The sequence below is a fragment of the Carcharhinus amblyrhynchos genome, chromosome 4 (assembly GCF_965287045.1).
Source record: "Carcharhinus amblyrhynchos chromosome 4, sCarAmb.v2.hapA, whole genome shotgun sequence".
NCBI classification, from domain to species: domain Eukaryota; kingdom Metazoa; phylum Chordata; class Chondrichthyes; order Carcharhiniformes; family Carcharhinidae; genus Carcharhinus; species Carcharhinus amblyrhynchos.
Window position 1 is genome coordinate 140,279,374 of NC_137327.1, and position 261,147 is coordinate 140,540,520.

The 261,147-nt window shown below is 45.6% G+C and overlaps 2 protein-coding genes across 3 annotated transcripts in view; one reads left to right on the top strand and one right to left on the bottom strand.

Annotated features, from left to right (window-relative positions):
- Window positions 1-902, bottom strand: part of LOC145342481 (uncharacterized) — a 7,211-nt gene extending 6,309 nt beyond the window's left edge. Inside the window, exon 1 of the mRNA XM_080188044.1 lies at window positions 867-902. The gene's annotated coding sequence lies outside the window, so the exon portion shown is untranslated. The remainder of the gene's footprint in view (window positions 1-866) is intronic.
- A 47,005-nt stretch (window positions 903-47,907) lies between these two features.
- gpc4 (glypican 4) lies at window positions 47,908-243,556 on the top strand. 2 transcript variants are annotated; one of them, XM_080187977.1, is made up of 9 exons: window positions 47,908-48,344; window positions 99,730-99,888; window positions 109,370-109,761; window positions 134,278-134,443; window positions 183,626-183,756; window positions 211,061-211,204; window positions 213,734-213,867; window positions 231,434-231,609; window positions 241,200-243,556. In XM_080187977.1, exons 1-9 carry the CDS (start codon window positions 48,194-48,196, stop codon window positions 241,412-241,414), a joined length of 1,668 nt encoding a protein of 555 aa, XP_080044103.1. In that variant the 5' UTR covers window positions 47,908-48,193; the 3' UTR covers window positions 241,415-243,556. The 2 variants fall into 2 exon arrangements, with proteins under 2 accessions (XP_080044103.1, XP_080044104.1); XM_080187978.1 differs by lacking the exon at window positions 47,908-48,344 and adding an exon at window positions 69,590-69,622.
- The last annotated feature ends 17,591 nt before the right edge of the window (window positions 243,557-261,147 follow it).

Consider the following 261,147-nt stretch of genomic DNA (forward strand, 5'->3'; position numbering starts at 1 on the left):
GAGAGGGGGCAACTCCTTCCTAAGTTGTCGGATGTCTGCCGAGTTAAGAGGCACCACCACGAACCCTGTCTCTCTTTGTCCGAAGGGAACCTCCCTGAGAGGGTGCATTTCCACCTCGGGCGCTGAAGCCCCATTATTCTGCTGTTGTTCCAGGGACTGTTTTATTACCAACCTCTCGGACCTCCGCAGACCCTCAACTGGGGGTCCGCCTCCTGTGCCGTTCTCAAGATTTATGAGATCATCCCCTCGGGGCCCTTGGGCCCCATTATTATTTGGTTGATATGCAGGGGGTACATTTGGTACAGGAGGGGGTGGCGGCGGGAGGTTGTCAAGAGGGTCCCATTGCCCCGGTCTGCTCTGTGGGATCATTGGATACAGGGAGACTGGCTGTGGCGATCTACTCATCGCGCCCACCCAACAGGCAGCGTACTTACTTTCCTCGGGGTTAAAGGGTTGTTTACTATTAACATATAAATTTAATATCTGACAGACCCAATCCTCATCCGATCCATATTTTGGCCACAATACAGATGGTTTCCGGATTGGTTCCTTCGTCCACACAAAACAACAATATTTTATCATAACCTTCTTTTTTAAGTCCTTAGTCTTTCGGTCCCCATCCCAATTTTCTAACTGTATCCCCAGAGGACTGTCGGGGGGTATTCCCTTTTCATCATTATTATTTCCCGGTTTCCCATCCTTACTCTTGGACGGTTTACCTCCCATGGTTAGTCTTCAGTTGTCGTCTTGGACACAAGTTAATTTATTTGTGCCCTCAGATCAAACTGTCATAACCATAAAGTCGTCAAGGAAGAAAATGACTCTCACCCTTAATCAGCCGAATTCCCGGGAGAGAAATTTCTTACCTTGATCCGTGCACGGAGTTGTCCGACTTCTTCCAAGGATGTGTATACCCCCTCACAGATTTCAGTCACAGTCCTAGCAGTCCTAGTGTATAGAAGTCATCCGTGTGATTTCCAGGGTCCAGAATTATCTCAACTGAGTGGTTTCAGATTCCCCTCCTCCCAGACCAAAACGACGTTTTTACGTGTAAATATACACTAGACGCGTCTTATTCCATCGATTTGGTCTAGTCGAGGGAAACCCCCGTTATAATTCCAGATCCCGGACGAGCCCCCAATTGTGAGAAACGGTCAGATACTCACTTTATGATTCCCCCCCTTGAATCAAATACACGGATGAGTTCAGCTAACTGTCGGTTTATTCGATCTTGCAAGAAAGGGTGCCGTCCCGTGGGTGTACACACCTTGCTTTACACAATCTTAGTTTATATACATTTTTCCTAGATAACAATAGGACAGCCCTCCTTTCTTTATTGGGTACCACTCCTTAATCTCTTTACTGAGTGATCTCCTCCCTTGTTGACATCCCATTAACTCTAATCCAATCACCCCTTTTAAGGCTTAAATCGTTTTACCTCTCATCAATTCAGCTAACTCTTTTTCATTGTCCCGTAAATTGCTTACCCATTTATTTTATATGGTGTAAATCTCTTTTAGGCTATGCTGAAGACCCCGAGCGCCTGCCAGTCTCATGTTTTTATTTTCTTCTTTTTCTGCGTGTTTCATCATCTGCTGGTCTTAGCGTTTAACCCCTCAGGTTACACTAACGGTTCTGTCATGGTTTCCGCCCCAGATGGCTTGACTCAAAAATTACACTACCGCTACCATCCCTCACACTTACAAACTCTGTCCCATCCATGACCCTAGCACGAAGTGAATCCCAGTCAATATACGGGAAATTTAAATCTCCCACCATAACAACCCTGTTACTTTTACATCTTGCCAAAATCTGCCTACATATGTTTCTCAATTCCCTGCTGGCAGTTGGGTGGCCTATTGTAAACCCTCAACATTGTGACTACACCCTTCCTATTCCTGAGCTCTTGCCATATTGCCTAGCCGTATGAGCCCTCTGAGGTGTCTTCCCAGAGTACAGCTGTGATATTCTCCTTAATCAGTAGTGCAACTCCCCCACCCCTTTTACATCGCTCTCTATCTTGCCAGACACATCTGTATCCTGGAATATTAAACTGCCAATCCTGTCTTTTCCTTAACCAAGTGTCTTGTAGTGGCAACAACATCATCGTTCCTAGTACTAATCCAAGCTCTAAGTTCATCTGCCTTACACTTCTTGCATTGAAACAAATGCACTTCAATCCACCAGATCCCCTCTGATTAGCAGTCCCACCCTGTCTGCTGTTTGAGTCTTAGTGGTCCTACTCTCTCTGGTTCCCCTTCAGCTAATTCATCTTTGCTTTTGTTCCCATCACCTACTGCCAAACTAGTTTAAATCCTCCCGTGTGACACTAGCAGACCTCTCGGCCAGAATATTTGTGTTCTTCCAGTTTAGATGCAACCCTTGTACAAGTCCCAACTGCCCTGGAAGAGACCCCCAATGGTCCAGATATCTGAAACCTTCCTTCCTACACCAGCTGTTTAGCCACGTGTTGAGCTGCACTATCTTCCTATTCCTAGCCTCACTAGCACATGGCACAGGGAGTAATCCTGAGATTGCAACCCTAGAAGTCCTGCTTTTTTTCTACTGAACTACCTAAACTGCTGCTGCAGCACCTCATCACTCTTCCTGCCTACGTCGTTAGTACCAATATGTACCACGACCTCTGGCTGTTTACCATCTCCCTTCAGAATGCTTTCTGTCCATTCAGAGACATCCTGGATCCTAGCACCAGGGAGGCAACGTACCATCCTCTTTCACATCCACAGAAATGCCTATCTGCACCCCTAAGTATAGAATCCCCTATAACTATTGCTCTAGTCCTTTGTTCCTCCCTGCTTAACAACAGAATAAGAAGTCTGTCAACACCAGGCTAACTCACCTGACAGAGGAGCAGCGAGTGCTCCGAAAGCCAGTGGCTTTTGCTACCAAATAAACTTGTTGGACTTTAACCTGGTATTGAGAGACTTCTTACTGTAACCAGACAGCCAGCCATGGTACAACTGCTCTGGCTACTGCAGCTGGTATCCCTGATAGCCCATATTCTCCTCCAGTATCCAAAATGGTATTCTTGTTAGAGAGGGGGATGACCATAGGGGATCCCTGCACTGACTGCCTGCCTGCCTCTTCTGGCGGTCACCCATCTATCTGTCTGCACCTTTGGTGTGGCCACAGCTCTAAAATTTCTGTCTATGACACTTCCTGCCTCCTTCATACTCCTAAGTGCATCCAACTGTTGCTCCAACCTATCCATGCGTTCTGCAAGGAGCTGCAATTGGGTGCACTTCCTGCAGACATAGTTGTCCGAGGCGCTGGAAGCGTCACGATCTCTCACATCTCAAATGCAACACTTAACCCCACTGACTGACATTTCAAGCATCAACTAAATAATTTGAAAAAATTTATAAACTCTTACCTTCACTTTTACCTTCTTACAGTGGCCTTTTATTTGGTTTGAGGAGGGGGGAGGGAAACACGAATGTAGTGTTTCAAGCTTCCCACTCCTTGACACCAGATTTTCTACTTCCCACTCCTTGGTAAATGTTGCTGATCTGACTTCTCCCAGAATGCACCAGTGAAGTTCCTCAGCTGCTTCTACTATGTGCTCTAACTGCTGTTCATCACTGGAGGTGGTCTTCTGCTTCCCAGTTCTTGGTTAAAAACACGTCTAAGGGAGGGACAGGACTGGCAGCTCAATATTCCAGGGTACAGATGCTGTAGGAAAAATAGAACAAGTGGTAAGAGAGGAAGGGGAGTTGCACTTTTGATTAGGGAAAACATGATGGCCGTACTGAGGGGGGAATATATCCGAGGGTTCAACCACTGAGTCTAAATGTGTAGAACTGATAAATAAGGGAGCAGTCGCTTTGATCGGGTTGTACTATTGGCCCCCATATTGTTGGTGGGAAATTGAGCAACTATAAGGAGATTACAGTCCAAGAAAAATAGGGTGGTAATAGTTGGAGATTTTAATTTTCCCAACATTGTCTGGGATAGCCATAGTATTAGAGGGTTGGATGGAGAGAAATTTGTGTATTCAGGAGGAATTTCTCTTCAGTATGTGGATGACCTGACTAGAGAGGGGGCAAAACTTGACCTCTTGGGAAATAAGGAAGGACAGGTGTCAGAAGTGTTAGTGAGGCCAGTGATCATACTTCCATTGGTTTTAAGATAGCTATGAAGAATGATAAGTCTGGCCCAAAAGTTAAAATTCTAAATTGGGGCAAGGCCAATTTTGATGGTATCAGGCAGGAACTTTCAAAAGTTAATGGGGGGAGTCTGTGGGAAGGCCAAGGGATGTCTGGTAAGTGTGAGGTTTTCAGAAGTGTGTTAACCAGGGTTCAGGGTAAGCCCATTCCTCTTAGTGAAGGGCAAGGCTGGCAGAAGTCAGGAACCCTGGATGACTCAGGATATTGAGGCCCTGGCCAAGAAGAAGGAGGAGGCACGTGACCAGCATAGGCAGCTGAGATCAAGTGAACCCCTTGAAGAATATAGGGGGGGTGTAGGAGTAGAGTTGAGAGAAATCAGGAGGGCAGAAAGGGGACATGAGATTGTTTTGGCAGATAAGGCAAAGAAGATTCCGAAGAACTCCTACAAATACATAAAGGGCAAAAGAGTATCTAGGGAGAGTGTACGGCTTCTTAGATGACCTTGCTGATCCTTATGTGCGGATCCACAAGAGATGGACGAGGTCCTAACTGAATATTTCTCATCAGTATTTACTGTTGAGAAAAGCATGGATATGAGGGAACTTGGGGAAATAATAGTGATGTCTTGAGGACTGTACATAGTACAGAGAAAGAGGTGCTGGAAGTTTTATAGTGCATCAAGGTAGATAAATCCCTGGGACCTGATGACATGTATCCCAGGACATGGTGGGAGGCTGAGGAGGAAATTGCCTGGGAAGTACAGGCCAGTGAGCCTCACATCTGTGGTGGGTAAATTCTTAGAAGGTATTTTGAGAGACAGGATCTACATGCATTTAGAGATGCAGGAATTGATTAGGGACAGTCAGCATTACTTTGTGAGTGGAAAATCATGTCTCACAAATTTGATTGAGTTTTTTGAAGGGGTAACCAAGAAGGTAGATGAGGGCCGTGCAGTTGATATTGTCTACATGGACTTTAGCAAGGTCTTTTACAAGGTACAGCATGGTAGGTTGTTGCATAAGGTTAAATCTCATGGGATCCAGGGTGAGATATCTAAATGGATTCAAAATTGGCTTCTTGACAGAAACCAGAGGGTGGTTGTAGAGGGTTGTTTTTCAAACTGGAGGCCTGCGATCAGCCGTGTGCCTCAGATCTGTACTGGGTCCACTGTTGTTTGTCATTTATGTTAATGATTTGAATGAGAATATAGGAAGCATGGTTAGTAAGTTTACACCAAGATTGGTGGCATAGCGGACAGTGAAGAATGTTATCTCTGATTGCAACTGGATCCTGATCAATTGGGCCAGTGGGCTGATGAATGGCAGTTGGAGTTTAATTTAGACAAATGCGAGGTAATGCATTTTGAAGCAGGGCAGGACTTATTCAGTTAATAGGGCGTTGGGGAGAGTTACAGAACAAAAAGATCTAGGGGTACATGTTCATAGCTGTTTGAAAGTGGAATCACAGGTGGACAGACTGGTGAAGAAGACATTCAGCATGCTTGATTGCATCGGTTAGAAAATTGAATTTCGGAGTTGGGACGTCTTGTTGAAGTTGTACAAGACATTGATAAGGCCACACTTCGAATATTGTGTGCAGTTGTGGTCACCCTATTATATAAAGGATATTATTGAAGTAGAAAGAGTGCAGAAAAGATTTACTGGGATTCTACTGGGATTTGATGGTTTGAGCTATAAGGAGAGGCTGGGTAGATTGGGACTTTTTTCTCTGGAGTGTAGGAGGTTGACAGGTCGTCTTATAGAGGTCTATAAAATGAGGAGCATAGATCAGCTAGATAGTCAATTAGAGGGCATTGGTTTAAGGTGAGGAGAAGAGATACAGAAGTGTCCAGAGGGGCAATTTTTTCACACAGAAGGTGGTGAGTGTCTGGAACAAACTGCCAGAAGTAGTAGCAGAGACGGGAATAATTTTTTCTTCAGCGTTTAGATATTACACAGATGAGTATAGAGGGGTATGGGCCAAATGCGGGCAATTGAGATTAGCTTAGGGGCTTTAAAAATAAGGGTGGCATGGACAAGTTGGGCCGAAGGGCCTGTTTCAATACTGTAAACCTCTGAGGGATTTGGTCCTCGGAAGGGTCGGGGTTTAGTTGGGCAGCATGGTCAATGCAGGCTTGGAGGGCTGATGGGCTTATTCCTGTGCTATAATTTTCTTTGTTCTTAATCGGTGTTTTATACCATTTCGTGTAGCCATCTGGTTCACTAATGTCCTTTGGGAAAGGAAATACGCTCTCCTTACTTGGTCTGGCCTACGTGTGACTCCAGAGCCAAATGAATATGGTTGATTCTCAACTGTCTTTGGACAACTAGGGATGGACAGTAAATGCTAGCCAGCCAGTGATGGCCATGTCCTATGAATGAATTTTTAAAAAATTACATTCCTGCTCTTATATTCAATAATTCACCCAAGAAGGGAAAGCATTCCATATGCTTTCTTTGCCAGCTATCCTGTCACTCTTCTGTAGACATGCACTGCACAGTCTCTCACTTCCTCAACCCCTTGACGTGTTCCCACTTTAGTATTGACTTGCTGTGTTTGCCCTTCCCCAACTACTTTACCTCACATTTTTCTGAATTGAAGTCGATTTGCCACTTCTGCCCACTCAACCAAATGTCTGATATTTTTTCTGGCATAGACAGCTTTCCTCCTAACTGCCAACTAGATGGCCAATTTTGGATCCAACCTGCCATCTTCCTCTGTATCCCTTAAGATCTCATTTTTCTGACTAATCTGCCATGTGTGATCTCGTCAAATGACTTGCTGAAACCCATGTAGAAAATATCCATTGTTTACTCTCATCAATCCTCCTTATTACTTCCTCAAAAGATTCTAAGAAAGATAGAATATTTCCTTAACAAAACCATGCTGAATATGTGATCAGACCATGACTTTCTAAGTGACTGACAGTTCATCCTCTCAGAATTGTTTGTAATAATTTGCCAACCATTGAAATCAGATTGATGGGACGAGAGTTTTCTGGCCTATCGCTTGCATCCTTTTTAAACAATGGTACAATGTTTATAGGCCTTCAATTTTCGGGGACCTTGCCTTTGGTGAGAAATTGAAAATGATTCTTGGAGCATCTGCTATTTATTCCCTGTCAGCCTGAGATGCATTCCATTTGGTCCTGATGGTTTATCCACCTTTTAAGAAATGTCAGTCCCTTCAGTACTTCCTCTGTCACTATGATTATTGTATCTAATATTTCACACTAACTAGAATCTCTGAACCATCCCTCTCCTTAGTGAGAAAAGTGATGAAATACTCTTTGAGGACAGTGCCCATACCCTATAAATCAACCATTACCATTATTATGATTGCAGTTAGTGTTATTATTGGATGGGAAGGTCCCAGAATCCCTGGCTCAGAAGGCCATCATGTTTTATCTTTTAAGATTCAGGAAGAACGCTCCTGAATTAGAGGGTTATAGTTTGAGGAGAAGGGGTAAACCTTTTCGGACTGTGTTAGAACATAGAACATTACAGCACAAACAGGCCCTTTGGCCTACAAGTTGCGCCGATCATATCCATGCCTACCAGGCCGTAGAACTACCTATAACTCCCAATCCCATTAAATCCCATGTACTCATCCAGAAGTCTCTCTTAAAAGACCCCAGCGAATTCACCTTTACCACCACTGACGGCAGCCGATTCCACTCACTCACCACCCTCTGAGTGAAAAACTTATCCCTGAGTTGAGAACTTTCTTCTTTTAGAGAGTGGTGAACCTGTGGCATGCATTACAGAAAGCAGTTGAGACCAGAACATTGTGATTTCAAGAAGAAAGGGGAGTTTGCACACTCTTCCCTGTGTCTGTGTGGCTTTGCTCCGGGTGCTCTGGTTTTCTCCCATTCTCCAAAGATGTGTGGGTTAGGTTGATTGGCCAATCTAAATTAACCCTGAGTGTCAGGGATTAGTAGGATAAATATGTAGGGGTACAGGGATCGGGCCTGAGTGGGATTGGTATCAGTTCAGGCTTGTGGAGCTGAATAGCCCCTTCTGCACTGTAGGGATTCTCTAATGCTATGAAATTAGATATTGCTTTTGGGACTAAAAGGATCAAAGGATTTGGGGGGGAGGCAGGGTCATAAGAACATAAAAAATAGGAGCAGGAATAGGCCATCTCGCCCCCTCAAGCCTGCTCTGCCATTCAATAAGACCATGGCTGATCTGATAGTGGGTTCAGTTCCACTTACCCGTCCACTCCGCATAACCCTTAATTCCCTTACTGGTTAAAAATCTGTCTATCTGTGACTTAAACACATTTAATGAGGTAGCCTCTACTGCTTCATTGGGCAGAGAATTCCAAAGATTCACTACCCTCTAGCAGAAGTTGTTCCTCCTCAACACTATTCTAAATTGACTCCCCCGTATTTTGAGGCTATGCCCCAGAGCTCTTCCATTGTAAGTGGATGTCTATAAATCTCCCCTCAACCTTCTAAACTCCAATGAGTACAGGCCCAGCCTACTCAGTCTTTCCTCATAAGCTAACCCCTTCATCTCCAGAATCAATCTGGTGAGCCTTCTCTGTAACCCTTCCAAAGCTAATATCCCTTCCTTAAGGGGACCAAAATTATACACAGTACTCTAGATGTGGCCCCATCAGTAGCTTGTACAGTTGCACCACAACCTCCCTGCTTTTATAGTCCATCCTCTTGCGATAAAGGCCAACATTCCATTTGCCTTCTTGATCACCTGCAAACTGAGTTTTTGTGATTCGTGCACAAGGACCCCCAGGTCCCTCTGCACAGCAGCATGTTGTAATTTATCACCATTTAAATAATAGTTCATTTTACTATTATTCCTTCCAAAGTGGATAACCTCACACTTACCAACATTATACTTCATCTGCTAGATCCTTGCCTGCTCACTTAGCCTATCCAAATCTCTCTGCAGACTTTGTGTCCTCCATGCAATTTGCTTTCCCATTCGTCTTTGTGTCATCTGCAAACTTTGTTACCCTACACTTGGTCCCCTCCTCCAGATCGTCTATGTATGTGGTAAATAGTTGAGGCCCCCAGCACCGATCCCTGCGGCACGCCACTAGTCACCAACTGCCAACTCTCATTTATTCCAACTCTCTGCTTCCCGTCAGATAGCCAATCCTCAATCCACACTAACACTTTACCCCCAACTCCGTGTACCTTTATCTTATGTAGCAACCTTTTTGAGGCACCTTATCAAATGCCTTCTGGAAACCTAAATATACCATATCCACCGGTTCCCCTCTATCAACTGCACTCGTTATATCCTCAAAATTCCAGTAAATTAGTCACGTGACTTTCCCTTCATGAATCCATGCTGCGTCTGCTTGATTGAATCATTTTTTCCAGGTATCCTGCTATTTCTTCCTTAATAGATTCCAGCATTTTCCCAACTACAGATGTTAAGCTAACTGGCCTGTAGTTACCTGCCTTTTGTCTACCTCCTTTTTTAAACAGTGGCGTTACATTAGCTGTTTTCTAATCAGCTGGCACTTCCCCAGTGTCCAGGGAATTTTGATAAATTACAACTGATGCATTTGCTATTACTCCTGCCGTTTGTTTTAGTACCCTGGGATGCATTCCATCCGGACCTGGGGACTTGTCAACCTTTAGTCCCATTAGCCTACCCAGCACTACCTCTTTAGTAATAGTGACTGTTTTAACGTCCTCACCCCCTACAGTCCCATGACGGTCAATTATTGGTGTGCTATTTGTGTCCTCTGCTGTGAAGACCGACACAAAACTTGTTTAAGGCCTTGGCCCTTTCCTCATTTCCCATTATTAAATTCCCCTTTTCATCTTCTAAGGGACCAACATTTACTTTGGCCACTCTTTTCTGCTTTATATATTTGGAAAAACTTTTACTATCCGTTTTTATATTTTGTGCGAATTTACTTTTGTAATCTATCTTTCCTTTCTTTATTGCTTTCTTAGTAGTTCTTTGTTTTTTTTTAAAGCTCTCCCAATCTTCTAGTTCCCCACTAATTTTGGCCACTCTTATGCATTGGTTTTTAATTTGATACTCTCCTTTATTTCCTTAGTTATCCATGGCTAGTTATCCCTTTTCTTACATTCCTCCTTTTTCACTGGAATATTTTTGCTGAGTACTGAGAAAAATCTCCTTTAAAAATCCTCCACTGTTCCTCAACTGTCCCTCCAATTAGTCTGTGTTCCCAGTCTACATGAGCCAACTCAGTCCTCATCCTATTGTAATCTCCCTTGTTCAAGCCAAGGACACTGGGTCAAGACATTACACTTGATCAGCCATGATCAGAATGGAAGGCGGAGCAGACTTACAGTGCCAAATGGTCTGCTTTTTAGTTATGTTTAACTTCAGATATTTGTGACCTCATGAGCCAGCTTTGTTTGCTTTATCTGTGGCTTTAAACAGTGTCCTGCTCTTTTTCCAATTCCCTCAGTTCCTTTAACTTAAGATTTTGTGGAAACTTTTCCATTTTTCCAGATTCCTAAACTAGATGTTCTTTAAATTTACTGGTTTTCTTAACCATTACTCCATGGTATGGCTCTTTTCTGAGCAAAGCTGAGGAGTCGGCATTGCTACCTCACAATGCCAGGAACTCAGATTCGATTCTGGCCTCAGGTTGCTGACTGTGTGGAGTTTGCATGTTCTCTGTCAGTGTGGCTTTCCTTTGCGTGCTCTGGTTTCCTCCATATTCCAGAGATGTGCAGGTTAGGTTGATTGGCCATGAGAAAGCTAGCACGAGGGGGCATGGCTTTAAATTAAGGGGGGGTAGTTATAGGACGGATGTCAGGGGTAGGTTCTTTACCCAGAGGGTGGTGAGGGATTGGAATGCCCTGCCTGCTGCGGTTGTAAATGCACCTAGTTTGGGGGCGTTTAAGAGATCCGTGGATAGGTTTATGGACGAAAAGGGATTGGTTTAGGTTAGTGGGTCATTGTTTTTTAACTGGTCGGCGCAACATCGTGGGCTGAAGGGCCTGTTCTGTGCTGTTATGTTCTATGATAAATTACCCCTAGGAGGACTAGGAGGGAAATGTGTGGGGCGACAGGGATAGGCCCTGGATGGGATTGTTGTTGGTGCAGCTGGATGGGCCAGATGGTCTCCTTCTGCACTGTAGATTTCATGATATGTTCTGACTCGCTTCCTATGACTGAGTTCAGTTCAACACAATGACAAAGAAACCTGTTTTTGAGTATTGACCAGCAATTTCAGCAAAAAGTAATGAGGTGCCACAGTTACGGGTTAAAGTCAAACAAGATGCAGCTTTATTTAGGAGATGTAACGCTGGCTACAAGAGCAGATCAGCGGTGAGGAGTACTGCGACGAATAACTCTCCACCTGACACAACATCTATAAGGCACAAGTCAGGAGTATGATGGTATATTCCCCATTTGCCTGGATGGGTGTAGTTCCAACAACACTCAAGAAGCTTGACACCTTCCAGAACAAAGCATCCCACTGGATCAGCACCACATCCACAAACATTCAATCCCTCTACCACTGATGCTTGTGGCAACCGTGTGTATTCTCTACAAGATGCCCTACGGCAATTCACTGAAGATCCTTCGCACTTCCAAACCCATGACTACTTCCCTTGAGAACAAGGGCAGCAAATACTTGGGACTACCAGTATCTTGCAAACTCATGACTGCTTTCATCTTGAAGGACAAGGACAGCAGATATATGGGACCACCATCATCTCTAAGTTCCCCTCCAAGCCACCCATCACCTTGGCAATATATCGTCGTTCCTTCGCAGTCACTGGGTCAAAATCCTGGAATTACCTCCCGAATGGCATTGTGGGCCAATTCACAGAATATGGACTGCAGCGATTCAAGGAGGCAGCTCACCACCACCTCGAGCAACTAAGGATGGGCACTAAATGCTGGCCAGCCAGTGACGCCTGTATCTCATGAATGAATAAAACAATGTCCTGGAATTTGGCTACTTGTGATCTTTGAAATATCCACTTTTAATTGGGTTGTTAATTCTTTTTGTGAAACAATTTTGGTGTCAGTTCCAATATATAGATGATCTGGAGGAGGGGGCTGAGTGGAGGGTGATGAAATTTGCTAATGACACGAAGATGAGTGGAAAAGCAAATTGTGTGGTGGGTGTGGAAAGTCTGTAGAGAGATCTGGATAGGCTGAGCGAGTGGGCGAGGACCTGGCAGATGGAGTTTCATGTTAGCAAGTGTGAGGTTATCCACTTCGGCAGAAATAATAGTAGGAGGGATTATTATTTAAAAGGCGAAAAGCTGCAGCATGCTACGGTGCAGAGGGACCTTGTGCACGAGTCGCAAAAACCCAGTCTGCAGGTGATCAAGAAGGCGAATGGCATGTTGGCCTTTATAGCGAGGAGGATAGAATATAAAAGTAGGGAGGTCTTGCTGCAACTGTATAGGGTACTGGTGAGGCTGCAGCTGGAGTACTGTGCGCCGCACTTGCACAAGGATATATTGGCTTTGGAGGGAGTGCAGAGGAGGTTCACTAGGCTGATACCGGAGATGAGGGGGTTGGACTATGAAGAGAGACTAAATAGACTGGGTCTGTACTCATTGGAGTTTAGAAGAATGAGGGGGGGATCTTATTAAGACGTATGTGTTGAGTATAGGGTTGATGTGTTGAGTATAGGGCTAACGGGAGGACTTTGAATAGTGTGGATGAACAGAGGGATCTAGGTGTATGTGTACATAGATCCCTGAAAGTTGGGAATCAAGTAGATAGGGTTGTTAAGAAGGCATACGGTGTCTTGGCATTTATTGGTAGGGGGATTGAATTTAGGAGTCGCAGCGTCATGTTGCAACTGTACGCAACTCTGGTGCGGCCGCACTTGGGAGTACTGTGTGCAGTTCTGGTCCCCACATTACAGGAAGGATGTGGAGGCTTTGGAGAGGGTGCAGAGGAGGTTTACCAGGATGTTGCCTGGTATGGAGGGGAGGTCCTATGAGGAGAGACTGAGGGATTTGGGGTTGTTTTTGTTAGAAAGAAGGCGGCTAAGAGGGGATCTTATTGAAACATATAAGATGATTAGAGGTTTAGATAGGGTGGACAGTGATAGCCTTTTTCCTCGGATGGAGAAAGCTAGCACGAGGGGGCATGGTTTTAAATTAAGGGGGGGTAGTTATAGGACGGATGTCAGGGGTAGGTTCTTTACCCAGAGGGTGGTGAGGGATTGGAATGCCCTGCCTGCTGCGGTTGTAAATGCGCCTAGTTTGGGGGCATTTAAGAGATCTGTGGATAGGTTTATGGACGAAAAGGGATTGGTTTAGGTTAGTGGGTCATTGTTTTTTAACTGGTCGGCGCAACATCGTGGGCCGAAGGGCCTGTTCTGCGCTGTAATGTTCTATGTTCTATGTATAAGATAATGAAGGGGATGGATAGGGTAGAGGTAGAGAGATTCTTCCCACTTAAAAAGGATAGTAGGACTAGAGGGCACAGCCTCAAGATAAGGGGGGGGGACAGTTTAGATCGGAGTTGAGGAGGAACTTCTTCACTCAAAGGGTGGTGAATCTCTGGAATTCTCTGCCCATTGAAGTGGTGGAGGCTACCTTGCTGAATATATTTAAGTCACGGGTACATAGGTTTTGATAGGGGAATTAAGGGTTATGGGGAGAAAGTGGGAAAGTGGAACTGATCCACTTCAGATCAGCCATGACCTTATTGAATGGCAGGGCAGGCTCGAAGGGCTAGTTGGCCTACCCCTGTTCCTATTTTTTATGTTCTTCTGTTGAACATTTTTCAGAAACAGCTTTGGTCTCTGGTTTGTAGAAAATAGAACAGTACAGGCCATTTGGCCCTTGATGTGCTGAGCTTTGTCCGAAACCAAGATCAAGCTATCCCACTCCCTATTATTCTGGTGTGCTCCATGTGCCTATCAATAACTGCTTGAAAGTTCCTAAAGTGTCCGACTCCACTATCTCAGCAGGCAGATCCGTACAAACAGATGTCCCTGTCAGGCAAGGAGGAATTGGTCGTGCTAGGGAACCGTGGTGCACTAAAAAAGTTGATTCGCTGGTTAAAAAGAAAAAGGAGGCTTATGTTTGGATGAGACTTGAGGGCTCAGGTAGTGCACTAGAAAGCTTTAGATTGGCTAGGAGGGAGTTGAAGAGTGAGTTAAGAAGGGCTAAAAGAGGACATGAGAAGACTTTGGCTGATAGGATTAAGCAGAATCCTAAGACGTTCTATAGATATGTTAAGAACAGAAGGTTGGTTAGGGCAAGATTAGGGCCAGTTACAGACAGCAGAGGGAAGTTGTGTGTGGAACCGGAAGAGATTGGAGAGGCATTGAACCAATATTTCTCTTCGGTGTTCACGCAGGGGGACATAAATGTAGCTGAGGAGAACACTGGGTTACAGGGGTGTAAACTAGACAGTATTGCAGTTGATAGGGGGGATGTGCTGGATATTCTTGAGGGTTTGAAAATAGATAAGTCCCCTGGGCCGGACAGGATTTATCCTAGGATTCTCTGGGAGGCAAGAGAGGCGATTGCAGAGCCTCTGGCTCTGATCTTCAGGTCGTCGTTGGTCTCGGGTATAGTGCTGGAAGATTGGAGGATAGCGAATGTTGTCCCATTGTTTAAGAAGGGGAACAGAGACTTCCCCGGGAATTATAGACCGGTGAGTCTTACTTCTGTTGTGGGCAAGGTTTTAGAAAAAATTATTAGGGATAGGATTTATAGTTATTTGGAGAGTAATGAATTGATTGGAGATAGTCAGCATGATTTTGTAGTGGGTAGGTCGTGCCTTACTAACCTTATTGAGTTTTTTGAGAAAGTGACCAAAGAGGTGGATGGGGGTAAGGCAGTTGACGTGGTATATATGGATTTTCGTAAGGCGTTTGATAAGGTTCACCATGGAAGGCTTCTGCAGAAAATGCAGATGTATGGGATTGGGGGTAATCTAGGTAATTGGATCAGGAATTGGCTAGCAGATAGGAGACAGAGGGTGGTGGTTGATGGTAAGTATTCGTCATGGAGTTCAGTTACGAGTGGTGTGCCTCAGGGATCTGTTTTGGGGCCACTGCTGTTTGTAATTTTTATTAATGATCTGGATGAGGGTATAGTTGGGTAGATTAGTAAATTTGCTGATGACACCAAAGTCGGAGGTGTGGTAGATTGTGAGGAAGGGTGTCATAGTTTGCAGGGAGACTTGGACAGGCTGCAGAGCTGGGCCGAGAGGTGGCGGATGGAGTTTAATGCGGAGAAGTGTGAGGTAATTCACTTTGGTAGGAATAACAGATGTGTCGAGTATAGGGCTAACGGGAGGACTCTGAATAGTGTGGATGAATAAAGGGATCTAGGTGTATGTGTACATAGATCCCTGAAAGTTGGGAATCAAGTAGATAAGGTTGTTAAGAAGGCATATGGTGTCTTGGCGTTTATTGGTAGGGAGATTGAATTTAGGAGTCGCAGCGTCATGTTGCAACTGTACACAACTCTGGTGTGGCCGCACTTGGAGTACTGTGTGCAGTTCTGGTCCCCACATTATAGGAAGGATGTGGAGGCTTTGGAGAGGGTGCAGAGGAGGTTTACCAGGATATTGCCTGGTATGGAGGGGAGGTCCTATGAGGAGAGACTGAGGGATTTGGGGTTGTTTTTGTTAGAAAGAAGGCGGCTAAGAGGGGATCTTATTGAAACATATAAGATGATTAGAGGTTTAGATAGGGTGTACAGTGATAGCCTTTTTCCTCGGATGGAGAAAGCTAGCACGAGGGGGTATAGCTTTAAATTAAGGGGTGGTAGTTATAGGACGGATGTCAGGGGTAGGTTCTTTACCCAGAGGGTGGTGAGGGATTGGAATGCCCTGCCTGCTGCAGTTGTAAATGCGCCTAGTTTGAGGGCGTTTAAGAGATTCGTGGATAGGTTTATGGATGGAAAGGGATTGGTTTAGGTTAGAGGGTCATTGTTTTTTAACTGGTCGGCGCAACATCGTGGGCCGAAGGGCCTGTTCTGCGCTGTAATGTTCTATGTTCTATGTTTAAACAGGACAATTTGCACCTGAAGCAGAGGGATACCAATAGCCTGGGAGGGAAATTTCCTATGGCTCCTTTTGGGGGGGGAGGGGGAGTGTGGGGTTTAAACTAATTTGTCAGAGGGATGGGAAAATGAGCTGTAATCCAGAAGCCAGTGTTGAGTGTAGTGGAGAATTGAGGAGGGTATCAAGGTAGCAGGAGTGTACCAGCAGACAGGAAGGTGGGTTGAAGTGTGTCTACTTCAATTCAAGGAACATCTGGAATAAGGTCGGTGAACTTGGAGCGTGGATTGGTACTTGGGACTCCGACGTTGTGGCCATTCCAGAGACATGGTTAGAACAGAGACAGGAATGGTTGTTGGAAGTTCTGGGGTATTGAGTCGGGAAGGTGGTAAAAGAGGTGGAGGAGTAGCATTGTTAATGGAGGATAGTTTAACGGCTGCAGAAAGGCAGTTTGAGGGGGGATCTGCCTACTGAGGTAATATCGGGTGAAGTTAGAAATAGGGAAGGAGTGGTCATGTTGATAGTTTTCTACAGGCCCCCAAGTAGTGATACAGATGTGGAGGAAGAAATTGCAAAGCAGATTATGGATAGGTGTGGGGGTCACAGGGTAGTTGTCATAGCTACTTTAACGATGCAAATATTGATTCGAACCTTTATAGATCAAATGGTTCAGACGGGGCAGTTTTTGTACAGTGTGTGCAAGAGGGTTTCCTGACACACTATGTGGATAGGCTGACAAGAGGTGGGGCCACATTGGACTTGGTACTGGGTAATGAACCAGATCAATTTTAGATTTGTTTGTGGGAGAGCACTTTGGAGATAGTGACCACAATTCAGTATCTTTCATTATTGCAATGGAGAGGGATAGGGCCATACGACAGGGCAAGGTTTATAATTGGGGCAGAGGTCATTATGATGCGATTAGGCAAGAATTAGGGAGCATTAGATGGGAACAGAAACCGTCAGGGAAAGGCATAAATGAAAAGTGGAGCTTGTTCAAGGAACAAATACTGCGTGTCCTTAATAGGTGTCCCTGTCAGGCAGGGAGGAAATGGCTGAGTGAGGGAACTGTGGTTCACAAAAGAGATTGAATGTCTTGTCAAGAGGAAAAAGGAAGCCTATGTAAGGATGAGAAAACAAGGTTCAGTTGGGTCTCTTGAGGGTTACAAGGTAGCTAGGGATGAGCTTTTAAAAAAGGGCTTAGGGAGAGTTAGGAGGGGGCATGAGAAGTCCTTGACATTTCGGATGAAGGAAAATCCCATGGCTTTTTACTCTAATGAGAAATAAAAGAATGACCAGGGTGAGGTTAGGGCCAGTCAAGGATAGTAGTGGGAACTTGTGCATGGAGTCAGAAGAGATAGGAGAGGAAAGTGTTCACCAAGGAAAAGGGCCATGTTTTTGAGGATGTGTGTGTGATACAGGCTGATCGGCTGGAGGAGATAGATGTTTTAAGGGAAATGTATTAGCAATTTTGAAAAATCTGAGGGTCGATAAGTTCCCTAGGCCAGATATGATATATCCTAGGATTCTTTGGGAGGCAAGGAATGAGATTACAGAGCCTTTGGCTTTGATTTTTGGGTCCTGACTGTCCATGGGAATAGTGCCAGAGGATTGGAGAGCAGTGAATGTTGTTCCTCTTCAAAAAAGGAAATACAAATGACCCTGGTAATTATAGGCCAGTTAGTCTTACTTCAGTGGTCAGTAAGTTAATGGAAAAGGTCCTGAGGGATAGGATTTATGACCATTTGGAAAGATGCAGCTTAATCTGGGATAGCACAGATTTGTGAAGGGTAAATCTTGCCTTACCAATTTGATTGAATTCTTTGAGGAGGTAACCAAGTGTGTAGATGAAGGTAGAGCAGTTGATGTCGTTATACATGGATTTTAGTAAGGTGTTTGATAAGGTTCCCCATGGTAGGTTCGTGAAGAAAGTAAGGGGATGTGGAATAGAGGGAAATTTGGCAGTTTGGATAAGTAACTGGTTATCTCGTAGAAGACAGAGGGTGGTGGTGGAGGGAAAATTTTCAGACTGGAGACCAGTTACCAGTGGTGTACCACAGGGATTAGTGCTGGGTCCTGTGCTATTTATGATTTTTACCAATGACTTGGAAGAGGGGGCTGAAGGGTGGGTCAGTAAATTTGCTGATGACAGCAAGATTGGTGGAGTAGCAGATGAGTTGGAGGGCTCTTGCAGGCTGCAAAGAGACATTGATAGGATGCAGATCTGGGCCGAGAAATGGCAGATGGAGTTTAACCTTGAAGTGCAAGGTGATTCATTTTGGTAGGACAAATTTGAATGCAGATTACAGGGTCAACGGCAGAGTTCTGAGGAATGTAGAGGAACAGAGAGAGCTTGGGGTTCATATCCACAAATTTCTGAAGGTGGCCGCTCAAATGGATATAGCTGTGAAGAAGGCCTATAGTGTGTTAGCGTTTATTAACAGGGGTTAGAGTTTAAGAGGTGTGGGGTTATGCTGCAACTATTCAGGACCTTGGTGAGACCACATTTGGCATTTGTGTGCATTTGTCATCATCTCACTGTAAGAAGGATGTGGAAGCATTGGAGAGTGCAGAGAAGATTTACCAGGATGCTGCCTGGTTTGGAGGGTAGGTCTTATGAGGAAAGGTTGTGGGAGCTGGGGCTTTTCTTTTTAGAATGGAAGAGGATGAGAGGTGACAATAGAGGTTTATAAGATGATGAGGGGAATGGATAGAGTGGACGTTCAGGAACTATTTTCTCGGGTAGATGTAGCTGTTAGGGGGCATAACTATAAGGTTCATAGTGGGAGATGAGGGATGTTTGAGGTGGATTCTTTACTCAGAGTGGTTGGGGTGTGAAATGGATTGCCTGCTGTGATAGTGGAGTTGGACACTTTAGGAACTTTCAAGCAGTTATTGGATAGGCACATGGAGCACACAAGAGTGATAGGGAGTGGGGTAGCTTGATCTTGGTTTCGGACAAAGCTTGGCACAACATTGAGGGCTGAAGGGCCTGTACTGTGCTGTACTATTGTGTTTTATTATCAGCGCTGAATTCCGCCCCCCCCCCCCCCCCCCCCCCCCCCACCAATGTCAGCATCCTGGCAGTTAGCACTAACGAGAAACTGAACCAGACTAGCTATGTAAATTCTGTGGAGATGGTCAAATGCTAGAAATCCTGCAGTGAGTAACTTGCCTTTAATTCTCCCAAAGCTTGTCGACCGTGTAAGCTTACTTGTGACTAATACATCAACTTTTACCATCTATAATGCCCAAGAAAATGTCATGGAACACCCTGCTTGCCTGAATGCGTGTTGCTCCGACAACACTTGAAACTTGACGCCACCCAGAACAAAATTTGCGCACCTTCCACAAATGTTCAATCTCTCCATCACCGGTGTGCAGTGGCAGACCTATTCACCATCTATAAGATGCACTGTAGGAACTCACCCCAGTTCTTTAGGCAGCTCCCTCTAAACCCACAACCACCACCATCTGGAAGGCCAAAAGCAGCAGAGACCTGGAAACCACCATCACCTGGAGTTTGGAAATATATTGCTGTTGCTGGGTCAAAATCCTTGAAACCCCTTTTTAACAGCACAGTGGGTATGCCTACACCTTAGATATTGCAGTAGTTCAAGTATGCAGCTCACCATTACCATTTGATTTGATTTATTGTCAAATGTATTAGTATACAGGGAAAAGTATTGTTTTCTGTGCGCTATACAGACCAAGCATACTGTTCATAGAGAAGGAAAGGAGAGAGTGCAGAATGCAGTGTTACACAGCTTGGATACAGAGAAAGATCAACTTAATGCAGGGTTGGTCCTCAGACATTTATATCTTTTTCCTGACAGAAGAAGGTGGAAATGTGTGTCTGGGGTGCATGTGGTCCTTGATTATACTGGTTGCTTTTCCAAGGCAGTGCGAAGTGTCGACAGAATCAATGGATGGGAGGCTGGTTTGAGTGATGGACTTTGTCCACAACCCTTTGTGGTTTTTTTTATGGTCTTGGACAGAGCAGGAGCCATACCAAGCTGTGATACAACCAGGAAGTGCAGTGGCAAACTGCACTGGAGATGTCAGGGGTAAGTTTTTCACTCAGAGGGTGGTGAGTGAGTGGAATCGGCTGCCATCGGTGGTGGTTGAGGTGCACTCGCTGGGGTCTTTTAAGAGACTTCTGGATGAGTACATGGGATTTAATTGGATTGAGAGTTATAGATACGCCTGGTCGGTATGGATATGATTGGCACAGCTTGTGAGCCAAAGGGCTGTTTGCGCTGTAGTGTTCAATGTTCTAAAGAATGCTTTCTATTGCTACATCTGTGAAAGTTGGTGAGAGGGGAAGTAGGGACAGGCAATAAATATTGGCCTAGCCAGTGATGCTCAAGTTCCATAAAATGAATTTACAAAAAACTTATGAGTTGCACCGGTCTACCGAATCTAGCAAATGTTTCATCGAGCTTCTGAGTAGTTTGTTCGGCTGCAGTGGGTTTCGTGTCATGATTTTTGGCCATTTTGAATGTGTAACAATTACAAGGCGTGTGTCCTAGCATAATCATTTGTTGTCATGGCTGTTTTGGCTATTCGCAAAGGTGTAAATACTGTAGCCGTGGAGTATTTCTTAGTTTTGCATGGGATTGACGTTGTCCAAATTCCTCTTCGATTTGGTCATCTAATCCTCACCACCAAAAATAACCATCAGTTCGTTCATTCTCATCATTCCTGATATCCCTCATGTAACTGTTCAAGGATTCAACCACGCAGGCATGAAGGAATAATCATTCCGGTCTCCCATAACAAAACACAACTCTGGACTGTCAACTGAAGTCTTCTTGTAGTGTAAAGTTTGAATTGTGGACTTTTATGATGTACTGCTGTCATTGATACTTTTAACACCATTTCTGTAATAGTCCCCAGCACTGGATCATTTTGAGTGTGTCTCTGTACTTGAGCTGAAGTCACTGATGCATTATCCACTTGAGAAATGTAAGATGTTAATGAGATTTTCTTCAGATGTCATGAACCATACAGATGTGATCCACAGGGGTGTCTCAACATGAAACACCCATTTGTAGTGGTGTCTTTTTGGTTGTGGAATGGTGTGATGAGTCACGTACACCCCCCTGCCCTCCATGTGCATTAAAAAAACCAAGAAGCATGCCTTAATGACTATCAGTTGGTGGATCTGACATCCATCATTATGAAGTGCTTTGAAAGGCTAGTCATGGCACGAATCAATTCCAGCCTCCTGGACTACCTGGATCCATTACAATTTGCCTATCGCTACAACAGGTCCACAGCAGATGCCATCTCCCTGATCCTGCACTCAACCCTGGAACACCTAGACAACAGCTATGTCAGACTCCTATTTATTGACTACAGCTCAGCCTTCCATTATTCTCCAAACTCCATTGCCTGGGCTTTGGCACCTCCCTCTGCGACTGGACCCTGAGCTTCCTAATTCTCAGCTCACAATCAGGATAGGCAACTGCACCCTTTCTACGACTATCCTCAACAACGGTGCCCCACAAGGCTGTGTTCTCCGTCCCCTACTATACTCCTTATACACCTATGACTGTGTGGCTAAATTCCCCTCCAATTCGATTTTCAGGTTTGTTGCCGCCACCACCACCGTAGTGGGTCGGATCTCAAACAACAATGAAACAGAGTACAGGAATGAGTCAGAGAATCTGGTGAATTGGTGTGGCAACAATAATCTCTCCCTCAGTGTCAATAAAATGAAGGTTTTTAGGTGTCCAGGTCACCTGTCCTGGTCGCCCCATGCTGACATTATTGTTAAAGCCCACCAATGCCTCTACTTTCTCAGAAGACTAAGGAAATTTGACATGTTGTTCTCTCACCAAGTTTTACAGATGCACCATAGCATTCTTTCTGGTTGTATTACAGCTTGGTATGGCATCTGTTCAGTCCAAAACCTGCAAAAACCATCATGCAAACCTGCCTCCCATCCATTGATTCTGACTATACTTCCCGTTGCCTCAGCAAAGCAGCCAGCATAATAAGGACCCCACACACCCTGAACATTCTCTCGTCCACCTTCTACCATCAGGAAAAAGACACAAAAGTTTGAGATCACGTACCAACCGACTCAAGAACTGCTTCTTCCCTGCAGCTGCTGTCAGACTTTTGAATGGACTTACCTTGTATTAAGTTGATCTTTCTCTACACCCTAGCTATGACTATAACACTACATTCTGCACTCTTCCGTTTCCTTCTCTGTGAACGGTATGCTTTGTATAGCACTCAAGAAACAATACTTTTCACTGTATCCCAATACGTGACAATATCAAATCAAACCATCCTAGTTGCTGTGTAAGACTATTATTAAAGACAAATGTACATGAATAGGCTACAATATATTCAAGACAATAAAGACATTATTAAACACACACAGTGTATCAAAATTACCCCTTGTTCCAAAATATATAGCTGTCCCTTAACACTTTCCATCCTTGAACAACATCCAAATTAAATAAAACAAAGTCAAATCCATGTTATGGTTATCACAATATGCAAGGTGAATGATCGAGTCTGGAGATGTTTTTTCCTGGTCCTGCAAAGATATTTAAATTGTTTTTAACAAAGGTTTTTGTGGTACCTTGGCTGTAAGACTACTTAGATACATTATGTTCTTGTGTTCTTATTGTCACATATTAATAAACAGTGAAAAGTATTGTTTCTTGTGCTACACAGATGAAACATACTATTCACAGAGAAGGAAAGGAAACATAGTGTTACAGTCATAGCTAGGGTGTAGAGAAAGATCAACTTAATATAAGAGAGATCCATTCAAAAATCTGATGGCAGCAGGGAAGAGGCTGTTCTTGAGTCAGTTGGTATGTAATTTCAGAGTTTTGTATCCTTTTCCTGACTGAAGAAGGTGAGACAGAGAATGTCCGGGGTCCTTGATTATGCTGGCTGCTTTTCTGAAGCAGCAGGAAGTGTTGGCAGTGTCAGTGGATGGGAGGTTGGTTTGTGTGATGGATTGGGTTTCATTCATGATTCTTTGTAGTTTCTTGCGGTCTTGCTCCGAGCAGGAGCTATGATACATCCAAAAAGGATACTTTCATGCTGCATCTGTAAAGGTTGATGAGATTCCTAGCAGACATGCCAAATTTCCTTAGCCTCCTGAGAAGTGTAGGGAACTATTTGAATTATTTCTTTTTAAAAACTCTCAAAATTTGCTCTTCTTGCTCCAAGTGGGAGGCCAGGGACTTAGAACTGGTGTAGGGGGCAGGGTTTCCAATTTTTGGATCATTGGGACCTCTTCTGGGGCAGGTGGCACCTGTACAAGAGAGACGGGTTACACCTAAACTACAAGGGGACCAATATACTTGCAGGGAGGTTTGCTAGTGTTATTGGGGAGTGTTTAAACTAGATTTGCAGGGGGTTGGGAACCAGAGTGCCAGAGCAGATAGTGGAGCGGGGGTAAAAAGACAGGATAGTTCAAGCAAAATCACGAATGGAAGGGTTGAGTGTGGTGGAAATAATCTGTTGAGGTGTGTCTGTTTCAATGCCAGGAGTATTGTGGGGAAGGCAGATGAGCTGAAGGCATGGATTGACACGTGGAAATATGACATTATAGCCATTGTGAAACTTGGCTACAGGAGGGGCAGGACTGGCAGCTCAGTGTTCCAGGGTTCCAATGTTTCAGGCATGATAGAGACAGAGGAATAAGAATTAGGGGGGTGGCAATGTTGGTCAGGGAAAATGTTACAGCGGTACTCAGGCAGGATAGATTAGGGAGCTTGTCTACAGAGGCCCTATGGGTGGAGCTGAGAAACAGGAAAGGTATGACCACATTAAAGGGGTTGTATTATAGACCACCCAATAGTCAGTGAGAATTGGAGGAGCAAATCAGCAGAGAGATAGCTGACAACTGCAAGAAACACAAAGTTGTGATTGTAGGGGATTTTAATTTTCCATGTATAGATTGGGACTCGCATACTGTTAAAGGTTTAGACAGGATAGAGTTTGTAAAATGTGTTCAGGAGAATTTTCTACATCAGTATATAGAGGTGCCAACTAGAGAGGATGTGATATTGGATCTCCTATTGCAAAATGAGTTGGGGCAGGTGATGGACGTGAGTGTGAGGGAACACTTTGGATCCAGTGATCATAATGCCATTAGTTTCAACCTGATCTGGGATAAGGATAGATCTGGTCCTCGGGTTGAAGTTCTGAACTGGAAAAAGGCCAAATTTGATGAAATGAGAAGGGATGTGGGAAGTGTGGATTGGCACAAGCTGTTCTCTGGTAAGGATGTAAATGGAAAGTGGGAGGCCTTCAAAGGAGAAATTTTGAGAGTGCAGAGTTTGTATGTTCCTGTCAGGATTAAAGGCAAAGTAAATAGGAATAAGGAACCTTAGTTCTTGAGGGAGAAGTTGTATGAAATGTACAGGCAGAAAGGAACAGATTAGATGCTCGAGGAGTGTAAAATGTGCAAGAAACTACTTAAGAGGGAAATCAGGAGGGCTAAAAGAAGACATGAGGTTACTTTGGCAGACAGAGTGAAGGAAAATCCAAAGAGCTTCTGTAGGTATGTAAGGAGCAAAAGGATAGCGAGGGATAAAATTGGTCCTCTTGAAGACCAGAGTGGTAGACTGTGTATGGAACCAAAAGAGATAGGGGAGATACTAAATGGTTTTTTTGCATCCGTATTTACTGAGGAAAAGGGCATGGAGTGTACGGAAATAGGGCAAACAGGTAGGGAGGCCATGGAACCTTTACAGATTAAAGAGTAGGAGGTGCTGGCTGTCTAGAGGCAAATCAGAGTGGATAAATCCCCAGGACCAGACAGGGTATTCCCATGTACCTTGAGGGAGGCTAGTGTTGAACTTGCAGGGGCCCTGGCAGACATATTTAAAATGTCAGTATTCACGGAGGAGGTGCAGGATGATTGGAGGGTGGCTCGTGTTGTTCCGTTGTTTAAAAATGGTTCCAAAAGAAATCCGGGAAATTATAGGCCAGTAAGTTTGCTATCGGTGGTGGGCAAGTTATTGGAAGGTGTGATGAGGGATAGGATAGATAGGGACTTATTAGGGAGAGTCCACATGGCTTTGTGCGTGGTAGGTCATGTTTGACCAATGTATTAGAGCTTTTTGAGGAGGTTACCAGGAAAGTGGATGAAGGGAAGGCAGTGGGTGTTGTCTACCTGGACTTCAGCAAGGCCTTGGAGGGAGTTCAGAGGAGGTTTACTAGGCTGATACCGGAGTTGAGGGGCATGAGCTATGAGGAGAGGCTGAATAAACTAGGCTTGTATTCGTTAGAGTTTAGAAGAATGAGGGGAGATCTCATTGAGACATATAAGATGATGAATGGGATGGATAGGATAGAGGTGGAGAGACTCTTCCCGCTCAGAAAGGACAGTAGGACTAGGGGGCACAGCCTCAAGATAAAGGGGGGGAGCGGTTTAGAACAGAGTTGAGGAGGAACTTCTTCACTCAAAGGGTGGTGAATCTCTGGAATTCTCTGCCCGTTGAGGTGGTGGAGGCTGCCTCGCTAAATATCTTTAAGACGCGGGTTGATGGGTATTTGATAAGCGAGGGGATTAAGGGTTATGGGGAGAGGGCGGTAATGTGGAACTGAGCCACGACAGATCAGCCATGATCTTATTGAATGGCGGGGCAGGCTCGAAGGGCTAGATGGCCTACTCCTGCTCCTATTATGTTCTTATGTTCTTATGTTCTTATGTTCTTTGACAAGGTCCCTCATGGGAGGTTAGTTAGGAAGGTTCAGTCGCTAGGTATACATGGGGAGGTAGTAAATTGGCTTAGACACTGGCTCAACGGAAGAAGCCAGAGAGTGGTTGTGGAGGATTGCTTCTCTGAGTGGAGGCCTGTGGCTAGTGGAGTGCCGCAGGGATCAGTGTTGGGTCCATTGTTGTTTGTCATATATATCAATGATCTGGATGATAATGTGGTAAATTGGATCAGCAAATTTGCTGATGAAACAAAGACTGGAGGTGTAGTGGACAGTGAGGAAGGTTTTCAAAGCTTGCAGAGGGATGTGGACCAACTAGAAAAATGGGCTGAAAAATGGCAAATGGAATTTAACGCAGACGAGTGTGAGGTATTGCACTTTGGAAGGACAAATCAAAGTAGAATGTACAGGGTAAATGGTAGGACTCTGAAGAGTGCAGTTGAACAGAGGGATCTGGGAATACAGGTACAGAATTCCCTAAAAGTGACGTCACAGGTGGATAGGGCTGTAAAGAGTGCTTTTGGTACATTGACCTTTATGGAACATAGAAAAACTACAGCACAAACAGGCCCTTTGGCCCACAAATTGCACTGATCATATCCCTACCTATGAGGCTTACCTATAACCCTCAATCCTATTAAATCCCATATACTCATCCAGAAGCCTCTTAAAAGATCCCAACAAGTTTGCCTCCACCACCACCAACAGCAGCCAATTCCACTCACCCATCACCCTCTGAGTGAAAAACTTACCCCTGACATCTCCTCTGTACCTACTCCCCAGCACCTTAAACTTGTGTCCTCTCGTAGCGACCATTTCAGCCCCTACTCTAAATCTCCTCTGTAAATCTCCTCTGCACCCTCTCAATAGCTTCCACATCCTTCTTGTAGTGAGGCGACCAGAACTGCGCACAGTACTTCAAGTGGGGTCTGACAAGGGTCTTATGAAGTTGTAGCATTACCTCCTGACTCGGAAATAGCCTCTGAGAATCCACCCAATCTATACCTCTCAATATCTTATAAACCTTTATCAGGTCACCTCTCGTCCTTCATCCCTCTAAGAGAAAAGACCGAGTTCCCTCAACCTATCCTCATAAGGCATGCCACCCAATTCAGGCAACATCCTTGTAAATCTCCTCTGCACCCTTTCAATAGCTTCCACATCCTTCTTGTAATGAGGCGACCAGAACCGCGCACAGTACTCCAAGTGGGGTCTGACTAGGGTCTTATAAAGCTGCAGCATTATCTCCCGATTATAACTCGGAGTATTGAGTATAAAAGTTGTATGGTAAGGTTATACAAGGCATTGGAGCGGCTGAATTTAGAGTATTGTGTACAGTTTTGGTCACCTAGTTATAGAACATAGAACACTACAGCACAAACAGGCCCTTTAGCCCACAAGTTGCGCCAATCATATCCATACCTACCAGGCCATAACTCTCAATCCCATGTATTCATCCAGAAGTCCTTAAAAGACCCCAACGAGTTCGCTTCCACCACCATCGATGGCAGCCGATTCCACTCACTCACCACCCTCTGAGTGAAAAACCTACCCTTGACATCTCCTCTTTACCTGCTCCCTGGCACCTTAAACCACCCTATCTATACCTCTCAACATCTTATAAACCTCTATCAGGTCGCCTCTCAATCTTCGTCTTTCCAGGGAGAAAAGTCCTAGCTCCCTCAACCTATCCTCATAAGGCATGCCACACAATCCAGGCAACATCCTTGTAAATCTCCTGTGCACCCTTTCAACAGCTTCCACATCCTTCTCATAGTGAGGTGACCGGAACTGCGCACAGTGCTCCAAGTGGGGCCTGACAAGGGTCTTATACGGGTCTGGGGAGAGGGCGGGAATGTGGAACTGAGCCACGACAGATCAGCCATGATCTTATTGAATGGCGGGGCAGGCTCAAAGGGCTAGATGGCCTACTCCTGCTCCTATTTCTTATGTTCTTAAAGTTGCAACATTACCTCCCGATTCCTAAACTCAATCCCTCGATTAATGAAGGCCAGTACACCATACGCCTTCTTGACCACATCCTCTACCTGCAAGGCCGATTTAAGAGTCCTATGGACCTGGACCCCAAGGTCCTTCTGCTCCTCAACACCGCTATGAATCCTACCCTAGATATTGTACTCCTTCATCCCATTGGACCTGCCAAAATGGACCACTACACATTTATCTGTGTTGAAGTCCATCTGCCACTTCTCCGCCCAGTCTTGTATCCTTTCTATTTCTCGCTGCAACTTCTGACATCCCTCCAGGCTATCCACAACACCACCAACCTTCGTATCGTCGGTGAACTTACTAACCCATCCCTCCACTTCGTCATCCAGATCATTTATGAAAATGACAAACAGCAAGGGTGCTAGAACAGATCCCTGGGGCACTCCACTGGTGACTGACCTCCATGCAGAAAAAGACCCATCCACAATGACTCTCTGCCTTCTGCAGGCAAGCCAGTTCTGGATCCACAAGGCCAAAGTCCCTTGGATCCCATGCCGTCTCACTTTTTCAAGAAGTCTTGCATGGGGGACCTTATCAAACACCTTGCTGAAGTCCATGTAAATCACATCCACTGCTCGGGAAGGATGTAAATAAGGTTGAAAGAATGCAGAGAAGGTTCACAAGGATGTTGCTGGGACTTGAGAAGCTGAATTACAGACAGAGATTGAATAGGTTAGGAATTTATTCCCTGGAGCGTAGAAGAATGAGGGGAGATTTGATAGAGGTGTATAAGATTTTCATGGGTATAGATAGAGTGAATGCAAGCAGGCTTTTTCCACTGAGGCTAGGGGAGAAAAAAAAACCAGGGGGCATGGGTTAAGGGTGAAGGAGGAAAAGTTTAAAGTGAATATTAGGGGGGGCTTCTCGCAGAGTGTGCTGGGAGTGTGGAATGAGCTGCCGGATAAAGTGGTAAATGTGGGGTCACATTTTAACATTGGACGGGTTCATGGATGAGAAGGGTGTGGAGGGATATGGTCCAAGTGCAGGTCAGTGGGACTAGGCAAAAAATGGTTCGGCGCAGCCAAGAAGGGCCAAAAGGTCCGTTTCTGAGCTGTAATTTTCTATGGTTTCTATTTCCAATGCCTGGGGCCAACATGTGTGCAGAAAATGTATCCAGCTGCAGTTCCCAGAAGCTCAGGTTTCAGAGCTTGAATGGCAGCTGGGGAAACTTTGAAACATCCATGAGTCTGAGAGCATTGTGGATAGTATGTTTAGTAAGGTGGTCACACTCCAACTGAAGCGAATGGGTGAGCACCAGGCAGTTAGTTCAGGAGTCGCCTGGGGTCTTGCTTGTAAATTGTATATACCATTTTGGAGGTTTATGAGGGCACTTGTTCCTTCAGGGAGTGCAGACAGAGCCAAGCTTCTGGCACCACAAGGCAACCTGTCTGTACAGGAGGGGAGAAAAGAAGTATGCAGTAGCAATGGGGGATTCTATTGTCAGGGGTATTGTAGTGCCTACGTACAATAGTCATCAAGATGACTCCAGGATGGTATGTTGCCTCCCTGGTGATAGGGTCTGGAATGTCATTGAGTGTTTGCAGGGCATCCTGAAGGGGAGGGTGATAAGGCAGAGATCATGTTTCATGTCGGTACCACTGACACAAATAGAAAGAGGGGTGAGGTTGCATCAAGAATTCAGCAAGTTATGCAGTAAACTACAAAGCAGGACCTCCCGGGTTTTAATCTCTGGATTACTCCCAGTGCCGTGTGCTAGTGAGCACAGGAATAGGAAAATAATGCAGATGAATGCGTGGCTTAAGAGTTGGTTCAGGAGGGATGATTTTAGATTCCTGGATCACTGGGACCATTTCAGGGGAAGATGGGACCTGTACGAGCAGGACGGTCTACATCTGAACCAGAGTGGGACTAACATCCTTGCAGGACATTTTGCTAGTGCTAGTAGGAGGAGTTTAAACTAATTTGGTAGGGGGAGAGGGACACAAACTGTTTGCAGAATAAGGGCACAAAATCAAGTTTATTTATTAGTGTCACATGTATGCCTACATTAACACGGCAATGAAGTTGCTGTGAAAATCAGCAAAACAAATCAGAGAGAATGCAGCTGTATTACGTTTCAAGGGAGAAAGGCCTGGCTGGATGGTCTCCACTTTAACGCCAGGAGTATTGCAGGTAAAAGAGATGAGTTGAGTGCGATGATTGATATGTGGAAGTGTAATATAGTGAGCATCACAGAGACATAGGGCTAAATTGGCAACTCAACGTTCCAGAATATAACATCTTCAAGTGAAACGGGAGGGAGCAGGAGGCATTGCATTATTAGTTAGGAGGCAGTTACTGCAATAAGGAGAGATATCTTGGAGCAGGCATCGAATGAAGCTTTGGGGCTAGAACTTAAAAAATAATATATGGACAGCCATATTGTTAGGTATTTATTGTAGACCTCCAGATTGTCAGAGGAATATTGAAGAGCAAATATGTGCACAATTTGTGAAGGTGTGTTAAAATAATAACAATAGGATTATATTAGGTGATTTCAACTTTCCCAACATTAATTGGGATGTCATAGGGTCAAGGGCTTGAATGGAGTAAATCTCTTGAATTGTGAATAGAAAAAATTTTTAGATCAATATGTGAAGAGTCCAACAAAGGAGGAGGCTGTGCTCGACCTAATTCTGGGGAATGAAGCTGGACAAATGGTTGAGGTGGTGGTGGGGGAGCATTTCAATGATAGCAATCACAACATGGTACAATTAAATCTTGTTATGGATGAGGAAATAGAACCATAGAACATTACAGCACAGAAACAGGCCTTTTGGCCCTTCTTGGCTGTGCCAAACCATTTTTCATTAGAGAACATTTCGTTAGAGAGAAGAAGGTTAAGAGGTGACTTAATTGAGGCATACAAGATGATCAGAGGATTAGATAGGGTGGACAGTGAGTGCCTTTTTCCTCGAATGGTGATGGCTAACACGAGGGGACTTGGCTTTAAATTGAGGGGTGGTAATTATAGGACGGATGTCAGAGGTAGGTTCTTTACTCAGAGGGTAGTAAGGGTGTGGAATGCCCTGCCTGCAGCAGTTGTGGATTCGCCAACTTTAAGGGCATTCAAATGGTTATTGGATAGGCATATGGATAATATTGGAATAGTTTAGGTTCGAGAGCCATTAGATTGGTTCCACTGGCCGGCGCAACATCATAAGAACATAAGAAATAGGAGCAGGAGTAGGCCTTCGAGCCTGCCCTGCCATTCAATAAGATCATGGCTGATCTGAAGTGGATCAGTTCCGCTTTCCCACTTTCTCCCCATAACCCTAATTCCCTTGTCTATCAGAAACCTGTCTACCCGTGACTTAAATATATTTAGCGAGGTAGCCTCCACCACTTCAACGGGCAGAGAATTCCAGAGATTCACCACCCTTTGAGTGAAGAAGTTCCTCCTTAACTCTGATCTAAACTGCCCCCCCCTTATCTTGAGGCTGTGCCCTCTAGTCCTGCTATCCTTTCTAAGTGGGAAGAATCTCTCTACCTCTACCCTATCCATCCTCTTCATTATCTTATACGTCTCTGTAAGATCCCCCCTCATCCTTCTAAACTCCAACGAGTACAGACCCAGTCTATTTAGTCTCTCTTCATAGTCCAACCCCCTCATTCTCCGATATCAGCCTAGTGAACCTCCTCTGCACTCCCTCCAAGGCCAATATATCCTTCTGCAAGTGCGGTGACCAAAACTGCACACAGTACTCCAGCTCGCCAGTACCCTGTACAGTTGCAGCAAGACCTCCCTGCTTTTATATTCTATCCCCTTCACTATAAAGGCCAACATTCCATTTGCCTTCTTGATCACATCGAGGGCCGAAGGGCCTGTACTGTGCTGTAATGTTCTATGTTCTATTTCTCTGCCTAGTCCCACTGACCTGCACCTGGACCATATCCCTCCACACCCCTCTCATTCATGTACCTGTCCAAGATTTTCTTAAATGTTAAAAGTGAGCCCGCATTTACCACTTCATCTGGCAGCTCGTTCCACACTCCCAGCACTCTCTATGTGAAGAAATAGACAAGTTACAAAAATATTTTGGATTGGGAGAGAGCAGAGGTTAGTGAAATAAGGCAGAACCTTGCCAAGGTAGACTGGGAACAGCTGGCTATCATAACCAAGTTCTGCACACGAGAACAACCTCAACCGGGATATTGGATTCATGTCACACTATCACCCCATGACTTGCCTGGGCTTGCAAAGTCTCACTTGCTGTCCTATCTGGAGACAATACACACCTCTTTAACCTATGCTTAACGCTCTCTCCACTCACATTGTCTGTACCTTTAAGACTTGATTACTTGTAAAGACTCGCATTCCAATCATTATGTTGTTAATTGAGTTTGTGTCTTTATATGCCCTGTTTGTGAATTGAACTTCCACTCACCTGATGAAGGTGCAGTGCTCCGAAAGCTAGTGGCTTTTGCTACCAAATAAATCTGTTAGACTTTAACCTGGTGTTGTGAGACTTCTTACTGTTTTTTTCCCCAGTCCATCACTGGCATCTCCACGTCATGGGGAAGATGCCAGAAGACTGGAGAACAACCAATGTGATTCTACTATTTAAGAATGGGTATAGAGATAGAGTACTAGAGTAGTGTACAGTCATGTTGCAACTGTACACTACTCTAGTGCGGCCGCACTTGGAGTACTGTGTGCAGTTCTGGTCCCCGCATTACAAGAAGGATGTGGAGGCGTTGGAGAGGGTGCAGAGGAGGTTTACTAGGATGTTGCCTGGTATGGTGGGGAGGTCCTATGAGGAGAGACTGAGGGATTTAGGGTTGTTTTCGTTGGAAAGAAGGCGGCTAAGAGGGGATCTTATTGAAACATATAAGATGATTAGAGGTTTAGATAGGGTGGATAGTGATAGCCTTTTTCCTCGGATGGAGAAAGCTAGCACGAGGGGGCATGGCTTTAAATTAAGGGGGGGTAGCTACAGGACGGATGTCAGGGGTAGGTTCTTTACCCAGCGGGTGGTGAGGGATTGGAATGCCCTGCCTGCTGCAGTTGTAAATGTGTCTAGTTTGGGGGCGTTTAAGAGATCTCTGGATAGGTTTATGGACGAAAAGGGATTGGTATAGGCTAGTGGGTCATTGTTTTTGTAACTGGTCGGCGCAACATCGTGGGCTGAAGGGCCTGTTCTGCGCTATAATGTTCTATGTATGTTCTATGTTCTATAAGCCAGGGAACTACAGACAAGTGAATCTCACGTCACTGGTATGGGAACTATTGGAGAAAATTCTGAAGGAGATAATTGATCTCCATTTCGACAGGCAAGGTTTGATCAGGGATAATCAGCATGGTTTTATCAAAGGGAGGTCATGCCTAACAAATTTGATTGAATTTTTTGAGGAGGTGACCAGGTTTGTAGATGAGGATAGTACAGTTGATGTAGCTCATAAGGATTTCAGCAAGGCCATAAAAATAGAAACATAGAAGATAGAAGTAGGAGGAGGCCATTTGGCCCATCGAGCCTGCTCCACCATTCAATATGATCATGGCTGATGGTCCAACTCAGTAGTCTAATCCTGCTTTTTCCTCATAATCTTTGATCGCCTTCACCCCAAGTGCGATATCTAGTCACTTCCTGAATACATTCAATGCTTTAAGACCGTAAGACACAGGAGCAGAATTAGGCCACTTGGCCTATCAGGTCTGTTCTGCCATTCAATTATGGCTGACATTTTTCTCATCCCCATTCTCCTGCCCTTTTCCCATAATCTCTGATCCCCTTATTAATCAAGAACTTATCTATCTCTGTCTTAATACCACTCAATGGCCTGGCCTCCACAGCATTCTGCAGTAGAGTTCCACAGATTCACCTCTCTCTGGCTGAAGAAATTTCTCCTCATCTCTGTTTTAAAGGATCATCCTTTTAGCCTGAGGTTGTGCCCACTGGTTCTAGTTTTTACTACTAATGGAAATATCCTCTTCACATTCATTCTATCCAAGCCTTGCAGTATCCCGTAAGTTTTAATAAGATCCCCCCCATTCTTCTAAACTTCAACAAGTACAGACCCAGAGTGCTCAGTCATTCCTCATACAACAAGCTCTTCATTCCAGGGATCATTCTTGTGAACCTCCTCTGGATCCTTTCCATGGCCAGCACATCCTTCCTTAGCTACAGGGCCTAAAACTGCTCACAGTACTCCAAATGGGATCTGACCAGAGCCTTATACAGCCTCAGAAGTACATCCCTGCACTTGTTTCTAGCCTTCTCAACATGAACGCTAACATTGCACTTGCCTTCCTAACTGCCAACTGAAGCTGCATGTTAACCTTAAGAGAATCTTGAACGATGACTCCCAAGTCGCTTTGTGTTTCTCATTTCCTAAGCATTTCCATTTCAGGAAATAGTCTATGTCTCCATTCCTCCTTCGAAAGTGTATAACTTCACACTTTTCCACATTGTATTCCATCTGCCACTTCTTTGCCCACTGTCCTAACCTGTCCAAGTCCTTCTGCAGTGCCCCTGCTTCCTCAATACTATCTGTCCCTCTAACTATGTATCATCTGCAAACTTAGCAACAGTGCCTTCAGTTCCTTCTTCCAAATCGTTCATGTATATTGTGAAAAGTTGCGGTCCCAACACCGACCCTTGAGGCACACCACTAGTCACCAGCTGTCATCCTGAAAAAGATCCCTTTATCTCCACTCTCTGCCTTCTGCCGGTCAACCAATCTTCTATCCATGCCAGGATCTTACCCTTAACACCATAGGCTCTTATTTAACAGTCTCATATGCGGCACCTTGTCAAGTGCCTTTTGGAAATCTAAATAAATCATGTCCACTGGTTCTCCTTTACCTAACTTCCTTGCTCCCTCTTCAAAGAACTCTAACAGGTTTGTCACACATGACCTCTCCTTGATGAAGCTGTGCTGACTCAGATTTATTTTACCTTCCAAGTACTCTGCAATCTCATCTTTAATAATGGACTCTAAAATCTTGCCAGTGACTGAAGTCAAGCTTACCGGCCTATAATTTTCCATCTGCTGCCTTCCTCCCTTCTTAAATGGTGGTGTTACATTAGCTACTTTCCAGTGCTCTGGGACCCTCTCTGCCTCCAGTGATTGCTGAAAGATGACCACCATTGCCTCCACAATTTCCTCAGCTATCTCAGCAATAAGTGGGGGCGGGGCGCGTGGAGGTTGGAATATGACTGTAAACTGCTAGTAATATAAAAGAAGATAGGAAGAGTTTTTTAGAGAGACTAAATGGACTGGGTCTGTACTCGTTGGAGTTTAGAAGGATGAGGGGGGATCTTATAGAGACATTTAAGATAATGAAGGGGATGGATAGGGTAGAGGTAGAGAGATTCTTCCCGCTTAGAAAGGACAGCAGGTCTAGAGGGCACAGCCTCAAGATAAGGGGGGGACAGTTTAGATCGGAGTTGAGGAGGAACTTCTTCACTCAAAGGGTGGTGAATCTCTGGAATTCTCTGCCCGTTGAAGTGGTGGAGGCTACCTCGCTAAATATATTTAAGTCACGGGTAGATAGGTTTTTGATAGACAGGGGAATTAAGGGTTATGGGGAGAGAGCAGGAAAGTTGAACTGATCCACTTCAGATCAGCCATGATCTTATTGAATGGCAGGGCAGGCTTGAAGGGCTAGATGGCCTACTCCTGCTCCTATTTCTTCTGTTCTTATGTTCAACATATGAAAAGGTAAGAGAGAGCCAAAAATAGGTATTGGACCACTGGAAAATGAGGCTGGAGAAGTAATAATGGGAAACAAAAAAATGGCAGAGGAATTGAATAGTTACTTTGCATCAGTCTTCATGGTGGAAGACACAAGTGGGACGCCAGAGCTCCAGGAGAATCAGGGGGCACTGGTAAGTGCAGTGGCTATCACTAAGGAGAAGATTTAACACACACAGAAACCCCACAGTACAGAAAGAGGCCCTTCGGCTCATCGGGTCTGCACCAATCACAATCCCACCCAGGCCCTACCCCCAAACTGTACATGTTTTACCCACTAATCCTCTCTAACCTATGCATCTACGGTCAATTTAGCACGGCCAATCAACCTAACCTGCACATCTTTGGACTGTGGGAGGAAACCGGCGCACCCAGAGGAAACCCACGCAGACACGAGGAGAACGTGCAAACTCCACACAGACAGTGACCCAAGCCGGGAATCGAACCCAGGTCCCTGGAGCTGTGAAGCAGCAGTGCTAACCACTGAGCTACTGTGCCACCCAGTTTAGGGGAAACTGAAAGGTCTGAAGGTGGATAGGTCACCTGGACCGGATGGACTACACACCAGGGTTATGAAAGAGGTAACTGAGGAAATTGTGGAGGCATTGGTGGTGATCTTTCAGCAATCACTGGAGGAAGGGAGGGTCCCAGAGGATTGTTGTTGTTCGTGCATTGTCATCGATGAGGACCTCGACACCATTAGTCATTTTGAGGCTGGTTACAGTATGTCTAAAGATGACTGATCAGGCCAATTCGGGCATGGAGTGTCCTGGCACATATTGGACAGACTTGTGTAGACACTGTAGTTGTTGCATTGGTGGCTCTGGACTTGCACAGCTCATGCTTAAGTTGTGCTTCAGCAATACACCTTGCTTCGTGAGCTTGACAGCCTTTGTGGATGAGGCGGCGCCAGGTATTGCGGTTTTGTGCCAGCGTTTCCCAGGTGGTTGTGTCAGTGTCAAGTGACTTCAGGGAGGCCTTGAGTGTGTCTTTGAAACATTTCTTCTGCCCTTTATGCGAGCGTCTTCCAGCAGAGAGTTCCCCAAAAAGGAGCTGCTTGGGTATACTTTCATCTGACATACGGATGACATGACCTGCCCACCGGGTCTGCGCTCTCATCAGCAGTGTGTGGACTGATGGTAGACTTGCTCTAGAGAGAATTTCAGTGTCTGGTACTTTGTCTTGCCATCGGATGCGTAATATTCTGCGAAGACAAAGTCATGTGGAAATGATTGAACTGTCTTGCATATCTTTGATACACAGTCCACGTTTCACAGGCATACAGGAAGGTAGTGAGTACCACGTTGTTGTCGACCTTCAGTTTTGTTGCTGGGCTGAATCCTCGACATTCCCATACAGTGGAGCGCAGTCTACCAAAAACAGAACTTGCCTTTGCTATTCTGCAGTTAACGTCTGTATCAATAGTCACTGCTTGGGAGAGGATGCTGCCAAGATAAGTGAACTAGTCCACTGCCTGTAGTTTCTGCCCTTTGATTGTGATTATGGGTTCTGTGTACGGTACATGAGGAACAGGCTGGTGCATGACTTTGGTCTTTTTAATGTTGACGGTGAGTCCAAAGTTGTCACAAGCCGTGGAAAATTTGTTCATATTGACTTGTATCTCTGGCTCTGAGCCAGCATACAGGGCGCAGTCATCGGCAAAAAGGAAGTCTCTCAGAACAGTCTCCTTCACTTTGGTAATAGCTTGAAATCTCCTCAGGTTGAAGAGCTTCCCATCCACTCTGTACTTGAGGCTGATTCCAGCAGCACTGTCCTGGAAGGCATCATTCAGCATGGGAGTAAACATCATGCTGAACAGTGTGGGTGCGAGCACACAGCCCTGTTTAATGCCATTGGTGACTGGGAATGCCTCCGAGGATTCTCCACCATCCAGTACTCTGGCCATCATGGAACTGGCATACCGTCTGAATAAATTTGGGGGGGGGGGGCAGCCGAACTTTGACATGATCCTCCACAGGCCTTGTTGGCTTACAGTGTCGAAAGCTTTCGCGAGGTCCACAAAGGTTATGTAGAGCTCGCGATTCTGCTCCTGACACTTCTCCTGAAGTTGGCGCGCAGCAAAAATCATGTCAGTAGTCCCATGACCTTTGCGGAAGCCATTCTGTGACTCTGGAAGCAGGCCCAGCTCCGGATGAGTGACCAGACGATTTAACAGGACTCTTGCAAGGGTTTTTCCTGTGATGGAGAGCAGCGAGATTCCTCGGTGTTTGTCGCATACTTGCCGTTTGCCCTTCCTCTTGTAGAGGTGTACGATGGAAGCATCTTTAAGTTCCTGAGGAATGGATCCTTCCTTCCAAAAGGACTGGAACAACTTGGTGAGCTTCTCAATAAGTGCAGGACCAGCAGCTTTATAGATCTCTGCAGGTATGGCATCTACCCCTGGGGCTTTGCCACTGGATAGCTGGCTGACAGCTTTCGTGACTTCGGCTACTACCGGTGGATCATCCATGGCGCTGTTGATATCAACCTGGGGAATCCTGTCTATTGCCTCATCGTTAATAGATGATGGTTGGTTGACGACAGCTTCAAAGTGTTCAGCCCATCTCTGCAGGATCTGAGCCTTCTCTGTAATGAGAGTTGTACCATCTGTACTCAAGAGGGGAAACGCCCGAGAGATTGAGGTCCGTAGAGAATTTTGAGGGCTTCATAGAACCGTTTCAAGTTGTTTCTGTCAGCGTATCCCTGTATTTCATCTGCCTTGGTGCTCAGCCAAGCATCCTGCATTTTACACTGTTTATTCTGGACTGTCCTGCGAGCTCTGGTAAAAGCATTTTTTTGGCAGCTGAAGGTGGGTCGTTCTGACAGGCCTGATGAAGATGGAGCATTTCAACAAGTAGAGCCTGTATCTCCTCATCGTTCTCATCGAACCAATCATGCTGCTTGCAGGTAGAGGGCCCGAGCGTCTTCAGCACAGATGTATGGATGGCATCCCTGAAGCGTTCCCAGTCGTCTTCAGCGCTGCTTGTGAGGTGTAGATCAGCAAGCTTGATTTCTAAGTCTTCAGCCAGTGCTGAAACTATGCTGGGGTTCTTTAGCTTGGCCGCATTGATTCTTTTTATAACCTTGCTTCCTTGCGGTCACCTCTTGGGTCTGATGCGGAGACTCATTTTGGAGACAATGAGCCTGTGATCTGTCCAGCAGTCAGCACCACACATGGCCTTGGTCTCTCTGACATCCTGCCTATCTTTTCTCCTGACAATTATACAGTCAATAAGATGCCAATGCTTAGAGCGGGGGTGCATCCAGGAGGTCTTGTTATGGGTAGGCAGACGGAAGGTTGTGTTGGTGATGAGGAGGTTGTGTGCTGCACAGGTCTTCATTAAGAGTAGGCCGTTACTGTTACACTTGTCCACTTCATGCCTCCCAATGACTCCCTGCCAGATTGCAGAGTCACACCCTACTCTTGTATTGAAATCGCCAAGCAAGATCAGCTTGTCGGTACTGCTCACTGACAGTAGGGCGTCTAGTTCTTCGTAGAACTTGTCTTTCATTTCGTCCGTGTTGTTCATTGTGGGGGAATAGGCGCTGAACAGGGTGGCTTGACTTCTGTTCTGTAGCGGAAGCTGTAATGTCATAAGCCGGTCGTTCACACCCTTGGGTACACTATCAAGTTTTTGAACAAGGTTATTCCTGATGGCGACTGTAGCTCCAGCATCACAACGCTCATCGCTGCCGCAACTGCTCCAGAAAAAAGTGTATTCACCTCCAATTTCAGTCAACTGACCTACATTGGCAAGACGAGTTTCGCTCAGGGCTGCAATGTCAATGTTGTATCTTGCAAGCTCTCTGGCAACTAAGGCTGTTCTTCTCTCTGGTCTGTCTGCTGTAGGCTTGTCCAAAACAGTGCACAGGTTCCAAGTGCTGAAGTGGAAATTTTCCTGCTTCTTGACTGTGGTAGAAAGACTCAACAAAGTTTGTTCCAACAAATTAACTTGTTTTTATTCACAAAAGACTGCATGCAGTATTGGCAAAAACTTGAGTTCAGAGAGCCGTTGTTACGACTTGCTAATTCTTCCTCAAGTCCATCCTTGCAAGAAGAATCAGTTCAGTATTTATACATAATCATTATCAGTTTGCATAACCCAAGCTTATTCAGGAAGTTGATCAAATAGTGGCATCATAAGTAATGTCATAAAAAATGGTACAACCTGTTGACCTCCTAAAACTCTTTGTCTTATTATCCATACCTTTATCTTGTCCTTTTGGTAGAACAGAAGAAGGCCGATGACTTTGTCATTTCTGACCTTATCTTGCCTCACTCCTCCAACCCTAAGTTACGTGGAGTCATCCTTATCACGTCTTACAAAGGTCAGGCATAACTTGACCTTCTCTGGTCTTATTCATGTTTTACGTTATGCAGAGTCAGTTTTCCTTATTTTGTACCAAATACTTGACCAATTTTCCCATCATGCCACTACTTCATTCGTACAACTTCACACTCCCTCCTTTTGTCATATCATGACAACTAGTTAAATAGGTATATCCATGACCCGATTAAAAATGCATTTACACAAGCAACCAAGCAATCCTATCCCCAGTACCTGTAGCATGAAGGCCTTAAAGATCCAATCAAATAATCCATGACCCAACCATCCCAACCAACCCAGTGGGTCGTAGCCATGAAATTCACGACCAATCTTTTGAATTTGAGCAGCCTGTCTCTTAATATGGTTGGTCAGGTTGGTGATATTTTCAGAGGCATCTGGGATATAAGTACAGCATTCCTGACCTACAATGGGGCACGTTCCTCCCTGTGAGGCCTACAGATGATCCAAAGCTAGCCGATTTTGCAATGCCACAGTCCGGACAGCCACCAGCTCAGCCGAGACCTCGGCCAGTGCTTGTCCAGATGTCCTGGCTTCTGCTGCTGTTATGTTTGCCAGTTTTTCCAATGCTGAGGCCATAAGAATCAGTTCATTAGCAGCCCTGCCCCTTCCATATAGTGGAAAGGCCATCATAAAGAACCGTTCAGTTCCACTAATGGTCCTTTTGACTCATGAAGGGTAATGCTGAAGGGAGGGTTGGTGGTGCATGTAAGGTATGACATATCCCAGGTAACAGGGTCCTATTCAATTGGTAGGAAGCCATGAGTATGCTTTAGTGCCACATATGAAATATGTTCCATTATAGGCTGTAAAATCATCTGCCAGTGTCATCCAGGGTGTTGGGAAATATGTGTCCATGAGATATTAGAGATTATATTCCATACCCTGGACCAATCAAGAACAAATATACCCTTGCTAGATAGATTTGCTACTGGTCCTTGCCACTCAGCTGTAAGGTTGCATCTACTTTGCCCCATCAACTTTCCTTTCCCTGATTTATTAAAACATTGGGAACCTTCACACAAGTGCCAATGGTGAGTGGTGTCACCTTGTGTTTTATTTTGTTTGTTTGACTGCAAGATGGGATCCCCACCAGCCGCGGTAAACTGGCCAGGGCGTGTAAAGCAGGCAATATTTAGGGCACTTTTTCTAGCCCCTCCCTCATTCTATGGAGGTGAGCAGTGCGTTCCTGAAGAGGCCTGCTCAGTTGCCCAAATAGACGCTGAGTTCCACTGCTGCTTCAGTCAGACCTAAGCCGCCTGCATGCAGGTCCGTGACTACAGCTCCCAGTGTATCCACACCTGCTGCTTTGTCGCTCGCCCATCGCCACAGGACTTCAAGGGTTGAACAGGACACATGATAATGATGATGGTGTCAAAACTAGCGCTTGATTTGGATTAAAGTGAGGGAGAGTTGCGCAGCGTCAGCCTCACTCTCACTTCCCAATTCCCATCTACATCCAGTGGCAAGACAAGAGTCAAGACGGCTGGAGGTGGCACTAGGCGCATTGGATGACCAGGACGTCTTCTGCGTCTTGTCCTGCTCTTTGCCTTCCACGATGCTTGCAGAGACTGCCTTCCTGACCGTTGGACTTTCCACTGGTCTTGTCCGGTTAATCCGCTGGACTCTTTCTTCACGTGCTGGGATAGACATCTCCGTATCTCACTGAGGGTTGAGACCCGTTGGTTACCCTCGCCTGGTTTAGCCGGCTTGTCGAGTTCGTTGCCCGGGGTATGGCCGCTGTCACATGCAAATGGCTATGGGAGCCACGGGTGAGAGCTGAGTGCCAGATGAGGACAAAAGCATGTTTCCCCCAGCAAAGGTACACCCCTCCCTGACACCCCATACACGCCCATACTGTAAAGAGGACTGTAAAGTAGCTAACAAAACACCACAGTTTAAGAAGGGAGGGAGGTAGCAGATGGGAAATTATAGGCTGGTTAGCCTGACTTCAGTCATTGACAAGATTTTAGAGTCCATTATTAAAGATGAGATTGCGGCGTGTTTGGAAGATAATATAGGACTGAGTCAGCACAGCTTCATCAAGGAGAGATCATATGTGACAAACCTAAGAACATAAGAACATAAGAAATAGGAGCAGGAGTAGGCCATCTAGGCCCTCGAGCCTGCCCTGCCATTCAACAAGATCTAGGCTGATCTGAAGTGGCTCAGTTCCAGTTTCCCGCTTTCTCCCCATAACCCTTAATCCCCTTGCCTACCAAAAACCTATCTACCCACGTCTTAAATATATTTAGCGAGGAAGCCTCCACCACTTCAAAGGGCAGAGAATTCCAGAGATTCACCACCCTTTGAGTGAAGAAGTTCCTTCTCAACTCCGTTCTAAACGGCCCCCCCTTATCTTGAGTCTGTGCCCTCTAGTCCTGCTGTCCTTTCTGAGCAGGAAGAACCTCTCCACCTCTACCCTATCCATCCCTTTCATCATCTTATACGTCTCAATGAGATCTCCTCTCATCCTTCTAAACTCTAACGAGTACAAGCCCAGTTTATTCAGCCTCTCCTCGTAGCTCAACCCCCTCAATTCCGGTATCAGCCTAGTGAACCTCCTCTGCACTCCCTCCAAGGCCAAAATATCCTTGCGCAGGTGTGGCGAACCTGTTAGAGTTCTTTGAGAAGGTAACAAGGAAGTTAGATAAAGGAGAACCAGTGGACATGATTTATTTAGATTTCCAAAAGGCCTTTGACAAGGAGCCAATGACAATGAGACTGTTAAATAAGTTAAAAGTCCCTGATGTTAAGGGTAAGATCCTAGCATGGATAGAGGATTGGCTGACTGGCAGAAGGCAGAGAGTGGGGATAAAGGGGTCTTTTTCAGAATGGCAGACGATGACTAGTGGTGTGCCTCAGGGGTCGGTGCTGGGACCACAACTTTTCACAATATACATTAACGATTTGGAGGAAGGAACTGAAGGCACTGTTACTAAGAATGCAGGTGGAATACAAAGTACGTAGAGGGACAGGTAGTATTGAGGAACCGGGAAGGGGGCTGCAGAAGGACTTGGACAGGTTAGGAGAGTGGGCAAAGAAGTGTCAGAAGGAATACAATGTGGAAAAGTGTGAAGTTATACACTTTCAAAGGAGATTTTCTGAATGAGGAAATGCTTTGGAAATCAGAAACAAAAAGGGACTTGGGAGTCCTTGTTCCAGATTCTCTTAAGGTTAACGTGCAGGTTCAGTCAGCAGATAGGAAGGCAAATGCAATGTTAATGTTTGTGTCGAGAGGGCTAGAATACAAGAGTGGGGATATACTTCTGAAGCTGTATGAGTCTCTGGTCAGACCCCATTTGGAGTATTGTGAGCACTTTTCTAAGTATCTAAGGAAGGACATGCTGGCCTTGGAAAGCGTCCAGAGGAGGTTCACAAGAATGATCCCTGGAATGAAGAGCTTGTCGTATGAGAAACGGTTGAGGACTCTGGGTCTGCACACTGACAGGCAGCACGGTGGCATGCTGGTTAGCACTGCAATTCCAGCCTTGGGTAACTGTTTGCGTGGAGCCTGCACATTCTCCCTGTGTCTGCGTGGGTTTCCTCTGGGTGCTCTGGTTTCCTCCCACAGGCCAAAGATGTGTGGATAAAGTTGATTGGCCATGCTGTATTGACCCTGGTGTCTGTGGGATTAGCAGGGTAAATATGTGGGGTTATGGGAATAGGGCCTGGCTGGTATTGTGGCCAGTGCAGACCCAATGCGTCAAATGGACTCCTTCTGCATTGTAAGGATTCTATGATTCTATACCCAGTGTACCCAGACTATGAATCTGGTTATAGACACTCCTACCATTTGGAGCATCTTTCTTGTATCTACCCTGTCTAGTTCTGTTAGAATTTTATAGGTTTCTATGAGATTTCCCCCCCATTCTTCTGAACTCAGCGAATACAATCCTAACCAACTTGATCTCCTAATATGTCATAGTCATAGAGGTTTACAGCATGGAAACAGACCCTTCAGCCCAACTTGTCCATGGCACCCCTTTTTTAAACCCCTCAGCTCGTCCCAATTGCCCACATTTGGCCCATATCTCTCTATACCTATCTTACCTTGTAACTGTTTTAAAAGACAAAATTGTACCTGTCTCTACACCTACCTCTGACAGCTTGTTCCAGACAGTCACCACTCTCTATGTGAAAAAATTGCCCCTCTCGACCATTTTGTATCTCTCCCCTCTCACCTTAGTATTTGTCCAGCCATCCCAGGAATCACTCCCTCCAGAGCAAGAACATTCTTCCTCAGATAAGAAGACCAAAACTGTATCAAAATGCGAGGTGTGACTGTTAGAATGTAACCAGTGACTACTTTGACTGGATGTAATGTGACCAATGGGAACAAGATGTAAGGGTCAACTGACCAAGTAAACCATTACAGAATGATTTAATAGTCAGCTGACCAGCTGATTCTCTATAAATAAGGAACAAAAATTGTGGGGAGCTTAGAGTGGCCCAGGGTGCGGCCCCAGGTTTGGAGTAATGATGTTTCTTTATTAAACCCTTTCTTTGATCTATAAGTTGGATTACGTTTTGTTGTATTTTCATTAGCTGCATTTTGAAGTGTTCCTTCTGAGTAAACAACCAAGGCCCTTATAATTACAGCGGGATAACCCTGCTCCTGCAGTTTCGGTCCCCGTATTTGCTAAAGGATATATTGGTCTTGGGGGGAGTACAGAGAAGGTTCACCAGGCTGATACCGATGAGGGGGTTAGCTTATGAAGAGAGATTGAATAGACTAGGTCTGTACTCGTTAGAGTTTAGAAGGCTAAGGGGGGATCTTATAGAGACTTACAAGATAATGAAGGGGATGGATAGGGTGGAGGTAGAGAGATTCTTCCCACTTAGAAAGGATAGCGGAACTGGAGGGCACAGCCTCAAAATAAGGGTGAGGGGGCAGTTTAGAACGGTGTCGAGGAGGAATTTCTTCACTCAAAGGGTGGTGAATCTCTGGAATTCTCTGCCCATTGAAGTGGTGGAGGCTACCTCGTTGAATATATTTAAGTCACAGTTAGATAGAGTTCTGATAGACAAGGGAATTAAGGGTTATGGAGCAAAAGCGGGAAAGTGGAACTGATTCACTTCAGATCAGCCATGATCTTATTGAATGGCAGGGCAGGCTCGAGGGGCTAGATGGCCTACTCCTGCTCCTATTTCTTATGTTCTTATTAAGATTCAGGATCCTAATCTCCGAAACAACTACGTCACTGTCTATCTTGATGAAGAATTCTATCATATGGCTGCTCACCCCAAGGAAAACCACACAACTAAATTGACAATTATTCCTTTCTCATTACACCATATCCAATTTAGGATGCCTTGTTCTCCAGTTAGTAAAAAAAAACACCTTGTCCCCCAGTTGTTTCCTCAATGTATTGGTCCAAAAAACTTTCCCGTACATGGCAGTACTAAAGGAACAAAACTTTGGCCCAGAGTAGGTACTAATAGCAGAATAAAAGTTATGCTATTTGAAACAAAACATGAGAACAAGATACAGATTGGCATTTGGAGAGTTCATGGTCTGAAGTTGTTGAAATCGATGTTGAGTCCAAAAGGCTGTTAAATGCCTAATTGGAATCTGAATTGCTGCACTTTAATGTTGTGTTGGGCTTCCCTGTAAGACAGCAGTACACTTTCATTCTTCTGAAAAGCATTCTTTCTGGTTGTATCACAGCTTGGTATGGCTCCTGCTCTACCCAAGACTGCAAGGAAATACAAAAGGTCGTGAATGTTGCCCAATCCATCACACAAACCAACCTTCCATCCATTGACTCTGTCTACACTTCCCGTTGCTTCAACAAAGCAGCCAGCATAATTAAGGACCCCACGCACCCCGGATATTCTCTCTTCCACTTTCTTCCTTTCGGAAAAAGGTACAAAAGTCTGAGGTCACGTGCCAACGGACTCAGGAACAGCTTCTTCCCTGCTGCTTTCTTGAATGGACTTACCTTGCATTAAGTTGAACTTTTTCTACATCTAACTATGACAGTAATACTATATTCTGCAGTCTCTTGTTTCCTTCTCTATGAATGGTATGTTTTGTCTGTATAGCGTGCAAGAAACAATATTTTTCACTGTATGTTAATACATGCGACAATAATAAATCAAATCAAATCAGACTGAGGACAGAATGTGAGCTGGAGAACAAAGTAGTGAAGTGAAATGGCCAGAGAAAGGAAGGTTGGGGTTACTGCTGCAACAGGTACACAGCAGATACCATTTCCCTGGCCCTGCACTCAATTCTGGAACACCTAGATAACAAGGACACCAATGTCAGACTCCTATTTATTGACTACAGTTCAGCCTTCAACACTATTGTTCCCACACAACTCATCTTCAAACTCCTTGGGCTGGGCCTCGGCACCTCCCTCTGCGACTGAATCCTGAACTTCCAAACTCACGGACCACAATCAGTAAGAATAGGTAACATTTCCTCCACGATAATCCTCAACGCTAGTGCCCACAAGGCTGTGCTCTCAGCCCCGTAATATACTCCCAATACACCTATGACTATGCGGCCAAATTCCTCTCGAATTCGATTTTCAATTTTGCTGATGACATCACCATAGTGGGTCAGATCTCAAACAATGACAAGACAAAGTACAGGAATGAGAAGGACAATCTAGTGAACTGGTGTGGCAACAATAATCTCTCCCTCAATGTCAAAACGAAGGAGATTGTCATCAACTTCAGGAAGCATAAAAGAGAACATGCCCCTGTCTACATCAATGGGGACAAAGTAGAAAGGGTTGAGAGTTTTAAGTTTTTAGGTGTCCAGATTACCAGCAACCTGTCCTGGTCTCCCAATGCCGACATTATAGTTAAGAAAGCCCACCAACGCCTCTACTTTCTCAGAAGACTAAGGAAACTTGGCATGTGAGCTACGACTCTCACCAACTTTTACAGATGCACCATAAAAAGCATTCTTTCAGGTTGTATGGCTTGGTATGGGCTCCTGCTCTGCCCAAGACAGCAAGGAACTACAAAGGGTCGTAGCCCAATTCACCATGCAAATCAGCCACCCATCCATTGACTCTGTCTACACTTCCCGATGCCTCAGCAAAGCAGCTAGCATAATTAAGAATCCCACTTATCCCGAACATTCTCTCTTCCCTCTTCATCCTTCGGGAAAAGGATACAAAAGTCTGAGGTCACTTAACAAACGACTCGAGAACAGCTTCTTCTCTGTTACTGTCAGACTTTTGCATGGACTTACCTTGAATTAAGTTGATCTTTCGCTACACCCTAACTATGACTGTAACACTACATTCTGCATTCTTTCATTTCCCCCGCTATGAATGGTATGCTTTGTCTGAATAGCGCACAAGAAACAATACTTTTCACTGTTAATACATGTGACAAACAGTGAAAAGTATTGTTTCTTGTTAATACATGTGACAATAATACATCAAATCATCCTTGTGGACTAAGCGAACGTGTTTCATTCCCTAATGCATAGGAGACCAAAACAGGATAGCTGACGAACAGTCATTCTGCCTCTTAACATTGGCTTTATTCTAGCTCAATAAGAAGTGTCACAACACCAGGTTAATGTGAGACTTCTTACTGTGTTTACCCCAGTCCAACACCAGCATCTCCACATCATTTGTTCTGGCTCCACAGATGCTGCCAGAACTGCTGAGATTTTCCAGCTTTTTTTGTTTTTGTTTCAGATTCCAGCATCCGCAGTGTTTATTTTCAATACATTAGAGCAGATTGAAAGTGGCAGCTTTACTTGTGCTTATTTTACAATGTTACTTTCTCACTCTGTCGCTCTCTCTCTCCCTCTGGTTGCCACATTGTGAATGAATGGCATTTACAAGTGAGCATTTTGTCCTGTGGCAGCTTTACCTGTGAGTATTTTACAGTGTTCATTTCTCTCTCTCTCTCAGGTTGCCACATTGTGAATGAGTTTCTTTATCGCCCACTTTCATTCATTAACTTTTATTGTGGCTCCACCCCCACGCCTCCTTTATCCAATTAGCGGAGATAGCTGTGAGATTGACGTTGTGAGTTGACCAATGGGTGTGCAGGGAAGTTTATCCTGGGAGTCGGGGCCGCGGGACAAAGTTGGGAAGTTGGAGCGGATTTGAGCGGCTCTGCCCGGGATCAACCCCCCCCCCTCCCCCGACCCAGAGCGAGTCCCGGACTCGGCCCGGTACCTTGTGGCTTTTTAGGTGGGGGCACTGAGCGGATGGAGCCGGGCTCTTTGAGTGTTTAGCGGCGGTGCTGAGCTCCCGTTCCCGGCTCCCGGCCGCGTGTTGCTGCCGCTCTTTGTGAGCCGCTCGCAGGCCGGTTCCCGGTCAGGCTGGAGGGGCGACCCCCCGGCTCCTCGGCCTGGCCTCTCATCATGTCCCCCCTCCCTGTGTGCGCTCTGGCCCTGCTCCTGCTCTGCGGCTCCGCTTGTTCCCAGCTCCAGAGTCGAAGCTGCTCCGAGTTGTTGAAAGTTCACAGCCCGAAGGCTTTGGGCCACAGTAACTCCCCCCCGCAGGAGACGGAGGGTAAGTGACGGGGCCAGGAGGAGGGAGGCAAAGGGCATCGGCGGGAGGTGCGGGGCAAAGTCCAGCCAGGTCTGCGGGGAGAAAGATCGGCGTAGGGGTGGAGAATGGTGGACATTGGACAGGGGGAGAATGGGGCACCGAGGGGGGGGAGTGGGGGGGAGTGTGGGGACGCCGGGGGGTGGAGGAGGGGAGTGTGGGGACGCCGGGGGGTGGAGGAGGGGGGGGGGGAGTGTGGGGACGCCGGGGGGTGGAGGAGGGGGGGCGGGGGGAGTGTGGGGACGCCGGGGGGTGGAGGAGGGGGGGGAGTGTGGGGACGCCGGGGGGTGGAGGAGGGGAGTGTGGGGACGCCGGGGGGTGGGCGGGGGGAGTGTGGGGACGCCGGGGGGTGGAGGAGGGGGGGGGAGTGTGGGGACGCCGGGGGGTGGAGGAGGGGGGGGGGGAGTGTGGGGACGCCGGGGGGTGGAGGAGGGGGGGGGGGAGTGTGGGGACGCCGGGGGGTGGAGGAGGGGGGGGGGGAGTGTGGGGACGCCGGGGGGTGGAGGAGGGGGGGGGGGGAGTGTGGGGACGCCGGGGGGTGGAGGAGGGGGGGGGGGAGTGTGGGGACGCCGGGGGGTGGAGGAGGGGGGGGGGGAGTGTGGGGACGCCGGGGGGTGGTGGGGGGGGGGGGGAGTGTGGGGACGCCGGGGGGTGGTGGAGGGGGGGGGGAGTGTGGGGACGCCGGGGGGGGTGGAGGAGGGGAGTGTGGGGACGCCGGGGGGTGGAGGAGGGGAGTGTGGGGGCGCCGGGGGGTGGGCGGGGGGAGTGTGGGGGTTGGGGGGGGAGAGAATAAGGTTCAGTTGGGTCGCTTGAGAGTTACAAGGTAGCAAGGAATGAGTTAAAAAAAGGTCTTAGGAGAGCTAGGAGGGGGCATGAGAAGTCCTTGGCGGGTCGGATTAAAGAAAACCCCAAGGCTTTTTACTCTTTTGTGAGAAATAAAAGAATGACCAGGGTGAGGCTCGGGCCGGTCAAGAATAGTAGTGGGAATTTGTGCATGGAGTCAGAAGAGATAGGTGTTGAATGAATACTTCAGTGCTCACTAAGGAGAGGGGCCATGTTTCTGAGGATGAGTGTGTGATACAGGCTGATAGGACGGAGAAGCTAAATGTTCTGAGGGAAGATGTATTAGCAATTTTGAAAAACCTGAGGGTCGATAAGTCCCCTGGGTCGAATAGGACACATCCTAGGATACTTTGGGAGGCAAGGGATGAAATTGTGGAGTCTTGAAGTTGTGGAGTCTTGAAATTGTGGAGCGGGAAAGTGGAACTGAGCCACTTCAGATCAGCCGTGATCTTATTGAATGGCGGGGCAGGCTCGAAGGGCTTGATGGCCTACTCCTGCTCCTAGTTCTTATGTTCTTATGTTCTTTAGCTTTGATCTTTGGGTCCTCACTGTCCACGGGGATTATCATGACGTGGAGATGCTGGCGTTGGACTTGGGTAAAACAGAAAGAAATCCCACAACACCAGTTTAGAGTCCAAACAGGTTTATTTGTAGCAAAAGCAACACCCAGCCACCTGACGAAAGGACAGGCTGTCCCGAAAGCTTGCGGCTTTTGCTACAAATAAACCACGGGGATAGTGCCAGAGGACTAGAGAGTGGCGAATGTTGTTCCTCTGTTCAAGAAAGGAAATAGGAATGATCCTGGTAATCATAGACCAGTTAGTCTTATTTTAGTAGTTGGTAAGTTAATGGAAAAGGTCCTGAGGGATAGGATTTACGACCATTTCGAAAGATGCAGCTTAATGCGGGATAGTCAGCACAGTTTCGTGAGGAGTAAGTCTTGCCTCACAAATTTGCTTTAATTCTTTGAGGAGGTAACTAAGTGTGTAGATGAAGGTAGAATAGTTGATGTCGTATAGATGGATTTTAGTCAGGTGTTTGATAAGGCCCTCCATGGTAGGCTCAAACAAAGTAAGGAGGTGTGGGATAGAAGGAAATTTGGCCGATTGTATAAGTAACCGGCTGTCTCGTAGAAGACAGAGGGTGGTGGTGGAGGGAAAATTTTCAGACTGGAGGCCAGTTACCAGCGGTGTACCACAGGGGTCAGTGCTGAGTCCTCTGCTATTTGTGATTTTTAGCAATGACTTGGAAGAGGGGGCTGAAGGGTGGGTCAGTAAATTTGCTGATGATACCAAGATTGGTGGAGTAGTGGATGAGGTGGCGGGCTCTTGCAGGCTGCAAAGAGACATTGATAGGATACAGAGTTGGGCCAAAAAGTGGCAGATGGAGTTGAACCCTGATAAGTGTGAGGTGATTCATTTTGGTAGGACAAACTTGAATGTGAAATACAGGGTCAACGGCAGGGTTCTGAGTAATGTGGAGGAACAGAGAGATCTTGGGGTTCATATCCACAGATCTCTGAAGGTTGCTACTCAAGCGGATGGAGCTGTGAAGAAGGCTTATAGTATGTTAGTGTTTATTAACAGGGGGTTAGAGTTTGAGTCGTGGGGTTATGCTGCAACTGTACTGGACGTTGGTGAGACCACATTTAGAGTATTGTGCTCAGTTCTGGTCACCTCACTATAAAAAGGATGTGGAAGCATTGGAGAGAGTGCAGAGGAGATTTAGCAGGATGCTGCCTGGTTTGGAGATCTTATGAGGAAAGGTTGAGGGAGCTGGGGCTTTTCTCTTTGGAGCAGAGGAGGATGAGAGGCGACTTAATAGAAGTTTATAAGATGATAAGGGGGATAGATAGAGTGGATGTTCAAAGACTATTTCCTCGGGTGGATGTAGCTGTTACTACGGGGCAAAACTATAAGGTTCATGGTGGGAGATATAGGAGGGATGTCTGAGGTAGATTCTTTACTCGGAGTGGTTGGGGTGTGGAATGGACTGCCTGCTGTGATAGTGGAGTTGTACACTTTAGGAACTTTCAAGCGGTTATTGGATAGGCACATGGAACACACCGTAATGATAGGGTGTGGGATAGCTTGATTTTGGGTTAGACATAGCTCAGCACAACATCGAGGGCCAAAGGGCTTGTCCTGTGCTGTAATGTTCTATGATTGGGGGAGAGGAGAAGATTGGGGGCAGGGCACCATCGTGGGGGAGAGGTTTGGGAGAGGGGTGCCATGCGGGGGAAGATTTGTGGGCTGGGCACCATGGGGGGGGTGAGTTCAGAGAATTCGGGGGCTGCTCATCAGGGGAGGTGGGGATGAGAAGTTGGGGAGCAGAGGGAAATTGGGATGGAGGGAGGTCTGAAGGGTTGGGACTGAAGGCAGGGGTGGGAGGAAGTGGTAGTACTGGTGAGTGGGTGAGAATATGATGGTCTGTGGAAGCAAAGGAGGGTGGGATGTCTAGCTATTCAGTGGTGCGGGGGAGGGGGAGAAGAACCTGGGGGTGAGTTCATGGCTTGTTGGGTTGTGGTAGGGTGGGGTGAAGGCTGTGACATTGAAGATGGTGGTCAGCGAGATCTGGTTCAAGGAGTGAAACAAGGTACTTCCAGTTCTTATGCTGAGTATATAGATTCCCAGGCTGTTGTTTTCTTTCCCTTTGTTCTGCCCGAGTAAAGTGAGGGTGACTCTACAGGTAAGGGAAGAGGAGGCCTGTTACCCCATTTTTCTGTCGCATTATGGGCCGGGTGGTGTGGCTGCAGATTCCAATCCCTCCTTTCGTGTTGCTTTGTATTGGATTTTATAGCTGATTTTCCTTTCTGTGTAACAACATCTATCGGCTGTTTCTAATTGTAAGTTGAAAGAAAATGATGCTTCTTGAGCTTTGCAATGACAAGTGAGCTGGTTGACTGAGCCAAATATTGTCTGTAGTTGATCAATTTTGATGTTGAGAATACACAAGGAAGAGGGTGAAGCGTTTTCCTTGGAGTGAGTTTAACTTGACCTGACTCATGCTTGGCAACTTCAACTCCTCCAGGGATGGCGGGGTAGGTGAGGTTGCAGGGGGGAAGAGTTTACATGAGTGTCACTTTTGTGTATGTGATGCATTGAGGTATCTCTGCTGTTGAATATACCTGTGTTTGTGTATGATTGTTACCCATGCCAATTTTTAACTGATATTTTGAAATGGAATGAATACTAACAGAAAAAACCTTAATGAAAATCTGAGCATTGAGCAGCGTGTCTTTAGATTGTTAACCTACCCCTTTATTTTGTTTCTTCTGACATTGTAAGGAAGACTGGCTTAAACAGACACAGTAGTTGTCCCTGGATTGTACCAACACACATATGGAATGCTGCATGTGATTTTTGCCAGTGGTATGCTCTCAGTGCATGGGAATCCCTCTAAATTCCTAGATTGTTGAGCCAAGTAAAACAAAACTTAATCATTACAGATTGTTCAGATATACTCGGTGTTTGCAAGTCATTTGTTTTTCAATTCAGCCAGTTTTATTGGTGCTAGTTTGGGGCATTTGTGGACAAATCTGCTTGGCAGTTTCAAAAGTGTACAGATGAGTTCAAACATGTTTAATCTCTGCATCTTTACATTCATCATAAAGCATTTAAGCAAGAAATTTTTCATCTGTAGCTGGCTGGAGGAAATGCTGGTGAATGTAATTAAGCCCAAACTACTTTCTCCTTTTCTGTTTCATCTCTCTTTCTCTTCCCTCCTTTTCCAGGCCTGTTGCTTTATTTCTTGTTTGAATAGCCAAATGGGTTGCATTCTCCCCATGAACAAAGGACCTGGCTATTTTGCTTGAGTCCTTCAGGGACCACCAAGGTCTTCAACTTATGCTGTGTAATTCCACAGCACTTTCAACAATAACAAAAATGCATGACTGAATTGCAAAAAAATTTCAGAATGTTGTGAGCATTGAATTGCGTCTCGGCTGCTGTCAACATAGGCCAGTTCTGCTGCTGCCTGTACCAAGGCAGCTCCATAGTTTTACTGGGATAGAGGCTGAGGGTTGTTTTTGAATTCAGGCAGCTAGCTCCTTTTTGAAAGTAAAGTTTATTTATTAGTCACAAGTAGGCTTACATTCTCACTGCAATGAAGCCACTGTGCAAATTCCCAAGTCACCACATTCCGGCACCTGTTCGGGTGCACTGAGGGAGAATTTAGCACGGTCAGTTTGCCTAACCTGCATATAAGAACATAAGAACATAAGAAATAGGAGCAGGAGTAGGCCATCTAGCCCATCTTTTGGACTGTGGGAAGAAACAAAGAAAAATCAACCTTGGTAACATTTTTCACACAAGCATGTCGTCTGTACTGCCCTGTCTAAATGAGCTGGTCGTCCACACCTGAAATTAACTTTGCCCAACATTCCCAAGTTATCAGTGACAGCCGACTCAATTTTACAGTGCAGAGTTGAGTACGCTTTATAGTGCAAACTGAATCAAGCAATTGAGGGTAAAGCCTGGGAACTACAGGCCAATGAGCCTTGCATTTGCAGTGGTTAAGTTGTTGGAAGGTATTTTGAGAGACAGGATCTACAGGCATTTAGAGACACAAGAACTGATTTAGTTCAGTCAGCATGGTTTTGTGAGTGGAAAATCATGTCTTACAAATTTGATTTTAGTTTTTTTGAAGGGGTAACCAAGAAGGTAGATGAGGGCAGTGCAGTTGATGTTGCCTACGTGGACTTTAGCAAGGTACAGCATGGTAGGTTGTTGTATAAGGTTAAATCTCACAGGATCCAGGGTGATGTTGCTAAGTGGATAGAAAACATACTTTCAATGCATAGAAAATCATTGATAATGATGGCTGCTTTGGCAAGGCAGCGGTAAATGTAGACAGAGTCAATGGAGGCTGGTTTGCGTGATACAGGTGCAATTTAAAAAAAAATTGCTGCAGCAATTGATGGTTGGACAGTAACTGTACAAACATGGTAAAGAGGAACAGGAGTAGACCATTTGGCCATCAAGCCTGCTCTGCTGTTGAAACAGATCATGATTGATCATGTACCCCAATGCCATTTTCCCCCACTGTCCCCATATCCTTTGATGTCATTACTATCCAGAAATCAGATTAAGCACAGCAAGAATCAATGATTGAGCTTTCACAGCTCTTTGGGGTAGAGAATTCCTAAGACTCACCACCTCTGGCTGAAGAAATTCCTTCTCATCGCACCCTTATGTTACTTGTCTCTCTTTCTGAGACTTGTGTCCTGGTTCTAGACTCGTGAGCCAGGAGAAACATCTCATCCACACCTACCCCATCACACCCTGTAAGAATTTTGTATGTTTCAATGGGATTAGCCTTCATTCTTTGAAAGTGTAGAGAATACAGGACCAGTATTCTTGATCTCATAATCAGTCAATTTTTATGATTAGTCTGGTGAAAATCCCTTCATGGTGAAAAATATCCGTCCTTAGACAGAGACCAAGACTGCCCAGAATACTCTGGTTGTGGTCTCATCAAGGCCCTTTACCATTACAGCAAAACCTCTTTATCTCTATACTCAATTTCCCTTTTGATGGGAGTATCATCTGCCTCCCTAATTGCTTGCTACAGTTGTATGCAAGCTTCTCATGACCCAAGAGCAGGGACACTCAGGTGACAATGTTAGAAACACAAGTCTCTTTAAGAATATACCAGGTTTGCATTGTGTCAGTTGAGACCACGGGATGCGCATCGAAGCTTGTATTTAAGAGCTGGGTTTTCTCAGACCTTTTTTTTTTGGGACAAGGAGAGAAGATCCAGAAGGGAATCTAGAGTGGCATGGTGGTACAGTGGTTAGCACTACTACCTTAGTGTCAGGGACGTGGGTTTAATTCTAGCCTTGGGTGATTGTCTGTGTTGAGTTTGCATGTTAGGGATAGTGGATTTTGAACAAAAAGGAAAAACATATGGCTTGTACACAAAGATTAAAATAAGAACACAGGCTTATTGCTGGAGATGTTACCTGTGTCGAGTAGAAATTGAAACTAAACAGGAACCTGTGAAGCACCCTAATGACAGCACCATCAAATCATGTGATAGGCTTTTAATGCCATCATGCAACCGCTTAAATGTATAACAGTTGCAGACCTACAGTAATATTTTGAATACCACCAAATCTTCAAATAATTGTCAAATCCTTGAAAACCAACTTGCTTCATATCTTTAACATTTCGTTTGTTCAGATTTAGGACACAAGTTTCAGAATAAACAATATCACTTTCAAACTTGATGTAAAATTCCATCATATTATTTCCTAATCGCTCCTTTGCCACAAGTTATTAATTAACTCTCTCATTCTGCAATACTAAATCTAAAGTATATAAGAAATAGGAGCAGGAGTCGGCCATCTAGCCCTTCGAGCCTGCCCCACCATTCAGTAAGATCATGGCTGATCTGAAGTGGCTCAGTTCCACTTTCCCGCTTTCTCCCCATAACCCTTAATTCCCCTGTCTATCAGAAACCTATCTACCCGTGTCTTAAATATATTTAGCGAGGTAGCCTCCACCACTTCAGGCAGAGAATTCCAGAGATTCACCGCCCTTTGAGTGAAGAAGTTCCTCCTCAACTCTGATCTAAACTGCCCCCCACTTATCTTAAGGCTCTGTCCTGTAGTCCTGCTATCCTTTCTAAGCGGGAAGAATCTCCCGACCTCTCAGTAGTCTGATGCTTAGTTGGAAACCCATCTTCTACACATGTCAAAAATTTATGCTCCACAACATTAGTGCTAATTAGGTTTACCCACTGTGGACATAAATTGAGTACACTTTAGTGGCATGTAAACAGCTCCTACCAATGTGCCTTATAGCAGAAGGACATTGCAAAGCAGCTATTTAGGTAACGATATCCAGAAAGTGACAAGTGACACAGTGTACAAACATTAAAAAAAGTAGTAAATAGAGTCAAAAGGAGGAAATAATGGGTAAAAAGCTAAAATCAATGTCTCTTTACTTAAATGCACATCATATTTGGCACAAATTAAATGAATTAATTGCACAAGCTGAGGTTAATGGTTGTGATCTTCTGGCATTGTGTGATTAGAACAAAGAACAGTACAGCACAGGAATGGGCCTATTGGCCCTCCAAACCTGCACTGATTATGATGCCTGCCTAAACTAAAACGGTATGCATCTACAGAGTCCGTACCATTCCATTCCCATCCTATTCATGCCCTCTAAATGCTGCAATCATACCTGCTCCCACCACCTCCCCAGATAGCCCCAGACATTCACCATCCTCTGTGGGGGGAAAAAAAAACTTGCCTTGCACATCTCCTCTAAACCTTTCCCCATGCAACTTAAACCTATGTCCTTTAGTATTTGACCTTTCTACCCTAGGAAAGAGCATCTGACTATCCACTCTGTCCATGCCACTCATAATCTTGTAAATCTCTAACAGGTTGTCTGTCAACTTCTGTCATTCCAGTGAGAACAAACCGAGTTTATCCAACCTCACCCCATAGCCAATATCCTCTAGACCAGGCAACATCTGATAAAGCTCTTCAGTACTTTCTCCAAAGCCTCCATATCCTTCGGGTTGTTTGACCAGAATTGTGTACAATTTTCCAAATGAGCCTAACTGAGGTTCTGTGTGGCTACAGCATGACCTGCCAATTTTTATATTCAATGCCCTGACTGATGAAAATAAGCATGCTGTATGCCTTCTTGACTACTTTATCCACCTGCGTTGCCACTTTCACTGGTGCACATATATGCCCAGATCTATCTTTCAATACTCTGAAGGGCTCTCATTTACTATACAATTTCCACATGTATTGGATCTTCCAAAATGCACTAATTTACGTTTGTCCAGATTAAACACCATCTGCCATTTCTTTGGCCAAGCCTCCAAACAATCTATATCTGCTGTATCTGCTGACAATCCTCTTCTCTATCTGCAACTCCACTAATTTTTGTGTCATCTGCGAATTTACTAATCAGACCAGTTACATTTTCCTTCAAATCATTTGTCTGTACTACGAGCAACAAAGGTCCCAGAACTGATCCCTGTGGAATACCGTTAGTATTACTGTTAGCCATGATGTGGAGATGCCAGCATTGGACTGCAGTAAACAGAGTAAGAAGTTTTACAACACCAGGTTAAAGTCCAGCAGGTTTCTTGGCTAGTATAAGCCACTAGCTTTCAGAGCGTCGCTCCTTCATCAGGTAAGTGGGATTTCAGTTCACAATCAGGGCATATAAAGACACAAACTCAATTTACAATATAATGGTTGGAATGCGAGTCTTTACAGGTAATCAAGTCTTAAAGGTAGAAACACTGAATGGAGACAGGGTACTCAGCTAATCCTGCCAAATAAACTTGTTGGACTTTAACCTGGTTTTGAGAGACTTCTTACCGTGCTTATCCCAGTCCAACGTCAGCATCTCCACATCATGGCTACCATCGACACCACAAACTGCCGGCTCCAAGTGGAGAGGATCCCCAAGAAGATCGCGCATATCAACACAGACATCAAATTTTGACAGAGGTGCAAGAAAGCAGACAAGGTTCCGCAAGGACTATGGATCACAAACCCATCCAGGTCAACCTACAACACAGATTACGCTGAGAGACTTTGCCATTGCACCTCTCTCTCACTCCTCAACCACCTCATACACCAGTTCTACAGCAAACGCTGCATCCTGGAAACCAAGATAGAATCCATATTCTCAACTTGCGCTCAGGGCGCAAACCAGCTGTGAAATATTGTCAAGCAGATGAGACAAAGGAACTACGCCATCTATATGCAAGCCAAGAACAGGAAACTTGAGAAATTCGGCATTACCACCAGCAGCAACCAAGCCTCCCCTGGTATCACAGCAAAAAACAGTACCACCGCAGGGAAGCCCATTGTCAACTTGTCGGACTACATACTTTAACCAGATGAAATCGAAGTTCTCAGCCGAGGGCTCAATTTCTGCCCCACCACAAAATGGACCCCATCGGTCTCGCAGCAGACGTAGAGGAATTCATCCGGTGAATGAGGCTGCAGGAGCTCTTCCACAAACCCCATGAGGTCAACTGAACACAATGAGACAGCCAACCGAAATCTGTAGTGCAGCGATCGAAGAGGAAACAGTTGAATTGGACTCTGGAAGGCCGCTGCCCTCGACTCGACATGTATGCCCCAGCTGTCAGGAGGTGCGTCAATGCCAAATTCATTAGCTGCGCTCACAAGATGGCCCCAAACATTACCCAAGCACAACGCAATGCCATCTGCGTGCTCAAGACCAACAGCAACATGGTCATCAAACCGGCAGACAAAAGAGGAGCCATCGTTGTACTGAACAGAACGGATTACTGCAAAGAAGTGTACTGACAACTGAACAACGAGGAACATTACAGACAGTTACCCGCAGATCTGACCGAAGGACACCCCCAACAACTCAACAGATTGATCAAGACCTTTGATCTGGACCTTCAGAGCACCCTCCGTGCTCTCATCCCATGTATTCCCCGTGTTGGAGATCTCTACTGCCTCCTGAAGGTATACAAGACCAACACATCTGGCCATCCCATTGCAGTGGGACCCTGTGTGAGAACCTTTCCAGCTACGTCGAGGGCATCCTGAAACCCATTGTACAAAGAACCCCCAGCTTCTGTCGTGACGCTACGGACTTCATACAGAAACTCAGCACTCATGGAGCACTTGAACCAGGGACACTCCTCGTCACAGTGGATGTCTCGGCACACTACACCAGCATCCCCCATGACGATGGCATTGCTGCAATTGCCTCAGTACTCAGCGCTGACAACTGCCAATCTCCAGATGCAATTTTATGACTCATCCGCTTCATCCTGGACCACAACCTATTCATCTTCAGCAACCAGCTCTTCATCCAGATACACAGAACAGCTGCGGGGACCAAATTCACACCTCAATATGCCAACATCTTTATGCACAGGTTTGAACAAGACCTCTTCACCGCACAAGACCTTCAACCGATACTATATACCGGATACGTTGATGATATTTTCTTCCTTTTGGACTCATGGTGAACAATCACTGAAACAACTATATGATGACGTCAACAAGTTCCATCCCACCATCAGACTCACCACGGTCTACTCTTCGGAATCAGTTGCGTTCTTGGACACATGCATTTCCATCAAGGACAGTCACCTCAGCACTTCATTTTACCGCAAGCCCACAGATACCCTCATGATGCTCCACTTCTCCAGCTTCCACCCTAAACACGTTAAAGAAGCCATCCCCTACAGACAAGCCCTCTGTATACACAGGATCTGCTCAGATGAGGCGGATCGCAACAGACGCTGAAAGATCTTCTCAGAAGAACAGGGTATGGCATTTGACACATTGATTGACAGTTCTGACGTACCACAGCAACCACCTCAACATAGAACATAGAACATTACAGCGCGGAACAGGCCCTTCGGCCCACAATGTTGCGCCGACCAGTCTTATTTTTAAAAAAAAACATTGACCCACTAATCTAAACCAATCCCTTTTCGTCCATAAACCAATCTCTTAAACGCCCCCAAACTAGGCGCATTTACAACTGCAGCAGGCAGGGCATTCCAGTCCCTCACCACCCTCTGGGTAAAGAACCTGCCCCTGACATCCGTCCTATAACTACCCCCCCTTAATTTAAAGCCATGCCCCCTCGTGCTAGCTTTCTCCATCCGAGGAAACAGGCTATCACCATCCACCCTATCTAAACCTCTAATCATCTTATATGTTTCTATAAGGGGGGAGCAGTTCAGAACGGAGTTGAGGAGGAACTTCTTCACTCAAAGGGTGGTGAATCTCTGGAATTCTCTGCCCATTGAAGTGGTGGAGGCTACCTTGCTGAATATATTTAAGTCATGGTTAGATAGGTTTCTGATAGAGGAATTAAGGGTTATGGGGAGAAAGCGGGAAAGTAGAGCTGATCCACTTCGGATCAGTCATGATCTTATTGAATGGCGGGGCAGGCTCGAAGGGCTAGATGGCCTACTCCTGCTCCTAGTTCTTATGTACTTCTGAGGCTGTATAAGGCTCTGGTCAAATCCCATTTGGAGCATTATGAGCAGTTTTAAGCCCCGTATCAAAGGAAGGATGTGCTGGCCTTGGAAAGGGTCATAATAAGAACATAAATAAGAACCAGGAGCAGAGTTGGGCCATCTGGCCTTTCGAGCCTGCTCCATCACTCAATAAGATCACGGCTGATCTTTTCGTGGACTTGGCTCCACAGATTCACAACCCTTTGTGCGACGAAGTTCCTCCCCAACTCAGGGTACACATGAAGCAAGTGTGGAATACAAGGAAAGTAGAAAGAAACTTAAGCAAGGAGTAACGAGGGCTAAAAGGCATCACGAAGCATTGGCCAGCTGGATTAAGGAAAATCCCAAGGCTCTTTATACATGTGTAAAGAGCAAAAGGGTAGCCAGGGAGATGGTTGGCCCACTCAAGGACAAGGGGGGGAATCTGTGGGTGGAGCCAGAGGAATTGGGCAAGGTATTAAATGAGTACTTTGCTTCAGTATTCACCAAAGAGAAGGACTTGGTGGATGATGAGTCTGGGATAGGATGTGTAGATAGTTTGAGTCATGTTGAGATCAAAAAGGAGGTGGTCTTGGGGTTCTTGAGAAATATTAAGATAGACAAGTTCCCAGGGCCGACGGGATATACCCTAGAATATTGACAGAGGCAAAGGAGGAAATTGCTGGTGCCTTGAGAGAAATCTTTGTATCCTCACTGACTATAGGGGAGGTCAGATATGGAGATGCCAGCGTCGGACTGGGGTAAACACAGTAAGAAGTCTTACAACAACAACCTGTTGGACTTTAACCTGGTGTTGTGAGCCTTCTTACAGGGGAGGTCCCAGAGGATTGGAGAATAGCCAATGTCCTTTCTTTAAGGAGGATAACAAGAATAATCCAGGTAATTACAAGCCAGTGAGCCTTACATCAGTGGTAGGGAAATTATTGGAGAGGATTCTTGGAGACAGGATTTATTCCCACTTGGAAATAAGTGGACGTATTAGTGAGAGGCAACGTGGTTTTGTAACGGAGACGTCATGTCTCACGAACTGGATTGAGTTTTTTTGAGGAAGTGATGAAGATGATTGATGAGGGTAGGGCAGTGGATGTTGTCTACATGGACTTCAGTAAGGCCTTTGACAAGGTCCCTCGTGGCAGTCTGGTGCAGAAGGTGAAGTCGCACGGAATCAGAGGTGAGCTGGCAAGGTGGATACAAAACTGGCTCTGTCAAAGGAGAGAGAGGGTAGCCATGGAAGGGTGCATTTCTGAATGGAGGGCTGTGACGAGCAGTGTTCCTCAGGGATCAGTGCTGGGACCTTTGCTGTTCGTAATATATATATATAAACGATTTTGAGGAAAATGTAACTGGATTGATTAGCAAGCTTGTGGGTGACACAAAGGTTGGTGGGTTTGTGGATAGCGAGGAGGACACAGAGGGTACAGCAGGATATAGATCAGTTGGAGACTTGGGCGGAGAGATGGCAGATGGAGTTTAATCTGGACAAATGTGAGAATGCATTTTGGAAGGTCTAATACAGATAGGAAATATACAGTAAATGGCAGAACCCTTAGGATTATTGAAAGACAAAGGGATCTGGGTGTACAGGTTCGCAGGTCACTAAAAGTGGCAATGCAGGTGGAGAAGGTAGTCAAGAAGGCATACGGCATGCTTGTCTTCATTGGCTGGGGCACCGAGTTTAAAAATTGGCAAGTCATGTTGCAGCTTTATAGAACTTTAGTCAGGTTGCACCTGCAATATAGTGTTTAATTCTGGTCACCACACGACCAGAAGGATGTGGAGGCTTTGGAGAGGGTACAGAAAAGATTTACCAGGATGTTGCCTGGTATGGAGGGCATTGGCTATGAGGAGAGGTTGGGGAAACTTGGTTTGTTCTCATTGGAACAGCGGAGGTTGAGGGGCGACCTAATAGAAGTCTACAAGATTATGAGAGGCATGGACAGAGTGGACGATCAGAAGCTTTTTCCCAGGGTGGAAGAGTCAGTTACTAGGGGTCATAGGTTTAAGGTGCGAGGGGCAAGGTTTAAAGGAACGTACGAGGTAGATGGGTGCCTGGAACATGTTGCTGGGAGAGATAGTGGAAGCAGATACAGTAGTGACTTTGAAGGGATGCCTTGACAAATACATGAATAAGATGGGAATAGAGGGATATGGTCCCCGGAAGGGAGGGGAGGGGGGCGTTTTAATTCAGTCGGGTGGCATGGTTGATGCAAGCTTGGAGGGCAAAAGGGCCTGTTCCTGTGCTGTAACATTCTTTATTCTTTTAAATCTGCTCCCTTTTGTTTTGAGCCATGCCTGCCAGTTGAAACAGCTTCCCTGCTTCTATCTTATCTATTCCCTTCATAATCTTTTATGTTACTATATGATTTGCCCTCATTCTTCTGAATTCCAATGTGCATAGCCCCAGTCTACTCAGTCCCTCCTCATAAGCCAACCCTCTCAACTCCGGAAACAACCTAGTGAATCTCCCCTGCACCCCCTCCAGTGCCAGTATATCCTTTCTCAAGTAAGGGGACTAAAACTGTACACAGTACTCCAGGTTTGGCCTCACCAGCACCTTATACAGCTGCAGCATAACCTCACTGTTTTTAACTCCATCGCTCTAGCAATGAAGGACAAAATTCCATTTGCCTTCTTAATTACCTGCTGCACCTGCAAACCAACTCCTTGTGATTCTTTCACAAGGACACCCAGGTCCCTCTGCATAGCAGCAGGCTGCAATTTTTAAAAAAAATCATTTTGCTGTTATTCCGACCAAAATGGATGACCTCACATTTACCAACATTGTACTTTATCTGCCAGATCCTCACCCACTCACTTAGACTATCTGTATCCCTTTGCAGACTTTGTGTCCTCTGCACACTTTGCTCTGCCACTCATCTTAGTGTCATCTGTGAATTTTGACACACTACACCTGGTCCCCAACCCCAAATCATCTATGTAAATCGTAAACAATTGCAATCCCAACACTGATCCCTGAGGCACACCACTAATCACTGATTGCCAACCAGAAAAACATCCATTTACCCCACTCTTTGCTTTCTGTTAGTTTAACCAATCCTCTATCCATGTTAATACATTACCCATAACACCATGCACCTTTATCTTATGTAGCAGTCTTTGGTGCAGCACTTTGTCAAATGTCTTGTGGAAATTCAGATAGATCACATCCGCAGATTCCCCATTATCCACTGCACATGTAATATTCTCAAACAATTCCACCAAATTAGTCAAACATGACCTTCCCTTCATGGACCCATGCTGCTTCTGACTAATGGAACAATTTACATCCAGATGTCTTGCTGCTTCTTCCTTGATGGATTCAAGCATTTTTCCTACTACAGAAGTTCAGCTAACCGGCCTATAGCTATCAGTCTTTTGTCTACCTCTTTTTTTTTTTGTTTGGCGTGTATGGGATGTCAGGGAGGGGTAGTACCTTTTGGGGGAACATGTCGTGATCTTTCAGAGCAGTTTGTCCATCTTTTGTTCCCACCTGGCACTCAGCTCTCACCTGTGGCTCCCTGTAGCTATTTGCATGAGACAGAGGCCACACCCCAGGCAACGGCCTCAACAAGCCGGCTAAACCAGGAGAGGGTAACCGATGGGTCTCAACCCTTGGTGAGATAGGGAGTTATCTATTCCAGCATGTGGAGACAGAGTCCGTTAGATTGAGTGGTCGAGACCAATGGAAGGTCCAACGGTCAGGAAGGCAGTCTCTGCAAGTGTCATGGAACATGAAGAGCAGGACAAGACGTAGAAGACGTCCTGATCATCCACTGCGCCTAGTCCCGCTTCCAGCTGTCTTGACTCTTGTCTTATCACTGGATCTAGATGGGCATTGGGAAGAGAGAGTGAGGCTGACGCTGCGCAACTCTCCCTCACTTTAATCCAAATCATGCGCTAGTTTCAACACCATCATCGTCATCATCATCATCATCCTGTTCAACCCTTGAAGTCCTGTGGCGATGGGCGAGCGACGAAGCAGCAGGTGCGGATACACTGGGAGCTGTAGTCACGGACCTGCACACAGGCAGCTGGGGTCCAATGGTCGTTTCTCGCTGACCGTTTTTCACTTGGAATATTGCGTACAGTTCTGGTCGCCGCATTATAAGAAAGTTGTGGAGGCATTGGAAAGGGTGTAGAGGAGGTTTACCAGGATGTTGCCTGGTATGGTGGGAAGGTCTTGTGAGGAAAGGCTGACGGACTTGAGGTTATTTTCGTTAGAAAGAAGAAGGTTACGAGGTGACCTGATTTGAGGCATACAAGATGATCAAAGGATTGGATAGGGTGGACAGTGAGAGCCTTTTACCTCAGATGGTGATGGCTAACACAAGGGGACATAGAACATTACAGTGCAGAACAGGCCCTTCATAGCTTTAAATTGAGGGGTGATAATTATAGGATGGATGTCAGAGGTAGGTTCTTTACTCAGAGGGTAGTAAGGGCGTGGAATGCCCTGCCTGCAGCAGTTGTGGACTCGCCAACTTTAAGGGCGTTCAAATGGTCAGTGGATAGGCATATGGATAACATTGGAATAGTTTAGGTTAGAGGGCCATTAGATTGGTTCCACTGGTCAGCGCAACATCGAGGGCTGAAGGGCCTGTACTGCGCTGTTATGTTCTATGACTGAAGCAACAGTGGAACTTGGCATCTACTGGGTGACTGAGCAGTTCTCTGCAGGAACACATTGCTCACCTCCATAGAATAAGGAAGGGGCTAGAAAAGGTGCCCCAAACATTGCCTACTTCACTACTCCCTGGCCAGTTTACTGCGGCTGGTGTGGATCCCATCTTGTGGTTGAACAAACAATAAAACAAGATGACACCTCTCGCCATGTGCACGTTCCAAGTGCCAATGCTTTTGGACAACCCTACAGCAGACAGACCAGAGAGAAGAACAGCCTTAGTTGCCAGAGAGCTTGCAAGATACAACATTGACATTGCAGCCCTCAGCGAAACTCGTCTTGCCAACTTAGGTCAGTTGACTGAAATTGGAGGTGGATACACTTTTTTCTGGAGCAGTTGCGGCAGCGATGAGCGTTGTGATGCTGGAGCTACAGTCGCCATCAGGAATAACCTTGTTCAAAAACTTGATAGTGTACCCAAGGGTGTGAACGACCGGCTTATGACATTACAGCTTCCGCTACAGAACAGAAGTCAAGCCACCCTGTTCAGCGCCTATTTCCCCACAATGAACAACACGGACGAAATGAAAGACAAGTTCTACGAAGAACTAGACGTTCTACTGTCAGCAGTGAGCAGTACTGACAAGCTGATCTTGCTTGGCGATTTCAATGAAAGAGTAGGGTGTGACTCTGCAACCTGACAGGGAGTCATTGGGAGGCACGAAGTGGACAAGTGTAACAGTAACAGCCTACTCCTAACGAAGACCTGTGGAGCACACGACCTCATCACCAACACAACCTTCCGTCTGGAACAAGACCTCCTGGATGCACCCCTGCTGTAAGCATTGGCATCTTATTGACTGTATAATTGTCAGGAGAAAAGGTAGGCAGGATGTCAGAGTGACCAAGGCCATGTGTGGTGCTGACTGCTGGACAGATCACAGGCTCATTGTCTCCAAAATGAGTCTCCGCATCAGACCCAAGAGGTGACCGCAAGGAAGCAAGGTTATAAAAAGAATCAATGCGGCCAAGCTAAAGAACCCCAGCATAGTTTCAGCACTGGCTGAAGACTTAGAAATCAAGCTTGCTGACCTACACCTCACAGGCAGCGCTGAAGACGACTGGGAACGCTTCAGGGATGCTATCCATACATCTGTGCTGAAGATGCTCGGGCCCTCTACCCGCAAGCAGCATGATTGGTTTGATGAGAATGAGGAGATACAGGCTCTACTTGTTGAAATGCTCCATCTTCATCAGGTCAGTCAGAACGACCCACCTTCAGCTGCCAAAAAAAATGCTTCTACCAGTGCTCGCAGGACAGTCCAGAATAAACGGTATAAAAGGCAGGATGCCTGGCTGAGCGCCAAGGCAGATGAAATACAGGGATACGCTGACAGAAACAACTTGAAACAGTTCTATGAAGCCCTCAGCATTCTCTCCAGATCTCAATCTCTGAGTACAGATGGTACAACTCTCATTACAGAGAAGGCTGAGATCCTGCAGAGATGGGCTGAACACTTTGAAGCCATCGTCAACTGACCGTCATCTATTAACGATGAGGCAATAGACAGGATTCCCCAGGTTGATATCAACAGCACCGTGGATGATCCACCAGTAGTAGCCAAAGTCACGAAAGCTGTCAGCCAACTATCCAGTGGCAAAGCCCCAGGGGTAGATGCCATACCTGCAGAGATCTATAAAGCTGCTGGTCCTGCACTACTTATTGAGAAGCTCACCAAGTTGTTCCAGTCCTTTTGGAAGGATCGATCCATTCCTCAGGAACTTAAAGATGCTTCCATCGTACACCTCTACAAGAGGAAGGACAAACGGCAAGTATGCGACAAACACCGAGGAATCTCGCTGCTCTCCATCACAGGAAAAACCCTTGCAAGAGTCCTGTTAAATCGTCTGGTCTCTCATCTGGGAACTGGGCCTGCTTCCAGAGTCACAGTGTGGCTTCTGCAAAGGTTGTGGGACTATTGACATGACATGATTTTTGGTTCGCGCCAACTTCAGAAGTGTCAGGAGCAGAATCACGAGCTCTACACGACCTTTGACCTCGCGAAAGCCTTCAACACCGTAAGCCGACAAGGCTTGTGGAGGATCATGTCAAAGTTCAGCTGCCCTCCCAAACTCAGATGGTACACCAGTTGCATGATGGCCAGAGTACTGGATGGCGGAGAATCCTCTGAGGCATTTCCAGTCACCAATGGCGTCAAACAGGGCTGTGTGCTCGCACCCACACTGTTCAGCATGATGTTTACTGTCATGCTAAATGATACCTTCCAGGACAGTGTTGCTGGAATCAAAGTGAAAGAGACTGTGTTCTGAGGAACTTCCTCTTTGCCAATGACTGCACCCTGTATGCTTGCTCAGAGCCAGAGATGCAAGTCAGTATGGACAAATTTTCCACGGCTTGTGACAACTTTGGACTCACCGTCAACATTAAAAGACCAAAGTCATGCACCAGCCTGCTCCTCGTGCACTGTACACAGAACCCATAATCACAGTCAAAAGGCAGAAACAACAGGCAGTGGACCAGTTCACTTGTCTTGGCAGCACTCTCTCCCAAGCAGTGACTATTGATACAGAAGTTAACTGCAGAATAGCAAAGGCAAGTTCTGCTCCACTATGGGAATGTTGAGCAATCAGCCCAGCAACAAAACTCACTACCCTCCTGTGTGCCTGTGAAACGTGGACTGTATCAAAGATATGCAAGACAGTTCAATAATTTCCATATGACTTGGCTATGATAGCCAAGTTCCGCATACCTGAGGACGGTCTCAACAGGGATCTTGGGTTCATGTCGCACTATCTGTAACCCCCGTGACTTGCCTGGGTTTGCAAAACCTCACTTACTGTGCTGTCTGGAGACAATACACATCTCTTTAACCTGTGATCAGTGCTCCTTCCACTCACATTGTCGGCCACTTTAGGACTTGAACAGCAGGTTAGGTGTAAGGATTCGCATTCTAGTCAGTAATCTGTAAACTGTCTGCGCTTCATATGCTCTGTCTGTGGCCAGAACTCTCCATTCACCTGACGAAGAGGGTGACCTCAAGCTAGTGAGTTTACTATCAAATAAATCAGTTGGACTTAAACCTGGTGTTGTCAGACTTTTTACTGTATTTACCCCAGTCCAATGCCGGCATATCCACATCATTATACGACCTCACCGTAACATTCCAACGCTTGTACACAATACTTTGATTTTTAAAGGCCAATGTACCAAAAGCACTCTTTACGACCCTATCTACCTGTGATGCCACTTTTAGGGAATTGTATATCTGATTTCCCGGATCCCTCTGTTCTACTACACACTTCAGTTTCGTACCATTTACCTTGTATGTCCTACCTTGGTTTGTCCTTCCAAGGTGCAAATCGGCGCTAGCTTCTTTGAACAGTATGCAATGGAACCGACGAGGGAGCAAGCTATCCTCAATGTGGTCCTGTGTAATGAGACAGGAATAATTAATGATCTTACAGTTAGGGATCCTCTCGGAAGAAGCAATCACAGTATGGTTTAAAGTACAGATGGAGCATGAGAAGGTAAAATCCAATACCAGTGTCTTGTGCTTAAACAAAGGAGACTACGATGGGGTGAGGAAGTCGTTGGCTAAGGTAGACTGGGAGCAAAAACGTTATGGTGAGATAATTGAGGAACAGTGGAGGACTTTCAAAATAATTTTTCACAGTGCTCATCAAAAGTATATACCAGCGGTAAGGAAGGACTGTAGAAAAAGAGGTAATCAGCTATGGATATCTATGGAAATAAAGGAGGGTATCAAATTGAAAGAAAATGCATACAAAGTGGCAAAGATTCATGGGAACCTAGAGGGTTGGGAAATCCTTAAAGATCAAGAGAAAGCCATGAAAGAAGCTGTATAAAAAAAAAAGTAAGGTGAATTATGAGAGGAAACTAGCTCAGAATATAAAAACAGATAGCAATAGTTTCTACAAATATTTAAAATGAAAAAGAGTGGCTAAAGTAAATGTTGATCCTTTAGAGCAGAGGTCTCCAAACTATGGCCTGCGGGCTACATCTGGCTCGCACCCAGTGGCGCGGGACGGGATTCCCCCTGACAAAAACGTTCCAGCGTCTGGAACCCCGCCGCTGACTCAGGACCCAGATGCGGGGACGGAAGCAACAGGCCAGACATTTGCTGCCACTCCGCGCGGTGTCTAATGGACCCGTGGGAATCCCTGCCTCCTTTATCAGCCTATTGTCCAATCAGAGCTGCTGTCCTGTGATTGACAGTTCATTAAGCGAATCAGCAATTGAGAGATCTGTTATCCAATTGCCGCTCTGCATTGACTGAGTGACAGCTGCTTTATCCAATCTGTAAACTCTGTCCGTCTGAAATGAGCAAGAATGATAATGGCGACGGTAATTCGGACCAATCATAGAGCGATATGCTCAGCGCAACACCCACATTGTGACTGACATCTGCTGTAGCAAATTGCTGTGTGCTGCTGTAATGCAGTCACCAATCGCAATGAATTTAAAATTATTTGGCACCTGTTTTAGAAAAATAACTATTAGAAAAGTAACCCCCTAACTTTAGTACCTTTTTTTGGCATGCAAAAATGTGTAAAACATATGATGTGGTCCTCGTACTGAAAAGTTTGGAGACCCCTGCTTTAGAGGATGAAAAGGGGGATGTAATAACTGGAAATGAGAAAATGGCTGATGCATTGGACAGGTATTTTGTTTTGGCCTTCACAGTGGAAGACACAAATAACGTGCAAAAAATTGATGACAAGAAGCCTATGACTGGTGAGGACCTAGAACCTATCATTATCACTAAAGAGGTAGTGTTGAGAATGCTAATGGAGCTAAATTAGTCAAGTCTTTTGGCCCGGATGGAATGCATCCCAGGGTACTAAAAGAGATGGCTGGAAAAATAGCAAATGCACTAGTGGTAATTTACCAAAATTCGCTGGACTCTGGGGTGGTTCCCGCAGATTGGAAAACAGTAAATGTGACTTCACTGTTTAAAAAAGGAGGTAGACAAAAGGCAGGTAACTATCGGCCGGTTAGCTTAACTTCTGTAGTAGGGAAAATGCTTGAATCTATCATCAAGGAAGAAATAGTGAGACACCTGGAAATCAATGTCCCATTGGTAAGATGCAACATGGGTTCATGAAGGGCAGATCATGTTTGACTAATTTAATGGAATGCTTTGAGAACATTGTGTGCGTGGTGGACAATGGGGAACCTTTGTATGTGGTGTACCTGGATTTCCAGAAGACATTTGACAAGGTGGCGCACCAAAGACTGCTACGTAAGATAAAAAGTGCGCAGTGTTACGGGCAATTTATTAGCGTGGAGAGAGGATAGACTAACTATTAGCAAGCAAAGAGTGGGGGTTAATGGGCATTTTTCTGGCTGGCAATTCGTGACTAGTATTGGGACTGCAATTGTTTATGATTTACATAGATGATTTGGAGCTGGGGACCAAGTGTGGCGTGTCAAAATTCAGATGGCACTAAGATGAGTGGCAGAACAAAGTGTGCAGAGGACGCTGAAAGTCTTCAAAGGGATATAGGTAGTCTAAAGTGAGTGGGCGAGGGTCTGGCAGATGGGGCACAGTGTTGGTCAATGTGAGGTCATCCATTTTGATAGGAATAACAGCAAAATAGACTATTATTTAAATAGTAAAAAAAGCAGCATGCTGCTGTGCGGTGAGACCTAATTGTCCTTGTGCATGAATCACAAAAAGTTGGTTTTCAGGTACACCAGGCAATTAGAAACATAGAAAAACTACAGAACAATACAGGCCCTTCAGCCCACAAAGTTGTGCCAAACATGACCCTACCTTAGAGGTTACTAGGCTTATCTATCTTACCAAGTTCCATGTAGAATCCGCCTCCACCACCGTTGCAGGCAGCCCGTGCCACGCACCCGCCATTCTCTGAGTGAAAAACTTACCCTTTATCTCCTCTGTACCTACGCCCCAGTACCTTAAACCTGTGTCCTCTTGTGGCAACCATTTCAGCCCTGGGAAAAAGCCTCTGAGAATCCACCCGATCAATACCTCTCAACATCTTGTACACCTCTATCAAGTCACCCCCTCATCCTTTTGTTGCTCCAAGGAGAAAAGGCAGAGCTCCCTCAACCTATCCTCGGAAGGCATGCTCCCCAATCCAGGCAACATCCTTGTAAATCTCCTTTGCACCCTTTCTATGGCCTCCACTTCCTACCTGTAATGAGGCGACCAGAACTAAGCACAGTACTCCAAGTGGGATCTGACCAGGGTCCTATACAGCTGCAACATTACCTCTCGACTCCTAAATTCAATTCCTCAACTGATGAAGGCTGCCATACACCTTCTTAACCATAGCTTCAACCTGCACAGCTGCTTTAAGCGTCCTATGAACTCGGACCCCAGTGTGGTCTTCCACACTGCCAAGAGCCCTGCCATTAATATTATATTCTGCCATCCTATTTGACCTGCCAAAATGAACCACTTAACACTTATTGAACTCCATCTGCCACTTCTCCGCCCAGTCTTGCATCCTATCAATGTCTCACTGCAACTTCTGACATCCCTGCACACTATCCACAACACCTCCAACCTTTGTGTCATCAGCAAACTTACCAACCCATCCCTCCACTTCCTCATTCAGGTCATTTATAAAAATCACAAAGAATAAGGATCCCAGAACAGATCCCTGGGGCACTCCACTGGTGACCGACCTCCATGCAGAATACGACCCATCTATAACCACTCTTTGCCTCCTGTGGGCAAGCCGGTTCTGGATCCACAAAGCAATGTTCTCTTGGATCCCATGCCCCCTTACTTTCTCAATAAGTCTTGCATGGGGCATCCTATCAAATGCTTTGCTGAAGTCCATATATACTACATCTATTGCTCTTCCTTCAGCAATGTGTTTAGTCCCATCTTCAAAAAATTCAACCAGGCTCGTAAGGCATGATCTGCCTTTGATAAAGCCGTGCTGACTTTTCTTAATCATGGGCATTACTGGCTGGCCGGCATTTATTGCCCATCACTTGTTGCCCTGCAGGGCAGCTGAGAGTCTCTCCAAGAAGGTTGGTTAGGGCAAGATTAGGGCCAGTTACAGACAGTAGAGGGAAGTTGTGTGTGGAACCGGAGGAGATTGGAGAGGCGTTGAACCAATATTTCTCTTCGGTGTTCACGCAAGGAGACATGAATGTAGCTGAGGAGGACACTGGGGTGCAGGGGTGTAAAATAGATAGTATTGTAGTTGATACGGGGGATGTGCTGGATATTTTAGAGGGTTTGAAAATAGATAAGTCCCCTGGTCCGGATGGGATTTACCCTAGGATTCTCTGGGAGGCAAGAGAGGTGATTGCGGAGCCTCTGGCTCTGATCTTCAGGTCGTCGTTGGTCTCTGGTATAGTACCGGAAGATTGGAGGACAGCAAATGTTGTCCCATTGTTTAAGAAGGGGAGAAGAGACTTCCCTGGGAATTATAGACCGGTGAGTCTTACTTCTGTGGTGGGAAAGGTTTTGGAAAGGATTATTAGAGACAGGATTTATAGTTATTTGGAGAGTAATGAATTGATTAGAGACAGTCAGCATGGTTTTGTAGCGGGTAGGTCGTGCCTTACTAACCTTATCGAGTTCTTTGAGAAAGTGACCAAAGAGGTGGATAGGGGTAAGGCAGTTGACGTGGTGTATATGGATTTTAGTAAGGCGTTTGATAAGGTTCACCATGGTAGGCTTCTGCAGAAAATGCAGATGTATGGGATTGGGGGTGATCTAGGTAATTGGATCAGGAATTGGCTAGCAGATAGGAGACAGAGGGTGGTGGTTGATGGTAAATATTCATCATGGAGTTCAGTTACGAGTGGTGTGCCTCAGGGATCTGTTTTGGGGCCACTGCTGTTTGTAATTTTTATTAATGATCTGGATGAGGGTATAGTTGGGTAGATTAGTAAGTTTGCTGATGACACCAAAGTCGGAGGTGTGGTAGATTGTGAGGAAGGGTGTCATAGTTTGCAGGGTGACTTAGAAAGGTTGCAGAGCTGGGCCGCGAGGTGGCGGATGGAGTTTAATGTGGAGAAGTGTGAGGTAATTCATTTCGGTAGGAATAACAGATGTGTTGAGTATAGGGCTAACGGGAGGACTTTGAATAGTGTGGAGGAGCAGAGGGATCTAGGTGTATGTGTACATAGATCCCTGAAAGTTGGGAATCAAGTAGATAAGGTTGTTAAGAAGGCATATGGTGTCTTGGCGTTTATTGGTAGGGGGATTGAATTTAGGAGTCGCAGCGTCATGATGCAACTGTACACAACTCTGGTGCGGCCGCACTTGGAGTATTGTGTGCAGTTCTGGTCCCCACATTACAGGAAGGATGTAGAGGCTTTGGAGAGGGTGCAGAGGAGGTTTACCAGGATGTTGCCTGGTATGGAGGGGAGATCCTATGAGGAGAGACTGAGAGATTTGGGGTTGTTTTCGCTGGAAAGAAGGTGGCTAAGAGGGGATCTTATTGAAACATATAAGATGATTAGAGGTTTAGACAGGGTGGATAGTGATAGCCTTTTTCCTCGGATGGAGAAATCTAGCACGAGGGGGCACGGCTTTAAATTAAGGGGGGGTAGTTATAGGACTGATGTCAGGGGTAGGTTCTTTACCCAGAGGGTGGTGAGGGACTGGAATGCCCTGCCAGCTGCAGTTGTAAATGCGCCTAGTTTGGGGGCGTTTAAGAGATCTGTGGATAGGTTTATGGACGAAATGGGATTGGTTTAGATTAGTGGGTTAGTGTTGTTTTTTTTTAAAAAGCTGGTCGGCGCAACATCGTGGGCCGAAGGGCCTGTTCTGCGCTGTAATGTTCTATGTTCTAAATGTTCGTAAATGTTGCCTCTCAGGATCTTCTCCATCAACTCACCAGTTACTGAGGTTAGACTCACTGGTCTATAATTTCCAGAATTAAGAAGGTAAATGGAATTTTATCCTTCATTGCTGGAGAGATGGAGTTTAAAAACAGTGAGATTATGTTGCAGTGGCATATGGTGCTGGTGAGGCCACACCTGGGGTACTGTGTACAGTTTTGTCCTCCTTACTTGAGAAAGGATATACTGACACTGGAGGGGGTGCAGAGGAGATTCACTCGGTTTATTCTGGAGTTGAGAGGGTTGGCTCATGAGGAGAGACTGGGTAGACTGGGGCTATACTCATTGGAATTCAGAAGAATGAGGGGAGATCATATAAAATTATGTAGGGAATAGATAAGATAGAAGCAGGGAAGTTGTTTCCACTGGCAGATGAAATAGAACTAGGGGGCATAGCCTCAAAATAAAGGGGAAGCAGAGTTCGGACTGGATTGAGAATGAACATTCTTCACCAAAGGGTTGTGAATCTGTGGAATTCGCTGCCCGTTGAAGCAGTTGATGCTATCTTGTTGCATGTTTTTAAGGCAAGGATAGATAAATTTTGGAACAGCAATGGAATTAAGGGTTATGGTGAGGTAAGTGGAGCTGAGTCCATGAAATGATCAGCCATGGTCTTTGTTGAATGGTGGAGCAGGCTCGAGGGGCCAGATGGCCCACTCCTGTTCCTAGTTCTTATGTTCTTATGTTAAGGGCCAAATAGTTTCTGGTTTCTATGTAAACATTTGTGGGAGGAAGAACAAGTCATGAACAGAAGGGAAGCAGAAACTTGCTAATTATTATGAAAACCTGTGAACTTGTTGTGAAACTGTGCTGTAATAGGATGATGCTCAGTTTCAGATGTTTAAATTGACACCAGACTGTTACGTGGCTCAGAAGACTGACTTGCCTCATTCCGACGTTGTGTTCACTTGATGACTGAACTCGACTTGTGCCATTTCTCATTGGTATCTTTTGGTTTGTTCTCCCCACCCCCAATAACCAGTTTGACAGCTGCACATTCCCTCTGCCCTCGTCGCTCGCACTTGTCCTATTTCTCTGATCTTCTCTGTCTGCTTTTATATTACTCCCTGAATACTGTTCCTATAATGAAATGTTTCCTTCAGTTGTCACTTGCAATAAAGCCTTCCCTCTGTTGAAAAACTTTTATTTCATTCTTCTTCCAATGATAACACTCAATCCTTTTCTCCACATAGCCAGTCTGCAGATTAGGGCCTGTTCTTTGTTAGCAATTTCTTGTCCAATATAAACAAATTTCCATTTTCAATCTTTCACCATTTTGAAAATATTTAATTTATGCCCCAATTGCTTTCCTTAGGTGTCGTGAAAAGATTCCAAATTTAATTTTTTCAGTGGGAGACTTCAGCCGTCTAGGGATCCCAGTAGACAGGGTGGAACGTGTACTTTATACAGAGTGTTGGCACACAGTCTTGTTCTCTGTATTCCAAAACTTTGAAATCTGCATTCCATAACAGTGTGAAAATCTGTCTTCATGAAATGTTGGCATTTAGTCGGCTGTTTCCCCTTTGCTGAAAATATGCAGCCCATCCTAATTCCACCACCATGACTGTGAAGGAAAAACAGCTTGAATTTAATCATTCTGTTTTCTTTGGTGTTTCTCGATCCTGCAGCACAGACGGTGGTTTGGCTCAGATGGGTTGTTTAATAAACTGCTAACTGTTGTAGAGAAGAATCATTGGACTTCATTAAGGACTATTTTTGCTTCAGATGGCTGGGTTTGGGTTATTACTGTATGCTGCAATCTAAATGTGAGACTTTAGAAATTGTACCATATCATTAGTATTCACAGCAGTGTCTTTCTCCTTCCTGTTCTTTAGTTTCCTTTTCATGAATTGTTATGTATGTTAGAACATAGAACATTACAGCGCAGAACAGGCCGTTCGGCCCAGATGTTGCGCCGACCAATTAAAAAGCAATGACCCTCTAACCTAAACCAATCCCTTTCCGTCCATAAACCTATCCACGGATCTCTTAAACGCCCCCAAACTAGGCGCATTTACAACTGACTCTGTTGGGACTCTAGGCGCATTTTACAACAACTGTTGGGACTCTTGTGAAGTGCACTGAAGATAGCAATAAATATTGGAAACTTAGTCGTGGTGTCTCAGTGGCCATCCCTGTAAAAGCCCCACCCATCGACGTAGCACTAACTTTAAATAATTGATCTTGGACGTGTTGGTGGAGGCCAGAGAGGTAAAAGCTTTTAGTAGCAAAGCGAGTTGACCATGTATGAATGCTACGAAGCTACTGGACTATCGATGGTACTGAAGCCCGTTCATTTATAAACTTCTAGCTGCAGTAGTGTTGCGGTTATGTCTTTGTGTGAGGAACCCAGAAGTCCAGACAAATAATTCACGGATCATGAATTCAAATCCAACCATGGCAACTTAATTTATTTTTTTATGGGATGTGGGTATCGCTGGCAATCAATAATTGTTCTTGAACTGAGTGGCTTGCTTGGTGATTTCAGTGAGTGGTGAAAGTGTTCTGATTGCAGCTGTTTTCATTGCTGAGCAGGCCGGATCTCAGATTGAAATCTGTCTCAGCTGATCACAACTTTTTTTTCATGTTGTAGAAGTGAAGAGGCATTATTGTTGAACACAAAAGCACAGGATTCTGGCGATAAATTTTAAAATTTGAAACACAAAATCTTAAGTAAAGAAAAGTTAAAACTTGAACACACGATAAAAGGTACAGTTACAAAAACCTGAAAAAGTAACGTCCAAAATGTCATTAAACTATCCTTTCTGGCAACAGAACTTCTAGATTCTTAACCACAAACCATTATTTAGGGTGGCACAGGGGTTAGCACTGTTGTCTCACAGTGGCAGGGACCTGGGTTTGCACTGACTGTGTGGAGATTGTATGTTTTCCCCTTGTCTGCGTGAGTTTTCTCCCACAATCTGAAAGATGTGCTGTTTAGATGCATTGGCCGTGCTAAATTCTCCCTTGGTGTCCCTGAACAGGCATCAGAGTGTGGCGACTGAAGGATTTTCACAGTAACTTGATTGCAATGTTAATGTATGCCTACTTGTGACACTAATAAATAAACTTAAAATAAAATCCAGGAAATATTATCAAACCAAGAAATTGCATTAAAACAAGTACAATCATTGACTTCCCAGACTAAATCTATTATGCTGTGGTTTTTCAAAGTGAGTCATAGAAACATAGAAGAGAGAAGCAGGAGGAGGCCGGTTGGCCCTTCTGGCCTTCTCCACCATTCATTACGATGGCAGATCATCAACTCAATAGCCTAATCCTGCTTTTTGCCCATAATCTTTGATCCCATTCGTTCCAAGTGCTATATCTAGACACCTCTTGAATACATGCAATGTTTTGGCATTAGCAACTTCCAGTAATAATGAATTCCACAGGCTCGCTACTTTTTGGGTGAAGGAATGTCTCCTCTGCTCCATCCTAAATGGTCTACCCTGAATCCTCAGACTGTGACCCCTGGTTCTGACTTTCCCTGATGTGGAGATGCCAGTGTTGGACTGGGGTATACACAGTAAGAAGTCTCACAACACCAGGTTAAAGTGCAACAAGTTTATTTGGTAGCACGAACCACTAGCTTTCAGAGCACTGCCTCTTCATCGGGTAAATGGGAGTTCTGTTCACAAACAGGGCATATAAAGACAGAAACTCAATTTACAAAATAGTGGTTGGAATGCGAGTCTTTACAGGTAACCAAGTCTTAAAGATACAGAAAATGTGAGTGGAGAGAGGGTTCAGCACAGGTTAAAGAGATGTGTATTGTCTCCGGCCAGGACAGTTAGTGAGATGTTGCAAAGGCCCAGGCAAGTCGTGGGCATTAGAGATAGTGTGACACGAACCCAAGATCCCAGTTGAGGCCACCCTTGTGTGTGGAACTTGGCTGTCGGTCTCTGTTCAGCGATTCTGTGTTGTGTGTTGTGAAGGCTGCCTTGGAGAATGCTTATCCGGAGATCAGAGGCTGAATGCCAGTGACCACTGAAGTATTCCCCAACAGGAAGAGAACACTGTTGCCTGGTGATTGTCAAGCGGTGTTCGTTCATTGTCGTAGCGTCTGCATAGTCTCCCCAATGTACCATGCTTCAGGACATCCTTTCCTGCAGCGTATCAGGTAGACAACATTGGCCGAGTTGCAAGAGTATGTACCGTGTACCTGGTGGATGGTTTTCTCACGTGAGATGATGACATCTATTGCAGAGGTTGCTGTGGCAGGGTTGTGTGGTGTCATGGCTACTGTTCTCCTGAAGGCTGGGTAGTTTGCTACAGACAATGGTCTGTTTGAGGTTGTGTGGTTGTTTGAAGGCAAGAAGTGGGGCTGAGGGGATGGCCTTGGCGAGGTGCTCGTCTTTGCCAATGACATGAAGGCTCCGGAGAAGACTTTGTAGTTTCTCCGCTCCGGGGAAAATCGAAGGGTACTCTGCCCGCCATGTCGCGTGTTTGTCTTCTGAAGAGGTCGGTGTGGTTTTTTGCTGTGGCACGTTGGAACTGTCGATCGATGAGTCGAGTGCCATATCCTGTTCTTACGAGGGCATCTTTCAGCGTCTGTAGTTGTCTGCTGAGATCCTCCTCACCTGAGCAGATCCTGTGTATACAGAAGGCTTGTCTGTAGGGGATAGCCTTGCTAATGTGGTTAGGGTGGAAGCTGGAGAAGTGAAGCATCGTGAGGTTATCCGTGGGCTTGTGGTACAGTGAAGTGCTGAGGTGACCGTCCTTGATGGAGATGCATGTATCCAAGAATGCAGCCGATTCCGAAGAGATGTGGAAGCTATTGAAAGGGTGCAGAAGAGATTTACAAGGATGTTGCCTGGATTGGGTGGCATGCCTTTATGAGGATAGGTTGAGTGAGCTCAGTCTTTTCTCCCTGGAGAGACGAAGGATGAGAGGTGGCCTGGTAGAGGTTTATAAGATGTTGAGAGGTATAGATCGGGTGGATTCTCAGAGGCTATTTCCCAGGGCTGAAATGGTCGCTATGAGAGGACACAGGTTTAAGGTGGTGGGGAGCAGGTACAGAGGAGAACATACACAGCACAAACAGCACAAACAGGCCCACGAGTTGCACCGATCACATCAACACCTACCAATCTATAGACCTATCTATAACCCCCAATCCCATTAAACCCCATATACTCATCCAGAAGTCTTTTAAAAGACCCCAGCGAGTTCGCCTCCACCACCACCGACGGCAGCCGATTCCATTCACTCACCACCCTCTGAGTGAAAAACTTACCCCTAACATCACTTCTGTACTTTCCTCCCCGCACCTTAAATCTGTGTCCTCTCGTAGCGACCATTTCAACCCGGGGAAATAGCCTCTGAGAATCCACCCTATCTATTCCTCTCAACATTTTATAAACCTCTATCAGGTCGCCTCTCAACCTTCGTCTCTCCAGGGAAAAGAGTCCCAGCTCCCTCAACCTAACTTCATAAGGCATGCCTCCCAGTCCAGGCAACATCCTTGTAAATCTCCTCTGTACCCTTTCAATAGGAGATGTCAGGGGTAAGTTTTTCACTGAGGGTGGTGGGTGAGTGGAATTGGCTGCCGGCGGTGGTGGTGGAGGTGAACTCGTCGGGGTTTTTTAAGAGACTTCTGGATGACTACATGGGACTTCGTAAGATTGAGGGTTATAGGTAGGCCTAGTAGGTATGGATATGATCAGTGCAACTTGTGGGCTGAAGGGCCTGTTTGTGTTGAAGTGTTCTATGTTCTCTGAGCAGTACATGGAGTCTGATTTGTGGAATGGACTTGTTGATGTCATCGTATAATTGTTTCAGTGATTGTTCACCATGAGTCCAAAGGAAGAAAATGTCATCGATGTATCTAATGTTTAGAATCAGTTGAAGGTCCTGTGTGATGGAGAAGTCTTGTTCAAACCTGTGCATGAAGATGTTAGCATATTGAGATGCGAATTTAGTTCCCATGGCTGTTGTGTGTGTTTGGATGAAGAACTGGTTGTTGAAGGTGAAAATATTGTGGTCCAGGATGAAGTGGATGAGTTGTAAAATTGCATCTGGAGATTGGTAGTTGTCGGCATTGAGTACTGAGGCAGTTGCAGCAATGCCATCATCGTGGGGGATGCTGGTGTAGAGTGCCAAGATATCCATTGTGACCAGGAGTCTCCTGGTTCAACTGCTCCATGTGTGCTGAGTTTCTGTAGAAGTCCGTAGCATCCGACAAAGGCTCAAGGTTCTTTGTACAATGGGTTTCAGGATGCCCTTGACGTAGCCGAAGAGGTTCTCGCACAGGGTCCCATTGCCCGATACAATGGGACGGCTGGGTGTGTTTGCCTTGTGTATCTTCGGGAGGCAGTAGAGATCTCCAATGCGGTGAGTACATGGGATGAGAGCACAGAGGGTGCTCGGGAGGTCCAGATCAAAGGTCTTGATCAGTCTATTGAGTTGATAGGTGTGTTTTTTGGTCGGATCTGCAGGTAACTGTCTGTAGTTTTCCTGGTTATTCAGTTGTTGGTACACTTCTTTGCAGTAATCCGTTCTGTTCAGTATGGTGATGGCTGAGTAGAGACTGATAGCCAAGTTCTGCACACATGAGGACGGCCTCAACTGGGATCTTGGGTTCTTGTCACTGTCTGTAACTCCCATGACTTGCCTGGGCTTGCAGAATCTCACTAACTGTCCCGACTGGAGACAATACACATTTCTTTGACCTGTGCTTAACCCTCTCTCCACTCACATTGTCTGTCTGTACCTTTAAGACTTGATTACCTATAAAGGCTTGCATTCTAAGCATTACTTTGTAAGTTGAGTTTGTCTTTATATGCCCTGTTTGTGACCAGAACTCCCACTTACCTAATGAAGGAGAAGCGCTCTGAAAGCTAGTGGTTTGTGCTACCAAATAAACCTGTTGGACTTTAACCTGGCATTGTGAGACTTCTTACTGGATTTTCCCACCATTGAGAACATCCTCCCTGCATCTTCCCTGTCTAATCCTGTTAGAATTTTATAAGTCTCTGAGATTTCCCCCTCATTTGTCTGCACTCCAGCGAAAACAATCCTAATCTAGTCAATCTCTCCTCATACATCAGTCCTGCCATGCCCAGAATCAGCCTGGTAAACCTTCGCTGCAATCCCTTGAGAGAAAAAACATTTAAGATGTGGAAGCTATTGAAAGGGTGCAGAGGGGATTTACAAGGATGTTGCCTGGATTGGGTGGCATGCCCTATGAGGATGGGTTGAGGGAGCTCGGTCTTTTCTCCTTGGAGAGATGAAGGTTGAGAGGCGACCTGATAGAGGTTTATAAGATGTTGAGAGGTATAGATAGGGTGGATTCTCGGAGGCTATTCCCCAGGGCTGAAATGGTCGCTGTGAGAGGTCACAGGTTTAAGGTGCTGGGGAGTAGGTACAGAGGAGATGTCAGGGGTAAGTTTTTCACTCAGAGGGTGGTGAGCGAGTGGAATCGGCTGGTGGTGGTGGAGGCAAACTCGTTGCGGTCTTTCAAGAGACTTCTGGATAATTACACGGGATTTATTGGGATTGAGGGTTATCGGTAGGCCTGGTAGGTAGGGATATGATCAGCGCAACTTGTGGGCAGAAGGGCCTGTTTGTGCTGTAGTGTTGTATGTTCTATCCTTTCTCAGAAAAAGAGACCAAAATTGTGCACAGTGCTCTAGTTGTGGCCTCGCCAAGGTGTTGTGTAACTGCAACAACACGTCCCTGCTCTTGCACTGGATACAAAACTGGCTCGGTCAAAGAAGACAGAAGGTAGCAGTGGAAGGATGTGTTTCTGAATGGAGGGTTGTGACAAGTGGTGTTCCTCAGGGATCAGTGCTGGGACCTTTCCTGTTGGTAATATCTATAAATGATGTGGGGGAAAATGTAACTGGATTGATTAGTAAGTTTGCGGATGACACACAGGTTGGTGGATTTGCGGATAGTGATGAGGACCATCAGAGGATATAGCAGGATACAACAGGACAGTTGGAGACTTGGATGGAGAGGTGGAGGTTAATCCGGATAGATGTGAGGTAATGCATTTTGGAAGGTCTAATACAGATAGGAAATATACAGTAAATGGCAGAAACCTTACGAGTATTGGTGGGCAAAGGGATCTGGGTGTACAGGTACACAGGTCACTGAAAGTAGCAATGCAGGTGGAGAAGGTAGTCAAGAAGGCATACGGCATGCTTGCCTTCATCGGCCGGCGTGTTGAGTTCACAAATTGGCAAGTCGTGCTGATGCTTTATAGAACCTTAGTTAGTCCGCACTTGGAATATAGTGTTCAATTCTGGTCACCACACTACCAGAAAGATGTGGAGGCTTCGGAGAGGGTACAGAAAAGATTTACCAGGATGTTGCCTGGTATGGAGGGCATTAGCTATGAAGAGAGATTGGAGAAACTTAATTTGTTCACACTGGAGTGATGGAAGTTGAGGGGAGACCTGATAGAAGTCTACAAGATTGAGAGGCATGGACAGAGTGGATAGTCAGAAGCTTTCTCCCAGGGTGGAAGAGTCAATTGCTCAGGGGCACAGGTTTAAGGTGTGAGGGCAAGGTTTAAAGGAAACATACGAGGCAGATTTTTTACGCAGAGAGTAGTGGGTGCCTAGAACTTGTTGCCGGGTTAGGTAGTGGAAGCGGATACGTTAGTGACTTTTAAGGGGCATCTCGACAAGTATGTGAAAAGGATGGGAATGGAGGGATATGGTCCCCGGAAGAGTATGGGATTTTAGTTAAGTTGGGCAGTATGGTCGGTGCAGGCTTGGAGGGCCGAAGGGCCTCTGCCTGTGCTGTAATTTTCTTTGTTCTTTGTTCTACTTGAAACCTCGCAATGAAGGCCACCATGCCATTTGCCGCCTTTACCGCCTGCTGCACCTGCATGCTTAGCTTCAGTGACTTGTGCACAAGGACACCCAGGTCCCGCTGCACTCCCCTCTCCCAATTTACAACCATTGTGGTAGTAATCTACCTTCTCGTTTTTGCTTCCAAAGTGAATAACTTCACATTTATCCAAATTAGATTGCATCAACCAATGATTAGCCCACTCACCCAATCTGTCCAGATCATTCTGAAGAATCTCTGTATCCTCATCACGGTTCACTCTCCCACCCAACTTAGTATCATCTGCAAACTTTGAGATGTTACATTTTGTTCCTCATGCAAATCATTAATATATGTTGTGAATAGCTGGCATCTCAGCACCAATCCCTGTGGCACCCCCACTAGTTACTGCCTGTTACTTTGAACAGCACCTAGCCAACCAGTTTTTTTTATCCATCTCAATATACTTCCTCCAATCCCATGCGCTTTAATCTTGCACTATATTCCCTTATGCGAGTCTTTGTCAAACGCATAGTCTCAACAAAAACACTGCGACCTAGTGGCTGTTATCACAAATCTTGAATGGCTGCTATATCATGGGAGAGGCCCAATCAGGCCAAGGACTAGAGCATTCTACCAATAGCACCTACGTGTCTCCTGTTCCACCAGAGGCCTGAATGGTCTTGCCCACTGCCACACAAATATCAAACATGCCTACCACTTTATTGCCCGCCCACACTTTGGCAAATCAGATCACAAAGCTGTGCTCCTGCTCCTGGCCTATAAGAAAAAACTGAAACAGGAGAATCCCTCAAAGAACGTCATGCAATCTTGGTCTGAGGAATCGGACGATCTCCTACAGGACTGCTTCGAGTCAGTGGATTGGTCAGTGGTTAAAGACTCTGCGACCAGCCTGAGCAAGTAAGCCACGACAGTAACTGACTTCATTTATAAGCATGTAGAAGACTGTGTGCCAAAGAAACAAATCCGTGTGTTTCCCAACCAGAAATAATGGGTGAACAAGGATACCCACTGCTTGCTGAAGTCCAGGTCTGGGGCATTCAAGTCAGGCGACCCTGACCAATGCAAGAAATCCAGTTACAATCTAAAGAGATCCATCAGAGATGCCAAATGACAGTACTGGACTAAACTAGAGTCCTAGGTTAGCTACACAAACCCCTGCCAACTATGACAAGGTCTGCAAGACATAACAAGCCACAAGATGAAGGCATGTAAAATCGCTGGCACCAAGGCACCCCTTCCTAATGAGCTCAATTGCATTATCTGCCCATTTTGAGCAAGAGCACGCTCTCCGCCCCAGAAGCCTTGGACAGACCTATATCTGAATTCACCATCGCAAATGTCAGAGCAGCCTCCTTGAAAGTCAACCCACAGGAAACAGCTGGCTCGGATGGGGTATCTGGATAAGCACTCAGATCGTGTGCATACCAGCTGGCAGGGTTATTCGCAGAAATCTTTAACCTCTCTTTACATCCCGGTACCAAAAAAAACCAAGCAGTGTGCCTTAATGACTATCGCCCACTGGCTCTGACATCCATCGTTATAAGAACATAAGAAATAGGAGCAGGAGTAGACCATCCAGCCCTTCGAGCCTGCCCCGCCATTCAATAAGATCATGGCTGATCTGTCGTGGCTCAGTTCCACATTCCCACCCTCTCCCCATAACCCTTAATCCCCTCTCATCAAAAACCCATCAACCCGCATCTTAAAAATATTGAGCGAGGCCGCCTCCACCACTTCAACGGGCAGAGAATTCCAGAGATTCACCATCCTTTGAGTGAAGAAGTTCTTCCTCAACTCCGTTCTATGAAGTGCTTTGAACAGTTAGTCATGGCACAAATCAATTCCGGCCTCCCGGAATGCCTGGATCCACTACAGTTCGCCTATTATAGCAACAGGTCCACAGCAGATGCCATCTCCCTGGCCCTACGCTCAACCCTGGAACACCTAGATAACAAAGGCACCCATGTCCAACTTTGACTACAGCTCAGCCTTCAACACCATTATTCCTACAAAACTCATCTCCAAATTCCATTGCCTGAGGCTCGGTTCCTCCCTCTGTGACTGGATTCTCGACCTCCTGAGTATAGACCGCAGTCAATAAGGAAAGGCAACAACACCTCTTCCATAATCATCCTCAACACTGGTGCCCCGCAAGGCTGTGCCCTCAGCCCTTTTGCTGTACTACTTCTACACCAATGACTGTGGTCAAATTCCTCTCCAACTCAATTTTCATGTTTGCTGATGACACTACCCCAGTGAGTCAGAGCTCAAACAAAGTGCAGCACATGAACGAGCCCTTCGGCCCTCCAAGCCTCTGCTGATCATGATGTGCTCGCCAAAAGAAAACCTTACTCGACTTCTGTCCCTCTATTCCCTCCCTATTCATGTACCCATCCAGAGGCATTTTAAATGTTGATAATGTGCCTGCTCCCAGCATATCCTCTGGCAGCTCGTCCCAGGCACCTACCACTCTCTGCATGAAAAACTTGCCCCGCACATTTACCTTAAACTTTCTTCCTCTCATCTTAAACTTGTGATCCTTGTAATCGATACTAACACTCTTGGAAAAAGTCTCTGACTATTCACCAATTTTATACCTCTCAATTTTGTAGATCTCTGTCTCGTCTCCCCTCAGTCTCTTTCTTTCCAGTGAAAACAATCCTAATTTAAGAACATAAGAAATAGGAGCAGGAGTAGGCCATCTAGCCCCTTGAGCCTGCCCCGCCATTCAATAAGATCATGGCTGATCTGAAGTGGATCAGTTCCACTTTCCCACTTTCTCCCCATAACCCTTAATTCCCTTGCCTACCAAAAACCTATCTACCCGCGTCTTAAATATATTCAGCGAGGTAGCCTCCACCACTTCAACGGGCAGAGAATTCCAGAGATTCACCACCCTTTGAGTGAAGGAGTTCCTCCTCAACTCCGTTCTAAACTGCCCCCGCCCTCCTTATCTTGAGGCTGTGCCCTCTAGTTTATTCAACCTTTCCCAAAGCCAACACCTGAGAGACCAGGCAGCATCTTGGAGAACCCCTCCAAGGCTTCCACATCCTTCTGATAATGTGATGACCAGAACTGCATGCATTATTCCAAAGTGCGGCCTAACCAAGGTTTTATACAGCTGCAGCGTGATTTCCCGACTCCTGCACTTAGTTGTTCTGGCTGATAAAGGCAAGCGCGCCATAAGCTTTCTTAATCACCTTGGCCACCTCTGTTGCCACATTTAGGGAACTGTGGACCTGCACGCCCAGATCCCTCTGTAAATGTTCCTAAGGGTTCTGCCATTTACAGTATAATTCACACCTAAATTTGATCCTCCAAAATGCATCACCTCACATTTGTCTAGATTCAAGTCCATCTGCCAGTTCTGGGCCCAAGTCTCCAATCTATCCATATCCTGTTGTATCCTCTGACAATCCTCAGCACTATCAGCAACTCCACCAATCTTCGTGCCATGCGCAAATTTAGTAATCGGACAAGCCACATTTTCCTCAAGATCGTTTATATATACTACAAACGACAGAGGTCTCAGCACTGATCCCTGCGGAAAACGATTAGCTATAGATCTCCATAACTAATGATCTCCAAGTAACTATTTGAGCTGGTAAGGGGGAACCAGTAGATGTAGTATACTTGGACTTTCAGAAAGCATTTGATGAAGTTCTGCAAAAGGGATTATCATGCAAGATTAAAGTGCATGGGATTGGAGGAAGTTTATTGAGATGGATAGAAAACTGGTTTAGAGGGAGGAAACAAGGAGAAGGAATTAATGGGTGCTTTTCAAATTGGCAGGCTGTAACTGTGGGGTGCCACAGGGATTGGTGCTGGAACCCAAGCTATTCACAATACATATTAATGATTTGGATAAGGGAACAAAATGTAACATCTCAAAATTTGCAGATGATACTAAGTTGGGTGTGAGGGTGAACTGTGACGAGGATGCAGAGATCCTTCAGAATGGTCTGGACAGATTGAATGAGTGGGCAAATCAGTGGCAGATGCAGGATAATTTGGGTAAATGTGAAGTGGTTTAGTTTGAAACTAAAAACAAGAAGGCAGATTACTTCCTGAATGGTTGTAAATTGGGAGAGGGGAGTGTGCAGCGGGACCTGGGTGTCCTTGTTCACCAATCACTGAAGGTAAGCATGCAGGTGCAGCAGGCGGTAAAGAAGGCAAATGGTATGTTGGCCTTCATTGTGAGAGTTTTCAAGTTCAGGAGCAGGGATGTGTTGTCGCAATTATACAGGGGCCTTGGTGAGGCCACACCGAGTGTATTGTGCACAGTTTTGGTCGTCTTTTCTGAGGAAGAATGTTCTTGCTCTCGAGGGAGTGCAGCGAAGGTTTACCAGGCTGATTCCGGGGATGGTGGTACTGGTGTATGAGGAGAGATTGATTAGATTGGGATTGTTTTTGCTGGAGTTTAGACGAATGATGGAGGACCTCATAGAGATTTATAAAATTCTAACAGGCCTAGACATGATAGATGCAGGGAGGATGTTCCCAATGGTGGGAGAATACAGAACCAGGGGTCACAGTCTGAGGATTCAGGGTAGACCATTTAGGATGGAGGTGAGGAGACATTTCTTCACCCAAAGAGTAGTGAGTCTGTGGAATTCATTACCACAGGAAGTAGTTGATGCCAAAACATTGAACGTACTAAAGAGGCTGCTGGATATAGTGCTTGGGAGCAAATGGGATCAAACGTTATGATGAGAAAGCGGGATTAGGCTATTGAGTTGGATGATCAGCCAGATCTTAATGAATGGTGGAGAAGGCTTGAAGGGCCAAATGGCCTCCTCCTGCTCCTATCTTCTGTTTTTATGTTTCTATTCTGAAAAACACACTTCCCCCTCTACTCACTGTCCTCTATAACCAAGTAAGAAGTCTTAGAGCACCAGGTTAAAGTCCAACAGGTTTATTTGATAGCAAGTGCTGCCCCTTCGTCAGGTGAATGGGAGTTCTTTTCACAAACAGGGCATATAAAGACACAAACTCAATTTACAGAATAATGATTGAAATGTGAGCCTTTACAGCTAATCAAGTCTTAAAGGTACAGACAGTGTGAGTGGAGAGAGGGTTAAGCACAGGTTAAAGAGATGTGCATTGTCTCCAGACAGGACAGTTAGTGAGATTTTGCAGGTCTGGGCAAATCGTGGAGGTTACAGATAGTGTGACATGAACCCAAGATCCCGGATGAGGCCATCCTCATGTATGCAGAACTTGGCTACGATAGCCAAGATTACATTAGTCTTTCTCTACATCCTAGCTATTACTGTAACACTACATTCTGCACCCTCTCCCTTCTCTATGAACAGTATGCTTTATCTGTATAGCGCGCAAGAAACAATACTTTTCACTGTATACTAATGCATATGACAATAAATCAAATCAAAATGGAATTTGCATTAGGGAGATTTCAGTATGTGAGCTTCCCCTCCCATGACTTGATTAGGTTCATGCCCAGGAAGGGCAGAAGCCTGATTCGCATATTTTGCAGTGAATTTGAATTTGGTTATAGAGCTTAACTTTCACCCTCACTATCATCCCCCCCAACCGGGGTGACGTAACACCAGCACAGATCAAAAAGGAAAACTACTTATGATAAGCATGCTCAGGGTGCACAGGGAAAGGACATGGCTGGCCAGTACCCCAGAGAGGGGGAGTTCCCTGACGTCAAACTTGCTGGCTTAATGTGTGGAGCTGCTACCACCACCCTCTGGATCTCAGCACTCACACCCTCATACTCAGTAGCAGAATACTGCGCCCCTTTCTCATCATGATCATCTCACAAAATTCACATCTAGCTGACCGTCAGCATTTTTTTTAGAATTAATTTTATGGGATGGGGGTATCGTCAGTATTTATTACCCATTCCTAACTGACCTCCATTTCAGCAGGTATTTGAGAGTCAACCATTGCTGAGTCGCATGTAGACCAGACTACCAGATAAGGGTGGTAGATTCCCTTCCGTAAAGGACATTAGTGAACCAGATTTGGTTTTTACAACAATTGACAATGGTTTCATGGTCATCAACAGGCTTTTTAATTTCAGATTTTCATTGAGTTCAAATTTCACCATCTGTCGTGGTGGGATATAAAAACCAGGTCCCCAGAGCATTACCCAAGGTCTCTGGATTACTAGTCAAGTGTCAATGCCACGACACCACCAGCTCCCCTATTGTTACTGAAACACTACTTTCAGCCCCAGTCCCTTGACTCCCTGTCCTGGTAAACATCACTCCTCCACATACCTGCCGACTTGCAAAAACCACAAAATAGAAGATGAATTTGATTTATTATTGTCATGTGTATGAGCATATAGTGAAATGTATTGTTTCTTGTGTGCTATACACACAAAGCATGCCGCACATTGAGAATGAAAGGAGGGGGTGCAGAATGGAGAGTTACAGTCATAGCAAGGGTGTAGAGAAAGATCAACTTAATACGAAGTGGGTCCATTCAAAAGTCTGATGGCATCAGGGAAGAAGCTGTTCGAGCCGGTTGGTACATGACAGAAGAAGGTGGAAGAGAGCATGTCCGGGTGCGTTTGGTCTTTGATTATGCTGGCTGCTTTTCCAATGCAGCGGAAATGTGGGCAGAGTTAATGGATGCGTGGCTGATTTGCATGAATGACTGGGTGTCGTTCACGACAGGATCATTGAGTGTCTTTAAGATAGAGATAGATAGGTTCTTGATTAATAAGGCATCAGGGATTATGGGGAAAAGGCAGGAGAGTGGGCATGAGAAAAATATCAGCCATGATTGAATGGCAGAGCAGAATCGATGGGCCTGTGGCCTAATTCTGTTCCTATGTTTAATGTTCTTGGTCATTTCTTGGACAGAACAGGAGCCATGCCAAGCTGTGGTACAACCAGAATGAATGTTTTCTATGGTGCACCTGTAAAAGCTGATGAGAATCGCAGCTGACGTGCTAAATTTCTTGAATCTCTTAAAACATAGAGACTTTGTTGCATTTTCTTAACTAAGTTGCAGCATGGAGGGACCAGGACTGGAAAGTTCACATGACCCCATCTGCTACTTCATGCTGATCTATTCAGCCCACCCTAGGTAGGATTCCCATCAGGAAGACTGATTTGGAAAAAATCCTCCCACATAGGGGAACGATAATGAATCGCGGTTTGTGTGTTGCCTCCCAGGTGCCGGTGTCCATGATGTCTCAGATCGTATTTTCGGGATCCTTAAGGGGAGGGGGACCAGCCCCAAGTTGTGGTCCACTTAGGCACCAAAGACATAGGTAGGAAAAGGGATGGGGATGTAAGGCAGAAATTCAGGGATTAGGGTGGAAGCTTAGGGCTAGAACAAACAGAGTTGTTATCTCTGGTTTGTTACCCGTACCACGTGCCAGCGAGGAGAGAACAAAGAACAATATAGCACAGGAAACAGGCCCTTCAGCCCTCCAAGCCTGTGCCGCTCATTGGTCCAACTAGACCATTCGTTTGTATCCCTCCATTCCCAGTCTGTTCATGTGGATATCCAGATAAATCTTAAACAATCCCAGTGTGTCCGCCTCCACCACCCTACCTGGCAGTGCATTCCAGGCCCCCACCAACCTCTGTGTAAAATACGTCCCTCTGATATCTGAGTTAAACCTCGCCCCCTTCACCTTGAACCTGTGACCCCTCGTGATCGTCACCTCTGACCTGGGGATAAAGCTTCCCACTGTTCACTCTATGTATGCCTTTTATAATTTTCTACACCTCTATTTGGTCTCCCCTCATTCTCCGTCTTTCCAGGGAGAACAACGCCAGTTTACCCAATCTCTCCTCATAGCTAAGACCTTCCATACCAGGCAACATCCTGGTAAACCTTTTCTGTACTCTGTCCAAAGGCTCCACGTCCAGAACTGGACGCAGTATTCCAAATGTGGCCAAACATCAGACCCAATTTTTGTACTCTGTGCCCTGTCCTATAAAGGCAAGCATGCCATATGCCTTTTTCACCACTTGTTATGCCACCTTCAAGGACCTGTGGACTTGCACACCCAGGTCCCTCTGTATGTCTATAGGCTTGATGGTTCTGTCATTTATTGTACAGCTCCCCCCTACATTAGTTCTACTGAAATGCATCACTTTGCATTTACCTGGATTAAATTCCATCTGTCATTTCTCCGAGAGGAATAAGGACAGAGAGCAGCTGAACACGTGGCTCCAGGGATGGTATAAAAGCGAAGGATTCAGATATCTGGATAACTGGGGGTTATTCTGGAGTAGGTGGGACCTCTAAAAATAGGATGGCCTACACCTGGACCTGGAGGGAGGGTTTGAACTAATTCAGCAGGGGGCTGGGAACCTGAGTTGTTGCTCCAGTGTACAGGAGGTTGAGAGTAGTGAAGTCATGAATAAGGTTTCAAGGTTGCAGGAGTGTACCGGCAGGCAGGAGGGTGATTTCAGGTGTGTCTACTTCAACGCCAGGAGCATCTGGAATAAGGTGGGTGAACTTAATAGGAACGAGATAGGATCAGGCAGGCTAGGAAGGTGTTTGTCTGGAGTAAGGGGAGATACGAAGAAGTCAGGAAGTTACTTGGACAAATAAACTGGAAGGAGGCGTTCTTAGGGAAAAGTACCGAAGGAAGGTGGCGGATATTCAAGGAATGTTTGTCTGGAGCTCTGCATGACAACGTTCCGATGAGACAAGGGGGTTTTGGTAGGTCGCGGGAACCGTGGTGCACGAAGGCTGTGTTGAACCTAGTCAGGAGGAAAGGGAAGGTGTACAAAAGGTTCAGGGAACTAGGAGAGGTTAAGGATCTTGAGGAGTATAAGGACTGTAGAAAGGAGCTTAAAAGGGAAATTAGGAGAGCCAGAAGGGGTCATGAGAAGACCTTGGCGGGTAAGAATAAGGAGAATCCCAAGGCCTTCTATAAATATGTGAAAGATAAAAGGATGAGAAGAGAAGGGATAGGACCTATAAAAGGTGAAGGGGGAAAGGTCTGTGTGGAACCAGAAGAAATGGCAGAGGTGCTTAATGAGTACTTTGCCTCAGTATTCACGGTGGAAGCTGATCTGGGAGATTCTGCTACGGATTTGCAGCAGATGGAAAAGATTGAGTTTGTGGATATTAAGGTGGAGGATGTGTTAGAACTTTTGAATTCTATCAAGATAGATAAGTCGCCGGGACCAGATGGGATGTACCCCAGGATACTGTGGGAGGCGAGGGAAGTGATTGCAGAGCGCCTGGTGATGATCTTTGCGTCGTCAATGGAGACGGGAGAGGTTCCGGAAGATTGGAGGATTGCGGATGTAGTCCCTATTTTCAAGAAAGGGAACAGAGATAGCCCGGGAAATTACCGACCGGTGAGTCTGACCTCAGTGGTTGGTAAGCTGATGGAGAGGCTTCTGAGGGACAAGATTTACGAGCATTTGGAGAGGTTTGACATGATCAGGAATAGTCAGCATGGTTTTGTCAAGGGCATGTCGTGCCTTACGAGCCTTGTCGAGTTCTTCGATAATGTGACTGAACACATTGACGAAGGAAGTGCCGTGGATGTGGTGTACATGGACTTCAGCAAGGCGTCTGATAAGGTCCCCCATGCAAGACTTCTTGAGAAGGTGAGAGGGCATGGGATCCAAGGGCCTTTGGCCTTGTGGATCCAGAACTGGCTTGCCTGCAGAAGGTAGAGAGTGGTTGTGGATGGGTCTTTTTCTGAATGGAGGTCAGTCACCAGTGGAGTGCCCCAGGGATCTGTTCTAGGACCCTTGCTGTTTGTCATTTTCATAAATGACCTGGATGAGGAAGTGGAGGGATGGGTAAGTAAGTTCGCTGATGACATGAAGGTCGGTGGTGTTGTGGATGGTCTGGAAGGATGTCAAAAGTTGCAGCAGGACATAAATAGGATGCAGGACTGGGCGGAGAAGTGGCAGATGGACTTCAATGCGGATAAATGCGTAGTCGTCCATTTTGGCAGAACCAACGGGATGAACGAGTACACTATCAAGGGCAGGAGTCTTAGTAGTGTTGAAGAGCAGAAGGATCATGGGGTCCGGGTCCACAGGACTCTTAAATCGGCCTCGCAGGTGGAAGAGGTGGTCAAGAAGGCGTATGGTGTACTGGCCTTCATTAATCGAGGGATTGAGTTTAGGAGTCGGGAGGTAATGCTGGAACTTTATAAGACCCTTGTCAGGCCTCATTTGGAGTACTGTGTGCAGTTCTGGTCGCCTCACTATAGGAAAGACGTAGAAGCTATTGAAAGGGTACAGAGGAGATTTACAAGGATGTTGCCTGGACTGGGAGGCATGCCTTATGAAGATAGGTTGAGGGAGCTGGGACTCTTTTCCCTGGAGAGACGAAGGTTGAGAGGCGACCTGATAGAAGTTTATAAAATGTTGAGAGGAATAGATAGGGTGGATTCTCAGAGGCTATTTCCCCGGGTTGAAATGGTCGCTACGAGAGGACACAGATTGAAGGTGCAGGGAGGAAAGTACAGAAGTGATGTTAGGGGTAAGTTTTTCACTCAGAGGGTGGTGAGTGAATGGAATCGGCTGCCGTCAGTGGTGGTAGAGGCGAACTCGCTGGGGTCTTTTAAAAGACTTCTGGATGAGTATATGGGGTTTTATGGGATTGGGGGTTATAGATAGGTTTATAGATTGGTAGGTGTTGATGTGATCGGCGCAACTCGTGGGCCGAAGGGCCTGTTTGTGCTGTAGTGTTCTATGTTCTAACTTGCAGCATGAGTTGGTACCTGGGACTTCGATGTTGTGGCCATTCCGGAGACATGGATAGAGCAGGGACAGGAATGGCTGTTGTAGGTTCCGGGGTTTAGATGTTTCAGTCAGATCAGGGAAGATGGTAAAAGAGGGGGAGGTGTGGCGTTGTTAGTCAGGGACGGTATTACGGTGGTAGAAAGGATGTTTGATGAGGACTCGTCTACTGAGGTAGTATGGGCTGAGGTTAGAAACAGGAAAGGAGAGGTCACCCTGCTGGGAGTTTTCTATAGGCCTCTGAAAAGTTCCAGAGATGCAGAGGAAAAGATTGCAAAGATGATCCTGGATAAGAGCAAAGAAATCCCACAACACCAGTTTAAAGTCCAAACAGGTTTATTTGTGGCAAAAGCCGTAGAAGTAACAGGGTAGTTGTAATGGGGGATTTTAACTTAACAAATATTGACTGGTAAAGCTATAGTTTGAGTACTTTAGATGTACACTTTTTGTCCAATGTGTGCAGAAGGGTTTCCTGACACAGTATGTAGATAAGCTAACAAGAGGTGAGGCCAAATTGGATTTGGTACGGGGTAATGAACCAGGCCAGGTGTTAGATTTGGAGGTAGGTGAACACTTTGTTGATAGTGACCACAATTCTGTTACATTGACGTCAGCGATGGAAAGGGACAGTATATACCGCAGGCCAAGAGTTATAGTTGGGGGAAAGGAAATTATGATGTGATTAAGTGAAATTTAGGGTGCATAGGATGTGGAAGGAAACTGCAGGGGTGGGCACAATTGAAATGTGGAGCTTGTTCAAGGAACAGCTACTGCATGTTGTCGATAAGTATGTATCTGTCAGGCAGGGAGGAAGTGGTTGAGCGAGGGAACCATGGTTTACTAAAGAAGTTGAATCACTTGTGAAGAGGAAGGAGGAGACTTTTGTAAAGATGAGACGTGAAGGCGCTTGAGAGTTACGAGGTAGCCAGGAAGGACCTAAAGAGAGAGCTAAGAAGAGCCAGGAGGGGACATGAGAAGTCTTTGGCAGGTAGGGTCAAGGAAAATCCTAAAGCTTTCTATAGGTATGTCAGGAATAAAAGAATGACTAAGGTAAAATTAGGGCCAGTCAAGGACAGTAGTGGGAAGTTGTGCGTGGAGTCTGAAGAGATAGGAGAGGCGCTAAATGAATATTTTTTGTCAGTATTCACGCAGGAAAAAGACAATGTTGTTGAGGAGAATACTGAGATACAGGCTATTAGACTAGACGGGATTGAGGGTCATAAGGACGAGGTGTTAGCAATTCTAGAAAATATGAAAATAGGTAAGCCCCTGAGCCAGATGGGATTTATCCTAGGATTCTCTGGGAGGCTAGGGAGGAGATTGCAGAGCCTTTGGCTTTGATTTTTAGGTTGTTATCGTCTACAGGAGTAGTGCCAGAAGACTGGAGGATAGCAAATGTTGTCCTCTTGTTCGAGAAGGGGAGTAGAGATAACCCAGGTAATTATAGACCAATCAGCTTTACTTCTGTTGTGGGCAAAGTTTTGGAAAGGATTATAAGAGATAGGATTTGTAATCATCTGGAAAGGAATAATTTGATTAGGGATAGTCAGCACGGTTTTGTGAAGGGTAGGTCGTGCTTCACAACCCTTATTGAGTTCTTTGAGAAGGTGACCAAAGAGGTAGATGAGGGTAAAGCAGTTGATGCGGTGTATATGGATTTCAGTAAAGCGTTTGATAAGGTTCCCCATGGTAAGCTATTACAGAAGATATGGAGGCATGGGATTGAGGGCGATTTAGTGGTTTGGATCAGAAATTGGCTAGCTGTAAGAAGACAGAGGGTGGTGGTTGATGGGAAATGTTCATCCTGGAGTTCAGTTACAAGTGGTGTACCGCAAGGATCTGTTTTGGGGCCACTGCTGTTTGTCATTTTTATAAATGACCTGGATGAGGGGGTAGAAGGATGGGTTAGTAAATTTGCGGATGACGCTAAAGTTGGTGGAGTTGTGGACAGTGTGGAAGGATGTTGCAGGTTACAGAGGGACATAGATAAGCTGCAGAGCTGGGCTGAGAGGTGACAAATAGAGTTTAGTGCGGAAAAGTGTGAAATGATTCACCTTTGGAAGGAGTAACAGGAATACAGAGTACTGGGCTAATGGTAAGTCAATTGGTAGTGTGGTTGAGCAGAGAGATCTCGAAGTACATGTGCATAGATCCCTGAAAGTTGGCACCCAGGTTGATAAGGTTGTTAAGAAGGCGTATGTTGTGTAGCTTTTATTGGTAGAGGGATTGAGTTTAGGAGCCATGAGGCGATATTGCAGCTGTACAAAACTCTAGCCACACTTGGAGTGTTGCGTACAGTTCTGGTCACCGCATTGTAAGAAAGATGTGGAGGCATTGGAAAGGGTGCAGAGAATATTTACCAGGATGTTGCCTGGTATGGTGGGAAGGTCTTATGAGGAAAGGCTGAGGGACTTGAGGCTGTTTTCGTGAGAGAAAAGAAGGTTAAGAAGTGACTTAATAGAGGCACATAAGATGACCAGAGTATTAGATAGAGTGGATAGTGAGAGCCTTTTTCCTCGGATGGAGATGGCTAGCAAGAGGGGACATAGTTTTAAATTGAGGGGTGATAGATATAGGACAGATGTCAGAGGAAGTTTCTTTACTCAGAGGGTAGTAAGAGCGTGGAATGCGCTGCCTGCAACAGTGGTGGATTTGCCAACATTAAGGGCATTTAAATGGTCATTGGATAAATATATGGATGATCTTGGAATAGTGTAGGTTCGATGCGCTTTAGATTGATTTCACAAGGTCAGCGCAACATAGAACCACAGAACATTACAGCACAGAAACAGGCCTTTTGGCCCTTCTTGGCTGTGCCGAACCATTTTTCTGCCTAGTTCCACTGACCTGCACCTGGATCATATCCCTCCACACCCCTCTCATCCATGAACCTGTCCAAGTTTTCCTTAATTGTTAAAGGTGAGTCCACTTTCACCACTTCATCTGACAGCTCATTCCATACTCCCACCACTCTGTGAAGACGCCCCCCCCCCCCCCCCCAAATATTCCTTTAAACTTTTCCCCCTTCTTCCTTAACCCATGTCCTCTAGTTTTTTTTCTCCCCTAGCCTCAGTGGAAAAAGCCTGCTTGCATTCACTCTATCTATACCCATCATAATCTTATACACCTCTATCAAATCTCCCCTCATTCTTCTACGCTTCTGGGAATAAAGTCGTAACATATTCAATCTTTCTCTGTAACTCAGTTTCTCAAGTCCCAGCAACATCCTTGTAAACCTTCTCTGCACTCTTTCAACCTTATTAGTATCCATCCTGTAACTAGGTGACCAAAACTGCACGCAATACTCTAAATTCGGCCTCACCAATGTCTTATACAATCTCACCATAACATTCCAACTCTCATACTCAATTCTTTTGATTTTATGTTATAAAGGTCAATGTACCAAAAGCACTCTTTACAACCCTGTCTACCTGTGGCGCCACTTTTAGGTTATTATGTATCTGTATTCCCAGATCCCTCTGTTCAACTGCACTCTTCAGTGTCCTACCATTTACCTTGTATGTTCCACCTTGGTTTGTCCTTCCAAAGTGCAATACCTCACACTTGTCTGCATTAAACTCCCATCTGCCATTTTTCTCGCTGGTCCAAATCCCTCTGCAAGCTTTGAAAACCTTCTTCACTGTCCACTACACCTCCAATCTTTGTATCATCAGCAAATTTGCTGATCCAATTTACCACATTATCATCCAGATCATTGATATAGATGACAAACAACAATGGACCCAGCGCTGATCCCTGCGGCACTCCACTAGTCACAGGTCTCCACTCAGAGAAGCAATCCTCCACAACCACTCTCTGGCTTCTTCCATTGAGCCAGTGTCTAATCCAGTTTACTACCTCCCCATCTATACCCAGCGACTGAACCTTCCTAACTAACCTCCCATGAGGGACCTTGTCAAAGGCCTTACTGAAGTCCACGTAGACAACATCCACTGCCTGCCCTTCATCCACTTTCCTGGTAGCCTCCTTGAAAAACTCTAATAGATTGGTTAAACATGACCTACCACATACAAAGCCATGTTGACTCTCCCTGATAAGTCCCTGTCTGTCCAAATATTTGTCAATCCTATCTCCTAGTACTCCTTCCAATAATTTACCTACTACTGACATGAGACTTACTGGCCTTTAATTTCCCGGATTACTTTTTGAGCCTTTTTTAAACAACGGAACAACATGAGCTGTCCTCCAGTCATCTGGCAACTCACCCGTGGATAGACATTTTAAATATATCTGCCAGGGCCCCTGCAGTTTCAACACTAGTCTCCTTCAAGGTCCGTGGGAGTACCCTGTCCGGTCCTGGGGATTTATCTACTCTGATTTGCCTCAAGACAGCAAACACCTCCTCCCCTTTAATCTGTATAGGTTCCATGACCTCCCTACTTGTTTGCCTTATTTCTATAGACTCCATGCCAGTAAATACGGATGCAAAAAACCCATTTATTATCTCCTGCATTTCTTTTGGTTCCATACATAGCCGATCGATCTGATCTTCAAGAGGACCAATTTTATCCCATACTATCCTTTTGCTCTTAATGTACCTGTAGAAGCTCTTAGGATTATCCTTCACTTTGACAGCCAAACTAACCTCATGGCTTCTTTTAGCTCTCCTGATTTCTTTCTTAAGTAGCTTCTTGCATTTTTTTATACTCGTCGAGCACCTTACTTGTTCCCTGTTGCCTGTACATGTCATACACCTCTCTCTTCTTCTTTATCAGAGTTCCAATATCCCTCGAGAACCAAGGTTCCTTATTCTTCTTCACTTTGCCTTTAATCCTGACAGGAACATACAAACTCTGCACTCTCAAAATTTCTCCTTCGAAGGCCTCCCACTTACCAATCGCATCCTTGCCAGAGAACAGCCTGTCCCAATCCACGCTTTTTAGATCCTTTTTCATTTCTTCAAATTTGGCCTTTTTCCAGTTTAGAACCTCAACCCAGGGACCAGATCTCTCTTTATCCGTGATCAAGTTGAAACTGATGGCGTTATAATCACTGGAACCAAAGTGTTCCCCAACACACACCTCTGTCACTTGTCCTAACTAATTTCCTAATAGGAGATCTAATATTGCATCCTCTGTTACATCGAGGGCCGAAGGGCCTGTACTGTGCTGTAATGTTCTTTGTTCTGTAGGACTTAAACGCAAGTTCCACCTGGTCAAATGAATGGGAATCATTGTACATGACAAACCAATACCTGGTCTCAAACCCAACCCAACAGCTGCCTGGTTCCAACTTTCCAAGGCAAGTGTGGTCCGCCCTAAAAAGGTTCAGGACCAGCCATGGCCTTGATGTAGCCAAGCTCCACAGACAGGGCATCTGTGCTAGCTCCTACTTGCCTGTGGCAGAGAGCAAACTATGCACCACACCACTGAAAAGTGTCCATTCCACAGACTTGGCGGAAACTGACCCACATGCAACACAGCTTATTTATTCAACCTGCCTCATTACACATTACCAGATCCAAAATAGCCTGATCCCTGGTTGGATTCATGACTTATCTTTGTAGAAAACTGTCCACATGTATAGATTGTCACAAATACACACACATTCTCTCACGCTGTCCTAAGCTCTTGCACGCCCTCTCACATTCATACTTGCGCCCACTCCCTTGCATACCCACTCTCTCATATAAAATGTAAGAAATATAAGTCATATATAATGAAAAGCCCAAAACAGATCTTTTAGTGACACCACTTGTCATGTCCCACCAATTTGAGTACATTCTCGTTGTCCCTACTCTGTTTATTATCTTTGGATCAATTCCCTCTCTAAGACAATAGATTATCTTTTTATTTCATTTGTTCTTATGTTTATGTTCTTTATTTGGAAACATAGGGAAAAGGAGCAGGAGAAGACCATTTGGCCCTTCAAGCCTGCCCTAGTATTCAGTATGATCAAAGCTGATGATCCAACTCAATAGCTTAATCCCACTTTCTCTCCCCTTTTCCCCAAGAGCTCTCTTTATTTTATTTTACATAGTGTTTTGGCTTCAACTGGTTTCTGTGGTGGTGAATTCAACAGGGTTACCACTCTGGGTGACAACATTTCTCCTGATCTCAGTCCAAAAAGGATTATCCCTCATCTTTAGATTATGATCCTTGGTTCTGGACAACCTGCATTATTGGGAACAGCCTTTCTGCACCTACCCAGTGGAGTCTTGTTAAAATTTTATAGATTTCTGACATCCATCCATTCTTCTGAATTCCAGTGAATATAATCCTAAACAACACAATCTCTCTTCGTATATCAGTCCCACCTTCCCCTGAATCATTCAGGAAGTTCATTAAATAATGTCCATAGATACTTTATCTATCATGTTAAATACCACCTCAAAAAAGATCAATTTGTTTTGTTGGTAACTTAATTTTTCCAAATCTATGCTGGCTATTGTATATATGGGAGTAACTATAACAGAGTGAAGATTTGTTAAAATCCTGTTTATAATCTTTTTGTGCCTAGGAAATCACCTGAAGGTGTGTTCTCAGATCAACACATGCTGTACCTCTGAAATGGAGGAAAAGTTCAGCCAGCAAGCTCAGCAAGAGTTTAGCAAGGCTGTGATGGGCAGCAGCAATATCCTTCGTTTGACTTTTACTTCGAGGTATAAGAAGTTTGATGGTAAGTCCTGGATATAAAATAATTTCTTATTGATAATCTTGTGATTATGGTATTCTTTCTTTTGTCTTGTTGAGCTGTTCAGCAATAAATTCAGGGCAAAAATATTCAGGAGAATTTTGACAACTGTTGGTAAATGATCAGAGTTGAATCCAGCCTATTATAAAATCAGCAGATCTCGCAGTGTGGGGAGTACTGAGAGTGTTTGTGTGGGGTAAGCATTGTAAAGAACATTCAGAGATGGAGCTGGGTTCCATTGAGCCTGAGGTCCCATCATAGGACCATGATCCAGTGATTGCCACCCAACAGAAAAAAAGGGAACATGTAATGTGGAGCAAAGCATAAGCGTAGAACAATAAGGTGGTTTAAAAAAAAATCCCCCCCCCCCCCACCCCCGCAAATCTTCATGTGTCAACTTTGACCCACCTCTGTCGCTCCAGTGAGAACAAACCAAGTTTCTCCAACCTCTCCTCATAGCTATTGCTCTCCATACCTGGCAACATCCTGGTAAATCTTTTCTGTACCCTCTGCAAAACCTCCATATCCTTCTGGTAGTGTGGTGACCAGAATTGAACACTATATTCCAAGTGCAGCCTAATTAAGGTTCTATAAAGCTTCAACATGATTTGCCAATTTTAAGCTCAATACCCTGGCCGCTGAAGACGAGCATGCCGTGTGCCTTCTTGACTACTTTCTCCACCTGTGTTGCCATTTTCAGTGACCTGTGTACCTGTACACCCTTTGCCTATCAATACTCTTAAGCATTCTGCCATTTACTGTATTATATTTCCTGTCAGTATTAGACCATCCAAAATTCATTACCTTACATTTGTCCAGATTAAACTCCATCTGCCATCTCTCCGCCCAAGTCTCCAACTGATCTATATCCTGCTGTATCCTCTGATGGTCCTCATCGCTATCCGCAAATCCACCAACTTTTGTATAGTCCGCAAACTTACTAATCAATCAAGTTACATTTTCCTCCAAATCATTTATATATATATTACAAACTGCAAAAGTCGCAGCACTGATCCCTGAGGAACCGGGTGACATCCTGATAAATCTTTTCTGTACCCTCCCCAAAGACTCCACATCCTTCTGGTAGTGTGGCGACCAGGATTGAACACTATATTCTAAGTGTGGCCTAACTAAGGTTCTATAAAGCTGCAACGTAACTTGCCTATTTTTAAACTCAGTGCCCTGGCAATGAAGGCAAGCATGCCTTATGTCTGCTTGACTAATTTCTCCACCTGTCACAGTCGTCTATTCAGAAACACACCCTTCCACTGCTACCCTCTGTCTTTTTTGACCTAACCAATTCTGTATCCACCTTGCCAGCTCATCTCTAATCCTATGCGACTTCATCTTCTGCACCAGTCTGCCATGAGGGACCTTGTTGAAGGCCTTACTAACATCCATGTAGACAACATCCACTGCCTTACCCTCATCAATCATCTTCTTCACTTCCTCGAAAAACTCGATCAAGTTCGTGAGACGCAACCTCCCCGTCACAAAACCATGTTGTCTCTCGCTAATACAGCCATTCATTTCCAAGTGGGAATAAATCCTGTTTCAAAGAATCCTCTCCATGATCTGGAGGAGGGAACCGAGTGCAGGGTGTCGAAATTTGCTGATGACACCAAGATTGGGGGAAAGGCAAATTGTGCGGAGGGTGTGGAGAGTCTGCAGAAGGATCTAGATAGGCTGGGCGAATGGGCCAGGAAATGGCAAATGGAATTTAATGTTGGCAAGTGTGAGGTGGTCCACTTTGGTAGGAAGAATGGTAGGAAGGACTATTACTTACGTGGCGAAAAACTGCAGCAGGCGACGGTGCAGAGGGACCTCGGGGTCCTTGTGCATGAGTCGCAAAAACCCAGCTTGCAGGTGCAGCAGGTGGTCAGGAAGGCGAATGGGATGCTGGCCTTCATAGCGAGGGGGATTGAATATAAAAGTAGGGAGGTCTTGCTGCAGCTGTATAGGGCATTGGTGAGGCCGCAGCTGGAGTACTGTGTGCAGTTTTGGGCGCCGCACCTGCGCAAGGATATTTTGGCCCTGGAGGGAGTGCAGAGGAGGTTTACTAGGCTGATACCGGAGTTGAGGGGATTGAGCTATGAGGAGAGGCTGAATAAACTAGGCTTGTACTCGTTAGAGTTTAGAAGAATGAGGGGAGATCTCATTGAGACGTATAAGATGATGAATGGGATGGATAGGATAGAGGTGGAGAGACTCTTCCCGCTCAAAAAAGACAGTAGGACTAGGGGGCACAGCCTCAAGATAAAGGGGGGGTGGTTTAGAACGGAGTTGAGGAGGAACTTCTTCACTCAAAGGGTGGTGAATCTCTGGAATTCTCTGCCCGTTGAAGTGGTGGAGGCTGCCTCGCTAAATATTTTTAAGAAGCGGGTTGATGGGTTCTTGATAAGAGAGGGGATTAAGGGTTATGGGGAGAGGGCGGGAAAGTGGAACTGAGCCACAACAGATCAGCCATGATCTTATTGAATGGCGGGGCAGGCTCGAAGGGCTAGATGGCCTACTCCTGCTCCTATTTCTTATGTTCTTATGTTCTTATGTAATAATTTCCCTACCACTGTAATTACCAGGTAATTATAGGCTCACTGGCCTATTCTTGCAACTCTCCTTAAACAAAGGAATAACGTTGGCTATTCTCCAATTCTCTGGGACCTCCCCTGTAGCCAGTGAGGATACAAAGATTTCTCTCAAAGCCCCAGCAATTTCGTCCCTTGCCCCTCTCAGTATTCTCAGCTGTGTCCCATCAGGCCCTGGGAACTTGTCTACCTTATTTTTCCTCAAGAACCCCAATACCACCTTTTTGATCTCAACATGACTCAAACTATCTACACATCCTTTCCCAGACTCATCATTCAGCAAGTCCTCCTCTTTGGTGAATACTGACGCAAAGTACTCATTTAATACCTCGCCCATTTCCTCTGGCTCCATGCAGAGATTCTCTCTCTCGTCCTTGAGTGGGCCAACCATCTCCCCGGCTACCCTCTTGTTCTTTATATATGTATAAAAGCCTTGGGATTTTCCTTAATCCTGCTGGCCAATGCTTTTTCGTGACCCCTTTTAGCCCTCCTTACTCCTTGCTTTAATTTCTTTGTACTTCCCTTGTATTCTACACTTGCTTCATGTGTTCCCAGCCTCCAAGCTTTGACAAATGCTTTCTTTTTCTCTTTGACTAGGCTCACAATATCTCTCATTATCCAAGCTTCCCAAAACTTGCCATACTTATCCTTCATCCTTACAGGAATGTGCCGGTCCTGAATCCCTACCAACTTACACTTGAAAAAACATCCCACATGCCAGATGTTGATTTGTCCTCAAACATCTGCCCCCAATTTACATTAGTAAGTTTGTGCTCGACACAAAGGTTGGTGGAATTGCAGATAGCGATGAGGACCATCAGAGGATACAGCAAGATCTAGATTGGTTGGAGGCTTGGGCAGAGAGATGGCAGATAGAGTTTAATCTGGACAAATGTGAGGTAATGCATTTTGGAAGATCTAATACAGATAGGAAATATACAGTCAATGACAGAACCCTTTAGAGCAATGATAGGCAGAGGTATCTGGATATATGGGTACACAGGTCACTGAAAGTGACAACACCAGTGGAGAAGGTAGTCAAGAAGGCATACGGCATGCTTGCCTTCATCGGCCAGGGCACTGAGTTTAAAAATAGGCAAATAGTGTTGTGGCTTTATAGAACCTTAGTTAGGCTGCACTTGGAATATGGCGTTCAATTCTGGTCGCCACACTACCAAAACGATGTGGAGTCTTTAGAGAGGATACGGAAAAGATTTACCAGGATGTTGTCTGGTATGGAGGGCATTAGCTATGAGAAGAGTTGGGGAAACTTGGTTTGTTCTCACAAACAACAGAGGTTGAGGGTGACCTAATGGAAGTCTACAAGATTGAGAAGCATGGATCGAGTGGATAGTTGGAAGCTTTTACCCAGGGTGGAAAATTTAATTAGTAGGGGGCGTAGATTTAAGGTGCGGGGGCAAGATTTAAAGGAGATGTGCGAGGCAAGCTTTTTACACAGAAGGTGGTGGGGAGGGAGTGGAACCAGACATGATAGTGACTTTTAAGGGGATGTTCACAGTAATTTCATTGCAGTGTTAATGTAAGCTTACTTGTGACACTAATAAATGAACTTTAAACTTAAGGGGCATATTGAATATGAAGGGCAGGGGTATTTAGTTAAGTCGTGCAGCATTGTTGGTGCAAACTCGGAGGGCCGAAAGGCCTGTTCCTATGCTGTAATTTCCTTCGTTCTTAGTTTTGGGGCAATTAAGTAACGAACAAAGTTATACTCCTCCAACATAATCATGAAATTAGACATTTTGACAATGCCACCTAACCAGGGATGACTGAACGATCCCCGTTCTGTCATGTGGATTGAATGGGAAAGGGTAACAGCAGAAACTTGTATAGTACTATTCACCACCTTTGGAGTCATTGACTGTAAGAAGTCTGACAACACCAGGTTTAAGTCCAACCAATATATTTGATAGTAACTCACAAGCTTTCGGGGTTTGCCCTTCGTCAAATGAATGGAGAGTTCTGGCCTCAGACAGACCGTATAAAGCACAGACAGTTTACAGATTACCGATTAGAATGCGAGTCTTTACAACTAACCTGCTATTCAAGTCTTAAAGATGCCAACAATGTGAGTGGAAAGAGCATTATGCATAGGTTAAAGAGATGTGTATTGTCTCCAGCCAGTACAGTAAGTGAGGCTTTGCAAACCCAGACAAGTCACGGGGGTTACAGTTAGTGCGACATGAACCCAAGATCCTGGATGAGACCGTCCTCGTGTGTGGAACTTGGCTGTCAGTCTCTGCTTGGCGACTCTGCGCTGTCGTGTGTCATGACGGCTGCCTTGGAGAATGCTTACCAAAAGATCAGAGGCCGAATGCCCGTGACCACTGAAGTGTTCGCCAACAGGAAGGGAACAATCTTGCCTGGTGATTGTCGAGCGATGTTCATTCATCTGTTATTGTAGCATCTGCATGGTCTCCCCAATGTACCATGCTTCGGGACATCCTTTCCTGCAGCATATTGGATAGGCAACGTTGGCCGAGTTGCAAGGGTATGTACCGTGTACCTGGTGGATGATGTTCTCACGTGAGATGATGGCATCTGTGTTGATGATCCGGCATGTCTTGCAGAGGTTGCTGTGGCAGGGTTGTGTGGTGTCGTGGTCACTGTTCTCCTGAAGGCTGGGTAGTTTGCTACAGACAATGATCTGTTTGAGTTTGTGCGGTTGTTTGAAGGCAAGAAGTGGGGGTGTAGGGATGGCCTTGGCGAAATGTTCATCTTCATTGATGACATGTTGAAGGTTCCAGAGAAGATGTCGTAGCTTCTCCGCTCCGGGGAAGTACTGGATGACGAAGGGTACTCTGTCCACTGTGTCCCGTGTTTGGCCTCTGAGGAGGTTGGCGTGGTTTTTCGCTGTGGCGCGTCAGAACTGTCGATCTATGAGTCGAGCGCCATATCCTGTTCTAATGAGGGCATCTTTCAGCGTCTGGAGGTGTCTGTCACAATCCTCCTCACCTGAGCAGATCCTGTGTATACGGAGGGCTTGTCCATAGGGGATGGCTTCTTTAATGTGTTTAGGGTGGAAGCTGGAGAAGTGGAGCATCGTGAGGTTATAGAACATAGAACATTACAGCGCAGAACAGGCCCTTCAGCCCATGATGTTGCGCCGACCAGTTAAAAAACAATGACCCTCTAACCTAAACCAATCCCTTTTCATCCATAAACCTATCCACGGATCTCTTAAACGCCCCCAAACTAGGCGCATTTACAACAGCAGGCAGGGCATTCCAATCCCTCACCACCCTCTGGGTAAAGAACCTACCCCTGACATCCATCCTATAACTACCACCCCTTAACTTAAAGCCATGCCCCCTCGTGCTAGCTTTCTCCATCCGAGGAAAAAGGCTATCACTATCCACCCTATCTAAACCTCTAATCATCTTATATGTTTCAATAAGATCCCCTCTTAGCCGCCTTTCTATCGAAAACAACCCCAAATCCCTCAGTCTCTCCTCATAGGACCTCCCCTCCATACCAGGCAACATCCTGGTAAACCTCCTCTGCACCCTCTCCAAAGCCTCCACATCCTTCCTATAATGTGGGAACCAGAACTGCGCACAATACTCCAAGTGCGGCCGCACCAGAGTTGTGTACAGTTGCAACATGATGCTGCGACTCCTAAATTCAATCCCCCTACCAATAAACGCCAAGACACCATATGCCTTCTTAACAACCTTGCAGTTACGAGTGGTGTGCCTCAGGGATCTGTTTTGGGGCCACTGTTGTTTGTAATTTTTATTAATGATCTGGATGAGGGTATAGTTGGGTGGATTAGTAAATTTGCTGATGACACCAAAGTTGGAGGTGTGGTAGATTGTGAGGAAGGGTGTCATAGTCTGCAGGGAGACTTAGATAGGTTGCAGAGCTGGGCCGAGAGGTGGCGGATGGAATTTAATGCGGAGAAGTGTGAGGTAATTCACTTTGGTAGGAGCAACAGATGTGTCGAGTATAGGGCTAACGGGAGGACTTTGAATAGTGTGGATGAACAGAGGGATCTAGGTGTGTGTGTACATAGATCCCTGAAAGTTGGGAATCAAGTAGATAAGGTTGTCAAGAAGGCGTACGGTGTCTTGGCGTTTATTGGTAGGGGGATTGAATTTAGGAGTCGCAGTGTAATGTTGCAACTGTACACTACTCTAGTGCGGCCGCACTTGGAGTACTGTGTGCAGTTCTGGTCCCCGCATTACAAGAAGGATGTGGAGGCGTTGGAGAGGGTGCAGAGGAGGTTTACTAGGATGTTGCCTGGTATGGTGGGGAGGTCCTATGAGGAGAGACTGAGGGATCTAGGGTTGTTTTCGTTGGAAAGAAGGCGGCTAAGAGGGGATCTTATTGAAACATATAAGATGATTAGAGGTTTAGATAGGGTGGATAGTGATAGCCTTTTTCCTCGGATGGAGAAAGCTAGCACGAGGGGGCATGGCTTTAAATTAAGGGGGGGTAGCTACAGGACGGATGTCAGGGGTAGGTTCTTTACCCAGCGGGTGGTGAGGGATTGGAATGCCCTGCCTGCTGCAGTTGTAAATGCGTCTAGTTTGGGGGCGTTTAAGAGATCTCTGGATAGGTTTATGGACGAAAAGGGATTGGTATAGGCTAGTGGGTCATTGTTTTTGTAACTGGTCGGCGCAACATCGTGGGCCGAAGGGCCTGTTCTGCGCTGTAATGTTCTATGTTCTATGTACTTGATTCCCAACTTTCAGGGATCTATGTACACATACACCTAGATCCCTCTGTTCATCCACACTATTCAGAGTCCTCCCGTTAGCCCTATACTCGACACATCTGTTATTCCTACCAAAGTGAATTACCTCACACTTCTCCGCATTAAACTCCATCCGCCACCTCTCGGCCCAGCTCTGCAACCTGTCTAAGTCTCCCTGCAAATTATGACACCCTTCCTCACAATCTACCACACCTCTGACTTTGGTGTCATCAGCAAATTTACTAATCCACCCAACTATACCCTCATCCAGATCATTTATAAAAATTACAAACAGCAGTGGCCCCTGAGGCACACCACTCGTAACTGGACTCCATGACGAATATTTACCATCAACCACCACCCTCTGTCTCCTATCTGCTAGCCAATTCCTGATCCAATTTCCTAGATTACCCTCAATCCCATACATCTGCATTTTCTGCAGAAGCCTACCATGGTGAACCTTATCAAACGCCTTACTAAAATCCATATATACCACGTCAACTGCCTTACCCCCATCCACCTCTTTGGTCACTTTCTCAAAAAACTCAATAAGGTTAGTAAGGCACGACCTACCCGCTACAAAACCATGCTGACTATCTCCAATCAATTCATTACTCTCCAAATAACTATAAATCCTATCCCTAATAATTTTTTCTAAAACCTTGCCCACAACAGAAGTAAGACTCACCGGTCTATAATTCCCGGGGAAGTCTCTGATCCCCTTCTTAAACAATGGGACAACATTCGCTATCCTCCAATCTTCCGGTACTATACCTGAGACCAACGACGACCTGAAGATCAGGGCCAGAGGCTCCGCAATCACCTCTCTTATCCGTGGGCTTGCGGTACAGTGAGGTGACCGTCCTTGATGGAGATGCGTGTGTCCAAGAATGCAACTGATTCCGGAGAATAGCCCATGGTGAGTCTGGTGGGATGGAACTTGTTGATGTCATTGTTTTGGTGATTGTTCACTGAGTCCGCAGGAAGAAAATGTCATTGACGTATCTAGTGTATAGCATCAGTTGAAGGTCTTGTGCGGTGAAGAGGTCTTGTTCGAACCTGTGCATGAAGATGTTGGCATATCGAGGTGCGAATTTGGTCCCCATAGCTGTTCCATGTGTCTGGATGAAGAACCGGTTGTTGAAGATGAAGACATTGTGGTCCAGGATAAAGCGGATGAGTTGTAAAATTGCATCTGGAAACTGGCAGTTGTCGGCGTTGAGTACAGAGGCAGTTGCAGCAATGCCATCGTCGTGGGGAATGTACTCAACGATTCCACCGATTTTCCATCTGTTGAGTTATTTCTCTATCAGAATAACTGAGGTGGTACAATATGAAAGCAAAGGGAAATGAAGTGAAGCACATGCTATTTGCACACAACATTGACTGAGAGTCATACAGTGCCCCTGCGTCCAGAATGTCAATATTTCTTTTGCTGTAACCATTTGAAGTTGATAGTTGTATTAATATTTAAACGATTGAACATTTTTTTGTAACTCGTTTTTTTGTATCATAGAATCCTATAGTGCAGAAGAAGGCCATTTGGCCCATCAAGTCTGCACCAACCACAATCCCACCCAGGCTCTATCCCCACGCATTTTCCCTAACCAATCCCCTTGACACTAAGGGATAATTAAGCATGACCAATCTACCCAACCTGTACATGTTTGGACTGTGGGAGGAAACCAGAGCACCTGGAGGAAACCCATGTAGACATGGCGAGAATGTGCAAATTCCACACAGATAGTGACCCAAGCTGGGAATTGAACCTGGGTCCCTGGTGCTGTGAAGCAGCACTAACCATGATGCCACTGTGCCACCCTCATTGTACAAGATACACTATACACCTTGATTATAGAGAAACGGATTAAGCGTATTTAATTTTATTCATGGAACCAGGATTAGTGATCAACCCAAATTTCAATCCTGCAACCACTGAGATGAAGGAAGGTCCCTCATGCTGCCCACTCACTGGCCTTCGTCACCGATCACTGCTCAAAGGAAGGGTGTGTCTTTGTTTGTTGATTCTTACAGTTCAAATGTCACAATAATGTTTCCCAGTTTAACCTATCAGATAAATATGTTATAATAGGTATGAATGTTTATGTTACAGATTGATTCATTTTAATCAGCTAATATGGATGTCAATCGTTCGTTTCCACAGACTTCTTCAAGGAACTGATAGACAATGCAGAGAAATCCTTGAATGATATGTTTGTTCGTACTTATGGACAACTATATATGCAAAACTCAGTGGTATTCCAGGACCTATTTAACGAAATGAAGCAGTACTATGTGGTTGGAAATCTAAATCTGGAGGACATGCTGAGTGACTTCTGGGCTCGTCTCCTGGAGCGCATGTTTCAGTTGGTGAACCCTCAGTATCATTTCACTGAAGAATATCTGGAATGTGTAAGCAAATATACTGAGCAGCTGAAGCCATTTGGAGATGTACCACGCAAACTAAAGCTTCAGGTGACAAGGGCATTTATTGCTGCTCGAACTTTTGCACAAGGTCTCAATGTCGCACAAGATGTAATCAGCAAAGTGTCCACGGTAAGTAAAGAAAATGTGTTCCTATGATCAAGGTTTGCAGTGTCCCTTATACAATGGGGGCAATTTTCTTACCTTGTGGCACTTGACTCAGATTATACCAATCCCAAAAACCAGCATGAGGACCAGAAAATCAGCTTTGGGTCTGGTGTCACACTGTGTTTACGTTTAAAACAGTTTGAAAGAGTCCTGCTCCCTTTCTAATAGCCTGAGGCCGATTTGGAGATTTAAAGTAGCATTTAAATATGCAGAGTCCATTCCCTCAACTCTTTGGATCTTTCAACCTTTGGGTGCAGCACGAGAACAGTGCGTTTCACTGCTGGTCTCCACCGGCCACGCGAAGGGAATCGGAGGTCATTGAAGCTGGTGGTTGGGGACATTGCTGGGCAGTGCCCACCTGGATGCTGGGCAGTGCCCACCAGGGACCCTGACAATGCCAAGGGGGTATGGGATGAGTGGGAGCCATGATGAGGGAGGGGGTGGGTGTTGCTATGGCATGGAGGTCGTGCAGGAATGGCGCATGAATTGGGGGGGCGGTCATGATGCAGCTGGGGTGGGTGGTGGCAGGTGGGCCCCAATGCATTGGTGCTGGTGATCCATGTCGTGGAGAGGATGAAGAAACAAGCCGTGAAGACGGGGGGAGTGGGGGTTCTGATGTCTGTGATGGGAGTTGGGGGGGTTCTCCCATGCACTATAAGATTGGGATGCCCTTGTGAAATGGAAACCGAGTGCTCTGCAGCGCACTGGAGGGTTTAGGCACCCCCCACCCCCGCCAATATTGGCCCGAGACTCATCAGTTTTGCAAGGAATGACTCAGTATGGGACGATTGAGTTCCAGAATGTGCCTGATGAACCAGCATGTATTAGAACTAGAATTAGAATTATTGCTGCGGTATTCTTGCCATTATGACTCAGTTTTTTTTGGGGGGAAAATTTTGCCTGTTTTTCTGATTGTAATATTGGACAGGATTTTCCTCACACCCCCTCCTGCATGATGCGCAGTGGATGGTGGGAACTTCTGGTCCCGTTGTTGTCAGTGGGGTTTCCCATTGAATGCACCCCACGATGCTGGGAAATGTGCGGCGGGAATGTGCTATCGGCAGGACTAGACGATCCCACCGTCATGAAGGGCTATAAAGTTCCAGCCACTGTCTATGAAGTTACTGATAACAATACTTCCCCCCGAAATGGAAGCTACATTTGGCATAATAAGAACATAAGAAATAGGAGCAGGAGTAGGCTTTCGAGCCTGCCCCACCATTCAATAAGATCATGGCTGATCTGAAGTGGATCAGTTCCACTTTCCCGCTTTCTCCCCATATCCTTTAATTCCCTTGTCTGTCAAAAACCTATCTACCCGTGACTTAAATATATTTAGTGAGGTAGCCTCCACCACTTCAACGGGCAGAGAATTCCAGAGATTCACCATCCTTTGAGTGAAAAAGTTCCTCCTCAACTCCAATCTAAACTGTCCCCCCTTATCTTGAGGCTGTGTCCTCTAGTCCTGCTGTCCTTTCTAAACGGGAAGAATCTCTCTACCTCTACCCTATCTATCCCCTTCATTATCTTGTACATCTCTATAAGATCCCCCCTCATCCTTCTAAACTCCAACGAGTACAGACCCAGTCTATTTAGTCTCTCTTCATGGTCCAACCCCCTCATCTCTGGTATCAGCCTAGTGAGCCTTCTCTGCACTCCCTCCAAGGCCAGTATATCCTTGTGCAAGTGCGGCGACCAAAACTGCACACACTACTCCAGCTGCGGCCTCACCAGTACCCTGTACAGATGCAGCAAGACCTCCCTGCTTTTATATTCTAATGATAAGTTGAATTTTTGCTTTTATGTTAAACATCAGAAACCAGTTTAGCCCATTTAGTTTTACAGATAAACAGTTAAACTTATTTATTTATAGTTTATCAATAGATATTTACAATGTATTTTGATTCTGGACCACAGCCCCATGCTTTTGTGACCAAAATGTTTTGTTGAAAGTAGACAGAATTTGAGATTTAACATACTTGCTCAGACAATAAAGTCACAAGACTCCACAGATTTTGCTCAAACAGAAATAAGCTTTTCTGTACAAGGTCAAAAAGATAAAACAATTCACAATATGTGCCTTATTAACATTCAGTGTTTATATAATGCATAGGTGTATTAACAGGCAAATGGTCAAACACTGTAGAATAATGCCACCAAGACATATTCTCAGCAACACACTCACATCAGTAAAGACTGTGTGCCAGCTAATTATGTTGAAACTCTGTCCTCCTGACGAGGGATTCCAAGCTTTTCACTATTTAAGACCAGGCTGTGAAATCCCATAAAACCACTCCAACCTCAACTGCCTCAGTGAGTGCACACCTCCTAGGGTTTCAATCCCATGTACTGAGACTCTGTTCATTTGGATTTCCAAGTCTAATCGCCAGCCTCTGTGAAGCTTCAGCACTTTAACAGCCGGCTGGGTTTGCTGGGCTGGTATTGCCCTTGAATTTCACCAAATGCCAATTTCCTCAGCTACACAAAACTAAATAGCTCCCAGGGCTTCTCCTGAACCTTAAATCTTTCCAGTATGAACTAGTTATTTTCAGCTCCCCGGGACTTTTATGAGTCCTTACTGCACAGGGCTAGTAAATGGCTGCTGGAATTTCTAAATCCCAACGACACATAGTCAGCTAACAGCATAAACATTTGCTCCCTGAAGGCTACTTTTAGCATTGCCTTTTCAGTCTGGCCTTTGCCCTGCTTCAGAACACTCCCTCCCTCCCTCCCTCCCTCCCGAAAATTTCTGGATTTCGATTTACGCTCTTCCCCGTTCCATGACAATGTTGCCTTCCATAGAACGTAGGGAAATTACCGACCGGTGAGCCTGACCTCAGTGGTTGGTACGTTGATGGAGAGGATTTGGAGGGACAGGATTTATGAGCATTTGGAGAAGTTTAGAATGATCAGGCATAGTCAGCGCGGCTTTGTCAAGGGCAGGTCGTGCCTTACGAGCCTAGTTGAGTTCTTTGAAAATGTGACTAAACACATTGACGAAGGAAGAGCGGTGGACATGGTTTACGTGGACTTCAGCAAGGCGGTTGATAAGGTCCCCCATGCAAGACTTCTTGCAAAGGTGAGAGGGCATGGGATCCAAGGGCCTTTGGCCTTGTGGATCCAGAACTGGCTTGCCTGCAGAAGGCAGAGAGTGGTTGTGGATGGGGCTTTTTCTGAATGGAGGTCAGTCACCAGTGGAGTGCCCCAGGGATCTGTTCTAGGACCCTTGCTGTTTGTCATTTTCATAAATGACCTGGATGAGGAAGTGGAGGGATGGGTTAGTAAGTTCGCCAATGATACGAAGGTCGGTGGTGTTGTGGATGGTCTGGAGGTATGTCAGAAGTTGCAGCGTGACATTGATAGGATGCAAGACTGGGCAGAGAAGTGGCAGATGGACTTCAACGCAGATAAATGTGTAGTGGTCCATTTCGTCAGAACCAATGGGATGCAGGAGTACAATATCCAGGGTAGGAGCCTTAGCTGTGTTGAAGAGCAGAAGGATCTTGGGGTCCGGGTCCATAGGACTCTTAAATTGGCCTCGCAGGTGGAGGATGTGGTCAAGAAGGCGTATGGTGTACTGGCCTTCATTAATTGAGGGATTGAGTTTAGGAGTCGGGAGGTAATGCTGCAACTTTATAAGACCCTGTCAGACCCCACTTGGAGTACTGTGCACAGTTCTGGTTGCCTCACTACAGGAAGGTGAGAGGGTGCAGAGGAGATTTAAGAGGATGTTGATTGGGAGGCATGCCTTATGAAGATAGGTTGAGGGAGCTAGGTCTCTTCTCCCTGGAGAGACGAAGGTTGAGAGGCGACCCGATAGAGGTTTATAAAATGTTGAGAGGAATAGATGGGGTGGATTCTCGGAGGCTATTTCTCAGGGCTGAAATGGTCGCTATGAGAGGACACAGATTTAAGGTGCGGGGAGGCAAGTACAGAGGAGATGATAGGGGTATGTTTTTCACTCAGGGTGGTGAGCGAAGTGAATCGGATGCCGTCGGTGATGGTAGAGGTGAACTCGCTGGGGTCTTTTAAAAGACTTCTGGATGAGTACATGGGATCTAATGGGATTGGGAGTTACAGATAGTTCTATGGCCTGGTAGGTATAGATGTGATCGGCGCAACTTGTGGGCCGAAGGGCCTGTTTGTGTTGTAGTGTTCTATGTTCTATAGAACATTACAGCGCAATACAGGCCCTTTGGCCCTCGATGGCTCCACTGGTCAGCGCAACAATCTAATGACCCTCTAACCTAAACTATTTCAATGTTATCCATATGCCTATCCACTGACCATTTGAATGCCCTTAAAGTTGGTGAGTCCACAACTGCTGCAGGCAGGGCATTCCACGCCCTTACTACCCTCTGAGTAAAGAACCTACCTCTGACATCCATCCTATAATTACCACCCCTTAATTTAAAGCTATGTCCCCTTGTGTTAGCCATCACCATCCGAGGAAAAAGGCTGTCACTGTCCACCCTATCTAACCCTCTGATCGTCTTGTATGCCTCAATTAGATCACCTCTCAACCACCTTCTCTCTGATGAAAATAACCTCAAGTCCCTCAGCCTTTCCTCATAAGACCTTCCCACCATACCAGGCAACATCCTGGTAAACCTCCTCTGCACCCTTTCCAATGCCTCCACGTCTTTCTTATAAATGCGGCGACCAGAACTGTACGCAATACTCCAAGTGCGGCCGCACCAGAGTTTTGTACAGTTGTAACATGACCTCTCAGCTCCGAAATTCAATCCCTCCACCAATAAAAGCTAACACATCGTACACCTTCTTAACAACCTTATCAACCTGGGTGCCAACTTTCAGGGATCTATGCGCATGTACCCCGAGATCTCTCTGCTCGTCGACACTACTAAGAGTCCTTCCATTAGCCCTATATTCTGTACTCCTGTTACTCTTTCCAAAGTGAATCACCTCACACTTTTCCGCATTAAACTCCAATTGCCACCGCTCAGCCCAGCTCTGCAGCTTATCTATGTCCCTCTGCAAACTGTAACATCCATCCTCACTGTCTACAACTCCTCCGACTTTGGTGTCATCAGCAAATTTACTAATCCATCCTTCTACACCCTCATCTAGGTCACTTATAAAAATGACAAACAGCAGTGGCCCCAAAATAGATCTGAGGTACACCACTTGTAACTGAACTCCAGCTTGAATATTTCCCATCAACCACCCTCTATCTTCTATCAGCTAGCCAATTCCTGATCCAAACTGCTAAATCACCCTCAATCCCATGCATCTGCATTTTCTGCAGCAGCCTACCATGGGGAACCTTATCAAACGCTTTACTGAAATCCATATACACCACGTCAACTGCCTTACTGTTATCCACCTCTTTGGTCACCTTTTCAAAAAACTCGATAAGGTTTGTGAGGCACGACCTACCCTTCACAAAACTGTGTTGACTATCCCTAATCAATTTATTTCTCTCTAGATGATTATAAATCCTATCCCTTATAATTCTTCCCAAAACTTTGCCCACAACAGAAGTGAGGCTCACTGGTCTATAATTGCCAGAATTGTCTCTACTCCCCTTCTTGAACAAGGGGACAACATTTGCTATCCTCCAGTCTTCCGGCACTATACCTGTAGCCAATGACAACATGAAGATCAAGGATAGGGTAGAGGTGGAGAGGTTCTTCCTGCTCAGAAAGGACAGCAGGACTAGAGGGCTTAGCCTCAAAATAAGGGGGAGCAGTTTAGAACAGAGTTGAGGAGGAAATTCTTCACTCAAAGGGTGGTGAATCTCTGGAATTCTCCGCCCGTTGAAGTGGTGGAGGCTACCTCGCTAAATATATTTAAGACGCGGGTAGATAGGTTTTTGGTAGGCAAGGGGATTAAAGGTTATGGGGAGAAAGCGGGAAAGTGGAACTGAGCCACTTCAGATCAGCCATGATCTTATTGAATGGCGAGGCAGGCTCGAAGGGCTAGATGGCCTACTCCTGTTCCTATTTCTTATGTTCTTAAGATCAAAGCCAAAGGCTCTGCAATCTCCTCCCTAGCTTCCCAGAGAATCCTAGGGTAAATCCCATCCAGCTCAGGGGACTTACCTATTTTCATACTCTCAAGAATTGCTAACACCTCCTCCTTATGTACCTCAATCCCGTCTAGTCTAAAAGCCTGTATCTCAGTATTCTCGTCGACTACATTGACTTTTTCCTGCGTGAATACTGACGAAAAATATTCATTTAGTGCCTCTCCTATCTCTTCAAGCTCCACACACAACTTCCCACTGCTGTCTCTGACTGGCCCTAATCTTGCCCTAACCAATCTTTTATTCCTGACATACCTATAGAAAGCTTTAGGGTTCTCCTTGATCCTATCCGCCAAAGTCTTCTCATGTCCTCTTCTAGCTCTTCTTAACTCTCTCTTTAGCTCCTTCCTGGCTAACTTGTAACTCTCCAGTGCCCTAACTGAGCCTTCACGTCTCATTTTTACATAAGCCTCCTTCTTCCTCTTCACCAGAGATTCAACTTCTTTAGTGCACCACAGTTCCCTCGCTCGACCACTTCCTCCCTGCCTGACAGGTACATATTTATCAAGGACTCGCAGTAGCTGCTCCTTGAATAAGCTCCACATTTCAGATGTTCCCAGCCCCTGCAGTTTCCTACTCCACCCTATGTATCCTAAATCTCGCCTAATAGCTTCATAATTACCTTTCCCCCAGCTATAACTTCTGCCCTTCGGCACATGCCTATCCCTTTCCATCACTAAGGTAAACGTAACCGAATTGTGGTCACTATCACCAAAGTGCTCACCTACCTTCAAGTCTTAACACGTGGTCTGGTTCATTACCCAGTACCAAATCCAATGTAGCCTCACCTCTTGTTGGCCTATCTACATCCTGTGCCAGGAAATCTTCCTGCACATATTGGACAAAAACTGACCCCTGTAACATGCTTGAGCTATAGCTTTTCCAATCGATATTTGTAAAGTTAAAGTCCCCCATAACAACTACCCTGTTATTCTTGCACCTATCCAGGATCATCTTTGCAATCCTTTCGTCCACATCTCTGGAACTTTTTGGAGGCCTATAAAAAAAATCTCCCAGCAAGGTGACCTCTCCTTTTTTGTTTCTAATCTCAGCCCATACTACCTCAACAGACAAGTCCACATCAAACGTCCTTTCTGCCACCGTAATACTGTCCTTGACTAACAACGCCACGCCTCCCCCTCTTCTACCACCTTCTCTGCTCTGACTGAAACATCTGAACCCCGGAACCTGCAACAACCATTCCTGGCCCTGCTTAATCCATGTCTCTGAAATGGCCACAACATTGAAGTCCCAGGCACCAATCCAGGCTGCAAGTCCGTCCACCTTATTGCGTATGCTCCTTGCATTAAAGTATACGCACTTCAACCCATCCTCCCGCCTGCCAATACTCTGCTGCGACCTAGAAACCTTATCCATGACCTCTCTATTCTCATCCTCCTGTACATTGGAGCTACCATTCAGGTTCCCATCCCCCCTCTGAATCAGTTTAAACCCCCCCCCCCACCCACCCAGAATAGCATTGGCAAATTTTCCCCCCAAGATATTCATATCCCTCTGGTTCAGGTGCAGACCATCCCTTTTGTAGAGGCCCCACCTACCCTAGAATGAGCCCCAATTGTCCAAGTATCTGAAACCCTCCCTCCTGCACCATCCCTTTAGCCATGAGTTCAAATGTTCTCTGTCTCTATTCTTCTCCATGCTATCCCGCGGCATAGGTAACAAACCAGAGAAAACAACTCTGTTGGTTTTAGCCCTAAGCTTCCACCCTAACTCCTTGAATTTCTGCCTTACATCCCCGTCCCTTTTCCTACCTATGTCGTGGGTACCTATGTGAACCACGACTTGGGGCTGGTTCCCCTCCCCCTTAAGGATCTCGAACACTCGATCAGAGACATCACGGACCCTGGCACCTGGGAGGCAACATAGCAACCGCGAGTCTAGCTCGTTCCCACAGACTCTCCTATCTATCCCCTTAACTATGGAATCCCCAATCACTAATCCTGTTCTTTTCTTTCCCCCTTCCCACCTGAGCATCAAGGACAGGCTCTACTCCCGAGACCTGTACTCCATGGCTTACCCCGGTTGAATCTTCCTCCCCAACAGCATCCAAAACAGAGTACTTTGGAGAGGAACAGCCGTGGGGGATCGCTGCTCTGACTGCTTCTTACCCCTTCTAGCAGCCACCCACGTATCACTTTTAGGAGTAACTATCTCCCTGTAACTTCTGTCAATAGCTGCCTCTGCTTCCCGAATGATTCTTAGTTCCTCCAGTTCCGGCTCCAGGTCCTCAAGGAGCTGGAAATGGATGCACTTCCTGCAGGTGTAATCAGCCAGGACACCACTGGTGTCCCTCACCTCAAACATCCCACAGGAGGAACATCACACTGCCTGCGCTGCCATCCCTATTACGTCCCTTACCAAGAAACAACAAAAAAAACTTACCTGCTCTCACTCCGAGTCGCTCTCCTTTTTTTTGGGTTAGAGGAGGGGGAAAGGTGGGATACTCTACATATGTAAAATATCGGGTATCCTCACCATCCCAATTTATGGGGGGGTCCAGAAAAAAAAATCTACTACCCAGGCCTCCTTGTGACTACTTCCAGTATCCGGTTTAAAATTAAAAAAAAAACTAAAGACTCAAGCTCTCCTCTCACCAATCGCTGCCTCTCTGATGTGCTCCCAAGGAACAATGAATCATAGAAACCCTAAAGTACAGAAAGAGGCCATTCAGCCCATCAAGTCTGTACCAACCACAATCCCACCTAGGCCCTGCCCCCATTTCTGTACATATTTTACCCACTAATCCCCTAATCTATGAACCTATGGTCAATTTAGCATGGTCAATCAACCTAACCAGCACATCTTTTGGACTGTGGGAGGAAACTGGAGCACCCGGAGGAAATTCACGCGGACACGGGGAGAACATGCAGACTCCACACAGACAGTGACCCAAGCCAGGAATCAAACCCAGGTCTCTGAGCTATGAAGCAGCAGTGCTAACCACTGTGCTACCGTGCCGCCCACACTAGAACGCACTGAAAGCTTTTAAATTAATTGAAGCTGTAACTCCCAAAGCAAAAACAAAATTTAGACTGCTTTACCTTGCAAGCATTGTAGACACCTTGGCAGGATTTTGCAGCTGTGCTTGCCCAGGACTGGGAAGTTCTGCCTGAGATCAACAGACCTTTTATGTTCCGGCCCCTGCCAGCTACAATCCCCGCAGTGGGCGATGCAGGGAAATTTCACCTCTTGTCTCCAATTGCCCAGTTAAGCCAATCTGCTGTTTCATGTCATACCATTTTAGCTGTTAATCCCTTAAGGCACTATGTCCCCAACTCTCTAAGTGCAATAGTCTTCAAACTACTTTAGTTCCATTTTCTACAATTGAACTTCCCAGAACTTGCAATGAACCATGAAGTAGATATTTACAACAGATGTGACATTATTAAACTTACAGAATGGACATGTAATTGGCAAGTGACCTTCAGAATAGGTGGTAAATAATGTGAAATGGTACCTTTCTGTAAGAAGTATAAGGAGGACCCAGACCTTATGTGAAAGAAGTGCCAAATTGATAGAAGAGCAGTAGGATCTGGGGTATATGACATGGGAGCAGAATTAGGCCACTCGGCCCATCTAGTCTGCTCTGCCATTCAATTATGGCTGACATTTTTCTCATCTCCATTCTCTTGCCTTTTCCCCATAACCCCTAATCTCCTTATTAATCAAGAACCTATCCATCTCTGTCTTAAAGACACTCAATGACCTGGCCTTCACAGCCTTCTGCGGTAAAGAGTTCCTCAGATTCACCACTCTCTGGCTGAAGAAATTCCTCCTCATCTCTGTTTTAAAGGATCGTCCCTTAAGCCTGAGATTGTGCCCGCTTGTCCCAATTTTTTGTACTAGTGGAAACATCCTCTCCATGTTCACTGTATCCAGACCTCATAGTATCCTGTAAGTTTTGATAAAATGCCCCCTCATCCTTCTAAATTCCAACGAGTGCCAACCCAGAGTCCTCAACCGTTCCTCATACAACAAGCTCTTCATTCCAGGGATCATTCTTGTGAACCTCCTCTGGACCCTTACCAAGGCCAGCACATCCATCCTTAGATAAGGGGTCCAAAACTGCTCACATTACTCCAAATGGGGTCTGACCAGAGCCTTATACAACCTCAGAAATACATCTCGGTTTTGTATTCTAGCCCTCTCGACATGAATGCTAACATTGCATTTGCCTTCCTAACTGCCGACTGAACCTGCATGTTAACCTTAAGAGAATCTGGAACAAGGACGCCCAAGTCCCTTTGTGTTTCTGATTTCCTAAGCATTTTCTCATTTAGAAAATAGTCTATCCTCCATTCCTCCTTCCAAAGTGCATAACCTTACATTTCTTTACATTGCATTCCATCTGCCACTTCTTTGCCCGCTCTCCTAATCTGTCCAAGTCCTTCTGCAGCCCCCCGCATCCTCAATACTACCTGCCCCTCTACATATCTTTGTATCATTTGCAAACTGAGCAACAGTGCCTTCATTTCCTTCCTCCAAATCGTAAATGTATATTGTGAAAAGTTGTGGTCCCAGCACCAACCCCTGAGGCGCACCACTAGTCACCGGCTGCTATCCTCAAAAAGACCCCTTTATCCCACTCTCTGCCTTCTGTCAGTCAGCCAGTCCTCTATCCATGCCAGGATCTTACCCGTAACACCATGGCACTTATTTAACAGTCTCCTATGCAATACCTTGTCAAAGCCCTTTTGGAAATCTAAATAAATTACATCCACTGGTTCCCCTTTATCTAACTTCCTTGTTACCTCCTCAAAGAACTCTTAACAGATTTGTCAGACACGACCTCCCCTTGACAAAGCCGTGCTGACTCAGTCCTACTTGATCAGAGTATAGAGTACAGGAGTGAGATAGAGAATCTGATGAACTGCTGTGGCAACAATCATCTGTCCCTCAATGTCAACAAAATGAAGGAGATTGTTATCGACTTAAGGAAGCATAAAGCAGAACATGCCCCTGTCTACATCAATGGGAGTCATGATGTGGAGTTGCCGGCGTTGGTCTGGAGTAAACACAGTAGGAAGTCTCACAACACCTGATTAAAGTTCAACAGGTTTATTTGGTAGCAAAATCCACTAGCTTTCAGAGCGCTGCCCCTTCATCAGTGAGTGGGAGTTCTATTCACAAACAGGGCATATAAAGACACAAAGTCAATTTACAAAATAATGATTGGAATACGTGTCTTTACAGTGAGTGGAGAGAGCACAGGTTAAAGAGATGTGTATTGTCTCCAGACAGAACAGTAAGTGAGATGTTGCAAGCCCAGGCAAGTCATGGTAGGGGTTACAGATCGTGTGACATTAACCCAAGATCCCAGTTGAGGCCGTCCTCGTGTGCGGAACTTGGCTATCACTCTGCTCAGCAACTCTGCGCTGTCGTGTGTCGTGAAGGCTGTCTTGGAGAACGCTTACCCGAAGATCAGAGGCCGAATACCTGTGACTGCTGAAGTGTTCCCCAACAGGAAGAGAATAGTCATGCCTGGTGATTGTTGAGCGGTGTTCATTCATCCATTGTCGTAGTGTCTGCATGGTCCTCCCAGTGTACCATGCCTACTGCCTGCAACAACCGCGCACCTTCAGGAGAACAGTGACCACGACACCATGCAACCTGCGACAGCAACCTCTGCAAGACGTGCCAGATCATCGACACGGATACCATCATCTCACACGAGAACACGATCCACCAGGTACACAGTACGTACGCTTGCAATTCGGCCAACATTGTCGACCTGATACGCAGTAAAAAGTCTGACAACACCAGGTTTTAGTCCAACCTATTTATTTGATAATATACTCACAAGCTTTCGGGGTTAGCCCCTTCGTCAGGTGAATGGAGAGTTAGGGTTCATCATGACCTGATACGCTACAGGGAAGGATGTCCCAAGGCATGGTACATTGGGGAGACCATGCAGACGCTATGACAACAGATGAATGAACACTGCTCGACAGTCACCAGGCAAGAGTGTTCTCTTGCTGTTGGGGAACACTTCAGCGGTCATAGGCATGCGGTCTCTGATCGTTGGGTAAGCGTTCTCCAAGGCGGCCTTCATGACACGCGACAGCGCAGAGTTGCTGAGCAGAGACTGATAGCCAAGTTCCGGACACATGAGGACGGCTTCAACCGGGATCTTGAGTTCATGTCACGCTATCTGTAACCCCCACAAGCTTGGGCTTGCAAAATCTCACTAACTGTCCTGTCTGGAGACAACACATATCTCTTTAACCTGTGCTTAACGCTCTCTCCATTCACATTGTCTGTACCTTTAAGACTCGATTACCTGTAAAGACTCGCATTCCAATCATTATTTTGTAAATTGAATTTGTATTTTTATATGCCCTGTTTGTAAATAGAACTCCCTCTCACCTGACGAAGGGGCTGCGCTCCAAAAGCTAGTGGATTTTGCTACCAAATAAACCTGTCGGATTTTAACCTGGTGTTGTGAGACTTCTTACTACAGCAAAGGGGACAAAGTAGAAAGGATCGAGAGCTTTAGTTTTTTTAGGTGTCCAGTCATCAATAACCTGTCTTGGTCCCCCATGCCGACGCTACAGTTAAGAAAGCCCACCAATGCCCCTACTTTCTCAGAAGATTAAGGAAATTTGGCACATCAGCTACGACTCTCACCAACTTTCACACATGCACACATTCTCTCTTCCACCTTCCTCCATTGGGAAAAAGATACTAAAGTCTGAGGTTACGTACCAACCAACTCAAGAACAGCTTCTTCCCTGCTGCCATCAGACTTTTGAACGGATTTACCTCGCAAAAAGTTGATCTTTTCCTACACCCTAGTTATGACAGTAACCTACATTCTGCACGGCCTCGTTTCCTTCTCTGTGAATGGTATGCTTTGTCTGTAGAAACAATACTTTTCACTACGTTAATACATGTGACAATAATAAATCAAATCAAAATCAAAACACTCTTCACAAAACATACAGAATCTGAGTAGGAGCAGGCAGTTTGGCCCCTTGAGCCAGGCCCGCTATTAAATAAGGCCATGGTTGCTCTTATTTGTTGTCTCAACTGTCTTCCTGTCTTCACCTCCATAGCCTTGACTTGTTGTTAATTAAAAATATATTCAATGACCCAGCCTGCATTACCTCCTGAGTAGAGGATTCAATAGACTAACAACCGTCTGAGATAAAAACATTCCCCTCAACTTAGTCTGGCTGGGAGACCCCTAATTTTTAAACAGTGTAAGTCTCAGTCATGTACAATAGAATAGAATCAATAGAATCCCTACAGTGCAGAAAGAGGCCAATTGGCCCATCGAGCCTGCACTGACTCTCCGACAGAGCATCTTTCCCAGGCCCAACCCCCACCCTGTCTTGTAACCCCATACATTTACCCCGTTAATCCCCCTAATCTATATGTCCTGAGACACTAAAGGGCAATTGATCATGACCAATCCATCTAAATTATACATAGAACATAGAACACTACAGCACAAACAGGCCCTTCGGCCCACGAGTTGCGCTGATCACATCAACACCTACCAATCTATAGACCTATCTATAACCCCCAATCCCATTAAATCCCATATACTCATCCAGAAGTCTTTTAAAAGACTCCAGCAAGTTCGCCTCCACCACCACTGACGGCAGCCGATTCCATTCACTCACCACCCTCTGAGTGAAAAACTTACCCCTAACGTCACTTCTGTACTTTGGAGTATGAGAGGAAACCGGAGCACCCAGAGAAAACCACACACAGATACAGGGGAGAACGTGCAAACTCCACACAGATAATCACCCAATGCCAGAACCGGACCGGGGTTCCTGACATTGTGAGACAACAGTGCTAACCACTGTACCACCCGTGCAACCACCTTCCTCACTCTGTGATGATCTGCAGCATTTCTCCCTTTCCCGCAATTCCTGCGACCCGTCCTTTTCCGAGACTCGTGCTCTCACTTTTCAAAAGTCACAGGACCATTGATTTTAGCTGAATCAGGCTGTTTGCCATTTGCCACCACCTGTCACCCTTCAACCAAACACTCTCAGTGACCACAACTGGAGGATCCCCTCACTCTTCTGCTCTGCAGGATAGTCAATGTCAAGCAACAGCCTTTGGTAGCCTGAGAATTAGCAAAATGTGGAATACACAGGGAAATGGAAAAGTAAAGGGTTTTCCTGACAGACTGGGGTAAGGAACACTGAGGAGAGTGCTAGTGAGCTTTCTCTTGTCAGACCAAATCCATGGAGTACTTAAGGTCACGCAGCATCATGCCAGATAGAGATTGAAAAAAAGATTGGGCCACAATGTTTTAATATGAATGCTGAAAAAGGAATATGAATAAGTAAAACAAGAAGATTCTTTTCTGAAGTACCTTTATCCACAACATCAATAAGATAGAGTATGAAGCTAAACTAGCTCTAAATATAAAGAACGATAGTAAAAGATTTTACAAATATATAAAAAGGAGGAGACTGGCTAGAGTGAATGTTGGACCCTTGGAGGACAGGAGGGGGGATTTGGCGGTGGGTGACGAGGAAATGGCAGAGGCCTTAAATAAGGCTTTTTTGTGTCGGCCTTCATGGAGGAGGACACAAGTAGCTTGTCGGATATTAAAGATAGAAGGATGGTAGGAGGTGAGGCCCTTAATGCGATTACTGTCACTAGAGAGGTAGTACTTGATAGACTAACGGGACTGAAGGTAGACAAGTCCCAGGACCGGATGGAATGCATCCCAGGGTTCTGAAAGAAATGGCAGAGGTGATAGTGGATGCCTTAGTGATTATTTATCAAAATTCGCTGGTCTCTGGGGAAGTACCAGAAGATTGGAAAACGGCTAATGTTACGCCACTGTTTAAAAAGGGTAGCAGACAAAAGGCAGGGAATTATAGGCTGGTTAGTTTAATGTCCGTAGTTGGAAAAATGCTAGAAACCACCATCAAAGAAGAAATAGCGAGGCTCCGAGAAAAGAATGGTTTGATCAAGCAGACGCAGCACGGATTCGTTAAGGGGAAGTCGTGTTCGATGAATTTATTGGATTGCTATGAGGATGTGACAAGTGCGGTAGACCGAGGGGAACCGGTGGATGTGTTTTTGGATTTCCAGAAGGCGTTTGATAAGGTGCCTTGCAAAAGGTTAGGGTGCACGGAGTTGGGGGTAAGGTGTTAGCGTGGATAGAGGGTTGGCTGTCTAATAGGAAGCAGAGAGTTGGTATCAATGGGTGCTTTTCTGGTTGGCGGTTGGTGACTAGTGGAGTGCTGCAGGGATCGGTGCTGGGTCTCAACTGTTTACCATTTACATAGACAATCTGGAGGAGGGAGCTGAGTGTAGGGTGACGGAATTTGCTGATGACATGAAGATGAGTGGAAAAGCGAATTGCGTGGAAGGCGCGGAAAGTCTGCAGAGGGATTGAGATAGGCTGGGTGAGTGGGCAAGGACCTGGCAGATGGAGTATAACATTAGCAAATGTGAGGTTATCCACTTTGGCAGAAATAATAGTAGGAGGGCTGGGGCCTCAGCTATTTACCATTTATATAGATGATCTGGAGGAGGGAACCGACTGTATGGTGTCGAAATTTGCTGATGACACCAAGATTGGAGGAACGGCAAATTGTGCGGAGGGTGTGGAGAGTCTGCAGAAGGATCTAGATAGGCTGGGCGAATGGGCCAGGAACTGGCAAATGGAATTTAATGTTGGCAAGTGCGAGGTGGTCCACTTTGGTAGGAATAATGGTAGGAAGGATTATTCCTTACGTGGAGAAAAACTGCAGCAGGCGACGGTGCAGAGGGACATAGAACATAGAACATTACAGCGCAGAACAGGCCCTTCGGCCCACGATGTTGCGCCGACCAGTTACAAAAACAATGACCCACTAACCTAAACCAATCTCTTTTCGTCCATAAACCTATCCACGGATCTCTTAAACGCCCCCAAACTAGGCGCATTTACAACTGCAGCAGGCAGGGCATTCCAATCCCTCACCACCCTCTGGGTAAAGAACCTACCCCTGACATCCGTCCTATAACTACCACCCCTTAATTTAAAGCCATGCCCCCTTGTGCTAGATTTCTCCATCAGAGGAAAAAGGCTATCACTATCCACCCTATCTAAACCTCTAATCATCTTATATGTTTCAATAAGATCCCCTCTTAGCCGCCTTCTTTCCAGCGAAAACAACCCTAAATCCCTCAGCCTCTCCTCATAGGACCTCCCCTCCATACCAGGCAACATCCTGGTAAACCACCTCTGCACCCTCTCCAAAGCCTCCACATCCTTCCTGTAATGTGGGGACCAGAACTGCACACAGTACTCCAAGTGCGGCCGCACCAGAGTTGTGTACAGTTGCAACATAACACTGCGACTCCTAAATTCAATCCCCCTACCTCGGGGTCCTTGTGCATGAGTCGCAAAAACCCAGCTTGCAGGTGGTCAGGAAGGTGAATGGGATGCTGGCCTTCATAGCGAGGGGGATTGAATATAAAAGTAGGGAGGTCTTGCTGTGGCTATATAGGGCATTGGTGAGGCCGCAGCTGGAGTACTGTGTGCAGTTTTGGGCGCCGTACTTACGCAGGGATATTTTGGCCTTGGAGGGAGTGCAGAGGAGGTTTACTAGGCTGATGCCGGAGTTGAGGGGGTTGAGCTATGAGGAGAGGCTGAATAAATTAGGCTTGTACTCGTTAGAGTTTAGAAGAATGAGGGGAGATCTCATTGAGACGTATAAGATGATGAATGGGATGGATAGGATAGAGGTGGAGAGACTCTTCCCGCTCAGAAAGGACAGTAGGACTAGGGGGCACAGCCTCAAGATAAAGGGGGGGTGGTTTAGAACGGAGTTGAGGAAGAACTTCTTCACTCAAAGGGTGGTGAATCTCTGGAATTCTCTGCCCGTTGAAGTGGTGGAGGCTGCCTCGCTAAATATTTTTAAGACGCGGGTTGATGGGTTCTTGATAAGAGAGGGGATTAAGGGTTATGGGGAGAGGGCGGGAATGTGGAACTGAGCCATGACAGATCAGCCATGATCTTATTGAATGGCGGGGCAGGCTCGAAGGGCCAGATGGCCTACTCCTGCTCCTATTTCTTATGTTCTTATTTAAAGGGCGAAAAGCTGCAGCATGCTACAGTGCAGAGGGACCTGGGGGTCCTTGTGCACGAATCGCAAAAACCTAGTCTGCAATGCAGCAGGTGATCAAGAAGGTGAATGGAATGTTGGCCTTTATAGCGAGGGAGATAGAATATAAAAGCAGGGAGGTCTTGCTGCAACCGTACAGGGTACTGGTGAGGCTGCAGCTGGAGTACTGTGTGCAGTTTTGGTTGCCGCATTTGCGAAAGGATATATTGGCCTTGGAGGGAGTGCAGAGGAGGTTCACTAGGCTGATACCGGAGATGAGGGGGTTGGACTATGAGGAGAGATTGAATAGACTGGGTCTGTATTCGTTGGAGTTTAGAAGGCGGGGGGGGTCTTATAGAGACATATAATGAAAAGGCTAGATAGGGTAGAGGTAGAGAGATTCTTCCCGCTTAGAAAGGATAGCAGACTAGAGGGCACAGCCTCAAAATAAGGGGGGAGAGGGGGGCAGTTTAGATCGGAGTTGAGGAGGAACTTCTTCACTCAAACAGTGGTGAGTCTCTGGAATTCTCTGTCCATTGAAGTGGTGGAGGCTACCTCGCTGAATATATTTAAGTCACGGGTAGGTAGGTTTCTGATCGATAAGGGAATTAAGGGTTATGGGGAGAAAGCGGGAAAGTGGAACTGATCCACTTCAGATCAGCCATGATCTTGTTGAATGGCGGGGCAGGCTAGATGGCTGACTCCTGCTCCTATTTCTTATGTTCTTATGTTTTTATCTATACCTTCTTGTAACCTATAAGTTGCTTCGCCATTATCCACCCTCCAAATCTTGGTGTTGTCTGCACACTTGTTTATCATTTCCCCCACATTATCATTGATATCATTTATGCATATAAAAGCAGTAAGGGTATCAGCACTGAATCTTGTAAGCCACCTGGACATTGCCTTTAGTTACTAAAACAGCCTTCCACCACCATTTTTTGTGTCCTACTGCTAAGCCAATTTCAGATCCATCTTACCAGGTTTCCCTGAATTCTACATGCTTCACCCTGCCCAATCAGCCTTCCATGTGAAACCTTGTCAAAGACTTTGTTAAAATCCATATAAAGAATCCATATAAGCTACATAAACTGAACTTCCCTTATCTACACACTCTGACCATATTTTCAAAAATTAAGGAATCCCTTATTGTCAGTCTTTATATTGTTTGCCCTCATTATTTGCCCTTATAGTTTATTTTCTCTGTCTTTGTTATCTTTTAAGTCTCCTTTGCAAGATTCTGAATTTATCCCAGTTTTTGGGTCTATTGGCAAGTAATGTTGCAGCTTTATAGAATCTTGGTTAGGCTGCACTTGGAATATAGTGTTCAATTCTGGTCGCCACGCTACCAGAAGGATGTGAAGGCTTTGGAGACGGTGCAGAAAAGATTTACCAGGATATTGCCTGGTATGGAGGGCATCAGCTATGAGGGGAGGTTGGAGAAACTTGGTTTGTTCTCACTGGATCGACGGCGGTTGAGGGGCAACCTGATAGAAGTCTACAAAATTATGAGGGGCGTGGATAGTCAGAAGCTTTTTCCCAGGGTGGAAGAGTCAATTATTTTGGGTTTAGGTTTAAGGTGCGAGGGGCAAGGTTTAAAGGAGATGTACGAGGCAAGTTTTTTACGCAGAGGGTGGGGGGTGCCTGGATTCTGCTGCTGGGGGAGGTGGTAGAAGCAGATGCGATAATGACTTTTGAGGGGTGTCCTGACAAATATATGAATAGGATGAGAATAGAAGGATGTGGTCCTCCGGACGGGAAGGGGGCTCTAGTTCATTTGGGCAGCATGGTCAGTGCAGGCTTGGAGGCCGAAGGTCCTGTTTTGTGCTGTAATTTTCTTGTTCTTTGTTCTTCATTTATATATGTATTACAAACAGCAAAGATCCCTGATGAACACCACTAGCCACAGCCCTCTATTCAGAAATGCGCCCTTCCACTTCAACCCTCTGTAGTCTATGACCGAGCCAGTTCTTTATCCATCTTACCAGCTCACCTCTGATCCCATGCAACTTCACTCTCTGTCCCTTTGCCATGAGGGACCTTATCAAAGAGCTTACTGAAGTCCATGTAGACAATGTCCACTGCCCTACCCTCACCAATCATCTTCGTCACTTCCTCAGAAAACCCAATCAAGTTCGTGAGATACAGCTTCCCCTTCACAAAACCATGTTGCCTCTCGTTAATACGTCCACTTATTTCCAAACGGGAGTAAATACTTTCTCAAAGAATCCTCTCCAATAATTTCCCTACCACTGACGTAAGACTCACCGGCCTGTAATTACCTGGATTATTCTTGCTACCCTTCTTAAACAAAGGAATAACATTGGCTATTCTCCAATCCTCTGGGACCTCCCGTGTAATGATGTGGGTATGCCGGCGTTAGACTGGCGTAAACACAGTAAAAAGTCTGACAACACCAGGTTTTAGTCCAACCGATTTATTTGATAATAGACTCACAAACTTTCGAGGTTTCCCTCTTCGGGAAACCTCGAAAGTTTGTGAGTCTATTATCAAATAAATCGGTTGGACTAAAACCTGGTGTTGTCAGACTTTTTACTGTGGTTACCTCCCGTGTAGCCAGTGAGGATACAAAGATTTCTCCCAAGTCCCAGCAATTTCCTCCTTTGCCTTTCTCAGTGATCTGGGGTATATCCCATAAGGCCTTGGGGACTTGTCTACCTTAATGTTTTTCAAGAACCCCAATACCTCCTCTATTTTGATCTCAACATGACTCAAGCTATCTGCATGCCCTTCCCCAAACTTCACCAAATCTTTCTTTGGTGAATACGGACACAAAGTACTCATTTATTACCTTGCCCATTTCCTCCGGCTCCTTTGACAGATTCCCTCCCCTGTCCTTGAGTGGGCCAACCTCTCCCTGGCTACCCTCTTGCTCTTTATATATGTATAAAAAGCCTTGGAATTTTTCTTAATCCTGGTAGCCAATTACTTTTGTGACCCTTTTTAACCCTCCTAACTCTTCGCACAAGTTTACTTTCCTTGTATTCCACACTTACTTTGTGTGTTCCAGCCTCCTAGCCTTGGCTAATACTTCCTTTTTCTCTTTAACTTGGCTCACAATATCTCTCATTAACTAAGGTTCCCAAAATTTGCCATACTTATCCTTCATCCTTACTGGAACATGCCAGTCCTAAATTACTATCAGTTTACACTTGATAGCTTTCCATATGCCAGATGTTGATTTGCCCTCAGACATCTGCCCTTAATCTACATTCTTCAGTTTCTGCCTAATATTGTTGTAATTAACCTTCCCTCAATTTAGCACCTTAACTTGAGGACTACACTTATCTTTATCCATCAGTACCTTAAAACTTACTGAATTGTAGTCACTGTTCCTGAACTGCTCCCCTACTGAAACATCGACCACCTGGCCGGGCTCATTCCCCAATACCAGGTCCAGTACGGCTCCTTCCCTAGTTGGATATCTACATACTGTTTCAAGAAGCCCCCCGGATGCTCCTTACAAACTCTGCCCCATTCGTGCCCCTACCACTAAGTGAGTCCCAGTCAATATAGGGGAAGTTAAAATCTCCCACCACAACAACTGTACTTTCACATCTTGCCAAAATCTGCCTACGTATCTGTTCCTCTATCTCCCGCTGGCTGTTGCGCGGCGTATAGTAAACCCCAACATTATGACTACATTCTTCCTATTCCTGAGCTCTACCCATGTTGCCCTCCGAGGTGTCCTCCCGCAGTATAGCTGTGATATTCTTCTTAACCAGTAGTGTAACTCTCCACTCCTTTCGCACCCCTCTCTATCTCACCTGAAACATCTGTATCTTGAAATAAGGGTAATTTCTATATAAACTATATAATCAGTAATTCATATACTTAATTGTCTGAGAGTATTATAGTCCTATTCAAATTTAATAAATAGGCTTTAATAATTGTTACACGATAACTGGGCTAGTTACTGTCACTGGGAGTTACATGTGACTCCTTAGTCCATTCCAAAAATAAAACTATGCACCACCGTGAACCTGTGTTTCAAGTTGAGATGCCCTTGTGGATAACATCAATGTGGTTTGTGAAAGAAAACTGGGGATTCTTGACCAATACTGTAAAAGCTTAATTCCTTGGGTGTAGGGTAGGGGATCTTTGACTTTTCAAATGTAATGAGTGAGGACCACGCAGAACAAAGTGAGAGCGTGTTATTTAAAGTAAGAAAGCTTCAAAATGGTTCTTGATCTAGTTTGATCTCATCTGGAAGTAGACAATCTAACCGTAGCAAGTTTGAATGGTGCACCTAAAACCAAACTGATGGAACTTGGAAGAAGTCTTTACTACAGGGGCTAAGAAAACTGAGATGATTGAAAGCATAGCAATGCAGTTAAATATACTAGAGGGGTTAGCCAGACCCAATATTTTGAAGTGAGGAAATTGAAGCGTTTAGGTTTCTTTGTTGTTTGTTCCTTATTACTGACTTTTGCCTCCTTATATGCTTTTTCTTTCAATTTAATACTCTCCTTGACTTCCTTGATTAGCAATGGTTGGTTTATCCCTCTCTTAAAATCTTTCCTCCTTACTAGGATATATTTTTACTGAGAGTCTCAAATTACTTCCTTAACTGCCTACCACTGCCTGCTGACTGCCATCCCTGCTAATCCATCCACCCAGTTCACTTTAACTAACTCAATTCTCATTTCATTGTAATTTCCTTTATTTAAGTTCAACACAGTTGTTTCTAAACGAACTTTCTTGCTTTCAAACTGAATATTAAATTCTATTATGTTATGATCACTACTACTTAGGGGATCTTTTACTCTGAGTAATTTATTAAACCTGCCTCATTACCCATTACCAGATCTAAGATAGCCTGTTCCTTGCCTTGGTCTATGACAGTCATCTCTCCCAACTGACCTCGTTTTATCTCTTTTTAACAGTGCCACCCCGCCACTTTTTCTTCCCTTCCTGACTTTCTGAAAGATCAGATAGCCTTGGATATTAAGTTGCCAGTTTGATTTCTTTTTGACATGTGTATAATGGCTGTGAGAGCAAATCCATTTACCTGGATTTGTGCCATCAGTTCCTCCACCTGATTCTGAATGCGTTATGCATAAAGATATGAAGCGTTTAGGCTTTCCTCTTTGCCATCTTTAATCACCCTAACTTTTCTTTTTACTGTGGCCCTATTGCCTATCGCCCTTGACTATCCTGTCTATAGTTTTTGCATTTTACTGTTCTGTCTTTTATTACTGCCCTTGTTCCTCTTTCCCTTGTCACTTTGCTTAGGTTCCCATCTCCATGTCATTCTCATTAACCCTCCCCAACCACAATAGCCAATACGCGCTCTAGGACAACAGTTCTCGGCCTGCCCAAGTGTAACCCATCCAGTTTGTACTGGTCCCAGGAGCGCAGAAATCTGAAACCCTTCCTTCACACTATTTCTTGACCCACATATTTATCTGATAAATCCTGCTATTTCTACTCTGACTAGCACTGGCAGAATGGGAATGGATGCGTACATGGAACTGGGGTCTTATACTTACTACTGAATATGGGTAAGGGTGGGATAGGACTGGCAGCTCAATGTTCCAGGGTGCAGATGCTATAGGAAAGATAGAACAGGAGGTAAGAGAGGAGGGGGAGTTGTGTTTTTGACTGAGGAGGCAATATGGGTAGAGCTCAGGAATGGGAAGGGTGTAGTCACAATGTTGGGGGTTTACTATAGGCCTCTCAACAGCCAGTGGGAGATAACAAAGAAGAAGAACAAATAGGGAAACAAATACATAGGCAGATTTTGACAAGGTGTTAAAGTAACAGGGTTGTTGTGACGGGTGACTTTAACTTCTCCTGTATTGACTGGGACTCATTTAGTGCTAGGGGAGTGCTTGGGGCAGAGTTTGTAAGGAGCATCCAGGAGGGCTTTTTGAAACAGTATATAGATAGTCCAACTAGGGAAGGGGCCATACTGGATCTGATATTGGGGAATGAGCCTGGCCAGGTGGTTGATATTTCAGTGGGAGAGCAGTTTGGGAACAGTGTAGTCCTCAGGTGAAGATGCTAAGTTGGAAAAGGCTGATTACAGCAATATTAGGCAGCAACTGAAGAATGTAGATTTGGGGGCAGATGCCTGAGGGCAAATCAACATCTAGTATGTAGGAGGCTTTCACATGCAAGTTGATAGGAATTCAGGACTGGCACATTCTGGTAAGGATGAAAGATAAGTATGGCATATTGTAGATCTAATGCAGGAAGGAGCTATACAATAAATGGCAGAACCATCAGGAGTATAGACACACAGAGGGACCGGGGCGTGCAAGTCCACAGATCCCTAAGGGTGGCAGCACAGGTGGAGAGAGTGATGAAAAAGGCATATGGCATGCTTACCTTTACTGGACAGGGCATAGAGTATAAAAGTTGGCATATGATACATATGAACTGCGCATACTGTGCGCAGTTCTGGTTGCCTCATTACAAGAAAGATGTGGAAGCTATTGAAAGGCTGCAGAGGAGATTTACAAGGATATTGCCTGGATTGGGAGGCATGCCTTATGAGGATAGGTTGAGGGAGCTTGGTCTTTTCTCCCTGGAGAGATGAAGGATGAGAGGTGACCTGATAGAGGTTTATAAGATGTTGAGAGGTATGGATTGGGTGGATTCTCAGAGGCTATTCCCCAGGGCTGAAACGGTCGCTATGAGAGGACACAGGTTTAAGGTGCTGGGGAGTAGGTATAGAGGAGATGTTAGGGGTAAGTTTTTCACTCGGTGAGTGGGATCGGCTGCCATCGGTGGTGGTAGAGGCGAACTCACTGGGGTCTTTTAAAAGACTTCTGGATGAGTACGTGGGACTTAATGGGATTGGGAGTTGCAGATAGTTCTGTGGCCTGGTAGGTATGGATATGATCGGCACAACTTGTTGGCTGAAGGGCCTGTTTGTGCTGTAGTGTTCTACGTTCTACGTTCTATGACTCGGCATGCAAGAAATGATCACCTTCAATAATGAGGGAAAACCAATGATAGCAAATGCATTTATGACATTATATCGTGTGAACGATAAGAAAACCCACTTGTCGACATGTTTGTCCTTAGTACATTCCACCATCGTCAATGACTTTGGCTTCTCATTCTCTTCACCAGTTTGCTCTGCATTTATCAAGCGTTAGTCTTTACATTGTAAGGTAGGTAACAACTTCAAATAGTCAATCAAATCGGTAAGTGTAGGTAATTCTTCATCATGTGTTCTGAAAGTTTTAGAGCAAAGTTGAGAAAGCTGTAAATTGGCATCAATTACCTGCTCCTGAATTTGAGTTAGTGATAGAATAAAAGCACTTCGGTCTTTCATTGCAAGTTATAATATTTTTTTTCAAAAAATAGGTCAATCCAACAACTGAGTGTGCCAACGCATTGCTGAAGATGACGCAGTGCCCACAATGTCATGGGTTACTTGCTCTTAAACCATGTAAAAATTACTGCCTCAATGTCATGAAGGGTTGCTTGGCTAATCAGGCAGATGTGGACACAGAGTGGAACAATTTTATTGGTAAGTCTTTTTTTAACTTTCATAATTAATTAAGGATCATGTTGTGGTACAGTGATGGGGAGTGAGGAAGTGTAGTCCTCTGATTTTGAGCAGTTGTAGAACGCTGAGGGCATGTGTGAAACCACAATAGGCAATCACATGCATTCGCACATTTCTTTTGCTTTTTGCTGTTAGTCATAGCAGCAAGAGGAGGCTTCAGTCAGGCCATGTTATTGCTGGGTAACTGTGCCAACCTTTCACACAATGCAGACTGTTCTCCCTGACAGGAGATTCTGCTCTTGTTTATTTTTCATATGTGTTTTCCTGTTTCTCCTCCCGCTCCAACCATCAATTCCTTCATACATCAAAAGCCACCCGTCCCTCTTGCTGGCAGTGAGATTCTGTATGAAGCCCTTGATTTAGGCAATTCTAAAAGACTAAGGAAAACTTAAGAGCACGAAGAATAAAGTTGGAGTTTAGAGCAGACTGCCAAATTGAGGAAAAATAGGCAGGGTCATAAAAAAGACTGAGTACTTAAGCATTCGTGACATTTGTTTTATTCATTCGTGGATGTGGGTAATACTACCTAGGCTAGCATTTATTGCCGTTCCATTATTGCCTTTGAGAAGGTGTTGGTGAGCCACCTTCTTGAACTGCTGTAGTCTCTGTGGTGTCGGAACACCCACAGTGCTTTTAGGGAGGGAAATTTCCAGGATTTTGAACTAGTGACAGTGAAGGGATGGTGATATAGTTGCAACAGTAAGAAGTCTCATAACACCAGGTTAAAGTCCAGCAGGTTTTTTTGGTAGTGAAAACCACTAGCTTTCGGGCCTCTGACCCTTCGTCAGGTGAGGGGAGAGTTCTGATCACAAATAAAGACACACACATGCACACGCTCTCACGCACACGCTCTCTCTCACACACACACACACACACACACACACACACACACACACACACAGTTTACAGAATACTAATTGGAATGCAAATCTTAAAGGTGCAGACAATGTGAGTGGAGATAGCATTAAGCAAAGGTTAAAGAGATGTGTATTATCTCCAGACAAGACAGTAAGTGAGGTTTTGCAAGCCCAGGCAAGTCACAGAGGTTACAAATAGAGTGAATAAACCCAAGATCCCGGTCGAGGCCGTCCTCTTGTGTGCAGAACATGGCTATCAGTTTCTGCTCAGCGAATACGGTGTCTTGGCGTTTATTGGCAGGGGGATTGAATTTAGGAGTCGCAGCGTCATGTTGCAACTGTACACAACTCTGGTGCGGCCGCACTTGGAGTACTATGTGCAGTTCTGGTCCCCACATTACAGGAAGGATGTGGAGGCTTTGGAGAGGGTGCAGAGGAGGTTTACCAGGATGTTGCCTGGTATGGAGGGGAGGTCCTATGAGGAGAGGCTGAGGGATTTGGGGTTGTTTTCGCTGGCAAGAAGGCGGCTAAGAGGAGATCTTATTGAAACATATAAGATGATTAGAGGTTTAGATAGGGTGGATAGTAATAGCCTTTTTCCTCTGATGGAGAAATCTAGCACGAGGGGGCATGGCTTTAAATTAAGGGGTGGTAGTTATAGGACGGATGTCAGGGGTAGGTTCTTTACCCAGAGGGTGGTGAGGGATTGGAATGCCCTGCCTGCTGCTGTTGTAAATGCGCCTAGTTTGGGGGCGTTTAAGAGATCCGTGGATAGGTTTATGGACGAAAAGGGATTGGTTTAGGTTAGTGGGTCATTGTTTTGTAACTGGTCGGCGCAACATCGTGGGCCGAAGGGCCTGTTCTGCGCTGTAATGTTCTATGTTCTATGTTCTATGACTCTGCGCTGTTGAATGTCGTGAAGGTGCTTTGGAGAACGCTTACCCAAAGATCAGAGGCCGAATGCCCGTAACCACTGAAGTGTTCACCAACAGGAAGAGAACAGTCTTGCCTGGTGATTGTTCTGCAGTGTTCATTTATCCGCCGAGACTATCCCCACACCCCCACTTTTTGCCTTCAAACAACCGCACAACCTCAAGCAGACCATTGTTCGCAGCAAACTACCCAGCCTTCAGGGGAACAGTGACCACAACACCACACAACCCTGTCACAGCAACCTCCGCATGACATGCTGGATCATTGACACGGATGCCATCATTTCACGTGGGAGCACCTTCCACCAGGTACACGGTACATACTCTTGCAACTTGGTCAACATTGTCTACCTGATATGCTGCAGGACAGTGGCGTAACATTTGCATCCATAGAACATTACAGCACAGAAACAGGCTTTTTGGCCCTTCTTGGCTGTGCCGAACCATTTTTCTGCCTAGTCCCACTGACCTGCACCTGGACCATATCCCTCCACACCCCTCTCATCCATGTACCTGTCCAAGTTTTTCTTAAATGTTAAAAGTGAGCCCGCATTTACCACTTCATCTGGCAGCTCATTCCACAGTCCCACTACTCTCTGTGTGAAGAACCACCTCCCCTAATATTCCCTTTAATGTTTTCCCCCTTCACCCTTAACGCCCCCATGTCCTCTAGTTTTTTTCTCCCCTAACCTCAGTGGAAAAGCCTGCTTGCATTCACTCTAACTATACCCCCATCATAATTTTATACACCTCTGTCAAATCTCCCTTCATTCTTTTACGCTCCAGGGAATAAAGTCCTAACCTATTCAACCTTTCTCTGTAACTCAGTTTCTCAAGTCCTGGCAACATCCATGTAAACCTTCTCTGCACTCTGTCAACCTTATTTACATCCTTCCTGTAATTAGGTGACCAAAACTGCACACAATACTCTAAATTCAGCCTCACCAATGTCTTATACAACCTCACCATAACATTCCAACGCTTATACTCAATACTTTGATTTATAAAGGCCAATGTACCAAAAGCACTCTTTACGACCCTTTCTACCTATGACTCCACTTTTAGGGAATTATGTATCTGTATTCCCAGACCCCTCTGTTCTACTGCACTCTTCAGTGTTCTACCATTTACCTTGTATGTTCTACCCTTGGTTTGTCCTTCCAAAGTGTAATACCTCACATTTGTCTGCATTAAACTCCATCTGCCATTTCTCAGCCCATTTTTCTAGCTGGTCCAAATCCCTCTGCAAGCTTTGAAAACCTTCCTCACTGTCCACTACACCTCCAATCTTTGTATCATCAGCAAATTTGCTGATCCAATTTACCACATTATCATCCAGATCATTGATATAGATGACAAACAACAATGGACCCAGCACCAATCCCTGCGGCACTCCACTAGTCACAGGCCTCCACTCAGAGAAGCAATCCTCCACGACCGCTCTCTGGCTTCTTCCACTGAGCCAGTGTCTAATCCAATTTACTACCTCTCCATGTATATATCTAGTGACTGAACCTTCCTAACTAACTTCCTAACTAGCAGGTGATTAAGAAGGCGAATGGAATGCTGGCCTTTATAGCGAGGGGGATAGAATATAAAAGTAAGGAGGTCTTGCTGCAACTGGACAGGGTACTGGTGAGGCCGCAGCTGGAGTACTGTGTGCAGTTTTGGTCGCCGCACTTGCGCAAGGATATATTGGCCTTGGAGGGAGTGCAGAGGAGGTTCACTAGGCTGATACCGGAGATGAGGGGGTTGGACTATGAAGAGAGACTAAATAGACTGGGTCTGTACTCATTGGAGTTTAGAAGGATGAGGGGGGATCTTATAGAGACATATAAGATAATGAAAGGGATGGATAGAGTAGAGGTAGAGAGATTTTTCCTGCTTAGAAAGGATAGCAGGACTAGAGGGCACAGCCTCAAGATAAGGGGGGGGTGCAGTTTAGATCAGAGTTGAGGAGGATCTTCTTCACTCAAAGGGTGGTGAATCTGTGGAATTCTCTGCCCGTTGAAGTGGTGGAGGCTACCTCGCTAAATATATTTAAGTCACGGATAGATAGTTTTCTGATAGACAGAGGAATTGAGGGTTATGGGGAGAAAGCGGGAAAGTGGAACAGATCCACTTCAGATCAGCCATGATCTTATTGAATGGCGGGGCAGGCTCGAAGGGCTAGATGGCCAACTCCTGCTCCTATTTCTAATGTTCTTATGTTCTAACTGACCTCCCACATGGGACCTTGTCAAAGGCCTTACTGAAGTCCATGTAGACAACGCCCACTGCCTTCCCTTCATCCACTTTCCTGGTAACCTCCTCGAAAAACTCTAATAGATTGGTTAAACATGACCTATCATGCACAAAACCATGTTGACTCTCCCTAATAAGTGCTTGTCCATCCAAGTATTTGTAGATCCTATCTCTTAGTACTCAAAGAACAACACAGCACGGGAAACAGGCCCTTCAGCCCAACGAGCCCACGCCGCCATTTTAACATTATGAGTCCCCTCTCCACCCGTGACTGTTGTCTATGCTTATAGCATTCCACATTGAGGGAAGACTAATTTCGGGTCAATTTGTTACACCAATCAGCCTAAGAGCACATCTTTGGTGTGTGGGAGGAAACTGGAGCACCCGGAGAAAGCCCACGCAAGCTCGGGGAGAATGCGCAAACTCCCACAGACACTGGCCCAAATCCATGTGTCTGCACAGCAATCAGCGATAGTCACTGAGCTGTCGTGTTGCCGAGCATCTGGTCCAGTTTAAGCTTACGCTGATGACGTGAAGTACTAGGCTATTCGCGAAACATCCAAGAGCAGCCCTCGTACGACCCATCGCGTGTATGCCCCTTGTTGGACAACAAGGCGGACCGAAGCACCTGTGGATTAGAAGAGAAAAACATCAATAACCTGCACGTCCTTATACACACATTCAAGGGAATCCCCAGAAGCTCAAAAGTAAAACAAGTGAGCCAGAAAATATGTTGATTCCCAGGGACGTCCCAAGGCTCCTGAACCTTATTTAAAACAGTCTCCTATATCCCCCCATCTCCATCCTGCTCATGTGCCTGTCTAAGTAACTCTTAAATAACTCCAGTGTGCCTGCCTCCATCACTTTGCTTGGCAGAGCATTCCATACCTCCACAACCCTCTGTGTGAAAAACCGCCCTCTAATATCCGAATTATACCTCGCCCCCCTCACCCTAAGCTCCTACTCCTTCCAATAATTTACCTACTACAGATGTCAAACTTACTGGCCTATAATTTCCCAGATTACTTTTTGAGCCTTTTTTAAACAACGGAACAACATGAACTATCTAAGTGTGGGGGATGAGGAAAGTCAAGGAAGGGGCATTGCTGTCTTGTTTTTCTTTACTGCGCACACAGATTGGAGGTGTGGGGTGGTGCAGCTGCAGACCAGGGCAGGAGGAGTGAATGCATACTGTTAGGTGAGTCTTTCTCACTTCTACCTTCCTGACTTTGGAAGTGAAGGCTAGACAGGGAAACAGAAATTGTAGAAGGTAAAGATTAGTGGTAAAAGTAAAAACAATTTTAATTAAAAGTAGGGAATTATTTGATTTATTTCTTTTTTCTTAAAATAAGGCTACTAAAGTTTTTAAACTTAAAAGGGTTTAGTCACAAAAGGAGAGTTCAAAACTCATATCCCTCTGTACCCATTGTACCCATGTAACTATCTAAATGCTTTTCAAAAGACAAAATTGTACCCGCCTCTACTACTACCTCTGGTAACTTGTTCCAGACACTCTGAAAGAATTGTCCCTCAATGTTCTGACTGATGAAACCAAGCATGCTGGATGACTTCTTCACCACTCTGTCCACCTGTGACTCCCCTTTCAAGGAGCTATGAACATGTACCCCTAGATCTCTTTGTTCTGTAACTCTCCCCAGCGCCCTACCCAGGTTGATAAGGTTGTTAAGAAGGCGTACGGTGTGTTAGCGTTTATTGGTAGAGGGATTGAATTTCGGAGCCGTGATTAGTAAATTTGCTGATGACACCAAAATTGGAGGTGTGGTAGATTGTGAGGAAGGGTGTCATAGTCTGCAGGGAGACTTAGATAGGTTGCAGAGCTGGGCCGAGAGGTGGCGGATGGAATTTAATGCGGAGAAATGTGAGGTAATTCACTTTGGTAGGAGCAACAGATGTGTCGAGTATAGGGCTAACGGGAGGACTTTGAATAGTGTGGATGAACAGAGGGATCTAGGTGTGTGTGTACATAGATCCCTGAAAGTTGGGAATCAAGTAGATAAGGTTGTTAAGAAGGCATACGGTGTCTTGGCGTTTATTGGTAGGGGGATTGAATTTAGGAGTCGCAGTGTAATGTTGCAACTGTACACTACTCTAGTGCGGCCGCACTTGGAGTACTGTGTGCAGTTCTGGTCCCCGCATTACAAGAAGGATGTGGAGGCGTTGGAGAGGGTGCAGAGGAGGTTTACTAGGATGTTGCCTGGTATGGTGGGGAGGTCCTATGAGGAGAGACTGAGGGATTTAGGGTTGTTTTCGTTGGAAAGAAGGCGGCTAAGAGGGGATCTTATTGAAACATATAAGATGATTAGAGGTTTAGATAGGGTGGATAGTGATAGCCTTTTTCCTCGGATGGAGAAAGCTAGCACGAGGGGGCATGGCTTTAAATTAAGGGGGGGTAGCTACAGGACGGATGTCAGGGGTAGGTTCTTTACCCAGCGGGTGGTGAGGGATTGGAATGCCCTGCCTGCTGCAGTTGTAAATGCGTCTAGTTTGGGGGCGTTTAAGAGATCTCTGGATAGGTTTATGGACGAAAAGGGATTGGTATAGGCTAGTGGGTCATTGTTTTTGTAACTGGTCGGCGCAACATCGTGGGCCGAAGGGCCTGTTCTGCGCTGTAATGTTCTATGTTCTATGTTCTAAGTGAGGTCATTTTGCAACTGTACAAAACTCTGGTGCGGCCGCCCTTGGAGTATTGCGAACAGTTCTGGTCGCTGCATTATAAGAAAGATGTGGAGGCATTGGAAAGGGTGCAGAGGAGATTTACCAGGATGTTGCCTGGTATGGTGGGAAGGTCTTAAGAGGAAAGGCTGAGGGACTTGAGGTTATTTTCGTTAGAGAGAAGAAGGTTAAGAGGTGACCTAATTGAGGCATACAAGATGATCAGAGGATTAGATAGGGTGGACAGTGAGAACCTTTTTCCTTGGATGGAGACGGCTAACACGAGGGGACATAGCTTCACATTAAGGGGTGGTAATTATAGGACGGATGTCAGAGGTAGGTTCTTTATTCAGAGGGTAGAAAGGGCCTGGATTCCCCTGCTTGCAGCAGTTGTGGACTCACCAACTTTAAGGGCATTCAAATGGTCAGTGGATAGGCATAAGGATAATATTAGAATAGTTTAGGTTAGAGGGTCATTAGATTGGTTCCACTGGTGGGCGCAACATCGAGGACCGAAGGGCCTTGCTGCGCTGTAGTGTTCTACGTTCTATGTTTCCCCCATGAACTGAGTAAGTCCTCCCTTGGTTCAATCTACCAAAATGCATCACCTTGCATTTGTCTAAATTAAACCCCATCTGTCATTCGTCAGCCCACTGGCCCAATTGATCAAGATCCTGTTGCAATCTGAGATAACTTTCTTCACTGTCCACTATGCCACCAATCTTAGTGTCATCTGCAAACTTACTAACCATGCCTCCTACACAACCACCCTCTAGCTTCTGTCAAGACGCCAATTTTGTCTCCATTTAGATATCTCACCTTGGATACCGTGAGATTTATCTTTATGCAACAACCTACCATGCAGTAGGTACTTTGTCAAAGGCCTTGCTAAAGTCCACGTAGACAACATCAACTGCACAGTCCTCATCTACCTTCTTGGTTACCCCTTCAAAAAACTCAATCAAATTTGTGTAAAATTTCCTCTATTCAATGTTTTGACCAATAAAACCAAGCATGCCAAATGCCGCCTTCACCACCCTGTTCACTTGTGACTCCACTTTAAAGGAGCTATGAATCTGTACTCCTAGATCTTTTTGTTCTATAACGCTCCCCAACATCCTACCAATAACTGAATAAGTCCTGCCCTGATTCAGTCTACCAAAGTGCATAACCCAGCATTTATGTAAATTAAACTCCATCTGCCATTCATCGGCCCACTGGCCCAATTGATCAAAATCCCTTTGCAATCCTAGATAACCTCCTTCACTGTCCACTATGCCACCAAACTTGGTGTCATCTGCAAACTTACGAACATGCCGCCTAATTTCTCATCCAAGTCATGAACATGTGCAATAGGTCCCTCTGCTGCTTGATCAGGCTGGCTGTCGAATTAAGCCTAGCTCACTGCCTCTTGCGGTGAGAAAGTGCTTAAAAAAATGGACTATGTGCACAAGATTTGGAGTAAACGCTTGCCCAAAAAACAAATCTGCAACTCTCCCATTTTCAAGCTAGCTGGCCATTCAGAATTTTTCTCAAAGTTCTGCCTGACATTTTGGAGGCGGCATCAAATGGAGCTTTGTAGGTAGAGCTTAGGAATAAAAGCCACATTGCTAAGTTTTTATTTTACACTCTCAGTCAGCAAGAAATTGGGGACTAAATATGTGCGCAATTTGCTAAGGTATATAAAACAACAACAATAGGGTAATTATAGTAGGTGATTTCAACTTTCCCAATATTAACTGGGACAGGCATTGTGTTAAGGGTTTGGTTGGAGTGAATTTCTTGAAATATGTAAGGAGAATTTTTTAGATCAATTTGTAGAGGATCCAGCAAGGGAAGGAGCTGTGTTCAACCTCATTCTGGGGAATGAAGCCGGACAGGCGGTTGAGGTGGTGGTGGGGGAGCATTTTAATGATAACAATCACAACATGGTACAATTTATGTTTGTCTTGGACAAAGAAATGGACAAGTTGCAAAAAAAAAGTTTTGAACTGGGGGAGAGTGGAGTTTAATAAACTAAGGCAGGATCTGACCAAGGTATACTGGGATTAGCTAGTACTGGGGAAACCTACAGAAGAGCAGTAGAAGTCATTCAAAAAGGAGGTGGAGAGGAGATGTGCTTGGCATGTTCCCTCTAGGGTGATAGGAAGGAGTAAAAAGCCCATAGAACTATGGATGACGAGAAGTATTCAGGATAAAATGAGAAGGAAAATAAAATCTTTTAGCACATATGAGGGGAGCAAATCAACAGAAGCATTTGTGAAGTATTTAGATTGTGAGGAAGGGTGTCATAGTCTGCAGGGAGACTTAGATAGGTTGCAGAGCTGGGCCGAGAGGTGGCGGATGGAATTTAATGCGGAGAAGTGTGAGGTAATTCACTTTGGTAGGAGCAACAGATGTGTCGAGTATAGGGCTAACGGGAGGACTTTGAATAGTGTGGATGAACAGAGGGATCTAGGTGTGTGTGTACATAGATCCCTGAAAGTTGGGAATCAAGTAGATAAGGTTGTCAAGAAGGCGTACGGTGTCTTGGCGTTTATTGGTAGGGGGATTGAATTTAGGAGTCGCAGTGTAATGTTGCAACTGTACACTACTCTAGTGCGGCCGCACTTGGAGTACTGTGTGCAGTTCTGGTCCCCGCATTACAAGAAGGATGTGGAGGCGTTGGAGAGGGTGCAGAGGAGGTTTACTAGGATGTTGCCTGGTATGGTGGGGAGGTCCTATGAGGAGAGACTGAGGGATCTAGGGTTGTTTTCGTTGGGAAGAAGGCGGCTAAGAGGGGATCTTATTGAAACATATAAGATGATTAGAGGTTTAGATAGGGTGGATAGTGATAGCCTTTTTCCTCGGATGGAGAAAGCTAGCACGAGGGGGCATGACTTTAAATTAAGGGGGGGTAGCTACAGGACGGATGTCAGGGGTAGGTTCTTTACCCAGCGGGTGGTGAGGGATTGGAATGCCCTGCCTGCTGCAGTTGTAGATGCGTCTAGTTTGGGGGCGTTTAAGAGATCTCTGGATAGGTTTATGGACGAAAAGGGATTGGTATAGGCTAGTGGGTCATTGTTTTTGTAACTGGACGGCGCAACATCGTGGGCCGAAGGGCCTGTTCTGCGCTGTAATGTTCTATGTTCTATGTTCTATGTTCTATTGAATTGATTTATTATTGAGACATGTATTAGGATATAGTGAAAGTATTGCTTCTTGCACGCTATTTAGACAAGATGTGAAATTGCCAGAGTTGGACTGGGGTGGGCACAGTAAGTAGTCGTGCAACACCAGGTTGAAGTCCAACAGGTTTATTTGGTAACATGAGCTTTCGGAGCACTGCCCCTTCATCAGGTTAGTGCATTTTCTTTGTTACACACAGGTTAAAGAGGTGTGAATTGCCTGCAGCCAGGGAAGTTGGTGAGATTTTGCAAGCCGAGGCAAGTCTTGGGGGTTACAGATAGTGTGACATGAACCACAAAGTGCACAGAAGGGTGTGTTGTCTGCCTGGTGCTCGGGTACGGGATGTCGCAGCTGGGCTGCAGAGGAATCTGGAGTGGGAGGGTGAGAACCCAGTTGTGGTGGTACATGTGGGTGCCAGCGACGTAGGCAAAGTGCGGACTGAGGATCTGGGGAGGGAGTATGAGAAGCTGGGAATGGAATTAAAAAGTAGAACCGACAAGGTGGTCTTCTCTGGGCTACTGCCTGAACCGAGTGCAGACGGGCGTAGGGTTGACAGGATAAAGGAAGTGAATGGGTGGCTCAGAGATTGGTGTGGGAGGAATGGGATCGAATTTATGGGGCATTGGCACCAGTATTGGGGTAGGTGGGACTTGTTCGGGCAGGATGGGGTTGGTCTGAATCGTGCTGGGACCAGAGTGCTGGCGAATCGAGTAAAGAGAACTGTAGACAGGGCTTTAAACTAATTAGGGGGGGGGGAGGGTGCGAGGGTAGGTGATGTTAGGAGGTCTACAGTTAAGGATAGGGTACAGGTAAGGGAAGAGGCTGAGGATGTCCCAAGTGGTGGCGTTACGGCAAATAGGGTCCAGAAGAAGGCTGGGATGAAAGCGCTTTATCTGAATGCACGAAGCATTCGGAATAAAGTGGATGAGCTGGTGGCGCAGATCGACACAAATGGATACGATCTGGTGGCCATTACAGAGACGTGGCTGCAAGGTGACAGGGACTGGGAGATGAATGTACAGGGCTATCAAGTGTTTAGGAAGGATAGGCAGGAGGAAAGAGGGGGTGGCGTAGCTCTGCTGATTAAGGACAGCATCAAGGTGGTAGCAAGGGATGATATCGGAGCCAAAGAGCAGAAAGTGGAATCGTTGTGGGTGGAGATTAGGAACAGCAAAGGGAGGAAGACGCTGGTGGGTGTCGTCTATAGGCCCCCGAATAATGATCTGGAGGTGGGGCGGGCTGTTAACGCGCAAATAAGTGCGGCGTGCAGGAATGGGACGGCAGTAGTTATGGGGGATTTCAATCTGCATATTGATTGGTCGACCCATGTTGGACGAGGTGGGCTCGAGGAGGAGTTCTTGGAATGCTGCCGGGATAGTTTCCTGGAACAGTGTGTGTTAGAGCCGACGAGGGAGCGAGCTATCTTGGATCTGGTGCTATGTAATGAGGCGGGTAGAATTAGGGACCTTGAGGTGAAGGATCCTCTTGGAGAGAGTGATCATTGTATGGTGGAGTTTCTGTTGCAGATGGAGGAGGAGAAAGTGGGTTCCCGGACATGCGTCCTTTGTTTGAATAGAGGGGAGTATGGTAGGATGAGAGAAGAATTGGCGAATGTGGACTGGGTGAGTGCGTTGGAAGGTAGGTCTGCTGAGGAGCAGTGGAGGATCTTTAAGGAGATCTTTCTTGGTGCTCAGCAGAAATTTATTCCGATGGTCAAAAAGGACAGTAGGAAGAGAGGTAATAAGCCGTGGATAACGAAGGAGGTGAAGGAAAGTGTTAAATTAAAAGCGGAGGAATTTAGAGTAGCTAAGAGCAGTGGGCGAGAAGAGGATTGGGAAAGGTTTAAATGTCAACAAAGATTGACAAAAAAGTTGATAAAGGAGGGTAGAAGAAGCTATGAAGCTGGGCTAGCACTTAATATAAAAAAGGATAGCAAGAGTTTTTATAAATATATAAAAAGGAAGAGGCTGGCTAGGGTGAACGTTGGTCCCTTAGCGGATGAGAAAGGGGACCTAGTGGTAGGGGATGGGGATATGGCTAAGGTCTTGAATAACTTTTTTGTTTCTGTCTTCACGGAGGAGGACGTGAATAATTTGCCGGGTGTTAGTGATGGAAAGGTGGTAGGACTGGAGGGTCTTAATGACATTACTGTTACTAGAGAGGTGGTGCGCGACAGACTGGAGGGGCTGATTGTGGACAAGTCCCCAGGACCGGATGGAATGCATCCGAGGGTTCTGAAAGAAATGGCGGAGGTGATAGTGGATGCCTTGGTGGTTATTTTCCAGACGTCGCTGGATTCCGGGGAAGTGCCGGAGGATTGGAAAACGGCTAATGTTACGCCGTTGTTTAAGAAGGGTGCCAGGCAAAAGGCGGGGAATTACAGGCCGGTTAGTTTAACGTCTGTGGTAGGTAAAATGTTAGAATCCGTCATTAAGGAGGAAATTGCGAGGCATCTTGAAGGGAATTGCTTGATAGAGCAGACGCAACACGGTTTCATTAAAGGGAAGTCGTGTCTGACAAATTTACTGGAGTTCTATGAGGATGTGTCTAGGGCGGTGGATAGAGGAGAGCCGGTGGATGTGGTCTTTCTGGATTTTCAGAAGGCGTTTGATAAGGTACCTCACAAGAGGTTACTGCAGAAGGTCAGAGGACATGGAGTTGGGGGTAGGGTGTTAGCGTGGATAGAGGATTGGTTGTCAAATAGGAGGCAGAGAGTGGGGGTCAATGGGTGCTATTCGGATTGGCGGTTGGTGACTAGTGGGGTGCCCCAGGGGTCGGTGCTGGGGCCTCAGCTATTTACCATTTATATAGATGATCTGGAGGAGGGAACCGAGTGTAGGGTGTCGAAATTTGCTGATGACACCAAGATTGGGGGAAAGGCAAATTGTGCGGAGGGTGTGGAGAGTCTGCAGAAGGATCTAGATAGGCTGGGCGAATGGGCCAGGAAATGGCAAATGGAATTTAATGTTGGCAAGTGTGAGGTGGTCCACTTTGGTAGGAAGAATGGTTGGAAGGACTATTACTTACGTGGCGAAAAACTGCAGCAGGCGACGGTGCAGAGGGACCTCGGGGTCCTTGTGCATGAGTCGCAAAAACCCAGCCTGCAGGTGCAGCAGGTGGTCAGGAAGGCGAATGGGATGCTGGCCTTCATAGCGAGGGGGATTGAATATAAAAGTAGGGAGGTCTTGCTGCAGCTGTATAGGGCATTGGTGAGGCCGCAGCTGGAGTACTGTGTGCAGTTTTGGGCGCCGCACCTGCGCAAGGATATTTTGGCCTTGGAGGGAGTGCAGAGGAGGTTTACTAGGCTGATACCGGAGTTGAGGGGGTTGAGCTATGAGGAGAGGCTGAATAAACTAGGCTTGTACTCGTTAGAGTTTAGAAGAATGAGGGGAGATCTCATTGAGACGTATAAGATGATGAATGGGATGGATAGGATAGAGGTGGAAAGACTCTTCCCGCTCAAAAAAGACAGTAGGACTAGGGGGCACAGCCTCAAGATAAAGGGGGGGCAGTTCAGAACGGAGTTGAGGAGGAACTTCTTCACTCAAAGGGTGGTGAATCTCTGGAATTCTCTGCCCGTTGAAGTGGTGGAGGCTGCCTCGCTAAATATTTTTAAGAAGCGGGTTGATGGGTTTTTGATAAGAGAGGGGATTAAGGGTTATGGGGAGAGGGCGGGAAAGTGGAACTGAGCCACGACAGATCAGCCATGATCTTATTGAATGGCGGGGCAGGCTCGAAGGGCCAGATGGCCTACTCCTGCTCCTATTTCTTATGTTCTTATGTTCTTATGTTCTTATGAACCCAAGATCCTGATTGAGGCTGCCCTCGTGCAGAACTTGAGTATCAGTTTCTGCTCAGCGATTCTGCGTTGTCATATATCATGAAGGCAACTTTGGAGAATGCTAACCCAAAGATCAGAGGCTGAGTGCCCTTGACTGCTGAAGTGTCCCCCGATAGGAAGGGAACACTCTTGCCTGGTAATTGTCAAGTGGTGTCTGTTCGTCTGTTGTCGTAGCATCTGCATGGTCTCACCTGATGAAGAGGCGGTGCTCTGAAAGTTCGTGCTACCAAATAAACCTGTTGAACTTTAACCTGGTGGTATAAGACTGCTTACTGTGCTATACTGACAAAGCATACCGTTCATAGATTACATAGAGGAGAAGAAAAGGATAGTATGCAGAATATAGTGTTGCAGTGATGCCCATTACTATGTACAATACGCCAGGTGAGATCCAGCTAGGGGCTTGTACAAGTTCAGCATCATTTCCTGGCTTTCATAGTCCATTCGGAAAGATTCAGCTTTATCAGGGATAGTCAGCATGGTTTCATGAGGGGTAAGTCCTGCCTCACAAATTTGATTGAATTCTTTGAGGAGGTAACTAAGTGTTTGGATGAAGGTAGAGCAGTTGATGTCGTATGCATGGATTTTAGTAAGGCATTTGATAAGGTTCCCCATGGTAAAGTTCCTCCCACACTCGAAAGATGCGAGGGTTAGGTTGATTGGCCATGGTAAATTGACCCTGATGTCAGGGGGATTAGCAGGGTAAATATCTGGGTTACAGGAACAAAGAACAGTACAGCACAGGAACAGGCCCTTTGGCCCTCCAAGCCTGCGCTGATCACATTGTCCTATCTAGACCAAACCGCCTGTATCCCTCGATTTTCCCCATCTGTTCATGTGTCTATCCACATGAGTGTTAAATGTCACTGACATATCAGCCTCAACCATCTCACTTGGCAGTGCGTTTCCAGGCCACCGCCACCACCACCACCACCCTCTGTGTAAAAAAAAACTTCCCTTCACATCTCCACTGAACATATCTTGAACCTGTGCCCCCTTGTAATTGTCATTTCTGCCCTGGGAAGAAGCTTCCAGTTGTTCACCCTATCTATGCCCCTCATAATTTTATGAACTTCTATCAGGTCACCCCTTTAGCCTCAATCTTTCCAGGGGCACAATCCCAACTTATTCAATCTCTCCTCATAGCTAATACCCTCCATACCAGCCAAAATCCTGGTAAACTTTTTCTGTATTCTCTCCAAAGCTGCCATGTCCTACTGGGAGTGTGGTGACCAGAATTGGACACAGTATTCCAAATATGGCCTGTAGCTGTAATGTAATTTGCTAAATTTTATACTTGGGAATAGGGCCTGAATGGGATTGTGGTCGGTGCAGACTCAGTGGGCTGAATGGCTCCTTTTGCACTATTTGGATTCTATGATTAACAAAAATAGAATTTAGTCACTCTAAATTACAGCTAGGTTTTATGTCTTCTGGGATATTCCGCGCTTTTTCTGTTTATGCTTCTTTGATGCTGATGGGACCTTTCTGTCTAAAAGATGCTTTCTCTTAGACATAGATGAAGTTATGAGAGCCAAACAGAGAGACAGAGTTGAGAGCTGAGAGCTGTTAGCTCTGGCAGATGGCAGTTGCTGTACACCTTTTGTCTCACTGCCTCCTTTTATACCCATGATGACGTATCAATATTTCCCACAATTGGATTGGTTCTAGATTGTCAAAACTATTAGATTTAAATTTAATGGATTTTTGGTATCTAAGTGCCTGATTCAAATTGATTTGGCTAAATTCAAAAGCCTGTTGTCTTGGTAAAAACTGCTGCTTGGCTTTTCTATACAGATGTTTCAGTTTGGGCTGTCAATGTACTTGCATTTTAAATCTCGAAGCACAGAGAAAGAACCATCTTTTAACGGGACCACGCAATGCTTTCCCCCTCAGCATCTTACAATTTGACACACCAAATTCTAACTTCCTATCTCCCAATCTACAATTATTCTGCCCAATTTCACAACACATGCCACTAAGCTCTCTATCACTTTTCTATACTCTGTTTCATCATTGTTTGAGATCCGACCCACTGTGGTGGTGTCAGCAAACTTGCAAATGGAGTTAGAGTTGAATTTGGTTAGACAGCCATGGGTGTATAAGGAAGATAACGGGGCTGAGTATACAGCCTTAAACGGCACCAGTGTTGAGCATTATTGTGGTGGAGGTATTGTCGCCTATCCTTACTGATTGCGGTCTGTGGATCAGGAAGTCGAGCATCCAGCTGCTGGGGGTGGGGGGTGCGAATTATGGTGTTGAAGGTGCAGCTATAGTCAATAAACAGGAGTCTGACATACGCATAAAATGTTGGGGAATCTCAGTAGGTCTGACAGGCTCTGTGAGGATAGAATAGAGTCGATGTTTCGACTCTGGATGATCCTCCATCAGAGCTGCTGTGATGAAGGGCCATCCAGACTCAATGTTGGCTCTATTCTCTCTCCACAGATGCTGACAGACCTGCTGAGATTTTCCAGCATTTTCTGTTTTTGTTTCAGATTCCAGCTTCTGCCTTTATTTTGGGAGTCTGATATAGGTGTCCTTGTTGTTCAGATGAGTGTAGGGCCAAGGAGATAGTGTCTGCCATGGACAGGTTGCAGCAGTAGGCGAATTGTCCTGGATCAAAGCAATCTGGGAAGCCAGAGTTGATGTGTGCCATGACTAACCTCTCAAAGCACTCCAGAGTGATGGATGTCAGGACCATTGGTAGTTAAGAACGTAAGAAATAGGAGCAGGAGTAGGCCATCTAGCCCTTTGGGCCTGCCCCACCATTCAATAAGATCATGGCTGATCTGAAGTGAATCAGTTCCACTTTCCCGCTTTCTCCCCGTAACCCTTAATTCCCTTGTCTATCAGAAATAATATAGTAGTAATAGTTGTTAAGGCATACTGCCTGACTTCACTTTGGCACTGGGATAATCCACGAGCTATCACTTTCCTCACAAGTTGTGTGGCACTGTATTGAGTGCCTTTTGAAAGTCCATGTATAGCATATTAACACCAGGTTAAAGTCCAACAGGTTAATTTGGTAGCAGAAGCCACAAGCTTTCGGAGAGCTGCTCCTTCATCAGGTGAGTGGGAGTTGTGTTCACAAACAAGGCATATAAAGAAATAAACTCAGTTTACAAGATAATGATTGGAATGCGAGTCTTTACAGGTAATCAAGTCTTAAAGGTACAGACAATGTGAGTGGAGAGGGTTAAGCACAGATTAAAGAGATGTGTATTGTCTCCAGCCAGGAGAGTTAGTGAGATTTTGAAAGCCCAAGCAAGTCGTCAGGGTTACAGATAGTGTGACATGAACAAAAGATCTCGGTTGAGGCCGTCCTCACGTGCGGTAACTTAGCCATCAGTTCTGCTCAGCGATTCTGCATTGTGTGTCGTGAAGGTCGCACTTACCTGAAGATCAGAAGCTGTATGACCGTGACTGCTGAAGTGTTCCCCAACAGGAAGAGAACACTCCCGCCTGGTGATTGTCGAGCGATGTTCATTCATCCATTGTCGTAGCATCTGCATGGCCTCCCCAAAGTACCGTGCCTTGCGACATCCTTTCCTGCACTGTATCAGGTAGACAACGTTGGCCGAGTTGCAAGGGTATGTACCGTGTACCTGGTGGATGATGTTCTCACGTGAGATGATGGCATCTGTGTCGATGATCCGGCATGTCTTGCAGAGGTTGCTGTGGCAGGGTTGTGTGGTGTCGTGGTCACTGTTCTCCTGAAGGCTGGGTAGTTTGCTACAGACAATGGTCTGTTTGAGGTTGTGCGTTTGTTTGAAGGTAAGAAGTGGGGGTGTGGGGATGGCCTTGGCGAGATGTTCATCTTCATTGATGACATGTTGAAGGTTCCAGAGAAGATATTGTAGCTTCTCCGCTCCAGGGAAGTACTGGATGATGAAAGGTACTCTGTCCGCCATGTCCCATCTTTGTCTTCTGAGGAGGTTAGTGTGGTTTTTGGCTGTGGCACGTCGGAACTGTCAATCGATGGGTCGAGTGCCATATCCTGTTCTTGTGAAACCATCTTTCAGCGTCTGGAGGTGTCTGTTGTGACCCTCCTTATCTGAGCAGATCTTGTGTATACGCAGACCTTGTCTGTACGGGATGGCTTCTTTAACGTGTTTAGGGTGGAAGCTGGAGAACTGGAGCATCGTGAGGTTAGCTGTGGGCTTGCGGTACAGTGGAGTGCTGAGGTGGCAGTCCTTGTTGGAGATTGAGGAATGCAACCAATTCTGGAGAATAGTCCATGGTGAGTCTGATGCTGGGATGGAACTTGTTGATGTCGTCATATAGTTGTTTCAGTGATTGTTCACTATGAGTCCAAAGGAAGAAAATGTCATCTATGTATCTAGTGTATAGCATCGGATGAAGATCCTGTGCGGTGAAGAGGTCTTGTTTGAACTTGTGCATGAAGGTGTTGGCACATTGAGGTGCGAATTTGGTCCCCATGGCTGATCTGTGTGTCTGGATGAAGAACCGATTGTTGAAGGTGAAGACGTTGTGGTCCAGGATAAAGCGGATGAGTTGTAAAATTGCATCTGGAGACTGGCAGTTGTCGGCGTTGAGTACTGAGGCAGGTGGGGGATGCTGGTGTAGAGTGCCGAGACATCCATTGTGACGAGGAGTGCTCCTGGTTCAACTGCTCCATGCGTGCTGAGTTTCTATAGGAAGTCCGTAGCGTTGCGACAAAAGCTGGGGGTTCTTTGTACAATGTGTTTCAGGATGCTCTCGACGTATCCAAAGAGATTCTCGCACAGGGTTCCATTACCTGATACGATGGGACGGCCGTGTGACGGCCTTGAGTATCTTCGGAGGCAGTAGAGGTCTCCAATGTAGGGAGTACATGGGATGAGAGAACAGAGGGTGCTCTGAAGGTCCAGATCAAAAGTCTTGATCAGTCTGTCGAGTTGACGGATATGTTTTTTGGTTAGATCTGCGGATAACTGTAGTGTTCCTTGTTGTTCAGTTGTCGGTACCCTTCTTTGCAGTAATCCGTTCTGTTCAATATGATGGTAGCCTCTCCTTTGTCTGCTGGTTTGATGACCATGTTGTGGTTGGTCGTGAGAGCGCAGATAGCGTTGCATTGTGCTTGGGTAATGTTTGGGTCTGTCTTGTGAGTGCGGCTAATGAATCTGGCATTGACGCACCTCCTGACGGCTTGGCATACATGTCGAGTCGAGGACAACGGCTTTCCGGAGGAGTCCAATTCGACTCTTTCCTCTTCGGTTGTTGCACCACGGATCTCTGTCAGCTGTTCCAGTTCATTGGATGTCTCATTGTGTTTGCTGTTGGCCTCTTGGGTTTAGTGGAAGAACTCCTGCAGCGTCGTTCACCTGATGAATCCCTCTGTCTCCATTGTGAGACTGATGGGGTCCATTTTGGTGGTGGGGCAGAAATTGAACCGTCGTCTGAGAACTTTGATTTCATCTGGTTGAAGTGTGTAGTCTGACAGTGTGACAGTGGACTTCCCTGCAGTGGTACTGTTTTCTACTGTGGTACTGGGGGAGGCTTGGTTGCAGCGGGAAAGTGGAGTTGATCCACTTCAGATCAGCCATGATCTTATTGAGTGGTGGGGCAGGCTCAAGGGGCTAGATGGCCTACTCCTGCTCCTATTTCTTATGTTCTTATGGAGGTGATGCCGAGTTTTTCAAGTTTCCTGTTTTTGGTGGGCATGTAGATGGCATAGTTCTTCTGTCTCGTCTGCTTGGCAGAGTTTGGCAGCCGGTCTGCATTCTTGGCGCAAGTTGAGAATATGGATTCTATCTTGGTTTCCAGGATGTGGCCTCTTCTCGACTCATTGATCGACAGTTCCGACATGCCACAGCGAAAAACCGCGCCAACCTCCTCGGAAGACAAACGTGGGACACGGCGGATAGAGTACCCTTCATCATCCAGTACTTCCCCAGAGCGGAGAAGTTATGACATCTTCTCCGGAGCTTTCAACATGTCATTGATGAATATGGACATCTCACCAAGGCCATCCTCACATCCGCACAACTTCAAACAGACCATTGTCCACAGCAAACTACCCAGCCTTCAGGAGAACAGTAACCACAACACCACACAACCCTGCCACAGCAACCTCTGCAAGATGTACTGGATCATCAACATGGATGCCATCATCTCTCGTAAGAACACCAACCACCAGTTACACGATACATGCTCTTGCAATTCAGCCAACGTTGTCTACCTGATACGCTGCAGGAAAGGATGGCCCGAGGCATGGTACATGGTGGAGACCATGCCGATACTACGACAACAGATGAATGAACATCGCTTGACAATCACTAGGCAAGACTGTTCTCTTCCTGTTGGGGAACACTTCAGCGGTCACAGGTGTTCGGCCTCTGACCTTCGGGTAAGGCGGCAATCACGACACACGACAACACTGATGGAAAGGGGTGGGTATATACCGCAGGGCAGAAGTTATAGCTGGGGGAAAGGTAATTATGAGGCTATTAGGCAAGATTTAGGATACATAGGTTGGTGTAGGAAACTGCAGGGATTGGGAACAACTGAAATGTGGAGCTTGTTCAAGGAGCAGCTACTGTGAGTCCTTGATAAATATGTACCTGTCAGGCAGGGAGGAAGTGGTCGAGCGAGGGAACTGTGGTGCACTAAAGAAGTTGAATCTCTAGTGAAGAGGAAGGAGGAGGCTTATGTAAAAATGAGACGTGAAGGCTCAGTTAGGGCACTGGAGAGTTATAAATTAGCCAGGAAGGAGCTAAAGAGAGAGTTAAGAAGAGCTAGAAGAGGACATGAGAAGACTTTGGCGGATAGGATCAAGGAAAATCCTAAGGCTTTCTATAGGTATGTCAAGAATAAAAGATTGGTTAGGGCAAAATTAGGGCCAGTCAGAGACAGCAGTGGGAAGTTGTGCATGGAGCCTGAAGAGATAGGAGAGGCACTAAATGAATATTTTTTGTCAGTATTCACGCAGGAAAAAGTCAATGTAGTCGAGGAGAATACTGAGATACAGGCTTTTAGACTAGACGGGATTGAGGTACATAAGGAGGTGGTGTTAACAATTCTTGAGAGTGTGAAAATAGAAAAGTCCCCTGAGCCGGATGGGATTTACCCTAGGATTCTCTGGGAAGCTAGGGAGGAGATTGCAGAGCCTTTGGCTTTGATCTTCATGTCATCTTTGGCTACAGGTATAGTGCCGGAAGAGTGGAGAATAGCAAATGTTGTCCCCTTGTTCAAGAAGAGGAGTAGAGACCATCCTGGGAATTATAGACCGGTGAGCCTTACTTCTGTTGTGGGCAAAGTTTTTGGGAAGAATTATACGAGATAGGATTTATAATCATCTAGAGAGAAATAAATTGATTAGGGATAGTCAACACAGTTTTGTGAAGGGTAGGTCGTGCCCCACAAACCTTATCAAGTTTTCTGAAAAAGTGACCAAAGAGGTGGATAAGGGTAAGGCAGTTGACGTGGTGTATGTGGATTTTAGCAAAGCGTTTGATAAGGTTCCCCATGGTAGGCTACTGCAGAAAATGCAGATGCATGGGATTGAGGGTGATTTAGCAGTTTGGATCAGGAATTGGCTAGCTGATAGAAGACAGAGGGTGGTGGTTGATGGGAAATATTCAAGCTGGAGTTCAGTTACAAGTGGTGTACCTCAAGGATCTGTTTTGGTGCCACTGCTGTTTGTCATTTTTATAAGTGACCTAGATGAGGGTGTAGAAGGATAGATTAGTAAATTTGCTGATGACACCAAAGTCGGAGGAGTTGTAGACAGTGAGGATGGATGTTACAGTTTGCAGAGGGACATAGATAAGCTGCAGAGCTGGGCTGAGCGGTGGCAATTGGAGTTTAATGTGGAAAAGTGTGAGGTGATTCACTTTGGAAAGAGTAACAGGAGTACAGAATATAGGGCTAATGGAAGGAGTCTTGGTAGTGTCGACGAGCAGAGAGATCTCGGGGTACATGCGCATAGATCCCTGAAAGTTGGCACCCAGGTTGATAAGGTTGTTAAGAAGGTGTACGATGTGTTAGCTTTTATTGGTAGAGGGATTGAATTTCGGAGCTGAGAGGTCATGTTGCAACTGTACAAAACTCTGGTGCGGCCGCACTTGGAGTATTGCGTACAGTTCTGGTCGCCGCATTTTAAGAAAGATGTGGAAGCATTGGAAAGGGTGCAGAGGAGGTTTACCAGGATGTTGCCTGGTATGGTGGGAAGGTCTTATGAGGAAAGGCTGAGGGACTTGAGGTTATTTTCGTTAGAGAAAAGAAGGTTAAGAGGTGACCTAATTGAGGCATACAAGATGATCAGAGGGTTAGATAGGGTGGACAGTGAGAGCCTTTTTTCTTGGATGGTGATGGCTAACACGAGGGGACATAGCTTTAAATTAAGGGGTGGTAATTATAGGACGGATGTCAGAGGTAGGCTCTTTACTCAGAGGGCAGTAAGGGCGTGGAATGCCCTGGCTGCTGCAGTTGTGGACTCGCCAACTTTAAGGGCATTCAAATGGTCAGTGGATAGGCATATGGATAACATTGGAATAGTTTAGGTTAGAGGGTCATTAGATTGGTTCCACTGGTGGGCGCAACATCGAGGGCCGAAGGGCCTGCACTGCGCTGTAATGTTCTGTGCTCTAACACAAGAGTCTCTGAGCAGAGACTGATATGATGCGGATATGCTGGCATTTGACTGGGGTAAACACAGTAAAAAGTCTGACAGCACCAGGTTTAAGTCCAACCGATTTATTTGATAGTAAACTCATTAGCTTTCGGGTTTGTCCTTTTGTCAGGTGAATGGAGAATTCTGGCCTCAGACAGAGCATATAAAGCACAGACAGTTTACAGATTACTGATTAGAATGCGAATCTTTACACCTAACCTGCTGTTCAAGTCCTAAAGTGGCCGACAATGTGAGTGTCTCAACAGGGATCTTAGTGCGACATGAACCCAAGATCCCTGTTGAGACACTCACATTGTCGGCCACTTTACGACTTGAACAGCAGGTTAGGTGTAAAGATTCGCATTCTAATCAGTAATCTGTAAACTGTCTGTGCTTTATACGCTCTGTCTGAGGCCAGAACTTTCCATTCACCTGACGAAGGGACAAACCCGAAAGCTTGTGAGTTTACTATCAAATAAATCGGTTGGACTTAAACCTGGTGTTGTCAGACTTTTTACAGAGACTGATAGCCAGGTTCCGCACACATGAGGATGGCCTTACCGGGATCTTGGGTTCATGTCACACTATCTGTAATCCCATGATTTGCCTGGGCTTGCAAAATCTCAGTAATTGTCTTGGCTGGAGAGAATACACATCTCTTTAACCTGTACTTAACTGTCTCTCCACTCACATTGTCTGTACCTTTAAGACTTGATTATCTGTAAAGACTCGCATTCCAACCATTATCTTGTAAATTGATTTTGTGTCTTTGTATGCCCTGTTTGTGAACACAACTTCCACTCACCTGATGAAGGAGCAGTACTCTGAAAGCTTGTGGCTTGTGCTACTGTGAGAAACGGTCAGATACTCACTTTATGATTCCCCCCCTTGAATCAAATACACGGATGAGTTCAGCTAACTGTCGGTTTATTCGATCTTGCAAGAAAGGGTGCCGTCCCGTGGGTACACACACCTTGCTTTACACAATCTTAGTTTATATACATTTTTCCTAGATAACAATAGGACAGCCCTCCTTTCTTTATTGGGTACCACTCCTTAATCTCTTTACTGAGTGATCTCCTCCCTTGTTGACATCCCATTAACTCTAATCCAATCACCCCTTTTAAGGCTTAAATCGTTTTACCTCTCATCAATTCAGCTAACTCTTTTTCATTGTCCCGTAAATTGCTTACCCATTTATTTTATATGGTGTAAATCTCTTTTAGGCTATGCTGAAGACCCCGAGCGCCTGCCAGTCTCATGTTTTTTTTTTCTTCTTTTTCTGCGTGTTTCATCATCTGCTGGTCTTAGCGTTTAACCCCTCAGGTTACACTAACGGTTCTGTCATGGTTTCCGCCCCAGATGGCTTGACTCAAAAATTACACTACCGCTACCATCCCTCACAATCCCCCCTGTTTTTCTTACGCTTTGTAATTTTTGACATTCTTCTGGTGTTCCAGGCGTTCCAGCAGGTCGAGGGCCTGTTCATCCAGAGTTTTATCGCCTAAGAGGCTTATCCTCTCTTCCGTCTCTAAATTCATATTTATCACTTTTCCATTCAGGACATCCCCCCTAGTCAGGGCTGTTTCGATTAGCCGCTGAGCCAACCCCCGAACACAAGGGATGATACAACACCCTAGGGCGGCCAATACCCCTGCCGTTACCATGAAAGAGACCAGGACAGACATTACTACTCCTTTCCATTTGCCGAACCAAGCTTCCAACCACCCAGTGAGATCTAGGTCTGTACCCGAGTTCTCAGCTAGTTCATTAGCTAGGGTCGTTAGCCCTTCGAGGGCTCGGGTAATTGACCCATCGGGAGCTGTGTTATTTGGGATAAAGGTGCAGCATTCAGTTCCTATCATGACGCATACCCCCCCCTTTCTCTGCTAGAATCATGTCCAGGGCTAGCCTGTTTTCCCAGGCCATTCTGCTGGTTGCGTCCAATTGTTCCGCTATCCCGCTTATCGCATTTCGGGTATAATTAACAAACCTCTGTTGATTATAATAGATATAGTTGATCCAATCTACATTCTTGTTGACAGTCACCCACCAGAACAGGGATTCAAATCCTGCTGCTATCTGGCTCCTGGCTTTGTACTCATCAGGGACCCCCCTAGGGACCCCTATGGCGTCCAAATATATTCGTTCATCAAAAGAACCCGGGAGGCTCCTTTTCCCTCGTTCTTTTCCACGGGGTCCCTGATGTTCGAATGCCAGGGTAAAGGGTACGGCCAATTGGATAAGTGCACAAGTGCCCTTCCATTTCTGAGGTAAAATGGGTCTCAAAGTCCTCCCTCCACAGTACCACCATAGATCAGCTCTAGGTACCTGGATTTGGGAGTAGTTTCCTCCCTCGGTGGTGTCGCTGACTTCCTTAACTGTTCCACACCTATCGAAGCTTCCCACTTCCCTGTCCAATCCATCCCCAGTCCGGGTGATACAGGTGTGATGTATCCCCGTTACTCCGGAAAAAGGGGGGGGGGTTGAGACGCCCTGTTCAGTTTGATTGGGGGAAATGTCAGGCTCAAGGAGCGACAAGTGGGGTCTCCCCAAGCCTCTCTGTTTTGATACAGTTTCACCATACACTCCATTTCAGCTGGTTCTTTATCCCATCCCAGCGGGAATGGGACCACCTGGGGAGTTGGCCGGCTACTGGTGCACGCATAACAGTTACCTTTTCCGACACTTTGTACGGTATATTTGACCCATTCTATCCAGGTGTTCGCTTCCCTGAATCCCGTTTCTATTTCAATGGTTTCTCTTAAATCCTTTACCTCCACTACCCTGACTTCTCCCGAGACTCCCCGGCTAGGGGCGGAGGAGTTCCTGGTTTCGGCATTTTTGACTGTAACCCTCACACAACACAGGGCCGCCCCCACCCTCCCTGTGTGTTCCTTGATCTTGACCCCAAAAACTTGTCCGTCGAGGCCCTCTGTCCCACCGTCGTCTGACTTTTTTATGGTGAGGTAGAGGGGGTTACATTGGTTTAGCTTACAGTCTCTGGGAAAGATCTTCCGTGGAACCAGTGATACTTTCTCGCGAATCCTTAACTTAACGTCTTCATTTAACCCCCCACTTGACAAGATTCTACTTTCCCCTGTTCATTTTTAGTACACTTTGGGTTCTTATCGAAGACAAGTAATTCTATTTCCCTCCCCTGGTATCTCTTCTGCCCCGTAAGGTCGTCTTTGCAGGGTACCATTCGACAGAGGTCGATCTCAATTACCTGTGCCTGGGGTGATTGGATTATAGTAAGGGAGTACACTTGGGCCGCCTGCCCAGCACCTATGCCCCCATAGAGTAAACATATTATTAGTAACATCCCGCTATTGCCGTATATTGCCCAAATTGACATATCAAAAATCAAGTCCAATCAGTTCTTCGCGGTGTGGTGGCCAGGAGTAGGCACTTCTTCTGCTGGTCCTGGCACCGGTCCTTTCACTCGAGTGTAATGCGTCCAGCCTTTCTCAGCCGTGCGGATAGCCGTTTCCGTGGTCAGAAGTACTAAGTAGGGACCATCCCAGATCGGTTCTAAAGTCCGGAGTTTCCAGTTCTTGATTAGGACCCAATGCCCTGGCTTGATGGTGTGTATCGCAAACTCGAGAGGTGGTGTCTGTGCCAGGAGTCCCTGTTGGCGTAAATGAGATAGAGCAGACCCCAGGACCTCAACATATTTATGCACAAATACATCGCGGGACTCGAATGTGGGGAGTTCCCCTTTTGGCCCATTAAAGGGGAGACCGAACATTATTTCGTATGGGGACACCCCCAAGTCCCGCCGTGGCTGCGTTCGTATTTGCAGCAAGGCAAGGGGAAGGCACTTGGTCCAGGGCAACCCGGTCTCTGTCCTGAGTTTTGTCAGCTGTTTTTTAATAGTCTGATTCATTCTTTCCACCTTGCCCGAGGACGGGGGATGCCAAGGGGTGTGGAAATCCCAGCTTACCCCCACTGCCCGCACTATGTTCTGTAGGACAGTGGACGTAAACTGGCTCCCCTGGTCTGAATCGATGGCCCGGGGGAGTCCGTATCGTGGGATAATTTGTTCGAGAAGGACCTTGCTAACCTGTGTCGCCAAGGCTATGGCGGTTGGGTACGCCTCAACCCACCCTGTCAAGTGGTCCACTATTACCAAAAGATATTTCAGGCGCCCTATGGGGGGGAGTTCGGTATAATCCACTTGGATATACTCGAAGGGCCTATAGGCTGGGCTTCTCCCTCCTTGCTTCGTATTCTGTCTCAGTCCTTTTTATTTATCTTCCGACAAATTACACAATCTTTCGTGACTTGCTTAGCCACAGTGTATAAACCGGGATGTGCGTACTGACGCAGAAATGCATCGCACATCGCCTGTGTCCCCCAGTGTCCTCCCCGATGGAGATGACTAATTATGTCTCTGGTCATCGGTCGGTTTAATAGTTGTCGACCATCGGGTAATGTCCATTTCCCTCTTTCATCTTTCTGACCCCCAAGTGATTTTAGCTCGGCTTCTTCCTTTTCGCTAAATGCTGGTGTTTCTATTACTTCAGACACTTGGGGCACCCAGACCAAGCAGTCCACTATCTCCTCCTCCGTCCCTGCCAATTTTGCTTGTTCGTCCGCCAACTGGTTCCCCTTTGTCTCTATCCCATTGTCTCTCTGGTGTCCTTTTACATGGACCACAGCAATTTCCCGTGGCCCCAGCAGGTCTTTTAATATTTTAGTAACCAATTCCTCATGTATCAATTCTTTTCCCCTACTATTTATCATTCCCCTTTCCTTCCAAATTTTTCCAAAAGTGTGTACCACCCCGAACGCATACTTGGAGTCGGTGTAGATGGTCCCTATCAATCCCTCTAAGCCCTTGAGAGCCCGGTGTAGAGCATATAATTCACATGTCTGGGCAGACCAGACATTAGGCAGTCGCCCCCTTTCTACCAAATTCCAGCCAGCTTCACTAATGATCGCGTATCCATTATGCCTTTTTCCGTTTACCACCCGGGAGGATCCATCTATATACCATCGCTTTCCAGTGTGAAGAGGGGAGTCCCTTAGATCCTCCCTTACCTTACTCTGGAGATCTATTATGTCCGAACAGCAATGTTCGAGTCCCTCGCCTTCTTCCCCCTTCCAGAGGAATTCAGCTGGGTTCTGACAGGAATTGACCTCTATCTTAAGATCGTCCCGATCTAGCAAAATGGCCTCATACTTCAAGATTCTTGAGTCCGTCAGCCATCTTCCAGCCCTCTGATTTAAAATAGTCCTAACCTGGTGGGGGGTAATGACCGTCAAGGGTGCCCCAAATGTCAGCTTCCTACTTTCTTCCACCAATTTGGCCGTGGCAGCCACCGCCTGGACACATTCTGGCCAGCCTCGGGAAACTGGGTCCAGTATCTTTGATAAGAATGCCACTGGCTTCCTTTTTCCCCCCCAATCTTGGGTTAAAACTCCGAGGGCGGTTCCCTGTTTGGCATTTACAAAGAGTCTGAATGCCTTACTGAAATCTGGCAAGCTCAAGACTAGCGCGGTCATCAATTTCTGTTTCAGGGTCTCAATTAGTTCCTCCTCTTTCTCGTCCCACTGGATTTTGTTAGGAGCCCCCTCTACAAGTTTTAGGTACAGACCCTTGGTTAGGGGGGCATAGTCGTCTATCCATAATCGGCAATAACCTAAGAGTCCCAAAAACATTCGTAGCTCTCTCTTAGTTCCCGGGAGTCCCAGTTCAACTATTCCCCTCACCCTTTCCGGACTTATTCTCTTCTGTCCCTGGCTTATCAAGTGTCCCAGATACTTAACCTCTCTTTCTGCATATTGGAGCTTCTTCTGGCTCACCCTTAGTCCCTGTCCTGCCAAATAATTCAGAAGGGTATTTGTTCCCGCTACGACCTCCGCTTCTGTGGGTCCGGACAACAGGAGGTCATCCACATACTGTATGAGTTTTAGGGCTGGGGAAAGGATCAGTCCCTCTAATACCTGCTCTAAAATCTGACCAAACAAATTTGGCGATTCGGTGAACCCCTGGGGAAGCACTGTCCAGCGGTATTGCTGCTTCCTGCCCGTGTCAGGGTCCTCCCACTCGAAGGCGAATAAGTCTCTACTGGCCTCGTCCAACGGGCAGGCCCAGAAGGCGTCCTTTAAATCCACTACACTGAACCATTCATGTTCTGGGAGTATCCGCCCCAGTATAGTGTATGGGTTCGGCACCACCGGGTGTCGTACCTGTACAATCTTATTGATTTCCCTCAAGTCTTGGACCATTCTGTAACTGCCGTCAGACTTTCGGACTGGCAAAATGGGAGAGTTATATCTCGACATACATGGTTCCACCAGCCCATCACTTATCAGGTCTTTCATCACTTCTTTCAGGCCCTGTCTCCCTTCCCGGGAGATAGGATACTGACGTATCTTGACAGAGGGGCTCTGGGGCTTAAGATCAATTTTTACAGGCTGAATCGAGAGTCGCCCTCTGTTTCCCTTGGCCGTCCATACTCTAGAGTCTATACCCGTGAGTCGGTCCTCGCTAAGGTATGACATAGTTACCACCAGGTCTTCGTCGTCCCCTACGTTTATTCGGAGCCCGAAGCGGATTATCAGGTCCCGCCCCAACAGACCATAGGGGAGATGAGGGAGGTGGAGGAGCTCTGCTAAAAGCTCCTCTTCCTCCCATTGTAGTACCTGTGGTTCAAATAGTTTCGCCCTAAATACCCCTCCCTTTACTCCTGATATGTTCAACATTTTAGTTTGGTAATTGGCTCCTGTAGGATAGATTGGGATTGAGGATCTGCCTGCCCCCGTGTCGACTAAAAATGTAACATCCTCCTTTTGTGGACCCACCTTTAAATTTACCAGGGGTTCTTGGTAGGTCCTTTTTCCGATTCTCCCCTGACCCCTCTAATCAACCTCACATTCCATTTCATAAATCCCTTCTCGTTCCTTCTTAAATTCAGGACACTCTCTTTTGAAGTGTCCCGGTTTCCCACAGTGGTAACACCCGGCCGCCCGGGGCCGGTCACCACCGTAAAATTCTCCTCGTCCTCTACCTCGGCCCCTCCTGGCCCCCCTTTCCTTCCAACCTCCCCTTGACCTTCCTCTACCTACTGTATATCCTTCATCCGTTATCCCGGTGGACTTACATACTTCCCTAACAGCTGCCACCATCATCTTTGCCTTCTGCTTTTCCTTTACAACCTCTCTCTGAACAAAGACCTTCTGCGCTTCCCGCAATAATTCCGCCATGTCCTTCCCACTCCAATCCTCAATCTTTTGTAGTTTTCTCTGGATATCTGGCCAGGATTTCGTTACAAAATTAATTTTTAGCATTCCCTTTCCAATTTCATCATCAGGATCGATTCCTGAATATTTGCGGACAGACTCCCTCAGTCTGTCTAAGAACATGCTGGGTGATTCATCTTTTCCTTGCCTAATATCAAATGCTTTTGCCACATTCTGCTGCTTGGGGACACATGTCTGGATCCCCCGAATTATAAGATTCCGGAGATCCGACATGTTTGTCCGCCCTTCCTGGGTATTATGATTCCAATTTGGATCCTCAAGAGGGTATTTTTGATCTCCCCTGAGTTGTTCTTGCTGTTGGTGATCCCTATCCCAAATTTCCATGGCCCTATTTCGGATCATAACTCCTTCATCGTAGTTGAATAATATGCTCATTATGGCCCGGAGTTCCCCCCAAGTATACATGCTTGGACCCAGGAATTGGTCAAGTTGTGTCGCTACCGCGACAGGGTCCTCTAGGAGAGGGGGCAACTCCTTCCTAAGTTGTCGGATGTCTGCCGAGTTAAGAGGCACCACCACGAACCCTGTCTCTCTTTGTCCGAAGGGAACCTCCCTGAGAGGGTGCATTTCCACCTCGGGCGCTGAAGCCCCATTATTCTGCTGTTGTTCCAGGGACTGTTTTATTACCAACCTCTCGGACCTTCGCAGACCCTCAACTGGGGGTCCGCCTCCTGTGCCGTTCTCAAGATTTATGAGATCATCCCCTCGGGGCCCTTGGGCCCCATTATTATTTGGTTGATATGCAGGGGGTACATTTGGTACAGGAGGGGGTGGCGGCGGGAGGTTGTCAAGAGGGTCCCATTGCCCCGGTCTGCTCTGTGGGATCATTGGATACAGGGAGACTGGCTGTGGCGATCTACTCATCGCGCCCACCCAACAGGCAGCGTACTTACTTTCCTCGGGGTTAAAGGGTTGTTTACTATTAACATATAAATTTAATATCTGACAGACCCAATCCTCATCCGATCCATATTTTGGCCACAATACAGATGGTTTCCGGATTGGTTCCTTCGTCCACACAAAACAACAATATTTTATCATAACCTTCTTTTTTAAGTCCTTAGTCTTTCGGTCCCCATCCCAATTTTCTAACTGTATCCCCAGAGGACTGTCGGGGGGTATTCCCTTTTCATCATTATTATTTCCCGGTTTCCCATCCTTACTCTTGGACGGTTTACCTCCCATGGTTAGTCTTCAGTTGTCGTCTTGGACACAAGTTAATTTATTTGTGCCCTCAGATCAAACTGTCATAACCATAAAGTCGTCAAGGAAGAAAATGACTCTCACCCTTAATCAGCCGAATTCCCGGGAGAGAAATTTCTTACCTTGATCCGTGCACGGAGTTGTCCGACTTCTTCCAATGATGTGTATACCCCCTCACAGATTTCAGTCACAGTCCTAGCAGTCCTAGTGTATAGAAGTCATCCGTGTGATTTCCAGGGTCCAGAATTATCTCAACTGAGTGGTTTCAGATTCCCCTCCTCCCAGACCAAAACGACGTTTTTACGTGTAAATATACACTAGACGCGTCTTATTCCATCGATTTGGTCTAGTCGAGGGAAACCCCCGTTATAATTCCAGATCCCGGACGAGCCCCCAATTGTGAGAAACGGTCAGATACTCACTTTATGATTCCCCCCCTTGAATCAAATACACGGATGAGTTCAGCTAACTGTCGGTTTATTCGATCTTGCAAGAAAGGGTGCCGTCCCGTGGGTACACACACCTTGCTTTACACAATCTTAGTTTATATACATTTTTCCTAGATAACAATAGGACAGCCCTCCTTTCTTTATTGGGTACCACTCCTTAATCTCTTTACTGAGTGATCTCCTCCCTTGTTGACATCCCATTAACTCTAATCCAATCACCCCTTTTAAGGCTTAAATCGTTTTACCTCTCATCAATTCAGCTAACTCTTTTTCATTGTCCCGTAAATTGCTTACCCATTTATTTTATATGGTGTAAATCTCTTTTAGGCTATGCTGAAGACCCCGAGCGCCTGCCAGTCTCATGTTTTTTTTTTCTTTTTCTGCGTGTTTCATCATCTGCTGGTCTTAGCGTTTAACCCCTCAGGTTACACTAACGGTTCTGTCATGGTTTCCGCCCCAGATGGCTTGACTCAAAAATTATACTACCGCTACCATCCCTCACACTACCAAATAAACCTGTTGGACTTTAACCTGGTGTTGTGAGACGACTTACTGTGCTTACCCCAGTCCAATGCCGGCATCTCCACATCACCATATGAACAGCATTACCCTTATCGACGCTTTCTATTAGCTCTGCAAGATCTCCAGCAAGTTTTTAAGCATGATTTAGAAATCCATGCTAGCTCTTCAGCATAAACCCACATTTTTCTTTGTGGATACTTTGTCACTATCTTGAACAACTATTTCCAGAACCTTCCCCACCACTGATATTAAACAGACTGGTCTGTAATGGCAGTGGGTATAAGAACATAAGAATATAAGAAATAGGAGCAGGAGTAGGCCATCCAGCCCTTCGAGCCTGCCCCGCCATTCAATAAGATCATGGCTGATCTGTCGTGTCTCAGTTCCACATTCCCGCCCTCTCCCCATAACTCTTAATCCCCTCGCTTATCAAAAACCCATCAACCCGCGTCTTAAAAATATTTAGCGAGGCAGCCTCCACCACCTCAATGGGCAGAGAATTCCAGAGATTCACCACCCTTTGAGTGAAGAAGTTCTTCCTCAACTCCGTTCTAAACTGCCCCCCCTTTATCTTGAGGCTGTGCCCCCTAGTCCTACTGTCCTTTCTGAGTGGGAAGAGTCTCTCCACCTCTATCCTATCCATCCCATTCATCATCATATACGTCTCAATGAGATCTCCCCTCATTCTTCTAAACTCTAACGAGTACAAGCCTAGTTTATTCAGCCTCTCCTCATAGCTCAACCCCCTCAACTCTGGTATCAGCCTAGTAAACCTCTGCACTCCCTCCAAGGCCAAAATATCCTTGCGTAAGTACGGCGACCAAAACTGCACACAGTACTCCAGCTGTGGCCTCACCAATGCCCTATACAGCCGCAACAAGACCTCCCTACTTTTATATTCAATCCCCCTCGCTATGAAGGCCAGCATCCCATTCGCCTTCCTGACCACCTGCTGCACCTGCAGGCTGGGTTTTTGCGACTCATGCACAAGGACCCCGAGGTATCCTTACAATTTTTCTTGAACAAGTTTCACACGGGCTTTGGAAATCAACCTGCCTCACTGAAAATCTCAGGGAAATTTGAAGTTTAGCAGACATTTGAAAGTCTGAGCATATATCATTTTGGGTACAAATTGGGCCAGGCTCCGCCATTTTTTCCCATACTGATCTAAATGCTGGCAAATTCAAAGGGAAAGAATAAATGGAACCAATGAAGCAGCATCAACTACAAAGAACAAGTATGGGGTCTGTTGAAAAGCGCTGATTCTGTGTGCCAGCTATTGGCTTTTCTTGATTGGAAACAGCTGACACTGGGTTCTAGCAGGTCAGAAATAGTCATCATTGATTGGCTTTTCCTGACTGTAAGAGGAGCCCAATTTATGTAAGGCAAACCATTAACCTACCCTGATAAAGCCTTTGTGAATCAGCACGATAATATGTGTCATTGTGAAGAACTAGAACATAAGAAACATAAGAACATAAGAAATAGGAGCAGGAGTAGGCCATCTAGCCCTTCGAGCCTGCCCCGCCATTCAATAAGATCATGGCTGATCTGTCGTGGCTCAGTTCCACTTTCCCGCCCTCTCCCCATAACCCTTAATCCCTTCTCTTATCAAAAACCCATCAACCCGCTTCTTAAAAATATTTAGCGAGGCAGCCTCCACCACTTCAACGGGCAGAGAATTCCAGAGATTCACCACCCTTTGAGTGAAGAAGTTCCTCCTCAACTCCGTTCTAAACCGCCTCCCCTTTATCTTGAGGCTGTGCCCCCTAGTCCTACTGTCTTTTTTGAGCGGGAAGAGTCTCTCCACCTCTATCCTATCCATCCCATTCATCATCTTATACGTCTCAATGAGATCTCCCCTCATTCTTCTAAACTCTAATGAGTACAAGCCTAGTTTATTCAGCCTCTCCTCATAGCTCAATCCCCTCAGCTCCGGTATCAGCCTAGTAAACCTCCTCTGCACTCCCTCCAGGGCCAAAATATCCTTGCGCAGGTGCGGCGCCCAAAACTGCACACAGTACTCCAGCTGCGGCCTCACCAATGCCCTATACAGCTGCAGCAAGACCTCCCTACTTTTATATTCAATCCCCCTCGCTATGAAGGCCAGCATCCCATTCGCCTTCCTGACCACCTGCTGCACCTGCAAGCTGGGTTTTTGCGATTCATGCACAAGGACCCCGAGGTCCCTCTGCACCGTCGCCTGCTGCAGTTTTTCGCCACGTAAGTAATAGTCCTTCCTACCATTCTTCCTACCAAAGTGGACCACCTCACACTTGCCAACATTAAATTCCATTTGCCATTTCCTGGCCCATTCGCCCAGCCTATCTAGATCCTTCTGCAGACTCTCCACACCCTCCGCACAATTTGCCGTTCCCCCAATCTTGGTGTCATCAGCAAATTTCGACACCCTGCACTCGGTTCCCTCCTCCAGATCATCTATATAAATGGTAAATAGCTGAGGCCCCAGCACCGACCCCTGGGGCACCCCACTAGTCACCATCCGCCAATCCGAATAGCACCCATTGACCCCCACTCTCTGCCTCCTATTTGACAACCAATCCTCTATCCACGCTAACACCCTACCCCCAACTCCATGTCCCCTGACCTTCTGCAATAACCTCTTGTGAGGTACCTTGTCAAACGCCTTCTGAAAATCCAGAAAGACCACATCCACCGGCTCTCCTCTATCCACTGCCCTAGACACATCCTCATAGAACTCCAGTAAATTTGTCAGACACGACTTCCCTTTAATGAAACCGTGTTGCGTCCGCCCTATCAAGCAATTCCCTTCAAGATGCCTCGCAATTTCCTGCTTAATGATGGATTCTAACATTTTACCTACCACAGACGTTAAACTAACCGGCCTATAATTCCCCGCCTTTTGCCTGGCACCCTTCTTAAACAACGGCGTAACATTAGCCGTTTTCCAATCTTCCGGCACTTCCCCGGAATCTAGCGACGTCTGGAAAATAACCACCAAGGCATCCACTATCACCTCCGCCATTTCTTTCAGAACCCTCGGATGCATTTCATCCGGTCCTGGGGACTTGTCCACAATCAGCCCCTCCAGTCTGTCGAGCACCACCTCTCTAGTAACAGTAATGTCATTAAGACCCTCCATTCCTACCACCTTTCCATCGCTAACACCCGGCAAATTATTCACGTCCTCCTCCGTGAAGACAGAAACAAAAAAGTTATTCAAGACCTTCGCCATATCCCCATCCCCTACCACTAGGTCCCCTTTCTCATCCTCTAAAGGACCAACGTTCACCCTAGCCAGCCTCTTCCTTTTTATATATTTATAAAAACTCTTGCTATCCTTTTTTATATTAAGTGCTAGCCCAGCCTCATAGCTTCTCCTACCCTCCTTTATCAACTTCTTTGTCAATCTTTGTTGACATTTAAACCTTTCCCAATCCTCTTCTCGCCCACTGCTCTTAGCTACTCTAAATTCCTCCGCTTTTAATTTAACACTTTCCTTCACCTCCTTCGTTATCCACGGCTTATTACCTCTCTTCCTACTGTCCTTTTTAACCATCGGAATAAATTTCTGCTGAGCACCAAGAAAGATCTCCTTAAAGATCCTCCACTGCTCCTCAGCAGACCTACCTTCCAACACATTCCCCCAGTCCACATTCGCCAATTCTTCTCTCATCCTACCATACTCCCCTCTATTCAAACAAAGGATGCGTGTCCGGGAACCCACTTTCTCCTCCTCCATCTGCACCAGAAACTCCACCATACAATGATCACTCTCTCCAAGAGGATCCTTCACCGCAAGGTCCCTAATTCTACCCGCCTCATTACATAGCACCAGATCCAAGATAGCTCGCTCCCTCGTCGGCTCCAACACACACTGTTCCAGGAAACTATCCCGGCAGCATTCCAAGAACTCCTCCTCGAGCCCACCTCGTCCAACATGGGTCGACCAATCAATATGCAGATTGAAATCTCCCATAACTACTGCCGTCCCATTCCTGCACGCTGCACTTATTTGCGTGTTAACAGCCCGCCCCACCTCCAGATCATTATTCGGGGGCCTATAGACGACACCCACCAGCGTCTTCCTCCCTTTGCTGTTCCTAATCTCCACCCACAACGATTCCACGTTCTGCTCTTTGGCTCCGATATCATCCCTTGCTACCACCTTGATACTATCCTTAATCAGCAGAGCTACGCCACCCCCTCTTTCCTCCTGCCTATCCTTCCTAAACACTTGATAGCCCTGTACATTCATCTCCCAGTCCCTGTCACCTTGCAGCCATGTCTCTGTAATGGCCACCAGATCGTATCCATTTGTGTCGATCTGCGCCACCAGCTCATCCACTTTATTCCGAATGCTTCGTGCATTCAGATAAAGCGCTTTCATCCCAGCCTTCACCTGGACCCTATTTGCCGTAACGCCACCAATTGGGACATCCTCGGCCTCTTCCCTTACCTGTACCCTATCCTTAACTTTAGACATCGTAGCGTCACCTACCCTCGCACCCTCCCCCCCCCTAATTAGTTTAAAGCCCTGTCTACAGTCCTCTTTACTCGATTCGCCAACACTCTGGTCCCAGCACGATTCAGACCAACCCCATCCCGCCCGAACAAGTCCCACCTACCCCAATACTGGTGCCAATGCCCCATAAATTCGAACCCATTCCTCCCACACCAATCCCTGAGCCACCCATTCACTTCCTTTATCCTGTCAACCCTACGCCCGTCTGCACTCAGTTCAGGCAGTAGCCCAGAGACGACCACCTTGTCGGTTCTACTTTTTAATTCCATTCCCAGCTTCTCATACTCCCTCCGCAGATCCTCAGTCCGCACTTTGCCTACGTCGCCGGCACCCACATGTACTACAACGACCGGGTTCTCACCCTCCCACTCCAGGTTCCTCTGCAGCCCAGCTGTGACATCCTGTACCCGAGCACCAGGCAGACAACACACCCTTCTGTGCACTTTGTCATTGTGACAAAGGACAGTGTCAATACCCTTCACCCCACTATCCCCAATCACTACTACGTTCCTTTTCCCCTTCTCTTTGCCTATGTCCTGCTGCATCACTGTACCGTGTGCAGTTTGCTCACCAACCTCACCTGCCTCGTCCTCTTCCAGACTGGAAGCAAGAACCTCAAACCTGTTATGCAGATTAAGAGGCTGAGGCCTCCGCTCCTCACCCCCCTTCCTCCTCCTCCCAGCAGCCCCCTTTTGTCCCTGACCCTTAGATTTAGCCAGTCTAGGGGCACCCTCTCTCCCGCTGATGAGCCTCAGTGTCTGTAGCTCAGAGGCCAGCTCATCCACCTTGAGCTGGAGCTCCTCCAGCAACCTGCACTTACTGCAGACATGGTCACTGGGAAGGACCCTGGGGTCTGCCAGTTCCCACATCATACACAAACCACACATCACATGCCCCTCCATTATTCACTGTAATTTTTTATGGGAAAAAATTTTTTTTCCTTGTTTCTTGCTGTAGTAGTTTTGAAAAAATTTTTTTTTTCCTTGTTTTTTTTCAAACAAACTCACCTGGCCTTTTTTCCTTCCAGCCCTTTTTGATATTAAGCCCTATTAACTCACTCTGCTTCCCCCTCACTCCGCTGCCCGCTCAGACGCTGCCCGCTGTCTACACCAGGCCTCCTTTTAAACCTGGCGCTGATTTAAAGCAGGCTGGTCCACAAATGCCTTTTCACCACACCCTCAGAATTCTTAAAGCAGTAAATACAATAAATAAATGCTTTAAACAGTTCTACAAAGAGTAAAGTGCTTTAAACTTATTTTAAACAGGTTTTTAACAGGTAAAATCTTAGCTCTGTCTCTCTCTCTCTCAGTTCCAGCAAACAGAAGAAACTGATTAGCTGTAAATTTCAAACTTTAACAGTAAAGTACAATTAAATTGGATGTTACATAACACGTAACAAATAATGGCTGTGATTAGAATTCCAGAGTTTCTCTGTGATCTTGATCCCATCAAACTGCTATGTAAAATCAGGAACGTATCAGTTTCCCATACTTAGGATAGGAAAATGTCATATATTTAAATTGACTAATTGTTAAGTTCCAGCAGCAGTGAATTAGCACAAATTTGAACACTGCATTCAGCATTGTTGTACTGATCTACTTCTCAATCATTTAAGATTAGTTACTTTGCCATCATTTGGGGTACACAGATTAGGGGCTTAAAGATTCGGAAACATTTGGAGGTGACTGTGCTTCAGTGATGTTAGGGTTCCAGTTGTTGGCACTCCTGCTGCAATGATGAATAATCATTAGTACCATTCAGGGAACTGATTGGGCGAATCCAAATTTTCCTAATTGTTTCCCATTTGATGCTGCTTTAGTCAAAAGGAGATGTGAGTAAGAAACAAATAAATAAATGACTAGATTCTGACTATGCCCAATTTTGTTTTGCATCCTGAGCATCCAACAGCTGCTCCCTCAAGATTCCTCTCTTAGCCTCCTGAACTTCCAGAACAGCCACTGGTAGTGGTACACATTGGTCCTAAAAGCAGATTATAGGGAGGAAGTAAGGTGAAAAGTAGGATCTCAGAATTACTACTCATGCTGTGTGTTAGTCAGAGTATAAATAGTAGGATATATCGGATAAATATAGAACATAGAACATTACAGTGCAGTACAGGCCCTTTGGCCCTCAATGTTGCGCCGACCAGTGGAACCAATCTAATGACCCTCTCACCTAAACTATTCCAATGTTATCCATATGCCTATCCAATGACCGTTTGAATGCCCTTAAAGTTGGCGAGTCTACAACTGCAGGCAGGGCATTCCACGACCTTACTACCCTCTGAGTAAAGAACCTACCTCTGACATCCGTCCTATAATTATCAACTCTCGGTTTAAAGCTATGTCCCCTTGTGTTAGCCATCACCATCTGAGGAAAAAGGCTGTCACTATCCACCCTATCTAATCCTCTGATCATCTTGTATGCCTCAATTAAGTCACCTCTTAACCTTCTTCTCTCCAATGAAAATAACCTCAAGTCCCTCAGCCTTTCCTCATAAGTTCTTCCCACCACACCAGGCAACATCCTGGTAGATCTCCTCTGCACCCTTTCCAATGCTTCCACGTCTTTCTTATAATGCGATGACCAGAACTGTACGCAATACTCCAAGTGCGGCCACACCAGAGTTTTGTACAGTTGCAACATGATCTCACAGCTCCGAAACTCAATCCCTGTACCAATAAAAGCTAACACACCGTATGCCTTTCTTAACAACCCTATCAACCTGTGTGCCAACTTTCAGGGATCTATGCACATGTACACTGAGATCTCTCTGCTCATCCACACTACTAAGAGTCTTTCCATTAGCCAAATACTCTGTAATCCTGTTAAGCCTTCCAAAGTGAATCACCTCTCACTTTTCCACATTAATCTCCATTTGCCACCTCTCAGCCCAGCTCTGCAGCTTACCTATGTCCCTCTGCAAACTGTAACATCCATCCGCACTGTCTACAACTCCTCCGACTTTAGTGTCATCCGCAAATTTACTAACCCATCCTTCTACACCCTCATCTAGGTCATTTATAAAAATGACAAACAGCAGTAGCCCCAAAACAGATCCCTACGATACACCACTAGTAACTGAACGTTTCCCATCAACTACCACCCTCTGTCTTCTTACAGCTAGCCAATTCCTGATCTAAACCGCTAAATCACCCTGAATCCCATGCATCCGTATTTTCTGCAGTAGTTTACCATGGGGAACCTTATCAAACGCTTTACTGAAATCCATATACACCACATCAACTGCCTTACCCTCATCCACCTCTTTGGTCACCTTCTCAAAGAGCTCAATAAGGTTTGTAAGGCACGACCTACCCTTCACAAAACCGCATTGACTATCCCTAATCGATTTACTTCTCTGTAGATGGTTATAAATCCTATCTCTTATAATCCTTTCCAAAACTTTGCCCGCAACAGAAGTAAGGCTCACCGGTCTATAATTCCCAGGATGGTCTCTACTCCTCTTCTTGAACAAGGGGACAACATTTGCTATCCTCCAGTCTTCCAGCACTGTACCTGTAGACAATGATGACGTAAAGATCAAAGCCAAAGGCTCTGCCATCTCCTCTCTAACCTCCTAGAGTAAATCCAGTCCGTCCCAGGGGACTTATCTATTTTCACACTTTCTAGAATTGCTAACACCTCCTCCTTATGTACCTCAGTCTCGCCTAGTCTAAAAGCCTGTATCTCAGTATTCTCCTCGACAACATTGTCTTTTTTTTTGTGTGAATACTGACGGAAAATATTCATTTAGTGCCTCTCCTATCTCTTCAGGCTCCACGCACAACTTCCCACTACTGTCCTTGACTGGCCCTAATCATCCTTTTATTCCTGACATACTGATAGAAAGCTTTAGGGTTCTCCTTGATCCTACCTGCCAAAGACTTCTCATGTTCTCTTCTAGCTCTTCTTAACTCTTTCTTTAGTTCCTTCCTGGCTAACTAGTAACTCTCCAGTCCCCTAACTGAGCCTTCACGTTTCACCTTTACATAAGTCTCCTCCTTCCTCTTCAGAAGAGATTCAACTTCCTTAGTAAACCACGGTTCCCTCGCTTGGCTGTTTCCTCCCTGCCTGACAGGTACATATTTATCAAGGATTCACAGTAGCTGCTCCTTGAACTAGCTCCACATTTCAATTGTGCCCATCCCCTTCAGTTTCCTACTCCAACCTGCGTATCCTAAATCTCGCCTAATTGCCTCATAATTTCCTTTCCCCCAACTATAACCTTTGCCCTTCGGTATATGCCTATCCCTTTCTATCACTGAGGTAAACGTAACCGAATTGTGGTCACTATCACCAAAGTGCCCACCTATCTCCAAGTCCAACAACTGGTCTGGTTCATTATCTAGTACCAAATCCAATGTGGCCTCGTCGCTTGTTGGCCTATCTACTTACAGTGTCAGGAAACCTTCCTGCACACATTGGACAAAAACTGACCCCTCTAGCGAACTCAAACTATAGCTTTTCCAGTCAATATTTGTAAAGTTAAAGTCCCCCATAACAAGTACAAAGAACAACACAGCACGGGAAACAGGCCCTTCGGCCCAACGAGCCCGCGCCGCCGTCCCACTGTCTCAGTGACCTATTCATGATTTTAGTCTACGCCTAATGTGCGAGGATCAGGGAGGTCCAATTTAGGGACAATTTAGTACCCAATCAATCAGCCTAAAAGCACATCTTTGGGGATGTGGGAGGAAACCGGAGCACCCGGAGGAAACCCACGCAACCACGGGGAGAACGTGCAAACTCCCACAGACACAGGCCCAAATCCATGTGTCCGCACAGTAACAGAGATAGTCTCTGAGCTGTCATGTTGCCCTCGAGATGGTCCAGTTTAAGCACACTAACGACATGAAGCAATAGGCAACTCCCGAAGCAATGTCCAAGAGCAGCCCACTACAACCTGCCGCATGCATGCCCCTTGCTGGACTTAAATGCCTGTGGAGACAAAAAAATTCATTATTAAACAGGCAAAGACTAACATCCGAGGCAAAACGTATTCCCAAGCCTACAATGTTTAGTAAGGCCTACTATATCCCCCTATATGTAGCCCGCTCATGTGGCTGTCTAAGTGACTCTTAAACAACCCTAGCGTGCCTGCTTCCACCACCTTACTCGGCAGTGCATTCCACACCCCCACTACCCTTTGTGTGAAAAACTGCCCTCTAATATTTGTCTTATACCTAGCCCCCCTCACCCTAAGCCCGTGACCCCTCGTTCTATCCATTTCTAATAGCGGAAAAAGCTTACCACCATTTACTCTATCTATCCCCTTCATAATCTTATAAACCTCTATTAGATCCCCCCTCAGCCGACGTCTCTCAAGGGAAAACAGCCCAAGTTCATTCAATCTTTCCTCGTAAGACAGCCCTTCCATACCAGGCAACATCCTGGTAAATCTCCTCTGCACTCTCTCCAGGATCTCTACATCCTTCCGGTAGTACGGCGACCAGAACTGGACGCAGTACTCCAAGTGAGGCCTAACCAACGTTCTATACAACTGCAACATCAGACTTCTACTCTTATATTCTATACCTCTTCCTATGAAGGCTAACATACCATACGCTTTCCTCATCACATTCTGCACCTGCACCGACACCTTCAGGGACTTGTGCACTTGCACCCCCAGGTCTCTCTGCGTATCTATACTCCGGATAGTTCTACCTTTTATCGTATAACTCCCCTCCACATTATTCCGGCCAAAGTGCATCACCTCGCATTTCTCCGGATTAAATTCCATTTGCCATCTATCTGCCCAATCTACCAGCCTGTCTATGTCCTGTTGCATTGCCAGGCACTGCTCCTCAGTACCCGCCAATCCAATCATCTTAGTGTCATCAGCAAATTTGCTGATCACACCACCTACCCCCTCTTCCAAGTCATTAATATATACCACAAATAGAAGAGGTCACTGTTAGCCACCTGCTCTCCTACTTCAACGTCAACCACCTGCCCAGGCTCATTCCCCAGAACCAAGTCCAGTATAGCCCCCTCTCTGGTCGGGCTATCCACATACTGCTCCAGGGATCCTTCCATTACACACTGTACAAATTCCTCCCCGTCAGCACCCTCTGATCTCGGCACCTTCCAGTCTACCCCGGGGAGATTAAAATCTCCCACTACCACCACCCTATTCTTCCTGCACTTATCTAGAATGTCCCTGCTTATCCCTTCTTCCACAGCCCTCGGGCTGTTGGGCGGTCTGTAGTACACACCCAACATAGTAACATCTCCCTTCCTATTCCTCAACTCCACCCATAGCGACTCGATTCCTATATCCTCTATACCTCCCTCCCTCTGCACTGCTATGATGCAATCCTTGACTAACAACGCCACTCCCCCACCTCTCAGCGACCCACCCCTATCACGCCTGAAGCACTTATACCCGGGAACATTCAACTGCCAGTCCTGCCTTTCCTTTAACCAAGTCTCTGTCACCGCCACCACTTCCAACTTCCTTTCGAACATTATTGCCTTCAGTTCATCTGTTTTGCCAGTCACACTCCTAGCATTGAAACACATGCACCGAAGACCCTCAGAAACAATCCGATCCTTCTTCCTACCCTCCGGGCTTACCCTATCCCCAATCCCGGTTCCGTCCACATCCCCACCCCCCCTCCATATTAGTTTAAGTACCCAGTTACTTTCGCTCCTATCCAGAATCACAAACCTTATTGAGTTCTTTGAGAAAGTGACCAAAGAGGTGGATAAGGGTAAGGCAGTTGGTGGTGTATATGGATTTCAGTCAAGCGTTTGATAAGGTTCCCCATGGTAAGCTACTGCAGAAAATACGGATGCATGGGATTGAGGGAGATTTAGCAGTTTGGATCAGGAGTTGGCTAGCTGTAAGAAGACGGAGGGTGGTGGTTGATGGGAAATATTCATCCTGGAGTTCAGTTACAGGTGGTGTACCGCAGGGATCTGCTTTGGGGCCACTGCTGTTTGTCATTTTCATAAATGACCTAGATGAGGGTGTAGAAGGATGGGTTAGTAAATTTGCAGATGACACTAAAGTTGAAGGAGTTGTAGACAGTGCGGATGGATGTTACGGTTTGCAGAGGGACATAGGTAAGCTGCAGAGCTAGGCTGAGAGATGGCAAATGAATTTAATGCGGAAAAGTGTGAGGTGATTCACTTTGGAAGGAGTAACAGGATTACAGAGTATTGGGCTAATGGAAAGACTCTTGGTAGTGTGGATGAGCAAAGAGATCTCTGTGTACGTGTGCATAGATCCCTGAAAGTTGGCACCCAGGTTGATAGGGTTGTTAAGAAGACGTACGGTGTGTTAGCTTTTATTGGTGGAGGGATTGAGTTTCGGAGCCGTGAGATCATGTTGCAACTGTACAAAACTCTGGTGCAGCCGCGCTTGGAGTATTGTGTACAGTTCTGGTCGCCGCATTATGAGAAAGATGTGGAGGCATTGGAAAGGGTGCAGAGGAGATTTACCAGGATGTTGCCTGGTATGGTGGGAAGGTCTTGTGAGGAAAGGCTGAGGGACTTGAGGTTGTTTTAGTTAGAGAGAAGAAGGTTAAGAGGTGACTTAATTGAGGCACACAAGATGATCAGAGGATTAGATAGGGTGGACTTTTCCTTGGATGGTGATGGCTAACACAAGGGGACATAGCTTTAAATTGAGGGGTGATAAATATAGGACGGATGTCAGGGGTAGGCTCTTTACTCAGAGGGTAGTAAGGGTGTGGAATGCCCTGCCTGCAGCAGTAGTGGACTCACCAACTTTAAGGGCATTCAAATGGTCATTGGATAGACATATGGATAATATTGGAATAGTTCAGGTTAGAGGGTCATTAGATTGGTTCCACTTGTCAGCGCAACATCGAGGGCCAAAGGGCCTGTACTGTGTGTTATGTTCTAATTGCTATCTTTGCAATCCTTTCCTCTACATCTCTGGAACTTTTCGGAGATCTATTAAAAAAAACTCCCAGCAGGGTGACCTCTCTCCTTTCCTGTTTCTAATCTCTGCCCATACTACCTCAGTCGACGAGTCTTCATCAAACGTCCTTTCTGCCACTGAATTACTGTCCTTGACTAACAATGCCACACCTCCCCCTCTTTTACCACCTTCTCTGCTCTGACTGAAACATCTAAACCCTGGAACCTGCAACAACCATTCCTCTCCTTGCTCTATCCATGTCTCCGGAATGGCCACAACATCGAAGTCCCAGGTACCAACCCAGGCTGCAAGTTCACCCACCTTATTCCGTATGCTCCTAGCATTAAAGTATACGAACTTCAAACCACCCTCCCGGCTGCCAATACACTCCTGCGAATTTGAAACATTATACATGACCTCCCTCCTCTCAACCCCCTGTACACTGGAGCTACAGTGCAGGTTCCCATCCCCCTTCTGAATCAGTTTAAACCCTCCTGAAGTGCATTGGCAAATTTTCCCCCCAAGATATTGGTACCCCTCTGGTTCAGGTGTAGACCATCCCTTTTGTAGAGGTCCCACCTACCCCAGAATGAGCCCCAATTGTCCAGGCATGTGGCTGGAGAGATGGTATGAGGGTAGGGCTTCAGATTCTTGGAACATTGAAACTGGTTCTGGAGGAGGTGGGACCAGTACAAACTGGATGGGTTACATCTGGGCAGGACTGGGACTGATTTTCTAGCGGGAATATTTGCTAGTGTGTAAACTAAAATGGCATGGGTTGAGTACCTATGCAAAAAGTGAGTAGTGTCGGAATCAGGGACAAAAATAAAAGGCATAAAGGAGAGTAAGAAATGTGACAGGCAGGGAAATCAAAGGTCAGTGCCACAATGAAAAGAATAGTGCGAACAGGACAAGTAATGTTAAAAAGTCAAGCCTTAGCATTAAAGAGGAAATGAATGCAATAGTGAAGAAAGATATTAGCTCTGACGATATGGAATCTGTATGGGTAGAGCTGAGAAACATTCAGGGGCAAAAATGTTAGTGAGGCTGGAATATCTGTGATTATGAGTGACTTTAATCTACATATAGATGGAGCAAATCAAATTTGTCCCGCAATACTATGGAATTCCTGAATGGTTTTCTGGACCAGTATGTTGATTTATTATCGTCATATTTATTGATATACAGTGAAAAGTATTGTTTCCTGCGTGCTGTACAGTCAAAGCCTATCATTCATAGAGAAGGAAAGGAGAGAATATAGTATTGCAGTCATAGCAAGGGTGTAGAGAAAGATCAATTTAGTACACGATAGGTCCATTCAAAAGTCTGATGGCAGTAGGGAAGAAGCTGTTCTTGAGTTGGTTGGTACATGACCTCAGACTTTTAGAACATAGAACATTACAGCGCGGAACAGGCCCTTCGGCCCACGATGTTGCACCGACCAGTTAAAAAAACAATGACCGTCTAACCTAAACCAATCCCTTTTCATCCATAAACCTATCCACGGATCTCTTAAACGCCCCCAAACTAGGTGCATTTACATCTGCAGCAGGCAGGGCATTCCAATCCCTCACCACCCTCTGGGTAAAGAACCTACCCCTGACATCCGTCCTATAACTACCCCCCCTTAATTTAAAGCCATGCCCTCTCGTGCTAGCTTTCTCCATCCGGGGAAAAAGGCTATCACTATCCACCCTATCTAATCATCTTATATGTTTCAATAAGATCCCCTCTTAGCCGCCTTCTTTCTAGCGAAAACAACCCCAAATCCCTCAGTCTCTCCTCATAGGACCTCCCCTCCATACCAGGCAACATCCTGGTAAACCTCCTCTGCACCCTCTCCAAAGCCTCCACGTCCTTCCTGTAATGTGGGGACGAGAACTGCACACAGTACTCCAAGTGTGGCCGCACCAGAGTTGTGTACAGTTGCAACATGACGCTGCGACTCCTAAATTCAATCCCCCTACCAATAAATGCCAAGACACCGTATGCCTTCTTAACAACCTTATCTACTTGATTTGTATTTTATGATTGTATTTTTTTAAATTTTGTTTTGTATTACTTTTTCATTTTCTTCCCAATGGGGAAAGCTGGAAGAGAGTATGTCCAGGATGCATGGGGGGCAGGGTCCTTAATTATGCTGGCTGCTTTTCTGAGGCAGTGGGAAGTGTAGCCGGGGAACCAACTAGGACAGCTGAGACTGTGTATTGTCTAATTAGAAAGGAATAATTGGCAATCTAATTGTGCGAAACCCTTTGAAGATGAGTGAACAGGCTTGAAGGACTGAATGGCCTACTCCTGTTTCAATCTCCATGTTTCTTATCCCTTTTTCAAAGCTGTGATTGATTGCGTGGAGGTGAGGGGGAAAGAGCCCTGGGCACCTCCTGTGACCACTTCCATTTTCAGCAGCCCAGTGCTGTTTGTCCACTGTCTGGATGGCAAAATCTGGCCCTTAGACAAAATGGGATTTATTATGGTTGACAAGCTGCAGTAGAAAGGTACTAATGCTTGGGAGTCAACTATTTACAATCCATTTTAGTAGTTTAGATTCAGGGACTGAGTGTAGTTACATCCAATTTGCTGATGGTACAAAGTTAGGTGGGAAAGTAAAAAAACGTTTATTAGTGTCACAAATAGGCTTACATTAATCCTACAATGATGTTACTGTGAAAATCCCCTAAGTAAGCAGTGAATCAGAGAGTGGATAAGAACATGACAGATGGAATCTTGCATGGAAAAATTGAAAGTGTCCACTTTGTGAGGAAAAATTACAAATCTTGGATGCACTTGAATGTGAATTGCAGGAAGTTAATATGCAGGTACGGCTAGTAATTAGGAAGACAAATGGTTCCTTTGTCGAAAAGGGATTTGATTATGAGAGTAAAGAGTAAGAGCACATCTGGAATGCGATGTGCATTTTTGCTCCTGTGACCCAAGGAAGGACATTTGCGCTTTAGAGGGAATGCAACAAAGGTTTACCAGAATGATTTCTTGGAAGAGAAAATTGTCCTATGAGGAGATATCGAGTAAAATAGTCCCATATTCCCTTGAATTTAGAAGAATAAGAGGTGAACTAATTGAAACATATAAATTCTTAGAGGTTTGCCAGAGTACACTCTGAGTGAATGTTTCCCTTTGATGGGGAATCTAGAACTAGGGGTCAGAACAGAAATGAAAAATTTCTTCACTCAAAGCAGTGGATACTCAATCGTTTAGTACACTCTAAACAGAGAACAATATATATTTGAACTAATTTAGGCAATCAAAGGGTATGGATAGACCTGCTGAAGGGGAATAAAGGACAGGCAAGAAATACAGAATTTGCGAGTGACACCCTCCCAAGAACAATAAAAGAAGGTTGGAAAGTGGAATTGAGATAAAATGTTAGCATGAATACTGCACTATCAGAGGGTCAGTACTAAGGGAATACTGTACTGTTTGGATCAAAGAACAGTACAGCACAGAAACAGGACGTTTGGCACACCAAGTCTGTGCTGACAAAGATACCTCTCTCATCTAAAATTTTCCTGCCTCTACGGATCAGTACTGAGAGACCTGCGTTGTTGGAGGGTCACTACAGAGGAAGTGTGGTACTTGTGGAGGGATCATGCTGAGGGACTACTGCATTATAGGAATGTTAGTACTGTAGGCATACTACACCGCCAGAGGGCACACTGTATTCTCAGAGGGACTTCAAAGGAAGTTCTGCACTATTGGGTCAGTACCAAGGAAATGCTACACTGTCGGCAGGTCATTACTGAGGGAGTGCAACACTGTTGCCAGGTCAGTGCTGAGGGAGCGCCGCGCTGTCAGAGGGTCAGTGCTGAGGGAGCGCCGCGCTGTCAGAGGGTCAGTGCTGAGGGAGCGCCGCGCTGTCAGAGGGTCAGTGCTGAGGGAGCGCCGCGCTGTCAGAGGGTCAGTGCTGAGGGAGCGCCGCGCTGTCAGAGGGTCAGTGTGAGTCCTGTGATAAGGGACTAAACTGAGGCCCATTTGCTGTTGAAATGATTCTTAAACATCGCATTATAAACACTGTGGCCACCTTAGCCACTGCAACTATTTTTGTTGTTTTTGTTGAGGAAAATTGTTTTCAGAGACACTAGGAGGACTGACCTGCTGCTTTTTAATACTGCAATAAATGGTTTCTTTCACGTGCACAAAAATTGGCAGACAGTTTAATTTCTAATCCACGTGCGCAGTGTGAGATTGGTATTGTAGTTCACGACATGGAAGGAATAGTCAGTTTATAACAGTAGGCTGTTTGGAATGTACAGAGATAAAATTGGCTGTTTTAATGAAAATTGATGAAAGGAATACTTCTTTTGCAGAATCTCTGTGCAGTGGAGATGCTTTTGGGAGGATTTGCTCCATTTTTTTCTACCAAATCATGCTTCAATCAAACTCTATCAGAGATAGACTTTCCAGTTTGGTTATTTCATGCAAAATTGATGTAACTGGGGACATGGTCAGCACTGTTTAGATGCCCATTTGTTCTTGTGCCCAAATTTGGGACTCTGCTTGATTGCAGAAGCTTCTCCTGATTTTTGGAAGAAGGGGCTGCCATAGTAATGGCACAATAATGCCCCATCATTCATATGATTTCTACTGAAGATGCCGATTCCTTTAACTAGCTGGACAACCTGTCAGTTCACATTATCCCTGAACTATTCTTCCATATGGCACATCAGTTGCAGTGTCGGGCTGCTCCGGCAGGTTGTCCTGTTTTGATACCTGCCACATCTGAAATGTTTGACTGTTTTTCCTAACTGCTGTTACTCTGTCCTTTTGTAGTCTCCTTCTGCTAAGGTATCTAGGTCAGTTTCATTGATAGCTTTGTTTCAAGTTTTGAGCTGCATGAAGAAGTGAATCGAGTTCATCTTTGAGGAAAGAATTAAAGATTTTGGAGTGAAGCAAAGTTTTTGTTAAGATCAATGGCAAATTCCTGTGTTCCCCGCATTTTTTTACAGATGCGATGTTGATGGTTGCAGAGAGGTTGGAGGGACCATTCAACATTGAATCAGTCATGGACCCCATTGATGTTAAGATTTCTGATGCAATCATGAACATGCAAGAGAACAGTGTGCAGATTTCTCAAAAGGTATGTTCATGGTTTTGTGCTTGGCCAAGTCAACCCTTCCTGTTTTTTTATTCATTGGAGAAATTGTCAGAATGTTGCACATTTCATCCTGCTCTGTTAGCCATGTAACTCCCAACACACTTAGCACAACTTAGCAACCTTTCTCTATGTCTCATTAAAAGCATTTGAACATTTTAAGTTTTAAGAAAGAATTAGTTATGCCTGCACTGTTCATTATTAAATGTTCATAACCACATCATTAACTATTAAATGTCAGGACCTTGGCAAAAGTAGAAAAGAGATTTATTCCCAATGGCATCCTGGGTTACTGAGGCTACAATGATCTCATCCTCCTCAAATATGTGGTAATGCTAGAAGTCTGAAGGATTACAAATGCTGCACTCTTGTTTTCAAAAAGGGAGCATGATGAACCCTGTCATGTCATTGAACATGTAACACAGCAGAATAGATAAGGAGGAGGAAATGGATCTCGTGTACAAAGAACAATACAGCACAGGAAACAGGCTCTTCAGCCTTCCAATCTTGCGCCGCTCATTTGTCCAACTAGGCCATTCGTTTGTATCCCTCCATTCCCAGTCTGTTCATGTGGCTATCCAGATAAGTTTTAAATGATCCCAGCGAGTCCACCTCCACCACCCTGCTTGGCAGTGCATTCCGGGCCCCCACCCACTCTCTGTGTAAAATACATCCCTCTGATATCTGAATTAAACCTTGCCCCCTTCACCTTGAACCTGTGACCCCTCGTTTTCGTCACCTCCGACCTGGAAAAAAGCTTTCCACTCTTCACCCTATCTATGCCCTTTGTAACTTTATACACAAAACCCAGCCTGCAGGTGCAGCAGGTGGTCAAGAAGGCGAATGGGATGCTGGCCTTCATAGCGAGGGGGATTGAATATAAAAGTAGGGAGGTCTTGCTGCAGCTGTATAGGGCATTGGTGAGGCCGCAGCTGGAGTACTGTGTGCAGTTTTGGGCGCCGCACCTGCGCAAAGATATTTTGGCCTTGGAGGGAGTGCAGAGGAGGTTTACTAGGCTGATACCGGAGTTGAGGGGGTTGAGCTATGAGGAGAGGCTGAATAAATTAGGCTTGTACTCGTTAGAGTTTAGAAGAATGAGGGGAGATCTCATTGAGACGTATAAGATGATGAATGGGAAGGATAGGATAGAGGTGGAGAGACTCTTCCCGCTCAAAAAAGACAGTAGGACTAGGGGGCACAGCCTCAAGATAAAGGGGAGGCGGTTTAGAACGGAGTTGAGGAGGAACTTCTTCACTCAAAGGGTGGTGAATATCTGGAATTCTCTGCCCGTTGAAGTGGTGGAGGCTGCCTCGCTAAATATTTTTAAGAAGCGGGTTGATGGGTTTTTGATAAGAGAGGGGATTAAGGGTTATGGGGAGAGGGCGGGAAAGTGGAACTGAGCCACGACAGATCAGCCATGATCTTATTGAATGGCGGGGCAGGCTCGAAGGGCCAGATGGCCTACTCCTGCTCCTATTTCTTATGTTCTTATGTTCTTATTAGGTCACCCCTCATTCTCTCTCTTTTCAGGGGGAACAATCCCAGTTTACCCAATCTCTCTTCATAGCTAAGACCCCCCATACCAGGCAATATCCTGGTAAACCTTTTCTGTACTCTCTGCAAAGCCTCCACGTCCTTCTGGTATTGCGGCAACCAGAACTGGACGCAGTACTCCAAATGTGGCCTAAACAACGTTCCATACAGCTGTAACATCAGACGCCAATTTTTATACTCTATATTTGGAGTTTCAAAACTGGAGCAGTCTGTAGGCCAACAACTAGCTGGAAAGATGAAAGGAATGAATTTGCAAGGAAATTACAGAAAAGTGCAAGAATTATAGCGTAGATATGATAGACTTTAATTATCTGAATATATACTGGGGCAAAGGGGTGTAAAATTCCTAAAGCACATTTGGGAAAACTTTCTAAAGCAAAAGAAAGTTTCCAGTCATCAGTAAAGGAGGCATTGCTGAACCTTGTACTTGGGAAGGAGTTGGAACAAGTGGATCGTGTGTCAGGAGGGCATTGTTTAGGGGCTATGGAAAAAGATGGTTTTTGTCGCATGATGAATGACATCTTTGCCTCTGAGCCAGAAGCTCCACATTTGAGTTCTATCCCACGACCTGATGGCTAAGGACGATGCGTTCCTAATGCAGCAAAACAAGTTGAATGTCAACCTGAGAATCTTTACAGCAAGCTAATGGCTGGCAGTAAGAGCTGGAAGGACTCGTAGTCAGCTATGCTTGATGCAGAGTGGTGCCCCTCAAGGTAAAAGCATGTGATGACAGACTTAGCCACCTGTTCCAGGAATAGCTATGATGTGGAGATGCCAGCATTGAACATAAGAACATAAGAAATAGGAGAAGGAGTAGGCCATCTAGCCCCTCGAGCCTGCCCTGCCATTCAATAAGATCATGGCTGATCTGAAGTGGATCAGTTCCACTTAATCGTTAGCTCCCCATAACCCTTAATTCCCCTGTCTATCAGAAACCTACCTGTGACTTAAATACATTCAACGAGGTAGCTTCCACCACTTCAATGGGCAGAGAATTCCAGAGATTCACCACCCTCTGAGAGAAGTTGTTCCTCCTCAACTCTGTTCTAAACTGCACCCCCCCCCCCCCCAAATTAGAACATAGAACACTACAGCACAAACAGGCCCTTCGGCCCACGAGTTGCGCCGATCACATTACTTATTTTGAGGCTGTGCCCTCTAGTTCTGGTTTCCTTTCTAAGTGGAAAGAATCTCTCCACCCCTACCCTATCTAGCCCCTTCATTATCTTATATGTCTCTATAAGATCCCCCCTCAGCCTTTTAAACTCCAATGAGTACAGGCCCAATCGACGCAATCTCTCCTCATAAGCCAACCCCCTCATCTCTGGTATCTGCCTGGTGAACCTTCTCTGTACTCCCTCCAAGGCCAATATATCCTTTCGCAAATAAAGGGACCAAAATTGCACACAATACTCCAGTTGCAGCCTCACCGTGCCTTGTACAGTTGCAGCAAGACCTCCCTGCTTTTATATTCTATCCCCCTCGCTATAAAGGCCAACATTCCATTTGCCTTCTTGATCTCAGATCTGCAGACTGAGTTTTTGTGATTCATGCACAAGGACCCCCAGGTCCCTCTGCACATTAGCATGTTGTAATTTTTCACCATTTAAATACTAATCCATTTTACTATTATTTCTTCCAAAGTGCCTAACCTCTCATTTGCCAATGTTATACTCTGTCTGCCAGATACTCACTCACTCACTCACTCAGCCTATCCAAATCTCTCTGCAGACTTTCCGCGTCCTCCACGCAATTCGGTTTCTCACTCATCTTTGTGTCATCAGCAAACTTTGTTACCCTACACTCAGCCCCCTCTTCCATGTTGTCTATGTATATGGTAAACAGTTGAGGCCCCAACATCGATCCCTGCGGCACGCCACTAGTCACCAACTGCCAACCAAAAAAGCACCCATTCATTCCAACTCTCTGCTTCCTGTTAGATAGCCAATCCTCAATCCATGCTAACACTTTACCCCCAACTCCGTGTACCCTAATCTTCTGCAGCAACCTTTTGTGAGGCACCTTATCGAATGCCTTCTTGAAATCTAAAAACACCACATCCAGCGGTTCCCCAATTGGACTGGGGTGGGCACAGTAAGAAGTTTCACAACACCAGGTTAAAGTCCAGCAGGTTTATTCGGAATCACCGACAGTTCAGAGCAGTGCTGCTTCATCAGGTGAATGGGAGTAGGTTCACAAATACAGCATATTTAGCATGTAATGAGGTGGGTAGAATTAGGGACCTTGTGGTGAAGGATCCTCTTGGGGAGAGTGATCATTGTATGGTGGAGTTTCTGGTGCAGATGGAGGAGGAGAAAGTGGGTTCCCGGACACGCGTCCTTTGTTTGAACAGAGGGGAGTACGGTAGGATGAGAGAAGAATTGGCAAATGTGGACTGGGGGAGCGCGTTGGAGGGAGGGTCTGTTGAGGAGCAGTGGAGGATCTTTAAGGAGATCTTTCTTGGCGCTCAGCGGAAATTTATTCCGATGGTCAAAAAGGATAGTAGGAGGAGAGGTAATAAGCCGTGGATAACGAAGGAGGTGAAGGAAAGTGTTAAATTAAAAGCGGAGGAATTTAGAGTAGCTAAGAGTAGTGGGTGAGAAGAGGATTGGGAGAGGTTTAAATGTCAACAAAGATTGATAAAGAAGGGTAGGAGAAACTATGAAGCTGGGCTAGCGCTTAATATAAAAAAGGATAGCAAGAGTTTTTATAAATATATAAAAAGGAAGAGGCTGGCTAGGGTGAACGTTGGTCCTTTAGAGGATGAGAAAGGGGACCTAGTGGTAGGGGATGGGGATATGGCTAAGGTATTGAATAACTTTTTTGTTTCTGTCTTCACGGAGGAGGACGTGAATAATTTGCCGGGTGTTAGCGATGGAAAGGTGGTAGGACTGGAGGGTCTCAATGACATTATTGTTACTAGAGAGGCGGTGCTCGACAGACTGGAGGGGCTGATTGTGGACAAGTCCCCAGGACCGGATGGAATGCATCCGAGGGTTCTGAAAGAAATGGCGGAGGTGATAGTGGATGCCTTGGTGGTTATTTTCCAGACGCCGCTGGATTCCGGGGAAGTGCCGGATGATTGGAAAACGGCTAATGTTACGCCGTTGTTTAAGAAGGGTGCCAGGCAAAAGGCGGGGAATTATAGGCCGGTTAGTTTAACGTCTGTGGTAGGTAAAATGTTAGAATCTGTCATTAAGGAGGAAATTGCGAGGCATCTTGAAGGGAATTGCTTGATAGAGCAGACGCAGCACGGTTTCATTAAAGGGAAGTCGTGTCTGACAAATTTGCTGGAGTTCTATGAGGATGTGTCTAGGGCGGTGGATAGAGGAGAGCCGGTGGATGTGGTCTTTCTAGATTTTCAGAAGGCGTTTGACAAAGTACCTCACAAGAGGTTATTGCAGAAGGTCGAGGGACATGGAGTTGGGGGTAGGGTGTTAGTGTGGATAGAGGATTGGTTGTCAAATAGGAGGCAGAGAGTGGGGGTCAACGGGTGCTATTCGGATTGGCGGATGGTGACTAGTGGAGTGCCCCAGGGGTCGGTGCTGGGGCCTCAGCTTTTTACCATTTATATAGATGATCTGGAGGAGGGAACCGAGTGTAGGGTGTCGAAATTTGCTGATGACACCAAGATTGGGGGAACGGCAAATTGTGCGGAGGGTGTGGAGAGTCTGTAGAAGGATCTAGATAGGCTGGGCGAATGGGCCAGGAAATGGCAAATGGAATTTAATGTTGGCAAGTGTGAGGTGGTCCACTTTGGTAGGAAGAATGGTAGGAAGGACTATTACTTACGTGGCGAAAAACTGCAGCAGGCGACGGTGCAGAGGGACCTCGGGGTCCTTGTGCATGAGTCGCAAAAACCCAGCTTGCAGGTGCAGCAGGTGGTCAGGAAGGCGAATGGGATGCTGGCCTTCATAGCGAGGGGGATTGAATATAAAAGTAGGGAGGTCTTGCTGCAGCTGTATAGGGCATTGGTGAGGCCGCAGCTGGAGTACTGTGTGCAGTTTTGGGCGCCGCACCTGCGCAAAGATATTTTGGCCTTGGAGGGAGTGCAGAGGAGGTTTACTAGGCTGATACTGGAGCTGAGGGGGTTGAGCTATGAGGAGAGGCTGAATAAACTAGGCTTGTACTCGTTAGAGTTTAGAAGAATGAGGGGAGATCTCATTGAGACGTATAAGATGATGAATGGGATGGATAGGATAGAGGTGGAGAGACTCTTCCCGCTCAAAAAAGACAGTAGGACTAGGGGGCACAGCCTCAAGATAAAAGGGGGGCGGTTTAGAACGGAGTTGAGGAGGAACTTCTTCACTCAAAGGGTGGTGAATCTCTGGAATTCTCTGCCCGTTGAAGTGGTGGAGGCTGCCTCGCTAAATATTTTTAAGACGCGGGTTGATGGGTTCTTGATAAGAGAGGGGATTAAGGGTTATGGGGAGAGGGCGGGAGAGTGGAACTGAGCCACGACAGATCAGCCATGATCTTATTGAATGGCGGGGCAGGCTCGAAGGGCTGGATGGCCTACTCCTGCTCCTATTTCTTATGTTCTTATAAAAACACAATCGCAAGATAATTGCAGATTAGAATGTGAAGAATGATTGGAATATGAATCTTCACAAGTAATCAAGTCTTTACAAGTACAAACAGTGTGCGTGTAGAGAGTGATAATCACAGGTTTAGGAGGTGTAAATAGTCTCAAGCCAGGACGGTTAGGATTTTGCAAACCCAGGGAGTATGGTGGATGTTACATGTGGTGTAACATGAACCCAAGATGCTGGTTGAGGCCATCTTCATGCATTAGGAACTTGGCTATCAGTTTCTGCTCTGCGATTCTGTATTGTTGTGTGTCTTGAAGGCTGCCTTGGAAAACGTTTACCCAAAGATCGGAGGCTGAATGCCCTTGGCTGCTGAAGTGTTTCCCGATTGGAAGGGAACACCTCTGCCTGGTGATTATCGTAAGAAAGTAAGAACCAGGAGCAGGAGTAGACCATCTGGCCCTTCAAGCCTGCTCCACCATTTAATAAGATCATAGCTGATCTTTTCGTGGACTCAGCTCCACTTACCCACCTGCTAACCATAATCCTTAATTCCTTTACTGTACAAAAATTTATCTATCTATCTTTGCCTTAAAATTAAAATTTATTTATCTTTGCCTAAAAAGCAAAAGTGCGGTGTCCATTCATCCATTGCTGTAGTATCTACATGGTCTCGCCTCGGGACATCCTTTCTTGTAACGTATAGGGTAGGCAACAATGACCAAGTTGCATGAGGATGTACCTGGTGGATGGTATTCTCATGTGTGATCGTGTGATAATGGTTTCCGTGTCGATGATCTCACAGAATTTGCCATGGCAGGGTTGTGTGGTGTCGTGGTCGCTGTTCTTCTAAAAGCTGGGTAGTTTTGCTGCGAACAATGGTCTCTTTGAGGTTGGGCAGTCGTTTGAAGGTGTGGAGATGGCCTTGGCGAGATTTTCATCTTCGTCGATGACATGTTGAAGGCTCTGAAGACGATGTCATAGTTTCTGAGCTCCGGGAAGTACTGGACGACGAAGGGTACTCTGTTGGTTATGTTGCGTGTTTGTTGTCTTCGGAGAGTAGTGCTGTTTTTTGCTGTGGCACAAAGGAATTGTCGATTGATGAATAGAGTGCCATATCCTGTTCTTACGAGGGCGTCTTTCAGTGTCTGTAGGTGTCTTTATAGCTAGGTATGGAGACACACAAAATTCTGCCTTAATGCACCTCTGTACTGCAGCTTTCCAGCACTGATCTCTGTGACATTCCACTAATTACAGGCTGCTAAACTGAAAATGCCCCTATTATCCCAACTCTGTCTTCTGTCAGTTTACCAATCCTCTTTCCATGCCAGTATACTACCCCAACACCAAGACCTCTTATTTAGTAGCCTTTTATGTGGTGCCAAAATTGGGACAGCTGTTTCACAGACAAGTCAAGCAGCAGCCTGGCATAGTCATACTCACAGAATATGCAAAAATGGCACTATGTCCTGTCCCACCAGCAAGATGTATCCAGCAGAGATGGCAGCACAGTGGTACAGAGTCTGAACAGAGTTATCAGAGAGTCATATGGGGCAGAAAAGACCCTTCGGTCCATTGAGTCTGCACTGACAAGATCTACCACAAAAGGCATGCCAATCCCATTTTCCAGCACTTGGTTCATATCCTTGAATGTTATGATATTTCAAGTGCTCACCTAAATATTTTTTAAAGATCGTAAGGCCTCCACAACCTTCTCAGGCAGTGCATTCCAGATTTTCAATATTCTCTAATTTTTCCCTCAAATCCCCTCTGAATCTCCTGCTGTTCAACTGAAAACTATGCCCCCCTTGTGATTGACCCCTGAACCAAGGGGAACAGCTGCTTCCTATTCATTCTGTCCATACTAACATGTGACTGAAGAGCTGGTGTAGGAGGAAGGGGTTCAGATAACTTGCTCATTGGGATCTCTTCTGGGACAGGTGGGAGCTGTACAAGAAGGACGGGTTGCACCTAAACTGGAGGGTCATCAATATCCTGACAAGTAGATTTGCTTGACTCACTCTGGAGGGTTTAAAATAGTACGACAGGGTAGTGTGAACCAGAGCAGTAGGTCAGCAGGAGAAATAACTGAGGGAGAGCTACAGATCAAGACCAGCAAGATTAAGAGGAAGAACAGGCAGGAAGTAGTTGTTGAACACAGCGGGACTGGTGGTCTGAAGTGCATTTGTTTCAATGCGAGGAGTATAACAGGCAAGACAGATGAACTTAAAGCTTGGATTAGTGCTTGGAACTACGATATTGCTATTACAGAAGCTTGGTTGAAAGAGGGACAGGGTTGGCAGCTGAACATTATTCCAAGATTTAGATTCTACAGACAGGATAGAGAGGGATGTAAAAGAGGTGGGGGAGTAGCATTACTGGTTAAGGAGAATATCACAGTTGCACTGAGGGAGGACACCTCGAAGGGTTCAGGCAGCAAGGCAATATAGGAATAGGAAGGGTGCAGTCACAATATTGGGCGTTTATTACAGGCCTCCCAACAGCCAGCAGGAGATAAAAGAGCAGATATGCAGACAGATTGTTGTGGTGGGTGATTTTAACTAGGCCTATATTGACTGGGACTCGATTCCTGCTAGGGGCTTGAATAGGCAGAGTTTGTGGGGAGCGTCCAGGAGAGTTTCTTGAAACAGAATGTAAATAGTCCAACTTGGAAAGGAGCCATATTAGACCTGGTATTGGCGAATGAGCCCGGTCAGGTGATCAAAGTTTCAGTAGGAGAACATTTCGGGAGCAGTGATCATAATTCCGTAAGTTTTGAGGTGCTTGTGGATAAGGACAAGCATGGTCCTCGGGCAAAGGTGTTAAATTGGGAGTCAACTAACTACAACATTAGGCAGGATCTGGAGAGTGTACATTGGGAGAGGCTGTTTGAGAGTAAATCGACATCTGATACGTGGGAGTCTTTCAAATGATAGTTGCTTGGAATTCAGGACTGGCATGTTCCTGTGAGGATGAAGGATAAGTTTGTCAAGTACTGGAACCTTAGATAACGATGGATATTATGAGTCTTGTCAAAAGGAAAAAGGATGCATTTGTAAGGTCTAAATGGTTTAGGACAGGTGAAACCCTTGAAGAATATAAAAAATGTAGGAAGGAATTGGGAGGGATAAAAGGGGGTCATGAAAAGTCCTTGGCAAACAGGATTAAGTAAGATCCTAAGGCATTTTATAAGTATGTAAAGAGCAAGAGGATAGTCAGGTAAAAGGTTGGTCCGCTGTAGGATAGTGGAGGGAATCTGTGCATTGAACCAGAGGAAATTGGTGAGATAGTAAATGAATACTTTGCCTCAGTATTTACCAAGGAGAGGAACTTGATGGATGAGGAGCCTAGGGTAGTGTGTGTAGATAGTCTGGGTAATGTCGATATCAAAAAGGAAGTGGTGTCGAGGTCTTAAAAAGCATTAAAGTAGATAGGTCCAGGGCCTGATGGGATTACCCCAGAATACTGAGGGAGGCAGGGGCGGAAATGGCTGGGGCCTTGACAGAAATCTTTGTATCCTCATTGGTTCCAGATGAAGTTCCAGAGGACTGAAGAATAGCCAATGCCCTTCCATTGTTTAAGAAGGGCAGCAGGGATAATCCAGGAAATTATAGGTCGGTGATCATTATGTCAATGGTAGGGAAATTATTGGAAAAGATTCTTAGGGACAGGATTTACCGACATTTGGAAAGAAACAGACTTATTAGTGATAAACAGCATGGTTTTGTAAAGGGGAGGTCGTGCCTCACTAACGTGAGCGAGTATTTTGAGGCAGTGACGAAGATGATATATGAGGGAATGGCAGTGGATGTTCTATACATGGACTTCAATGAAGCCTTTAGCAAGGTACCCCATGATAGACTAGTACAAAGGGTGAAATCATACGGGATCAGAGGAGAGCTGGCAAAATGGATACGGAACTGGCTTGGGCATAGAAGATAGAGAGTATCAGCAGAGGGGTGCTTTCCTGAATGGAAGATTGTGACTAGCGGTGCTCCACGGGGGTCAGTTCTGGGACCTTTGTTGTTTGTAGTGTGTATGTGTGTGTGTATAAATGCAGCTGGGTCTGAGTAGTAATTTCGCTGACAACAGAAAAATTGGTGGGGAAGCGAAGAGTGAAGATAATTGTCAGAAGATACAGTAAGATATAGACTGGTTGAAGACTTGGGCAGAGAAATGGCAGATAGAGTTTAATTCATACAAATGTGAGGTCATGCATTTTGGAAGGTCCAATGCATGCAGGAATTATACAGTAAAAGTAAAATCCTAAGGAGTATTGACATAGAAGAGTACAGCACAGTACAGGCCCTTCGGCCCTCGATATTGTGCCAAAGATCAAGCTATCCCACTCCCTATCATTCTGGTGTGCTCCATGTGCCTATCCAATAACCGCTTGAAAGTTCCTAAACTGTGTGACTCCACTATCACAGTAGGCAGTGCATTCCACACCCCAACCACTCTGAGTAAAGAATCTACCTTGGACATTCCTCTTACATCTTCCACCATGAACCTTATAGTTATGCCCCTTAATAACAGCTACATACACCTGAGGAAATAGTCTCTGCACAACCACTCTATCACCCTCATCATCTTATAAACCTCTGTTAAGTTGCCTTTCATCCTCCTCTGCTCCAAAGAGAAAAGCTCCAGCTCCCTCAACCTTTCCTCATAAGACCTACCCTCCAAACCAGGCAGCATCCTGGTAAATCTCCTCTGCACTCTCTCCAATGCTTCCACATCCTTCTTATAGTGAGGTGACCAGAACTGCATACAATATTCCAATTGTGGCCTCACCAAGGTCCTGTTATAGTTGCAGCATAACCCCACAGTTCTTAAACTCAAACCCCCTGTTAATAAATGCTAACACACTATAGGCCTTCTTCATGGCTCTATCCACTTGAGTGGCAACCTTCAGCAATCTGTGGATATGAATCCCAAGATCCCTCTGTTCCTCCATGTTCCTTAGAATCCTGCCGTTTATCCTGTAATCCGTATTCAAGTTTGTTCTACCAAAATGAATCACATGCAGCGAGATCTGGGCGTACATGTCCACCGATTACTCAAAGTGGCAACGCAGGTGGATAAGGTAGTCAAGAAAGCATACGGCATCCTTGCCTTCATTGATTGAGTTTAAAATTTGCAGTCATGCTGCAACTGTACAGAACCTTAATTAGCTTCTTTTGGAATATTGTGTACAAATCTGGTTGCCGCACTACTAGAAGGATGTTGAATGTTTCTGAGAGGGTACTGATGAGATTTACCATGATGTTGCCTAGTCTGGAGGGTATTAGCTATGAGGAGAGGTTGGATAAACTCAGGTTATTCTCACTGGAACGACGGAGGCTGAGGAATGACCCAGCAGAGGTTTACAAGATTGAGTGGCATGGACAGAGTGGATAGTCAGATGCTCTTTCCTAGAGCAGAAAAGTCAAGTACTGGGGGACATTGGTTTAAATGTGTGGGGAAAAGTTTTGAGGAGATGTGCGAGGCAAGCTTTTTACACAGAGGGCAGTGAATGTGGGAGGGAGGATGTGGAAGCCATACAAGAAGGATGTGGAAGCCATACAGGAAGGATGTGGAAGCTATTGAAAGGGTGCAGAGGAGATTTACAAAGATGTTGCCTGGATTGGGTGGCATGTCTTATGAGGATAGGTTGACAGAGCTCAGTCTTTTCTCCTTAGAGAGACGAAGGATGAGAGATGATCTGTTAGAGGTGTATAACATACTGAGAGGTATTGATCGGGTGGTTTCTCAGATGCTTTTTCCCAGGGCTGAAATGGCTGCCGCAAGAGGACACAGGTTTAAGGTACAGAGGAGATGTCAGGGGTAAGTTTTTCATTCAGAGGGTGGTGGGTGAGTGGAATCAGCTGCCGTTGGTGGTGGTGATGGAGGCAGATTCGATAAGGTCTTTTAAGAGGCTTCTGGATGAGTACATGGGACTTAATAGGATTGAGGGTTATAGTTAAGCCTAGTAGGTCGAGATAATTTCCTAATGACCTAATTGAGGCATACAAGATGATCAGAGGGTTAGATAGGGTAGATAGTGAGAGCCTTTTTCCTCGGATGGTGATGGCTAACACAAGGGGACATAGCTTTAAATTAAGGGGTGGTAATTATAGGATGGATGTCAGAGGTAGGTTCTTTACTCAGGAGGGTAGTAAGGGCATGGAATGCCCTCCCTGCAGCAGTTGTGGACTCGCCAACTTTAAGGGCGTTCAAATGGTCAGTGGATAGGCATATGGATAACATTGGAATAGTTTAGGTTAGAGGGCCATTAGATTGGTTCCACTGGTCGGCGCAACATCGAGGGCTGAAGGGCCTGTACTGCGCTGGAATGTTCTAAGTTCAATACTAACTCTATAAGTTTCTATAGATAAGTAAAGAGAAAAAGATTGACAAAAATGAATGTACCCATCACAGTCAGAAACAGGAGAATTCATAAAAGGGAATAAAGAAATGGCTGAGGAATTAAATTTGAATTAAAGTCTGCAGAGAGATCAGGATAGGCTGAGCGAGTGGGTGAGGACCTGGCAGATGGAGTATAACGTTAGCAAATGTGAGGTTATCCACTTTGGTAGAAATAATAGTAGGAGGGAACATTATTTAAAGGGTGAAAAGCTGTAGCGTGTTACAGTGCAGAGGGACCTGGGGGTCCTTGTGCACGAATCGCAAAAACCCAGTCTGCAGGTGATCAAGAAGGCAAATGGAATGTTGACCTTTATAGCGAGGGGGATAGAATATAAAAGCAGGGAGGTCTTGCTGCAACTGTACAGGGTACTGGTGAGGCCGCAACTGGAGTACTGTGCGCAGTTTTGGTCCCCTTATTTGCGTAAGGATATTTTGGCCTTGGAGGGAGTGCAGAGAAGGTTCACTAGGCTGATACCGGAGATGAGGGGGTTAGTTTATGAGAAGAGATTAAATCGACTGGGCCTGTACTCATTAGAGTTTAGAAGGCTGAGGGGGGATCTTATAGAGACTTACAAGATAATCAGGGGCTAGATGGCCTACTCCTGCCCCTATTTCTTATGTTCTTATGTAGACTTTCAGAAGGCTTTTGACAAGGTCTCAATAACAGACTACTATGTAAAGTTAAAGCACGTGGAATTGCAGGTAATGTCTTGTGATGGATGGAAAGCTGGTTAGCAGATAGGAAGCAAAGAGTTGACATAAATGGATCTTCTTCTGATAGGCAGTCAGTGACTAGTGGGGTTTCTTGAAGGTTTACCAGGCTGGGATGGCAGGTCTGTCATCTGAGGAGACACTAAGTCAGTTAGGATTGTATTCACTGGAGTTTAGAAGATTGAGAGGGAATCTCATAGAAACTTACAAAGTTTGAACAAAGTAAGGCAGGGTAGATTCAGAAAGAATATTTCCAATGTTGGGGGAGTCCAGAACTAGGGGTCATAGTTTGAGGATAAGGGATAAACATTTTAGAACTGAGGTTAGGAGAAATTTCTTCACCCAGGGAGTGAAGAATGTGTGGAATTCACTACCACAGAATGTAGTTGAGGCAAAAGCATTGTCTGATTTCCAGAAGGAATTAGATAGAGCTCTTGAGACTAAAGGGATCCAGGGATATGGGAGGGAAGAGGATCAAGATATTGAATTCGATGATCAGCCATGATCAAGATGAATGGCGGAGCAGCTCAAAGGGCCGAATGGCCTACTCCTGCTTCTGGTTTCTATGTTTCTAAATCCAATCTGGCTAATTACTGCCCCATCAGCTACTCTCAATTATCAGCAAAGTGATGAAAGAATCATCAACAGTGCTATCATGTAACATAAAGCTGTGTGAAGGAGGGGGTGAGGGTGAACTGTGAGGTGGATGCAGAGATGCTTCAGTGTGATTTGGACAGGCTGAGTGTGAGGGCGTATGCTTGGCAGATACGGTATAATATGGATAAATATGAGGTTATCCACTTCTTTTCCAAAAAGAGGAAGGCAAATTAGAGGAAAATATGCAATGTGACCTGGGTTGGGTGTCTCTTACACCACTCACTGAAAGTAAATATACAGGTGCAGCAGGTGGTAAAGAAGACAAATGGTATAATAAAGATAAAATACTGCAGATGCTGGAATCTGAAAATAAAACAGGAAATGTTGGAGAAACTCAGCAGGTCTGACAGCATCCATGGAGAGAGAATAGAGCCAACATTTCGCGTCTGGGTGACTCTTCATCACAGCCGAAAGCAAAGAAAATCAGAGAAGATTTTTACTATGGTTCGGGAGGAGGGGGGTTGGTAATTGGAGAAAGGAAATGTAAGTGGTGATAATAAAGGCTGAGAAAGGTGCTAAAAGCGTCCATTGATCAGAATGTGTGAATGACATAAGAACATAAGAAATAGGAGCAGGAGTAGGCCATCTAGCCCCTCAAGCCTGCCCCGCCATTCAGTAAGATCATGGCTGATCTGTCGTGGCTCAGTTCCACATTCCCGCCCTCTCCCCATAACCCTTAATCCCCTCTCTTATCAAAAACCCATCAACCTGCGTCTTAAAAATATTTAGCGAGGCAGCCTCCACCACTTCAACGGGCAGAGAATTCCAGAGATTCACCACCCTTTGAGTGAAGAAGTTCCTCCTCAACTCCGTTGTAAACTGCCCCCCCTTTATCTTGAGGCTGTGCCCCCTAGCCCTACTGTCCTTTCTGAGCGGGAAGAGTCTCTCCACCTCTATCCTATCCATCCCATTCATCATCTTATACGTCTCAATGAGATCTCCCCTCATTCTTCTAAACTCTAACGAGTACAAGCCTAGTTTATTCAGCCTCTCCTCATAGTTCAACCCCCTCAACTCCGGTATCAGCCTAGTAAACCTCCTCTGCGCTCCCTCCAAGGCCAAAATATCCTTGCGTAAGTGCGGCGACCAAAACTCACAGTACTCCAGCTGCGGCCTCACCAATGCCCTATACAGCCGCAGCAAGACCTCCCTACTTTTATATTCAATCCCCCTCGCTATGAAGGCCAGCATCCCATTCGCCTTCCTGACCACCTGCTGCACCTGCAGGCTGGGTTTTTGCGACTCATGCACAAGGACCCCGAGGTCCCTCTGCACCGTCGCCTGCTGCGGTTTTTCGTCATGTAAGTAATAGTCCTTCCTACCATTATTCCTACCAAAGTGGACCACCTCACACTTGCCAATATTAAATTCCATTTGCCAGTTCCTGGCCCATTTGCCCAGCCTATCTAGATCCTTCTGCAGACTCTCCACACACTCTGCGCAATTTGCCGTTCCACCAATCTTGGTGTCATCAGCAAATTTCGACACCATGCACTTGGTTCCCTCCTCCAGATCATCTATATAAATGGTAAATAGCTGAGGCCCCAGTACCGACCCCTGGGGCCCACTAGTCACCAACCGCCAATCCGAATAGCACCCATTAACCCCCACTCTCTGCCTCCTATTTGACAACCAATCCTCTATCCACGCTAACACCCTACCCCCAACTCCATGCCCCCTTACCTTCTGCAATAACCTCTCGTGAGGCACCTTATTAAACGCCTTCTGAAAATCAAGAGAGACCACATCCACCAGCTCTCCTCTATCCACCGCCCTAGACACATCCTCGTAGAACTCCAATAAATTTGTCAGACACGACTTCCCCTTATAGAGTTACGGATTGTTAAAGGACGGTGGCAGTTGGTGGGAAGATGAGAAAGGGAGCGGTTTGGAGATAAGATAGAAAGCAAGATTTCAGAAGTAGAGGTAAGAATGAAAAGTGATAAAAATGGATGAATGAGATGAGAAGAAATGGAATAAAATAAATGAAATGGAGTGGAGCTGGAGGAGTGAGTTCATACTCTGAAGTTGTTGAGCTCAGTGTTAAGTCTAGAAGGCTGTAAAGTGCTCAATAGGAAAATGAGTGCTTTTCTTCCAGTTTACGCAATGTAATTATGGATGTTGTTTGATTGAATGGTGTTCCCCACGCTACATTATGCATTGCTATTTTCGCAATTACATTTGTAGGTCTGTGGTAACACTCAGTTTGCTCTGGCTCTAACCTGGGGGATGAATTCACCACTGGGGGGTTTAAATTCTCCAATACTTCCTCACTGTCCAAAAGACCCCTCATCTTCCTCCTACTTCATTACAAACAGGACCTCATGCTTTTTCTCATCTCCTCTATCCCAATACTACTTCAGCACTGTCATGCCCTGTGTGATTTTCATCCATCTGGGGTGTGTATCATATTGTTTACCTCACTCAGTATCCTTTCCTTGTGATACAGCCCACTGAATCTAGTTTGGAGCAGTTTGCTTGACAGAGTTGATAATACAAGCATTCTCTCTCCTATTGTAAGATGGGCCTTTCTGTCAGCCTGGCTTTCATACACTTCTGGAATGTCTTTAAATGTTTTCCCGCCACCTGACAGGCCCCATTCAGTCATTCCCTGAGATTTGAGACATATGTCGGAATTCTACTGCCTCATCTGCCACTGAATCAGAGCAGACAAGGGCTAGATGACAGAAATGTCTGTTGATCTCAGACGGGAATTTCCGGTCTCGCTCAAATGAGGCTGTAAAATCCCACTCAGAGTCCAAAAGGATAGTCGCTGACTTCACACTCAGCTACTTTTCACAAATTAATTTCAGTGATACTCTGATCTCGTGCTGTAGGCAAATTTGAAAGGACTACATTTGGTAGACTTATTTGGTGCATCCCTAATTGCAAAAAATAAAACTGGGAAGTCCTTTGTCCCAATCATGAGATTGTCTTAGCTATAAGCTTTCATCAAGGTTTTCAGAATTTGGTACCACCTCTTTAGTGTTCCCTGGGAGTCTGGTTGATAGGCCGATGGTTTGTATTGTTTGATCTTCAGACTATTCATGACCGCTTTGAATAGTCCTGACATACAATAGGACCAAGAGTCATATTTTATCTTCTTTGGTAAGCCACACATAGTGAAGAATTTGGTTAATTCCTCTCATATATTCCCCTAGGTCCTGGCTTCAGGGAATCAGGTGGATATATCCATGATAGTAAGCAAATATCGATCCTCATATTGTGCTCTTGACAACAGCTCTATGCAGTCGATTAGGATCCTTGTGAAAAGTTCTTCAAATGCTGTGATAGAGATCAAAGGTATGGTCTTGATTACGGCTTGTGGTTTCCCTGCTATCTCCACATGATCCCTGTTATCTGAAAGAGGTGATAGGTTCAACAGAGGCGCACAACATCCTTGTGTTGTCTGGGCCAATAAAAGTGTCTTTGGATTTGGCTTGGGTTTTCTTTAGAACATAGAACATTACAGCGCAGTACAGGCCCTTTGGCCCTTGATTTTGCTCCGACCAGTGGAACCAATCTGATGACCCTCTAACCTAAACTATTCCGATGTTATCCATATGCCTATCCACTGACCATTTGAACACCCTTAAAGTTGGCGAGTCCACAACTGCTGCAGGGAGGGCATTCCACACCCTTACTACCCTCTGAGTAAAGAACCTACCTCTGACATCTGTCCTATAATTACCACCCCTCAATTTAAAGCTATGTCCCCTCATGTTAGCCATCACCATCTGAGGAAAAAGGCTCTCACTGTCCACCCTATCTAACCCTCTGATCATTTTGTATGCCTCAATTAGGTTGCCTCCTAACCTCCTCCTCTCTAACGGAAATAACCTCAAGTCCCTCATAAGACCTTCCCACCATACCAGGCAACATCCTGGTAAACCTCCTCTGCACCCTTTTCAATGCCTCCACATCTTTCTTATAATGTGGCAGCCAGAACTGTACGCAATACTCCAAGTGCGGCCACACCAGAGTTTTGTACAGTTGCAACATGACCTCGCAGCTCTGAAATTCAATCCCTCTACCAATAAAAGCTAACACACCATACGCCGCCTTAATAATCTTATCAACCTGGGTGCCAACTTTCAGGGAGCTATGCACATGTACACCGAGATCTCTCTGCTCGTCGACACTACCAAGAGTCCTTCCATTAGCCCTATATTCTGTACTCCTGTTACTCTTACCAAAGTGAATCACCTCACACTTTTCCACATTAAACTCCATTTGCCACCTCTCGGCCCAGCTCTGCAGCTTATCTATGTCCCTCTGCAAACTGTAACATCCATCCTCACTGCCTACAACTCCTTCGACTTTGGTGTCATCAGCAAATTTACTAATCCATCCTTCTACACACTCATCTAGGTCATTTATAAAAATGACAAACAGCAGTGGCCCCAAAACAGATCCCTGAGGTACACCACTTGTAACTGAACTCCAGGTTGAATATTTCCCATCAACCACCCTCTATCTTCTATCAGCTAGCCAATTCCTGATCCAAACTGCTAAATCACCCTCAATCCCATGCATCTGCATTTTCTGCAGCAGCCTACCATGGGGAACCTTATCAAACGCTTTGCTAAAATCCATATACACCACGTCAACTGCCTTACCCTTATCCAGTTCTTTGGTCACCTTCTCAAAGAACTCGATAAGGTTTGTGAGGCAAAACCTACCCTTCACAAAACTGTGTTGACTATCCCTAATCAATTTATTTCTCTCTCGATGATTATAAATCCTATTCCTTATAATTCTTTCCAAAACTTTGCCCACAACAGAAGTAAGGCTCACCGGTCTATAATTCCCAGGATGGTCTCTACTCCCCTTGTTGTCCCCTTGTTCAAGATTTGCTATCCTCCAGTCTTCTGGCACTATGCCTGTAGCCAATGACGACATGAAGATCAAAGCCAAAGGCTTTGCAATCTCCTCCCTAGCCTCCCAGAGAATCCGAGGATGAATCCCATCCGGCCCAGGGGATTTATCTATTTTCATGCTCTCAAGAATTGCTTATTTATTCCAAAGTGTTCCCCAAACGGAATCTCATGAGCTATCCTCAAAAACCTCCTTCCTACCCTTGGTAGGTCATACAATTTGGTGTACTTCTCTCCATTTGTGCTCTGCATTAACATTTAGTGGTCAGCATTTTCTCATTACTTTGTTCTCCTGCACATAGTAACACTCAGGAGTGCATTATGCTTCCAATGTTGAGTACACAGTCTGATAAGGGTTGTCTTAATTTTGAGCTACACTGTTGCAATTCAATCAACCTTGTTAAACACATGGGTCTTGTTCTCTGTGTCTGTCTCAGTTAGCTTGTTAAAATTGGTATCAGATAATCTGATTTCACTGGCCTCATCCTGGGCTAGCAACTCCACCCCCCCCCCCCCCCCCCCCACCCCACCACCACCACCACCACCACCCTGTCTTACTGATGCAATCTGGAAAAACCTCAGCCTTTCCTGGGTCAATTTGTAATTTATCTCTGGCAGCTGTTTACCACATAAGCATCCCTACCATCTGTGATCCTGCTATATCATTCTCCAGAATGAATGAATGAATGCTTGCAATGGGTAAGGTTTCAACCACGGCTAAAACTACTTCACCATCTTCAAGCTACTCTTTAAGCTAATTTTTATTAAAGGGATTTATCTAATTTCACCGTGAATGCTGCTGACCAGAATCTTTCCTTCAATCAACCTTTTTGAGTTGAACACAGTGGTCTCATTCTCTGTGTCTGTCTCAGTCTCATTGAGCTTGATAAAATTGGTATCAGATAGCCTGATCTCGCTGGCCTCATATTGGCTCACAATTCGGAACAAATATCTTGGTCCCACAACATCAGGGATTGACTTGTGCCTGTGTCTAATAAGACTTTAATAACTTTTCCCATTCTATCCTGTCCACATGGAAATACTCCACTAGTGCACACAAAATCTTTAAACACATCTGCCACCTGGGGGTCACTCTGTCTCTGTACAAGTTGTGCACACATTTTCATCCCAAGTGTCTGCTTTTTCTCTTTGTGTATCAATCTAACTGGGTTCTCTTGCACTCCAGTGTCCAAATTATTCTTCCCTGGTTAAAATTAATAATGATGTGGATATGCCGGCGTTGGACTGGGGTAAGCACAGTAAAAAGTCTGACAACACCAGGTTTAAGTCCAACTGATTTATTTGATAGTAAACTCACTAGCTTTCGAGGTTTCCCTCTTCGTCAGGCGAATGGAGAGTTCTGGCCTCAGACAGAACATATAAAGCACGGACAGTTTACAGATGACTAATTAGAATGCAAATCTTTACACCTAACCTGCTGTTCAAGTCCTAAAGTGGCCGACAATGTGTGTGAAAGCAGCACTGATCACAGGTTAAAGAGATGTGTATTGTCTCCAGACAGCACAGTAAATGAGGTTTTACAAAACCAGGCAAGTCACGGGGGTTACAGATATTGCGACATGAACCCAAGATCCCGGATGAGACATAAGAAATAAGAAATAGGAGCAGGAGTAGGCCATCTAGCCCTTCGAGCCTGCCCTGCCATTCAATAAGATCATGGCTGATCTGTCGTGGCTCAGTTCCACTTTCCCGCCCTCTCCCCATAACCCTTAATCCCCTCTCTTATCAAGAACCCATCAACCCGCGTCTTAAAAATATTTAGCGAGGCAGCCTCCACCACTTCAACGGGCAGAGAATTCCAGAGATTCACCACCCTTTGAGTGAAGAAGTTCCTCCTCAACTCCGTTCTAAACCGCCTCCCCTTTATCTTGAGGCTGTGCCCCCTAGTCCTACTGTCTTTTTTGAGCGGGAAGAGTCTCTCCACCTCTATCCTATCCATCCCATTCATCATCTTATACGTCTCAATGAGATCTCCCCTCATTCTTCTAAACTCTAACGAGTACAAGCCTAGTTTATTCAGCCTCTCCTCATAGCTCAACCCCCTCAACTCCGGAATCAGCCTAGTAAACCTCCTCTGCGCTCCGTCCTCATGTGTGCGGAACTTGGCTATCGGTCTCTGCTCAGCGACTCTGCGCTGTTGTGTGTCGTGAAGGCCGCCTTGGAGAATACTTACCCAAAGGTCAGAGGCTGAATGCGCATGACCACTGAAGTGTTTGCCAACAGGAAGGGAACCGTCTTGCCTGGTGATTGTCGAGCGATGTTCATTCATCCGTTGTCGTAGCGTCTGCATGGTCTCCCCAATGTACCATGCCTCGGGACATCCTTTCCTGCAGCGTATCAGGTAGACAATGTTGGCTGAGTTGCAAGAGTATTTACCGTGTACCTGGTGGATGGTATTCTCACGTGTGATGATGGTATCCATGTCGATGATCCGGCATGTCTTACAGAGGTTGCTGTGGCAGGGTTGTGTGGTGTTGTGGTCACTGTTCTGAAGGCTGGGTAGTTTGCTGTGGACAATGGTCTGTTTGAAGGCAAGAAGTGGGGGTGTGGGGATGGCCTTGGCGAGATGTTCGTCTTCATCAATGATATGTTGAAGACTCCGGAGAAGACTCAGCACACGTGGAGCAGTTGAACCAGGGACACTCCTCGCCACAATGGATGTCTCGGCGCATTACACCAACATCCCCCACAACGATGGCATTGCTGTGACTGCCTCAGTACTCAATGCTGACAACTGCCAGTTTCCAGATGCAATTTTACAACTCATCCGCTTTATCCTGGACCACAATGTCTTCACCTTCAACAACCAGTTTTTCATCCAGACACATGGAACAGCCATGGGGACCAAATTTGCACCTCGATATGCCAACATCTTCATGCACAGGTTCGAACAAGACTTCTTCACTGCACAGAATCTTCAGCCGATGCTATACACTGGATACATCGATGACGTTTTCTTCCTTTGGCCTCGTGGTGAACAATCACTGAAACAACTATATGATGATATCAACAGATTCCACCCCACCATCAGACTCACCATGGACTATTCCCCAGAATCAGTTGCATTCTTGGACACACGCATCTCCATTAAGGACGGTCACCTCAGCACCTCACTGTACCGCAAGCCCACGGATAACCTCACAATGCTCCACTTCTCCAGCTTCCACCCTAAACATGTTAAAGAAGCCATCCCCTACGGACAAGCCTTCCGTATACACAGGATTTGCTCAGATGAGGAGGATCGTGACAGACACCTCCAGACGCTGAAAGATGCCCTCATAAGAACAGGATATGGCGCTCGACTCATAGATCGACAGTTCTGATGCGCCACAGCAAAAAACCGCACCGATCTCCTCAGAAGACAAACACGGGACACGGTGGACAGAGTACCCTTCGTCGTCCAGTACTTCCCCGGAGCAGAGAAGCTACGACGTCTTCTCCGGAGTCTTCAACGTATCATTGATGAAGACGAACATCTCGCCAGGGCCACCCCCACTTCTTGCCTTCAAACAACCACGCAACCTCAAACAGACCATTGTTCGCAGCAAACTACCCAATCTTCAGGAGAACAGTGACCACAACACCACACAACCCTGCCACAGCAACCTCTAAGACATGGCGGATCATCGACATGGATATCATCATCACACGTGAGAACACCATCCACCAGGTACACGGTAAATACTCCTGCAACTCGGCCAGCGTTGTCTACCTGATACGCTGCAGGAAAGGATGTCCCGAAGCATGGTACATTGGGGAGACCGTGCAGACGCTACGACAACGGACGAATGAACATCGCTCGACAATCACCAGGCAAGACGGTTCCCTTCCTGTTGGCGAACACTTCAGTGGTCATGGGCATTCAGCCTCTGACCTTCGGGTAAGCATTTTCCAAGGCAGCCTTCACGACACACGACAGCGCAGAGTCGCTGAGCAGAGACTGATAGCCAAGTTCCGCACACATGAGGACGGTCTCAACCGGGATCTTGGGTTCATGTCGCACTATCTGTAACCCCCGTGACTTGCCTGGGTTTGTAAAACCTCATTTACTGTGCTGTCTGGAGACAATACACATCTCTTTAACCTGTGATCAGTGCTGCTTTCACACACATTGTCGGCCACTTTAGGACTTGAACAGCAGGTTAGGTGTAAAGATTTGCATTCTAATTAGTAATCTGTAAACTGTCCGTGCTTTATATGCTCTGTCTGAGGCCAGAACTCTCCATTCACCTGACGAAGAGGGAAACCTCGAAAGCTAGTGAGTTTACTATCAAATAAATCACGTGGACTTAAACCTGGTGTTGTCAGACTTTTTACTAAAATTAATAACCCCAATCGGTTGACCATTTAATCCCCAGCATAATGTTGTTGTGTGGCCCAGTTTATTGCAGTGGAAGCATCTAACCCTTGTCATATCTCTTACCCCTCCAATAGATTCTATTTAATTTTGAGATGAAACATCCTTGGAATATCTAACTACTCTCTGTCTTGCTGGTCTATCCTCTCTCACAGCTTCCCAGTTTCTAGCTTTCTCCGATCTAAAGGATCTAAGGACAGGCTTTGGTCAATGAATCAGCTCATAGTCACGTGCCATAACTTGTCTGGTAGTTCTACATTTCCGTTCCTTACAAGTTCTAATCATTATGAATCGTTAAATTACTCCAATTGTCTCCCTAAGGACATCATGTGTTTTATCTATTTTAATGCATGTACCCACCTATCAAAATTATTTTGTTCAACTCTTTCGAATGTATGTCTGTACAGAGGTCGAAATTAGGTACGATAGTGATTTTTAAGGGATGTCTTGACAATTACGTGAATAAGATGGGAATAGAGGGATATAGTCTTCAGGAGGATAGCAAGTTTTAGATGGCCAGCGTGACTGGTGCAGGCTTGGAGGGCCAAAGGACCTGTTCCTGTGGTGTAAATTTCTTTGTTCTATATCTGCAATCCTGAACTCGTTAAGAATTTCCCGTTCGGTGGCACATTGGCTAGCACTGCACCTTCATAGGGACCTCGGTTCAATTCCAGCCTTGGGTGACTGTCTTTGTGAAATTTACACGTTCTCCTCGTGTCTGTTTGAGTTTCCTCTGGGTGCTCTGATTTCCTCCCAGAGTCCAAAGATGTGTAGGTTAGGTAGATTGCCCCTTATCATCCAAAAAATGTTGAGGTTAGGTCATGCAGGGAGTGGCCGAGGCGGAGCAGAGCGTCATTGTGAGTATAAAACTAACTTAACTCGAGGATCCGCGGCCTAGTCTGCAGGGAACAGTCGAAGGGCGGAGCAGTGTGTCACTGTGAGTATAAACAAGGTGATTGGTGGTTGCAGGTCACGTTTGCGTAAGTGCAGTCACTGTGACCAGAAGGTGGTTTGTGGAGGAGTTGCTGTGAGGGGGTGGTTGACAGAAGCCAGAGCGTGGTTGTAAAGAGTTGTTTTTCAAACTGGAGGCCTGTGACCAGTAGTGTGCATCATGTGGACATGAAGGCATTGGACTGGGGTAAACACACTAATGCAGCGGTGTGCCTCAGGGATCAGTGCTGGGCCCCACTGTTATTTGTCATTTATATTAATGATTTAGATGAGCATATAGGGAACCTGATGCTCCATCAGTGTGCTCACACCGACGAGAGACCATTCAGGTGCTCTTACTGTGGGACTGGGTTCAGGCGAGCATCTCAACTCACTGTGCACCAGTGAATTCACACTGGAGAGAGACCATTCACCTGCTCTGCGTGTGGGAAGGGATTCATTGATTCATCCACCCTGCAGAAACACAGGTGAATTCACACTGGGGAGAGACCGTTCACCTGCTCTGTGCGTGGGAAGAAATTCATTCAGTCATCCATCCTGCTGAGTCACCAGAGAGTTCATAAATAACTACAGTGGTTGCATTTTGCTGTTAATCACATCGAGGGCTGAACCATGTTCATTGGTGTGTAGAAAGATAGAAAAGAAAACCGCTTCTCTAAGATTGGCAGAATCTGCTAGGGTTTTTGTTTAATCAACCTAGGTGGTGAAAAACTGCAGCAGGCGACGGTGCAGAGGGACCTCGGGGTCCTTGTGCACGAGTCGCAAAAACCCAGCTTGCAGGTGCAGCAGGTGGTCAGGAAGGCGAATGGGATGCTGGCCTTCATAGCGAGGGGGATTGAATATAAAAGTAGGGAGGTCTCGCTGCAGCTGTATAGGGCATTAGTGAGGCCGCAGCTGGAGGACTGTGTGCAGTTTTGGTCACTGCACTTACGCAAGGATATTTTGGCCTTGGAGCGAGTGCAGAGGAGGTTTACTAGGCTGATACCGGAGTTGAGGGGGTTGAGCTATGAGGAGAGGCTGAATAAACTAGGCTTGTACTCGTTAGAGTTTAGAAGAATGAGGGGAGATCTCATTGAGACATATAAGATGATGAATGGGATGGATAGGATAGAGGTGGAGAGACTCTTCCCGCTCAGAAAGGACAGTAGGACTAGGAGGCACAGCCTCAAGATAAAGGGGGGGCGGTTTAGAACGGAGTTGAGGAGGAACTTCTTCACTCAAAGGGTGGTGAATCTCTGGAATTCTCTGCCCGTTGAAGTGGTGGAGGCTGCCTCACTAAATATTTTTAAGATGCGGGTTGATGGGTTTTTGATAAGCGAGGGGATTAAGGGTTATGGGGAGAGGGCGGGAATGTGGAACTGAGCCACGACAGATCAGCCATGATCTTATTGAATGGCGGGGCAGGCTCGAAGGGCTAGATGGCCTACTCCTGCTCCTATTTCTTATGTTCTTATATAGGAGGCGTAGTTAGTAAGTTTGCAGATGACACTAAGATTTGTGGCATGGTGGACAATGAAGAAAGTTATCTTTGATTGCAACGAGATCTTGATCAATTGGGCCAATGGGCTGATAAATGGCAGTTGCGGTTTAATTCAGACAAATGCGAGGTAATGCATTTTGGTAGATTGAACCAAGGCAGGACTTACTCAGTTAATGGTAGGGCACTGGGGAGAGTTACAGAACAAAGAGATCTAGGAGTACATGTTCATAGCTCCTTGAAAGTAGAGTCACAGGTGAACAGAGTGGCGAAGAAGGGATTCGGCATCCTTCATTTCATTGATCATTTCATTGAATAATGGAGTTGGGACATCTTTTTGAAGTTGTACAAGACATTGGTAAGGCCACACTTGGAATCCTGTGTGCAATTCTGGTCACCCTATTATAGAAAGGATGTTATTAAACTAGGAAGAGTGCAGAAAAGATTTACTCGGATGCTACTGGGGCTTGATGGATTGAATTATAAGGAGAGGCTGAATAGAGTGGGACTTTTTTCTCTGGAGCGTAGGAGGCTGAGGGGTGACCTTATAGAGATCTACAAAATAATGAGGGGCATAGACAAGGTAGATAGTGAATATCTTTTCCCAAAGGTAGGGGAATCTAAAACTAGAGGGCATAGGTATAAGGTGAGATACAAAAGTGTCCAGGGGGACAATTTTTTCACACAGAGGGTGGTGAGTGTCTGGAACAAGCTGCCCGATGTAGTAGTAGAGGTGGGTACAATTTTATCTTTTAAAAAGCATTTAGATAGTTACATGGGTACGATGGGTATGGAGGGATATGGGCCAAATGCAGGCAATTGGGATTAGCTTAGGGGTTTTAAAAAAAAGTGGCGTGGACAAGTTGGACCAAAGGGCCTGTTTCAGTGCTGTAAACCTCTATGAGGTGGGTTAGTCATGAAAAATGCATGGGGTTATGGGGCTAGTGGGGGGGGATGCTTGCCTGCTTCTGCAGGTGCTGGCAATTATGCCCTGGTTCCTCTTTGATTCTCTCCTGTTTGTATATTGGCTGTCTATCTTTTGCATTTTGTGACTCTCAAAATTAGCATCTGTACACTTCTACAGATCTCTCAGTCATCTCGGTAAGTTGTTTCCAGACGATAGAGCTATTTACACCTGATTCTGCCTGCTGATTTCAATGCTGGGAGAGGTCGCATCTCCTCATTCCTGTCTATTGCTGTCATTAGGCAGGTTTTTACCTGTTGCTGGGCACGTGACATATTACCTACCGTTCCATGTTAAATTCTTGTTCCTGCTATTTCTAGGCAGATCCATGACAATACTAATGTTTTAACTTTGGACCACGGGTAACCATCCACCATCCTCTCCCTATTGTGAAATGCTGTTAGTTTGTTTTATTCGGATGCTTTTCCTGACACGAAACTAAGTTCGTGAACATATTGAACTCTCACCACATTCACCATGTAATTCTTAGCACACTGGCATGGTTTGACTTTGATCCTTGTTTTGCACATAATATAGCTTCAGACTTTCTGGATCAGTATCAAACCTGAGCTAACCTCTGGTTTTAGAGAAGTTATTTTCAACGGAACTGTTAGCCCTGTCCCAACATCATGGTTCAGTACTTTCAGCTGTGATCTTACGCTGTGTATGAGGATGAACTTTATTTTAGAAGTTTAGAAACCCACTCCAAAAGATGGACAGGCCAAATTAATATATACGATATCATAATATATCTGATGGATTGCTCATTTTACTCCCCTCTAGGCATTTCAAGGTTGTGGCAAACCAAAGCCTCAGTCAGCGAGTCGCTCAGGTCGATCGGTCTCTGATGGGTTTAATGCTCGATTCAGACCCTATAGTCCTGAGGAGCGTCCAACAACAGCAGCTGGCACAAGCCTCGACAGATTGGTAAGTGGCTGAGTTTAGATGCGATAGTAATCACATCAAGTCCGAGGGCCCTGATATCTAATGAGCAAACATGTATCCAGAAGAAATGCTGAATACCGTATTTACGATCCAGCCATTTGTTTACATGTCTGCACCCACATTAGCTACTGCTAAAGTCGCACTAATCCCATTTTCCAGCACTTGTTCCATATCCTTGAATGTTACGACGCTTCATGTGCTCATTCAGATACTTTTTAAAGGTTGTATGGTTTCTGGCCTCCACTACCTTACCAGGCAGTGCATTCCAGATTCTCACCATGTTTCCTTAAAGCACCCCTGAATCATCTTCCGCATACTCGAAAACTTTGTCCCCTTGTGGTTGACCTCTCAACCAAGTGGAACAGCTTCTTCCTATTCACCTTGTCCGTACCTCTCATATTCTTATACACCTTAATCCAGAAGGATGTGAAGGCTTTGGAGAGGGGACAGAAAAGATTTACCAGGATGGAGGGCATTAGCTATGAGGAGAGGTTGGAGAAACTTGGCTTGTTCTCACTGGAACGATGAAGATTTAAAGGGGCCCTCGTAGAATTTACAAGATTATGAGGGCGTAGACAGAATCGATAGTCAGAAACTTTTTCCCAGGGTAGAAAAGTCAATTACGAGGGGGCATAGGTTTAAAATGCAAGGAACAAGGTTTAAAGGAGATGTACGAGGCACGTTTTTTTACGCAGAGTGATCGATGCCTGGAACTCGCTGCCGGGGGAGGTAGTGGAAGCAGATACGGAGTGACTTTTAAGGGGGGGTGCCTTGACAAATACATGAATGAGATGGGAATGGAGGGATATAGTCCCCAGAAGGGTAGGGGTTTAAGTTCAGGTGATTAGTGCAGGCTTGGAGAGCCGAAGGGCCTGTTCCTGTGCTGTAATTTTCTTTTTAAGAACATAAGAAATAGGAGCTTTTTCTTTGTTCCTATCCAGTCTGCCCCTATAGTTCAAATACTCTATCTCAGGCAACATCCTGGTGAATCCCCTTTGTAACTCCTCTAATGCTATCTCATCCTTCCTATAGTGAGGTGACCAGAACTGCACACAATACTCTAGCTGTGGCCCAACCAACACTCTGTACAGCTCCAACATTATCTCCTCACTCTTATACTCTATGCCATGACTGATAAAAGCAAGGGTCTCATATACCTGCTTAACTATCCTATTCATATGTGTTCAGTTTTGGTCACTTTGCTATTGGAAAGATGTTATTAAACTGAAGAGAGTACATAAAGAGATTTACAAGCATGTTGCCAGGGCTCAAGGGACTGAGTTATAGGAAGAGATTGGATAGGCTAGTACTTTTTATTTTGGAGTGTAGGAGACTGAGGGGTGATCTTATAGAGGTGTATAAGATCATGAGAGGCATGGATAGGGTGAATGCACTCAGTTTCTTTTCCCAGGGTTGGGGAATTGAGAACTAGATGGTTATGAGGGAAAAGAATTAGTGGGAACCTGAGGAGCAACATTTTAGACAGAAGGTGGTACGTATGTGGAATGAGCTGCTGGAAGAAGTGGTTGAGGCAGGGACATTGACAGCATGCTGTTATGACTGTAATGTTACATTCTGCACTGTCTTGTTTCCTTCTCTATGAATGGTATGCTTTGTCTATATAGCATGCAAGAAATAATATTTTTCACTGTATACTAATATGTGACAATAATAAATCATATCAAATCAAGCATTTATAAGGCATTTTGGACAGATACATGGATAGGGAAGGTTTAGCGGGATATGGGCCAAATGCAGGCAAATGGGGTTAGCTTAGATGGGCATTTTGTGCGGCATGGAGCAGTTTGGGCCAAAGACTCTGTGCCATAGACTCTATAATACTATACAATCTGCTCTGCTGCCTTCAGGGATCTGTGAATAGCTATCCCAAGATCAGTCTGTCCCTCTGAGCTTCCTACTGTCCTACCCTTCCTTAAATCTCTTGTCTTGTTACTTTTCCAAAGTGCATCAGATTAGAAGCCAACTGCCATTGCTCTGCCCATCTAACCAACCCATCTATACAGGTGACACAGTGGTTAGCACTGCTGCCTCACAGTGCTGTGTTTGTTTTCTGGTTTGGGTCACTGTCTGAGGAGTCTGCATGTTCTGTCCTGCCTGTGTGGGTTTCCTTGGAAAAAGAGTCCATTCCCCAATGATCATCCATCGTCTCAACCAGTTTATCTTGTCAACTTCTCTTCAAAAGGTATATTTGACATTTCTGACACATTGCTAAATTCTATGCAAACAATTAACCACATGTCCAAGAGGAGATAATTTACTAATCCTGCAGTGAGAGAGATTGACTATGTTGTCCTTTTGGGCAGCCAATTATAATGATTACCTGAGCTAGATGAAGTGTTCAGAGTTTTATGCTTAACAAAATCCACGTGCTAAGGCCATGAAGAGCATGGGCCTATGTAACTGTATGTGTTCCATTTTATTCAATTATTTTGTATAGAACCAGAGTTCCAATGGTCAATCTTTTAATATTGGAACTTATTCATAACTTAGGTAACGGATGTAAAAGAAAAACTTAAGAAGGCAAAGAAGTTTTGGTCGACTCTCCCGTACAGCTTGTGCAGTGATAACAGTTCAACAGATATGACTGAGCAGAATGAGTGTTGGAACGGAAGTAACAAAAGCAGGTGAGCATTGAGGCAAATCAGCGCAATTTTGTAACATAGAACCAGAGAACCATAGAAAATTACAGCTCAGAAACAGGCCTTTTGGCCCTTCTTGTCTGTGCCAAACCATTTCTTGCCTAGTGCCACTGACCTGCACTTCGACCATATCCCTCCACACCCCTCTCATCCATGAACCCGTCCAAGTTTTCCTTAAATGTTAAAAGTTACCACTTTATCCGGCAGCTCGTTCCACACTCCCACCACACTCTGCGTGAAGAATCCCCCCCTAATGTTCCCTTTAAACTTTTCTCCTTTCACCCTTAACCCATGCCCTCTGGTTTTTTTCTCCCCCAGCCTTGGTGGAAAAAGCCTGCTTGCATTCACTCTACCTATACCCATCAAAATCTTGTACATCTCTATCAAATCTCCCCTCGTTTTTCTACGCTCCAGGGAATAAAGTCCTAACCTATTCAATCTCTCTCTATAACTGAGCTTCTCAAGTCCTGGCAACATCCTCGTGAACCTTTTCTGCACTCTTTCAACCTTATTAATACCCTTCCTGTAGCTAGGTGACCAAAACTGCACACAAAACTCTAAATTCAGCCTCACCAATGTCTTATACAACCTTATCATAACACTCCAACTTTTATACTCAATATTCCAATTTATAAAGGCCAATGTACCAAAAGCACCCTATCCACCTGTGACGCCACTTTTAGGGAATTCTGTACCTGTATTAGATCCCTCTGTTCAACTGCACTCTTCAGAGTCCTACCATTTACCCTGTACGTTCTACTTTGGTTTGTCCTTCCAAAGTGCAATACCTCACACTTGTCTGCGTTAAATTCCATTTGCCATTTTTCAGCCCATTTTTCTAGGTGGTCTAAATCCCTCTGCAAGCTTTGAAAACCTTCCTCACTGTCCACTACACCTCCAATCTTTGTATCATCAGCAAATTTGCTGATCCAGTTTACCATTTTTATCCGGATCATTGATATAGATGACAAACAGTGGACCCAACACCAAACCCTGCGGCACACCACTCGTCACAGGCCTCCACTCAGAGAAGCAATCCTCCACAACCACTCTGGGTTCTTCCATTTGAACCAGTGTCTAATCCAATTTACTACCTCCCCATGTATACCTGGTAACTGAACCTTCCTAACTAACCTCCCATGAGGGACCTTGTCAAAGGCCTTGCTAAAACCCAGGCAGACAACATCCACCGCCTTCCCTTCATCCACTTTCCTGGTAACCTCCTCGAAAAACTCTAATAGATTGTCAAATATGACCTACCACGCACAAAGCCATATTGACTCTCCCTAATAAGTCCCTGTCTATCCAAATATTTGTAAATTCTATCCCTTACCACACCTTTCAATAACTTGCCCACCACCAATGTCAAACTTACTGGCCTATAATTTCCCGGATTTCTTTTGGAACCTTTTTTAAATAATAGAACAACATGAGCCACTCTCCAATCATCCGGCATCTCCCCGTGAATACTGATATTTTAAATATGTCTGCCAGGGCCCCTGCAAGTTCAACACTAGCCTCCCTCAAGGTCCATGAGAATACCCTGTCTGGTCCTGGGGATTTATCTACTCTGATCTGCCTCAAGACAGCCAGCACCACCTCCTCCCCTGTGATCTGTAAAGGTTTCATGATCTCCCTAACTGTTTGCCCTATTTCCGTAGACTCCATGTCCGTTTCTTCAGTAAATACGGACGCGAAAAACCCATTTAGTATCTCCCCCATCTCCTTTGGCCCCATACACAGTCTACCACACTGGTCTTCAAGAGGACCAGTTTTATCCCTCACTGTTCTTTTGCTCCTAACATACCTATAAAAGCTCTTTGGATTTTCCTTCACTCTGTCGGCCAAAAGCAACCTCATGTCTTCTTTTAGCCCCCCTGATTTCCCTCTTAAGTAGCTTCTTGCAGTTTGGACATTTTTTTTCCTAACACAATATTCAACTAATTCATGTGAGCAAGATTGAGAGAGAGAGAGAGATATTTGTGCTGACGGTAAGGCAGCTAGTGTTTGGCTATTTATTTATCTATTTATCCGTTAAGTTTTCTCGCGGGCTTTTTTTCTTAGGTTCCTTTTTACAGGGAAAGTGGAAGTGGGCCACTGGGTAGTCTGGGAGTTTGAGGTTTTTTTTATTTTAATATAAAAGTCACTTACCTGGGGAATCGACCTCATTGTGTGACTAGAGCAAATTTGAGAGAGGGTCAGGCAGTTAGTGTTTGCTTATTTATTTATCTATCCATTAAGTTTAAGTTTTCTCGCAGGCTTTTTTTCCTTTATAAGTTTTCATTACTGGGAAAACTGCACAGGTGCCTGGCGCCAGCCAGTGGTGAACGGGAGCTATAAAGAGCAGGCCCCTCTATACAGTTGCAGCGTTGAGAGCAGGCACAGAGTGAGAGGGAGCAGAGTGAAGGCTGAAGGGATTTGGCTCAACGGGCTTCGGCGTAAACAGGCAGAGGCAGGGTAGGTTCTGTTCTTCGTTCTTCCAGCAATTTAAAGAAAGGGGTAATTATGAGTGAGAGGCCAGTTTGTTGCTTTCGGTGTCGGACGTGGGAGTTCATGGAGTCGCCTAGCCTCCCGGAAGTCCATATCTGCGCCAGGTGCCTCAAACTGCAGCTCCTGAGGGACCGCGTTAGGGAACTGGAGCTGTGGCTCGATGACCTTAGTCTAGTCAGGGAGAATGAGGAATTAATAGAGAGAAGTTACAGGCAGGTAGTCACACCAGGGCCACGGGAGGAAGCCACATGAGTCACGGTTAGGAAGGGTAAGGGTCACGTACCAGAGAGTACCCCGGTGGCTGTCCCCCTTAACAGTAAGGGCTGGGTGACAGACAGGAGAGGGGAGGGGAGAGGGCAGTCAGTGAAGGGATCCCCTGTGGTTGTTCCCCTCCAAAATAAGTATACTGTTTTGGATGGGGGTGGGGATGACCCTCCAGGGGTAAGCCACGGTGACTAGGTCACTGGCATGGAGTTGGGCTCTATGGCTCAAAAGGGACCGAGGGGGACTAGGAGAGCAATTGTAGTGGGGGATGCAATAGTTAAAGACACAGACAGGCAGTTCTGTGGGCGTGAATGAGACTCTAGGATGGTAGTCTGCCTCCCTGGTGCCGGAGTCCTGGATGTCTCTGAGCGGGTAGGTAGCATCCTAAAAGGGGTGGGTAATCAGACAGACGTCATTGTCCACATTGGTGCAAATGACGTAGGCAGAAAGTGCAGGGAGGTCCTGTGAAAGTAATTCAGGAAGTTGGGTACTAGGCTAAAAAGCAGGGCCTCTAGGGTAGCAATCTCTGGACTGCTCCCAGTGCCATGTGCTAGTGAGGCTAGGAACAGGGAAATTGTACAACTGAACACGGGGCTAAAGGACTGGTGCTGGAGGGAGGGTTTCAAATTCATGGATCACTGGGAAGTCTTCAAGAGAGGATGGCACCTGTACAAGAAGGACGGGTTACACCTAAACTGGAGGGACACGAATATCCTGGCTGGGAGTTTTGCTAGTGTGGTTCAGATGGTTTAAACTAATGTGGTAGGGGGATGGGGATAAAAACAATAGATCAATAAACATAGAGGCTGGGGACGAGCTTGGGGCCAGGATAAGGCTATCAAAGAGGAAGAGCATTCTGGGGGAGGATGATCTCAATGGGTCTGGAGTGCATCTGCTTCAATGCAAGGAGAATAACGGGCAAGACAGATGAACTTAGAGACTTAATGCTTATGTGGAACTTGGATGTGGTTGCAGTGACGGAGACTTGGTTAAACGGAGGACAGGACTGGCAGCTGAATATTCCAGGGTGTATGTGTTTTAGGCGAGACAGAGGAGGGGCTAGAAGAGGTGGGGAAGTTGCAACACTGGTTAGGGAGTATATTACAGAGGGTGGACAATTTAGAAGGGTCATGTAATGAGTCACTGTGGGTGGAGCTCAGAAACAGGAAGGGTACAGTCACTATGCTGGGGGTATACTACAGGCCACCCAACAGCCCACAGGAAGTTGAGGAACAGATATGCAAGGAGATTCTGGACAGGTGCAAAAAAAAAGGATTGTTGTAGTGGGAGACTTTAATTTCCCTTGTGTAGACTGGAAAGTGCTTAGGGCTGGGGGTCTGGATGGGGAGGAATTTATAAAATCTTTGGAACAATATGTTGATAGCGCAACTAGAGAGGGGGCTATACTGGACCTAATACTGGGAAATGAGCCCGATCAGGTCATCAAAGTTTCAGTAGGGGAACATGTGGCAAATAGTGAGCACAATTCTGTAAACTTTAGGATAGTAGTGGAAAAAGATGAGTGGTGTCCTATGGGTAAGGTGCTGAATTGGGGGAAGGCTATCTACAGCCGGATTAGGCAAGATTTGGTGGCTGTTGATTGGGAGAGGCTGTTCGAGAGTAAATCCACATCTGGCATATGGGAGTCTTTTAAGAAGCAGTTGATGGGGCTGCAGGACAGGCATGTGCCTGTAAAAAGGAAGGATAAGAAAGGTAGGATTCTAGAGCTGTGGATAACCAGTGAAATTGTGGGTCTAATCAAAAAGAAAAAGAGGCATACGTAAGGTCCAGGCAGCTAAAAACAGACGGAGCACTGGAGGAATACAGAGAAAGTAGAAAAGAACTCAAACAGGGAGATAGAAGGGAAAAAGGGGGTCACAAAATGTCCTTGGCAGACAGGATTAAGGAGAATTCTGAGGCATTTCATACATACGTTAGGAACGAGAGGGTTGTCAGGGAAAAAATTGGACCTCTCAGGGACAAAGGAGGGGAATTATGCCTTGAACCCAAGGAAGTAGCTGAGATCCTAAATGAATACCTTGCATCAGTATTCACAAAGGAGAGGGACATGTTGACTGGTAGTGTCTCAGAGGGATGTGTTGACCCATTTGAAAAAATCTCAGTTACAAGGGAGGAAGTGTTAGGTTTTTTAGGAAACATTAAGACAGACAAATCCCCAGGGCCTGATGGCATCTATCCTAGACTGCTCAGGGAGACAAGAGATGAAATTGCTGGGCCTCTAACAGAAATCTTTATCTCTTCACTGGACACAGGTGAGGTCCCAGAGGATTGGAAGATAGCAAATGTGGTCCCGTTATTTAAGAAGGGTAGCAAGGTTAACCCGGGTAATTATAGGCCGGTGAGCTTGACGTCTGTGGTAGGGAACTTGTTGGAGAAGATTCTCAGAGATAGGATATATGCACGTTGAGAACGGAATAATCTCATTAACGATAGACAGCATGGCTTTGTATGAGGGATGCCTCACAAATTTGGTTGAGTTTTTTGAAGAGGTGACAAAAACGATTGACGAGGGAAGAGCCGTGGATGTCATCTGTATGGATTTTAGTAAAGCGTTTGACAAAGTCCCTCATGGCAGGTTGGTGCAAAAGGTTAAATCTCATGGGATAAAAGGTGAGCTAGCTAGATGGGTGGAGAACTAGCTTGGCTGTAGAAGACAGAGGATAGTAGTGGAGGGGTCTTTTTCCGGTTGGAGGTGTGTGACTAGTGGTGTTACGAACATAAGAAATAGGAACAGGAGTAGGCCACCTAGCCCCTCGAGCCTGCCCTGCCATTCAATAAGATCACAGCCGATCTGAAGTGGATCGTTTCCACTTACCTGCTTTCTCCCCATAACCCTTAATTCCCTTATTGATCAGAAATCCATCTACCCGTGACTTAAACATATTCAACAAGGTAGCCTCCACCACTTCAGTGGGCAGGGAATTTCAGAGATTCACTACTGCCTGAGAGAAGAAGTTCCTCCTCAACTCTGTTCTAAACTGAACCACCCCCCTTATTTTGAGGCTGTGCTCTCTAGTTCTGGTTTCCTTTCTAAGTGGAAAGAACCTCTCTACCTCCATCCTATCTAGCCCCTTCATTATCTTACCTGTCTCTATAAGATCACTCCTCAGCCTTCTAAACTCCAACGAGTACAGGCCCAATCTACTCATAAGCTAACCCCCTCATCTCTGGTATCAACCTGGTGAACCTTCTCTGTACTCCCTCCAAGGCCAATATATCCTTTTGCAAATAAGGGGACCAAAATTGCACACAGTACTCCAGTTGCGGCCTCACCAGTGCCCTGTACAGTTGCAGCAAGACCTCCCTGCTTTTATATTCTATCCCCCTCGCCATAAAGGCCAGCATTCCATTCGCCTTCTTGATCACCTGCTGCACCTGCAGACTAAGTTTTGCGATTCATGCACAAGGACCCCCAGGTCCTCTGCACAGTAGCATGTTGTAATTTTTCAACATTTAAATAATATTTCATTTTACTTTTATTTCTTCCAAAGTGGATAACCTCACATTTGCCAACGTTATACTCCATCTGCCAGATCCTCGCCCACTCACATAAGAACATAAGCAATAGGAGCAGGAGTAGGCCATCTAGCCTTTCGAGCCTGCCCCATCATTCAGTAAGATCATGGCTGATCTGAGGTGGATCAGTTCCACTTTCCCGCTTTCTCCCCATAAACCCTTAATTCCCTTGTCTGTCAGAAACCTATCTACCCATGACTTAAATATATTTAGCGAGGTAGCCTCCACCACTTCAATGGGCAGAGAATTCCAGAGATTCACCACCCTTTGAGTGAAGAAGTTCCTCCTCAACTCCGATCTAAACTGTGCTCCCCTTATCTTGAGGCTGTGCCCTCTAGTCCTGCTACTCTTTCTGAGCGGGAAGAATCTCTCTACCTCTACCCTATCCATCTCTTTCATTATCTTGTACTTCTCTATAAGATCCCCCCTCATCCTAAACTCAAACAAGTACAGACCCAGTCTATTTAGTCTCTCTTCGTAGTCCAACCCCCTCATCTCCGGTATCAGCGTAGTGAACCTCCTCTGCACTCCCTCCAAGGCCAAAATATTCTTGCGCAAGAGCGGCGACCAAAACTGCACACAGTACTCCAGCTGCGGCCTCATCAGTACCCTGTACAGTTGCAGCAAGACCCTCCCTGCTTTTATATTCTATCCCCCTTGCTATAAAGGCCAGCATACCATTTGCCGCCTTGATCACCTGCTGCACCTGCAGACTGGGTTTTTGCAACTCATGCACAAGGACCCCCAGGTCCCTCTGCACTGTAGCATGCTGCAGCTTTTTGCCCTTTAAGTAGTAATCCGTCCTACAATTATTTCTGCCAAAGTGGATAACCTCACACTATCCAAATCTCTCTGCAGACTTTCCGCGTCCTCCACGCAATTCGCTTTCCCACTCGTCTTTGTGTCATCAGCAAACTTTGTTACCCTACACTCAGTCCCTTCCTCCAGATTGTCTATGTATATGGTAAACAGTTGAGGCCCCAGCACCGATCCCTGTGGCACGCCACTCGTCACCAACTGCCAACCAGAAAAGCACCCATTTATTCCAACTCTCTGCTTCCTGTTAGATAGCCAATCCTCAATCCACGCATACGCTTTACCCCCAACTCCATATACCCTAATCTTCTGCAGCAACCTTTTGTGAGGCACCTTATTGAACGCCTTCTTGAAATGTAAAAACACCACGTCCATCGGTTCCCCTCTGACGAATTTACTAGATTTTTATGAAAACGTGACTAGTGCGGTTGACAAACACGACTTCCCCATCATGAATCTATGCTGTGTCTGCTTGTTCGAACCATTCCTTTCCAGGGCTCTGTACCGGGACCTCTGCTATTTGTGATATACATAAATGATTTGGAAGATGATGTAGCTGGTGTGATCAGTAAGTTTGCGGATGACACAAAGATTGCTGGAGTTGCGGATAGTGATGAACATTGTCAGAGAATACAGCAGGATATAGATAGGCTGGAAAATTGAGCAGAGAAATGGCAGACGGAATTTAATTCAGATAAATGTGAAGTAATTCCATTTCGGTAGACCTAACGTAGAGGGGAGCTATACAATAAATGGCAGAACCATCAGGAGTAAAGACACACAGAGGCACCTAGGTGTGCAAGTCCACAGATCCTTAAAGGTGGCAGCACAGGTGGAGAGTGTGGTGAAGAAGGCATATGGCATGCTTGCCTTTATTGGACGGGGCATAGAGTATAAAAGTTGGCATATGATGTTGCAGCTGTATAGAACGTTGGTTAGGCCACATTTGGAATACTGCCATGAGAAGTGAACCAGTGAATAGCTGTCAGTTGTTTTGTTTGTGTTCGCTTGTTCTTTCCTCAGGGTGTTATCCTACCCGAGCAGAGTTAAGCTGCCTTATAAATTTCAAGCAGTGTTCGGCAGCTAACTATCTGATACCATCCACTGGTGCATTCTTCATGGCAATCTCTCTAACAACCATAATTCGCTTGCCAATCAGTCGGCACTCTCTTGCCATGCAATATAAATTTGATTTTTTCCTTCATCTTGGCATTCTTGCAAGTTGTTCCGATGAGTGCAAGACAAAAAGCTTCACAAAATGCCCCTATTTTCATCAATGCTCAGGTTCTGTCCCTCAAAACAATTACTCATTCTACCTATATCATATTCCACCACACGTCTGAAGATAAGAAATGGGAGCAAGGCATTTTGGGCCTTCAGGCCTGCTCCACCATAGAGTCAGAGGTTTACAGCATGGAAACAGGTTCTTCGGCCCAACTTGTCCATGCCGCTCTTTTTTCTTTAAACCATTAAGCTAGTCCTAATTGCCTGCGTTTGGTCCATATCCCTCTATACCCACCTTACCCGTGTAACTGTCTAAATGCTTTTTAAAAGACAAAATTGTATCTGTCTTTACTACTACCTCTGGCAGCTTGTTCCAGACACTCTCCACTCTCTATGGGAAAAAATTGCCCCCTGGACACTTTTGTATCTCTTCACTATCAACTTAAACCTATGCCTTCTAGTTTTAGACTCCCTTATCTTTGGGAAAAGATTTTGACTATCTAGCTTATCTGTACCCCTGTTTAGTTTATAGACTTCTATAAGATCACCCCTCCTACGCTCCAGAGGAAAATGTCCCAGGCTATCCAGCCTCTCCTTATAACTCAAACCATCAAGCCCTGATCGCATCCTAGTAAATCCCTTCTGCATGCTTTCTAGTTTAATAATATCCTTTCTATATATAATAGGGTGACCAGAATCGTACACAGTATCCCAAGTGTGGTTTTACACGTTTGTGTTGTACAACTTCAACAAGATGTCCCAACTCCTGTATTCAATGTTCTGATCAATGAAACCAAGCATGCTGAATGCCTTCTTCACCACTCTGTTCACCTGTGACTTCACCTTCAAGGGGCTATGAACCTGTACCCATAGAACATTACAGCGCAGTACAAACCCTTCGGCCCTCGATATTGCGCCGATTTGTGAAAACCAGTCTAAAGCCCATCTAACCTACACCATTCCAATATCATCATGTTTATCCATTAACCATTTAAATGCCCTATATCTCTTTGTTCTGTAATTCTCCCCCAACACCCTACCATTAACTGAATAAGTCCTGCCCTGGTTCAGTCTACCAAAATGCATCACCTCGCTTTTATCTAAATTAAACTCTATCTGCCATTCGTCAGCCCTTTGGCCCAATTGATCAAGATCCCGTTGCAATCCAAGATAACCTTCTTCACTATCCACTATGCGACCAATCTTGGTATATCATCTGCAAACTTACTAATTATACTCCCATATTCTCATCCAAATCATGAATATAAATGACAAATAACAGTGGACCCAGAACTGATTCCTGAGGTATACCATCGGTCACAGGCCTCCCTACAACCACCCTCTGGCTTCTATCATCATAGATCATAGATTATCTGAATGCACGAAGCATTCGGAATAAAGTGGATGAGCTGGTGGCGCAGATCAGCACCAATGGATACGATCTGGTGGCCATTACAGAGACGTGGCTGCAAGGTGACAGGGACTGGGAGCTGAATGTCCAGGGGTATCAAGTGTTTAGGAAGGATAGGCGGGAGGAAAAAGTGGGGGGGTGGGGGGGGCGTAGCTCTGCTGATTAAGGATAGCATCAGGGTGGTAGTAAGGGATGATACAGGAACCAAAGAGCAGAACGTGGAATCGTTGTGGGTGGAGATTAGGAACAGCAAAGGGAGGAAGACGCTGGTGGGTGTCGTCTATAGGCCCCCGAATAATGATCTGGAGGTGGGGCGGGCTGTTAACATAGAACATAGAACATTACAGCGCAGAACAGGCCCTTCGGCCCACGATGTTGCGCCGACCAGTTAAAAAACAATGACCCTCTAACCTAAACCAAACCCTTACCATCCATAAACCTATCCACGGATCTCTTAAACGCCCCCAAACTAGGCGCATTTACAACTGCAGCAGGCAGGGCATTCCAATCCCTCACCACCCTCTGGGTAAAGAACCTACCCCTGACATCCGTCCTATAACTACCACCCCTTAATTTAAAGCTATGCCCCCTCGTGCTAGCTTCCTCCATCCGAGGAAAAAGGCTATCACTGTCCACCCTATCTAAATCTCTAATCATCTTATATGTTTCAATAAGGTCCCCTCGTAGCTGCCTTCTTTCTAACGAAAACAACCTCAAATCCCTCAGTCTCTCCTCATAGGACCTCCCCTCCATAACCAGGCAACATCCTGGTAAACCTCCTCTGCACCCTCTCCAAAGCCTCCACATCCTTCCTATAATGTGGGGACCAGAACTGCACACAATACTCCAAGTGCGGCCGCACCAGAGTTTTGTACAGTTGCAACATGACGCTGCGGCTCCTAAATTCAATCCCCCTACCAATAAACGCCAATACACCGTATGCCTTCCTAACAACCTTATCTACTTGATTCCCAACTTTCAGGGTTCTATGTACACATACACCTAGATCCCTCTGTTCATCCACACTATTCAGAGTCCTACCGTTAGCCCTATACTCTACACATCTGTTATTCCTGCCAAAGTGAATTACCTCACACTTTTCCACATTAAACTCCATCCTCCACCTCTCGGCCCAGCTCTGCAACTTGTCCAAGTCTCCCGGTAGACTAAGACACCCTTCCTCACTATCTACCACACCTCTGACTTTGGTGTCATCAGCAAATTTACTAATCCACCCAACTATACCCTCATCCAGATCATTAATAAAAATTACAAACAGCAGTGGCCCCAAAACAGATCCCTGAGGCACACCACTTGTAATTGAACTCCATGAAGAATACTTACCATCAACCACCACCCTCTGTCTCCTATCCGCCAGCCAATTCCTAATCCAATTTCCTAGATCACCCTCAATCCCATACATCTGCAATTTCTGCAGAAGCCTTCCATGGTGAACCTTATCAAACGCCTTACTAAAGTCCATATGTACCACGTCAACTGCCTTATCCCCATCCACCTCTTTGTTCGCTCACTTTCTCAAAAAACTCAATAAGGTTAGTAAGGCACGACCTACCCTCCACAAAACCATGCTGACTATCTCTAATCAATTCATTACTCTCCAAATAACCATAAATCCTATCCCTAATAATTTTTTCTAATACCTTGCCCACAACAGAAGTAAGACTCACCGGTCTATAATTCCCGGGGAAGTCTCTGTTCCCCTTCTTAAACAATGGGACAACATTCGCTGACCTCCAATCTTCTGGCACTATACTGGTGACCAACGACGACCTGAAGATCAGAGCCAGAGGCTCTGCAATCGCCTCCCTTGCCTCCCAGAGAATCCTAGGGTAAATCCCGTCCGGCCCAGGGGACTTATCTATTTTCGAACCCTCAAGAATAACTAGCACATCCTCCTTATCAACTGCAATACTGTCTAGTTTACAACCCTGTAACCCAGTGTTCTCCACAGCTACATTTATGTCCCCCTGCGTGAACACCGAAGAGAAATATTGGTTCAATGCCTCTCCAATCTCTTCCGGTTCCACACATAACTTCCCACTGCTGTCTGTAACTGGCCCTAATCTTGCCCTAACCAACCTTTTGTTCTTAACATATCTGTAGAACGCCTTAGGATTCTGCTTAATCCTATCAGCCAAAGTCTTCTCATGTCCTCTTTTAGCCCTTCTTAACTCACTCTTCAACTCCCTCCTAGCCAATCTAAAGCTTTCTAGTGCACTACCTGAGCCCTCAAGTCTCATCCGGACATAAGCCTCCTTTTTCTTATTAACCAGCGAATCAACTTTCCTAGTGCACCACGGTTCCCTAGCTCGACCAATTCCTCCTTGCCTGACAGGGACATACCTATCAAGGACTCGCAGTAGCTGATCCTTGAAAAAACTCCACATTTCGGACGTTCCGAGACCCTGTAGTCTCCTAGTCCAACCTATGCTTCCTAATTCTCTCCTAATAGCCTCATAATTACCCTTCCCCCAGCTAAAACTACTGACCCGAGGTTCATGCCTATCCCTTTCCATCACTAAGGTGAACGTAACTGAATTGTGGTCACTATCACCAAAATGCACCCCAACTTCCAAGTCTAGCACCTGGTCTGGCTCATTTCCCAGCACCAAATCCAATATAGCCTCACCTCTAGTTGGCCTATCTACATACTGAGTCAAAAAACCTTCCTGCATGCTTTGTACAAAAACTGACCCCTCTAATGAGCTAGAGCTATAGCTATTCCAATCAATATTAGTAAAGTTAAAGTCCCCCATAACAATTACCCTATTACTTTCACTCCTATCCCGGATCGTTTCCGCAATCCTTTCCTCAACCTCTCTAGAACTTTTAGGAGGTCTATAAAAGACTCCCAACAGGGTGACCTCTCCTCTCCTATTTCTAACCTCAGCCCATACTACCTCAACAGACAAGTCCTCATCAAACTTCCTCTCTGACACTGTGGTACAATCCTTGACCAATAATGCTACCCCTCCCCCCCTTCTACCTCCTTCTCTACTCCTACTGAAGCATTTGAACCCCGGAACCTGCGACAACCATTCCTGACCCTGCTCTATCCATGTCTCTGAAATGGCCACAACATCAAAGTCCCAGGTACTGATCCACGCTGCAAGTTCATCCACTTTATTGCGAATACTCCTCACATTAAAGTATACGCATTTCAAACCCTGCTCCGCTTCACCCCCACGATGCCGTGCATTGCAGTCCCCATCTATGCCCCCCTCACTTTCACCCCCACTACTCAGGATCCCACCCCCCCCTCTGAATCAGTTTAAACCCCCCTGCATAGGCTTAGCAAATTTTCCCCGCAAGATATTGGTTCCCCTCTGATTCAGGTGTAGACCATCACTCCTGTAGAGGTCCCACCTTCCCCAGAATGAGCCCCAATTGCTCAAGAACCTGAACCCCTCCCTCCTGCACCATCCCCTCAGCCACGAGTTCAAACTTTCCCTCTCTCTGTTAACGCGCAAATAAGTGCGGTGTGCAGGAATGGAATGGCCGTAATTATGGGAGATTTCAATCTACATATTGATTGGTCGACCCATGTTGGACGCGGTGGGCTCGAGGAGGAGTTCTTGGAATGCTGCCGAGATAGTTTCCTTGAACAGTGTGTGTTGGAGTCGACGAGGGAGCGAGCTATCTTGGATCTGGTGTTATGTAATGAGGTGGGTAGAATTAGGGACCTTGCGGTGAAGGATCCTCTTGGGGAGAGTGATCATTGTATGGTGGAGTTTCTGGTGCAGATGGAGGAGGAGAAAGTGGGTTCCCGGACACGCGTCCTTTGTTTGAACAGAGGGGAGTACAGTAGGATGAGAGAAGAATTGGCGAATGTTGACTGGGGGAGCGCATTAGAAGGTAGGTCTGCTGAGGAGCAGTGGAGGACCTTTAAGGAGATCTTTCTTGGTGCTCAGCAGAAATTTATTCCGATGGTTAAAAAGGACCGTAGGTGGAGAGGTAATAAGCCGTGGATAACGAAGGAGGTGAAGGAAAGTGTTAAATTAAAAGCGGAGGCGTTTAGAGTAGCTAAGAGTAGTGGGCGAGAAGAGGATTGGGAGAGGTTTAAATGTCAACAAAGATTGACGAAGAAGTTGATAAAGAAGGGTAGGAGAAACTATGAAGCTGGGCTAGCGCTTAATATAAAAAAGGATAGCAAGAGTTTTTATAAATATATAAAAAGGAAGAGGCTGGCTAGGGTGAACGTTGGACTCTTAGAGGCTGAGAGGGGGGACTTAGTGGTAGGGGATGGGGAAATGGCTGAGGTCTTGAATAACTTTTTTGTTTCGGTCTTCACGGAGGAGGATGTGAATAATTTGCCGGGTGTTAGCGATGGAAAGGTGGTAGGACTGGAGGGTCTCAATGACATTATTGTTACTAGAGAGGCGGTGCTCGACAGACTGGAGGGACTGATTGTGGACAAGTCCCCAGGACCGGATGGAATGCATCCAAGGGTTCTGAAAGAAATGGCGGAGGTGATAGTGGATGCCTTGGTGGTTATTTTCCAAACGTCACTGGATTCCGGGGAAGTGCCAGAAGATTGGAAAGCGGCTAACGTTACGCCGTTGTTTAAGAAGGGTGCCAGGCAAAAGGCAGGGAATTATAGGCCGGTTAGTTTAACATCTGTTGTAGGTAAAATGTTAGAATCCGTGATCAAGGAGAAAATAGCGAGGCATCTTGAGGAGAGTTGTTTGATAGAGCAGACGCAGCACGGTTTCGTTAAGGGGAAGTCGTGTCTGACAAATTTATTGGAGTTCTATGAGGATGTGTCTAGGGTGGTGGATAGAGGAGAGCCGGTGGATGTGGTCTTTCTTGATTTTTCAGAAGGTGTTTGATAAGGTGCCTCACAAGAGGTTATTACAGAAGGTCAGGGGGCATGGAGTTGGGGGTAGGGTGTTAGCATGGATAGAGGATTGGCTGTCAAATAGGAGGCAGAGAGTGGGGGTCAATGGGTGCTATTTGGATTGGCGGTTGGTGACTAGTGGAGTGCCCCAGGGGTCGGTGCTGGGGCCTCAGCTATTTACCATTTATATAGATGATCTGGAGGAGGGAACCGAGTGTATGGTGTCGAAATTTGCTGATGACACCAAGATTGGTGGAACGACAAATTGTGCGGAGGGTGTGGAGAGTCTGCAGAAGGATCTAGATAGGCTGGGCGAATGGGCCAGGAACTGGCAAATGGAATTTAATGTTTGCAAATGTGAAGTTGTCCACTTTGGTAGGAATAATGGTAGGAAGGACTATTACTTTCATGGCGAAAAACTGCAGCATGCGATGGTGCAGAGGGACCTCGGGGTCCTTGTGCATGAGTTGCAAAAACCCAGCCTGCAGGTGCAGCAGGTGGTCAGGAAGGCGAATGGGATGCTGGCCTTCATAGCGAGGGGGATTGAATATAAAAGTAGGGAGGTCTTGTTGCAGCTGTATAGGGCACTGGTGAGGCCGCAGCTGGAGTACTGTGTGCAGTTTTGGTCACCGCACTTACGCAAGGATATTTTGGCCTTGGAGGGAGTGCAGAGGAGGTTTACTAGGCTGATACCGGAGTTGAGGGGGTTGAACTATGAGGAGAGGCTGAATAAACTAGGCTTGTACTCGTTCAAGTTTCGAAGAATGAGGGGAGATCTCATTGAGACGTAAAAGATGATGAATGGGTTGGATAGGATACAGGTGGAGAGGCTCTTCCCACTCAGGACAGTAGGACTAGGGGGCACAGCCTCAAGATAAAGGGGGGGGTGGTTTAGAACGGAGTTGAGGAAGAACTTCTTCACTCAAAGGGCGGTGAATCTCTGGAATTCTCTGCCCGTTGAAGTGGTGGAGGCTGCCTCGCTAAATATATTTAAGACGCGGGTTGATGGGTTTTTGATAAGAGAGGGCATTAAGGGTTATAGGGAGAGGGCGGGAATGTGGAACTGAGACACGACAGATCAGCCATGATCTTATTGAATGGCGGGGCAGGCTCGCGGGGCTAGATGGCCTACTCCTCCTATTTCTTATGTTCTTATGTTCTTTTTAAAAGACAAAATTGTACCTGCCTGTACTACTACCCCCGGCAGCTTGTTCCGGGCACTCACCCCCTCTGTGTGAAAAATTGCCCTTCTGGACACTTTTATATCTCTCCCCACTCCTTAAATTTATGCTCTCTAGTTTTAGACTTCCCTATCTTGGGAAAAGATGTTGACTATGTACCTGATCGATGCTCCTCATTATTTTATAGACCTCTATAAGATCACACCTAAGCCTCCTCTGCTCCAGGGAAAAAAGTCCCTGTCTATCCAGCCTCTCCTTATAACTCATCTACTTTGTTCGCTACACTCCTGGCGTTAAAATAGACACACCTCAGACCCTCGGTCTGGGCACTTCCCTTCTCCATTACCCGTCTAACCTCCCTCTCATACTGTCTACAGTCCTTCTCTACCTGGGAGCTAACCTCCTCGCTCTCAGTCTCCTCTTCTCTATTCCCTCTATGCCCCCTAGTAACAGCTACATCCACCTGAGGAAATAGTCTCTGCATGTCCACAGTATTTATCCCCCTCATCATCTTATAAACCTCTATTAAGTCACCTCTCATCCTCCTCCGCTCCAAAGAGAAAAGCCCCAGCTCCCTCAACCTTTCCTCGTAAGACCTACCCTCCAAACCAGGCAGCATCCTGGTAAATCTCCTCTGCACTCTCTCCAATGTTTCCACATCCTTCTTATTGTGAGGTGATAAGAACTGAACACAATATTCCAAATGTGGTCTCACCAAGGTCCTGTATAGTTGCAGCATAACCCCACAGCTCTTAAACTCTAACCCCTGTTAATAAACACTAACACACTATAGGCCTTCTTCACGGCTGTATCCACTTGAGTGGCAACCTTCAGAGATCTGTGGATATGAACCCCAAGATCTCTCTGCTCCTCCACATTCCTCAGAACCCTGCCATTGACCCTGTAATCCGCATTCAAGTTTGTCCTACCAAAATGGATCACCTCGCACTTATCAGGGTTAAACTCCATCTGCCACTTTTCTGCCCAGCTCTGTATCCTATCAATGTCTCTTTGCAGCCTGCAAGAGCCCTCCACCTCATCCACTACTCCACCAATATTGGTGTCATCACAAATTTACTGACCCACTCTTCAGCCCCCTCTTCCAAGTTATTGATAAAAATCACAAATAGCAGAGGACCCAGCACTGACCCCTGTGATACACCGCTGGTAACTGGCCTCCAGTCTGAAAATTTTCCTTCCACCACCACCCTCTGTCTTCTACGAGACAGCCGGTTACTTATCCAATCGGCCAAATTTCCTTCTATCTCACACCTCCTTACTTTCTTCATGAGCCTACCGTGGAGAACCTTATCAAATGCCTTACTAAAATCCAATAAAGTTTGTTGTGTTAAAAATATATTGAAATCTTGTGGTCGTGTTTTGTTGGTTAAAGTTAGATATTCTGATTTCTTTTAAATGTTAACAGTCCCTAATAGGATTGCAATGATATAAATACAATGGTGACAAGAGTAGTACAGAGGCTGGGAATTCTGCACAAGTACCTCACTGCTGACTCTCCACTTGCCTTTATGAGTGCAGTTCTAACATTACAGCATGAGGGGAGTGCAATAAACTCTCACAAAGAGCCGGCACAAGTGCAATGTACCCAATGGCCTCTGTGTGCTGCTTGATCCTCAGATTTTGAAAGAGTACTGACACTTATGCTCTGTTTGAACCACTCCCCTGCTCAGTGCAACTTATCTCTGTTATTTTCAAACTCCCTCTCTGCGTGGAATTCAGTGTAAAGAGGTTACTTACTGTTTTTCCCAGGTACATATTTTCTGTGATGGGCAATGGACTAGCCAGCCAGCTCAATAATCCAGATGTAAAAGTGGATATCACCAAACCCGATATGATGATTCGTCGACAGATAATGGTACTACGGACAATGACTAATAAAGTGAAGAACGCTTATGATGGAAATGATGTGACCTTCCATGATACAAGTGAGTCACTTTTCTTCCCAGTAAAAGTAGCCCTTTTCCTTATTGTGCATTATTTTATGGTTAAATATTAAGGAACAGCTTGTTTGTGAGGATGATGTGTTGCAGTAATAGTGGGCGAATTATTAGCCTATCGAGCCTGCATACATTGCATCCTCCTTGTTTGATGTGAAAGATGAGTGTTGTTTCAGGTGTTGAGGCATGCTGCTGTACAAGGCCTGCAATTATTCTGCTCAACATTCAGGCTTGACTGATGCGTGGCACAAATGTCTGTTTATCACTTCAGTGTCAAGTAGTGACTATTGCTAAGGATATGGCTGATGGTAAATGCTGAGTTGTTTCAAATCCCAGAAGGGGAACTTGAAAAAACTGCCTTCAACTGTATACTACAATTTGATATACTGTGAAGACAAGTTTGAGATCCAGAGAATGATGTCCCAGGTGCTTTGTGATGATTTTAAGATAAAATGATTGTTTATTAGGCAATAAAATAAATAACAACAAACTAGAAGTACATTTAACTAAGACAATACTTATGCACAATGTCACTAATTTTAAAATAAAAGCAAATTACTGCGGATGCTGGAATCTGAACATAGAACACTACAGCACAAACAGGCCCTTCGGCCCACGAGTTGCGCCGATCACATCAACTCCTATCTATAACCCCCAATCCCATAAAACCCCATATACTCATCCAGAAGTCTTTTAAAAGACCCCAGCGAGTTCGCCTCCACCACCACTGACGGCAGCCGATTCCATTCACTCACCACCCTCTGAGTGAAAAACTTACCCCTAACATCACTTCTGTACTTTCCTCCCCGCACCTTAAACCTGTGTCCTCTCGTAGCGACCATTTCAACCCGGGGGAATAGCCTCTGAGAATCCACCCTATCTATTCCTCTCAACATTTTATAAACTTCTATCAGGTCGCCCCTCAACCTTCGTCTCTCCAGGGAAAAGAGACCCAGTTCCCTCAACCTAACTTCATAAGGCATGCCTCCCAGTCCAGGCAACATCCTTGTAAATCTCCTCTGTACCCTTTCAATAGCTTCTACGTCTTTCCTATAGTGAGGCGACCAGAACTGCACACAGTACTCCAAATGAGGCCTGACAAGGGTCTTATAAAGTTGCAGCATTACCTCCCGACTCCTAAACTCAATCCCTCGATTTATGAAGGCCAGTACACCATACGCCTTCTTGACCACATCTTCCACCTGCGAGGCCGATTTAAGAGTTCTGTGGACCCGGACCCCAAGATCCTTCTGCTCCTCTGAAACCAAAAGAGAAAATGCTGTAAAATCTCAGCAGGTCTGGCAGCATCTGTAAGGAGAGAAAAGAGCTGAAGTTTTGAGTCTGGATCATCCTTCGTCGAAATGACTAATTTGACACAGTTCCAAACAATTTTACTTCCTTTCCTTGAGAGCTAACTACCCCCAAGAATTCAACATTTTATAGATTTTTAAAATTATTTTAAAAATCCAGGAAGTTACCACATCAGGCAGTTCCATCTCTTTGAGATTGCTTTACAACAAGCAGCTGGCTGTTCAAGACCAGTTTTCTTCACAGATGCTGCTTACTGGGAGTTAAACAGCAATTACTGCTGCTGGCCCAGCAATAATAAACAGCATCTTTGCAACAGTTTACTGATCTCTTTATATCCAATTTTCCATTTGATCTTCCCTTATCAGAGCTAACATCTTCAGAAGTCAAACTTCCTTGAGTCTAGCTTTCTGGTGTAAATGCAGAGAACACCAGGTTTAAGTCCAACAGGTTTATTTGATAGTAAACTCACAAGCTTTCGAGGTTAAACTCTTCGTCAGGTGAATGGAGAGTTCTGACAAAGAGTTAACCTCGAAAGCTTGTGAGTTTACTATCAAATAAACCTGTTGGACTTAAACCTGGTGTTGTCAGACTTCATACTGTGTTTACCCCAGTCCAACGCCAGCATCTCCACATCGTAAATGCAGGGTACATTCACTTTTTGACCCTCTTTTCACACCTTGTCTCTTTATTTGAATCTTTAACACCTTATTAAAGTCCCTTCATGTTTGTTTTCATTGTTACCAGTTTGCCTTAGGCAAGCATCTGTTTGCAATGTTGCCAAGCTCGTGAACATATCAAATACACTAGTGTCATTAGAATAGCCAATCTATCCCTGCATTAAGCAATTTACATTTCCCACAGCTTTTAAAATATATAACCAGCAAACAATATTCCAATTTCTTGGATTTCCCTGATATTTTCATGTTACCACTATTTTCCTGATATTATCTTGAACAAGAGCGAACCTAACTATCTACCCTTCACATTCAATGGCATTACCATCGCTGAATTCCTCCACCATCAACATATTGGGGTTTTCATTGACCAGAAATTGAACTGGACCAGCCATTTGGCAAGGTGTGCAAGACATCACAGGCTATAAGATGAAGGTGGGTAAAATTGCCAGTTCCAATGCACCCCTCCCCTGATGAGCTCAATGCATTCATTGCCCGCTTTTGAGGAAGAGGTCATCGAGAGCACACCCTCCATCCCGGAAGCCTCGACAAACCTGTATCCGAGGTCACCATTGCAGATGTCAGAGCAGCCTTTTCAAAAATCAAGCCACGGAAAGCAACTGGTCCAGATGGGGTACCCAGACAAGCACTCAGGTCTTGCATGAACTAGCTAGTGGGGATATTCGCAGACATCTTCAACCTCTGTTTACACCAATCTGAGGTCCCTACCTATTTCAAGAAGACAACCATCATCCCAGTACCAAAGAAAAGCCAGGCAGCGTGCCTTAATGACTATTGGCCAGAGGCTCTGACATCCATCGTTGTGAAATGCTTCAAAGGTTAGTCATGGCACAACTCAATTCCTGCCTCCCAGATTGGCAGATCCACTACAGTTCGCCTATTGCTGCAACAGATCCACAGCAGATGCTATTTTCCTGGCCCTTCACTCAACCTTAGAATACCTAGATAACAAAGACACCTATTCATAGACTACAGCTCAGCCTTTAACACTATTATTCCACGAGACTCATCTCCAAACTTCGTGGCCTGGGACTCGGCTCTCCCCTCTGCGACTGGATTCTAGACTTCCTAAACCACAGACGGCAATCAGGATTAGGATGGGCAACAACACCTCCTCCACAATCATCCTCAACACCGGTGCTCCACAAGGCTGTGTCCTGAGCCCCCTACTGTACTCTTTATACACCTATGATTGTGTGGCCAAATTCCCCTCCAGCTTGATTTCCAAAGTTGCTGATGACACCACCGTTGTGGGTCTGATCCCAAACAATGATGAGGCATGGTACAGGAATGGGATAGAGAATCTGGTTAACTGACCCGATGACAATAATAAAGAACAACACAGCACGGGAAACAGGCCCTTCGGCCCAATCTCTCCCTCAATGTCAACAAAATGAAGGAGATAGTCATCAACTCCATTTATATAAATGACTATGTGGGGGGTGGGATTAGTAATTTTGCAGATGACATAAAGATTAGCCAAGTAGTTAACAGTGAGGCTTGAATGTCCTGGGCTACACGAAGGTATAGATGGAATGGTCAAATGAGCAGATAATTAGCAAATAAAATGTAACCCTGTAAAGTGTGAGGAGACACACTTTGGAAGGAGTAATTTGACAAAGTGTTCAATGAATGGTAGGACATTAGGAAGTTCTGTGGAACAAAGTGACCTTGGCATTTGTCTACAGATCTCTGAAAGTAGAAGGGCATATTCGTAGGCTGGTGTAAAAGGCATATGGAATTTTATCAGTCAAGCAATTGCAAAAGCAGGGAAGTCACGTTGGAGTTGTATAGAACTTTGGTGAGGCCACAGCTGGAGTACTGTGTGCAATTCTGGTCGCCACATTATTGGAAGGATGTGATTGCACTGGAAGGGGTGCAGAGGAGTTTCACCAGGATGCTGCCTGGGATGGAACATTTAAGTTATGAACATAGGTTGTGTAGGCTTGGGTTGTTTTTGTTGGAGCAGAGAAGACTTGGTTGGGGTGGGGGAGTTGGCGGCGGCGACGACGACCTGATCAACGTCCACAAGATTATGAGAAACGAGGACAGAGCAGCTTAGTTGAAGGGTCAGTCACATAAGGATATAGGTTCAAGGTGAAGGGCAAGAGGTTAAGGGGGAATGTGAAGACATTTCTTTTACCCAGAGGTGGTGACAATCTGCAATGCGCTGTGGGAGGTTGCTTCACAGCCTTTAAAAAGTACCTGGATGAGCACTTGGCACATTCGTAACATTCAGGGCTCTGGGCCAAGTGCTGGCAGTTGGGATTAGGTGGGAATTTAAGCGTTTCTAATGTGTCGGAACAGACTCGATGGGCCAAAGTGCCTCTTCTGCTCTGTATAATTCTGTGATTCATTGGGTAATAAGCCATCAGATGAAGTCAAATGAGCATAAAAGATACCTGTGGCTAAATCATTTACATTGAAATTGATTTGACACTTTTGACATAAACTAATGGTGCTCTGAAGCAATATGTGGAAACTTTAGAAAGATATTCACACCAAATACAATGCATAAGAAGTTAAGTCTTCACACTGAGGGACTCGCTTATCTGAGCCCTAACGCATAAGAACTAGGAGCAGGAATAGGCCATCTGGCCCCTCAAGCCTGCTCTGCCATTCAACAAGATCATGGCTGATCTTTGCATGGACTCAGCTTCATTTACTCGCCCGCTCATCATAACCCTTAATTCCCTTACTGTTCAAAAATTTATCTATCCTTACCTTAAAAACATTGAAGAGGTAGCCTCAACTGCTTCACTGGGCTGGGAATTCCACAGATTCATAGCCCTTTGTGGGAAGAAGTTCCTCCTCAACTCAGTCCTAAATCTGCTTCCCCTTATTTTAAGGCCATGCCCCCTAGTTCTAGTTTCACCTGCCAGTGGAAACAACTTCCCTGCTTCTATCTTATCTATTCCATCATAATCTTATATGTTTCTATAAGTTCTCCCGTCATTCTTTGGAATTCCCATGAGTGTAGCCCCAGGCTACTCAGTCTCTCCTTATCAGCCAATCCTCTCAACTCTGGAATCAACGTAGTGAATCTCCTCTGCACCCCCTCCAGTGTCAGTATATCCTTTCTCAAGTAAGGAGACCAAAACTGTACACACTACTCCAGGTGTGGCCTCAACACCAGCTTATACTGCTGCAAAATGATCTTGCTGTTTTTAAACTCCATCCCTGTAGCGATGAAGGACAAAATTCCATTTGCCTTCTTAATTACCTGCTGCCCCTGCAAACCAACTCCTTGTGATTCTTGCGCAAGGACACACCACATGCTACAGTTTTTTTACCATTTAAATAATAGCTCATTTTGCTGTTAATCCTATCAAAATGGATGATCTCACATTTACCAACTTTGTACTCCATCTGCCAGACCCTTGCTCACTCACTTAGATTATCTAATATCTCTTTGCAGACTTTCAGCATTCTCTGTACGCTTTGCTCTTCCACCCATCTTGGCGTCATCTGCGAATTTTGATACACTACAATTGGTCCCCAACTTCAAATCATCTACGTAAATCGTAAACAATTGCGGTCCCAGCACTGATCCTGAGGCACACCACTAGTCACTGTTCGCCGACCAGAAAACACCCATTTACCCCCAGCCTTTGCTTTCTCTTAATTAACCAATCCTCTATCCATGCTAATATATTACCTGTAACACAGTGTAGCAGTCTTTGGTGCGGCACCTTGACAAATGCCTTCTGGAAATCCAGATACACCACAGGTTTCCCATTGTCTACTGCGCGTGTAATGTTCTCAAAGAATTGCAGCAAATTAGTCAAACATGACCTGCCCTTCATGAACCCATGCTACGTCTTACCAATGGGACAATTTATACATTGGTTCAGGAGTGTTTCAGGATAATGCCCTCAACCCAATCAACTTCAGCTGCTTCCCTCCACCATAAGTGGTATATATGGACTTTAGTAAGGCGTTTGATAAGGTTCACCATGGAAGGCTTCTGCAGAAATTGCAGATGTATGGGATTGAGGGTGATCTAGGAAATTGGATTAGGAATTGGCTGGCGGATAGGAGACAGAGGGTGGTGGTTGATGTTAAGTATTCGTCATGGAGTTCAGTTACGAGTGGTGTGCCTCAGGGATCTGTTTTGGGGCCACTGCTGTTTGTAATTTTTATAAATGATCTGGATGAGGGTATAGTTGGGTGGATTAGTAAATTTGCTGATGACACCAAAGTCGGAGGTGTGGTAGATAGTGAGGAAGGATGTCTTAGCCTACAGGGAGACTTGGACAAGTTGCAGAGCTGGGCCGAGAGGTGGAGGATGGAGTTTAATGCGGAAAAGTGTGAGGTAATTCACTTTGGCAGGAATAACAGATGTGTCGAGTATAGGGTTAACGGTAGGACTCTGAATAGTGTGGATGAACAGAGGGATCTAGGTGTATGTGTACATAGATCCCTGAAAGTTGGGAATCAAGTAGATAAGGTTGTTAGGAAGGCATACGGTGTATTGGCGTTTATTGGTAGGGGGATTGAATTTAGGAGCCGCAGCGTCATGTTGCAACCGTACACAACTCTGGTGCGGCCGCACTTGGAGTATTGTGTGCAGTTCTGGTCCCCACGTTATAGGAAGGATGTGGAGGCTTTGGAGAGGGTGCAGAGGAGGTTTACCAGGATGTTGCCTGGTATGGAGGGGAGGTCCTATGAGGAGAGACTGAGGGATTTGAGGTTGTTCTCATTAGAAAGAAGGTGGCTACGAGGGGACCTTATTGAAACATATAAGATGATTAGAGGTTTAGATAGGGTGGACTGTGATAGCCTTTTTCCTCGGATGGAGAAAGCTAGCACGAGGGGGCATAGCTTTAAATTAAGGGGTGGTAGTTATAGGACGGATGTCAGGGGTAGGTTCTTTACCCAGAGGGTGGTGAGGGATTGGAATGCCCTGCCTGCTGCAGTTGTAAATGCGCCTAGTTTGGGGGCGTTTAAGAGATCCGTGGATAGGTTTATGGATGGAAAGGGATTGGTTTAGGTTAGAGGGTCATTGTTTTTTTACTGGTCGGCGCAACATCGTGGGCCGAAGGGCCTGTTCTGCGCTGTAATGTTCTATGTTCTATAAGGTCGGAGATGGGGGATGTTTGCTGTTGATGGCAGTGTTCAGTGCCAATTGTGACTCCTTAGAAACTAATGTAGACTGTACCCAAATTTAGCAAGACCTGGACAATGTTCAGTCTTGGGCTGATAAGTGGTTATTATACCATTCTCAAGCGTCAGGCAATGACACTCTCCAACATGAAAAAATCTAACTGTTTGACTTTGTGAAGGCGATTATAGTGTGTATATATAAGTGTGTGTATGTAGTACATAACTAATTTAGTTAAACTGAAGACAGGTTGGGCTGCAAGATTTAAAGTATCAAAGGGGTGAGAGGCAGATGGTTGAAGTGGAAATGACCAAAGTTAGTTGTGCTGCAAATAAACACAACATGGATAGAAATTTATAATTGGGGATAATTGAGGATTTGGATTTTTAATTGTTGAGTATCAAAACGGGAGGTAAGAGGAATTTACAACATAACAAAAGTCATAATAAATAAGACAAAGCTATTCAATTTTAAAAGTAATATCCATAAAAAGAACGTTTTTATATTCTGGAGATGGTAAATTTCAAAGAGAGATAAGCATAATTGGGAAAGGATTAAAGAGGAAAGAATATATTTAAAGAGAGATTAGATGCTTTGCTAAAGGAGTGGCATATAAAATCCTGAAGTCCGCTACGCTGGGGTGCAACGATGAAAAGAAGCAAAGTGAGCAGTCTTCAGAAGAGCCACCCAGAAGAAAAATGCTCATTGTTTTCAAAAGCAGGGATTTATTCCAAATCTCTTGGAATCCTCCGCAAGGGAATGAGAAAGAGAGAAGCCCTGTGACTATCTTCTCCATAGCAACAGTGGGTGCTTAAACATAGAACACTACAGCACAAACAGGCCCTTCGGCCCACGAGTTGCGCCGATCACATCACCACCTATCTATAAACCCCCAATCCCACAAAACCCCATATACTCATCCAGAAGTCTTTTAAAAGACCCCCAGCGAGTTCGCCTCCACCACCACTGACGGCAGCCGATTCCACTCACTCACCATCCTCTGAGTGAAAAACTTACCCCTAACATCACTTCTGTACTTTCCTCCCCGCACCTTAAATCTGTGTCCTCTCGTAGCGACCATTTCAACCCGGGGAAATAGCCTCTGAGAATCCACCCTATCCATTCCTCTCAACATTTTATAAACCTCTATCAGGTCGCCTCTCAACCTTCGTCTCTCCAGGGAAAAGAGACCCAGCTCCCTCAACCTAACTTCATAAGGCATGCCTCCCAATCCAGGCAACAACCTTGTAAATCTCCTCTGTACCCTTTCAATAGCTTCTACGTCTTTCCTATAGTGAGGCGACCAGAACTGCGCACAGTACTCCAAATGAGGCCTGACAAGGGTCTTATAAAGTTGCAGCATTACCTCCCGACTCCTAAACTCAATCCCTCGATTAATGAAGGCCAGTACACCATACGCCTTCTTGACTACATCCTCCACCTGCGAGGCTGACTTAAGAGTCCTATGGACCCGAACCCCAAGATCCTTCTGCTCCTTCTGCTTTGTGGTAAATTTACTGGAATTTTTATAGATAAAATATCTATATGGACTGCTACCTAAAAGAGGTATTTGTGAGTCAAGCCAAGTAAAAATGAGTTGGGGAAATGTTTGCATGGCTAATTTTAACTGTGTAAATGTAATCTAGTATGTTAAAATTTATTTAAACCTCCAAAAATGTTATTGGAATTTTTGAGTCCTGGCTGCAGGACATGCATCTTCTCATAATAAAATAAAAATTAAAAATTTGTAATTTTGTAAAAATATTTTGTAAATTTGTAATTTGAAAGATTATGAGGGGCATGGACAGAGTGGATAGTTTTTCCTAGGGCAGAAGAATCAATTACTGGGGGCATAAGTTTAAGGTGCAAGGGGCAAGGTTTAAAGGAGATGTATGAGGCAGGTTTTTTGTATAGAGGGTGGTGAGGACCTGGAACTCGCTGCCAGGGGAGGTAGTGGAAGCAGATATGACAATGAGTTTTAAGGGATGTCTTGACAAATACATGAATAGAAGAATATGGTCTCCAGAAGAGTAGGGTGTTTTAGTTCAGTTGGGCAGTGTGGTCGGTGCAGGTTTGGTGGGCCATAGGACCTGTTCCTGTACTGTAATTTTCTTTGTTCCTTCTAAAACACTTGTGATTTCTTGCCAAGATTCCCTTGGGGATTTGGTTGGCACATCATAACACTTTGACATTGAATGGCATTGCCACCACTGAATCCCCAGCTATGTTATGATGAATAATTCATCTCCCGACATCCCAGAACATGTTCACCATATTCAAGACTCAAGTCAGGAATGAATGGAATACTCTCCACTTGTCTGGAGGAGTATAGTTCTAGCAACATCTCCGCTTTTTCATTGTTCTGGTATATATCAGATAACTTTTTGTTTTTTTTTAAACATGATCACTTTTATGTATGTGTGGAGGAGAGTCAGAAAATAAACATTAACTGTCCTGTTTTCCTTTAGGTGATGAAAGCAGTGGTGAAGAAAGTGGAAGTGGCTGTTCTGGGTTGGATTGTCAATCAGAGTTCGAGTTCACTAGCACTGATGCGCCTGTGCTTTTTGGCCCCATAGAACCGAAGAAAATTGCACCCAATGAATCTGCTCGCTGCAACAGCCCATCTCAACTAATTCTACTTATTAGTTGTTTAATAATAGTCTTAGAGCAACAGTTAAGATAATCACACAAGTTGCTGAAAAGAGTCTTTGCACATGACTTTTTTAAACAAACTACTCTCATTTTTACTATTTGTGACTTTGACTTTCATTTTAAACTTTCTTTTAAGGTCTCAACAATGATATAAGGTTGCTGCTTGAATTGTTTTCATGTTGCCAGTGGCACCATTGTATCAGTCATTGTGTTTAATGACATAATCCACCCATGTGATCACAGGACTGTCCCACTTTAACATATGGGCCCCAAAGCAAATGCAGACCTGTAAATTAGTGAATCTATAATGCATTTTTAATTTGATTCTCATTTTACTATGTTAAAGAACCAGGACCTTGTGCAAGAAAATACATCAGTGGAATTCCATGTACCCACTTCTCCAGAGGCAGGGGGAGCATTCATTTGGCCAGGAGAGCATTTCATCACCTCCCCTTGATTAAGTCGGTGGGCAGTTAATATTCACTGAAGGGCTTCACCCTGTTACTGCTGACACTTAACCAGCAGTGGGGTGGGATTCCTCTACACAGGGTGATCAACAAGCATGCTTTGTCAAGTTTCCTTGTGGGTTTCTATAGTGAGTCTCTCATTCAAAATCACGCAATGTCCTTTCTTTTGACTTGCCTTGTTCTCCCATCCAGCAACTCCATTCTCCAGGTCCCATTGCCTCCCTCACTGATTTTAGCCTAGGGTCCCTCTGATGAGGGCACTGCTCCTAGTGGGTCTAACATCAATGATGGGTTGCTGGCCTCTGATTGACAGGGAGCTCTTGGATGGTATTGCTGTCTCGAGGGCCAAGATCCCAGGGAAGGCCTGGTGGCACTTAATTACATTGGGTCTTTATCAACGGAAGCGAAGTGCAATTTCCATCAGTTCTCCAACTGGTGGACAGGATGCCTGTCACAAATATTAAATTCCACCTGCTATCGACAAGTGATGTTATGGTGAATAAATACACAGAAGCAAACTTGCATATCCTGAAATAATGCTGCAACTATTGATGTACCTGCTATTTAGTTAAGGTTTGTTTTAGTATCTGCTAGACACCCAGTATAATATTGTGATTATTTTGGTTATGTATTGTTGCACAACAATTAGAGCTGTAGTTAGTCAGCCTTTTCCTAAAGCTACGTGTTGGGGACATTTGAAGATGGTTTTACGACTGTTGGCAGCACAGCTACCAGAACCTGTCCAACTGTTAATGATGCTTATTGACATGTAGAGAAATTGGATTTTTTAACGAGATAAACCTGCAAGTTAAATTTTCAAATTGGATTTGCATTAAATCTGTCTATGTGTTGAGTTCTACCACCTGCCTAAGTTGCTTTCTCTAGTTTGACAGCCAGCAGCAGCATCTTCCTGGAATTTATTTCCAATTGTTGAGTCTGATCACAAATATTGGTTCTGTTTTGATTACTGCTTTCATTGTGATGTTGAATATATTTTTATATCAGAATTTTAACTACTTGTAATTGTTAGCTCAGGGTCAATACATTGTTTTCTAAAATTTTGTTCAGTAATTTCAATGGATTTTTCAATCAACAGAAGACTGATGGTACATATCTACTGTTTATGAATCATCTTTGGGTACTCATTTATCTGTGGCAACTGGTTGTTAAGTTTAAATAGTGATTTTTTTTTTTGAGAATAGATTGTATATAGCTGAGACAATGCTGAATGCGTAGCTCAGCTGGCTGTCGGTGTTATGAGGTTTGCTTTTCCATAGAGACAAGGTAGAATCTAGTTCTTGTGTTGTGTAGGGGAAAGAATGATTGTGTTTCAAATATTCAATCATTGGCTGAAATTCAGCTAGAAGACCAGCAAGTGTAATGGCATGGTTCTGAGGGACAGCCAACACTCCAACTGACTGCTGCCTCATTGTTTATCTCTTGAGACAAACTTGTAAATTCTACTTTATTCATCTTGCAAAAGCCTCTAATAATTCCAGGATTTATATTTTATTGTTGAGACTAATCATTTTACTAATTATTGATTTGTTAGTTTGGTTTTAAACAAAATACAAAATATCCTTGATGTAACTTGTGAGACATTTACAATGATTGGCCTTCTATTCATGATGGTACAGAACATTTACAGTGAGAAAACTCATGATGGAATGCAAAAGATTCTTGAGTAAATAAGTATCAATATCCAATTTGATTGTTTGAGTTGTTGTACTAAAAGTACAGAGCCCATATCTGGAACGTACAAAGCTTTCACCTTGAGCCCCATTTGGATATTTTTTTCACATTGAAAACTTGATTTCAATTTCATGCATGAGGACTGGTTTTAATTGTGTGACTATCTTCTCCAATTATTTCTATAATCCACATTATCCACTTAACTGCAACACTAGTTGCACAGAGATAAAAATGGTTTAGATCTAATTGCCATTACAGAGACCTGGGCCTGAACTTTTCACCCGTCAAACAGGCACGCTCCGCAGCCCCGAAGTGGACGTGAAATGTGCCTCCAGTTGCAGTTGGGTCCAGAATGTGATTCACACCAGCTGGCCAGTTAATGGGCAGCCAGTGTGAAATTTCCACTGGGAAATGCTCAGCGCTGCTGGGGAGGGCATGAATTCCTTCAGTTCTTCCTGCTCACTAAACCCGGTGTTGCCCAGCATTTCTGGTACATTATTGTGTCCTCCTCTGTGAAGATAGAACCAAAGTATACATTTTTTTTAGTCACCCATTCCTTTGTTCACCATTGCTAAGGAACATCTGTGATTATGGGCAACTTTAATCTGCACATCGATTGGGAGAGTCAAATTAGTCACTGTACAATAGAGACAACATTTCTGGAGTGCATACGGGATGGTTTTCTGGACCAAGACGTTGAGGGTAAAGATGGCAAGATTTGGGGACCCTGGATGATGAGAGATTGTGAACTTAGTAAAAACAAAAGAGGCATACGTACATTTCAGGAAACTGAAAACCGATTAGGTTCTTGAGGAATACAAAGATAGCAGCTAAGAGCTTAAACAGGGATTTAGAAGGGCTAAGAGGGGCAGTAAAATGTCCTTGGCAGACAGGGTTAAGGTGAATACCAAAGCTTTTTATGTGTATATAAGGAGGAAGAGGGTAGCTAAGGAAAGGGTAAGTCCACTCAAGGACAGTGGAGGGACTATGTATGTGGAGCTAGATGAAGTGGATGAGCTTCTTAACAGGTCCTTTGCATCAGTATTCACAAAGGAGAGTGAATGTTGAGAGGAGGATGTTGACATTCTAGGATGTGTTGAGATAAAAAGGGAAGCGGTACTGGAGGTTTTGAAAAACATTAAGGTGGCCAATTCCCCAGGGCCAAATAGGGTCTATCCCAGAATACTGAGAGGTGTGGGAAGAAATTGCTGAGACCTTGGCCAAAATCTTTGTATCCTCTTTAGCCATGGGCGAGGTACAAGAAGATTGGAGAGTAGCTAAAATTGTTCCTCTGTTTAAGAAGGACAGAAGATACAATCTGGGAAATTACAGGCCTGTGAGCCTTGCATCAATGATGGGGAAATTATTGGAAAAGATTCTTAGGGACAGGATGTACTTACATCTGGAGGAGAATATGCTTATTAGCAATAGAGGGGGATGCCATGTCTCACAAACTTGAGTTCTTTGAGGAAGTGACAAGAAAAATTGGTGAGGGCAGGGCAGCTGATGTTATATAAATGAACTTTAGTAAAGTCTTCAGTAAGGTTCCTCATGGCAGGCTAATACAGAAGCTGCAGTCATATGGGATCTAAGGTGAGCTGCTAAGATGGATACAAAACTGGCTTTGGCATAAAAAGCAGAGTAGCAGCAGAAGGATACTTTTCTAACTGGAGGTCTGCGACAAGCGGAGACCCACAAGAATCAGTAATGGGGTTGTGCTGTTTGTAATATATATATAAACGATTTGAAGGAAAATGTAGGTGATCCAATGAGTAAATTTGCAGATGATATAAAAATTGGGGGAGTAGCGGATAGTGAAGATGATTATCAGAGGATGCAGCAGGATATAAATTGGCTGGAGATCTGGGCCAAAGGCTGGCACATGGAATTTAACCTGGACAAATATGAGGTGATGCAATTTAGAAGGTTTGCTGCAGAAGGAAAATATACAGTAAATGGTAGAGCCCTTAGAAATATTAGCATACAGAGGGATCTAGATTTGCAGATCAACAGTTCCCTGAGGATGGCAACTCAGATGTACAAGGTGGTCAAGAAGGTTTATGGCATGCTGAGCTTCATTGGCCGTGGCGTTGAGTATAGGAATTAGAAAATAGTGTTGCAGCTGTAAATGTCGTGAAGCCACACTTGGAGTATTTTGTACAATTCTGGTTGCCACACTACCAGAAGGATGTTGATGCATTGGAAAGGGTGCAGAAGAGATTTACCAGAACGTTGCCCGGTTTGGAGGATGTGGACTATGAAGAACAGTGCAGCACAGGAAACAGGCCCTTCGGCCCTCCAAGCCTGTGCCGCTCATTGGTCCAACTAGACCATTCGTTTGTATCCCTCCATTCCCAGTCTGCTCATGTGACTATCCAGGCAAATCTTAAATGATCCCAGCGTGTCCACCTCCACCACCCTACGTGGCAGTGCATTCTAAAAGATGAAGAAAGGTTAATAAACTTTCTCAGAAAGCTACGGAAATTCAGCACGACCATTACGACTGTCTTGGATTTTTAGTATACCTTCCAAATTGCATCAGCTCACATTTGTCCAGGTTAAATTCCATCTGCCATCTTTTGGCCCAGCCGATTTATATTGTGTTATCCATAGTAAGCATCTTATCTGGTTGTAACAAAGCTTGGTATGGCTTTTGCTATGACCAGGATTGTAAGGAGCTGCAAAGTGAATGTAGTCCAATTCATTACAGAAACCTCCCATCCATTGACTCTATCTACACTCCCCATTGCCTTGGGAAGCAGCCAGAATAATAAAGGATCCCATGCAACCCAGACATACTCTTCCACCTTCTTCTGTCAAGAAAAAGATACAAAAGTCTGAAAACAAATCCAGCTGACTCAAGAACAGCTTTTTCCCTTGCTGTCATCAAACGTCTGAAAGATCCTATCATATATTGAGCTGATCTTTCTCTTCATCTTACCCTTAGCTGCATGGGATGTTTGACATGAGGGATGCCATTAGTGTCCCTGCTGAATTCACCTGTGGGAAGTGCTCCATCTCCAGCTCCTCGAAAACCGCGTTAGGGAACTGGAGCAGGAGTTGGATCGTTTGGGAGCAGAGTTGATCATAGATAAAAGCTTCAGGGATTTGGAGACTGTGAAAAATGAAAATAGCTGGGTGACAGTGAGAGGGGCTGGGAGGAAGCAGCCAGTGTGGGGATCCCCTGTGGTTGTTCCCTCAGCAACAAGTATTCTGTGTTGGATACTGTTGAGGGGGATGACCTACCAGTGGTAAGCCAGAGTGACTGGACTTGGAGCACTGAGTCTGTCCCTGTGTCTCAGAAGGGAGGAGAGCAATAGTAATTGGGGACACGATGGTTAGAGGGACAGATAGGAGGTTCTGTGGCAGCAAAAGAGACTCATGGTTGGTATGTTGCCTCCCGGGTGCAAGAGTCTGTAATGTCTCAGACCGTGTTTTCAAGATCCTTAGGGGGAGGAGGATCAGTCGCAGGTCGTGGTGCACATTGGTACCAATCAATGATGTAGGTAGAAGGAGAGATGGGGATTTAGAACAGGAATTTAGGGACCTAGGCTGGAAGCTGAAAGCTAGGACAAAGCATGTTGTCATCTCTGGTTTGTTGCCGGTGCCATGTGATAGTGAGTTAAGAAACAGGGAGAGAGTGTAGATTAACATGTGGCTTCAGGGATGGTGTAGGAGAGAAGGCTTCATTTACTTAGATAATTGGAGCACATTCTGGGGAAGGTGGGACCTGTATAAACAGGATGGTTTGCACCTGAACCAGAGGGGCAGCAATATCCTGGGAGGGAAATTTGCATCTGCTCTTTGGGGGAAGGGGGGATTAAATTAATTTGTCAGGGGGGTGGGAAAATGAGATGTAGTCCAAAAGCCAGTCCCGAGGGTCGTGAGTTAGTGAGGAAGGTACCAAGGTCGCAGGAGCGTAAAGGCAGACAGGATGGTGGGTTGAAGTGTATCTACTACATTGCAAGGAGCATCAGGAATAAGGTAGGTGAACTTGGAGCGTGGATTGGTAATGGGACTGTGATGTGGCCATTACGGAGAAACGGTTAGAACAGGAATGGTTGTTGGCAGTTCCGCGGTATAAATGTTTCAGTAAGAGTAGGAAAGGCGGTAAAAGAGGTGGAGGAGTAGCATTGTTAATCGAGGATAGTTTAATGGCTGCTGAAGGCATTTCGAGGGCGATCTGCCTACTGAGGTAATATGGGGTGAAGTTAGAAATAGGAAAGGATCGGTCACGTTGTTAGGAGTTTTCTACAGGCCCCGAAATAGTAATAGAGATGTAGAGGAGGAAATGGCAAAGCAGGTTATGGATAGGTGTGGAAGTCACAGGGTAGTAAAACTGCAGCAGGCGACGGTGCAGAGGGACCTCGGGGTCCTTGTGCATGAGTCGCAAAAACCCAGCTTGCAGGTGCAGCAGGTGGTCAGGAAGGCGAATGGGATGCTGGCCTTCATAGCGAGGGGGATTGAATATAAAAGTAGGGAGGTCTTGCTGCAGCTGTATAGGGCATTGGTGAGGCTGCAGCTGGAGTACTGTGTGCAGTTTTGGGCGCCGCACCTGCGCAAGGATATTTTGGCCCTGGAGGGAGTGCAGAGGAGGTTTACTAGGCTGATACCGGAGTTGAGGGGATTGAGCTATGAGGAGAGGCTGAATAAACTAGGCTTGTACTCGTTAGAGTTTAGAAGAATGAGGGGAGATCTCATTGAGACGTATAAGATGATGAATGGGATGGATAGGATAGAGGTGGAGAGACTCTTCCCGCTCAAAAAAGACAGTAGGACTAGGGGGCACAGCCTCAAGATAAAGGGGAGGCGGTTTAGAACGGAGTTGAGGAGGAACTTCTTCACTCAAAAGGTGGTGAATCTCTGGAATTCTCTGCCCGTTGAAGTGGTGGAGGCTGCCTCGCTAAATATTTTTAAGAAGCGGGTTGATGGGTTCTTGATAAGAGAGGGGATTAAGGGTTATGGGGAGAGGGCGGGAAAGTGGAACTGAGCCACAACAGATCAGCCATGATCTTATTGAATGGCGGGGCAGGCTCGAAGGGCTAGATGGCCTACTCCTGCTCCTATTTCTTATGTTCTTATGTTCTTATCACGGGTGACTTTAACTTTCCAAAAATTGATTGGAGCCTTAATTGGTCGAATAGTTCAGATGGGACACTTTTTGTACAGTGTGTGCAGGAGAGTTTCCTGACACAATATGTGGATAAGCTGACAAGAGGTGGGGCCACATTGGACTTGGTACTGGGTAATGAACTGGGCCAAGTGTTAGATTTGTTTGTGGAAGAGCACTTTGGAGATAGTGACCACAATTCAGTGTCTTTCATTATTGCAATGGAGAGGGATAGGGACACATGACATGGCAAGATTTATAATTGGAGCAGGGGAAATTGTGATGCGATTAGGCAAGAATTAGGGAGCAATAGATGGGAACAGAAACTGTCAGGTATGGGCACAAACGAAAATAGAGCTTTTTCAAGGAACAAATACTGCGTGTCCTTGATAGAAATGTCCCTGGCAGGCAGGGAGGAAATGGCCAAGTGAGGGAACCGTGGTTCACAGAGGAGGTTGAATGTCTTGTTAAGAGGAAAAAGGAAATGTATGTAAGGATGAAAAAAACAAGGTTCAGTTGGGTCGCTTGAGGGTTACAAGGTAGCTCGGAATGAGTTAAAGAAAGGGCTTAGGACATGGTGACACAGTGGTTAGCACTGCTGCCTCACAATGCCAGGGACCCAGGTTCGATTCCCAGCTTGGGTCAGTGTCTGTGTGGGGTCTGCATGCTCTCTCCTTGTGTGCCGGTTTCCTCCGGGTGCTCCGGTTTCCTCCCACAGTGCCAACTAGGTGCATTGACCCGAACAGGTGCCGGAATGTGGCGACTAGTGGAATTTCACAGTATCTCCATTGCAGTATTCATGTAAACATTCTTTTTTAGTGCTTGATCGACTAGCGGGACTGATGGTGGACAAGTCCCCAGGACTGGGTGGAATGCATCCCAGGGTTCTGAAGGAAATGGCAGAGGTGATAGTGGATGCCTTAGTGATTATTTTCCAAACCTCACTGGATTCCAGGGAAGTGCCGGAAGATTGGAAAATGGCTAATGTTACGCCGCTGTTTAAAAAGGGTAGCAGGCAAAAGGCAGGGAATTATAGGCCGGTTAGTTTAACGTCTGTCGTGGGAAAAATGCTTGAATCTGTCATCAAAGAAGAAATAGCGAGGCACCTTGAGAAGAATTGTTTGATAGAGCAGACGCAGCACGGATTTGTTCGGGGAAGTCGTGTCTGACAAATTTATTGGAATTCTATGAGGATGTGACTAGTGCGGTAGACAGAGGGGAACCGGTGGATGTGGTGTTTCTCAACTTTTCAGAAGGCGTTTAATAAGGTGCTGCACAAAAGGTTGCTTCAGAAGGTTAGGGGGCATGGAGTTGGGAGTAAGGTGTTAGCGTGGATAGAGGATTGGTTGGCTAATAGGATGCAGAGAGTTGGCATCAATGGGTGCTATTCTGATTGGCGGTTGGTGACTAGTGGAGTGCCGCAGGGATCGGTGCTGGGGCCTCAACTATTTACCATTTATATAGATGATCTGGAGGAGGGGGCTGAGTGTAGGGTGACGAAATTTGCTGATGACACAAAGATAAGTGGAAAAGCAAATTGTGCAAAGGATGTGGAAAGTCTGCAGAGGGATCTAGATAGGCTAAGCGAGTGGGTGAGGACATGGCAGATGGAGTACAATGTTAGCAAGTGTGAGGTTATCCACTTTGGCAGGAATAGTAGTAGGAGGGATTACTATTTAAAGGGCAAAAAGCTGCAGCATGCTACGGTGCAAAGGGACCTGGGGGTCCTTGTGCATGAATCACAAAAACCCAGTCTGCAGGTGCAGCAGGTGATCAGGAAGGCGAATGGGATGCTGGCCTTTATAGTGAGGGGGATAGATTATAAAAGCAGGGAGGTCTTGCTGCAACTGTACAGGGCACTGGTGAGGCCGCAGCTGGAGTACTGTGTGCAGTTTTGGTAGCTGCACTTGCGCAAGGATATTTTGGCCTTGGAAGGAGTGCAGAGGAGGTTCACTAGGCTGATACTGGAGATGAGGGGGTTGAACTATGAAGAGAGGCTGAATAGACTGAGTTTGTACTCGTTGGAGTTTAGAAGGATGAGGGGGGATCTTATAGAGATGTGTAAGATAATGAAGGGGATGGATAGAGGTAGAGAGATTCTTCCCACTCAAAGGACAGCAGGACTAGAGGGCACAGCCTCAAGATAAGTGGGGGGGGGGGGCAGTTTAGAATAGAGTTGAGGAGGAACTTCTTCACTCAAAGGGTGGTGAATCTCTGGAATTCTCTGCCCGTTGAAGTGGTGGAGGCTACCTCGCTAAATATATTTAAGACACGGGTAGATAGGTTTTTGGTAGGCAAGGGAATTAAAGGTTATGGGGAGAAAGCGGGAAAGTGGAAGTGATCCACTTCAGATCAGCCATGATCTTATTGAATGGCGGGGCAGGCTTGAAGGGCTAGATGGCCTACTCCTCCTATTTCTTATGTTCCTAGGAGAGCTAGGAGGGGGCATGAGAAGTCCTTGGCGAGTCGGATAAAAGAAAACCCCAAGACTTTTTCCCCTTATGTAAGAAATAAAAGAATGACCAGGGTGAGGTTAGGGCCAGTCAAGGATAGTAGTGGGAACTTGTGCATGGAGTCAGAAGAGATAGGTGAAGTGTTGAATGAATACTTCAGTGTTCACTAAGGAGAGGGACCATCTTTTGAGGATGAGTGCATGATACAGGCTGATAGGATGGAGGAGGTAGATGTTCTGAGGGAAGATGTATTAGCAATTTTGAAAAACCTGAGGATCGATAAGTCCCCTGGGCCAGATGGGATACATCCTAAGATACTTTGGGAGGCAAGGGATGAGATTGCGGAGCCTTTAGCTTTGATTTTTGGGCCCTCACTGTCTGCAGAGATAGTGCCAGAGGACTGAAGAGTGGCAAATGTTGTTCCTCTCTTCAAGAAAGGAAATAGAAATGACCCTGGTAATTATAGGCCAGTTAGTCTTTCTTCAGTGGTCAGTAAGTTAATGGAAAGGGTCCTGAGGGATAGGATTTATGACCATTTGGAAAGATGCAGCTTAATGTGGGATAGTCAGCACAGTTTCATGAGGGGTAAGTCCTGCCTCACAAATTAAATTGAATTCTTTGAGGAGGTAACTAAGTATGTGGACGAAGGTAGGGCAGTTGATGTCATATACGTGGATTTTAGTAAAGCGTTTGATAAGGTTCCCTATGGGAGGCTCATGAAGATAAGGATGTGTGGGATCGAAGGAAATTTGGCCCATTGGATAAGTAACTGGCTATCTCATAGACAGAGGATGGCAGTGGAGGGGAAGTTTTCAGACTGGAGGCCAGTTACCAGCAGTGTACCACAGGGATCAGTGCTGGGTCTTCTGCTATTTGTGATTTTTATCAATGACTTGGAAGAGGGGGCTGAAGGGTGGGTTAGTAAATTTGCTGATGACACCAAGATTGGTGCAGTAGTGGATGAGGTGGAGGGCTCTTGCAGGCTGCAAAGAGACTTTGATAGGATGTAGAGTTGGGTCGAAAAGTAGCAGATGGAGTTGAACCCTGATAAGTGCGAGGTGATTCATTTTGGTAGGACAAACTTGAATGCAGATTACAGGGTCAACGGCAGAGTTCTAAGGAATGTGAAGGAACAGAGAGATCTTGGAGTTCATATCCACAGATCTCTGAAGGTTGCCACTCAAGTGGATAGAGCCGTGAAGAAGACTTATAGAGTGTTAGCGTTTATTAACAGGAGGTTTGAGTTTAAGAGCCGTGGGCTTATGCTGCAACTATACCAGATGTTGGTGAGACCACATTTGGAATATTGTGTTCAGTTTTGGTCACCTCAGGATGTGGAAGCATTGGAGAGAGTGCAGAGGAGATTTACGAGGATGCTGCCTGGTTTTGGAAGGTAGGTCTTATGAGGAAAGGTTGAGGGAGCTGGGGCTTTTCTCTTTAGAGCAGAGGAGGATGAGAGGTGACTTAATAGAGGTTTATAAGATGATGAGAGGGATTGATAGAGTGGATGTGCAGAGACTATTTCTTCGGGTGTATGTAGGTGTTACTAGGGGGCATAACTATAAGGTTCATGGTGGCAGATATAGGAGGGATGTCCGAGGTAGATTCTTTACTCAGAGAGTGGTTGGGGTGTGGAATAGACTGCCTGCTGTGACAGTGGAGCCGGACACTTTAGGAACTTTCAAGCGGTTATTGGATAGGCACGTGGAGCACACCAGAATTATAGGGAGGGGATAGCTTGATCTTGGGATTGGACATAGCTCGGCATAACTTTGAGGGCCGAAGGGCCTGTACTGTGCAGTACTGTTCTATGTTCTGCACCGTATCCTTTTCCTATACATACTTCATAGAATCCCCACAGTACAGATGGAGGCCATTTGGCCCATCGAGTCTCTACTGATCACAATTCCACCCAGGCCGTATTCCCATAATCCTTATTTACCCTGCTAGCTCTCCTGCCACTAGGGTCAATTTAGCATAGCCAATCAACCTAACCCACACATCTTTGGACCACGGGAGGAAGTCGGAGCGCCTGGAGGAAACCCTCGCAGACACAGAAAGAAAGTGCACCCGAGGCTGGAATTGAACTCGGGTCCCTGGCGCTGTGAGGCAGAAGTACTAACCACTGCACCACCATGTTGCCCTAGTTGTATGTTTTGTCAGTGCAAGAATCAATACTTTCTGCTGTATCCCAGTACATGACAAATCAAATCAAATCAAATCAAATACTCCTTTCTTGTCAAATACATGACCAAGATATAGAACTTGGAAAAACTACAGGAAATATGAAGACATCAGGCAGAAAATTGGATGAGTAAACTGGAAGGAGGTGTTCTTGGGGAAAAGTACTGAAGGAAGGTGGCGGATTTTCAAGGAATGTTTGTCTGGAGCTCTGTACGACAACGTTCCAATGAGACAAGGAGGTTTTGGTAGGTCGCAGGAACCGTGATGCATGAAGGTTGTGATGAACCTAGTCAGGAAGAAAAGAAAGGTGTACAAAAAGTTTAGAGAACTAGGAGATGTTAAGGATCTAGAGGAGTATAATCCCAAGGCATTCGACAAATATGTGAAAAGTAAAAGGATGAGAAGTGAAGGGATAGGACCTATAAAAGGTGAAGGGGGAAAAGTCTGTGTGGAACCGGAAGAAATGGCAGAGATGCTTAATGATTATTTTGCCTCAATATTCACAGTGGAAAGTGATCTGGGAGGTTGTACTACAGGTTTGCGGCAGTCTGAAAAGATTGAGCATGTGGACGTTAAGAAAGAGGATGTGTTGGAACTTTTAAATTCTATCAAGATAGATAAGTCACTGGGACCAGATGGGATGTACCCCCAGGTTACTGTGGGAGGTGAGGGAAGTGATTGCAGAGCCCCTGGCAACGATCTTTGCATCGTCGATGGAGACGGGAGAGGTTCCGGAGGATTGGAGGATTGTGGATGTGGTTCCTATTTTCAAGAAAGGGAACAGGGATAGCCCAGGAAATTACCGACCGGTGAGTCTGACCTCAGCGGTTGGTAAGCTGATGGAGAGGCTTCTGAGGGACAAGATTTATGAGCATTTAGAGAAGTGTAGAATGATCAGGAATAGTCAGCACGGCTTTGTCAAGGGCAAGTCGTGCCTTACGAGCCTAGTTGAGTTCTTTGAAAATGTGACTGAACACATTGACGAAGGAAGAGCGGTGGTCGTGGTTTACGTGGACTTCAGCAATGTGTTTGATAACGTCCCCCATGTATGACTTCTTGAGAAGGTGACAGGGCATGGGATCCAAGGGCCTTTGTGGATCTAGAACTGGCTTGCCTACAGAATACAGAGAGTGGTCGTGGATAGGTCTTTTTCTGCATGGAGGTCAGTCAACAGTGGAGTGCCCCAGGGATCTGTTCTAGGACCCTTGCTGTTTGTCATTTTCATAAATGACCTGGATGAGGAAGTGGAGGGATGGGTTAGTAAGTTCGCCGACGATACGAAAGTTGGTGGTGTTGTGGTTAGTCTGGAGGGATGTCAGAAGTTGCAGTGTGACATAGATAGGATGCAAGACTGGGTGGAGAAGTGGCAGATGGACTTTAACGCGGATAAATGTGTAGTGGTCCATTTTGGCAGGACCAATGGGATGAAGGAGTACAATATCAAGGGTAGGAGTCTTAGCAGTGTGGAGGAGCAGAAGGATCTTGGAGTCTGGGTCCACAGGACTCTTAAATCGGCCTTGCAGGTGGAGGATGTGGTCAAGAAGGTGTATGGTGTACTGGCCCTCATTAATCGAGGGATTGAGTTCAGGAGTCAGGAGGTAATGCTGCAACTTTATAAGACCCTTGTCAGACCCCACTTGGAGTACTGTGCGCAGTTCTGGTCGTCTCACTACAGGAAGGATGTGGAAGCTATTGAGAGGGTGCAGAGGAGATTTACAAGGATGTTGCCTGGATTGGGAGGCATGCCTTAGGTTGAGGGAGCTAGGTCTGTTCTCCCTGGAGAGATGAAGGTTGAGAGGCAACCTGATAGAGGTTTGTAAAATGTTGAGAGGAATAGATAGGGTGGATTCTCGGAGGCTATTTCCCGCCTATTTCGGAGGCGGAAAAGTGGAACTGATCCACTTCAGATCAGCCATGATCTTATTGAATGGCGGGGCAGGCTCAAAGGGCTAGATGGCCTACTCCTGCTCCTATTTCTTATGTTCTTATCTGGGTTGAAGTCCGTCTGCCACTTCTCCACTCAGCCTTGCATCCTATCTATGTCTTGCTGCAACTTCTGACATCCCTCCATACTATCCACAACACCTCTGACCTTTGTGTCATCGGCAAACTTACCAACCCATCCCTCCACTTCCTCATCCAGGTCATTTATAAAAATCAGAGTAAGGGTCCTAGAATAGATCCCTGGGGCACTCCATTGGTGACCGACCTCCATGCAGAAAAAGACCCATCCACAACCACTCTTTGCCTTCTAGGGGCAAGCCAGTTCTGGATCCACAAAGCCATGTCTCCTTGGATCCCATGCCCCTCATTTTCTCAATAAGCCTTGCATGGGGGACCTTATCAAACGTCTTGCTGAAGTCCATATAAACTACATCTACTGCTCTTCCTTTGTCAATGTGTTTAGTCACATCTTCAGAAAATTCAACTAGGCTCATAAGGCATGATCTGCCCTTGACAAAGCTGTGCTGACTACTTTTGATCATACTATACTTCTCCAAATGTTCATAAATCCTGCCTCTCAGGACCTTCTCCATCAACTTACCAACTACTGAGGTTAGATTCACTGGTCGATAATTGCCTGGGCTACCTCTTCTCCCTTTCTTGAATAAAGGAACTACATCTGCAATCCTCCGGAACCTCTCCCATCTCCATTGATGACGCAAAGATCATCAAAGGCCCTGCAATCTCTTCCCTCACCTCCCACAGTAACCTGGGGTACCTCCCATCCGGTCCCTGCAACTTATCTTACTTGATACTTTTCAAAAGCTCCAACACATCCTCTTTCTTAATGTCCACATGCTCAAGCTTTTCAGTCCACTGCAAGCCTGCACTACAACCACCAAGATCCTTTTCCATTGTGAATACTGAAGTATTCATTGAGCACCTCTGCTATTTCTACTGGTTCTATACAAACTTTCCCACCGTCACATTTGATAGGTCCTATTCCTTCATTTCTCATCTTTTTGCTCTTATCAGATAACACTGGACTCCTGTCACCCCAGTCACCCCCAGTCAGGATTTGGTCTATGGCCCTCTGGAACAGAGCTGGAGCAGACATAATGCCAATGGGAAGCTGCTTATAGCAGAACAGAACCCTGCGTGCGACTATTGGCAGTGAATCCCATCTGCAAGTAAGCCCGCAAAAGGTCCATTTTGGAGATTTTTTTTGTCCTTACCAGGCCACTGAATAGGTTCTCAGTCAGTGGAAGTGGGTACCATTCCACACACACAGCTGGGTTTACTGTCACTTTAAAATTCTCAAAGGTCTTCGTTCATCCGCCTGATTTTGCGACTAGAACAATTGCGATGGCCCATTCACTGGTGGTCACTGGTTCCAATGCCTCCAGATCCACCAGCTGTTCCAAGTCAGCCTCCACCTTAGGCCTAATTGCATACGTTACTGGACATCCTTTAAATTTCTTGGGCAAGCATCTGGCTTCAGCTGTAAATTAACTGTGACAACTTTCATCTCTCCAAAGGTCCTTGTTCAAGTCTGCCAGCCTATTTATTATGCCCCAGTTCAATTTCAACTTATGTAACCAGCGTGTCCGACTAACAGAGTTTCACCCCATTTAGTGGCAATTCTGCACATTGGTCTCTCAACTGTACGTTCACCAGTACATAACACTTGAGGGAAATCATTTGCTCTGTATATGTTCATAATGTGATCTTTGCAGGCTTTAATGGTAGGATTTTTAACTTCTCCCTGTATACTGGTTTGGGTATCAAGACCACAGCCACTCCCAAATCAATTTCCATTTTCATTGTTTTCCCCTCCAGTTCAGGGAGCACCCAGAACTGATGAGGGTTACCTTGTATACCTTCATACTACCAGAAGGATGTGGAGGCTTTGGAGAGGGTACAGAAAAGATTTACCAGGATGTTGCCTGGCATGGAGGCATTAGTTATGAGGAGAGGTTGGAGAAACTTGGTTTGTTCTCACTGGAAGGACAGAGGTTGAGAGGCGACCTGATAGAAGTTTGCAAGGTTATGAGGGACATGGACAGAGTGGATAGTCAGAAGCTTTTTCTCAGGGTGGAAGAGTCAATTACTCGGGGGCATTGGTTTAAGGTGCGAGGGGGCAAGGTTTAAAGGAGATGTAGAGGGTGGTGGGTGCCTGGAACTCGCTGCTGGGGGAGGTAGTGGAAGCAGATACAATAGTGACTTTTAGGGGGTGTCTTACAAATATATAAATAGGACGGGAATAGAGTGATATGGTCCCTGGAAGGGTAGGGGTTTTTAGTTCAGTCGGGCAGCATGGTCGGTGCAGGTTTAGAGGGCCAAAAGACCTGTTCCTGTGCTGTAGCTTTCTTTGTTCTTTGTTCTAGTACTGACAGAATGTTTCTGTAAACTGTCTGGACCTCCTGCAGACCCGACTCTTATGAGTCCCTATTCTCTCCATGGCTGACAACACGGACCTTTTTTACCCTCTCTGTGGACTGAGTTGCAGCTGGCATTTCCGGTAAATGTGACCAACTTGCTTGCATTTGCAACGTTGAGCCTCTTATGTCCAGCAATTTGATTCCTTGGGGCCTGTCCTGCCACATCAATGGCATTCCGCTTGCCGTGCCGAAACCTGCATGGTATCCGCTACTCCTAACCCAATGGCACTGTTTCTCTGGTGACTAATTCCATGGAAGTTGCAATCTGTAATGCAGACCGGAACTGTAAATTCTTTTTAGCCAACAACTTCCGCTAAATCACTTTATGTCACGGGTCACAAATCAGCCAGTCTCATAAAGTATCCTGGAGTATTTTTCCAAACTCTGTGCTCAGCCAGTCTCTTCACAACCCTAACCCTAACCCCTTTGAGTTGATTTCCTTTGTAGAATCGAAAATGCACAGCAACTATTAATGGCTTTGGAGCGAAATGAGCTTTTATTACGTAGAAACATAGAAAATAGGTGCAGGTGGCACAGTGGTTAGCACTGCTGCCTCACAGTGCCAGGGACCCAGGTTCAATTCTCGCCTTGGGTCACTGTCCGTGCGGAGTTTGCACACTCTCCCCATGTCTGCGTGGGTTTATCCAGGTGCTCCAGTTTCTTCCCACAGTCCAAAGATGTGTGAGTTAGGTGGATTGGCCATGCTAAATTGCCCCTTAGTGTCAGTGGGACTAGCTAGGGTAAATGCACGGGGTTATGGGGATATGGCCTGGGTGGGATTGTGGTTGGTGCACACTCAATGATCTCCTGCTCTGTAGGATCATTCTATGTGTAGGCCATTCGGTCCTTCGAGCCTGCACCGCTATTCAATATGATCATGGCTGATCGTACTCTTTCAATATCCCACTCCCGCTTTCTCTCTATACCCTTTGATCCCTTTAGCCACAAGGGCATCACCCAGCTCCCTCTTGAACATATCGAACAAACGAGCCCCAACTGCTTTCTGTGGTCGAGAATACCACAGATTACCACTGAACAAAACACAATAACAGGCCATTTGACCCACCAAATCTGTGCTGACACAGATGCCTCTCTAATATTTTCTTGCCTCTACGTGGTCCATATTCTTCTATTTTCCCCTATTTTTGCCACCCAAGTGGATAATCTCACATTTATCTACATTATAGAACATAGAACAGTACAGCACAGTACAGGCCCTCACCGTTGTGCCAAGCTTTGTCCAAAACCAAGATCAAGCTACCCCACTCCCTATCATTCTGGAGTGCTCCATGTGCCTATCCAATAACAGCTTGAAAGTTCCTAAAGTGTCCGACTCCACTATCACAGCAGGCAGTGCATCCCACATCCCAAAACATCTCACATTTACCAAGTATTTGCGCAGTCAGTCAGCCTGCCCAAGTTACCCCACCAACCTCTGTGTAAAAAAACTTCCCCATACATCTCTACTGAACCTTTATTAACTATTTATTTACTAACTAATAATAATAATTTATTTATTTACTAACCCCATTATCTTGAACTTGTGCCCCCTTGTGATTGCCATTTCTACCCTGGGAAAAAGCTTCCAACTGTTCACCCTATCTATGCCCCTCATAATTTTATGAACTTCTATCAGGTTGCCCTTCAGCCTCCGTCTTTCCAGGAAGAACAATCCCAGTTTATTCAATCTCTCCTCACAGCTAATACCCTCCATGCCAAGCAATAACCTGGTAAACCTTTTCTGTACTCCCTCCAAAACCACCACATCCTTCTAGTTGTGTGGTGACCAGAATCAGACATAGAATTCCAGATGTGGCCTAACCAATGTTTTATATAACTGTAACATAATTTGTCAACTTTTATACTCGATACCCTGGCTGATGAAGGCAAGAATGTCACATTTCTATGCTTCATTCACCACCTTTTCCATCTGTGCTTTCACTTTTAAGGCTCTGTGGACTTGTACTCTCAGATTCTCTCTGAATGTCTATGCTCCTGATTGTTCTGCCATTTATTTTGTAGTTCCCACCTGAATTGAATCAACCAAAATGCATCACATCACATTTATCCAGATCAAATTCCATCTGCCATTTCTCTGCCCAAGTTTCTAGTCTATCTACATCCTGCTGTATTCTCTGACAATCTTCATCACTATCTGCAACTCCACCGATTTTAGTATCATCTACAAACTTGCTAATCAGGCCAGTTACATTTTCTTCCAAGTCATTTATATACATTACAAACAACTGATTCTTGTAGAATGCTGCTCATTACAAACCTCCATTCAGAAAAATACCCTTCCAGTGCTACCCTCTGTCTTCTATGGCCAAGCCAGTTCTGAATCCATCTGGCTAGTTCACTTGGTCCCGTGCGATTTAACCTTTTGTACCAGCATCCACAGCCTTTCTCTTGTCAATCATTTTTGTCACCTCCTCAGAAAACACAACCAAATTAGTGAGACATGACCTCCCTTGTACAAAACCATGGTGTCTGTCACAAATAAGACCATTTAATTCCAAATGTGTATGGATCCTATCCTTAAGAATCTTCTCCAACAATTTCACTATCACTGCATTAGCTCACTGGCTTATAATTAGCATGTTATCCTTGCTATCCTTCTTAAATAACGGGACAACTTTGGCTGTCCTCTAATCAGTATCTCACCAGTAGCCAATGAGGAAACAAAGATTTCTGTTAGAGGCCCAGCAATTTCCTTGCTTGTCTCCATCAGTAATGCCTAACACTCCCTCCCTCGCAATGGTGACTTAGGGTTAATCAACATATATTTGTAAATACCTTTGTAAATACCAATACAAAGTACTCATTAAGAATCTCACCCACTTACTTTGGTTGTACACATAATTTCTCTCCTTTGCTTTTGAATGGACCAACTCTTTCTCCAGCTACCCTCTTATTCCTAATATATGTATAAAATGCCTTGGGATTTTTATTAACCCTGCCTGCCAAGGACATTTTGTGACTACTTTTTGCCCTCTCAAATCCCTGTTTGTGTTCCTTTCACTTTCCTTGTATTCTTCAAGTGCTTCACCTGTTTTTAGTTGCCTGGACCTCATGTATGCATCCTTTTTCTTTTTGATTAGACTCTCAATTTCCCTGGTAATCCATGGTTCCTGAATCCTGTCTTTCCTGTCCTCCCTTTTCACAGGCACATGCCTGTCCTGCATTCTGATCAACTGTTCCTTAAAAGATTCCCACATGCCAAATATGGATTTATCCTCAAACAGCCTCTTCCAAACAACAGCTTCCAAATCCTGCCTAATCTGGTTTTAGTTAGCCTTCCACCAATTTACAAAGAACAAAAACAACCCGGGAAACAGGCCCTTCGGCCCAACGAGCCCACGCCGCCATTTTAACATTACCAGTACCCGCTCCACCCATGACCCTTATCGATGCTTATGGCATTCCACATTGAGGGAAAACTAATTTAGGGACAATTTATTACCTCCAATCAG

Bases quoted from the DNA above. Each gene is read 5' to 3' on its own strand.
- gpc4 (XM_080187977.1), top strand. From the start codon at position 48,194: ATGTCCCCCCTCCCTGTGTGCGCTCTGGCCCTGCTCCTGCTCTGCGGC. The intron at 109,762-134,277 runs GTAAGTAAAGAA...TTCAAAAAATAG, and splicing joins TAATCAGCAAAGTGTCCACG to GTCAATCCAACAACTGAGTG. The intron at 231,610-241,199 runs GTGAGTCACTTT...GTTTTCCTTTAG, and splicing joins TGTGACCTTCCATGATACAA to GTGATGAAAGCAGTGGTGAA.